Below are 282,250 nucleotides of genomic sequence, written 5' to 3'. Positions count from 1 at the left end.
ACCACACCCAGAGCGTGCAGAGGTCAGCTACGTCGACCAAACACCGCTTAGCATTTAAACCAACAATCAACAGGAAGTCTTCCAGATCAGGAGGGCGACTGATGTCCAGCAGACCGAGTGTGTGTCCACGTGAAGTCGCACCATCTTCCTCTCTCCACGTCAGCCCTCCACCTCGAATGTTCCTGAATCTGAGAAGAGCAGCCTGGTGTTTCTCTGACACTCTACACACAGCAGAGCCGCTGGAACTGACCTGGACTTACAGTCGACCGTGGCAGCGATTTATCTCTCTGAATGTGCATAGAAAATAAATCACACATGACCATGGAATACAGATTCAATCAGCTGATAAAGGCGTGTTTAAAAAATGTGCGGGCACAGTCTCAGATTCCAAACAGGCTTCTACACAGGAACCTCACAGGCAAGATGGTACAAGTTCAACCTGCAGCGCTCTGATCATTTCAGCTGATGACTGAGCAAATAAAGGCCAGCTGCACCGAGGAGGGGCAGATCACCTGTGCTATCATGACTCACCTGGTTCAGTCATGATAAACTGGTACGTCCAAATACTTCAAATTAAAAGCCCACCAGAAAATAGCGGCGTTCTCTGAAAAACATCGATGAGGTTTCATATCGCACAGAAACAGAGACTGTGGAATCATAAATGTCAGATCATTTCTCGGTAATCCAGATGTTTCAGGGGTGGATGGACTGATCAGCTGACAGCACCATCACCATCACCATCACCGCCAGCTGCTAAAACCCTACAGCTTCCTTCAGGTTCAACCTCACTGGCTTTCCTGGTTTTATAGTCACTGTAAACTGAACATTTTTAGGTTCTGAACTGACAAAGCAAAGAATCACAGACATCACCAGTTTCCACTCCAGACCATTTATCACCTAAATCAGACACAATCATTAGGCACAGGCCGAGGTTTGAACTCCGACGGCAAAAGTCTGGGTCAACGAAAATCTGCAGAGGTCAGACACAAAGCAATTAGCAGAATAACATCCACATCTTTGGGGCTGAAAACCGAATGTTGATTTATTAAATTGAAAAAAAAAAAAATCAATGGATGCCATCTGTTTCTCAGGCCAGTCTGAACTGAAAGAATGAGAAGAAAAACTAAAGCGCACAGCTCTCTCTGTAAATCAGCAGCGGTGGTGGGGGATTATGGACTGGGGGTAATCGTCGTGTCCACAGAGGGATTACACTGTGCTCGGCCTGCTGCAGACATCGCTTTTTGGGGGTTTGGCAGATTGGAAGCTGCGTGGCAGGAATCTATTTTTCATCAGTGACACTCAGACGCTGGGACGTCAGGGTGAGCGTGACAAACGCACCGAGGCCTGGGACACGCGAAGAGAGGCCGTGCGTGCTGCAGCGGTCTGAGAAGAAGCGCCGCAGAGTCAGTCTGACAGGACAAAGTTCTTCGTTACGTAAAGTCGGAGACAAAGCCGACAGAATTCAGGCTTCCTTCCAAATTTAGAGCAGGTTTAAACTGAATCAAGGAAATAATCTGTTGATTCGACCATAAATGAAAATTATCTTCAGTTGCAGCTCTGATGCCGTGCTGTTGATATACTCAGCTCATGTTTTGTTCTCCCCTTCTCACAGTCACTAACCCGCCTATGACCAGGAATCCTGGAGCCTCATGAAGCCAAATAAAACCTGAGGATGTGTAAATCAGGTGCGACTGTGCTTCAAGCAGCAGGGGAAACACACGGACGAAAGATGAAGAGAGCAGGAACCAGGCCACCGAGTTCACACTGATGATTTCCACTCATCTATTAGTGATGAAGATGCTGAGAGCAGGAACCTGAACTGGATGTTTGCAGCATGAACACAAAGCCAAAGAATCGAGGCGTCAGTGAAGCAGCTTCCCCTCCTGAACCACCGAGTCTGCTGGAAATATAACATTCAATCTAACCCTAAATCACACTGAAGGCTTTCAGCTGACCGGTGGTTAAAGCAGGTTATTAAAGGATGTGATTAGACGGGGAGGTGATGTGTAAGACACCAATTCAAAGGCTTACAAAGATGGCTGATCTACAGTCGGCCTCATAAATACTTCATCTGTGACACTGCTTCCTCTCACGACACAAAGCAAGCTAAGTGATTATTACATTACATTACATTACATTACATTACATTACATTACATTACATTACACAACACACTACAAAAAAAAGTCACATTCTTTTTACTGAAATTTGATCAGTTCCAGTGGAAACGCTCAAATGGTACAAAGATCAACGGAAACAAAAAAAAACAGTCAGAGTCAGAGTCACTGTCCTGACTGACGGACACTGGACGTTATGTGCAATGTAGATTTTCTAGAATCGATCGAAAGGCAAGGTATCTGTATCGGTATTGATATTGATATTGATATTAGTATTGGTATTGAAAATTTTTGAACGATACCCAGCCCTACCAGTCAATCAGTCAGTCAGAGTCAGAGTCAGAAACCTGCTGGGTGACTTCTGTTCCATAATGTCTCACAGAGACATGATTAACGTACGTTTTGTCTCTTCCAAGAAAAATAATTAGTCCATGAGTTTTTCTCACAGGAACGTGGCAGTGAGCCAACTTCATGCAGGTTAAAGTGAAGATTAAAAACAAAGAGTCACGTCAGACTGAAATTTATCAGACTTTCATCCATCAGGCTTTTTGACAGGATGGGCCGATGGACTGATATAACTGGGTGAAGACAGAGACCTTCAGCTGTTTAAATGTCCCTGAAATAGACACTCAAATCTACACTATGCATTCACACCATTACAGGACTCGCACTCCTGACGTATCTGTGGCTGAAACAGCAGAAACTACAAGTCAACCCGTCGGCTCTGAGTGGTTTTCATTAGAATTAGAGAAGAAGAGCCCGGTCTCTCACACTCCAGGACATTCAGAGACACAAAACTTTGCCTCAACAAGTGAGCTAATTTACCACAGGAGGTCCTCTCATGTCTTTATCATCCTGCGATCTTTTTATCAGCACACACATGACCCTGGAAAGGTTTTATAGAGCAACGATTGGACGATCAGGTTCTTCTTTGTCTTCTGGGACGTTTGGGGCATTTTATCATTTTCCAGAACTTGTATATGACCAGGAATCTACGTTACAGACTTCCAAGTTAGGACGCCACAGCCACCTGATGATTTAAATTAGGAAGTCAACAAGATCAGGAATCTGAGCAGACATTTGACTTTTCTTCCAGATGCTGTTGCTGTTTGATTCAGCTGCGTACTCTACTCTCAGCCTGGGGACGGTCACACCGACACGCAGATTAACTTTATGACCTCTCGCCCCACTGCGATGGCTCACACACAGGACACAAACAGGCGGACGGCCGCGGCTATGATGCCCGACTCTTACAGATCAAACATTATCAGTTTACTGACTTTTACTGGCACTGACCTTCGATTAAGAATTAAAATCCATGGTTTGCCCCACGTTAGAGGTGTAAAGATTAATCTGCACGTAACAGAACTAATTTTCTAATCTTTGTGACACCTGTTGATCAAAGCACCTGATCAGACTGTATGAGGTTACCTGACAGTTTGAGTTAACAGCTGTTTGAGTTAACAGAGAGGTCGTACCTATGAGAGCCTGGAAGAGGTTGCTCTGGAAGATGTCGATGACCCTCTGGATGGAGTGTCGGAGCTGCCGGTCCTCTGTGTGGTTCAGCTTGGCCCGGTACTCCTCCAGCAGCAGCAGAGCTCGCTGCGCGTCTGGAAAACAGGAGGAGGAAGCAGCAGATGTGAGTCGGGGATGTGACACAGCAGAGCAGTCGCCTCTGTCGCTTCGTTCTGGGCCTCAGCGACTAATGAAAGCTGAGCTGAGACGTGATGGCAGCAAAGCGCAGCTTCAGAAGCCATTCCACTGCACTCGAACAGAAACCAACTGTCAACGATTTCTAGAAAGAAGCAACTGTTTCACTCCTTTTTTAAGCAACAATACTAAACATGGTCTGATTCCTACGTCTCAAACGTGAGGTTTTTCCTCTTTTCTTTTCTGTTTCATGTCACAGTAAGATGAATATCTTTGACACCAGAAGAAAACTGGGAAGGACATGTTACAAGAGTTTCTCACAACCTACAGACCAAACAATCAGACAGTTAACTGAAAGAAATACAGATTCACAGAAAAAGCCGACAGCTGAGGCTGCGACCTCAGAGTAACAACCACAATTTACAAATACGCTCAAACATGATGAAAAACCTGGAAGTGCAAGCTGATCGTCCCCGTTCTAACTTTGACCTGCTACACTGCCACATCAAGGACCACAATGGAAACACACAGTGGGCTTAAAGCTTTGTGTGCGATCTGATTTTATCTGATGGTCAGATGAAATTAACTTTTGCTCTTTTTGCCTTTAGGTCAAAAATATTTATGTATCATGTATAAACACATGACTTATAGGTTCTGGTGACCTGTGGTGAATTTAACAGACTAAATGAGTAATCAAAATAATATTTATATAATAATTCATGATTTAAAAAACCCACAGTTCCAGCACAAAGGGATTCTGCAGCTCAGAGACTGGAGGTGGAAGTTAACATATAATCTCAGTGTAATCACGCTGCTTTAACTCAGCACTGACACTGTGAGTCTGAGTTTTTCACAAAGTAAAAGTACACTCGTTTATTAAAGTCACTGTATGTGGGAATATTTGTCTAAATTTTACAGTTAACCTGCTTCAGAGCTGCTGTCGTGACTGTTGAAGACTCTAAATATTTCATTAATATCTCAGTTTATTTTTAGTTGGGCTCGTCTCCGGACAAGGTGCCCCATATACAACTTGGTTAGCAACAGCGGCTAACCGGCTAGCCCCACTTTAACTCACTTTACCTGACTGGCACGGCTCGGCTCAGTGAGGCCGAACTAAGCCGTGAGGACAGTCTTCGGGTCGGGTTATGTCCGTGTTAACGTGTCCTGGACAGTTTAACTGCCGTGGTTGTTCATGCGGGGCTGCAGTTTGAGTTTCTCCCAGCGGGCAGCCGTTAGCCGAGCTAGCTTGCTAGTTAATATGTTAAGTGAAAGCGGCTTACCTTTCTTTCTGACTGGCATGGCAGGGTCTGGCTCGGCTCGGTGTGGAGCTAGGTCCGTGTTAGCCACATACACTCCGCACACAGGACGTTTTTTTATTGCTAATTCCGCCAGTTAAAGCCCGCTGTCACCGCTCCAAGTCGGGACTGAACAAAATCCCTCCACGACGACACCAAGTTCCCCTCCGACAAACAAACTCGGTGTCGGGGGAAAACTGACACGTCCAACGAAAATAACACCGCCGAGTCTCCCGGGAAAACCAGCAAAAACAGGCAGGAGTCCCGGTTAAAACCAATATCACAGAGAGCGAGCAGGAGCTCCGGTGAGCGCCGTCTGTTACCGACTCTCCGTGCTGTAGTTACCCCTCGGAGAGGCTCCCTGCCCCGGCGTGCACCGCGCAAGCTGACCGCAGTGGCGACAGACGGCTGGTAAAAAAGTACAAATCTAGCTTTCACCCACTGGGACCTGCCGTGTGCCAAACTCCATGCAAAAAACAGCCAGTTTCCGTGCAGGCTGAGCGCCAGGCGGTGCGTGCATGAGCTGACCGCCGCCGCTACTGTGGTGGAGGCAAATGATCAGGTCCGGAGCTTTGATGGTTATCCCAGAAATAAAACAACTTCAAAGTCCAGACTGCTGGCACACCTAAACCCACGCCGTGCCAAGCCCAGGCCGACTTATCCCGCACTGGTCCGCACACTTATTCCCAGCACAGCCTGCGTTGTGCATTCGTGTCAAACTTCTGTGAGTGTAAAACCCTCCTCTCTTTCTCTTCTTCTTCCTCTTTTCCCTTCCTCCTCCTCCTCCTCCTCCACCTCCCCAGGTCTACAAATTCCAAACTTTCCTCCAAAATGGCGTCTCACGGAGCTGGAAATGTGAACCATGTGATTTCCGAAAGCCTACCCCCCCAACCTGCCGCCCAATCATGCTGCTCACCTACAGGACCGAGGAGGAGGAGGAGGGTCAGGGTGGAGGAAAAGTTTTGGATTGAGAGAAAGGGAAGGTGAAAGTCTGACAAGGGAGAGGGAAAGAAAAGAAAAGAAGAGGGGGTGAAAGAAAAGACTGAAGAAAGCAAGGAGCAGAGGTAGGAAGGAAGGAGGAAAGAGGATGGTCTGGAGGTGGACTAAAGGGACAGGACACCAGGATGAAGATGAAAAACGACAAGATGTAAGAACAGAATAAAGTATATAAATTAAAAGAGGAGGAAAACCATCAAACTAAAGAGGAGGGCCGGTTAAGGAAAGGATGAGGGGTCAGGTTAGAGACATGTGGACGAAGAAGACGAGGGAGGAAGAGGAAGAGAGATGAGCTGGAATGTGGAGTGAAAGGTGCATGAAGAAGACAACTTTAATGTGACGGTGCTGAAGTTACACAGTGTTAAACAGAAACACAACATCTGTAAGAAACATTATGGTTGAACAACAGTCAGTCATACTGTTTATTATTATTGATAAAACTATATAGGATTTTGGAGTAGGATTTTGTTTGTTTTCCTGTTTTGTGTATTGGGTTTGGTTTTGGATAGTAGAGACACTGTCTTTTTTATCCCTTGCGTTGTTGTTGGGATATCTGTTGTGGTTGTATTACACAGTTTTTAATTAGGAATCTGTTGATTTCTTATAAGGTGTTTTTTTTTTGTTTGTTTGTTTGTTTTTTGTAATCATCTAACATGACCTGCAGTTAAATGCTTCTTTGTGTGTCACTACTTGTTATGTTGTTAAACATGATTAAAAAAAAGAAAGAAACTTTATGGATCAGAGTAAATGTGTTGCAGTCATACTGATGGCTGCCCACTGTGTGACTGATGATGCTAAATAATAAGGAAGGAGACCCAAAGAGAAAGGTCAAAGGTCAGGCAGTAAACCCTCCTGAGGTACAAATCCATCCTTTGGTCAGGATGAAGATGAAACATCCTCCTCCTCCTCCCTCCCTGTCTCTCTCTCTTTGTCTCTCATGTCGCCTCTCATGTGCTGATGCAAACCACTCAAAGCTCTGGCCCAGATTAAAGAGAGCAGTTCCGGTGAAAGGAGGAGGCCTTTATTTTTAGACGCTCATGTTTAATGAATGACCTTGCTTTGAGTCTCGGGCTCGATGTATAAAAGTACAGAAGGAGAGGTCTGCTCTGCTCTCACACCATCACCTCCACCCCGACAGTGATCGAGTCTGGCCAAAGTGTGACGGGACGTAGTGACAGCTAATCAAAATTCACTGAAGTCAGTAAGAGAAATGTATATTCTGATCGCCACTGCTAACTGCAACACACAGGTAGAAACTTAGCTGAGATGTTTAATGATTAGTGAAAAAATAGTGTCTTACTCTTCACTTACTGTCGGCAGTGGTGGACGTGCAGCTACTCTGCTGCCAGTTTGTTGAACTTCAGTCAGAAATCTGAGGCCTGGAATCACAACCAGGACGCTGTGGACAGGTTAAACCACGTGACTCTTTATGCTGTGAGGTGGATTTGATATAAACCGAAGGGGAATCTCCCAAAAGACAGAGAGTGATTTTCCTGCCAAAGTTTTCCTGGTCTGTGATGAACACAGGTTACTGGAGGAGAGGAAGGCTGACTGACAATTCATCTCATTACGAACCAGTGTGTTGTTTTTATCACGTCTGTTACCATCACAGAGGCCATGGCTCCCTCCAGCTCTTATTTTCATCACTGCACGTTTAGCACGTTTTGGTCTGGTATGTTAAATTCTGTGAATACTTCAGTCACATTCCTGTGGATAGAAAATAGAGGTGATTCTGTCACACATCACATTCACAGCCAGGAGCTGGGTTTGCACCACGGACACTCAGAGCTTCAGTTTCACACTTAGATGTTCAGACTGATCCCTGTCATGTCTGTACAGTAAACATGAAGCTACAGCCAGCAGCTGACATGAAGACGGACCTTCACTGATTAACATCTGTACAAAAACAAAAGGAGAACAGGACAGGTGCAGGTGCTGTCTGTCTGCCTGCCTGTCTGTCTGCTTATGATGTGTGTCTGAGCTGTATGGTGTGTGTGTGTAATAAAAGTGTGGATAGTATGTTTTTTGTGTAGCTATGAGCATCTAATCCTTGTATTTGTGTATTTACGCTGGGGTTGTGTGTGTGTGTGTGTGTGTGTCACAGGCTCAGGCTGCCAGAGTCCAGATTTATGCCAAGATTAATTATGAGCATGTTGTGTCCAGATCGGGATGAAAACATGTGCAGTAATCACACGACAGGGTCAGACGGCAGCGCTCAGGCCCAGTTCACACTCTGCAGGTTATGATGCAGATGGACGGATAAATCCCGCTCTCCACATGTTTACCACGCCACCTGCAGGTCTGAAGGCTCAGTCATGAGTCTGTCCAGGTGCTGGGCTGAATTACCAGGTGCAAAACTGCTAAAGGAGCTTTGGCAAATAAACTCCACTGATCAGCGTAGAGTCGCCAGAGTGAGCTGTGTGACGTCTGATAAATGATCACTTGAACCACAATGGTACAACAGTGTGTCTTGGTATAAACTCTTTCACATTGTGTTTGTTTGTGTGTGTGTGTGTGTGTGTGTTGCTCTCCTCTGTCCTGGACTGCAGTTACAGAGGACCTTGTTGGGATGGAGTGTGTGTTGTCTAACAAGCTCTCCCTCTGTCAGCTGAGCAGTGAATCAGTGTGTTGCAGCTTCAACAAAGGAGCTTTTGTCACTGACGACACGAACCGGCCCAAAATCCCTCCGTGGTTCCTGTCTCTGTCTGCTCTGCCCTGCAGATGAGCGGCCGGCAGCGTCCGTTTGTCCCATTGTCACCTGAATGCCACTAATCCACATCACGCAGCAGAGATGGTTTGAAACAACGGGGGTCAAATTAGCGTCTGAGTGGTGAGGATTTGTTCGCCGATCGTCATCCCACAGTGCAGGATGAGGAGGACTAACACTGTAATGGTTATTCTGTCATCTTCCATTGATTTGTGTGTGTGTGTGTAAACTCTGACTCTGGGCCATGGATGTGGGTTTGGTGCGAGTAAGTCATACTGAAAATGTGAAGGTAATATGAAGTGATATTATTACAAACAAGAAATTACACCTTCAAGTTCAACAGTAAAATCAGGCGTCGACTTTCTCAGCAGACTAAAAAGAAAAAACTTGATTTCCTGTGAATGAAAAACTCTGCTACATATATTTGATATTTACAGCTGTTTTAGGATCAAGACACTGACACATCAACAGGCAACAACACTTGAGTCAGTGAAATTTATTCATCATTTAATGTGTTGAAACCATCATTTTACCTCATGACAATAAAATGTAGATCAATGCACATCAGCATCAGGAGACAGTGACATTATTCCAATTGTATTTATGAAAATAAACTTGATGTTAGATTAAAATAAATGTTGAAATAAGAATCACAGAGGTTAAAAAATTATATGAACAGTGAATAATGTAAACTGGGTGTGATGGAAATATATTTAAATCTTAAGCAAAAAAAACTAAACAAAAATAAAAAAGTTATCATCCAGTTTCTTACTCAGGTGTGTTGTATCATATGTAAAGTAAAGCTGTGCTTTCCTTTATAATAAGTGACACATACAAAGATGAAAGATGCTGAAAACAGTCAGCAGCTTCCGTCTTTATCTCACACACATTTCTATCTGATCTTTTCCTGGTCTTTGTAACTGAAGTCTCTCTGTGTCTGTTTATTACCTGTGTCAGGATGGATCTCCTCTTCGTCTTGGTGGACAATGTTCAGGACTTATTATGGTCTCATGGTCTTGGTTGGAACTGATCTTGGTTTTTCCTTAGTTCTGACAAAAACAGTCATGATCTTTAAAAGCTCTGGAGGAGTTCCTCTCCTCTGTCCACTTTAGCCATGTACTCTGCCTGTTTTCTCATGTCCATCAGACTCTGAACTCGTTGCTTCCAGCCTCGCTTGGCCTCAGATTTCTCTCCCTCAATGAGCATGTCAATGTACTCTGGAGTGGAGAGAGGATTTGGCTTCAGTGCTATCTTTTTAAGCCTGTTCAGACACTTTGCAGACTTCTGCATGAACTTCACAACCTCAGCCTTGACATGATCATAATCAGCCCTCAGTTTCTCAATCAGTTCCTGAACAGGTGCCTTCGCCTTTGTGGCGTTCAGGTACTTGTCTTTCAGCTCTTTCACTGTTTTTTTTTCTTTAACTTCCTTGTACTCCCATTTGTACTTCTGATTATGATGTACACTCCAATGACATTTGCCTGGGCACTGAGTACAGTTTCCATTGCTTCCCATCGCACAACAGTGTATTTTATCTGCATCATTTGCATAGGCACAGTTATCGTGACAGGTGAAATGACACTGCTGACAGTTCATAAAGAAAACTCCAGTACCAGAAATATCATACTGAAAAGGCTTTCTGACAGTGATTTCAAATTCAAAATTCTCATTCCTGCTGATCTCTGCCTCGTGCTCTTTCAGTTTCTCAGATGTCTCTTTTAGCTCCTCAAGCTTGGCCAACCCAAGCTAACCTGCTTCTGCAAATTCTCAACTGAATTCTCGAGCTGCTGTCTTTCTCTGAGGACCTCCTTTGTCATTGTCAAGCTTTTGGTCTCTATCTGGTTCAAAGCAGCAAAAAACCTCTTCATGCTTTTTGTCCCCATGTTCCAAAACATCTTATCAAAGCCTCCATCCTCCTCATCCTCACTCAAGCTGTCTGCTGCAGATGATCTGTTGTCTGCAAACAAGGCTGAATTATTGAATTTGAAGTGGACTGGCAGGCCGTCCTTTGTTTTAGGACATGGGACACCTGGAGCATTGATTGCCTCTAGAACTGGTGGACGCTGACCGTCTGCAAATGTCACCAGGATCCTGATGTTTTCTGCCACATCTTTGCCAAAGATTGAGAGCACTGAATCAAACACATATCTCTGTGTTGGTGTGAGTCGTGCTAAAGAAGCCTGAGCCACAAAACACACTGCGTCAATTTCACTGACACCACGCTGAGCAGAGAAGAGGTTACGCAGCTGCTCTACAATCATCTTGTCTCTTTCTATACCTCTTGTATCTCCAAAGCCTGGAGTGTCAACGATGGTCAGAGAGTAGTTTATATTAAAACCATCCTGGTGGTTGATTTTATACACAGTGACCTCAGAGGTCTGGCTTTCAGCTTGTGACTTCAACTGACCCTCATCAACTAACTTAAACCGAACTGAATTGTCCCACTCGACACCAAGGATGTAATTAATCATTCCATCGATCAGAGTGGACTTTCCTGATCTTTTTTCACCAAAAATAATTATGGTGCGATTGTGCTTTGTACTTGCTTTGCCAAAGTTATACCTCCGACATCCATCTATGTCCAAATCCTCCTCTGTCAGGGGCAGTTTGTAAACTGAGGGGGATCCAGAATTTATCCTTTTACCTTTGAGGGATTCTATGAGAGGTGTGAGTTCTGTTGTGCAGACATTAACCGTGATGCTTCCTTTGCTTCTGCCATCTACACCACAATCACATCTGACCCTGACAATATATTCTGTCGCTGACTGAAGCCCTGAGATGATCACTTTCTCAGCTCCAGACATCGTTTGTTTCCATTGGAGATCTTCCACTTCCACCCCGCTGTGTGTTTGGGCATACTCCACGATGAAGTTCGAAATCTGGACACCTTCTCCAAGCTCAGCAGGTTTCTGCCAGCTCACTGAAATCTCACTGTACTTTGGTTTAACGCGTGGTTTTCCAGGAGGGCTGCAAGGCCGTGTTTTAATGGACCCACTGACTTCTGTGGCTGGCCCAACACCTACTGAGGTCACTGCCCTGCACCTGAACACATACCCTGTGTTAGGTCTCAGATCGCTCACTGTGACTTCCTCAGCTTTTGATACCGTCTTTGGCAGCCATCCATCATCTCCACTGACACAGTACTCAACAGAGTAGGAGGCGATGTCCTCTGCTCCAGATGTGGGTGGAGAAATCTTCAGTGTCACACTGTTGTGGTTTATGTCACTGACTGTCACAGCTTCAGGCTTTGAAGGCGGCTCAAAGTCTTCATTGACAGAGCAGCCGTCTTTATAAAGGTAGATGCTTGAACCTTTCTGTGTCTCATTTGTCAAACTCACTGTCAGGAACTTAATGTTCTTGTTCTCCTTGTTGGCCTCAGCAAAATCCCTGAAGAGCTTTGCTTTTCTCCTCATTGTATCAGGTACTTCCTTTGAAAGGTACCACTGTTCCTTCTCTACATCATACGTATGTAGATCTTGAGGGTCGCCTGGTTTCGTTGTTCCTTGTAAGTATTGTGATAAAGCAGAGAGGTACGGCTCAGCACTTTCCAGTGAGGTGAAAACAAAACACACAGCATGCTCTGCACTGAGAACCTCCTCATGAAGACGGCTCTGATGTGGGACGATCTTTGTGTTTTTCATCATGTTGGTGAAAGATTTTAAAACACAGATTTCTGTCTCTTTACAGTCCATCCACTCGTTCAGGTTTTTGCTGCTGAAAGGAGAAGAATGTCTCCTGTTCAGGATCTCTGCGAGCACAGCCTCCTCTTCACCTCCTCCCCGGATTGATGGAAGTTTCTTTGATAAGGTTCGTTGGAATTCCAGCTTGAACTCAGAGCACATTTCTTTAAAACTTTTGAGCTTTTTGCAGATTTGTGGGAACTGCTGTGCAGTTGTTGTTCTCATTGCATCATTGCACCTCATTTCCAGCTCACTGAAGTCCTCCAGGACTCTCTGTGCTTCCTGAACTAACCCTATACTAATCTGACGGACAAGCCGAGCAGCAGAAGAATCTAAAGTTGTCAGTGGCAACAGCCAGACTTTCACTGGTACCCGCATTTTCTCCACTGGCTCCCAGTAACTTCGGCAGGCTTTGGTAGACTTCTACTGCATCCTGAAAGCACACAGGATTTTTCTCTAGAGAAAAGTCTCCATGGAATCTGCAAGAGAATTTCTCAACATTTGCTTTGTCCTTTTCTATCATTTTCAGGGAACCTTCACCCTCTATAGCAAAGCTTGGGATCTTCTTGATCATCACTTTCAAATTACCTTCAATGTCTTGATGATCTTCATTTTTAGACACCTCACGGTCAAAGACAAAGAAGGCTTGTGCCCCGTAAAGAATACCTGTGACGACATGCGTTGCTATTCCTTTATCAAAAACATAAGGATGCTTCACGTTGCCTTTTCCAAGATGATTCATTGACAGTTCCTGGAACTTTGTGGTAGTTTTGTACATCAGAGTTACTCTGGCCTGATCTTTGGTTGTCTTATGATCATTCAGGTATTTGGCTGATCCTTCCACCTCAACCAGTCCACCCAGGAAACTTGCCTTCAGAGATGCTTTGACGTTAAGTGCTGAAGATTTGTCCTCAGTTGATTCAGATGCAACTATCTCAAAATTATTATAGTTTTGTGCTCTTTCTTGTATATGTGTTTTCAGATCATCGTGGTCCCACAGTGTAATTCCTGCGAAAGAAGAAGCAAAGCTCCAGTTCAGCTTCCACATCAGTCAGAGTTTTCATATAAAACTAAATTTAAAGGCAAAGTCTCTGCATTCTGTCAAACTTCGAAATGTCTGGTTTAAAATCTTAGGAAGTGAAATGTGTGATTGTGTGTTGAGATGGGTGACAAAGGAACAACCTGAATAAATAAAATCAATGAAAGTGATGTGTTAGCTTGGCCCTACATGTGAAGTACAACACAGCTGAAGTTTGGGAAAATGGTGGTGAGAACACTGATATTCTGTGGAACCTACAAAGAAATAAGAGTGTTTTTATGTAAAGTTACGGGAAGATCAGGAAAAAAAGCTTTGGGTAAATCTCCCAAAGGTCTGATGGAAGGGTTAGTGTGGAATATAGATCAATCATTAATCATCATCAATATATGAGCTGTAATTGCAGGTTTTGGGTGAAACAGTGAGGAGTTCGTCAATAATTTATGGAGTACAGCAACATAACATGGAGGATTTAACATGTCAAATGCTAACCCCCTGCACAGGAGATCAGGGGTGGGTGCTGGACCTTGAGCTGCATCATTAATAAAAATGAAGCAGAACTGATCAAAACTGTTGTGTAGGACTTTAAAGAAAAGTTGTTAGTGATGCATCCAGTTTCTTTACATGTGAATCCTTACCAGGTACGAGAGCATCTGTGCGGGAGTCGTACAGCATCCCGAGGCTGAAAGGCCGACCGAGCGCCGCCACCTCCATCGTGCCTCCCATCGAGTTCATCGCTCAGTCTGAACCGGACAAAATGGACAATCACATTTTTGTTCCCTTATCTGACTCTTCTTCTTTCCAACCTGTTATTTGTTTGTGTGATTTAAAACGTGGTAATATCCCGTCCACTCACCCTCACATTTTCACTTTCATTTGACCTTTTCACTCATTTACATTTAAAACATCTCTAAAATCTCTTGTTGATTCACAGAAATGGATTATTATTCTGGATTATTGTAACTTTATTCTGCTCTTAGCAGAAAATCAACAAACTGTCTGCAGTCAGTCCAAAGTGGACAGGTCCGGCTTTTAACTAGAAGAGATCATCACTCCAGTTGTTTGTTTGTGGATTTTTTCTCAGCTTTTCATCCACAGCTTTCCTAACTGTCTCTGGAGCAGATACAACAGCAAAACGCTGCTGAGGCATCGAATCAAATATCAGTCACAGGCGAACATTTACTGCAGAACCAGGGTTTTACTGAGGTACATTTAGTTGTTGATACTTGATACTGAAGGAGACACTGATACTGTGTTCACCTCGATGTGGTTTTCACTCGGACCTCGGTGATAAAAGTCTCTTGACTTTTGGCCATTAAACACCTGATAATCACCTCAGTGACGGTGCGGGATTAAAACCTGTACACTGCTGCCCTCTGGTGGCTGCTCCACCACACAGCATCAGACTGGGCTCAGAGCAACAGGACACACAGGACAACATTCAACACAACCAGCTGACGATACACCCTCTGGTGAAAGAGCTGCTCGAATACTTTATTTAGGAAAATATGAAAGTTTCAAAATACTCCAGGAGAAATCCTGCTTTCAAAACCAGCTCCACCCAAACACAACACAACACAACCAGTGTAAAACTACACAAGTATCATTGGCTTCATATTGTTAAAGTATCACAGTAAAATACAGACACACACACACACACACACACACACACACACACACACACACACACACACACACACACACACACACTCTACCTCTGACAGATCAGAGTTTAATTGACAGCAACTGAGATAATTTCCCAGAAACCCCCTGTGAAACAGGAAGTGAACGACTTCCTGGTGAATAATAAATAACGGAATTTTATCAAAGAAACAAAAAAGAGTTGTAGAAGTTTAGAAGTCGACGTTTTGCTAATGATGGATTTCTATTGAGTTTCTAAGTGAACTGACAGAATTTGTGCAGTACAGTAAAAATACAGAAGTTCAGGTACATGTGATTTCTAACATGTTGACAGTGAGTGATCTCAGACATCAGGTTCACCTTATTTCAGCCTGAGGTACAAGAATAATGAAAATATTTGTTAGAATGTGAAATTGAATCTTGCCTTTCATCAGAGTTCAGAGTACAGCCTGGTGTGGCCCCTGCTGGACCAGTGGACATGGTTTATATGCTTTTAGTTTTGTAAATGGTTTAAGGTTTTACCTTCCACCTCAGTGAACATGCATCTGGATCACAGCTGACGTTAACTTGTAGTTTAGTACAACAGTACATGAAAAACACCCACTGTCAGCTGCCGTTAGGAAACAGGAAAATATTAAAAGAAATAAAACAACAAAATGTCCAAAAATGTCCAGAATCCAAAAAGTTTGGACGATTTAAATGCTGTTAAATTCACATGATAAATAAACCCAAATGTTTTTACATTAGCAATCAGCTATTTTAGTTTAGACTGGAGAGTAATGTTAAAATCATCTGAGAAAGAATATAAAACATATTTACCTGTAACATTCAGCTGAAATCCTGCAGCTCTGAAAGAACAACAGCAGCTCAGCTCTGATCAGGAGGAGGACGAGTCCTGTTTCACTTTACTCTGCAGCCCCTTTATATAGAGTATATACACACACACACACACCTGGGTGGGGCTTCCTGTTGTGCAGCCGTGGACAGTCTCTGTGACACAGGCAGCAGATGGACTGTGATTTAAAGTGGACTCAGCTTCAGGAGAACAAGTCTACAGCTGACTAACTGCACTTTTCTTTATATTTTCATTATATATTCCAGTGAGTTAATGTAACTCTCCTCTCTATCTGTGAGAGATCAGAGTTTCCTGACTCACAGAAAATGAAACCATGCTTGACTTTACAGTAAATAGGACTGATTCCCAGAAACCCACTGTGAAACAGGAAGTGAACGACTTCCTGGTGAATCATAAATAACGGAATTTTAACGGAGAAACAGTTTGTATTCTCAGGTCCAGAATGAGCCCACACAAAAAATCAGCGGTGAAGTTACTGCAGGTGTCCAGTAGAACGCGAGTGATATCTAAGGCAGATGCCAGTTTCAGTATTTGATCCCTTATGTTCAGTTATTGACGAGCTCTGACTAACGTGCACTGAGCACATTATGAAATCAAATATTCAATAAACTTGTTTCAATGTCAAAAACTGTAAAAAGTAAAAAGACAAAACAAAAACCTCGTGTGACAGGAGATTTAATTGTCGTCCTTTAGACAAAAACTATTAGAGAACAGTTACTGGGTAAAATGGATTTTTGATGGTTACAGCGTCCTGTCACCAAATCTGTCTCCATGACTCATTTTAATGTGTTGATTGATCCAGTATATCCATTCACCATTTATATCATCTATACAATGGAAGCTGCACCAGATGCCTTTTCCAACCACTGACACAGTAAACTCATACAGTGACTGAGAGTAAAGCAGTCTGCAGCTGGTCTAACAGTCGCTCTGATGTGACCCGTGATGCTCAGACTGTGGCTCAGCGTGTTTGGATTCATTCTTCCTCACCTGATTGTTGGAGCTACACTGCCAGCTGGTGGACAAACTGCGCCATAGCAGTTTCAGCAAAGCTTCACAGGCTTCAGGAGGCTGTGCTCACAGAGATGCTGAGGAAAACCTGAACGAGTGGATGGACTGTAAAGAGAGAGAAATCTGTGTTTTAAAATCTTTCACCAACATGATGAAAAACACACAGATCGTCCCACATCAGAGCGGTTTTAATGAGGAGGTTCTCAGTGCAGAGCATGCTGTGTGTTTGGTTTTCACCTCACTGTCAGTGAAGACTTTGAGCCGCCTTCAAAGCCTGAAGCTGTGACAGTCAGTGACATAAACCACAACAGTGTGACACTGAAGATTTCTCCACCCACATCTGGAGCAGAGGACATCACCTCCTACTGTACTGCAGAGGGTGTGTGTGTGTTGGGGGGTTAGTTGTTGTAGTAGCCTGTTAACACACCAGCTGTTGCTTGGTGAGTCCCTGGTTACCGAGGTGATGGACAGACCCCTGGTGGTCTGGTGTCAGGAGGGAGTGTGTGTATGTGTGTGTGTGTGTGTGTGTGTGTGGTATTTCTATAGGGACTGGGTGTGAAAGTCACACAATGGGAATGGGCGGGGAGGACAGTGTGTGTGTGTGTGTGTGTGCGTGCGTGTGTGTGTGTGTGTGTGTGTGTGTGTGTGTGTGGGGGGGGGGGGGGGGGGTCCTCCATCTACATGTATTTTTTGTTTTTCAAATTAAAGTTAGTGTCATTTAATCTGAATTTATTTTCCTTTTTTTTTGTTTGTTTGTTTTTGTTGTACTTCCTGTTAAAGCTCACAAACGTTTCCACAACACTGCAGAACGTTCCTCGTTCTCGTCCTTCACCTGTTTATCAGTGATGAGCTTTAACACAACGTGCTGTCACAACTGAAACTAAAGTTCAGTTTTACAGAACGTGAATTCAACATAACAGCGAGGATTATTATTATTACTGTTATTTTATTTACTCAGATTTTGCAGGGTTACATTTGACAACAAGAAGTTCAATTTTTTTCCTTTTTGTGTTTTGTGGATATAATAAACAATAATATGACAAAAACCAGGTCATGAATCAAAATGACAGACAATAAAAACATTTTAAACATGAATAGAATTGGAAGGAGCCTCCACTCATTATAAACACTGCACAGTGTGATACAGTAACACTGATACAGTCACACTGTTCTGCCTTTACCTTTCACTGAACATGTTTTCTGCTCCCAGTTAGATAAAGAGTTTCCCAGTCTGGCAGCTCTGCACCAGTAGACCTTTGATCAGTTTCCAGTCTGTGCTGATAAGCCTGGATTTTTATTTATTTATCTATTGATTGATTCCAGTTTTGTTTTGACACAAGCTGCAGGAAACAACATGCAACTCAGAGCCTGGACACACGGGGGCAGTGAAGCACCGGGGCAGAGTTTGTGTTCTTCACACAGAGTTCATGGACACACAATCTGCACACAAAGACAACAACCAGCAGCAAAACTACACAACTGCCTCAAACATTTTGACTGACAAAGACTGTGATGGAGACACGTGATCGTCTGTTCTGACACAGAGACTCAGCCTCTGCTCTGATCCCACTGTGTGAAACTGTCTGTGACACCACCACCAGGTTTATGTTTACCCACAGGTTCGGTCCCAGAAGTCACGTCCCCGTCCACATTTCTGAGAAGTGGAGGATTTTAATGACACAAAGGGTTTTACATCGTCCTGTTGCACAGACATCACACATACTGGATGTTTTAAAGACAGATTCTGATGTTTTCTAACAATTTGACTGTTTTTAGACATTAAAGTAAAGTAATTCATTCCAGTAGAAGGGAAAGTCTGTGTCAGGTTAAATTAGCTGTGCAGACAAACCTTTCAGTGTAAGTTTGGCTGAAATACATCGGAGAACACGTCCACCATCAGCTGAAGGCGGGGTCACTTCATTCTGGATTTTAACAGAGAGCAGAGCTACATTAACTGTGAAACACACTCAGACCTTTAATGTCCCTTATACTCCTCAAACTGTTAGTTTGGAATAATTGTCCAATGTCAAAGCATCAGAATAATTTACAGACCACTGTCTCTGTGAAGACCTGAGACTCACGTCTGCTGATGTTCTTCACTCAGTGATTAATGATGATGATGATGATGATGATGATGATGTTACCTGTACCAGCAGGTACGGTGCAGAGGGTGTTGCAGTGGACGCTCCTTACTTTGCAGAAGCTGCTCTGACCTCAGTGACCTCCTGCAGAGTCCACGGCAGAGCACATGCAGGACACTGTGTCCCCCCCGTCCTGCAGGAATGGATCGCTCCCTGAGCCTGCTCCTCTGCTTTGGGATGAACCATGTGAGCTCGGCAGGGACCGGCTGCTCTCAGCTCCCAAACCACCTGCTGAGGTAAGAAGGATTTTAGGTTTTCAGCTCACAGATCTGATCTGGTCTTAAAGCTGCAGCAGACTGAGCCTCACACATGAACATGACAGTAACATGGACCTGTCAGGAGACTGGAACCAGACGAGCTGAACCTGCTGCCGTCACTGGTATTTTTACAATTTAATCTGGTTTAGTTAAGAAATAACAATGACACAACAATAATAACAATAATAATAAAACTTACTTATGAAATACATAAAAATGCCAAGAAATAGTTTTTGTTTAAAATGTTAATGAAACATTTAATAACTTAAAGAAAAGATTTATATTTTAAAGAATAATTTGAAAATGCACTTACAAATAGAAAAAAAACATTTTTTAATGAGTATAACAAGTTATATAATAATATTAAATATAATAATAAAACTGAAAATGAAACTATATATATTGAAAATATCTCTGCAGAAATATTAGACATATGTTTGTTTTATTATATAATATAATTTAATAGAATCTCCTGCTGTGATATCATCTTTGCTGATGGATGAATATAACAAATGAACAAATAAACAAACAAAGATCCGTAAACAAAGCTACAGAAACAGAAGGAGGTGTGATCACACAGCAGCAGAGGTCAGTTCACACCTGTGACCCTGTGTGTGTGTGGACGCTCTCGCTGACATGACTCAACAGAGATCAGATCTTCCTGCACTCGTTCAGGCTCCGTCATGTTTGTCCTGGATCTACATCAGTCTGGAAACAGCTCACTCCTCCACCTCCTCTGTCTCTCTCACTCTCTCCTGTTTCAGATCCTCTTTATGAACGTGAGCATCAGTGACACGTGTTACTCTGCATTTCACTGCTGGTTAAACGCTGCACGTTATTGTCTGTGCAATAAAGTTCAATCCAATCTAACACAGTAATGTGTGGCCACTTTTAAATATGAAACTATATTTTATAAGACGTTTTCCATCTGTAACTGTAGCTGTGAACAGATGAACACAGTGAGAAAGTGTGATACTGGTCACTCACCTACAGTTATCACTAAAGCTCCTGAAGAACCAGTACAATGTCAAATACACCATAAAACCTTCTCAAGAAAAAGTGATTAGAGGAAAGTGTGAAGAATAAACATAAAATATTTCCAGTGACCTCTGACCCCGTTAAAGACGCCCTGCGAGCTCACCTGTACCCGAGCGTCTTCGCCGTGTGGCCGCTGAGAAGGAAGTAAAAAAACAAGCAGAGATAAAAAGTACAACTCACAAAATAAAAGTCCGGTTTATTGTCAAACAACAAACTTCGCACATACATCAAAACAGGCCGTCAAAAAACAAAAAGTCGCTGACAAAAACAAAAGAAAAGGAAAAAGAAAAGAGGCTCTTTTCTTTGGCCTTACCCTCCCATACAAACAAACTAGTTATGGTACAGCTAAAGTACATACATTAAATTTACTGGAATGCTCTGAGTTCAACGGCTTAAGAGGTTGTCTTTCATGTTTTTTAACTTTTTTTTAACGTTTTTTTCTAGCATCTGTTGAGATATCGTAACATGGTCAACCAAGTAAAATCTTTCGTTAAAGAAGCACCGATTTGGTCTGACGAGATCGCTGCCGAGAGAGAAACTGACCCCCTCCTAACAATATGTACAAAAATATAAAATGTAAATAAAAATACAAACAAATTCTCCGTTGGTGTTGTTGGTGTTGAAGCCTGATTTCTGCGTCGATGTGGTGGCGGGTTCCTCTAGAAAATTTGTTTTGCAGCTTTGAGGGGAGACTGAGACTGAGTGTGTGGACGTGGTGATGTTTGTTGAACTCTACTTGCTAATGACCATGTTGGATTTTTTTATTATTATTTTTTCCTTTAAATCAGTCCTCCAGCCCCTCCACCTGTGACATTCAAAAACAGTCAGAGGTGAAGAATCAGGAAGTGGTTCAGCAGGATGGCGCGGGGGAAACGCATCAATCGTCGTCGTCGGTTTTCTGCTTCTTGGTTTCGATGTCGTCCTGAAAGGAGAGAACAGAAGACGGCGGTCAGAGGGTTACTCTGTGAGCTCACTGCCCCATCGCTCGCTCAGACATGTGGGTGTCGGCGCCTCACCTCGTCGTCATCCTCGTCATCCTCAGCTGCCCGTTTCGTGCCGCCATCAATGTCGTCCTCATCTTCCTCCTCATCTTCCTCGTCACCTACAGGATGAAGGATGAGAAGAATGAGGCTTTTGTCGGTTCTGAGAAACAACACGACGAGAAAACAAAAACCGTGCAGCTACCTTCTCCATCATCTTCCTCGTCTTCCTCATCCACCTCCTCGTCCTCTTCATCATCTACCTCGGGCTCGCCGTTCACCTCGTTCTCCTGGAAACCACACAACACGGGGAACTTTAAAGCAGCTGTTAGCCTCAGCCAGGAGCTGAGAGCACCTGAGAAACACCTGAGAAACACCTGAGGTTACCTTTCCGTTGGTGGCAGCATCTTTGCCGTTCTCCTTCTCCTCCACCAGCTTCTTCTCCTTCAGATCCTTATGGAAACCAGAACAAACATTAGAAACAGAAAATTGAAATGATGAAAAATATAAATGCTGATGTCTGAAAGCTTCTCCAGGCTGCAGCTACCTGCCCCTCTGCTCTCTGGCCTAGTTAGCTGCATGATCCTCAGCCCTTCTGTCAGAATGAAGCCTCCTATTTAAACACCATATTGGTCTCTGCAGACCCCCCCCCCCCCTCTAATGTGTTGTAACCTGATACTTTGATGTGGCCCCCGGGGCACCCTGGGTATTGTAGTCTTCTGCGGGCTGCCGTCGCCGCCATATGTCACGAGACACGCCCGGGAGAGGCACTGCAATACCCAGGATGCACCGCTCCGTTTAAAATAACACAGGAGGGCGCAGGAGCAGGGGGAGGAGAGGGGGAGGTGGTGATGGAGGAGGAGGAGGCGGTGAGCGCGACGCACGCTGCTGTTGGCCGCTTGTTGTAACGGAGGCTGGAAAGGACAATAGAAGACGACACATGGCAGGCGAGGAAAGCGAGAACACGGCGGCGCGGCGGGGCCGGGGCCCACGAACCCGCCGCCGCAGACACCTCCGGGGCTTTTTTCTCCCCGCTCACACCGGAAAACCGGCCGCCGAGCCTATTAATAGCGCTCGGTTTCCTCGTTTTGTCGACGCCGTCCGTTCACCGCCTGTTGTCCCCGCTGCACACGCGCCTCGCACATCCAGCATATACCGTTATTGATTAATTGCTTGTCATAATCTTAGTGGGTAAAATCCATTAAGCTGTTCAGGAGCATCGGCGGGGTTCAGATGAGGCTCCGCTCACTCACCGACTGTGCGTAAAAATGCTCCACTGCTATAAATAGAGCGCTGAACAGATCCCGGATCAGCGGCTCGAACACCGGGCCCCAACTTTTCCCTCTGCACCTTGTCCATATGTTCATTTGTTACAATCACTCCTAATTATTCAGCTCCGCGGCCCGCTGCTGCGCTCATTATCTAAAGACTGGATCCGATTCTCCCCCACTGCTGCTGCGGAGACCAGTCCCCCCCACCACCCCCCACCCCCGCGGGGGCTATTAAAGTTTTACCCAATATGATCCAAAGTCCAACTGGACGGAAATTAACATGTAGAAAAGCACAAAGGTGGTCGGATAGAAGGAGAAAGCCCAAACGGCGACGGATCACAAAGAGGGGAAAACCAGCACCGTCACATCACACCTCCACAGCCCGGCCAACACACGCACGCGCACACACACGCACACACACGCACGCACACACACACACACACACACACACACACACACACACACACACACACACAGAGAAGTGGGCTGCATTACAAAAAACGAGAGAAAAACTTTTCCCCTGAGACAGAAACGCGCCCTGCAAACATGCTCCAAAAATACTGAAGAAAAAGCGGAAGCCGCGGATCAGTGTGAGAGTCTCTCTCCGGTAAACGGAGGCTGAATAAGCAGCAGCACCGACCTTCCTGTGTCGGTAAACAAACCGGGTCGGACGGCGCAGCCTGGCCCCCCGGTGCCTTTTAAAAACGGAGCCACTGACACATTTCAGTGGAAGCGGAGCCCCGAAAGTTGACATTGGTGTGAATTACGCACCGCCCGCCTGCCGCTCCGTCCTCCATTCAAACGGACCAACTTCACTCTGCAAACCCAGCTGGAGCCTCACGAAATCCCATTTACTCCGCCGCTCAGCTCCCGCAGCTCGTTATCGCTCTATTAATAAAACCACCGGGATAAAGCGCCGCGTTCCTGCCGGACGCGGGCTTCGCTTTGAACTAATTCGCATGGAGCAGCATGAAAGACGGGGAACAAATGTTCGAATAGGCGCGTCAATTCAGCGAGAAGAGCCGCGGAGCGTGAGCCGGAGGGGGTGATGTGCGTTAGTCTCCGGGTTCGGACCTGCTGTGCGTGTTTCCGAGAGAAGAACCGAGCCGCTTGTATAAACAAAGAACCCGCGCAGACTCTAACTCTCCGGACAATGAGACGCGGCGCTGGAAACGCAGCCTGTTTCCATGATGCGGTGCTGAGACTCCCGCTTTATTCTACCGATGTTTTCCATCAGAGTTTAGAGAAAAAGACGTAAACACCGGCTCTTTTCTTCTGTTTGACCCCCCTCCCCTCCGCCTCCTCCGGTTTGTCCGACAGGCTCCGACTTCACCGAGTCCGAATGAGCGCGAAGCGACGACCAAGGTTTTTAAAATCTAGGTTACAGCCTGGAAAAGGTTTTTCAGCTGAGGCGGCCCCGGTGAAGGTGTGAGGCGGCTTACCTTGGCAGAAATATCCGAGCCGGAGTCAACTTGTGTGTCTGCCATTGTTTTAGTTCAATAAAATAAAGGACGGCTGAAATGAAAGGTTGAATAAAGTAAATCCCTCTCCTCGCTCTGCGGATCAATCAGTATTATGTTGTGCCAGTGGCCAATGCTGCTCACGGCCGAGCCTTTAATATAGGCTGCTGGGCGGAGTCTACGGGAGCTCGGCGGCCGCTGATTGGCTGCGGGCTCCACAGAGGTGTTCTCTTCGCGCGTTGGAGTGGAACAATGGATAGAATTTCTAAACCCGGACGCCACGCCCCCTCCTGTCCGCCGCTGCAACCGTCCTTTCTCCGCTAAAACAATAATCCGGCCCGGTTAAACCCAACGAAACCGAGCCGGTGCTCGGCGGTAGCCGCGCGTGGACACGGTGAAACCGAGAACCTTTACGTTAACACCGAGCCACGCACCGAGTACATCAAAGCAGGCAGCGCTTCGTTTGACGTAGTGTCACAGTTTGATTGATTGATATTCGTTTGGTCGAGTCAAGCGGCGACTACGGTCCGCTTCTCCCGCCCACCGAGGTAACCAGGGAATACAGCTAAACCCGTTTTTCGGTGGAGGGGGGCTAAACTTCGACGGTACGGTCGATGTTAGTGGATTAAAGCTTTATAACGCTGCTGTAGCACCTTCTCCCGCCACATAAACACCGTCCGCAGGAGGAGAGCGTGAATGTGGAGCACCGCCGCCATGTCTCATCGTGGCCCTTCATCGTCCACTGCTCGCCCCTCCCCTTCCCGGCGTCCATGTTTGAAACTCCCTCACTCATCTCTATGTGCGCACTTGACACTCTTGAGTTTTTTTTTGTTTTTTTTTTACATAACAGCCCATAAATTTGTGCGCCAAGGTCGATGCACAAATAAACACACAGCCATCCCCGAACAGAACATACAGGAGCCGGTTCGGTGCCGGGTCAGCGTGTGTACAGGCAGGTTCTGTGAGCGGCTGCACTTCACTGCTGCTGGCCTCATTTCTTCCGTCTCCATTGTTAGAGCCCACAGAGAAATGCCCCGCCGTGGAGGAGGGAAAAAAAAAGCAGTGCGACATAACAGACATGCGATGAGAAGTGCGAGAAATTATAATGTGCTCATGAACTGACGCGCATTCTTATGAAACACAAGGGCAAACACGTATTTTTCCTTACCCAGTTTTGAACACATGGCTTTTACAAGCTGAACATGAGGAGAACAAAGCGGCTAAAACGCAGCCGCCATTGCTCGCTCGGGGTGGGGGATGGGAGCAGAGTGTGGTCCGCTAACGGGCAGCCCACATTCACATTCTACTCTGATGACGCACTCGGCTTCCGAGGACGACTCCGATTGGTCGGCCGGGTGGAATAAATAGGGCTTTGGCGCACGGCGAGCGCTGATTGGCTGCCGCGGACGTCCGTCAATTCAAACCGGGCTCCGTCGGCTCGCTGTGAACCGAGGATCCGGAATGTGGATCCGGACTGAGTGCAGCGTTTCACTTCAGCGTTTCAGGTCCATTTGCCGCCCAGGAGAAAGCGCCTCTTACCGTCACGATGAGAGACACATTCATTATGTGTAACTGTTCGGAAAAGCCGAGCTCTTCATGTCCCTCCGCGCTGTTTTATAAAATATGTAACAGGTATCAGGACAGAACCAGGCTCTGCCTCCCTGCTGCGTTTCTCTGTCTGCTGAGCGTGTAGATTCAGGTTGTGTGGAGCTGTGATGGTTTGAATGGACACATTTTTCTCACTTGCTTTCTTTCTTTTTGTTTTTTTGTTGGTTGACTGATACCATTTGATGTTAGCACTGAACAGCACCCAGCCCCCCTGCACTGCAGGAGCATCATGAAATAAATCCTAACCTGCATTCAGTTTTGGGTTTTTTGTTTTTGTTCTTTGAACAGTTTGAGGATGAGTTTGACTTTGAATAAATGTTTGTACCGATCATAACACGGTGCTAAATGAAAGTTTGCCTCCAGGGAAAGTGACACAACGAGGGCGACTGCAAACACAGTATGTGACAGTGCAGGAAAAGGTTCGGGTCCGGGTTGTTAGGTTCCTGAGGTGGAAGAGTGGGCTGATCCAGGGCGGGTTCTGATGGACCATCATCAGTCCATGTACACCCGTCCAGTTCTGCGGACCAACACTGATCCATCAGCCTTATATGGGCCAGCGTCGGCCACTAAGGTTGGATTACTGATCGGTCAGAGCAGTCAGCTGCTCCTGGGGCCCCAGACCCAGAGGGGCCCCAGGTTCACTGAGTGTCAATTGGTTGAACATAATTTGATTAACTGCAGATTTGTTTAGGAATCTGCACCACTGAAATACAGAGGAGGGACACCAATCACCCTCTAAATCCACGTTTCAGGACCGCAAGACTGAATAGAGCTCGCTGTGACAGAACTTTGTCCATTCTTGTCCTTACTTTGTGTAGATGAATGAGGACCATCTGTACACTGTGCTGTGGTTATCTGCAGGTTTCTGAATACAAAGACACAAAATCAATCTCCTCTCCAGAAAGTTACTGACAGAGCAACACAGCTTTATTTAAAAAAGAAAATCTTCTATTAGCAGCTCAGAAACTCAAAGTTATCATAAAGCTCTGTTGGGTTTAACCTCATTATACATTCTCTACCTCAGAAACGCAGGAGTCTGAATATTTAACCATCTCAGCTCGGTTTAAAGTTCATCAATGAAGAGTGTTTAAATTGGAGTTTAAATATTTGGAGCTTTAGAGCTGACACTAATCCAGGTTTAGAGTTAATCCAGGCTGGTGCAGCTCGCCCTGTCGGGGATACATTTGGTCTACATGACTAGACGTTGCTCAAACAAGAAGAGACACACGTGGAATCTGTTTTGTTTCTGGTTTTTCCCGCTCCATCCCTCCGACTGACATTCAGCTTCTCTCGTCATTACCGAGGGTTCACCGGAGGGAAAACCAGCGAGAGATGAATCAAAAGGAGAGAAGCAGCAGATAAAGGCTGTAACTAGCTGTGTTACTCTGTGTGTCAGTCATGCCGTCGACATGTTTGAACCTGTCTCAGCGACGCAGTGGAGTGGACAGTTCAGCAGCAGAATACACAGCACAGGGTCAGATCAGGGCGTGTGCAGTTATCACACAGTCGAATCGAATGTCTTACACCTCTGTTTCTGACTAAATACAAAGAAACACTGAGTGTTAGTCAAACGATGCAGGCAGGTACATACCTGACATACCTGTTCCAAAACTCTTGGTTGCATAAAAACATCTTTACATTTTAGAAATCTCGAGTAATTTTGAGGTTTAATAAATCTGCTTCTCTCGTCCACATATCCTTGTCCCCTCCAGACTTTGACAACTTTGACCTTTGATACAGTTTGATGTAACCTTGGACAGAGACACCTGCACATACTTTACCACCACATGGACACCCCCATCAGGATCAGCACACCCGGGGCAGCAGATCTCACAGGAGCCCTAAGGTCCTGAAAGTAGCAACTGATCAATGAAAACATTACAAAACACAATCAAAATCAAATAAACAGTAAACAGGACGATTTCGAAATGATTTCTTTATGCAGCTGACTGCAGCACGGGGGCACTGTCATGTTGAAACAGGAAAGAGACAAATTCAGACTGTTGACACGAAGCTGGAAGAACGATGTTGTCTAAAATTTCATTATATAATGTGACGTTAACGTTTCCCTTCACCAGGACGATGGTGTCCACATACTTTTGGCTGTGCAGTGTATCAGGAGAAATCTTGCAGGTGGAGGAGGAGACACAGACTTTGGACACTTCATCCTAATTTGAACTGTTCAACAGAGTCTGTGGCTCATTCACAGTAAGTCCAAATGAAGGATTTCTTCACTCCTGTGCTGCGTCTCTGAACGTTTGTTTGTCCCCTGGTGGTGGAACGTCACAGAATACACCTCTAACAAAGCAAAATGAACTGCATGGTGTGTGTGTGTGTGTGTGTGTGTGGCAACAAGCAGCCAGTGTAACCGACATTATCTCGCACAGGAGGAACTGCAGAGAGCTCGTCTGACCATCACTTCCTCTGATGTCTCTCAGTGAAGCAACGTCACAACAGCAAGTTAAATTCCACGTAAAGCAGTGGAGAAGTGTGCAGGTCTGCAACGCGTATGGAGCCACATGCACAAATAACCAAACCGACGAGTACACACATGCATCTGTCGTCCCTGATCACAGGGTTTATAACACACCGAACATCTGTTTGCATCAGGAAACCGACCCAGTGTCAAAGGTCGTTACTTGAAAATCATCGTCCATTAAAAGCAGCTTAAAGTTGTGTAAGATAATAAACAGCAGAGTCAGGCTGGACCATGTGATCAGAAATGTGCTCTTCACACCTGTAACACCCACCACTGATGTCACAGTGTTCTCTGTACACCTGTACATCACTGCAGCAGCCAGGTGAGAAGTTAAACCACTGGAGGTCAGCAGAAACCAGACTGTGTGTGTGTGTGTGTGTTTATTTCACTGACAGTGATAAAGGCTGTTTAATAACCAGCAGCCAATGAAAGCCTTCCCCTCTCCCCTTCCTCCACAGGGTCACATGACTCTGCCATCCTGTTCGCTCGCCCAGAGCTCGATTTCACTGTCGATCCACCATCACCTCTCTCTCTTTACCCCCCTTCATCCTTTCTCCTTGTTTTGAATGAAGTGCTCGCTCTCTCCCTCTCTCTCTCTCTCTCTCTCTCTCTCTCTCTCTCTCTCTCTCTCTCTCTCTCTCTCTCTCTCTATCGATTAGCCTGGCAAGGACATCATGTCTGATGTATGACGTGCGATGGAGCAGAGGATGGAGGAGAGAGCGACCACTGATCATCACCTCCGGGTGTCTGTGATGCTTTTACCATCATTCTTTAAAACTCCTGTCTCTGTACAAACCATGAGCTGTGTCCAGCTGTGTTTACCTTCTCTATTTTATTTTATTTTATTTATTTATTTATTTATTGTTTTGTAAGACTCGGGCACAGCAGCTTTTAAAATATTCAGTTCAGTTCAGTGGAATGAGCCGTGGATTCGTTGGAAAGTAAAGGATTTCAGCTTTTAAGCACTTTTGCCAATAAATCCACAGAGAGAGCTCCTGTAGAGCCAAGTCTGGAAGAAATGTTTATATACGAATAAACTTCAATATCAGATCTGAGTTCTTCATCCACCTGCAGTGACTCCGCCATCATGGAACTGGTTCTGGTTCTGTTCAGACTCTCACAGCACCTGGTTCGGGTCAGGGAAAGCTCCTGGTCAGACACAGATAAACAGTTTGAGTGATGACAGCACATAGAGAAGCTACAACTGTCCTGAGATAATGGTTCGACATGTAATGAATGTCATGTATGTCTCGCACACTCACACACTCAGGCAGTGTTTTTAAAGGCGTCTCTGCAGCTTTACGAGCCTGTAGCCCGAGGCTCCACATTTACTGCTGGAATTCTGTTTGAAAGAACAAGCTGAGACAGTGAGGGGCTCAGAAACCCTCCTGCTCCTCCACAGACCTCCTCTGTTTCCTTTTCCTCCCTCAGACCTCCTCCACACTTCCCTCTCCTCTAACCTGGAAAACACTGGGAGTGTTTCTGGGAAGAGCTGCCTGCTGTCCCATTCCAGCTGCTGCCGCTGTGCTGCTGTGCAAGGCACCAACGGTCTTTTTTGGATCTTCCAGCACTGATTTCACTGACAAATGTCCACCACCAACACACTGAGTGATGGAGAGTTTCCGTCCATCTCCAAGCTCGTTTGAAGTTTTTACAGTTTAAACTGATGTTCAGCTCATAAAACTGGAAAAATGGAAGAAAACACAAATTCACTCATTATTATGCTCTAATGTAATTTCTGCAAAATTAATAAAAAATAATCTTTTTGATGCAGAGTTGACAAAACAGTCTCACCTCAAAGTCCATTCAGTAGCTGTTTTGGAGCTTTCTGTTGTTTGACATGATCTTCATCAGCAGGTAATTTGTCCAGTTGTCATGGAAATGTTGATTCTTGGAGCAGGTTGACGAACTTCTCACTCGTTTTGGCTTAAAAGTCAAAGTTTGTTCTTGACCTTGGAAACAGTCTGAGGTCGAAGTTCATTAAATCCATTTCCACAGAATGTCTGTGTCATTAACGGCATTTTTCTCGTACAGTGTTTGTGATAGAGATCAGTAAAAGCACCTCGAGGTCGTAAAACTCCCAGTAAAACCAAACTGGGACTCACAGCTTTGACAGAGACTTTTCTCGTAAAATAAAATGAACAGAAATTTGAATGATGCAACAGAATTTACAACCTGAAGCTGAAACACGCATCATCGGTTCGGTGGTGAAAACCTGAACCAGTGATCTGAGCTGTAACCTGGTGTCAACCAGGAGCTGCTGCTTCCTGCAGCTGCTTCACAGTAAAAGCCTTTAGTCTCAGGCTGTGAAAAAAAAACAACACAAAAAACACCAAGACTTGACATATCCTTAGTACACTCCTAAAAACAGACATACACACACACACACACACAGTTTGACATGACCCATTTCCCCTCCTGTTGAAGCATTACCTGCCTTTGTGTTCGATGCATTAGTGTGAGAAGAGAATCGTGTGGGACGGCCTCTTAGCTTCACCCATAACAATAGGAGGTGTATGGTCCAAACCCTCGCTGGGGGGCTGCAGGTGGGGGAGGTCAGGGAGGTGCGGGAGGGGGCAGGATCACTGCCTGTGGTGCAAAACGCTTTAAAGATGCTTTCAGAAAAATACGACTCTTTAGTAACATCTAGTGGCAGCTGGATGAAACTACAACCACAATACGCAGCTAATGAAACAGCTAAAACCTCCCGATCTCGTGGAGCAGAGAGTTTAGAGGTTTGCTGGCACACTGATATTTGGTAAACTCCAGTGGCAGGTAACCCAGGAGGTAACGTGCTGGCATGGATGCATCTGGAGAGCTGCAGTCAACGCTGCAGCCTTCCTACGAGGTTTTTCCCAGTGGTCATTTGTGGTACTGCAACGATAAAATCTATTAACTGCCTAAGGTCACGAGTTTTACCGTCACAAATGCAGAGTTCAGAGTCTGAGCTTGGTTCACGTTCCTTTGTTTCTCATTTCTGTTCATTTAACATCTTGACATTATTAAAAAATACAGGTTGTACAGATGATAACATGTTAAAAACACAAAAGGCAGCAACAAAAATGAAAGAAGCAGCTAAAAAGGACAAACCCCGATATTCCCAGTTCTTACACCTGGTTTGACTCGTGAACATTATTTAACCTGGAAATAAAGTTTCCAGAGGAGTTTAAGTCACTCTGCGCTCTCTAGTCTGTGTGCGCTCTAAGATAAACCTACTGCCATGAACAGCAGTGATTTCACACGTTACTGGAACAATGACGTGAACTACAAATTTTTTATCTGACAGCAGCTGATCAGGGACAAAAACATGGCAAAACAGGCAGATGTCAGTCTGACGTAAGATCTGAATTAACAAAAACAAAAAAAACCCCTGATGCCGTAGAACCTGATGTCCTGGGTTTGAAAGGAACGACGCCCATCTTTCCCGCCTGTGTGGAACCATCCCAGAAATACGTTTAATGCTGAGATCTTCCTGCAGGAATCCATCAGTCTCAGTTGGTGCTGTGAAGCTGCTTCTCTCCCACTGAGACAACAAGCCTTTATCTCCCAGCTGAAAGGCCCAGTTAGTGAATGGGAATGATGGGAGAGATAATGCGCCCTTCTCTGCACAATTACTGATGAACTGTAGCGCTGTTGTGGAGCCGAGCTGCAGCTACTCATGCATGTGAGCGGGGACGTCCACGCTGGTTTTCCCAGAGCTGCAGCGGAGCTGACGATGCGTTCAGGTCACGTGAGAAGAAGCAGGACAACGGGACTACTTTGGTCAAATCCTCGACGAGCCAGAGAGAAGTTTAAGGCTCAGACGCTGTGTCTGTGGGCGACGTGGTTATCCTGACTCCACGCCACAGACCAGGTCCACATCCAGAGTCCCATCTGTGGTTCAGGCAGCAGAAGCTCTGTGGTTTAGGTTCAGACGTCTTCCCCTGACCTGAACCAGGTGCTGTGCTCAGAGTGTGAACGGAACCAGAACCAGTTCCATGAAGCTGGAGTCACTGCAGGTGGAAGATGAACATCCTAGATATGTTCTTTAGCTCTGAAAGTGGAAGAAGCAGCAGCTCTGTGTGACAGGAACAAACTGGGCCCACGGCTCCAGCCTCTGCAGGTCATATGGCAGCAGCACCCACAGCTGTTTGTTTTTTATTTTCTTTACACACAGTTTGTGTTTTACTGGAAAAATCACCTGTTTACACGAGTAAAGTAGATGAATGAGTGAACTGAGCTCAGGTTAAACAGTCAGTGAGGTTTGAAAACGTAAAACTGACCGAGCTAAGTTTGCTGAACTGACGTTGACTCGACTGTTCACACAGTTTACTTTCCTTTTACATTTCTCTGTTTTAAGAGTCAGTTCTTCATTTGACCTGAGGACAGTTTGTACCTGAGTCTGAGTGAACGCTGAGCACTTCATTCATTCATTCATTCATTCATTCATTCAGCTCATTTCAGGTCATCAGCTCCTGTTTCACTGCTCATCATTAAAACTCAAATCAACAAAACTCACATATTTCCATTGATGACTCCACCAAACACCTGTGTGATGTTTTACAGTGTGTGTGTGTGTTATATGAACTGTGTGGAGTTCCTGAGGACGACCACAGTTTGGCCTGTGTTCTTTCCAAACCTGTGTTTAAACACAGGAATATTTAATAACCAATAGTTTTAAGAAAACGTCTCATAAAAAGCCTGATTGTATGTTTTTATTCCTGTGAGACACACAACTACCACAATCACACAAATCACTGACACACACTGAGTTTACGTGACATAAAACTACTGATCCTACTGAGTTGGTTTAGCAGGAAATGTGTGAATCAGAGTGTGAAAGTCTGCAGCGTTACAGGGCGTCCTTCAAAGTAAAAGCAAAAGAACAATGAGCCCAAGAAAAGAAAAGTGGGTTTGAAACAGGAAGAGGCCAAAGTGTAACTTCCTGTTGATCTAACAGAAAAACGCGTTTTTTTGTCAGAGCTGTGATGAACTCTGTTCCTCCTGTTTCAGCCCGAGGAGAAGAACAAACAGCAGAGTTCGTCCAAATCTAAATTTAGCTCTGCTCCCACGGAGCAACAGGTTCAGACTCACGGGTGGAGATAAAGGAGCAGTTCAGCTCTTTGGGAAACGTACCTGTTCCCTGTCTGATGCTCTGACGGTGAGACGTTCAGGTAGATATCAGTCTCACGTCTGTGAGCACAGAGCTGGTGGCCGGAGTCAGGCTGTTGTTAGCTTAGCTTAGCTTAGCTTAGCATAGAGACTGCAGACGGGTAAACATTCAGCTCGACGCTGTCCAAAGTTCATAAATGCACCAAACATCGAGTTCACTGATCAAACACGCTGCATCCTGTTTGTTCGATATGTGTAAAGAAATGTGAAAATTACAGTTTGTGGTTTCAGGTGGAGCACGGCGGTGAAATCCTCTTTTCTTACTGTCTAACTGTCGTCATGCTCGGAGGCTGCTCTCCTAATCGACCACACGACCGATGAATTCAAAACACGACCGTTCAGTATCAGTGTTGTGTCTTTGGTCGACAGCTTCAGGATAAAATCCTTCCTCTGGTTCTTTTACTGGACAAATATTTTTCTATTGTGACAGAAATTTAAGTTTTCTATGTCTGTTGTTTTTTTTTTCCTTTTCATATGAATTGTGTTTACACTAAAACTGGGACTAACATTAGTTCCAGAGTCAGTGTGAGCATCAGTGGCATTAATATTTAAACTGCATGTCTCCTGATGTCGTGTGTTTGGAGGTCAGCAGGTCAAACTGAGGCTCTGACCTGGTTATGATATGGCTGAAATGAGCATGCTCAGTTGGTTTTACATAGACACACACACACACACACACACACACACACACACACACACACACACACACACACACACACACACACACACAGTCGGACAGATGTCCCTGACTGCAGCTCGCTGCCCATTAGCCATGTTTAATTATTGATCTCTATAGAGAGAGTGTGTGTGTGTGTGTGTGTGTGTGTGTGTGTGTGTGTGTGTGTGTGTGTGTGTGTGTGTGTGTGTGTGTGTGTATCCATCTGCCTGTATAGAAGCAGATGGATACACACACACACACACTGAGCTATGTATTTTGATGATGTCATGAGGCAGTGTGCAGTGCACTCCCCTCGGTGATAATTTCATTAGGAGGATGATTCATGTTGGAGCAGGTTCGGACGCTGAGGCTGATGTTTGAACTCTGCACATTCAGACATGTGATTACAGTGTTGTTATGTCGACTGTGTGTAGTTTGTGATGGTGACTGCACATCATCATCATCATCATCATCAGAAAACAGTTAAACTCAGATTTAGTTTATGTCCAATTTAACAGCTGTCAATCACTCTGGATGTTAGAGCAGTGTCCAACCCTGTGGTTTGAACTTTGGTTAACAGTTAGTTAGTCCTTTGAGTTATTTGTTTATTTTTATGTTTAAATCTGTACAATGAAAACAACAACACGATATCCACAGTTACAGAAGCCACAGTTTAGTCCAGCATCAGGGATGATGTTCATTTCTTCCCTTTACTTCTTTGATATTAATTCATTTAGTCTTGCGTGCGTGCGTACGTGCGTGTGCGTGCGTGCGTGCGTGTGTGTGTGTGTGTGTGTGTGTGTGATGAAGCTACTGTTTGTTTCAGTCATGTTCAAGTCTTTGCCTCCATCTGCTGGTAGCAGACAGACAACAGAAGACCACACACACACACACACACACACACACACACACACACACTCACCTCCTGAGATGCACCGTGTCACTTTGAAGGGAGACAGAAAAACATGGTAATCAATAAACAAAAATAAATTAAGAAATAATCAAAGATGAACTGATTGATTATAATGTTTAACAGTGCAGTGGCCGTAGTAGAAGCAGTACTTGTAGAAACAGCAGCATTGTTGGAGGTTTACCACATCCTCCACCTCTGTCTGGGTGGATGTGCTGCCCTCTGGTGGCCACACTCAGGATCTCTGAGACCAGAACAGCCAAACTGTATTTTTTATTCATCTCACGTTATTTTATATGAATCTTTATGTGTTTTTCTTTTTTACCTTTTCAGTTAAACATTTCTGTTATTTTTTCTGTAAGTTTTCATGCTGTGGTTTTTTTCCTCTGTGGCAGCTGAACAGCGCAGGACAGGACAGACCTGACCTGGATCACCTGGGTCAGGTCTTTCCTGTCCCTGTTAAAACAGTGCAGGGGATTGTGGGGAATCTTTTGTCAGACTCTGACTCTGTTTACGCTGGCTGTGTCCAGAAAGAGTCCGGCAGCACAGCAGCAGATCCAACCCACCCTGGTAACAAACTGTCTGCGTCCCTCAGAGGTTCACTGCTCACAGAAGTTCGTCATGTGACTGGTGAACACTGACTGCATAATGACAATAAAGATTCTTGATTGATAAAGGTTCCTTCACTCATATATTTATATACTGCTTTAAAAAATCCATATACATGTTTTTATCACAGTGTTTATTGAGTGAGAGATACCAGATGTGATGGAGGAGCCAGATGTTGAGTTTTTAGGATTAGTGTTAGCGCGGCAGACTCTCCTCACACTTCGGGGAAAGTGTTTGACTCTGTCGGAGTGAGAGCAGCTTCCTGCTTTGTGGTGCGATGCTCGTGGCTGTGAAGACTCCGGTGTCAGAGTCTGAGTCGAATCAGAGAACTGTCACTGTTTCCTGTTTCCTGTGCGTTTGGAACTAAACGTCCAAACGCTGCGTCACAGGTGGAGAAAAAACATTTCACCTGTAACAGGATAAACTGAGACTCACTGCTGCGTCTCACTGGATCAGAAATGACTGTGTCTGCTCTGATACAATCCATCAGCAGCTGAAGCCCACAGCTCAACATGGAGCCTGACACCTGTGAAACACTCACACCCTCTGATCTCAGATCAGTCTGAAGCTCTTCACCTGTCATCATCATTAACAGGTCGACGGGTTAAAGAAGTCTGTCATTTATGGGTTTAAGTGACATGACTCATGATTGATTAGACTCTGCTCAGCGTTTGGATTTTGAACTGTATGATACAGACACTGCAGCAGCTGGAGTAGAAAACAAACGCACCTTTGTCAAATGCAGCTTTAGAAGGAAAAACTGTAATGAAATAAAATAACATGGATGTCAGTGAACTAAACATCAAACAGGTGAGTCCTCAGTGTGTAATGATGCAATGTGGGGGGGTCTGCTCTGATTCAGTTCTGGCTGTGCAACACTCACAGGGCGACGGCAGCTCGTAGTTTCCTGTGTATAACAACAGACGTGTCAATCATTACGTTAGGAATCATAATTCAGCCACCAACTGTTTTCCTGCCCAGCTGTGTCTGTACAGCTGTTGTGACAGGAGGCCGCCGAGGTCTTCGGCATCAAGCCTCAACCTGAACTGGACTCACACCAATTCTCACCCAGCCTTAAAATGTGTCCTCTTCCATTATCGAGTCTGATTTAAGGTGGAAATGATGATAAAGTCAGAGGCATCACATTCAGCTGGAGACATTCCTGTGGGTTTATTCACTGGACCTGAGAGTCAGAGCATCATCATCATCATCATCATCATCATCACCATCATCACCATCATCATCCTCATCATCATCCTCATTATCATCCTCATCATCATCATCACCATCATCATCATCACCATCATCACCACCATCATCATCATCCTCATCCTCATCATCATCCTCATCATCATCCTCATCATCATCATCACCATCATCATCATCACCATCATCACCACCATCATCATCATCCTCATCCTCATCCTCATCCTCACCATCATCATCATCACCATCATCATCATCATCATCCTCAACATCACCTGGAAAATGTTGTGTGTTGCTGTGGGTGGTTCGGTCTGAGGTGTGATGAAGGCTGCAGCCTCCAGGTGTCGCCAACAGGACTTCAGTCTTTTTCTCTTTTGTTTCAGCCTGTTAATAAATGCATGTGTGGGTTAAAGTACAGTGTTTCCATTCTGTGTAGCTCAACAGTGTAGGTTTGGTATTCCTGTTGTTTACCCCCCCCCCCCCCACCCCGCTGCCATCTGCCCCCCCCCCCCCCCCCCAACCCTCCACCCCCATCCCCCGACTGGCCCACACTGACTGACATCAAACACTCCTTTGATACGGGATGGCCTTTGTGTGTGTGTGTGTAGTTTTTTTTGGGGGGGGGGTGAAGGCGTTTCTATAAGTAAAGAGCTTTTCCTTTTTTCCTTTTTCCTTTTTCCTGATTTATTCCGGTGTAAAACCTGAGGTGGATCCAGGTTAGGAAGTAGTTTTTGATTTACTCCATCTGGGACTCACACTGTGTCAGTATAAACTGTCCTTCAGTCAAAAGCTGAATTTAACATTAAACTTTGATGAAATAAAAATGATTTTCAGATAAAATGAGATTCTAAATGTGAAAAACTCCGCTGCAAACAGCAGGAGCTGTGAATACTTCACTCACAAAAAGCTTTGAATTTCAGATCAAACATTTTCTTTATGATTTAAAACAAAGCCGAACGTGTCCTCGTAGTTCTGAAAACATTTCAGAATAAAAGCCCAGTGAAGTGTCGGTTACACACCAACACATGTTCAGTGTGTTTCCAGCTGAACTTTCCACATGTTCAGACACACGTTCGAGTTTTTTTAATAATTTAAAGGCCCTGATTCTAGTTCGTCCCTCAGTGTGTGTGTGTGTGTGTGTGGATCGGGTGTGACAGCAGTTGCACGTCTGTAAATGTAAACGCTCCATGTGAATGTGAAGCTGCAGACAAAGACAGAGCTGCTTTTGTTCTTCCATGACAGAAAAGGCCTCTGCAGCTCCTGAAATGGCGGCCGAGGAACAGGCTGAGCGGGAGGACACAAACCCCGGAGCGGAGCCGGAGCTCGGGGTGGATCTGGAGTCGGATCTTGTTTGTGTCTATCACTTTGAAATAAAGTCAGGTATCATCCTGAGGGACGCAGGGATCCGGTTTCATGCAGGTTCCACAGATTTTTTTTTTTTTTGCTAAATGAAGCAGAGCGTTGGGTCAAACTGCAAAGTTTGAAATCAGAAAGGAAAATGAAAGTATCTGATTGCTGCATCGCACCCTGATCACACCACACTGTAACACACAGTGTGTGAACCGGCTCTGTGAAATCACACACATACACAGACAGACACACACACACACACACACACACAGACACACACACACACACACACAGACACACACACACACACACACACACACACTGGAACTGAGACAGTGTAATCTGCAGTAAACGTTTTAATCAGAGGCTGAATGATGAAGACAAAACCCGTCTCTTTGCTCTTTTTACGTTTGGACAGAGCTAGGCTAGCTGTTTCCCTTTGTTTCCAGTCTTTATGCTAAGCTAAGCTAAGCTGCTGCTGGCTGTAGCTTCATATTCACTGTACAGACACGAACATCTAACTCTCACCAAGAAGGAGCATCTGGCCAAGTCCAAACTGATGAACTATCCCTTTAATGGTGCAGCACTTGCTGCTGCGCAGATGTTCCACTCTGATCTGACCCTGCAGCTTTTTACAGCCACATCAAACAAACCCGGGACCAAAATCCAGAGACTTTTACGTGTGAAACTCCATAACAAACAAATAAGACAGCGTCAGGCTCACACTGCTCCCTCAGACCGTCTGGAAACTCTTCAGGCTGCTGATCTATCAGCAGGACTCATTCCTAGTTTTTTTGTGTGAAGTTTTATGTCATACTCAATGATATGTTAAAGAAAACGAAACTTTACAAAGTTCATTTTGTTGTTTTCAGAGAATTTATAATTTATTTATGATTCATGATTAACGGTGGTTGTGTAAAGGCTCAGATTTTTGAAGTGGGTGAGTATTCAAATGTTCTCCAGGGCCCAAAGAGGGTGGGTCTGCTCCTAATTGGCTCCTAGTTTGATTTGAGGAAATGAAAGTTGGTTGTTTTGAACCTGCAACTGCAAAAACTGACATCTCAGATCCTCTTCTGAACCCGTCCAAAGTTTGGTCTTCATGTAGAAACAGGACTTTTATTTCTGAGGACTTCCCTGTAAAAGTAAACAAGCATGTTCAGTAAGACTCAAAGAGACGTCCTCAGTCAGCTCTGATGCTCAAAGCGGCTCAGTGTCACAGGAAACCTCCTATCTGCTGCATCAGGCTGCTGATCATCTCAGGGGAAACCTGGTTTCTCCAGTTTTGGGAATTTCCCTGTTTTCACATCAGTGACAGAAAAAAACAAAACATTGAAAGCAGAAGGATGAAAGAAAAAGAAAGAAGGAAAGAACAAAGGAAAGCAAACAGAGAATAAGGATAATGACAGGTAACATTTATGGTTTTATCTCAGGTCGAAGGTAAAATCTGAACCTACAAAGTAACTTCAACAATTCTGACTGAAATTTGGTGGAGGAAAAACAGAAAGTCTTTATAGAAATAAGTAAGTAAATTCACTCAATGTACTGAAGCATGAAGCGGAGTTACTTCCACCTCTGTTTGAAAAAGGCAGAAGGTTTTGAATCTCCTGGACGTTTTCAGCAGCAGATTCAGCCGAAAAATGAGGCTTCAAACATGAAGAGACATGATGATCCATCTGTCACTGTCAGGTTTTCCTCACAGAGAGAAAAACACACACAAACACACACACACCCTCTTTCATAATAGCCAGCAAGTCTGCGTTTCTAAAAATACAGGACTCGCCCTCTGAGACTCCGGAGAAGCAGAGTCACTCCCTGCTGGAGGCTTTTTGGTGGCTGGAGGTTTGAAAAGTTTCCCCTCAGACCATACATGGAGTCCTGGCTGCAGGAGGAGGAGGAGGAGGAGGATGTGATGAAGGGCTAAGGAAGTGGCTGGATCCTGAGAAATACACAGAGATTAACACAACATGAGCACAACACGAGTAACGTTTGTCAGACTGTTAAAATCACATTTTCAACAACAAGTGGAAAAAATCTTTTGATATGTGGAGAATTTCCCTGATCAGCTCTGCCAGTCTCTGTGAGATCATGCTGCCCAGAGGATGAACGCGTCAGGTTACAGTACACCCCGGTACGCTGCTGCGTCGGACAGTGTCCAAAACAGATCATCTGATTGGTCGGCTGTGTGGACGCGTGACAGTAGCCAGGGTTTGGACTCTCACCTCCGTCTCTGTCTCTTTTCACGTGAACAGCTGAGGTCAACGCTACGAACATGTCCCTGGAGGGACCGTCTGAAAATGTGTGCTGTTATCCACAGCTGTAAGTTTCCTGTTGAGACACGGACTGGGACACGGACTGGGACACAGACTGGGACACAGACTGGGACACAGTTTAAAAGCACATTTGTAAATGAGTAACATCCTGGTAATAAGCAAATGGCAAAAGAACACATTTAATTTTCTGTATGAAACAATATCAATAAATAGCTGGTATGTAACTCCAGATGTCCCACAGCCATGGACAGATTGTGAGACAACAGGCCCTGGACACGGACATGTAAAAGGCCTCCACCCTCCTACAGAGGAGTAAGAGCCCCACATGTTGTTTGTGGTTGTTCTGCATCTTGTTTTTGTCTCTTTGTGGCCGCGGTGTGTGGCTCTCAGATCAGAGACACACTAATCACACACTGGTCAAACTGCTCTGGTCCACAGGAGTCCTGCTGAGGCCGCTCAGCTTTACCCTGTGCTCCAGTCTGGGAACCACTGAACTACATCAGTTTAAGTTCCAATCAGACTCAGAATCATTCAGGATTTCATTCAGCAGAAACACAGGATCCACTTCACATGTGATGAATGGAAAGGTCATTTTCTCATTGCTACAGTGGGAGTGTGCCTCGTTAATGTCACTTGTTCCAAGTAACTGACTCATTTCTTGTGAAATACATGTTAAAAAACGCAGGAGCTGGAGCTGGAGCTCCAGCAGCAGCAGCTCCACCAGCAGCAGCAGCTCCAGCAGCAGCAGCTCCACCAGCAGCAGCAGCAGCAGTCAGGCTGCGTTCAGCATCTTCCTGCTCAGGATAAAAACAAATATTTGCCGATCGTTGGCTTCAGGGCGGAAATGTGAAGAATGAGGAAGTGCTGGTGTGTTTGTGTGGAGCGAGCGAGGCGGGCTGCAGGAGACGGCCTGCAGGCTCTGAAACATGTCAGCTGGCCCAGATCACTCTGCACGCTTCCTGTTTTTCTCTGCAGCCTCACACTCAGCCTGAAAACAGAAACGTGAAAATCCCCTCGGAGACGGTCGAAGCCCGAGTGTGAATCAGTGAGAGTGATGACGGACATGAGCAGACTGATGATCTGAACCAGCACATATTTCTTTCATATTTCCACGGTGTGAGGCCGAGCTGTCGGTGAGAGCACACTGACTGCTTCATGATGAGTGACTCATTTGGAAATTTGTCTTTTCAGTTCTGACGGGTTCCACAGGTTCCTCCGGCGCGGGGTTTTCTTCATCACGTTCGTAATGATCCATCGTGTTTCAGATTCTCCGTCCTGTCTGTCCTCAGAATCAGCAGCTGGCACAGACCATTTATTTTTATCTCCTGACCTCTGCAGGCTGACAGCAGAGAGTCTGTTACAACCTCTGGATCTAAACCAGAGTAAATTCTACAGAACTGCACCTGTGGACGTTCAGATCACACGCAGCCTCCCTCTCACTCACACGTCCCTTTTTAACATATACACTAAGTTTCATCTGATTTTAGATGATTCAAAGTGAAGAAATGTGCTTTTTTTATAACATTAACTTCCTATGACCAGTTTTTCAGCAGCTCCTCCAAACTCTCCAGCCTCTGAGTTTCCATGTCGGGACACTTCTGTGTCCATCACACTCACACACACAAACAGCCAAACAAGTGAATAAAAACAGAATCAGGATAAAAACACCTGGACAGATAAAACAGGTGTGTCCAGCTGAGGCTGATGGGAACAGCATGAGCTCTGCAGGTATGTGATCATAAAGCAAAGGATTCTGAGAACAATGAGAACATCCTGTGTCAGCTGGAGGCACCAGAGGAAAAGTCTTCAGTGTGGTTCATCCTCTATGGACCATGAATATCTATCTATTTCATGACAAGCCGTCCCAGGCTGAGGCCCGACAGACTCTGCCACAGCATGAACTCCGTCTTCAATGAGACGCTGGACAAAAGTTTCGTACAAACGTCTTTTCACATTGGAGAATGAAGATTACACGAGAGGAACAAACTGCTGCTGCAGCTCCACCTCACTGAGACGGAGCTTATCAATCTATACGACCTCTCCCTCCATGTCTGACCCACACACACACACACACACACACACACACAGACTTCAGGAAGGGAGGGGGTAGTTGAGGGGAGAGGAGGTAATTTGAGATGCATTTCCTGAGTCTCATAAAGCAGCAGACTGAAGACCAGTGACTGTTTCCGCTGGGTCCTAAAGTCCATCAGAAACACAAAGAAAAAACCTTCATCCTTCAGTCGTCACCTTTATTTCTGTCCTCAGCACCTGTCCCTCACCTGTGATCATTCAGAGCTCAGATGAACTCATCCTTCCAGTGTCAGGCTGCTCAGCCTGACGCCTCAGAAGGATCTGGAAGAAGCTCAGCGCAGATACAGTGAGAACAAAATGAGTCACATGAGCATGATACTACCAGCGAGCCCAGAGACAGTCCGTCTCCTAGAAACTGTGTTTGTACAGACCTACTGCTGATTTGATTCGCCCATTCTTCGATCACTTGGAGGACAGGGAGGTGGTCGAGGTGACAGGTAGAGATCAGGACTTCACGAGTCCTGAGTCCAGTCTGTGCTAACAGCAGGGGGGTGGTGGCGTCGTGTCACTGAGACGCACAGTGATGTTCAGGTGTTTGGGAAAATGAGTGTGAATCAGGCAGAAAAACAGAGCGGTGGTCAGAGGCCCGTCAGAACGTCAGAGCGTTCAGCTGGAAAACCCCTTTATCCACAAACTGGTTCCTACTGGTTTCTGATGCACCTGAAACCATGATGTCTTCTGTCTCTGTTTGTTCGTGAAAATGACAAAGACGGTCAGGAGAAAACAAAAGTCACAGCTCCTCTAACCAGCAAAGAAGAGAGGAGGCTTCAGGTTTCACTGGTGAGACTGAACCTGAAGCTGGAGGCGACGTTTCCCACGGCGACGACACTGAAAGCCAGACGGTTCCCTGCACGATGGAAACCAGTCAGTCCTGAGAGTAAATTAAACGGCCATCAGCTGGTTCAGATCTTTGCTGCTTACACATTTTAGAAACATGGTGCTTTTACTGGACAGTGACAGTGTGATGTGCAAAAGCTCCAGGGCCGTTTGGTTTTTGGTCATTAATATGAGACAGTGGGGACAGTGCTGGTATGGAGACGACCTTACTGCCGTGTAAAGATCCACACATGGGAAGAAAAACACATTAAAGACACATTAAAAAGCTCCAAATACACTGGATCCTGCATTTCCCACAATGCATCTGGGCTGTGCCTTTCATTAAAGCCTGCGTGCCTGGTAAATATCCATGTGTTACGCTCCGGTGTGGGCGAACCAGCACCGAAGGTTTGACTCCAGCTGAAACAACAGAAATGACGAGTGAAACTGTGGCGTGTCGCTTTCACTGATCCCAGGTCAGATTTCCTCCTCTCCTCTCTGACATGACCGAGTTTCAGAAGCTGCTCCGAGCTGATTAAAGTCGCCCGGGTCTCTGCAGCAGCTCTCACCTCTGCATCAATAACTGAAGTCTGAACAAATCTGAGGCCATTTCACACATTTTCATTCAGTTAAACGAATGAACAGGAAACCACAGCGACAGGATGAGCCACGACATGAGGAACAGCATTTCAGAGGGTAATAAGAAAACCGAGGGATTCTTATTTGGGGCAACTGAGGTACATCCACAGGGAACACGAGGATCAAACAGGTACAACAGGTAGGACTCAGGCAGGACAACAGGTGCGACCAGAGGTAAGACCACAGACGACCTGACGAGAGACAGGGACGCAACGAGACTTCAACACTCTGAGGGTAAACAGGTGATCCTCAACAGAGCGGGGCAGACAATCATCAAAGGTGGAAAAAAGACAAATACAGGAAGCAACCTGGAAACTGACACACAGGCAACAGGACTTCAAAATAAAACAGGAAATACTGAACAAAACCCAAGAAACCAAGAGTCCAAAAAGTCCAACTCGTCCATAATCAACAAAAGTCCAAGTCATTCCAAAAGAGTTCAAACACAGTCACCAGTCATCATAACAGTTCATCAAGCTATTTATTCAACCCTGCAACCCTCTGAGAAGCTATGAGCAGGTGTGCTGAGGAGAACAGGTGCTGATCTGATCCAGGTTTCTTCACTGAGACATAAAAACCATTCACCTCACTTTACCTGCGTCTGCACACAGAGAAGCAGCGTTTGAGTTACACTCAGAGCCGTGATGGATGAGACGCTGAACAAAGACGGAGCAGACACGCGTGACGGAGGCTGGTGTCTGAACTGGGACATCGGCTCCCGATCGTCCCCGTGGACCTTCGCGGCGACAGGGAGCAAGAAAGAGAAGCAGGTTAATTAGTTCGATCAGATCAGCAAATCATCAGCAGAGCTCAGATTCAACAAGACGACGACACATTTACTCTGACAGGAGACAGACGGATGGACAGGGACTCACAGGTCCTCAGCCTGATGAAGCTGAGGTCTCAGCTGCTGTCTCCTGTGGTACAGCTAGTTTGTTTTAAATTGAAGTTACTGGAGTTGTAACTGACAGCAAAGTCACCAGTGGAGTTACTGGTTTCAGATTTACATAAATAAAACTTTATATGATAAAATGTGAAATTAAAGGTTTGGACTTACTCACAGAATTTACTCAGCATTTCCAGGTTTAGTGAGTTCTGAATAATGTCCTCGAGGAGGAGTTCAGTGTCTCCACAAGCAAGTGAATATGTCTCATTGTGCACTGTGAACAAGTTAGTGTAAGACACAGGTTCCTCCCTGAGGAGGCTCACTGAGGGTTTGTGGGTAAAATTCAGGACCGGTTAGCAGCAGAGGCCTCTGGGAAACTGACCCCCCTTCACGCTCGTCAAGCACAGTCATCATCAACACAACGCGTTCCTGCAGTCCACTGTGATATTTCTCATGTGTCGTTGTCGTCCAGCCAACACGAAACTGCCTCTGTCATAAAAACAGCAACAAGGACGTATCTGTGACACGAGACGACTGAGGTCCGGCCCCCGTTCCACCTGAACCTGAAACAAACAATGAACGCAGCAGGAAAAAAAAACTCTTTCAGAAAACACAGAATCAGTTTTCCTGGCTGAGTATGTTTGTCAGGAATAGGACGGAGGTTTCTAACAAAGATCCAAAACGTAAACGTGGCAGTGGGGTGCTGACGTTAAAGAGGTGTAGCTGGTTAGCACTGACGGTGCTACATGGTTAAAACAGTCATTTGCTCACCTGTGAATATTTCTACCTGATAAAACATTCTGCCAAACACAGCAGCTAACTAGCTACTGGCCAATCGGTTTGCTGTTAACGTGCAGGTCAACTCAGATTATCCAACCAATAAAATACTAAAACACTCAACAGTCAGAAGTTACTATGCACCAACAGTCACGTGTGTTAGTCAGGAACGGTCATTTACTCAGACTCTCCCATCACCTGTAATTCATTCTGCTCTTATGTGATGTTGCGCGCCCTCTGCTGGTCACACTGAAGCACAGCCCACTGCAGAGAGCTGCAGGGCCGCTCCATCACCACCCGGCAGACCCCTCTCCCTCCCTCCCTCCCTCCCTCCACCCTGGCACACACAGTACAGCACCGGCAGCAGATCGCCATGGCGACCAGCCCAGACTGCCGGTCACCATGGTGTGAGGTCAGTGTTTCCATGGCGATGGAGCAGATGAACGGTAATCCGTCCTTGTTTTTGCACTGTGGAAACAGGACGGTGGGTGGAGGCAGAGAGAGGAGGGGTGGGGAGGTGGAGTCATGAGCATGTGTTAGCATGTGTGTGTGATCTCACGCGCTAAAGCTGCAGCCTCACCCTCCTCCCGCCTCTCCCGCTCCCTCCCCCTTTCCTCCCTCCCCTCCTCGCTCTTAATAGCAAATTTGCAATCATGCACTGCAGATCAAGCAGGAGCCAGCGGAAGATTAAAGAAGGCTGATGATCTGGAGCCAAAACGAGGTCACCGCAAACAGGAAGCGTTTCACTGCTGCTGCTGCAGGAGGCTGAGGGACAGCCGCAGCACAGAGGCAACGCAGGAGACACCGGGAAGGACACGGAAGGACAGAGAGACAGAGTGAACATCCTGATGTGCAGCGTCAGGTCTCTGTACTCCTGCCGTTGTTCCACACAGTGACAGAGAAACCGATCCCCTGCACTGTCACCGCACAGCTCCCTGCTTTTCTCAGGGCTGAGCGTCTCCTGTGAGGAGTGTGGGCTCGACACTGCCATCAAAATAAAGAATTTATGAAAGAAAACAAGCAGAGTTGGTGTTAGAGGACGGGCAGACGTTTCAGGATGAAGTTGCAGTACCTCGCACCTGCCACTAGGTGCTAATGAAGAGTCACATTTTACTAATATCAGCATTAATTGCTGACGTGATTGATGAGAGAATGAGGGAGGGCGGAGGGGGAGGGGAGGGGAGGGGCAACCAGAGGCTGCAGGGTGATTAAAGGTCACGCTCCGTCCATCACTGTCTCCTGTCGGTGTAAAAACTGGACCAGTGGCTGACGACAGAATAAGTTTTAAAAATCAGACGAAGCTGCTCTGAAGGGACGGGTCTGTTTCAGCAGCTCGCTCCGACAGTTCGTCCACACACAGAGGAAACGCAGTGTCTCCTGTCCTCTGAGAACAGGAGACACTGGAGGAAACGTGTTTGTGTTTTTACAAACTGCAGCCGCTGCACGTCCACACCAGCTGCACATTCATCATCTGACTCCTCTTTTCCCCCCTCTCTCCTTTGAAACTGCCCTCCTCCTCTCCTCCTCCTCTCTGGCATCTTTCAAACGGTGCGGAGGATCCTGATTGGCTGGCTGACAGGCTGGGAGTGAGGTGTGAGGGGGCGGGGAGCGGCAGCCAATCCTGTGCTCCCTCCACCTCCCAGCCCCCTCTTGCCCCCACCCCCCTCCCTTTTTTTTTTTTTTTTTTTTTAAACCCAGCATGAATATTCACCCGCCTATACCATACCATACCCCCCCCCCCCCCAGCCCCTCCCCCTCCTGCCTAAATAAAAAAATCCCCTCTGAGATTTAAATCTGCGCCTCCTCCCCCTCCCTCCCCCCCTCCCCCGCCTCCTCCTTCCTCTTTCTTATGTAGAAGAACAGCAGCGTCTCACAACATGGAGGGACGGCAGCTCGCTTTGTGTTGCTCACACAATGGACTCCAATACCCCCCTCCCCCCTGCCCCCTCCTCCCCCTCCCCCCCTCTCTGCAGATCTGAGGTTGCAGTGCAGCCTCTGCGTTCACAGCTCGGGCTATAAATAACTCGGCAGCCATCTTCTCTTCTCTTTTCTGTTTTTTTGTTGTTCTAACACTGATGGGATGAGGAAGAGGAGGAGGAGGAGGAGGAGGAGGGACACCAGGGACAAATATGATGAGGGTCACATGACTGCTGAAATGAGCTGAGGGCTGGAATGAGCAGCAGCAGTTACAGAGAATAAGTGGCTGAGGACACTGATGGACAGGTAGTGAGGAAGCTGTCTCTGCCAGAGATGCAGTTTATTTGAAAAAGGATTAAAAATGAGAGAAACAGAGAAAAACACTGAACAAAGGATAAAGATAAAGCTCATCCTGTGTGGAAAAGAAGGAGAGTGGCTCAGACAGACGGTGTCTGCATGAATATTCAGCACCTGTCATGTGTAGGTCGGCTTTACAGCAGGAAACCGTCTGAAAGTCACATTTACATACAAGAAATCAGTGAAGGTGACTCTGTTCTGTTATTACACACATAACACAGGAATCATACCATCGGCCAGCGGCGAAGGTTGGTCATGGAAGGGTCATGAAAGAGGGAGGAGTCTGCCAGACGATGTGTAAAGGAATAAACAATCCTCATCACACACGTCTGTGCTGATGCAGCAGTTTTCTGTTCCATTTACAGGTAACAAGTTCATCAAACTCAAAACTCCCAGAAACAGACTGCGTTAGCTGTTAAAGTCACATGACTTCCTGCTCACACCTGCCTCAGGTTGGACACTGAAACGACTCCACTGCAAAGTGTAATTAACTTTAAACTACAGCACTGACACTGAATTCTTTCTTTGGTAATATTCTTAACCCTGATGACTTCTCTGATTTAAATCATCATTCTGACAGATGTAAAATTCTGCTTCAGCTTCTCATGTTTACACATAAAATTCAATATTGCACAGCTTTGGCTTTTTTTGTGAAATAAAAACTGGGTTTTGTAGAAGAACTGTGATCACTTCCAGCATGAAGAGACGTATTATCACTTCATTCTGTACATGTTCTATTTATTATGTTCTACATCAGGGTTCGACCACACTGGAAACTTCACCGTCACAGACAGAGAAACAAACTCTACAATCATTCATTTCAGGTGAATCTAACGTCTCTGATCCAAAGTAAGGACTGAGTCTTCTCAGATGTAAGGAGAAGAAAAACATCCACGAGCTGACGATCTCCATTCAGCTACTGCTCAAACCTTCAGGAGCAAACGTCTGAGCGCTGACTCAGAGTCAGACAAACATACAGAACATACAGAACATACAAGCTTCTCATGTCAACAAAACAAAGGTGGCTCTGTGTGTGTGTGTGTGGTCGGTCTGCTGACACACATACTCGCTGGTATTAAGGATCATGACTCAACAATGTTCATTAGTGAAATCTTACAAAACACAGAAGCTGCTGTGAGCGAGCCGCTGCAGCCTCCACCTGCTGAGGACGTCTCTGACCCGATCCCTGAACGCCACAGGTTCAAACCCAGCAGCACCAAACGGACTCGTCCTGTACTGTGTCTGTCTCGTGTGTGTACAGTAAAGCTGAAGCTGCAGGCTGAAACTCTAAAGTTTAACAGCCTTGTTTCAGTCACTGATCTGTAAAATTAACTTCTGTGGTTTTTATCAAACAAAAAAATATCAGTAGATAAGAAAAGCAAAGATGGAATAAATCACATGCTGTGGTTTTTCCGTAGGTTCGTTAGTGAATAAACTCAGTGCTGCTTCACCTGTGTGATCTCAATCTTCTCATTTCTCTCTCAGCAACAAAGAGAAATAAGCAACTTCCTTTTTCCTCTGATGATGAAAAACTGACCACGAATGTTAAACGTCTGAATTTCTTCTTCTCTAAACTTCTTCCTCTGTCACGCGTCGCATCAGAGCGAGCAGCGTGTGCCGTCGTAAACCCGCGGCCAGAGAGGAAGAGAAGAAGCAGAGATCAGTTTTTACAAACTGTCAGGTCACAAAGGCACAGTGGCGAGAAGCTCGGCGTCACGGCGACAATCAGACGCACCGGCCCGTGTTTGCAGGAGGAGCAGTGTGGGTACGACACCGCCGGGCAAAGCCAAACGTTTGTGTGTGTCCGTCAGAGTCTGAGCAGAGACAGAGTCGTCCTCAAGAGGAAAAGTAAATCTGCTGAAAGTCAAACAGACACGGTCGAGTCCAGCTGCTGCTCTGCTTCCTCCAAACTGATAGGATCTATATCGACAGGTTTAAACCTTCTCTTCAGACCAGGAAACCAAAGTCTGTTACACACATCAATCATTCCAACTGTCAGTTCACCCAAATCATTAAAACATATTTCCCATGGCCAACAAAGAGGTTTATCCAAGCTGAGAGTTTCTGATTTTACTTTCACTGATGTGAGCTGCACTGAGACATTTCTACAGCTGAAGCAAGGGATCGAACAGCTGGTCTGTCAACAACAGAAAATTCTGTCATAATGAATTAGATTCATTTAAAAGTGATTGTCTGGTTCTAACTTCTACATTCTCTAACCACTGGGTTCAACTAGAAAACAGTAGAATAGCAGTTAAAGCCCCAAACAAAACCACAACCGTCAGCGTGGACAGATAATGCACTTAGGACTAAGTTCTTAGTTTTAGGGTTTTAGAAAAAACACCTGAGATTGAGGGAAAATGAATGAATGTTGTGTTGAAAGCTCTGGTAGTGTGAGAACTTTATTCTTAGAAATTAGGACTTTTCCCTCATGAATGTGTGACTTAGCACTTTTTTCTGTCGCATCATCACTTTATTCTCGACACGACCCCAAACAGTGGCCGAAGACTCTGTCGTATGATTCCAGCGATGTTAACAGAACTGAGCCTTTAAACTTCCTCTGCTGTTGGTAAAACTCTGACTTTCCTTTGTAAACCCTTCATCAGATAAGTCCTGTGAATGTCCTGCTTTTTATGTGGACACGTGAAGTGAGACACATCTACGAGAAAAATAGAAAAGTGCATAGAAAACTTTCAAGGTCGAACGGTTTGACGTGACCTTGCAGGAAGATGCAGAAGCTCATTGGACGAGAACCAAAACCAGAGAATCAGCGTTTTACCGACACCAGAGGAACCTTTCAAAATAAAACCACAGAGGTGAGTTACTGCTCCTGTTCTACATGTAAACATATGTCATCCTGCAGGTCAGGCAGCTGCTGGACGACATACTCACAGATCAGGCAGCGTTTGACTGATTCACAGATAAACCTGGGTCAGGATTTACTTTGTGGGAGTGGAACTGAAGGAAAGACGACAAACCGACAGGGAGGACGCGTCTTCTTACTTCTTCAGCGACAAACTGAAAGAGAAACAGAGAAATTCAGAATGAAAACTGTGTAAATCTGACGCATCAGCAGTAACACAACACGACAAACTGTGCAGAGAGACGCTCAGATCCATGTGAGGACTCACTTGAACTTGTCGCTGTCCTGCAGGTTGAGCACCAGGCTGTCGGCGTTCAGGTACACCCTGTTTTGGGACTGCGCCACCTGCAGGTCAAACACGTAAAGAGCGTGAGCAGAGAGAAAACACAGGTGGAACGTTTCTCAGGCCTGACTGAGCTGCTGCTGCTGCTGTCGAGTACAATGGGAACGTTGTCAGAGCTTCAACACTGAGCTGATTCACAGCACAGTGAGAGCTGCTGAGGCCCGTTCACCGTCCATACAGGAAACACACGCCAACGCCACAACGCCCGGGACGCATGACGTGACTGATCTACACACAGAGCTGCACTCAGCTGGGATAATTTAATCACCAGCACCCTGATACGTAAAGACAGATACACTCATTCACTCACTCACACACAGGATTTTTTTCCTTTATGAGCAAATGAAAAAGTTCAGAGTGAAAATTGTTGACATTCAGAAACGTTTGCATCAGATTTATCAGGAGAGAAGACGACGACGCTGTTTCCAATGCAGGGGGACGCTGAAATGATTCAACCTAAAGACACAGGGACCAAATGCTGATGTAACAGAATTTCTCCTGCACATTGATTCTTCCCTTTAAAGAGGGTTTAACCATAAAACAACTTATTCTTACCATTTATTTATTGTTTATTTCACAATATCATTATTTAGGATTTTTACTAAAAAGAAACAGTGTAATGAGAGATGAGAGACCAATGAGCAGCGATGAAGAGAAGCTGCTCTTCACACAACGAGACATTCAAACAGCTGTTTCCTCTCTGAGCTGAACTGATGCTCCCAAACCATCCCTCACCAACACGGCAGCATCCAGGCAGTCAGTAATGATGACATTACTGGGCACGAAGAAGGGAAGGTCAAAGGTCAGAGGAGAGAAAAAGAAAAGGATGAGAGTTAAATCTTGGTGGTTTCGCTCTGTCCTGGTGTTTCGTGCTTCCTCTGCCTTTTCTGTTGAATTCATGTTCCTCTGGCTCCACCTAGTGGGCTCAGGTCAAAATCAGCACAGTGTCCAGGACGATTCCATCAACTCACATTCAGATTTCTCAGGCAACGAAACACCACACAGGGTCAGGAAGCACCAAACTGTGAGGGCGCGGCGAACACAGGGCGAACGCAGGGCTGAGTGTCTGACCTGTTAGTTATTCACTGTGTTTAACGGCTCGAGGAAACAGAAGGAGAGACAGAGGAAGCTAAATTTGGCTGAAAACACCTGTTTTTGTTTTTGTTGTTCTGTTCATGGTCACTGACAAATAAACCTGAAAATGAACAAAAAGCAGCTTCCGGCTGAGGTTTCTCACCGTCTTGGCGATGTTCTGCGCCGCCCGGATCTTCCTGAGCTTCAGGTAGCCTGGGTTCTTCGTCACAGCTTCGCCCAGCTGCAACACACAAACACACATTTAAACTGTTAGTGTGTTCACAGGAGAATAACGTTCCACCTGCAGGAGAGCGCGCGAGCGGTCGGCCTGAGGCTGAGCGGCAGCAGGCCGAGCCGGTCTGAGCGCTGTTGTTTCAGTCACACAACACCGATCGTCAGGAGGATCAAAGCTGCAGGCGTGTCGCTGCTCCACCTTAATGTTCTCACGCACGTCGACAACAAAGCACAGGAATTAGTGCAGGTTTGGATGGAGTGTTAGTTTAAGAAGCTGTGAGTTCAGGAATCAACCTGGAGGCTGTTTCAAATCAATTACAGCTCAGATACACACAACAACTGGGAATTTATCCAAACACTTTGCTGAGCCTGAACACACAACATGCAGCCGGTGGGAAATCCAAACTAAACACATCTAACTGTCTACACAACCACTTAACCCCTGATCTCACAGTGTGTGACCAAAAAGAAAATCATGCAGACCTTCACACAGGGACAACGGTCCCATGTCCAACCTCTGAGACAACAGGACTTCCCATGGTACCACACTGAACACAGCCCGGTTAAACAGCCCCTCCATCAGCTCACCATCTTGGCAGCCTGAGCTTCTCCTTCAGCCTGGATGACCTTCTGCCTCTGGTCCTGTTTGGCCTTCTCCACATAAAACTGAGCTCGCTGCGCCTCCTGCTGGGCTGGAGAGGAACAAACATGAAGAATTCATTTAGAAACAAGACTAACAGTCTGAAATGATGCTGGAAACTGTACAGATCTACATGAATCCTATATTTATTTATACATTTTCAACTCACAGCTGATCAACCACCTGACAGTAACATACATTCAGCCAAAGCGAAGGTGCCTTGCTGCTGAGGCAGTTTCTCTCCCTGCAGGCTGATTTTCAGGACAGAGGTCCTGGACTGTGACCTGTGGCCCAGAGGCCTGAGAGTAAACCTGACTGTGTCTACGCACCGACTTGTTTGGCCTCCACGGCGGCGGTGTACTCTCGACTGAAGCTGAGCTCGGTGATGGCCACGTCGTCCAGGATGATGTTGAAGTCTTTGGCTCGTTCAAACAGCTCCCTGCGGATCAGCAGAGAAACCTGAGGGGGGGTAAAGAGTTTAGTACGGTGATTTTAAACAGGGTTAGAGCCTTAAACTGGTCAGTGTGGTTGATGTGCTCACTGCGGTGTGTGTCTGTACCTGCGCTCTCTGAGTGATGAGCTGCGAGGCGTTGAACTTCGCCACCACGCTCTTCAGCACCTCGTTGACGATGGAGGGCAGGACGCGCTCGTCGTAGTCCTGTCCCAGGTGCTGGTAGAGGGTGGGCAGGTTGGACGCCAGCGGCCTGGACAGAACTCGCAGTGTGACGTTCACCATCTGAAGGTCTGACAACGACGGGACAGAATAAAAGCACTGAATTAACTTCCTTCATGTGACAGTGACTTCGTGCAGTAATGGGATGTAAGCACTGTCCTCTGTGCCGCTCTCCGTCTGACAGCTGTGCTTACTCTGCTGCTTCAGACCAAACATTCAGACTTTCACTGGAACATGATTTCTGGTTTGTAACTACCAGCTGTAGGGAGGAAGCTGACTGTAGGTCACATCCCATCATCCCACACACACACACACACACACACACACACACACACACACACACACACACACACACACACACACACACACACACACACACACAGTGCAGATCTGACCTGATTTCAGCCCTGGATTAGTCGACCCAGGCTAATTTAGGAATGAAGCCTGAATTTCCTCCCGATCGGTTGCTGTTTGACGTTCAGTTCGAGGTCACGACGCCTGATTCATCACCTGAACATCCAACCATGTTTCTATCAGCTCACTGGTTTCTGCGTCTGATTCCTGCGTCTGTGTCTCACCTTTGCTTCCGGTGAGCGAGGAGATCTTTCTGGGTTTGGCTCGGATGTCGTAGATGATGGGATACTGGAACCAGGGTATCCTGAACACAACAGCACAGAGTTACAGTGTAGAGGCAGTTCATACAGTTCATGCAGTTCATACAGTCAGCGAGGAAGAAGCCTCCGCAGGATAAAGGACAAGCAGATGAAAGAAAGAAGGTGAAATGGAATAAAAAGAAAAAAATCACCTACAGACTAAAACGCAGAAAAAAGAAAAACGACACTCACTCGTTAGCAACTACGTCTGAGAGCTACAGTGAATGTTGTTGTCACAACGCAGCTCTGATATGAATCCATCTATTCTCGTCTACTCAGCCTTTATTTACCTCAGCCTTATTCACGACATTTTTCTCTCCCGTGTATGAAAGTACATTCGCTGCTTTAGCAATAAAAAAGCATCAGCGTTGATCGCAGTGATTCTGGCGGCGGCCCCTACCTGAAGTGGAGTCCCTCGGCGAGCACCGTGTCCATCTGCATCCCTCCGATCCTGTTGAAGATGATCGCTCTCTGTCCTCCTTCGACTGCACAGAGGACACACAGGACCCTTTACTTCAGCAGCAGCACTGATGCTGTACAAGTAAAACTCAGCATTCAAACTAAGTAAACACACACAGGTATGATCAGCGTCGTCATGTCTCTCTTACAGACACCTGAAAGCACAACAAGCTGCCTGTCCTGGTTACTGTAGGACAGTTTGCTGGTTCTGGTTTTCGTTTGTCTGCCGTCAGTTTCATGGTTGCTGTTGTAGAAAGTGATTTCAGACGAGTCCCTGGAGTTTTCAGGGCGGGACGGACAGACGCAGACGGACTTCGGTACCTGTGTATGTGGCTTCCTTCACTCCGTAAGCCAGAGCTCCGGCTCCGATCAGCAGTTTGACACCGAGTCCCGCTCCTCGAGGACCAGACGACATCCTGCCTGCGATCTGCCGCAGCTGCTGCAGGAAACCCTGAGACACGCGGACAGATTAGGACACGATGAGCGAACCAGCTCGCAGACCTTCGTACCACACTGTGCCACTGTCACACTGTGAGACACTGTGAGACACTGTCACACTGTGAGACACTGTGCCACCGTCACACTGTGAGACACTGTGTGACACTGTCACACTGTGAGACACTGTGAGACACTGTGAGGTGCTGGGGCTGTGTACAAACCAGCCTCGTCCTGTTTTAAACTGAGCTTCACTGGTTACATGAAGCAGACATGACGCTGACGGACCTTCATGATGGAGCAGTGGGACACCTCCACCTACTTTACCAGGACGGTATCTGAACCACAGCGTGTGTGTGCAGGGCACGAAGCTGGATCCAGCTGGATGTCTTAGCTTGTTCAGCTTTTTTTACTGTATCTACTTTTAACTTTTCATCCTTATGTCTCTGGCTGTGTGTTATAGTGGTTATTGTATCACAGAGAATAAAACCTGGCATCGCTGCTCACGAGGCTGAAGGAAACTTTAAATATTCCTGCAGCACTTCCGGTGACATGTTAACTCATTAATTATCTTTAACCACGCGTCCACCTCCGGTCCCCCGGTCCGTGTCCTCCTCTCTGACTTCAGGCTCAGTGACTGAACCTGAGCTATCGGATCAGACTCAGCCTGGATCAGACTCAGCCTGACACTCACGTGGATCAGCAGTGTCACGAGCCAGCGTGCAGAGAGTGTACATCACTTTACACGCGCTTTAAAAGCATGAGACGCACTCACCCCGGGCTCTTTACCCGCCATGCTCGTCCTCTGCGCCGGCTGGAAACCCGAGTGAGCAGGAGGCCAAGGTCACGGGTGATGACGCACTTCCACGTGTGCGCAGGGTAACATGGGAAATGTAGGATTCACGGGTGTCGCTTGTTTGACGTGGAAGTGGCCGCGGTTCATTATTTAATGTTTATATTAAAAACAGGAATTTATCGTTTGTTTGGTTTTTAAATTAAAAATAAGTGAAAGTTTTGAAAGTAAAAATAAAACGCGCTGTTCCGCCTTCTTTTTTTTTACTTCCTGCTTTTCTTTCCCAATGTACCCTTTCTCCTGATTCCTCGTTTCATCCCTTATCCCCTTCCGTCCTTCTTTCCTTCCCTTCCTCTTCCACTCCTTCTACCTGCCTCCTTGTCTTTTACTCACACCCTCATTTCCTTCCCTAGCTCTCCTTTTCCCTCCTTCTTTCCTTCCATTTTTGTCCTAGTTTTTCTTACCTAAATAATCATTGCCTTCTTTTTTCCTTCCCCGCCTCCTCCTTTCCTACCTTTCCACGTCCTTCCCCTTTGTTTCTTTTCTTTTTCTTCCCTCCTCTGTTCCCTCCCTACCTTCACCCTCGCACTCCCCCGCGGGGGTGCAGTGATGCCCGTCCTGTGCAGCAGGGGGCAGCACCGGGTTGGACTCGGGTTGGCTCCTGTGACCACAGCAGCACCTGTTGTGTAAAAACAGTTGTTTTGTCAGTGGAGTTTGGTGCGGTGGCTGTGAGTGCTGCTGCTGATGCTGCTGCAGGAAGAGCAGATCTGCAGCTGGGTTTTTTTTTTCAACATCCTGAGAGATCACAGGCTCGCACTGTGTTTGTGTTCGCTTGTATTTGTGATTTTATTTCTGTGTTCACTTTCATAGTTTCTTCTTTTGTATCTTCAGTAAAGCATCTTTAACCTTTGTGCTTCATCTCACCCGCTGATGCTCATGATGTATTTCACACAATCGGGTTTTTTACTTCTCTTATCTAAACCCTGCATCTGTGTTTGTACTTCCCTTCAAAAGTGAAACTTTACGGTGAGAACATGACATAAAACACAAAACTGTGACTTTTAAAATCAAGATAATGAGAAAAGTCAGATTGGTGACTGTTGAAGTGTGGACCAGAATGTTTTGACTGGTCAACGGAGACAAACCAACTAACTCAAACTCAGACTTTCAAACTCTTAACCGTTTAAAGATCAGTGGATATGAAGTAAAAGTCGTGAATTGCTGATACACGATCACGCATCACTCATAAATCACATCACTGACTTTTTATGAGACACTAAATTCAAATCATGACTTTTAATTGAACTTTTTCTGACACAGCAAAATAATGTTCATGTCATCGTGAGACATTAAGTTTCATCACGTGACTAAAGTCCAGTTAGAAACTGAAAAGTCAACATTTGGACTTTTTCAAACCAGATAATGAGGCAGATTCACTCAGTCACGTGTGAGACCGTGAGGATTTTTCATTCTTTCACAGAACACCGTGTTTTCATGGTTTCCACTTTGCTGTCGGACTGATCTGATTTCTGCCGTGGCCTCACAGATCGTCCCGCTCCCTCCGTTGCAGTTGCAGTGCGGCTCCGGTTGCCTCCGTCGGCCGACTGAGAGGTTGCAGTTGCAGTCGCTGCCTTCACGGCTCATTGATTGGCTCAGAGTTCAGTTCCTCCTGAGGAAATCACTCCTTTTATAGTTAACGGAGCGCCGAGCGCCTGTTTTCCGGGTTCACACTCACTCAGCATGTAGAGGAGGCGGACCGCCGGGAGACACCTGGACCACCGCGGACACACCGGAGCCCGGACACACGGTATCGATCCGCAGATATCGATCAGCTATCATTGAAGGTGAGGAGCAGGGGGAGGTTGTTTTCTGGGCAGGGGGGGCCGGTGCTTCAGGAGGGGGATCGGGTCTCTGGGTGGATCCTGGTCTCAGATCAGACATGTCAGGTCCTGCACACTCACCAGGAAAAAGCTGCACTGACTTCAAGGTTCAAGGTTCAGCTTTACTTCAGGGATCAGGCTGAAGCCAACGCAGGAGGCGACGGCTCGGTTCGATGGACGGGTTTATTTCTGCTCTCAGATCAGTTTATTGAAACATCAACCATCAACATCACGGCGGTTACTGAAGGTATGAGACGACACCGACACCGCGGCGGTCTGTGCTGTGAGTTCAGAGCAGTGAGCCACGGTCCCCCCGTCCAGCTGCGAGCCGCTGCCACTGCACGCGTTGTGCTTTTATCCAAACTTCACTGAGTTAAAGCTGCAGTGAAGCGTTTACAGAGTTTACAGGGCTGAAGTGAGAAGCTGCTCAGATGACATGATAACTGGAGGCAGCAGCGCTGCACAGGCCACAGCCTGCAGAGCATTTACCACACACAGGTATCACAAGCAGAAAGCACTTCAAGAACCGCATTCCCACAGTAAACAGCTAGAATGAAACAGGAATAAAGGCAGAGACACGCAGCACCGTGGAAAATGAAGGATGAACAGTGAAGGAACTGTTGGTTTCACAAGTGTTGACTGTCTGATGTGTGATTCTCATGTAGCAGCTCAGTTTGACGCCTGCACGGTGCTGCTGAGCAGCCTAACCTGCTGCAGAGCATCCACTCTGAATCTTCCTCCAGACAGGACGCTCTTCACTGGAGTGTTTCTGACGTGGAAAGAACTGAAAACTGCTGAATCTAAAACTTTCAGCAACCCAGCAGTGTCAGAGTTATTTAACTTCAGCTCCAACAACAACATTCACACATGCTTCACATGCACATCAGGTTCTCAGCTGCTTTTCTGAAGTAGAAAACATCTCAGAAATACTACTAAATAACAGTATGATCAAAAGTATAAGTGGTCAGTTTGCAGAGTGAGAACTCTGAGTTTTACCTGCATAATATAAGAGCGGAAACAATGAATTGATTAGCTGATTGAACTGATCGGTAGGTGCTTTGATTACTTAACTTTTTTAAGCAAGAAACAACAAGAATTCAGTTTCCAGCTTCTCCAGTGTGATGATCTGTTTCACACGTCACTCTGGGCTGACCTGTTACAGACCAAACAATCAATCGATTGTCTGGATTTGTCAGAATAATCAATAAAGGAAATGAGTGTGAGCTGCAGCTCAGTCCGACCCCTGCATGCTTCTGCTGGACGGTTGAATCTGCAGCAGAGAAACATGTTGGTAAAACTCCACAAGATAAAACTCAGTCCTGTTTGTTCATATGTGGATGAAACGATCCAGAAAAATACATTTGGATGAAGTTCCACCTGCAGCAGCTGCAACCTGAAACACTGCTGAGAGAATCGCTCCCACCATCACCGCACTGTAAGAACAATCCATCTCAGGTGATAATAACAATCCATCACAGGTGATAATAACAATCCATCACAGGTGATAATAATCCATCACAGGTGATAATAACAATCCATCACAGGTGATAATAACAATCCATCACAGGTGATAATAACAATCCATCACAGGTGATAATAATCCATCACAGGTGATAATAACAATCCATCACAGGTGATAATAACAATCCATCACAGGTGATAATAACAATCCATCACAGGTGATAATAATCCATCACAGGTGATAATAACAATCCATCACAGGTGAAAGTCCTGCCTTTCAAACTTCACTCAGTGAACACACAAAAGTATTTTCAGCAAAATGTACTTAAAGTAACTAAAGTAAAAGTTCTCATTATGCTTAATATGATCTTATCACCACCTTATATTCTCATAATAACTTCATGTTATTACTGACACGTAAGCAGCATTTTAATCATTTCGATCAGTAGTGAAAATGACCTACACGTGAACGACACAGATAAACATCTGCTCCTTGTCCACAGTGAAGGACACATCGAGGTGGAGCTGATGGAAATGTGACAGTAGATGAAATATCTCGGAGTTTTCAGCTGACGCTTCAGAGACTGAATGAAATAATCTGCTGAATGCTCTAAATGGAGCAATTCCTCCTAAAGAGTCTGTTTCAGCGAATCTCTTTTCAAACCACATGTTCCTGAAAACAGCACCACAGCCCTTTGCATTAAATGGAGTCTTATTAATGTTTCACAGAATGTTTCTGACAGGCCTTAGAACGAAAACCTGAGTTTCACATGTGTTTTTAAGATGATGGAGCGTCTGTAACAAACTGACTGCAGTGTAATGAAAGTTTATTTACAGTAACTGAACTTTATTTCTATCTGTAACTGTATTTATCCTGTAGACAGGTGCTGGTGTGAGGCTTTCACTCAGGGTCACGTGTCTGAAGATCGCAAACCAGTTTAGAGCTAAATGTTTAGATCTGAATTATTCATGTTTTCAGTGACAGTTACTTTTTGTAACTTGGAACTTGGTACTTTGTGTGATCATCACTGAGGGTTTGTATGTTTTACAGGAGCTCGTCTCTTGTTCTGGCCTCCTGGCAGCTTTTAGGGGCCTGGCTCAACGAGAATAAAGTCACATATTCGTCCTTTAAATGACTGAATTTAAGGCGTTTTCGTGAAGAAGTGATGAGAGAAAGGTGTAGGGGCTCAGACCCTGTGCTTTGGTTAGCACAGTGTTCTTCCTCTGGGTGGAGGTGTTCTCTGTAGCTCACAGTTTCTGCTGAAACGCGAGCAGCTCGGCCGAGGGCCGTGGTCACAGGGAAATAATGAGTTTGTGTGAAGAGACAAACTCTGAAAACACTCGCTGGTTTTTTGAACTCGAACTCGTCTGTGTTCAGAGCCGTGTTGTTATTCTCAGAGTGTGTGCGTCGTACCTGACCCGAGCTCAGTCTGCTTTACTTCCCCTGTTTTAAATTTAGCCCAAACTTTCAGAGACTTCATCACTTCCTCTTCTCACTGTTTTTAACACGAAGACGCTGCTCCCAGTTCAGTTTGCAGCTGCCGGTCTGTGGAGCCACACACAGGCCGACGAATCTTTGTGTTGTTTTGTGTTAAAAAGCCGTTGCAGGTGGAGATGAGTGTTGATGTGTGTTAACAAAGCAGAGGATCCTTTCTGAATGATTTACATTTGTTTTTTTCCACCGTTGAAATTTTCTTGTTAGTGCCAACGTGCAAAGCATCATTGTTCTAACAGAGTGCGTCAGCTTCTCTTTGTCACATGCTGCGGCGAAAGTTGTGCGGTTGTATTTTTAGGCACAGAGCTGCTGGTGGTTAGAGTGCGTTAGTTAGGAACACACACAGAGAACAGTTATTTTTAAAGACATTAACACATTTTGTGTAATGGACTCTGCTTTTCACCTGATTAGAGACGAGACAGCATCTGATTAAACTGCTTATAACCAACATGTAGGAGCTGATGTGTCAGATGGAAACGACTCCACGCCTATGAAGAACACAACAGACACACAACAGGACTTTTACTGTGAAAACAACGAGCCACGCATCAAAAACTTTGTCCAATACGTTTACTCAGACCGACTGTGACGTTCGGACCATGACTGACTGGCTGTAAACATCCCACGCAGCATCACATGATGCAGGCCGGGTCCATGGATCCATGGTGTCAGATCCCTGGTCTGACAGGACCGGAACCTGACGTGGTCTCTGCTGCTGTGGTTCCTCCACCTCAAGGTTGGACGTGTTGTCGATCCTGAGACGATTCTCTGCTCACTGCAGTTGTGCAGAGTGGTTGTCTGAGTTAGCGTAGCCTTTCTGTCAGCTCTGACAAGTCTGACCTCTGACCTCCGACCTCTCTCGACTGCTTCAGCTCAGTTAAACACAGACACAGTGACTGGGATCAGATTGTTTGAGCCTGACGTTTGATGTGAACATGAACTGAAGCTCCTGTACCTGCAGGGTTAATGCTCAGTCGGTCTGCGTCTCACTGGCCCTGCAGCACCAGAGGCGGACAGTCGAGGTGTCTCTGAGCTGAAATTCTTCTTCTGAAATGTCCTCGCTGTCTCTGTCCAGATCTAAAACTGTTCAAACTGTGTGTTGACAGAATGGGGAACCTGATCAAAGTGTTAACCAGAGACATCGACAACAATGGTGGAAACTTCTTCCTGGACTTTGAGAGTGAGACATGCACATACACACACGCACACACACGCACACACACGCACATACACGCACGCACACACGCACACACACACACACACAGACAGATGAGAATTTAAAACACTAACTCACATGATAAATATCAGTAAATGAGCAGGTGGTCTGTGGGACTCCACTCTCCACAGTGAGAAACCAGAGACAGTAACAGGCGTCTCGGTTATAGTAGAGTTACAGTAGAGTCCTAAAATAATCAGTGTGTGATGAAATGGATGGAATGTACTTTATTACCTGACTGATGAGTCGACTCAAACAGATTTAGCCTCCGTTTAAAAGAAGTTTCACTGTGTCAGACTCAAACTCTGGACCGGGACATCAGTAGAGAGTGTGCGACCTTTGACCTCGTGTGTCTCTTCACAGACGCTCAGCCCTCACAGTCGGAGACGGCGGTGTGGGAGAAGGTGAACCAGGTGCTGACGGAGGCTCGGGTCATCCTGGACGACCTGCAGGCATACAGAGGAGCAGGAGAGGAGATACGAAAGGTAACGCAGGGCGGAATGTACCAGCAGATTCAGGCCTGGTGCTAAGATCAATATTCAAAACCTTATTTTAAACAAAATCCTTTGTTTGTGTTGTTTTATTTTAAAAGACATCACTTTGGCCTCTGGGTAATTCAGATGTTCAACCAAACAATTAATCGAGAAAATAACTGCCAGATTGATCAATAAGGAAAATAATAAAGTTGCAGCTGATGGTACTGGACAGTGTTTGATTTCGGTGGAATGATTTTCACATTGAGCCGTGGGGACGTTTAAAGCTACAGAATGTATTTCAGGGCGAATGAGCTCATTGTGTCTGATGTCGTCTGAGAGGAGGATTTTTATCTGCTGGGTTCAGACGTTCAGACCAGTTCAGCTCCACTGGTTTCCAGCACATACTGTAATTCCACACTGTCTCAGTCTGAGGAAACCAGTGTCAGAAAATGTCCAGTGTGAAGGTAATCACACCACGAAGTGCAGTGAGGGAGGCTCACCAGCTTTGTCCACCAGGGGGCGACAGAGCACACGTCCTGACCTCAGTCAGCCTCTCAGACCACAGACATTTCCATCAAACACAGGGAGCTGAGATGTTGCCGCATAAAGATATAAACCAATTATCTTCTGATGCCTAAGGATTTTTTAAACGTAATTTTAATGAGAAGAGCTTTTGATAGAATCAGTCTTTCAGAATACTACTACTTACAGAATACCTGTTTTATGCGTGTGTGTGTGTGTGTGTGTGTGTGTGTGTGTGTGTGTGTGTGTGTGTGTGTGTGTGTGTGTGTGTGTGTGTGTGTGTGTGTGTGTGTGTTCAGGCCATCCAGAGTCCTGGTGTGGAGGGTGTACAGGAGAAGGCCTGGTCTGCTGTGGTTCCTCTGGTCGCTAAACTCAAAACCTTCTACGAGTTCTCCCAGAAACTCGGTAAGAACCTGAACACAACATGTGAAGATCTGTTCTGTTCAAACGCTCGTTTAAACTTTATCCAGAGAAGTAAACATCACCGTGTGAAATCCTCTGCTGTAGCGCCCCCCTCAGGAAAACCTGTATATTTTAGCTCTACTGCTGGTAGGAGTGAGAATAGATAAGTCCCCGTTTGTTGCGGGGACACTCGCAGGACTTACACTGTTAGACGTTTTAACAAAAAAACCTCTTGTCCCCCCGTCAGAGTCCAGTCTGCACTGTCTCCTGGACGTCCTCACCAGCTCTGGTTCGACTCCCACTCAGCATCTGGAGCAGAAACAGGCTCTGGCTCGTCAGTTCGCCCACATCCTGCACTTCACGCTGCGCTTCGACGAGCTCAAGGTTCTGTTCTGTACCACTGCCCAACCCCTTACCTCCTCTGCTACCTCCTCTGCTCCTCCTCCCCCCTTACCTCCTCCTCCTCTCTGACCTCTCCTCTGCCTGAGAGACTCAGCGTCCACTGCTCTTCCTCTTCATGTGTTTACTCTCTGGTCTGTTGTCTTTGTTTCAGATGACAAATCCTGCCATTCAGAACGACTTCAGCTACTACCGCCGCACAATCAGCCGCATGCGAATCAACAACGTGTCTGTAAGACAAACACACACGCACACACACACACACACACACACACACACACACACACATTATTGTCATCCTACACTTAGAAAATGTACGAGCAGGTGAAAAATATTAAATGAGAATAGAATAAAAATCAAAATAGACAATAAAATAGAAGGAGGAACAGAAGTTGATGGTCATACACACGGAGCGGAGGTGGGAGAGAACACCTGATGGGGTTTCCATGGCAACCTGTTACTCTTTCAGGCCAACTCAGAGAATGAGGTCAACAACGAGCTGGCCAATCGGATGTCTCTGTTTTACGCCAGCGCCACGCCGATGCTGAAGACGCTAAGTGACGCCACAACAAAGTTTGTCTCAGATGTGAGTCCATCCATAGATTTATTTCATTCTCTAGTTTCTTCCCAACATGTGCTTCACATGCATTCATCTTCTTTATTTATGAATTGAACAGCTCACTCATTCACTCATTCATTCATTCATTTCTTTTGTATATAACGCTGTGAGTCAGCTTGGAGCTTTTGTTTTGTTGGTCAGAACAGGAAACAGAATCACACGTTTTAAACTGTTCTGTATCAGTGAGTTCATACTGTGGTGTTATGAAAACTTCAGCCTGTAGGTGTCGCTGTCAGACCATGCAGAGTGTTTAACTGGTTGTGGTTTTTGATTGAAACTTTATTGTCCTGCTGCTGTTGTGCAGAATCCGGACGTCCCAATCGAAAACACGACAGACTGTCTGAGTACGATGGCCAGTGTGTGTAAAGTGATGCTGGAAACACCGTGAGTCCTGACATGTTCCTGAACGCATCATCCTCCTCACTAGCATCAGAGCCAGTCTGACTGTGTGTGTGTGTGTGTGTGTGTGTGTGTGTGTGTGTGTGTGTGTGTGTGTGTGTGTGTGCAGGGAGTATCGCAGTCGCTTCGCCAGTGAGGAGACGGTGCTGTTCTGCCTCCGTGTGATGGTCGGCGTCATCATCCTCTACGACCACGTTCACCCGGCCGGAGCCTTCGTTAAGACCTCCAACATAGACGTATGTTAACGAGACACATCCGTACACACCCGGCACGCCCTCAATGCACATGCTCCGCCCTCACTGGGTGCTCGGCTCTGATTGGTCCTCTGTGAACCTGCCAGATTGTTTCCCGTCAGAAGCCTCAGATACAGATCAGCTGTGATTGTTGCTCACACTTTTCCCCACTGAGCAGAAAGAAACTTTAAATAACGATCAGGTTTTCAGAAGAAGCTGAACTTAAACACCGACAGTCACTTTGTTACAGAACCAGAAACCGTCTCACTGCTTAAAATAAAAAATCAGTCCACAAAAGAAATCATTAATCATTAAAAACAAAAGTAATCAGATTACTGTGGCAGTACCTTATCAGAGGGAAACGTTCGTGTGATCTTTATGTCCTGATCTTTGTTGTGTCTCAGGCTCCATATAATCATACCCTGGTCTGTTCAGCTCAGGTCTCCTCTGGATTGAGTCTCTTTAAATCTGTGAACACATGTGGTCTTATTTCTCATTTGCTGTGTTTTCTGTTTGTTTTCAGATGAAAGGCTGCATCAGAGTGCTGAAGGAGCAGCCGCCCAGCAGTGTGGAGGGATTACTCAACGCTCTCAGGTCTGTAAAGCTCCTCACACTCCGCCAATACATCACAGGTACTAACGAAGGAAGTTCATTTATCTAAACCAGACGCGTGGAGTCTGAGGGGACGGAGGCTAAATCAGGATTTTCTGTCTGACGTGAATCAAACTCCATCACTGACCTCACTCTTCTCCGACCTGATGTTATCATTAAAGTGCTGCCTTCTCCCCTGCAGGTACACGACCAAACATCTGAACGATGAGACTACCTCCAAGCAAATCAAAAACATGTTGCAGCCAAATTAACTCCGTGCTTGTTTTGTTGTGTTTTGGTCCAAATTTCAAAAGAACTACTGAACTTTAGCTAATAATTCCTTTGTGTAACGTCACTTGTTGTTTTGTTGTTTTGTTGTTTTTTTTTTACTCTCATTTGAAAAAAAAAAGCTGTTTTTGTTGTTGTAAAAAGAAAAGATGTAATAATCAGCTGTCGTGCTCGAGCTGCATCACATCAGATTTACAGCATCTACGATCTGTTCAGTGAGAAGTAATGTGTTTTATTACCAGTCACATACCGGAGACCTGCTGCTTCTGCCCGGCTGCTTCTGCCCGGCTGCTTCTGCCCGGCTGCTTCTGCCCGGCTGCTTCTGCCCGGCTGCTTCTGCCCGGCTGCTTCTGCCCGGCTGCTTCACCCAGTGTGCCTCCACCCCTCTGAATCTCTGCCCGCATGCGATGCGTTTTGGTGTCGTTCTCTCTCACAGCTGTTTCCAATCAATCATCCAATCAAAGCCTTACAGGTGGAATTCAGACTGTGGTCGTCATGAGCCACGTTTATGAAAGTTAACAACAGTAGGACAGTGGGTGAGACAGACGCAGAGGGACGGGTTGTTGTGATACGACTCTTTTTCCCTTTTCCACCATAAGAACCAGGAACGTTTCCACTGGAGGAAACTGGTTCTGACTGAATTCCTCAGAAACGTCTCTGTGGCCGAGGTATTTTTCAGTGAACACACCTTCAACATGTGAGCTGGCCATTTTCCCTTCTGTCAGGATGTCAGAGCATCATGTGACCTGCAGCAGTTCCTCGGTCTGCTCGTAGTTTCTTACGTCTCTGGATTCTTTGGTGGAAAAGGGTGAAAACGCTCAGCAGCCAGTTTGGATGAATGAAAGCAGCTCGCTCCTCCTCTGAGGATTATCTGTTGGTGTCTCTAACATCTGGTAAAACTTTGCTTTGGACCATTAATCAAACGAGGACATTTCAGATTGTGTCCTCGTTTCATATTTTTCTTTATTAGAGCTAAGAAGCTCACGGAGCTGCCTCGTGTTTCAGGCTGAGCATTTGTGTATTTTTTTAGTTTGTGGTACTAAAACCGGAAGAAGCTGGAAAAACAGTGGCAGAGCAGAAATAAACGTAAGGAGAACGACTGTGACTGAAAGGAGGGAGACCTCAGACCCATGTGGACTTTCTAACTGCTGACTGGAAGCTTTTTATTTTGCCTTGTATGTTAACGCTGCAGCGCCAGGGATTGTATGGCATTAACTGTTTTAATGATGTGTGTTTTGGCCAAATAAAGTTTTTACATTTTTAAGAAAAGTTCTATCTATCGATCTATGTTTGACCCGTTTATATCCTTTTTCTACACGTATGACGTCCATCAGACCAACTGCAGCACCTCGTCGTGGAGGCCCCCTCAGAGAACCCAGAGAGAACGTATTGTACCATACCAACGTTCCCTTCGGGTTCTGCTTGGATCTGAATGGTGAATGTTAACAGGAGGAAAACAGTCGTGCTCCTGCTGCTGCTCCACAGACGTCAGAGCCACAGTGACATAGTGGCTATATATATATATATATACATATATACTATACATAGTGGAAATAGTCAGTGACAATGAAATGCATGAGTCTGTAAATAAAACCATTTCAATGCGCTGACAAGTGAATTTAACGCTTCAGAGACTGAGCTGCTCTGTCAGAAATACAGCTGCTGCACAAAGATGGCGGCGCAGATAGAAGAGCCATGAGAGAGAAGCTGTGTTCACGGGTGGGACCCACAGTGGGTCGTCCACAGCTGCTGGGACAAACGGACGCCGGTCTGAGACACAGCATCGTCCCACTGTCTCCCCCTCCACGCTGGCTGAGGAGTGTTGTGTGTGTCCCTTCACTGTGCTGCTGTTTCATTGGTCTGTTGTGTATTTGACTGATCTCTTCAGCTCTGTGTTCCCCTCAAACACAGAACTCCTGATTCATCACCCTCTTTGTTCTAATCTCCAAATTAAAATCTGATCGTGGAACAGTTGACGTCACTGTCGGGTCTCCTCCTCCTCCTCCTCCTCCTGCTGCTGCTGGTATTTTTAAATCATTCTGAGGACTCATCTTTTTACTTCTGCTTTTCTGTCTGTCCACATGTCTCAGCTGGCTGTTTTTATTCTGCAGACGTTTCTCTGTCTCTTCAGCTTTAACCATCACACTCACTATTTTTCCTGCTTCATTCTTGATGAGATCTTATCTGAGGTTACAGTCAGCTGGAAGTATTTCAGTCCACCCAACACACACAGACACAGACACAGACACACACACACACACACACACACACACTGATCCTGACCTAAACCCAGTTCTAACCTGATCCCTGAAACAAAGTCTGAACCCTCGAACAGCCATTTTTAGGTGTGTCCTCACTGCAGTGGTTTAAAATTCAAACCTGTCCTCTCCCTGGACAGTCATACAAGTACACACACACACACACATTCAGATACACACACACACGTGGAATGTGCTGCTTCCTGTCAGCTGTTTTCCTGGGAATTACTAACTTCCAAAGAATCTGAATCTGTGTGTGTGTGTGTTATTTGATAATCTTATTTCCATTTGTGTCTCTCAGCAGTTATCATAACATTTTTATTCACTGGTCTCATTGTTGAGATTGTGAATCATGACGACAGCAGGAGCCACACGTTCACGACAGAGACAAAACCACAACACCAGAGGACCCGAGGACCGGAGGACCCGAGGACCGGAGGACCCGGCTCAGCTCTGCTTTCAGTGTGTCATGCACCTACACACAGCACCACAAACTACTGTGGGTAACTACTCTTGACTACTGATGATTCAGATCATCGGCATCAACAAATGTCTTGACTTTCTTTTTCAAACGTTCCAGTCTCGTCTCAAACAGACGGGTGATGGAAAATGGAGGGAAGCTCGACTCATGTGTGAGTGTGAATGTCTGACTCAGGAGAGAGGATTTTATCACTGACCAATGATCAGGACACACATGTTTTATGTCCCCGTCTTTGTTCATCACCAGTGATGAACAAAGACATGAAAGCCTGAGTGTAGAGACTCACTGCTGCAGCTGCACTGAAGGGAAAAGACACAGTGAGTGTTTCAGTGGGACATGTGCAGTGATTTGTCCTGTGGACACACTGCACAGCGAACGGCCCAGTAAGTTCAAGAGTAAAGCAGAACCGTGGAACAGCATTTATCTCTGACTTTTTAAAATATCAAGAATTATAAACAGAGTTTGGTGCAGTTATCAGAGTTCAGTGCGAGCTAATCTGCAGCTGAGCTGGGCTGTCACTGGGTGTGGGCTGTGAATGATACATTTCTTAGAACTGTATGTGAGATGTATTCAAGAAAAAACATCAGTAATGATGTCGAGTGTTTGTAAAAACAAAGATGAAAATACCCACAAATATTCTGTCTAAACTATGGATTTGGAAAATTCTGATTCAGGTTCCGTTCTGATTTCCACCCTCGGATCGTGGACAGGAGTCACAGAACAGCTGCAGGGTTCACGACCAACCAGAACCAAAACCATGAAAACACATCGGTGACCCACACTGTTACACACACACTGTTACACACACACTGCTATACACACACACACCGTCCTGCTGCCATAAACACTCACTACAGCACCAAATATGGATTAATCCGCTGCTGAAAATAGTCCCTGACAGATGCTCTGTATGCCTCTGTGAGCTCTGTGAAACGATCTGTAAACAGCTGATTCATGGGACAAAAACATGGCAGCAAATATCCAGTGAACTTCTGCTTTTGTAATTTTCTCCTCATGTTTCCTGCGTGTGCTCAGACCGGGTCGCACTGAACTCATCACCTGTCTTCATCACTCAACACACACACACACACACCTGTTGTGCCTGCGGCGGTTCCTGACAGCTGACTGACAGGTCCTGGTGGGAGTGGGCGGGACCTGCTGGTTCACCTCAGCAGTGGACACACTGGGCCCAGAAAGAATCAGAAACTCTCAAAAGGAATTTAACCCGTTTCACCGTTAGCCTGTAGGGGGCACCAGCAGAGAATCTTCTCTGGACAGGAAGAGAAGGAAAATGTGTTTATCTTATGACTGGAGTCTGAATCCAATCTTATCTTCACACACTTATAATAATAAGTGTGTGAAGATTAGATGTTAAAGCTGCTATGAACTGCGTGGGAAGTGTGTGTGTGTGTGTGTGTGTTTTCTGTGTTTCAGGTGTGTCTCACCTGAGATCAAACAGAGAGGAAGCTGGGGGCAGGACTTCTCTTTTTATTTACCAGACATCTGCTGTAACAGCTCGTCCACGTCCTGTTAATGACAAAGTGTTTGACTTACACATGAAGCAACAGGAGCAAAGTGCCGACACCAGTCTGACTCCTTCGCTCATGTTCCCCTCAGGATGAACATTCAAACTAAACCAAACTGTCTCTTCACTTCTCATTTACATGTAACAGAATTCAAAGTCAATGCATGAAAACTGTCATGGCTGCCTGTGATCAGCGTACGGTGGCCTGCAGGGACAAACAGTCAGGACTGTGTGATCACAGCAAGTTTCCATGACTGTTGCGATAAAGTCAAACCTACAAATATTTGACTTTCCTGACTGCGGTTAGGTCAGATACCGTGATCCTGCCGCACACGAGTTCCTTCACCTGTGGCAGTTAAAAATAAAGCTGTGTGGGTTTTTATCGTCACACACTCAGATAATAAAACTCTCACACAGGTGGACGAGCTCTCACTGCCGTCTGACTCTCTCCACCCACTTCCTGTCACCTGCTTCACCTTTGTGCTTTTTGCGCAGCTGTCGGTGTTAATACGTTCACCTCACAGTTCATCACCTCATTCTCTCCTCATGCTCTATTTTCTTTATGACATTTTTCATTTTTATTATTTATTTTTCTTCCTTCTTTTGTTTAAAAGTAAATACGCAGACATCAGAGTGACGCTGAGTGTGCAGGAGTGGGCCATAAAACCCGGTCAGTCACTCTCCTGGAAACTTTCAGGTCAGCCAATAAAAAAAAACCTGCGTGTCCACATACTTTTGGCCACACACTGTACTTTTAGTGTCCATGAATTAAACTGAAGCTGAATCTTGGACCAGTCTCACACACGCCTGCAGCCCATATAAGGAGTTTCCTTCCTGCTGGTCGGACAGATCAAGAAGCAGGAAACTGCTCCTCTGTTTGACTGATAACGCAGCTTGGCATTGTGGGTAAACGGGGATCACATGTGAAGCTTTATCAGCTCAGCGGGTCGAGCCGTCAGGTGTGGAGTTTTACTTTTAGTCTCTGTCAGTTAACCAGACGGCAGCTGTCTGATTAGATTACACAAAAACCAACACGACTGTTTTCCTTTCATCTCAGTCTCCTGCAGCCTGTTTGTGTCAGAGGCCGGGGCTGAAGGAAAGGTACCGACGCAAAGGTGTAAAGGTACACTGCAAGTAAAGGTAGAGGGCCCCTGGACCCCCGGGCCCTGAGCCCTGAGCCCCTGAGCCCTGGGCCCCTGGGCCCCTGGGCCCCTGGGCCCCGGGCCCTGAGCCCTGAGCCCCTGAGCCCTGGGCCCCTGGGCCCCGGGCCCTGAGCCCTGAGCCCCTGGCTGGCCTCTTCAGGTTTGGAGACTGTGACAGTCTGAAGAAGGAAAATGAAAACCTGCCTGAGCTGAGCTGACTGAGATTCTCCTTCAGTGACAGTTTGAATTATAACTTTTGTCTGTCAGGACAAAAACTGGAAGCAGTGTGACTCTTCCAACGTCTTAGGGACGAGTTCAGACCGATAACATCCGGTTCACGTTCAGGTTTTCTGATCCCTAAACCAGCAGCTGCTCAGAAATCAGTCTGATCTCGTCTCTGTCACGGCGTCTGTTGATCATTCCTCTGTCACTGTTGCATTTTTACCATGTTAGTGTTAGAACAGCAGAGCGTTCAGTGACACTGTGTCCTCAGTGCAAAGAGTCATCTCTGTGGCTGAGAAGGTTTCAGCCGTCTCACCTGAGCTGTGAGAAGTCGATGTCAGAAACCACAGCTGATGAAGCTTCTCAGAAAAACACGCCGTGCTGCGTTTGAAGCTCAGGAAACGCTGCGGTATTTTAAGGTTACTGTCTTCCTGACAGGTCTCCATGAGACATGAGACACGTTTCAGACCTGGCTTTCACTTTAATTCTCCTCACCTCTGATGTCATGGGCGGAAAACACGTCTTCAGAGGAGAAGACAGAGGACGGAGAAAAACTGTTCCATCCAAACGTAACGCAAAGTCAAACTGAAAGAAAAAGAAAAATAAGGCAGAAAAAAATTTAATTCGTGAAAGTTTCCATCCACTGCTCGTTAGTCACGAAAAACACCACAGAAGAAGAAGTGAGGCCTTCAGATGAGCTGCTGTCAAAGCTCAGACGAAATCGGACATTTCTCTTTGCTTGTTTTTATATTTCAACATCTGTCAGTGAAACTAAAACTAAAGTCCCAGCAGCTGTTTGTACTCCGAGCCTCACGTCAGCGTTCGACGTGAATACAGAGTGTTAAAGACACATCAGCGCTTTATCATTAACATTCGTCCTCCGAGCTGAAACATCACAGGAGCTTCACAGAGGGCTGAAGTCCTGACATCACTTCCTGTCGCCACCTGGGCTTATGGGAAGCGGTTCTCATTAAACGCCACTAAAAACCATAAATACTGAATGAACAGTGATTTTACAGCTGAACACATGAAGCAGCGTCGCTGACTCTGAGGAGAAGCTCTGGATTCACACGCTTCGCCTCTGAGTCCGTGGGATTCATGTTCATCTTCTTCATCACTGCCGTCAAACCTTCACTCTCATTTCAGGATGAAGATCATCATCATCATCACACTGTTCATCATCCCAGTTTTTGGTCTGACTCAAACAGAAGAAGAAGAAGAGGAGGAGCAGGCGGAGCTGGTTCTCCAGGCTCTGCAGAGGAAGACGAGCAGAGGTTTGATGTTTGCTGTGAAGAACAGGTGGACTGAAACCCACCTACACTTTCCCACTTTCTGTCACAGCAGCTGAGCCGGCGTCAGGTCTCTGGAATCAGGATGTGATGCTACAGGACTTTTTGCCAAACTTTTGTTTTGAAGTCGAGAACTTCCAGAAGAAGAAGAAGGTTTTCTGTGCAAGACGCAGGTTTTATAACAGCGTATACACACAGATACGTAGCAGCACAGGTACAGACTCACTCCAGCTGTGGCTCTGCAGAAGCTGCTTTGCTGAAACTTGCTGCTCTAACGGGCTGAACGGTGTGATGGAGTGTGGAGAGCAGAGGGGAGAGAAGGGGAGACACCAGTGACTCACCCTTTTACTCACAAATGCTGATTTTGTGCATCTTCTCACACGTTCACACTTTCAACTCCAACAACACTCGTTTCTTTCTTCTCCTCTGTGATTGTTGCCTCGGGGGGAAATTCCCCTCAGATCTTCTCCCACTGTCACAAACCGTCCAGCTGTCATGTTTCCTGTAATCTCTCCTCTCTGTCACGACTCTGCTCTTGTTTTGGATCCATTTTGTCTTTTCTTTAGTTTTTCACAGTTTGACAGCAGCAGTTTTACAGAAGAATCAGAATCAGCGAACTTCTGACGATGTTCTGTGTCAGTGTCTGTGTCTGTGTCAGTGTCTGTGTCAGTGTCAGTGTCAGTGTCAGTGTCAGTGTGTCTCTGCTCTCTCTGACTTCCCTCTTCTGTCTGTGGTTTTATTTGTTTAAACATTTGTTTCTGCTGTTTGAGTTTTTATTTGAGAACGTAGGAGAGAATTCAAAACGTTTTCCTGTCGTCTTATTTCTTATGTTTTGTTCTGACATTTAACTTCCAGCTGTGACCTTTGGCCTCTGTCAGTACTTTCTATTCTCAACATGGTCTGAAGACTTTATGTGAACATAGGATCATTTTCTTTTTAAATCCTTTCTCCTGAGGCTCTCTGCGACCCCCCCCCCCCTCCCGCCGCCCACCCTCCGACCACAACAGCAAAACTGTTCTGTCATGAAACAGCTGCCACGTCTGTGGAAACCTAACACCACGCTGCGCTGTGGTCGGCACCTTTTTCTGTCGGTGGTCTACAGACGGAGACGTTCCGCGCAGCGTGGGGAGGAACCCGACGCTCTGGAAAACCCTGCTGCTGAGGGGGCGGAGTGGAGGGTGGGTGGTGTCTGGGGAGGGGGGTTACCATCGCTGCGTCCCTGGGGGAGCTGAGCAGGATGGGTGGGGAGAGCACTGCGCTGTAACGCTCTGAGAGTTTCGTGTTATTATGAAGGACATTCTGACAAAGTTCAGTTTTACCTGGAATCACAGGAGATGAGAAAATAGAAGAGTCACACAGCTTCAGGACAGGCTGCTGTGAGCTTCACCCAGAGGAACTCATCAGCTGCTCACACTCCACAGCAAACACTGAGGTCTGAGCCGGAGACCGGAGGCCAGAGTCAGAGACCAGACGTTCCTCAACAACAACAACGAGCACACTCCCACAGCACCACTCACCTCCTGAGCCCCACACACTCCTCCACTCATCACATCCACAGTCTCCCTCTGTCCTCTGTCCTCTGCAGGTTCACCTGGTTGACAGGTGTTCAGGTGGTGCTCGTCAGCTGTCGTTTTACCCAGGTGAACCACGTTGTGATTCTCTGTGTTTTGTATGGACCTCGACATTTACTGTTGTTTATACAGCACAAACAGTCAGGAGTGAAAAAGAGGAAGACTCGTGTCCAACAGACGCACTTTGGATTTATATTTAAAATCTTGGACACAAATGTTCGAGCACTTTTCCTGATACTCTGAAAGTTCACTGTTATAAAAACCAAAAACAGGAACATGTTTCTGAACAGATCCTGTTATTTCCTGCGCGATGTAACACACCTGGACGCGTCAGAACTCAGGCAGTCAACCTCTGTTTCCTGAGAATCAGGATCAAATCACCGTTATGCAAATCATGACACTTAAACCAGTTCTTACCTCTGGAAATTCCCCACGATGCAAATCTCACCCTGGATCCCTGGACTGCAGCTAACGTCCCAGGAATCTGTGGCTGTCAGTGAGTGTGAGGGGGAGGATCTGAGCAGCAACACTGGCAACACACAGGTTTAACACTTCCTCACCCACAGACCCTCCTGAGTCCCCCGGGTACTTTGCCTGTGACCCCAGGTTCCTCCTAAAGGACCTGGGGCATCTTTTGGAGACTCAGCAGCCCCGCCCCACCTGTCCCGCCCCCCTCCCCCATGATGCCACCTGCTGAGTCAGACCAGTTGTTGAACCTTTTTGTTATCACCTCCACACACACACACATACAGTACATGACTCAGCAGAAAAGCTGATGGAGCCTGGAGCAAACTGTTTGACCACCCTCATGTGGCTGTAATACCCTGTTTCTGGGCCTGAAGGGTCAGATCGTCTCCGACCTCAGACTGAGCTGATTTACTGTCCTGTGATCTGAGCTGTCTGTCCCTCTGATAAGACTCACAGCCTCCAGTCGTCCCCCAGCTGCAACTCAGCAGAAATGTAAATATTATTTGGAGTGAAAACAGTCTGGATGAAGCTGCTGAGTGGGAATATGACAACGCCAGGGTCAGCGTTTCACGATGGAGGCCGAGCTGAACGAGTCACTCAGCAGAGTCCCACTCCTCTGTGGAGCTTTGCTCTGTGTCCTCCAACGTCCCTGCTCCATGCAGACCTGGGAGTGTGGGAGTTTTAGGAGTCCACCATTGTCTCTACACCTGGACATGAACCAAGGGAGCCCATAATTGTCTTTATATGGGCACCTGAGAGTCCATCATTGTCTGTATGTGGACATCTGAGAGTCCACTGGACACCTGGACACTTACAATCAAAGTGCAGCCACAGGAAATGAAATCACTTTTCAAAGACGAGGCTCGAAACCCTCGACGTTCCTTTGTGACATTAACGTCACTGTGGGAACGTGATCCTGCAGGAAACATGGCCGACACTGAGACAGAAAACCTTCCACTCCTCATCGCTGACCGTCCCGCTCCATCAGCATGACTCAGCAGAGTCACTGTGACTCAGCAGACTTTCTCTTTTTTTCTTTTATTGGTAAGACAGAAAACGATGACGGGGACACGTCCAAGCTGTGAATCACAGACAGATTTTCTTCTCAAACCTTTTTGAATCACAGACCTGAAGAAGTAAAACTACAAAGTGTCTCACGGAGAAAAAGGTGGACGTGTAGAGAAGAGTCCGGAAAATAACCAGAACTTCAGATGGTCTTTATTCCTGTTCCAACCCTGAGACCTGGACCCACTGCTCTGTACCATCTGTATCCATGCTGCCCACCTGTTCATGTCTGTGACCTTTGACCTCCTTGCTGCGCTGTTGCCCATGAAGACAGTAAACCTGAATCTGTGTCTGGCTTTAAATGGACCGACAGGAGCTGAACTTTGACCCCGTTTCTCTGGGCTCAGCTTGGCAGCTTCAGCCTGCTGCTCTGGGTTTGTTTGCCAGGTCGGACGTTCGAGAATGACACAACCACAGTGTTGACTAATCGGTGAGTCCAGCAGCAGCTCAGAGAGAACAGGGAGGAAACTCCATGTCTCCCTCAGCCGGACATATATGTCCAGTCTCATTCTGAGAATCTGAGACTGTCCCACTGGACCAGTTTCTTCTTTTTGTTTCCAGCCACTTCCACTGAACTCAGCCGGCGGGACTCTTTTCTAGATGAGGCAACTCATCTCCTCCCTTCAGAGAAAAGCTGCTGAATCGGACAGAGGCCACAAAACTCCTCTGTGACCTTTGACCTCTGGCTTCTAACAGAGACGAGTATAGAAATAAAGCTGTACGGTGGAACAGCATCCTGATTATTAGTGTCAGGGAAAAGTTTGGAAGTTTGCTGTTTATAAAAAGTCTCACACCTGGTGGGACTGACAGGACCCCCAATGTATGAAGGGCTTTTATTTTGAAGAGTCTGATGTACTTTTTTGTGCAGCTGATTTTTATTTTAAAAAATTAACTTAAGAAAATATAAAAATAAACTATTTGCAAAATAAATCAATTGAAAATTACAATAAGAATTCCACATTTTAGGAAGTGACAGAACAAAGCAGGTTGTTAAACACTCAGCAGGAAGTCAGAAAACACAAATATCTTAAATTAAACGTGCAGTTTCCAATAAAAATAAAATAAATACAAACACAGACAGTTTGGCTGATGACAGACCAGCCGTCAGCGCGTAGTTCCTCAGCCAAACTCAGTGATCAGTCGTTATGATACTGAACAAACCGATAAATGACAGGGAATCATAAAGACGTGAGCTGCAGCCTGAAAGTTCAGACAGAACAAATAAGAATAAAACAAAAACTAATAAATAAGTGTTTAATGTGAAGTCCTGAGCTGCTCCAGTCTGTGCTTCAGCTGTCTGCTCCTCTTCCTCAGCTCGTCCTTCATCGTCTGCAGCCTCCTCTCGTCCTCCCGGATCTCCGTGATGAACTCCGTGGCCTTCTTCAGAATCACCACCTTGGCTGCTTTATCGTTGTTGGCCACCGCCGGGATTTGGTCCCTCAGAGCCAAGAAGCTCATCTTCAGCTCGTTTCGTCGCTGCCTCTCCAGCACGTTGTGAGTCCTGCGTTTGTCGTCGCTGTCCTCTCCGTCTGATCGTGGACTCCAGCACCTGCGGCCGCCGCCCTGCCTCAGCGCAGAGCAGGCGACCTCCGACCTGATCCGCTTCACGGCGGGCTGCTCGCGGGTCGCTGGGGGCTGCTGGGCGGCGTAGTTGTGTTGGTGGATGTTGACGTGGGAGCGTTTCAGGACCAGCGGGGAGGTGTCTGACCGCCGTGACGCCTTTCGCCTGTCCACCGTCACCACGTCGATCTCTTCATCCTCCTCCTCCTCTTCTTCTTCTTCTTCTGGGGAAAACAGAGAGCATTGTGGTGTAAGTGCTGGTGGTGACATATTAACGTCGGACATCTTTAAATCGGTTTCATGCTGCTGTCTGTAAACACGGATGTAAACAGTGAAGGATTCAACACTTTCTTCTTTTAATGAACAGAAAACAAACACATGAAACAGGAAACAGGAAACCTGGACTGTGTCGGTGGTTAAAGCATCAGGAAGCGGTCGATAAAGGAGGAGTCACAAGAAACAGAATAAAGAATCACAGAAACGGAGGACAAACTCGAGAGGCTTTCCAAAATAAAAGCCCGATTCCCACCTGATTCACTGTCACTGCTGCTGAGAGGTGGTGAGTCCAGACACAGCTCTGACCCCGCCTCCATCGCTGCTCCATCGCCGCTCTTCTCCATCAGCTTGGTGCATGGGAACACCACAGAGGGGTCGATACAGTCTGTGGCTGCTGTGTGGAGGTCCTGCAGGTACCCCGTGTTCACCTGAGGCCTGCCCACCTGCTGATCACCTGCTGGGTCTGTGACGCCGTTAGTGTTGGTGGTGGTAGTGGTGGAGGAGTCTTGGCGGGACCGGAGCGAGGCCAGCCTCTCAGACACCACCTTCTCCAGCTTGGTGGCGGCGGCGAAGCTGCTGCTCCACATGCAGTCCTGGATGATGAAGGACTGGAGGAAGGCAGCGGAGGGACTGCAATCCCCGTCCAGGAGGTCGGACACCGCCTCCAGGTGATCTGAGGCAGACAGCGGGACATCGGACAGGGAGGGTCTCCGGTTGGGGGACAGGGGAGGCGTCGGCAGCAGCTCGAATTTCTTCCAGATGTCCTCACCGGGGCCTGGGAGGAGCTGGCTACGTGGAGGAGGGTAGAAGTCCTCCTCCTCGCCATCCAAGAAGAATAAGGGCTGGACTGTGTCGTAGTCGTAATCATAGTTTGTGCTGGACATGGTTAACACCGGCGGCATTGTGTCTGTGTGGGGAGGCACAAAACATGAGGCTCAGCAGCTTTTACCAGGCAGCACTGTGGTGATCCCACAAATCAAGGACAAATAAAAGCTCCATACAAAAAATATCCAACAGGAGATTTAACAAAGCTGAGTTTAAAGAAAAGAAGTGAAGCTGTTTGGCTGAATTTTAGGAAAAAGATTAAAATTGTACCAAATACAAGAGGAGACTTTATTCATGTGCATTTATAAGAATAGAAAAACCCTTTCTGACTTCATCTAATCATAAAACACCAGTAAACTCTTCATATCCTGTGGTTTCAATCTCCAAATTTCACTAATTGCAGCAGTTCGACTGCAGATTCAGTTCCACCCTGAAAACACAAATTAGCATGACAGATATCAGATCTCTGAAATGACTGAAGGCCCCAGTGTTTGCATACAGGGGGATACCAGACAGCTGTCACAGTCCAGGTTCCTGTGTGAGTGTTACAGCTGATACCGATACCCGTCACACAGACATGACCATTAAGCATGTTCATGTTATTTTAAACTAACCTCTGAGCATCATGGGAATCTTTGTGTCTCTGCCACTGACAATGAAAGAAATGTTACCTGACACAATCCTGCAGCTTAAAATGAAAACAACCACTTTAAAGTCTCAGGTGACGGTGTTAGCTGTCTGGTATGGAGAGAATTTTTACACCAAACTCCATTCAAAAATCAGTTGATTTAACGCCGTTTACACTGTCGTCTTATCGCTAAATGTGACTCAAAGACATCTGACATGTAAATAACCCAACAGCCCTTTAAAAGGGTTAGGTGTCTGGTGTGTTATTAACACATGAATCTATAATGTCACGTTTTAAATGTCACACTGAACTTCAACAGAAACATGAGCGTTAAACTTCTGTCCAACTCCCTGTTTGTTGCTTAAAGATGAAAACTGCCAATGACGAACTACATTTAAAAAACATGGGAAAATGTGTTTGCACTTATCAGGTGTTATCAGGCAGCAGGTAACTGAACTCTGTGACCCGCCATAACCTGTGACGTCAGAGGGGAAAATAAAGACACGTGGTTTGACCAAACATTGACAGGTGAAGCTCTACCTGTCTCCAGGTACGGCAGAAACCGGATTATCTGAGCTAAGCTGTCACCGTCTGTGTGAACGGATCCGGTTTGTGACCAAAACAACAACAAAACACTAAATCACACACAAAAAACAACAACAACAACAACAAACGTAAACAGCTGTAACAGGTCAGTGATCTGTCTTCCATATGGACAAATGTCCACACAAACATTCAGCGTGAGGAGACATGTCCTCTGTCTGTGTTTGACTCGGTCTGAGGGTCTAATTCACAGCAGACTCCAGCCTCCTCTGTGAAAACCTCCAACTCCAGCTCAGTGAACGGAAACCACCGATTTAAGTGACAGCTGTCAAAACACAGCTGATGTCCACGGCACCGGCTAAACTCAGCGGTAAGTTCGGCATCGTTTTGTGCTGCTGTGGTGATAAGTTACCGGAGGAAACCTTCCTGAAAGGAACCGACACAGAGCCGGAGCCGTTATCTGCAGGCTGAACTCACCGTTATGTCTCTGAGAATAAACTCTGGCGGAGTAAAGTCCAAGTGTCCCGGTGAGCGAAGCTTGAATCAGACACTTTTCTCCAGCGGACTCCGTCACTATGTCCCCGTCCAATCAGCAACAGGTGGAGGTGAACTGTCAGACCGCAGAGCCGCGCTGATGCTGCCCCGCTCCTGCTCCGAACACTCGGGCTGACTCACTGCGACCTGCCGCTCTGGACACTTTAAATACTCCGGCTGCTGCCTTCTCTGTAGTCATCCGCCATTTACGCGCCAAACGTGGGAACGCGGTGAACTGAGAAGACCTGTTAGCGCGTCAGTGAGCGCGGGAAAAACAGCTGCGGCAGTTTTTCTGTTCGAAAATTTAAATTTAAATAACGAATAAATTTATGCGTAAAACCGGAGCTGGGTGCTATCAGGGAACTATTCTACTCCGCGGATGTGTAAAACGGTGAGAGAGAGAGAGAGAGAGAGAGAGAGGGTGGTCCCACTGACGGGAAATGATGCAGCTGCAGAAAGGTCCGGGAACTCAGCTGTCATCCGGTGACTCAGCCATGAAAACAATAAACAAACAAACAAATACAACGATAAACAATACAACAACTTTCAAAAGAGAAGAAAGACTTTAGGAATAAATCTATCAATGTAATTTTGTTTATTTTATGAATATAAATAAAATAAAATAAAATAAAATAAAATAAGAAATAGAAATAAAGGAAAAATAAAACAATGAATTAAGAAGAGAAATAGTGAAAGAAAAATGTGGTTGTTAAAACATATTACAATGAAATAATAAAAAGATTAAGAAAAATATTTAAGGAAAAAAATTAAACAATAAATAAATATACAATATGAATATATTAAATAATATCATATACAATATAGATAATAGTAAAACTAAGTGATGACATAAAAATGTTAAAAAAGAAAAGAAAAATATTACTGGAACAAACAAACTGAAATAAACCTTTCTGTGGCCAGGGATCAGTTCTCCTGATCCATTATTATCTCAGTCCATGTTTACACTAAAACAACAGTTTGTTAAATTGATAGAACATCATAATAGTATTAAACATGGTAAATAGTGAATCTGTGTGTGTGTGTGTGAGGAGTCAAAGCTTCTCACTGCTGCTCTCTGCTGGTTCGAACAACAAATTGCTTCATATCAAATCACACGGACTCTACCTTTAATGAAATGTGCTGTATAAATGAAATCCGTGCTTTACGTTTGCTGTGATGAATAAAAATGCTGTTGTGCTGCCCCCTGCTGGCTGCAGCCGCACACTGCTCCTCACCAGGTGATGAAACAACAGTACTGACAGCACAACAGTCACAGGTTATGATCCATACTAACAGATAATGGTTGATTTAGTGGACTCACCTGTGACTCACCTGTGTTTTACCTGCTGTAACAAGCTGAAATAACATGAAAAATAAAATATCCATTGGTGGTGATAAAAAAACTGATGACCTAGCTGCGGTGATTAGCTGGCACTGATTAGTATTATTCATTGTTCAAGACGTCCCTTAGTTAGACGCAGTAATGTTCCCCTCGCTGTGAAAACAAAAACTCCACAGGATGCTCTGGATAAAAGCTGATGAGTGTTAGTGTCAGTAGGAGCAGCTGATAATAATGATAATAATCAGTCAGACTGGCTGAGGTTGTAGTCGACAGCTTGTTTGTGTTCATCAGTCTGTTGTTGGACTGTAGAAAGCAGCAAAGCGAAGGTCTGTTCTTCACAGTAGCAGCAGCACAGTGGCTGGAGCTGTCAGTACTGAGAGCAGTGTGAGCTGTCTGTGTGGTGGTGCAGTGTGTTGTTACAAACACCAGAGGGCAGCAGAGGATTAGTTCCTGACAGCAGGATTTTAAATGGCAGATATTCTGATGCATGACAGCAGCTGAATGACTGATATGATTTCGCTGCTGCTTCTCATCCACGTTTCACTGGCACAGTCAAAGAGGTCAGAGACATCAGATCCACCTGTGTCTGTCCTGCTCAGACCAGGTGGACTGTCTGCTGTGAAACAGGTCTGCTGGTGGGATTAGAACAAGCAGTGACTGAGTCTATACAAACAAAATTCATTTTCTAAGGCTGAAGACTTAGAAAACGTCAAGTCTGGACGTTGGTTGGATTCTTCAGAGACTTGTCCTGCAGCTGCTCCAGTGTCATCTCGGCTGTTTGCTTCAGGTTATTGATGAGCTGAAAGATGAAACGTCTCCCAGGGAAGTTAGTAGGTTATAAACCAGGCGATGAGCAGCAGCAGAGTTTGTTCTGAGAGACACAGAAAAGAGTCTGAACACTTTCAGTTTCTGCTTTTTAAGAAATCTTCTGAGGACACAACAGAAAACACAAGAGAGACACAACAACATTAGATAAGTAGCAGCAGGAGAAGTATAATACTGGAAGGCCTCCAGTGTGAATGAGTGAGCTGTTGCAGCCAGCAGAGGGCAGCAGTGTGTCAGTTCTGTTCCTGACAGCAGCAGCACAGAGCAGGTGGAGGTAATGAGAGAACAAGTGTACAAACTGTAGGAATAACTACAGCTTTAAACTGAAGGCTTGACAGTAGAAAATCTTTTAGAATTATATCAAATATTTGATAGAAAAAAGGGAGAGTTCAACTCAGTTTAAACACAAAGTCAATCAATAAAACAAGTGACTCATTGTTCAGTTTGTTTCAGCTGTTTCACATTTTCAAGAATATTTCTGAAGAAATATTGAATTTCTCAGTGTATCTGTAAGTGAACACTTTCATATTTATACTAATAAATATTTGAATATTACAATTAAAAGCATTTCCAGACAAAACACAAACAACTAAAACACAACAACGATGGAAACAATGAGACTGAAGAAGAAAAAACACACAATCTGTTTAAACAAGTCTTTTTTTTCTTTTCTATCAAATCAGGTGGAAATGAACTTTAAATTCTATCCAGACATGTTGGTGAAAATATCTGATGAACACAAACATTCACACTAAAGAACAATAACTTGAAATATTAGAATGATAGAAAAAAATCAGATGGAACAAAATGATTTCAGCTGCTTTAATGTTCAAATCATTTGATTCTGTGTCTTAAACTGTCAAAATAAAATGTACATGACAAATAATCAGTATTGAAACAACATGGAGACGATTTATTAGTTGTTGATTTTCAGTGTTTGTGTAAGTCACAGTTTAAAATGGAGAAAATATATTAAAAAACATTTTAACAGAGACATGAAATCTGAGCAGCTGAGGATGAGAACGATGTAAAGAAATAAATAAGAAAAAGATGAAAATAACAAACAGGTTGCTGTTGTTCACACGGAGGTTGAGAGTTTTTCACAAAGTGACAAAAGTGAAAAGTCATTTCCGGAGAAACTCTCTGCAGACGTATGATGAATAAAAGCTCAGCTCTCTGCTCTCACTCACACTTTAACATCGTTCACCAGACCTCAGTGTGAAGATTAAGATTCACAGCAGAATGGATGGAACAATAATAATAATAATAATAATACAAAGATGTTATTATCAAAATGATCACATTCACACACAAACAGACACACACAGGAAAACCACACAGCAGCTTCAGCTGAGCCGTCAATCAGCAGCAGCCGCAGCCTCATCTGTGGGCCGCAGGGGCTGATGGGAGCTTTGAGGACCCGTTAGAAAGCACGTGGGCCTCGTCTGATCTCACAGCTCGTCCTCGTTCGGCCTCAGCTGCATCAGAGAGACACTTCTCCTCAGGTTCCCCAGAGGAAACACCACTGCACAAAATGCTTTTCCTCCCAGCTGCTGCTCTGTGCTGTCTGTGTTCAGGTGAGAGTTTCCAGCCAATCAGGAGCCAACAAAGCCAACCTTTAACAAACACTGTCACACTAACCTTCATCTGTCTGTCTGCTTCTCTACAGCGCTGGTTGCCATGGCAGCAGAGCTGAATCAGGAGCAATTATCACTGACCAGGAGAGTTGGTCAACCAGTCTCCTTCAGCTGTGGAGGAACTCACCAGTGTGATGGTAGTTACATATACTGGTACCAGAAGAAAGACACAAAAACATTCACAGTGATTCTCCGTTTTTATAAGAGTCGTTGCAGCATAGAAAGACGGTACGATCATCCTCAGAAAGATGATTTCACAGCTGAGAACAAACCAAACGGCTGTAACTTGAAGATAGACACAGTTAAACTCATTCATTCAGCCACCTACTACTGTTCCTGTTGGAAGTCTGGTTCCCACAGTGAGAAATGATCCCTGCAACCTGAACAAAAACCAACAGATGAACAGATGTCAAACAGTGTTAGTGACAGGAAGAGAGCAGTAAACCACAGCCCAGGTTCACATATTTCACCTCCATCTCACACACTTTGTCTCCAGGAGTCTCCAGCCATGCAGCAGCTCTGTGAGGCTGCACTGAGACACAGTGGAGCTCTGAGCAGGTATTTGATCAGAAAGCAAAGTGTTGGACACATTCAAATGTTGACCTGATGGTGGCGCTAGATGAAAAGTCAGAGGATCAGCAGAGTTATTACAGTTCATCAACAAATCACTGGACTTTATCACAGGAGTCTTTGTGTGTCGGCTCCGTGATTGACTGATGCCTCTCGCCCGTAGTCAGCTGGGATAGGCTCCAGCTGCCCTGCGACCCTGAAGGTTACAAACAGACAAAATATACAAAAGTCACTTCAATATAAAGGATAAAATACAAACAGCCTGAAACATTGACGCTTCAGCGCGACAGGTTTTGCACAGAACCTGTTTCTGCTGCACGTCTGCGGCCTCAGACCCGAAATACTCCCAAATGAGCGACGCGCTGTTTTTCTTGGGGATTAAACGCCGTAACTCCGCTTCTGCTCCAGCTGAAGCCATTTGACTAATGAAGCAGCAGGTGGAGCAGGTGATACTGATTGCGTTAGCCTCACCTGTGCACGCGCAGCACGCCGCTTCTGATCGGTGAGCTCGGCAGGTATGTGGAAAACAGCTGACACAGCAGATCCTGGGTCAGTCAGGAGCACTGCAAAAACCCGCAGCAGATCATAAAGGAGCGAACCTTGTTGGTGAGTGAGCAGACATTCAGGAGTCCCATGGTGTAGCAGAGACAGAGACACTGGGACTACGCTGCATCTGGCGTCGGTTCAGGGTTTGTCACAAAGTTCACACCGGGTGTGTCGGTCAGAACAATAACTGAAGGACAAACTTCCCTTTATATGTTCCAGAATATCCAATGAAGAGGCAGGTGATGGATAATTCAGGTGATTTATTTCTCTCTGTGCAGGTGAGGGGGTCATGTGGTTTTCTATATCAAATAAAGTGACAAAGTACAACAAGTGAATGAAGAATTAAGGCTCTGAATGTCCAATAAACATCATATAAACAGGACTGAAACTGCTTCATCTCCATGTGCCTCTGATTCCCATAATCCCAGCTCTTAAACACATTTCACCTGACAAACACATTAACACACATATAAACAACATGACATTCACATAACGCTCATGTAAACGTCACACTAACGGCCCAAAATAACAATAATAAACATGACGTGACGTACACACAGTCCGAGGGTGAGCTGAATGCTACAAGTAGCTTAACAAATGCTAAAGTTACACCGCCGAGCAACACAATGATTGTAAGCTGCAGAACGTAAACTCAGTAAGTCAACGATATTCACGTATTCACATTTCACCCACGCACAGACCACAAGCCGTGACGTTAATTAACCGCTCAGCCGGAGATTCACTCTCTGCCGACACATCAACTGTCTGAAAGCCGCCAGTTTCCCGATTCAGCAGAGGGAGCCGAACAACACTACATCTACAAGACATCACACAATGAATAATATGCACTAACTTTGGGGCCTTTTCTACACATGGAGACAGGAGCTGCTGCTGGTTACACCGGGTCCTGTGCTAGCTTTCCTGGCTAGGCTAGTTAGCACGGAGCGGGTCCACAGACCGACCGCTGGACTTTCTGGAGGGGGGACGACAGGAACACCACAGGGACGGTATGGAGCCGGTGTTGTCAGTGTTGTAGCTCCGCGGTGTTAAAGGAGGTAGTGAAGCAGACGAGCTGACAGATCATAGCTTGGACCTGGAACAGCTAAGATCATGTAGGAATATTCCGGTGCTGTGTAGGTGCTCAGAGATACTGTTCAGGGAGTTGAAGGAACAGTATATAGATCAGTGGGATCACGGGGCAGAGCAGCAGCAGCAGCGAGTCGCGCCAGCGTTCACTCTCAACCGGAAGTGCTGCGGCCACCAAGTCTTTAGCTTTAACAACAATAATACATTTTCTAAATCAACCATCTTTCTCTGAGCTAATGGAGCAAACACCATGATGCATGTTTATTTTGTACAGACGGATTTTAAGTCATTTGCATCTTTACAAACGTCAAAGTCATTTTAAAAGAACTCTAACAGTGTTAGCATGCTAACGTTAGCTAACATGCTAATTAGCCCTGAGAGCAAAGTCCAGCTGAGGCTGATGGGAACCTCATTAGTTCTGCAGGTATTTGATCACAAAGTGTTGGACACATTCAAATGTTGACCTGATGGTGGCGCTAGATGAAAAGTCAGAGGATCAGCAGAGTTATTCCAGTTCATCCTGAGGGGAACATGAACGTGTCAACCAGTTGAAATGGGAATATTTCTTCACATATTTCAGTCTGAAGCAAAAACAAAAGACAAGAAGAGACAGTCATGTTGATATGAACATTAGAGAAACTGAAATCTGATACTGGTTCATCATCTGGACTCGTTCACCTCAGCTGACACATTCAGCAGCAGACAGGTTTTTGTATCAGTCTCTTTCACTGTGGGAGACATGATCTTTGGCTCAGGAACTAAACTGTATGTAACAGGTAAGAATCAACTTTTCTTTTCCTTCACTTGTTTGATTGAATGAGTTGAAAATGTGTTTTCAGTCAGTTTGTGCTGCTTCAGACTTTCCATGTTAGTTTGTTCATAGTTAGTACAAAGTTCCTTCTGCAGCCGTTCTTCAATGAAAAAGTTGAGTCATTAGTGAAAAGATGTTTAAATGTCACTGCTCAGCTAACTTCTTCTTTATTTCTGCTTCAGATCAAAGAGTCCAAATTCTATCACTTTCCTCTTCTTAAACATATTTAGTGTTTGATCATCTCTCAGCTCACAAGCAGTTTATCTTCATTAGAACAAGATGAGAAATGATGTGAAACATAATTCAACATATGGCTGAAAAATGGATTTGAAAAAACATAGAAAGCAAAAATATATTATGTACAAAACAAATCTTATGTTTGTTAAATGTTAAAACTGAGCTCATGATAATGCTGATTTATGTGATGGTACATTGTTAATGGTAAAACATTTATTAATGTCTGAAGGTAAACACATGTTTTTATTACTGTGTTAATGTGGATGTGATAAGAATTCACACTGTTTACATTTTATTTAAATTGAAATTAAATTTTTTTCCTTTTTTTTTTCAATTTTTACATGATGTGATGATATATGATCACACACACACACACATACACATTTATTTTGGAAATTTGATGCTGTTGACTGTGTCAATGTGTGTCTGTGCTGCTTGTTGCTGCTGTCAAACTTCAGGTGAGCAGGTAGTGAAGCCCGTGGTGAGCGTGTACCCAGCAGCCCCGAGCCACGTGGAGGGGAACAGCTCCCTGCTGTGTCTGGCCTCAGGTATGTTTCCTCCTCTGGTCCAGTTCTCCTGGGAAAGACAGTTGGAGGACGGTCCTAAGGAGAAGCTGTCCCCTGATGAGGTAGAGCAGCTGGAGCTCAGAGAGCCGAGACGTGCTTCCATCTTGCTGATTCATCAGCCAGAGAACAGCAAATATAAATACTACTGCTCCGTCAGGCACGAGGGGGGAACAGTGGAGGCTCCAGAACAAGGTAATGAAGGCTTGGTGACTGTGCTGAGCAGTGACTGAGCTTCATGTGGAGACGCTGTCAAACAGAGCAGAGGAGCAGAGGACTGACTCATTTCTCTTTTCAGGTGCAGTGGATCCTCTCCAGCCTCAGTGCAGGGTGAAGCTGCTCTGTCTGCTGTACACAGTGCTGATAGTGAAGAGTCTGCTGTACTGCTGTGGACTCTCTCTGCTGATGGGCCTCACAAACAAGGGACCGTCCACCAACGGCCCACATGCTGACTGACTGTTTCCTGCTCCTCTTTTCTCACCATGGCTTCATCTCATTCATCTCATTGATCACTGATCAGAAATCTGAGTAAAATGTTTCTCTTTATGTTCAGGTCAGATACAGTCAGTCCAAAAATAATCAATATATATATCACACTCATATTTGCAGTTTCTACTTTTAGATTCTTTACTATAGTGTAATTTTTATGGTTTATATCTGCTCTAAATTGTGATTTTCATGTCAGTGGGATATTAATCTGAATTATTAGTTGTCTAGTAAATATTCTGTTTATTTTTTCTGTCTTTTTTCTCTAAATAAATTCAGAGTATTATTGGTTTGTCAAATTCATTCAGTGTAAAATTTTCTGTATATATTTAAAATAATAATATATAAAAGTCATTGTCTGTGTGTTTTTATTTATAGATTTAAATTGTGTTTTACATTTAACATTTAGAAACAGTGAACAATATTTACACCCACACATCAGCCTGACTCTGTGAGGGTGGAGGGCTCAGTCTGACTCTGTGAGGGTGGAGGGCTCAGTCTGACTCTGTGAGGGTGGAGGGCTCAGTCTGACTGTGTGTGGGTGGAGGGCTCAGTCTGACTGTGTGTGGGTGGAGGGCTCAGTCTGACTGTGTGTGGGTGGAGGGCTCAGTCTGACTCTGTGAGGGTGGAGGGCTCAGTCTGACTGTGTGTGGGTGGAGGGCTCAGTCTGACTCTGTGAGGGTGGAGGGCTCAGTCTGACTCTGTGAGGGTGGAGGGCTCAGTCTGACTGTGTGTGGGTGGAGGGCTCAGTCTGACTCTGTGAGGGTGGAGGGCTCAGTCTGACTCTGTGAGGGTGGAGGGCTCAGTCTGACTGTGTGTGGGTGGAGGGCTCAGTCTGACTCTGTGTGGGTGGAGGGCTCAGTCTGACTGTGTGTGGGTGGAGGGCTCAGTCTGACTCTGTGAGGGTGGAGGGCTCAGTCTGACTGTGTGTGGGTGGAGGGCTCAGTCTGACTCTGTGAGGGTGGAGGGCTCAGTCTGACTCTTGGTGGAGGGCTCAGTGGAAAAAGTGTGAGTAAGAGACAAACTACAGAGGGAGGGGGGTTGATGAGTGTGAACAGCAGCAGATATGAATCTGGTCTCCGTGGTTATTAGGACTCATAAAAAGCTGCTGACAGTGAATCAACACTTCCTTTCCTGCAGCAGACGAGCTGTGTGGGTTTCTGCTCTGCAGCCTCCACACCGTGAGCTGTGGCTTTTCACTTTAATAACACAATGACAGTTACAACCATCCACACAATATTTGAATACTGAGAACACAACTGAAACCATCATTTGAAATTTCTTGTCATATTTAAAAACAAACAAGTAAATGATACAAATAAACATAAACATCAGGTTAACATGAAATATCTTTCTACAGACTTAGATGCAGAGAGAATAGAGCAAATACATGTTTTCTTTATGAAAAACAACTCATCAATAATTAATCATTCATCTTCCATCTTCTCATTAATGAATGAATCCATTTTTTCAAATGACTTTTCACAGGATTTAAATTGATGCCATGACAGCATTTTAAATATTGAGTCTCAGTGTAAATTTGTCCTCATTAAAGCGACAAACGAAACACAAAGCTCACAGAGACAGAAACACAAACCACTGACACAAACAAGTCCTGTTGTTGTTCTCTTCCTGAAGCAGAGCGTCCATGTTGGTTCACCTCAGGTCGGCTTATTTCAGCAGGTTACAGCTGATTAACAACATAAAACCTGTCAGAGGAGTCTGTACATCTCCATCAGAGCCAAATATGAATGAGTTCACCTCCTTCATCCCACTAACCCTCTCACTTGCTGTGATTCACCTTCATGCTGGAGTTTTTATCAGTGTAGCTGTTTGTGCTTCACTCACACTGCTCGTTATTTGGCAGCAGATTGTGTCATTCAAGCTGTTTTTAAGCTCGGAGTTTCTTTTCCTCTGACTGACAAACATAACTACACTGATGTGTTGTGTGTTGGGCTGTGAATGCTGTTCAAACAGGAAACAGCTGAATGATTCAGGTGGAAACAGCTTTTGCTCCAAAGGAAAAACAGAGCAGATGGAAAAGTGTTTAACAGGTAACTTTCAAATCCAAGATGCTTAAAGAGGAACAGCTTTATCTTTAAGTCACTTTGTCCTTTATGTCAAACAATGAGCTGATTGTTTACTGATCATACTGATGATGAAGTGATGAACATGAAATGTAGACTGATTCTGCCCTGACTTGCCCCTGAGGGGCTGTTTTCTGAAGCCTTTTGTTTTGTTATGAACTCTTTAGTGGACAGTTGGACCTTTTTGGACTCTGATTTAGTTGAAGTTTTGTTAGTAGTTCCTGTTTTATTTTGAAATCATAGCCCGTGTGTATCTTGTCTTGTTCTACTTCCGGTCTTTGTCTCGTTTCCCGCCATGTGTGATTGTCTGCCCCGCCCTAATTGGTTTCACCTGTTGTCCATTGCCTTGTGTGTTTGAGTCTCGCTGTTTCCCGGTGTCATTGTCAGTTGGTCTGTGTCTGTCCCTGAGTCTGCACCTTTGTCTTCACCTGTGTTGGTTACCTGTGTGTGCTTCTGTCCTCGCCTCCTCTGTCTCGTCACGTCCCCGTGTTTGTTCATGTACCTGTGCATCGTGTCTCCCCCTCATGGACTCACCTTGGTTTCCTTTGTTTGTGAGTAAGGACTTTTGTCTTTCCGTTTAGTTCCTGAGTGTTTTTCTCCTGTGGCTGATTTTTGCTTGTTTGACTTTTGTCCCCTGGTCCTGGACTCTTCCACTGATCTTTGTTTATTAAGACTTTTAGTTTCCTGTCTTCATCACCTGTCTTGGAGGTTTTTCCCGGTTGCCTCGGTGTGACCCCCCCGTGACAGATTCATACAAGATGACAGTTTAATGAGTTTTAGATCAAATATACAAAGAAAATGTGTCATTTATCAGTTTTTGCTCATTTTTAAATTTAGAAGTTTCTCATTTTCCTGTGCCTGAAAAAAGATGTCATATATAATTTGATCTAAATATTTTAATGTCAAACTTTTGTGTTTCTCTGTGAATCTTTTTTGATCCTCTCTTTAAATGTCTCATAGAAAATATCAATAAAACTTGTTTTGCTGAAAAATGAAATGTTTGTTTTTGTTAAAATTCAGATTTCATCACTTTTTTTTTTTTTTTTCACATCTTGAAAATCAGTTGCCGACAACCAAATTATTGATCAGTGTCATCGTTCGTCCCAATGAAGCTGATTCTGTTTGTGACTTTTTTCTCTGAAGCCAAACTCAAAACAAGAAAATACAAAATGAATTGAAAAGACAAACATTTTGATTTTAGTCTTTATTGAAACATTTAGAACAAACACATTATACAAAACTAACCTCTGCAGAATGTTTAAAGAAATAAGTATTTAATGAAATATAATTAATAAGCCAACAGCTGATGATTCACTTTAATTTTCTATTATTACACAAGTCTGAATGAAAGTGAGAAATACTGTAAATAAATGCATGAAAATAAAGAGAATTGACAGTGAGTGACTGCAAATATACATGTGTGTGTATTTAGGATGACTGTATCTAAACTGTGCACTTGTGATCAGTGATCAATGAGATGAATGAGATGAAGCCACGGTGAGAAAAGAGGAGCAGAAAACAGTCAGTCAGCATGTGGGCCGTTGGTGGACGGTCCCTTGTTTGTGAGGCCCATCAGCAGAGAGAGTCCACAGCAGTACAGCAGACTCTTCACTATCAGCACTGTGTACAGCAGACAGAGCAGCTTCACCCTGCACTGAGGCTGGAGAGGATCCAGGGGAAGCACTGACACTGAAAAGGATTGAAAGAGAAATGAGTCAGTTTGACAGCGTCTCCACATGAAGCTCAGTCACTGCTCAGCACAGTCACCAAGCCTTCATCACCTTCTTCTCTAAAGTATTTCTGAGCATTAAAATCAGTCCAGGATCAAATGGAAAGTCCAAATAGAAGAAGACACAGGTTATGATGAGTCTGAAGTTGGATTAACTGATTTTCTTCTTGCAGCCACTTGGGGGCAGAAGAACTCCACAACAAGCTACACAACAATAAAAGAAAAGACTGATCTCTGACCTTTGACCTTACACAGAGTCAACAGATTGATGGTCAGCATAGAAATATGAAGGAGTGGAGCTTTAAGATCCAGTGGCCAGAGTTTTTATCAGCACCTTCAAAGCCCCACATTTAGTATAGTGCCCCCAACACGTGTTATTAGTCCGAATGGTGAAGTGAAAGCTGTGTGAGTGGGATCTGTTGTGCTGTTGGACACTCTAACAGAATGAGGGAGTGTATGTTTGAATCCTTGAGTGATGAGCAGAAAGTGAACTGCAGCAGGACACTGGAGCTGTCCATGCAGAGAGGCAGCAGGTGATCTTACTGTCAGCTTGCTGCAGAGCTGCCAGGTGTGCTGGCTCTCTCTCTGGAGGACAGGAGGCTGCTGGAGCTGGAACCTCTGAAACAGAAAAGGAGCCAAATGTTTGGAGCTGCAGTGACAAACGTCCGTCCTCTGCTCCTCTGCTCTGTTTGACAGCGTCTCCACATGAAGCTCAGTCACTGCTCAGCACAGTCACCAAGCCTTCATTACCTTGTGTCTGGGCCTCCACTGTTTCCACCTCGTGCCTGACGGAGCAGTAGTATTTATACGTGCTGTTCTCTGGCTGATGGATCAGTAAGATGGCGGAGGCGTGTCCCGACTCTCTGAGCTCCAGCTGCTCTCCCCAGCCAGAAGACATGTTCTCCTTAGTACCGTCCTCCAACTGTCTTTCCCAGGAGAACTGGACCACAGGAGGAAACATACCTGAGGCCAGACACAGCAGGGAGCTGTTCCCCTCCACGTGGCTCGGGGCTGCTGGGTACACGCTCACCACGGGCTTCACTACCTGCTCACCTGAAGTTTGACAGCAGCAACAAGCAGCACAGACACACATTGACACAGTCAACAGCAGCTGATCCTGGAAACTACATGGACTCTGATCACTAAACTACTCATCAATACAGCACAAAGTTCAGCACATGTCCTGGATTCAGCTTCACATCACACACAGTTCTCATCTAATGTCTGACTTTTATCTCAGTGTGCGACGTCCGTTCATTCCAATGTCACAATGATTCGAATATTCCATTATTTCATATCATATACTCAAGAAATCTGTCTTCATGCAGTGATAGGATTTTTTCTATATCATGCTTCATTTCTATAATATAATAAATGATTGAAGATCAAAACATTTCTCATTCCAAATAATAACTATGCAAAGATTTATCTAATATATTTACAGCCAGAAACTCTGATCAGTAGAAAAGAAGAAATCAATGATTTCAAACTTTTTTCCAAACAGTTTTAACTTCTCTATAAATCACATTTACCACAGAAAACAATATGCAAACAATAAAACTGACTTTAATATCATTTTCATGCTTTTTCTAATACACTAAATTTAATGCCATCAAGTTTCTAAAACAAATGTGTGTGTTTGATCATATATCGTCTCACATCATGTAAAAATTGAAATAAAAAATAAATCTAAATTTAAAAATTTCAATTTAAATAAAATGTAAACAGTGTGAATTCTTATCACATCCACATTAACACAGTAATAAAAACATGTGTTTACCTTCAGACATTAATAAATGTTTTACCATTAACAATGTACCATCACATAAATCAGCATTATCATGAGCTCAGTTTTAACATTTAACAAACATAAGATTTGTTTTGTACATAATATATTTTTGCTTTCTATGTTTTTTCAAATCCATTTTTCAGCCATATGTTGAATTATGTTTCACATCATTTCTCATCTTGTTCTAATGAAGATAAACTGCTTGTGAGCTGAGAGATGATCAAACACTAAATATGTTTAAGAAGAGGAAAGTGATAGAATTTGGACTCTTTGATCTGAAGCAGAAATAAAGAAGAAGTTTAGCTGAGCAGTGACATTTAAACATCTTTTCACTAATGACTCAACTTTTTCATTGAAGGAACTTTGTACTAACTATGAACAAACTAACATGGAAAGTCTGAAGCAGCACAAACTGACTGAAAACACATTTTCAACTCATTCAATTAAACAAGTGAAGGAAAAGAAATGTTGATTCTTACCTGTTACATACAGTTTAGTTCCTGAGCCAAAGATCATGTCTCCCACAGTGAAAGAGACTGATACAAAAACCTGTCTGCTGCTGAATGTGTCAGCTGAGGTGAACGAGTCCAGATGATGAACCAGTATCAGATTTCAGTTTCTCTAATGTTCATATCAACATGACTGTCTCTTCTTGTCTTTTGTTTTTGCTTCAGACTGAAATATGTGAAGAAATATTCCCATTTCAACTGGTTGACACGTTCATGTTCCCCTCAGGATGAACTGTAATAACTCTGCTGATCCTCTGACTTTTCATCTAGCGCCACCATCAGGTCAACATTTGAATGTGTCCAACACTTTGTGATCAAATACCTGCAGAACTAATGAGGTTCCCATCAGCCTCAGCTGGACTTTGCTCTCAGGGCTAATTAGCATGTTAGCTAACGTTAGCATGCTAACACTGTTAGAGTTTATTTAAAATGACTTTGACGTTTGTAAAGATGCAAATGACTTAAAATCCGTCTGTACAAAATAAACATGCATCATGGTGTTTGCTCCATTAGCTCAGAGAAAGATGGTTGATTTAGAAAATGTATTATTGTTGTTAAAGCTAAAGACTTGGTGGCCGCAGCACTTCCGGTTGAGAGTGAACGCTGGCGCGACTCGCTGCTGCTGCTGCTGCTCTGCCCGGTGATCCCACTGATCTATATACTGTTCCTTCAACTCCCTGAACAGTATCTCTGAGCACCTACACAGCACCGGAATATTCCTACATGATCTTAGCTGTTCCAGGTCCAAGCTATGATCTGTCAGCTCCTTTAACACCGCGGAGCTACAACACTGACAACACCGGCTCCATACCGTCCCTGTGGTGTTCCTGTCGTCCCCCCTCCAGAAAGTCCAGCGGCCGGTCTGTGGACCCGCTCCGTGCTAACTAGCCTAGCCAGGAAAGCTAGCACAGGACCCGGTGTAACCAGCAGCAGCTCCTGTCTCCATGTGTAGAAAAGGCCCCAAAGTTAGTTCATATTATTCATTGTGTGATGTCTTGTAGATGTAGTGTTGTTCGGCTCCCTCTGCTGAATCGGGAAACTGGCGGCTTTCAGACAGTTGATGTGTCGGCAGAGAGTGAAGCTCCGGCTGAGCGGTTAATTAACGTCACGGCTTGTGGTCTGTGCGTGGGTGAAATGTGAATACGTGAATATCGTTGACTTACTGTGTTTACGTTCTGCAGCTTACAATCATTCTGTTGCTCAGCGGTGTAACTTTAGCATTTGTTAAGCTACTTGTAGCATTCAGCTCACCCTCGGACTGTGTGTACGTCACGTCATGTTTATTATTGTTATTTTGGGCCGTTAGTGTGACGTTTACATGAGCGTTATGTGAATGTCATGTTGTTTACATGTGTGTTAATGTGCTAGTTTGTCAGGTGAAATGTGTTTAAGAGCTGGGATTATGGGAATCAGAGGAACATGGAGATGAAGCAGTTTCAGTCCTGTTTATATGATGTTTATTGGACATTCAGAGCCTTAATTCTTAATTCACTTGTTGTACTTTGTCACTTTATTTGATATAGAAAACCACATGACCCCCTCACCTGCACAGAGAGAAATAAATCACCTGAATTATCCATCACCTGCCTCTTCATTGGATATTCTGGAACATATAAAGGGAAGTTTGTCCTTCAGTTATTGTTCTGACCGACACACCCGGTGTGAACTTTGTGACAAACCCTGAACCGACGCCAGATGCAGCGTAGTCCCAGTGTCTCTGTCTCTGCTACACCATGGGACTCCTGAATGTCTGCTCACTCACCAACAAGGTTCGCTCCTTTATGATCTGCTGCGGGTTTTTGCAGTGCTCCTGACTGACCCAGGATCTGCTGTGTCAGCTATTTTCCACATACCTGCCGTCTCCCTACCTGCCGAGCTCACCGATCAGAAGCGGCGTGCTGCGCGTGCACAGGTGAGGCTAACGCAATCAGTATCACCTGCTCCACCTGCTGCTTCATTAGTCAAATGGCTTCAGCTGGAGCAGAAGCGGAGTTACGGCGTTTAATCCCCAAGAAAAACAGCGCGTCGCTCATTTGGGAGTATTTCGGGTCTGAGGCCGCAGACGTGCAGCAGAAACAGGTTCTGTGCAAAACCTGTCGCGCTGAAGCGTCAATGTTTCAGGCTGTTTGTATTTTATCCTTTATATTGAAGTGACTTTTGTAGATTTTGTCTAATGTTTGTAACCTTCAGGGTCGCAGGGCATCTGGAGCCTATCCCAGCTGACTACGGGCGAGAGGCATCAGTCAATCACGGAGCGGACACACAAAGACACACAACCACACACGCACAGACTCACACCGAGGGGTAATGTAGAGCAGCAAATGAACCTAATGTGCATGTGTTTGGGATTGTGGGAGGAAGCCGGAGAACCCGGAGAAAACCCACACAGGCACAGGGAGAACATGCAAACTCCTCTAACCTCTAACCAAACCTTTACCAGAACATTGTCACAACATAAACAGGTTAGTTATTTATCTTGAAGTTTCTCTGTAGCATCTCTCCTGTCACCGTAGAGACGCTAACTCAGGAAACGCTCCCATGGGTCGTATCAGAGCTCAGGAACAAAGGACTTATATGGTCATTGATGTTGGACCTGTTGCTTTTATGATGTAACAACACTGTGGTTTCTGATTGGTTAGTTTAAGAACTCCAACATCTCAGTTAGGTTTAAGGAAAGATCATGGTTTGGGTTAAAGCTCCTTGTTAAGGTCAGATGACCTTTGTCGTCATGGTTACAATAATAGCTGATGTGGGGAGGTGAGGCCCCTGTGGTGAGGGCCCTTCAGGTAACTGTATGTGAGGTAACACACAGGGACTCTACAGACTGCAGAGTTTGCTGTGAGTTTGGTTTTGCTGCACAGACGGTGAGTGGTGGTATCACACCTGTATCTCTGTGTGTAGTCTGCCTCTCTGCATGTGGCCTCTGCAAAGTGTTTTAAACTTTAAACCTTAAATACATTGTCTTTTTAAATGAAGGTGGAGGCCTGTCTTTGCTGTTAGATAAATTGTAATAAAGGTCATTTTAAATATTGTATTGTTTGTAATTTTTCTTTTGTTTCCTGCAGCTCCACTCACTGCTTTTGTTTCTTGATTAATAAATACATTTATAAATTTTTTTCACCTCATGTCTCTGCCTCAGTGATGTACTTGTGTGCCTTTACTTACTTTTACAAACTATTCTTTATTTTATTTATTAGGTTTTTCCTGGTGTGTAAGTCCTCAGGTGGCCTTGTTGGTAAGTTCAATCCTGCCCTTTGTGTCCATCACCACACTTAGTTTTTCCATTGTATCAGTTTGTGTAGGAGTCACTGGGAAACCTCCCAGTTCTCCCATTATGGAAATCTGTCCATCAGCATCCTAATAAGCTGCTGCTAGAAGGACTAAATCCTGACTTAAGATCAGTCCAACATTTTTCTTTTCAAATGGAATAAAGTGACATTATCTGCTGAAATGTGCTGAAAGCTGTTAAACAACAAGTTCTGCTGGAAGAGTTTTCATTCAGAGCAGATGAACATTGTGAAGGAGGAATGGACTTTAGTCCAGCAGCAGCTCAAAGCAGAAGATTTCAGTCTTTGTCTCCAACAATTTTGACTTTTAAAACATGAAAGCATTTTGTTATTTGAACTTTTCTGGAGGATGATGTTTTTATTGAGTTTGTACTTTTCCTTTTTCTCCTGTTTTGTTGTTGTGCTTCTGTGTCTCTTCTTTGTCCTCACTGTGTGGAACAACAGGAAACCTGCTGAAGTATCTGCTACAAATATCAATCAATACAAAATAAAAGTCAAGACAAAGTGTGTGAGATGGAGGTGAAATATGTGAACCTGGGCTGTGGTTTACTGCTCTCTTCCTGTCACTAACACTGTTTGATATCTGTTCATCTGTTGGTTTTTGTTCAGGCTGCAGGGATCATTTCTCACTGTGGGAACCAGACTTCCAACAGGAACAGTAGTAGGTGGCTGAATGATCGAGTTTAACTTTCTTTATCTTCAACTCACAGCTATTTGGTTTATTCTCAGCTGTGAAATCATCTTTCTGAGGATGATCGTAACCTTTGTCTAGCTCACCATCCCTTCTATCAATATCAAGAATCACTCTGAATGTTTCTGTGTCTTTCTTCTGGTACCAGTATATGTAACTACCATCACACCTGTCAGTTCCTCCACAGCTGAAGGAGACTGGTTCACCAACTCTCCTGGTCAGTGATAACTGGTCCTGAATCAGCTCTGCTGCCATGGCAACCAGCGCTGTAGAGAAGCAGACAGACAGATGAAGGTTAGTGTGACAGTGTTTGTTAAAGGTTGGCTTTGTTGGCTCCTGATTGGCTGGAAACACTCACCTGAACACAGACAGCACAGAGCAGCAGCTGGGAGGAAAAGCATTTTGTGCAGTGGTGTTTCCTCTGGGGAACCTGAGGAGAAGTGGCTCTCTGATGCAGCTGAGGCCGAACGAGGACGAGCTGTGAGATCAGACGAGGCCCACGTGCTTTCTAACGGGTCCTCAAAGCTCCCATCAGCCCCTGCGGCCCACAGATGAGGCGACGGCTGCTGCTGATTGACGGCTCAGCTGAAGCTGCTGTGTGGTTTTCCTGTGTGTGTGTGTGTGAATAAGATAAGATAAATCTTTATTGTCACTGCACAATCATACTTTGTACAAAAGTAAATTTTGATAATAACAAATTTGAATACTTATTATTATTATTATTATTGTTCCATCCGTTCTGCTGTGAATCTTAATCTTCACACTGAGGTCTGGTGAACTTTGCAGCAGGAGCAGAAACTCTACTCCAGGCTCCTTTGTGGACTTGATCAATTGTGGCTTTGGACAGTTCCAGGCTCTGGAATCTGGACTGAGGTCTGGATATTTGGATTCTGATGGATTTGGATTTGGAGGCAACAACAGTGCAAAGATGTTAAAGTGTGAGTGAGAGCAGAGAGCTGAGCTTTTATTCATCATACGTCTGCAGAGAGTTTCTCCAGAAATGACTTTTCACTTTTGTCCAAAGTGAAAAACTTTCAACCTGTTTGTTATTTTCATCTTTTTCTTTCTTTGCTTTTCAAATTTATTGACTTATTTATTTCTTTACATCGTTCTCATCCTCAGCTGCTCAGATTTCATGTCTCTGTTAAAATGTTTTTTAAATATATTTTCTCCATTTTAAACTGTGACTTACACAAACACTGAAAATCAATAACTAATAAATCGTCTCCATGTTGTTTCAATACTGATTATTTGTCATATCCATTTTATTTTGAAAGGTAAAGACAGAATCAAATGATTTGAACATTAAAGCAGCTGAAATCATCTTGTTCCATCTGATTTTTTTCTATCATTCTAATATTTCAAGTTATTGTTCTTTAGTGTGAATGTTTGTGTTCATCAGATATTTTCACCAACATGTCTGGATAGAATTTAAAGTTCATTTCCACCTGATTTGATAGAAAAGAAAAAAAGACTTGTTTAAACAGATTGTGTGTTTTTTCTTCTTCAGTCTCATTGTTTCCATCGTTGTTGTGTTTTAGTTGTTTGCTTGTGTTATGTTTGGAAATGCTTTTAATTCTAATATTCAAATATTTATTAGTATAAATATTAAAGTGTTCACTTACAGATACACTGAGAAATTCAATATTTCTTCAGAAATATTCTTAGACCTCTGTGATCAAACTGTGCTGAGGTACAGATCAGGGCCAGGGCGTCAAACCATCTCTCAGCTCCCATCAGCCCCTGCGGCCCACAGATGAGGCTGCTGTCTGATCAAAGGCCTTTTTCACTGCAGACATTTTGAGCTGTGGCAGCAGGAAAAGCACAGGTGTCACTAATGACATGAACCAGGACTCTGTTCTATTCAAGTGTCCCAGTGAAGCATGACAGTGAGACAGTGAGACAACAGGGACAACAGCAGGACATTTGATAGAGTCTGTGCTTTGAATGTTTGACTGGGTGGAAACATCATGAAGAAAAACAGGATCCACACAATTTCTGACATTATCAGACAGAGTGGGAGAAGAATTCAAGTGTGTAGAAATTCACTTGTATTATTGATCTGAGTGAAACGTGTTTGAGTTGAAATCACAGCTGAGGAGCTCTGTGGATCTGTAGCTTTGTGTTTCCATCACAGCTGTTAAACAACAGAGAACAGTGTGTGTTAGTGAGTTCAGCAGCAACCTGAGTGTGTTTGTGGGAACATGAATGTGTTTTTGTGTTTGTGCATCACAGTGAGCCACATTCTTTATCTGCTGCCACATTAAAATCAAGAGCAAGAAACTTTTCACTCAGTTCAGAGAAACAGAGTCTGCAAAAATAACGACTGAGGAAAAAGATGAAAAGAATGAAAATCAAATAAAGAGTAGAAATAATAAATGGCGCCCTCTGCAGGCTGACAGTAACCTTCATCTTCTACTGTGAAGATTTAACACAAACAGCGTGTTGGAGACTGAAGGTCTCAGTTTGACCAATCACACACTGACAAACAGAAGCTGTTTATACTTTAATGTTCCTGCCATGAAACCATAGCTTTGAACACACAAACAGACACACACAGGAAAACCACACAGCAGCTTCAGCTGAGTCGTCAATCAGCAGCAGCCGCAGCCTCATCTGTGGGCCGCAGGGGCTGATGGGAGCTTTGAGGACCCGTTAGAAAGCACGTGGGCCTCGTCTGATCTCACAGCTCGTCCTCGTTCGGCCTCAGCTGCATCAGAGAGCCACTTCTCCCCAGGTTCCCCAGAGGAAACACCACTGCACAAAATGCTTTTCCTCCCAGCTGCTGCTCTGTGCTGTCTGTGTTCAGGTGAGTGTTTCCAGCCAATCAGGAGCCAACAAAGCCAACCTTTAACAAACACTGTCACACTAACCTTCATCTGTCTGTCTGCTTCTCTACAGCGCTGGTTGCCATGGCAGCAGAGCTGACTCAGGACCAAATATCACTGACCAGGAGAATTGGTGAACCAGTCTCCTTCAGCTGTGGAGGAACTGACAAGTGTGGTGATGATATATTCTGGTACCAGAAGAAAGACACAGAAACATTCAGAGTGATTCTGCGTTTTTCTAAAAGCAGCTGCAGCATAGCTACACGTTATGATCATCCTCAGAAAGATGATTTCAAAGTAAAAAGAACACAGAACGTCTGTAAGTTGAATATAGAGACAGTTAAACTCATTCATTCAGCCACCTACTACTGCTCCTGTTGGAAGTCTGGTTCCCACAGTGAGAAATGATCCCTGCAACCTGAACAAAAACCAACAGATGAACAGATGTCAAACAGTGTTAGTGACAGGAAGAGAGCAGTAAACCACAGCCCAGGTTCACATATTTCACCTCCATCTCACACACTTTGTCTCCAGGAGTCTCCAGCCATGCAGCAGCTCTGTGAGGCTGCACTGAGACACAGTGGAGCTCTGAGCAGGTATTTGATCAGAAAGCAAAGTGTTGGACACATTCAAATGTTGACCTGATGGTGGCGCTAGATGAAAAGTCAGAGGATCAGCAGAGTTATTACAGTTCATCAACAAATCACTGGACTTTATCACAGGAGTCTTTGTGTGTCGGCTCCGTGACTGACTGATGCCTCTCGCCCGTAGTCAGCTGGGATAGGCTCCAGCTGCCCTGCGACCCTGAAGGTTACAAACATTAGACAAAATCTACAAAAGTCACTTCAATATAAAGGATAAAATACAAACAGCCTGAAACATTGACGCTTCAGCGCGACAGGTTTTGCACAGAACCTGTTTCTGCTGCACGTCTGCGGCCTCAGAGCCGAAATACTCCCAAATGAGCGACGCGCTGTTTTTCTTGGGGATTAAACGCCGTAACTCCGCTTCTGCTCCAGCTGAAGCCATTTGACTAATGAAGCAGCAGGTGGAGCAGGTGATACTGATTGCGTTAGCCTCACCTGTGCACGCGCAGCACGCCGCTTCTGATCGGTGAGCTCGGCAGGTAGGGAGCATAGACTGTATAAGACATGGACGTAGCACCCGTGACGTCACCCATTGGTTTCGGGGAGTCGGTTTTGTGACCAAACCATTGGGTATTTGAGCTGCGCCATCTTGGATAGTAGTGTAGTGGGAGTGTACTTTCCATATTTTGCGAAGAGTTACTCTACGGGTGAGCCGGAGCAACCGAGCTAGCCTAAGGCTAATCGGCTAAAAAGCTAGGCTAGCAAGCTAAGCGGCAGCTACATCCATCACACTAAAGTCCCCGCATCCGACCCGACTAGCTCGACCCCGTGTAACCGCGACACACAGCATACAACAGAGATCATAATGTTGCTGCTGTGTTTTAAACATGACTGTTTCAGATAGAGAGGTTTTAGGTGAAGCTGTGGGTGGAAATTTATTTCTAGCCTCTTATTTAACTGTGAAACAATCATTATAATTTCATTTTGAAAAAATATATTAAAAAGTTAAAAACATAATTATTATATACATAATAACAATAATAATGATAATAATGATGATAATAATAATAAAGATAATGCTAAATTAAAGTTGAATATTTTATTATTTACCGGCTTTCACCGCTGTCTCCATCCACTATCCACTTACAGTTACAGCAGCACACAAACAACAGCAGCCGCTGACTGACGGAGCTGCTCTGTCCATGCAATGTCGGACTTTTTAAACAGAAAAATGAGACGAAATAAAGTTGTAGCTTAGTATTCCCGCAATAAACGGACTCTGAGAGCACGGAACACACCGCAGCAGCGTTCCTAACATTAGCTGCTCCGGTCCTCTATCTGTATCAGCAGCGACCAGAAATCGGAAATTAAGTCATAAGCTAGCGGCAAAAATATGCTAATACATGCTAATTAGCGCAAACATCCAGGTTAAATAGTGAGAAATTTACTTACCGAAAAAACTGCAACACAGACTCCTTCGACGGTCGGTTAGTACAGTCTACACTACAACAAGCCATACTGTCACAGAAACCTATCCGAACATTGGCAAACAAACACGGACACTGCAGGCCCTGTCAACCTCTGGATGTAGCCGCCTAGCCCAGCCGATGCTTTAGCAAAGAGCTAACTGCCTGTGCCTGTCTATGGGCTGTCACTCAAGGTAACCACGCTCTAATTTATTAAGCCTAAATAACACTAAAACGGTTGTTCGCGGAGGCTGAAACTATAAATAGAGACCAAAAACAAAAAATGTACCAGGCTGTAAACATGTTTTTTAGGCTGTAAAGTTGGCTCTTATAACATGGGGGTCAATGGAGAATTGCTCACTTCTGGAGCCAGCCCCCAGCGGCAGCCGAGGAACTGCAGCTTTTTGAACGCGGAAGTGATCCTCACTGCTGAAACCTACAACTCCCCCCTTAGTAGGGAGACGGCATGTATGTGGAGAATAGCTGGCACAGCAGATCCTGGGTCAGTCAGGAGCACTGCAAAAAACCGTAGTAATTGGGTCGCTGCTGTGTCTCACTTAAACAAAGGAAACCAAACTTATGATCGTTCACAAGATCATAAAGGAGCGAACCCTTGCTGGTGAAGGAGCAGACATTCAGGAGTCTTATGGCGTAGTAGAGACAGAGACACACAGACTGATGTGTGGGTGTAAATATCGTCGACTGTTTCTAAATGTTGAATGTAAAACACAATTTCAATGTATAAACTAGGCACCTCTATAGCTGTGCTATAGAGGTGCCTAGTGTGCATGCATAGCAATGCACCACTAATTAAAACAATGAGTTCTACATATTATTTAAATATATATAGAAAAATTTACACTGAATGAATTTTACAAACCAACAACACTGAATTTATTTAGAGCAAAAAGATTTTAGAATATTTAACATAATATTTACTAGACAACTAATAATTCAGATTAATATCCCACTGACATGAAAATCACAATTTAGAGCAGATATAAACCATAAAAATTACACTATAGTAAAGAATCTAAAAGTAGAAACTGCAAATATGAGTGTGATATATATATTGATTATTTTTGGACTGACTGTATCTGACCTGAACATAAAGAGAAACATTTTACTCAGATTTCTGATCAGTGATCAATGAGATGAATGAGATGAAGCCACGGTGAGAAAAGAGGAGCAGAAAACAGTCAGTCAGCATGTGGGCCGTTGGTGGACGGTCCCTTGTTTGTGAGGCCCATCAGCAGAGAGAGTCCACAGCAGTACAGCAGACTCTTCACTATCAGCACTGTGTACAGCAGACAGAGCAGCTTCACCCTGCACTGAGGCTGGAGAGGATCCAGGGGAAGCACTGACACTGAAAAGGATTGAAAGAGAAATGAGTCAGTTTGACAGCGTCTCCACATGAAGCTCAGTCACTGCTCAGCACAGTCACCAAGCCTTCATCACCTTCTTCTCTAAAGTATTTCTGAGCATTAAAATCAGTCCAGGATCAAATGGAAAGTCCAAATAGAAGAAGACACAGGTTATGATGAGTCTGAAGTTGGATTAACTGATTTTCTTCTTGCAGCCACTTGGGGGCAGAAGAACTCCACAACAAGCTAAACAAAAAAAGAAAAGACTGATCTCTGACCTTTGACCTTACACAGAGTCAACAGGTTGATGGTCAGCATAGAAATATGAAGGAGTGGAGCTTTAAGATCCAGTGGCCAGAGTTTTTATCAGCACCTTCAAAGCCCCACATTTAGTATAGTGCCCCCAACACGTGTTATTAGTCCAAATGGTGAAGTGAAAGCTGTGTGAGTGGGATCTGTTGTGCTGTTGGACACTCTAACAGAATGAGGGAGTGTATGTTTGAATCCTTGAGTGATGAGCAGAAAGTGAACTGCAGCAGAACACTGGAGCTGTCCATGCAGAGAGGCAGCAGGTGATCTTACTGTCAGCTTGCTGCAGAGCTGCCAGGTGTGCTGGCTCTCTCTCTGGAGGACAGGAGGCTGCTGGAGCTGGAACCTCTGAAACAGAAAAGGAGTCAAATGTTTGGAGCTGCAGTGACAAACGTCCGTCCTCTGCTCCTCTGCTGTGTTTGACAGCGTCTCCACATGAAGCTCAGTCACTGCTCAGCACAGTCACCAAGCCTTCATTACCTTGTGTCTGGGCCTTCTCTGTTCCCCCCTCGTGCCTGACGGAGCAGTAGTATTTATACGTGCTGTTCTCTGGCTGATGGATCAGTAAGATGGCGGCGGAGTGTCCCGACTCTCTGAGCTCCAGCTGCTCTCCCCAGGCAGAAGACAGCTTCTCCTTAGGACCGTCCTCCCTCTGTCTTTCCCAGGAGAACTGGACCAGAGGAGGAAACATACCTGAGGCCAGACACAGCAGGGAGCTGTTCCCCTCCACGTGGCTCGGGGCTGCTGGGTACACACTCACCACGGGCTTCACTACCTGCTCACCTGAAGTTTGACAGCAGCAACAAGCAGCACAGACACACATTGACACAGTCAACAGCAGCTGATCCTGGAAACTACATGGACTCTGATCACTAAACTACTCATCAATACAGCACAAAGTTCAGCACATGTCCTGGATTCAGCTTCACATCACACACAGTTCTCATCTAATGTCTGACTTTTATCTCAGTGTGCGACGTCCGTTCATTCCAATGTCACAATGATTCGAATATTCCATTATTTCATATCATATACTCAAGAAATCTGTCTTCATGCAGTGATAGGATTTTTTCTATATCATGCTTCATTTCTATAAAATAATAAATGATTGAAGATCAAAACATTTCTCATTCCAAATAATAACTTTATGCAAAGATTTATCTAATATATTTACAGCCAGAAACTCTGATCAGTAGAAAAGAAGAAATCAATGATTTCAAACTTTTTTCCAAACAGTTTTAACTTCTCTATAAATATCCTTGGTATATATTATGTAGATCATGAGAGAAAGTTCAAGAAACTGAAAGATGGAAACTGGATTTAAAATATTTATATTCATATTTAATTTTCATAAATAATAATCTCAGAATATTTGGGTCATACTATTATATTAGAATATTAGAAGTATATTAAGTATAACGTTTTATTAACTAAATCAAATTACAGAATTTTATTCCTAACTAGACAATTTCCCTTTGGGAAATCGCGAGAGTGGTGCATTGCACTGCTAGTAATGTTGTGTGCTTCGCAAAACCCAGTATTGACACTATTGTGTGTGTGTGTGTCTGAATGTGTGTGTGCGTGTGTGTGTGTCTGTCTGTGCTGGCGCACCGCACAATATTGGCTTTGTGTGTGTCAGTCTGTCTATGTGTGTGTCTGTCTATGTGTGTGTCTGTGTTTGTGTGTGTCTGTGTGTGCCTGAGTGGGTCTGTGTCAATACTGGGTTGTGCTTCGCACAACCCAGTATTGACTATTGTGTGTGTGTGTGTGTGTATGAGTCTGTGTGTGAGTCTGTGTGTGTGTGTGTGTTTGTGTTTGTGTTTGTGTGCCTCTGTCAATATTGTGCGGTGCTGGTGCACCGCACAATATTGGCTTTGTGTGTGTCAGTCTGTCTATGTGTGTGTCTGTGTTTGTGTGTGTCTGTGTGTGCCTGAGTGGGTCTGTGTCAATACTGGGTTGTGCTTCGCGCAACCCAGTATTGACTATTGTGTGTGTGTGTGTGTGTATGAGTCTGTGTGTGAGTCTGTGTGTGTGTGTGTGTTTGTGTTTGTGTTTGTGTGCCTCTGTCAATATTGTGCGGTGCTGGTGCACCGCACAATATTGGCTTTGTGTGTGTCAGTCTGTCTATGTGTGTGTCTGTGTTTGTGTGTGTCTGTGTGTGCCTGAGTGGGTCTGTGTCAATACTGGGTTGTGCTTCGCGCAACCCAGTATTGACTATTGTGTGTGTGTGTGTGTGTATGAGTCTGTGTGTGAGTCTGTGTGTGTGTGTGTGTTTGTGTTTGTGTTTGTGTTTGAGTGCCTCTGTCAATATTGTGCGGTGCTGCCGCACCGCACAATATTGACTGTGGGTGTGTGTGTGTGTGTTTGTCTGTGCTGGCGCACCGCACAATATTGGCTTTGTGTGTGTCAGTCTGTCTATGTGTGTGTCTGTCTATGTGTGTGTCTGTGTTTGTGTGTGTCTGTGTGTGCCTGAGTGGGTCTGTGTCAATACTGGGTTGTGCTTCGCACAACCCAGTATTGACTATTATGTGTGTGTCTGTGTGCCTCTGTAAATATTGACTGTGTGTATGTGTGTGTGTGTCTGTGTCTTTGTCAAAAGGGGCCTGTGCTACGCACAGGCCCCTTTTGACCCCTATAGTTCTGCTATAGTTTTAATTACAAAGACAGAGAGACATAGAGTTATTACAGGGAGAGAGAGAGCCACAGCTCTTGCAGTCACGGTTGCCATGGGGATGAGCTTTCCCGCCGCTGAGGCAGCTCACAGGTGCTCTGACGAGCTCATTTTCGGCCGAATCGGGCCTGCCAAACAACTGCTATCCATGGAAAAACAAAACATGGTATCGCTAAACAAACGGCACCGTCAAAGAGACAAGACTTTAAGGAAGACCTGAATCTATTTTTTATGGTCCTACTGTCTAAAATGTGGATTTTACAGCAAGTTTCAAAAAAGGGGATTTTCTGCTTTTCTCCAAAAATCCTCTGCTCGATTAACATTGGAGTCAATGGAGCAGTTGAGAGCTCCTCTTGTCGCTAAAAGGCCCGCCAAAGAAAAACTGTAAATCCTACAGAAAAAGTAAACACATTGTGAGAGAGAGGACAAGTGTGGCTAAAACTTTGGAGAATTTCACTGCTCTAGAGTAAAATTTGTGGCCGTAGTCGTCGTGTAAAGAAAAAATTTCAGAGAGTTTTTTTAAAGCCTCTCCACTCTAACCTCCCACTCTAGCCTGGAACATTCCGCAATACACACTCATTGTAAAGCCTGATTTTTTCCAAATTCACTGCTGATCAATTAGGGCTCACAGTTCAAAAACTACACAACTAATGAAAAAGTTGAATACACCCCGAACACACAAGACTTGTGTCTACATTTTACAGTTTGAATGGTGTTTCTAGGTGAAAGTATGCCAGAGCAGTAGATGTTTGAAAAAGGGGGAGAATTTGCGACTTTTTTGACCGTTTCCCATTCATTCTCTATGGGAAATTTTTCGCAGTTTTTTGCGAATAACTTTGCGAAACGTGAATATTCTGTAGAACAAAATAATAGCATAGCGAGTTAGATCGAGCCGCACGTTTTGATGTATCATTTGTTGATGTGCGCTCAACGGTGTGGGACGAGTTACGAACCGAAAATCGGGAAGGAAGTAGAAGAAGAAAAAGAAGAAGAACCGGGAGAACTAGACAATTTCCCTTTGGGAAATCGCGAGAGTGGTGCATTGCACTGCTAGTAATGTTGTGTGCTTCGCAAAACCCAGTATTGACACTATTGTGTGTGTGTGTGTCTGAATGTGTGTGTGCGTGTGTGTGTCTGTCTGTCTGTGTGTGTCTGTGTTTGTGTGTGTCTGTGTTTGTGTTTGTCTGTGTGTGCCTGAGTGGGTCTGTGTCAATACTGGGTTGTGCTTCGCACAACCCAGTATTGACTATTGTGTGTGTGTGTGTGTGTGTGTGTGTGTGTGTGTGTGTGTGTGTGTATGAGTCTGTGCGTGTGTCTGTGTTTGAGTGCCTCTGTCAATATTGTGCGGTGCTGGCGCACCGCACAATATTGGCTTTGTGTGTGTCAGTCTGTCTATGTGTGTGTCTGTGTTTGTGTGTGTGTGTGTGTGCCTGAGTGGGTCTGTGTCAATACTGGGTTGTGCTTCGCACAACCCAGTATTGACTATTGTGTGTTTGTGCGTGTCTGTGTTTGTGTGCCTCTGTCCTGTGTTCCTCTGTCAATACTGGGTTGTGCTGTGTGTGTGTGTGCTCTGACGAGGTCATTGAGTTTTAAAAAAGGGGGTTTCTGCTTTTCTCCAGAAATCCTGTGCTCGATTAACATTGGAGTCAATGGAGCAGTTGAGAGCTCCTCTTGTGGCTAAAAGGCACACCAAAGATAAACCGTAAATCCTACAGAAAAAGTGAACACATTGTGAGAAAGAGGACAAGTGTGGCTACAACCTTGGAGAATTTCACTGCTGTAGAGTAACATTTGTGGCCGTAGTTGTAGTGTAAAGAAAAAATTTCAGAGAATTTTTTTTAAAGCCTCTCCACTCTAACCTCTCACTCTAGCCTGGAACATTCCGCAATACACACTCATTGTAAACCCTGATTTTTTCCAAATTCACTGCTGACCAGTTGGGGCTCACAGTTCAAAAACTACACAACTTAGGAAAAAGTTGAATACACCCCGAATACACAAGGCTTGTGTCTACATTTTACAGTTTGAATGGTGTTTCTAGATGAAGGCATACCAGAGCAGTCGATGTTTGAAAAAGGGGGGAAATTGGGAATTTTTTGAGCTTGTCCCATTCATTCTCTATGGGAAAATTTCGGCCCGTTTCTTGCGAATAACTTTGCGAAACGTGAATATTCTGTAGAACAAAATACAAGCACACCGAGTCCGACCGAGCCGCACGTTTTGATATATCATTTGTTGGTATGCGCTCAACGGTGTGGGAGGAGTAGCGAACCGAAAATTGGGAAGGAAGAAAACTGAGCATTTGAAAGTAAACACTAGACAATTTCCCTTTGGGAAATCGCGAGAGTGGTGCATTGCACTGCTAGTAATGTTGTGTGCTTCGCAAAACCCAGTATTGACACTATTGTGTGTGTGTGTCTGAATGTGTTTGTGTGCCTCTGTCAATATTGTGCGGTGCTTCTGCACCGCACAATATTGTGTATCTATCTGAGTGGGTGTCTGTGTGTGTGTCTGTGTCAATGTAAGTGTGTGTCTTTATGTAGCTATGTCACACAATAGTGTCAATACTGTGCTGTGCGTAGCACAGCACAGTATTGTCACTATTGTGTGTCTGTGCAAATCTTTGACTACGTCCAGCACAGTATTGTCACTATTGTGTGTCTGTGCAAATCTCTGAGTGTGTGCCCTATGACTAAAAGCTGAATACCACATTGATTATTTGGACTTTATGTACATCATATATTTTGAATTGTGTTTCTAGGTTTACGTATGGCCGAGCTGTAGATGTTTAAAAAAGAATTTTTCATTTTTCATCCAGTCCCAATCATTTTCATTAGGAAATGAGGATTGCCAATGCTATGATACTATGGTACAATACTATGATACCACAATGATACAATGAATTCATTTCACCTCCTACCATTCATTCTGTGTATCCATCCGTAGTCTTTGTCACAAACTAAACCTAAACTAAATTAGCAATTCAACAGCCATACACCAACATTTTGCAACAGAGATGAACATTTTATTTTTTCCAAAAAGCTATACAATAACGTTTTTTAACAAAGATGAACTTAATTTTTCCAAAAAGTGATAATGTAACATTTTTCAACACAGATGAACTTAATGTTTTTTCCAAAAAGTAATAATATAACATTTCACAAGAGATGAACTTAATTTTTTTTTTTCAAAAAGTAATAAACGAACATTTCACAACAGATCAACTTAATGTTTTTTTCCAAAAAGTGATAAACACTTCACAACAAAAATGAACTTTTTTACAAAAGGTGAACAGAGGAGGCCTTCTTCCTTAAGGTCTTCATCCTGAGTCTGCTGTTCTTCCTAAAATATTAAAGACATTATTCATTGAGTCAGGTGGGTTAAAAGTGTTCTCCAAGCATGTAAAGAAGACACCTAAACTGACAGTATAAGATAGAACATAAAATGTTAAATGTCCCTTACTTCTCTGCTGCAGGCTTGATGTCTTCAATGCAGTGACCTGCTGCAGTCCTCTAAGGGTCTTCTTCCTGGGTCACTGTTGTTAGATTTAAAAGACAATTTAGTTACAGGTTTCAAAGACTGATATAAACATTTGAAGAGAAAGTTTAAAATTTTAGGAAACATTACTTATCTTATTTTTGCTGCAGATTTCTGGAGGTCATCTTCCTGTAGCCTGTATAACAGATTTAAAAAACATAAATTAGTTACAGGTTTCAAAGAATGATGAAAACATTTGAAGAGAAGGTTGAGAATTTAATGAAATATGACTTCCCTTATTTTCTTTTTGGTTGTTGTCTTCAGTGGAGAGATCTGATGCAGTCCTCTGGAGGTCTTCTTCCTGGGTCACTGTTGTTGGATCAAAAAGACATATTAGTTTAAAAGAGCCATATAAACATTTAAACAAAAAGTTACAATTTCATGTAATGTTACTTACCTTGTTTTTGCTACAGTCTTCTGGAGGTCGTCTTCCTGTTGACAGATTTGAAAAACATAAATTAGTTACAGGTTTCAGGAAGTTGAGAATTTATTGAAATATGACTTGCCTTATTTTCTCCTCAGTTGTGTTCCTCTGGGGGTCCTTCTCACTGGCTCATCCTATAAACACAATGACATCCTCATTTAGTTTAATCATTCAACACATATGAATAACTTAATAAAAGGAGACATACTTACTTTGTGATGCGCCTGGTTGACATGCAGCTCGGTCTGCATCTTACCTGGATGTTCCCCTTCCTCCCGGACACTCCTACACTACATTAGCCAAGATGAGCTTAGCTAATGTAGTGACCTCAACCCAGCCAAAAATAAAAGAAACATTGCATGCAATAAAAAAAACATACATGATTACATTATGTTAGCTAAGCTATTAGATTACAGCTTACATTATCTTACACATGCCGTTCTCATCATCTAAATAGATAATGAGAAGGACATGAAATAAGATATTACAATGTTAAATAAATAAATACATAAATATTAAGGAAACTTAGCATTAATTTAAAAAATTCTATTACATTACACCTTACATTATCTTACACATGCCATTCTCATTATCTAAATAGATTATGAGAAGAACATGAAATAAGATATTACAATGTTAATAAATAGATAAATATATAAATACATAAATAAATGTTAAGGAAACTTAGCAATAAATTATGTTAAATGTTAAATAAATAAATACATAAATATTAAGGAAACTTAGCAATAAGTTAGAAAATTCTATTATTTTACAGCTAACATTATCTTACACATGGCGTTCTCATTATCTAAATAGATTATGAGAAGGACATGAAATAAGATATTACAATGTTAATAAATACATAAATAAATATTAAGGAAACTTAGCAATAAATTAGAAAATTCTATTATTTTACAGCTAACATTATCTTATACATGCCGTTCTCATCATCTAAATAGATTATGAGAAGGACATGAAGTAAGATATTACAATGTTAATAAATAGATAAATATATAAATACATAAATAAACAATAAGGAAACTTAGCAATAAATTACTACATCTTAAATAGTGACCCAGTCGTTCTCATCATCTCAATAGATGGTAAGAAGAACATGAGAAAATACTGCTGACCCCATTCTTAAATAAATACACAAATACATACATACATACAATTACATTTACATTTATATAATGACAATATAAAAGCATTTCCAGCCAAGACATGCCAAAGCTATCAAACACAGACTTAACATTTACATATTTACAAATATATATAAAAAAAATACATACATAGTTTCTAAAAACGTAAACACAATCCTGACATAAATTACATCTAAATTAGCTACGTGTTGGCTGGAGAGGCTATTACTCAGTCAAAATACAATAAACCGGACTGTGGTAACTGTAATATGTTTGCAGAACACCTGATTGAAGACATTTATCTGAATTTGAAATATAAATGTGGTCAATGAGCGTGTTCTTTTCAGTTGTAGAATTGGCTATCAATTGAGTGTAACCTCTGGACTGAAATAAATCTTTGATACTTTTTTTTCCTTTTGAAAGGAGGTCCTCATTAAAATCGCCACAAACAATGATGGGCTGGTGATTGAGCATGTCCAATGAGTCCAGGAGTTTTTTCAAATTTTGGAGAAAGATTCCCAATGCAAAATTTGGCGGTCTGTACACAGTTGCTATTAGCACTTTGACTGGAGCCTCAATTTTAACAACAAGAAACTCCAAATCAGTGACCTGTTGCATGTACCGGCGAGGCTCTGCCTGGACATTGTCTCGACAGTACACGGCAACTCCACCTCCCTCTTTTTTGGCCATGTCCACGCAGCTGTTGTAAGACAGCTGTCTGCTACGTGTGAACACGGTGTATCCCTCCAATTGAAAAATTTGGGCTACAGAAGACCCCGACAAATGAGTCTCTGTAAGGCAAAGCACATCTGCTCGTTGGAGCTCGTGATGTGCTTTCAGGTCTACCATGTGACACGGCAGACCCTGAGTGTTGTGGTGGACAATGGTCAGAACCTTTGGAGTTTCTTTTACAGACTTTAAAAATTGCAACAATGGTCTACAGCTCTGGAAAGATGCATGATCCATACTTTCCAGAGCTGCTTTGATCACGGGGTCAGCATAAATCTTTTTCTCATCAAAGTCAAGGATGGTGAGACCTTGAAGTGAGGTTGCGCGGCTGAGAGCGACGTACGCCATACCCGGTTCAAAAACACGCTTCAGACACACAACCGCCGACGCCATGGTCATTCCTTGAACTTTGTGGGCCGTACAGGCAAAAGCTAACTTCATGGGGAACTGCCGCCGAACAACCCCTTTCTTTTTACTTAGGCTCTCCTCAGATCTTTCGATGTACACCAAGTTATCTGAGGGACCTAAGATTTTTTGGCGGAATCTCTGTCCTGCTGTAGGATTGTCCAGCACAAGTCCAATCAGCTTGACGCCTTCTGGTGCTTTAACTACAATGTGGCCAATGGTTCCAAATGTCCCGTTCACAAGGCCGTCTTCCACATCTAAATTTCGGATCAACATAATGCGTACTCCAGGAGCAGCCATTATGTTGTCAGGCAAATCTCGTTTGTATCCTTTAATTTCCCCAGACACAAACGTCATGCAGCCAGTTGCGGGGTCTTTTCTGAAATCCTGAGCTGCAATGCCAATCGCATCTTTGTGGAGGGCAGTTACAATGTCGGCGTTGTGACGGTCTACTTCTTTGTTTGTGGCGTAAATGTGTAGACTCTGTGCTGGACAATGTTGACCATCAGCCACTGCCTGCGTAAGTAAGAGCCTGTCTTCATCTAACAAAGGATCTTGCTTTTGCTTCACCCTGAGACGGTTCAAGAGTTCAGCAAAAGCTCGATCGTCTTTCTGTCGCATGATCTCCGTCAGGACCACCATTTTGAAGTTATCCTTCCAGAGATCAAACTGGGTCTCCTCGTACACACACAGTGGCTTGGCTTTACCAAGGGGCGGCAGTTGATAAAAGTCACCTACAGCGAGGACAGACATGCCTCCAAATGGCTTCCGGTTTCCCCTGATCTGCTGAAATCGCCAATGCACGTAGGCAAAGAGCTCTTTAGAGACCATAGATATCTCATCGATGATGAGAATCTCAGCGTTGGACAGTGTCGCCCTGACTTCGTCCAGTGCATTCCCAAGACCTTGATAAGGTGGCTTCAAGGACCTTGGCAGTTTTAAGATGGAGTGCAACGTGTGGCCTGATATGTTAAATGCTGCTGTACCTGTGAATGCGGTCAGCAGCACTGCGGGTTGGGACATGTCTGCGTAGTCCCGAAATCTCGGGAGCTCGCGCAGAATTCTGGTTGCCTCCTGGTGAATGCACTTAATCACGTGTGATTTGCCACATCCAGCCCCTCCCGTCAGGAAGTAATAAAAAGGTTCTGGATCGTGGCCCCAGACAAGATCAAAGCACCACTGTCGAACGCTGTAGAAAACGGAAGCCTGAGTTTCGTTCAGACTTTGGTACATTTTCCTAACAAAGTCTGGACTCAACTCTGGAGCTTCTATTCTAATGATGGAGCTCCCCCTGTCCTTCCGAGTGTCAAATTCCGGGACATTTTCATTAGATTGGTCCTGATCTACAGGTTCACGCTCAGCCAGGCACTCCAGCCGGTCCACTTCGACTTCGGGCGCAAAAGAGTTCCAGGCATTCACGAGAGGACCGCACTCTTGAAGCTTTTTCAACGCAGCTTCAATATTTTTTCCTTTGCCCTCGTAACGTTTTTGGTTGCGACCCACGATGTCATCTACTCTCATACCCCACTTCACGCCGCGCTTATAATACTGTTCGTAAGTGGGGTACGCTTCATCTCTCAGATCTTCGTCGAATCGATGTGGGAGATAAAGTTTCAGCAATCTTCTATAAAATTTTTCCGGAGTCTTTTTTTCAGAGAAGCGAGTATATCTAATGATTGCTGGTTTTCCTGTGGTTCTCTTAACGATATAGCCTAGATTATTTTGTAAAGGAATGGCTCTTTGGCTTTCCATCTGCTGGCCGTAGAGTACCCTGTACTCGGACGCAAACTCGGCCAGACACATACGCTCAAACTCTGCACTGAGAGGTCTGTTGGCGTATTTTTCAGGCAACCCCGACATCCATACGTCCTCTGACCCGGGTTCCATTTTCTCCAGTCTACCCATGGGGTGACTCATTTTCAGACCTTCTTCGTCGGTCTGAAGAAACACCACGGATCGGGAGCACCTCTTGAGGCGCAAGCTGCAAGTACGAGCTACGGCCTCTTGAGCGCTGACCTCTCTGTGTTTAGAGTAGGCCTGCATAATTTTTTTCATTTCGTCTCGCTCGTTGACGTTCGAATTTTTAACATCTTTGACGACGTTCTTAAGGAATTCCGTCATCTCGTGCTCCGGTTTGGACACATACGACATCATGTACATGATGCAGCTGTAGTCGTCTATGACGTACTGGATGTCCATGTTGGCGTTCCAGGCTCTAATTAATGTGGGATTGTAGGCATTAACCCAACAATCATTTGGATGGCGCCTCAGTATCACGACATGGCTGTTTGCCAGTAGCTCGACGGCATCGAAGTATTCATCGTAAGTTAATTTGCACTGGCAAAGCAAGTCTGTCAAACTACTGAACGAAGCGCCTGGATCCATAAGCAGATCTCTGAGCGGCTGGAGCTTTTTCTTGGCCAATTTTCGCTGTCTATCGAGGGACTTCTTTTGCTCCATTACGTGCGCGATGTAGTCTGCATCTTTTGGACATTTCTTTTGGAGGGTATCAATAGTGGGGGGCCTGGTGATGAATGTTTTATCCATCGGAAGTTTTGGAAAGCCGAACCTGCAGGTAACATTTCCCTTCTTACAGGACTTTGAATGTTTCCTGCTGTGCACCTGGACCTCTGACACTATTTTGTGCAGTTCCGGATCTGTGTCACGGTCAGGCATTTTACAACTAATGTATCGATCGATAAATTCCATAACCGTTACATCGAGGTCGTCTTCAAATTTAGGCGCATTTTTAATCCAAATTAGCATGTGAATGTGCGGGCTTCCCCTGGCTTGGAACTCCACGCGGTAAAAATAATCCTCTACTTCGCCAATCGGTTGCGCCGGTGAGAGGATGAGGTTCGTCATCAGAGCGTCCACTCTTTTTTCAAACACGCGCATCACTGTTACGGGGTTGCTTCTTAAAATATCGCATTTGGCTTTCCAGTCTAAGTCTGAAAAGTCGCCTCGTTCGCCCTGCTGAGCTTTGAGTATCTCTATGACCTCAGGCCATCTCATCTCAGCAGCGGAGAAGGTGGCAAAAAATGTCGGTTTCCCAATTTGACGAACCATGGCGTGGACATCTCGAAGGGTTTTGTGCCAATACGCTGGAGTGCCTCTAAGGGGCTGCATGAACCTGGTCGCATCTTGGTCCATAATGAGCCGTTCAACTTCGTCCCTATTCTGGAGCATGCGATTATTAACCGTACGGCCGTCACGGGTTTTAGACTTTCCTTTGCGCATTTGAATTGACATGCTATTCGTCGCGAGGTGAGTCTCTGTAACAAATTGCGCAAAGAAAAGATAACTCTGGTCACTTGCAAAGCGCGGATCTGCAGCAAAGAGCCGACAATTAAAGTACAGGCTCGGGGACAGGGAGACGGTTCGACGTTCATCCAATGTGTTCTCACCTGTCGGAAACTGCACAGGAAAGGCCATGGCCTCTAAGTTTGGTACGGCGAAAAAAGCGACCGGCTGGTTGCCTTGCGCGGGTGCAACACTAAATATGCCATCGCCATACGAAAGGATTTCCTGTGCAATGTCGGGGGGCTGCATGCAAGTGTCCAGTGTCAGGCCCGGTCTCAGCTCCTCCTGTTCTTCGTCAGCGGCCGTGGTTTGCTGACGAGGAACCTCTAACTGTTCTGGCTCATTTTCAATTTTAAACACCTCTTCTAAATCAATGTCCCAGTCTGCCTCTGGAATGTTCTCCTCTTCACCATGCAGACTGTCGAAAGAGACACTCTCGTCAACATTTATGTCCCTATAGTCCGAATGTTGTTCTTTTAATTTAGCCAGGCCAGCAAGTACATTCTTCATGTTAACAGTATAAAAATGTTGGTATCCTTTGTACTGGATACGCCTTTTTAGTTTTACTTGAAGCAGCTGCGCTTCACACCTAGGCCTTGGCAGACTGTTCACGGTTGCTTCCACCTCTGATGGAACGCAAACAACGGCTCCGTGAACAGCTCTCTGTTGGCCTTTTGGCAGAGCAACAATTTTTGCAAAAGGCAGGATTTTTGCAATCAACTGCCTTTCTAGTACATTAAGTACAACCAATTCTGGGGGGATGGGCGCTAACGCCAATTTGTTGCAGACTGCCATGGGTGGCATGCATCCTCTGCTAAGGTGATTGTCGCAGGTATAGCATATCCACTCAGACAGTCTCTCTTGTGGCACAGTGCAAGGGGAAGAGCACTCGCTATCACAAAAATGAACAAAGTTTCCTGTCAAGCATGCCGCTGCCACTTTTAGGTTTTTGCTATATTTTCCCCTGTTACATGCTTTGACCTGATTTGGAAACATTGCTCGGTTACAAACTGTACAAATATAAGTTGGGCCGTGTCTAATAGATTCCCGAAAGGAAGCTATGGCTACTTCCATTACGGGATCGATCAGGGGCTGGGGACGGTGGGGGACAATTTGTCTGTATTTTCTTTTTATTTTCAGAGCTTGATGCATTTTGTTAGAGATGCGACTCACAGTATTTGTAGCCAATTCTGTCGCTCGCTGCTGCTTACGATAAATGCAACGTAATCTGAATCCTACATCATCGCGGTATTTGGCAATGAAATTTTCCTTCTTCTTTCGCCTAAATTCTGTATCCTTGTGGTATCTGGCATTGGAATATTCTTTCATTTTTTGCCTAAATTCTGCATTCTCTCGGTATTTGGCATTGAAATATTCTTTCATTTTTTGCCTAAATTCTGAATCGCAGTATCTGGTATTAGACATTTCTTTCTTTTCTTGCCTGTACCTCTGGTTGGATGCATATCTAGCTGTCATATATACTCTTTTGCTTGTCCTAACACCAGGATCCACCTTGTATTTCTCTGACATGTATTTCAGTTTTTTAGTCCGAAAAGCAGGATCTACCTTGTACTTTTCAGTAAAGTATTTTTGCTTTTTGTTTCGATGAACACTATCTTGGGCATATTTAGTTTTCTCAATTTGATTTTTTTTCAATCTAAATCCTGGACACCTGGCATATTTCATTTTTTGATATTGGACTTTTTTGTTTCTTTTTTGCTCAAGTGACACTAATGCTTGTTGCTCTGTGCTGACACTGGCTTTTCGAATGGCTTTTCGTCGCTGTTGCTTAGGCAACTTTGAGACATTTGTTGATGAAAGAGGTGCCCTAGGAACATGTTCTGGTACAGGAGGGAGAACTTTCTTAGAGGCTTTGGCAGATGGAGGGACAACTTCAGTACAAACGTCACTAAAAACATCACAAAAAACATCACAAAAAACATCACTACAAACTTCACTACAAACTTCACTACAAACTTCACTACAAACTTCACTACAAACTTCTGGTGCTGGTGGGAGAGCTGTCCTGGATACATTTTGTGCCAGAGATGCCTGAGGGCCCTCTTGAGAACCAATGGCTTCGAACGACACCGGCACAAACTCATATGTGGCAGAAGGTCCGCGATTAGCGAAGAGTTTGAGCAGGTGTTCAGCCAAGTCACTGATTTTTGAGAAGGTCTTCATAATTGCAGTTCCGTTGTGGTGAGGTAAGCCCACCGCGTTTCTTGAGTGTGAATCATACACACCATACATGCCTGATTGATTACGGAAAACTGCAATGCATTCTGGACTTACTATAATTAAAGCCAGATTGACTTCACCTGACAGACACTCTAACTGTGTGGCAAGGGGCAGACACCAATCCTGGTTGCCACTGGGTTTTACAAGTCCACACCTAATTTCAGGCATGTGGACATTAAACATTGCTGTGTCAGTCAGGACTTGTTTAGGTAGTTCTTCCACAGTGAGATGGTCACTCTGGAATCTATTCTCCAGGATGAGCTGCCGCTTTACACCTACATAAAGCGAATCTCCCTTTGCCAGCACCCTATCGAGGGCAGCAGTGTTAAACTGACAGCCCTCGTTCTCATACGCCAGAAAAGTCAGGGACATGCAGGTACACTGGTGGTTTCTAGAGAAGTCGCTGTACCTCATGTCGCTCTGACTATGACTGGCCCTAACACTTACATTAACCGGCTGAGTAACCTGAAATAGGGATAAATTATTTTCATTATAGTAAAGGTTTAATTATTAATATTATCATATCATTATTATTATATTGCCTGTTACTAGCTTTATTGTTAATAGCTATTATTAACATTAGGTGTAGTAATGACCTGTTTCATGTGCTATAATCATGACATAATGAGTTTCAGCAAATATGATTAATAACATTTAACCTAATGCAGATTTAATCAAATTACTAGTCACCCCTTGTTATCTTGAATGAAGTTTGAAAGAGAAATTTGTACCTCCTACATCTCTAAGACTTGTCACACCTTTCCCCAAATGAAAACATTGATAAACATTTTAATTTATACTGCAATGGCAGTGTATTTAAAAAAAATCATCTTTACATGTCAATCAATGGCACAGAAAAAGTTTTTTTTTCTCCTATAAAAGGGTTAAAAATGAAAACTAGTTTTTTAATGCATTTCAGTTAAAATCAACCACACTCTGCCTCAAACAAAAACACTTTATGAAGCCCACGATAGACCCGAATATAAATGTTCTTACTTTTTTAGCTGGGGAACAAGAGGTGGAGAGTCCGTCATCGATGATCCAGGGCCAGCTGGTTGATGAGGGAAATGGCGTCTGGACAGTCTTTAATAAGAGATAACACCAATTAATATTTATATATGAGGCAACACAATGCACCAAGTTGATACAAGAAAAGTTTCCCAAATGTATTTCAATAACTCACTGGCATCTGTGAACTGCAGAGAAAGATAATGCTATCACAAATGTTAAATGAAGCAGTTTTATGTAGTTACAGCTGATTTTACAGTAAATGTTCTGTGTTTGTCAGTTGTGGAGTAAATACCTTAGCTGGGCGAGGAGAGCGACGGGCTCTGGGTACAGCTGGTGAAGGGGGTGAAGGGGTCTCCATCCTGGCCGTCTGGGAAAAATAATAATAATTCAGTAAAATAAAGACTTTAATGACATTATAGACTTGATTCAAGAGGAATAATATTTACCTTCGCAACCGGAGAACAGCAGGGGGTCGCTGCATCACCCAAACCACAGGACAACCTGACTGGAGGCGATCCAACCAGCTGTTGACACACGATAACAAACATGTTAAACTTCATGTCTCAGTGAAGACATTGTGTGTTCTGTGTGAGATTGTGTTTGTTCTGGCAGAAAGTAACATACGTTGGTCACTGAAGTTTGGGTGCGGGGGGGGTGTCTGTCCATGGTCCTGGACCGTCTCACCACAGGAACCGGGCTGGAGGGGGCGTCGTCCTCCAGTCCCCGTGACACCCCGGTTGGAGGTAATCCAACCAGCTGTTGACAGATGACAAATATATTAAAATTCAGACAGAGAGGACAGTGTAGTTATGTCTCCATGAAAACGCCATGTCAACTGTAAACACTGACGGTGTGTGCCAATTGTGTAACATACGTTGTTCACTGGAGACTGGCGGCTGTGGGGGCGTCTCTCCCTGGTCCTGCGACGCCTGGCTGCTGCTGGGGAGGCCACCTGCACGGTCAAATAAAACATAGCACCAGTAACTGTAAGGAACAAGATGAAACTTTATAATACAGCTGAGAAGAGATGTCACACAATTTACCTTCTTGCCCGCTGGAGGAGACTTGCAGTCCACCACGCCACACAGGTCAGAAGGAGACACTTCCTCCATGGCACGAAGAGCCATGCCACTGAACCACTTTGGATTCAGTGGAAGGAAGGACTCCTCCTTCTGCGAAAGACACAAAAAAAGACAAAGACGAATGAACATTTGTCTGGTTAAATACACAAAGTTTAAATACTCACCAGTTAACTTGTAGAAAAAAAAATAATTAGAAAAATAACTCACCCGCTGCTGAGCCACGCTGGCCTGGCCGGAAACCTGCGACTGGTAAAGTTTAGATGACATCTTTGATTAAACAGGTGCTTTTATAATTACGACTGTGAACCCGTTGAGAAAAATGTACTCATAAACACACAAAATAGTATAATAGAAAAACCTTACCTTGCTGCTCTGACCCACGACCCTCCACTGGAAGGGGTCAGGAGACAGTGGAGCACGTACCTCTCCCTTCACAACCAGCTTAGGAGAGAATCTCCTAAGTGGCGGTGAAGGTGTTGGAGACACCCGGGGAGGTGGAGGCGGTGTCTCGAGGAACCACTCGGTTGTGCTCCACAGCAACTGCGTGAGGATCCCCATCCCCTCACGGTCGGACAGATGGACCTGCAAACATAATAATACAAATCCATTTACAGACAAAGTTCAACTGTAAAAAAAAAAGTAGCTGCTGTTGACTAAATATTTCACATAAACACACAAGAAATTATTAGAATATTTCTATCACACATAGATATACTACTTACGCCGTCTCTGCTCCACAGCTCCAAGCGCGTACGGGGGAAGTGCTCCGCCGCAGGGAAGTACCTCAACCCTAAAAATATAAAAAGGAGAAAAAGAAATAACAGTCATTAAAACATGCACACATGTATTGACTTTTTGTTCATTACTATATTTTCACACACATTTTAAATACATTTCTTACTCTTCTCTTTATTGAGATGATATTTATTTTTTTACACACCCATACGAGCTGCCACGCGGTGGTACTCTTGCCGAAGGAGGACCTGGTGCGTCTCATCCTCCTTCAGGCGGGGCGGGAAGTCCAGCACAAAGACCTGTAGAAAACAAAATTTTACAAAACAAAACATGTTTCTTACCAATTTACATTTTCATTCAAAATCACACACGTTACAATAATAACACATTAATTTTTAAAAACTCATACATTTAATCTAACTAATCAATGTACTTCTACTACTACTACTAATACAACAGGCATGAAATAAAGCTTACCTCCGGCCAGCGGCTCCTCACAGCAGTGAGGAAACGTGCAAAGTCGACGGCCGCCTCGTCGATGGTCCTGCTGGCAGTCAGGTTGTTACTAGGGGCTAGAACACAGACAGCATGAGGGGACCGAGGAAGTACAGCATGTAGGACCTCAGTCCGCAGCTCAGCGGCGTGAGCCCCAGGGGTTGACATGATACCAAAAGAATACTTAGCTTCTGGCATCACGGCGAACCCGTCAGCGATGGACCGGAGATGGGAGTCCCCAACAATCAGAATGAACTGCAACAGAGAAGATTTCTTTAGCATGAAAATCATTTACGCCTCTCCAGATCAACTACTTTCTTCATAAACTGCACAATAATAACAATACCTTCTTGTCAGGAGACTCCGGTGGGATGACCAACTTGTGGCTCCGTCCAGTGAGCTTCGAAGTTGGCCACCTCAGCACCCGATGGCGGTAACCAGTACCGCGGCCTGTTTAGTAACAAGACACAAGACAGATAAATGTAAAATTGAATGAAGGAAAGCAAACCAAAGCAGGAAATGTCAACAATCATTCATTTTTACCAGTAAAAAAGTACAGGAAAGAAAATGACTTTCAAAAGTTTAATATTGATGATGGATAGATTTACTGATCATTTAGGGATAAAACAGGTAGATACTCACGTGCACGAACTTCGGCACGCACATCACCCGGGCTCCAGAACGGCTTGGCTGGGGGTGAAGATCCAACCGCCTGATGACAGATACAATAATAATAATCATCATAAACATCTTTCAAAACTCTCTAGGTGACTTTACATCTCATAAAATGAACATAGTGAAATCAAACAAAGCTAAGATAAAAACACTTTCAAACAAAATATAACACAAATTTAAAAAGTAATACAAACATTTTTAACACAAGTACATGTGTGACTGTAAGCACATTAAACTTGTCTGTGTGTGTGTGTGTGTGTGTGTGTGTGTGTGTGTGTGTGTGTGTGTGTGAGTGAGTTGTGGTAGTAACGTACGTTGCTGACTGGAGCTCGGGAGCAGGGGGGGCGGGTCTCCTTGGTCCTCTTGGTCCTTGACCCTCTGGAAGGCTCCTCTCCGGCCGGGGGGGACACCGTCTGATGAAACAGTAACGTCAAAGACATGGCAGTTCCATACTGAACTCAGCACTTATGAAGAAAGCAACAGATGTAACATTTCTACAGCCATTTTCATGCAGACATTTGTCATTGTAACACAGAAACGTAGTAGATACGTTTCGTGTAAGTACCTCCAGGGGGGGGGCGAAAGACGTCAGCTCCTCCAGGTCGAGCTTCCTCCATCGCTGCTTCGCCGCCGCAGACCTCTTGGACCTCTTGGGCATCCTGCTGACAGAAGTTCAAGACAAAAAAAAAAAAAACAAGAGAAATGCTTCTCAAATGTTACGGTCTGATATACTAACCTAACAAACTAACCTAAACCTAACCAAAACCTAACCTAAATCTAAACTATACCTAGTATGCCTAACTTAATATGTAAAATGAAATGTGACACAGATGTGAGGACAGATTACAGCAGAGAGAGAGAGTGATGAAACAATGATGTAGTGAATTTGTTTGTGGGTGATGTTTTGATACTGCTCTGAGAACGACGATCAATAGCTGGGACAGCACTGGAAACCTTCAATCTTATCTGCAAAAAAAAGAAATGTCTCTCAAATGTTACAAGTCAATAGTAGGAACATGCTCATAGCATAACAGACACGTTAAACATCTGTGCTTGTCATGATGTGTGTGTCTGTGCGCACATTATTTACTTTACAATTCTATATCATAATTTTAACAATGAGAGATTGTAATTATAATACTATATACATTTTTATAATACATGGTATTATAGTAATAGTTTACTCCTCAAGACAAAGAATTACCATAACACTATAAATATGCACCCACAAATAACACCAACTTCACACACTAAACAACAAATCATGAGGCAGTAATGTCTAGCTTCAGCAACCTTACTTTTAGCACTGTTAGCTTTTCACTGAGCGTAATGTTTTTCTATAGAAAAAGCAAAGTCACTGCTATAACACTATAAATATGCACCCACAAATAACACCAACTTCAGCAAATGTAACAGATTTTATCAACAGCAAAATGCACATTACCAAAAGCAAAAAAACTCATGTATGAAATGCTTCATTTTCTATTTAATCAAGGTAGACTGTAAAACTTTATAAAAAAAAAAAATTAAGAATGATATTTATCCAACTCCAGAAAAAAATACTTTAAGTCACAGTTTATCACAGACAACCAAACAAACACAGGGAGAAAGGTGTTTTTCCCCAGTCAAAAGGCAGTATTTAATACTACAGTCACACACTAAACAACAAATCATGAGGCAGCAATATCTAGCTTCAGCAACCTTACTTTTAGCACCATTAGCTTTTCACTGAGCGTAATGTTTTTCTATAGAAAAAGCAAAGTCACTGCTATAACACTATAACTATGCACCCACAAATAACACCAACTTCAGCAAATGTAACAGATTTTATCAACAGCAAAATGCACATTACCAAAAGCAAAAACACTCATGTATAAAATGCTTCATTTTCTATTTAATCAAGGTAGACTGTAAAACTTTCTAAAAAAAATTAAGAATGATATTTTTCCAACTCCAGAAAAAATACTTTAAGTCACAGTTTATCACAGACAACCAAACAAACACAGGGAGAAAGGTGTTTTTCCCCGGTCAAAAGGCAGTATTTAATACTACAGTCACACACTAAACAACAAATCATGAGGCAGTAATGTCTAGCTTCAGCAACCTTACTTTTAGCACCGTTAGCTTTTCGCGGAGCGTAATGCTTTTCTATAGAAAAGGCAAAGTCACTGCTGTTGCTTATAGCGCGATTCCGAGCAGCGTTGACTTTGATGTCACCGATGTACCACAGCCGTGTACCGACGTTAGCTGATAGCAAGACTTAAGGTTCTTATATATGAACAGGTCGACCACAAATAATTAAACACATTAACCGAAATCACAATACAGTAATGTCTAGCGTAATCTCACGTCTATTAACGATGTCAGTACGCTAATGTTTGTCACCGCTATTGGCTTAGAGCGTGACTCCGAGCAGCGGAGGGGAGCTCCGGCTCTGTTAGCGGAGGCTAACGGAGCTAGGAGGCTCCGTCTGCTGCTCCGCTAAAGAATGACGGGCACACGCAGCTTGGTTAGCTTCTTTAGCTACTTCTTCGTCAACAGTTAACTGGCGAAGCAAAGGAAGCGGACGAAACAAGCAGACGAAGCAAGCAAACGGCGCTAGCGGACGACGCTAGCGGAGCTAACGCCGAAGCTAGCTCGGATTAACATAGTTGTACAGAACCAGACCGACCAAAAACAAGTACATCCATTTGTTCCACAGTAATGAGAGATGACTATATATCACACGTCAATAATATCTAGCTTCAGTAAAACCACCTTTACTAACAATTTCAGTATGCTAATGTGTGTCAAACAGAACAGCCTCTTACCTATGATGAGATCAAAGGGTGTCGATCAGCCCCGGGCCAGTGGTTTTATATCAAGGCGAAATAAAATGCACACAGAACTGTCCAATCAGAGTCTTCCTGTGTCTCATCCGACGTGATCTGTCAAATCAGATGGCCGATATCTGTGAACTTGACACAGACACGTATGCGCCGTTCACACGTTCGAGTCCGAGCAATCACACTGCATTTCATTATTAATATTTATTTTTATTAATGTATTATAATACAACACATTAATGAAAACACAAACGTTAACTTTTTTACTTTCTTTTTTTTTTTTTGGTGATTAACTCCACTCCTCACAATGTATAGAGACTGTGAATTAATTTTTACCCTTTAAATGCAAATGCAAAGTGTATTTCCTTGTGCAGTGATTATCAGTTTAGGATATGTAAACAACACTGATTTTGAAAAGTTATCCCTTTTTGTAATATTAGAAAAAATATTAAAAAATATATATATATTATATCTAAAAGAATTTCCATAAATAAATAACCTTCAAATAACCACAAATACAGACACACACACACACACACACATATATATATATATATATATATATATATATATATATATATATATATATATATATATATATGTTTGTGTCTGTGTGTATTCTGTGTGTCAGAGTGTGTCTGTATTTGTGTGTACTTGTGTTTCTGTATGCCTGAGTGGGTCTGTGTCAATAATGTCACTATTGTGTGTGTGTCTCAGTGTGTCTGTGTGTGCCTGAGTGGGTCTGTGTCAATACTGGGTTGTGCTTCGCACAACCCAGTATTGACTATTGTGTGTGTGTGTGTGTGTGTGTCTGTGTTTGTGTGCCTGTGTGCCTCTGTCAATATTGACTGTGTGTGTATGTGTGTGTGTCAGTCTGTCTGTGTTTGTCTGTGTGTGCCTGAGTGGATCTGTGTCAATACTGGGTTGTGCGAAGCACAACCCAGTATTGACTATTGTGTGAGTACAATATTGACTTTGTGTGTGTCAGTCTGTCTATGTGTGTGTGTCTGTGTGTGCCTGATTGGGTCTGTGTCAATACTGGGTTGTGCTTCGCACAACCCAGTATTGACTATTGTGTGAGTGTGTGTGTGTGTGTTTGTGTGCCTCTGCTACCGCACCGCACAATATTGACTGTGTGTGTGTCAGTCTGTCTGTGTTTGTCTGTGTGTGCCTGAGTGGGTCTGTGTCAATACTGTGTCAATACTGGGTTGTGCTTCGCACAACCCAGTATTGACTATTGTGTGAGTGTGTGTGTGTGTGTTTGTGTGCCTCTGCTACCGCACCGCACAATATTGACTGTGTGTGTGTCAGTCTGTCTGTGTTTGTCTGTGTGTGCCTGAGTGGGTCTGTGTCAATACTGTGTCAATACTGGGTTGTGCTTCGCACAACCCAGTATTGACTATTGTGTGAGTGTGTGTGTGTGTGTTTGTGTGCCTCTGTCAATATTGTGCGGTGCTTGCGCACCGCACAATATTGACTTTGTGTGTGTCAGTCTGTCTATGTGTGTGTGTCTGTGTGCCTCTGCTACCGCACCGCACAATATTGACTGTGTGTGTATGTGTGTGTGTCAGTCTGTCTGTGTGGGCCTGAGTGGGTCTGTGTCAATACTGGGTTGTGCGAAGCACAACCCAGTATTGACTATTGTGTGAGTGTGTGTGTGTGTGTGTTTGTGTGCCTCTGTCAATATTGTGCGGTGCTTGCGCACCGCACAATATTGACTTTGTGTGTTTCAGTCTGTCTATGTGTGTGTGTCTGTGTCAAAAGGGGGCTGTGCTACGCACAGGCCCCTTTTGACCCCTATAGTTCTGCTATAGTTTTAATTACAAAGACAGAGAGAGATAGAGTTGTTACAGGGAGAGAGAGAGCCACAGCTCTTGCAGTCACGGTTGCCATGGGGATGAACTTTCCCGCCACTGAGGCAGCTCACAGGTGCTCTGACGAGCTCATTTTCGGCCGAATCGGGCCTGCCGAACAACTGCTATCCATGGAAAAACAAAACATGGTATCGCTAAACAAACGGCACCGTCAAAGAGAGAAGACTTTAAGGAAGACCTGAATCTATTTTTTATGGTCCTACTGTCTAAAATGTGGATTTTACAGCAAGTTTCAAAAAAGGGGATTTTCTGCTTTTCTCCAAAAATCCTCTGCTCGATTAACATTGGAGTCAATGGAGCAGTTGAGAGCTCCTCTTGTCGCTAAAAGGCATGCCAAAGAAAAACTGTAAATCCTACAGAAAAAGTAAACACATTGTGAGAGAGAGCACAAGTGTGGCTACAACTTTGGAGAATTTCACTGCTCTACAGTAAAATTTGTGGCCGTAGTCGTCGTGTAAAGAAAAAATTTCAGAGAGTTTTTTTAAAGCCTCTCCACTCTAACCTCCCACTCTAGCCTGGAACATTCCGCAATACACACTCATTGAAAACCCTGAATTTTTTCAAAATCACTCATGATCAGTTAGAGCTCACAGTTTAAAAACTACACAACTAATGAAAAAGTTGAATACACCCCGAATACACGAGACTTGTGTCTACATTTTACAGTTTGAATGGTGTTTCTAGGTGAAAGTATGCCAGAGCAGTAGATGTTTGAAAAAGGGGGAGAATTTGCGACTTTTTTGACCGTTTCCCATTCATTCTCTATGGGAAATTTTTCGCAGTTTTTTGCGAATAACTTTGCGAAACGTGAATATTCTGTAGAACAAAATAATAGCATAGCGAGTTAGATCGAGCCGCACGTTTTGATGTATCATTTGTTGATGTGCGCTCAACGGTGTGGGACGAGTTACGAACCGAAAATCGGGAAGGAAGTAGAAGAAGAAAAAGAAGAAGAACCGGGAGAACAAGAGTGTGCATGCTTTGCATTGCACACTAGGTACCTCTATAGCTGTGCTATAGAGGTGCCTAGTGTGCATGCAAAGCAATGCACCACTAACTAGACAATTTCCCTTTGGGAAATCGCGAGAGTGGTGCATTGCACTGCTAGTAATGTTGTGTGCTTCGCAAAACCCAGTATTGACACTATTGTGTGTGTGTGTGTCTGAATGTGTTTGTGTGCCTCTGTCAATATTGTGCGGTGCTTCTGCACTGCACAATATTGACTGTGTGTGTGTGTGTGTGTGTGTCTGTGTGTGTCTGTGTTTGTGTTTGTCTGTGTGTGCCTGAGTGGATCTGTGTCAATACTGGGTTGTGCTTCGCACAACCCAGTATTGACTATTGTGTGTGTGTGTGTGTGTGTGTATATGAGTCTGTGCGTGTGTCTGTGTTTGAGTGCCTCTGTCCTGTGTGCCTCTGTCAATATTGTGCGGTGCTGGCGCACCGCACAATATTGATTTTGTGTGTGTCAGTCTATCTATGTGTGTGTCTGTGTTTGTGTTTGTCTGTGTGTGCCTGAGTGGATCTGTGTCAATACTGTATGTGTGTGTGTGCCTGTGTGCCTCTGTCAATATTGTGCGGTGCTACCGCACCGCACAATATTGACTGTGTGTGTGTGTGTGTGTCTGTGTGTGCCTGAGTGGGTCTGTGTCAATACTGGGTTGTGCTTTGCACAACCCAGTATTGACTATTGTGTGTTTGTGCGTGTCTGTGTTTGTGTGCCTCTGTCCTGTGTGTGTCTGTGTGTGTGTCTGTGTGTGCCTGAGTGGGTCTGTGTCAATACTGGGTTGTGCTTCGCACAACCCAGTATTGACTATTGTGTGTGTGTGTGTGTGAGTCTGTGTGTTTGTGTTTGTGTGCCTCTGTCAATATTGTGCGGTGCTGGCGAACCGCACAATATTGACTGTGTGTATGTGTGTGTGTGTCTGTGTCTTTGTCAAAAGGGGGCTGTGCTACGCACAGCCCCCTTTTGACTCCTATAGTTCTGCTATAGTTTTAATTACAAAGACAGAGAGACATAGAGTTGTTACAGGGAGAGAGAGAGCCACAGCTCTTGCAGTCACGGTTGCCATGGGGATGAGCTTTCCCGCCGCTGAGGCAGCTCACAGGTGCTCTGACGAGCTCATTTTCGGCCGAATCGGGCCTGCCGAACAACTGCTATCCATGGAAAAACAAAACATGGTATCGCTAAACAAATGACACCGTCAAAGAGAGAAGACTTTAAGGAAGACCTGAATCTATTTTTTATGGTCCTACTGTCTAAAATGTGGATTTTACAGCAAGTTTCAAAAAAGGGGATTTTCTGCTTTTCTCCAAAAATCCTCTGCTCGATTAACATTGGAGTCAATGGAGCAGTTGAGAGCTCCTCTTGTCGCTAAAAGGCATGCCAAAGAAAAACTGTAAATCCTACAGAAAAAGTAAACACATTGTGAGAGAGAGCACAAGTGTGGCTACAACTTTGGAGAATTTCACTGCTCTACAGTAAAATTTGTGGCCGTAGTCGTCGTGTAAAGAAAAAATTTCAGAGAGTTTTTTTAAAGCCTCTCCACTCTAACCTCCCACTCTAGCCTGGAACATTCCGCAATACACACTCATTGAAAACCCTGAATTTTTTCAAAATCACTCATGATCAGTTAGAGCTCACAGTTTAAAAACTACACAACTAATGAAAAAGTTGAATACACCCCGAATACACGAGACTTGTGTCTACATTTTACAGTTTGAATGGTGTTTCTAGGTGAAAGTATGCCAGAGCAGTAGATGTTTGAAAAAGGGGGAGAATTTGCGACTTTTTTGACCGTTTCCCATTCATTCTCTATGGGAAATTTTTCGCAGTTTTTTGCGAATAACTTTGCGAAACGTGAATATTCTGTAGAACAAAATAATAGCATAGCGAGTTAGATCGAGCCGCACGTTTTGATGTATCATTTGTTGATGTGCGCTCAACGGTGTGGGACGAGTTACGAACCGAAAATCGGGAAGGAAGTAGAAGAAGAAAAAGAAGAAGAACCGGGAGAACAAGAGTGTGCATGCTTTGCATTGCACACTAGGTACCTCTATAGCTGTGCTATAGAGGTGCCTAGTGTGCATGCAAAGCAATGCACCACTAACTAGACAATTTCCCTTTGGGAAATCGCGAGAGTGGTGCATTGCACTGCTAGTAATGTTGTGTGCTTCGCAAAACCCAGTATTGACACTATTGTGTGTGTGTGTGTCTGAATGTGTGTGTGCGTGTGTGTGTGTCTGTCTGTGCTGGCGCACCGCACAATATTGGCTTTGTGTGTGTCAGTCTGTCTATGTGTGTGTCTGTCTATGTGTGTGTCTGTGTTTGTGTGTGTCTGTGTGTGCCTGAGTGGGTCTGTGTCAATACTGGGTTGTGCTTCGCACAACCCAGTATTGACTATTGTGTGTGTGTGTGTGTGTATGAGTCTGTGTGTGAGTCTGTGTGTGTGTGTGTGTTTGTGTTTGTGTTTGTGTGCCTCTGTCAATATTGTGCGGTGCTGGTGCACCGCACAATATTGGCTTTGTGTGTGTCAGTCTGTCTATGTGTGTGTCTGTGTTTGTGTGTGTCTGTGTGTGCCTGAGTGGGTCTGTGTCAATACTGGGTTGTGCTTCGCGCAACCCAGTATTGACTATTGTGTGTGTGTGTGTGTGTATGAGTCTGTGTGTGAGTCTGTGTGTGTGTGTGTGTTTGTGTTTGTGTTTGTGTGCCTCTGTCAATATTGTGCGGTGCTGGTGCACCGCACAATATTGGCTTTGTGTGTGTCAGTCTGTCTATGTGTGTGTCTGTGTTTGTGTGTGTCTGTGTGTGCCTGAGTGGGTCTGTGTCAATACTGGGTTGTGCTTCGCGCAACCCAGTATTGACTATTGTGTGTGTGTGTGTGTGTATGAGTCTGTGTGTGAGTCTGTGTGTGTGTGTGTGTTTGTGTTTGTGTTTGTGTTTGAGTGCCTCTGTCAATATTGTGCGGTGCTGCCGCACCGCACAATATTGACTGTGGGTGTGTGTGTGTGTGTTTGTCTGTGCTGGCGCACCGCACAATATTGGCTTTGTGTGTGTCAGTCTGTCTATGTGTGTGTCTGTCTATGTGTGTGTCTGTGTTTGTGTGTGTCTGTGTGTGCCTGAGTGGGTCTGTGTCAATACTGGGTTGTGCTTCGCACAACCCAGTATTGACTATTATGTGTGTGTCTGTGTGCCTCTGTAAATATTGACTGTGTGTATGTGTGTGTGTGTCTGTGTCTTTGTCAAAAGGGGCCTGTGCTACGCACAGGCCCCTTTTGACCCCTATAGTTCTGCTATAGTTTTAATTACAAAGACAGAGAGACATAGAGTTATTACAGGGAGAGAGAGAGCCACAGCTCTTGCAGTCACGGTTGCCATGGGGATGAGCTTTCCCGCCGCTGAGGCAGCTCACAGGTGCTCTGACGAGCTCATTTTCGGCCGAATCGGGCCTGCCAAACAACTGCTATCCATGGAAAAACAAAACATGGTATCGCTAAACAAACGGCACCGTCAAAGAGACAAGACTTTAAGGAAGACCTGAATCTATTTTTTATGGTCCTACTGTCTAAAATGTGGATTTTACAGCAAGTTTCAAAAAAGGGGATTTTCTGCTTTTCTCCAAAAATCCTCTGCTCGATTAACATTGGAGTCAATGGAGCAGTTGAGAGCTCCTCTTGTCGCTAAAAGGCCCGCCAAAGAAAAACTGTAAATCCTACAGAAAAAGTAAACACATTGTGAGAGAGAGGACAAGTGTGGCTAAAACTTTGGAGAATTTCACTGCTCTAGAGTAAAATTTGTGGCCGTAGTCGTCGTGTAAAGAAAAAATTTCAGAGAGTTTTTTTAAAGCCTCTCCACTCTAACCTCCCACTCTAGCCTGGAACATTCCGCAATACACACTCATTGTAAAGCCTGATTTTTTCCAAATTCACTGCTGATCAATTAGGGCTCACAGTTCAAAAACTACACAACTAATGAAAAAGTTGAATACACCCCGAACACACAAGACTTGTGTCTACATTTTACAGTTTGAATGGTGTTTCTAGGTGAAAGTATGCCAGAGCAGTAGATGTTTGAAAAAGGGGGAGAATTTGCGACTTTTTTGACCGTTTCCCATTCATTCTCTATGGGAAATTTTTCGCAGTTTTTTGCGAATAACTTTGCGAAACGTGAATATTCTGTAGAACAAAATAATAGCATAGCGAGTTAGATCGAGCCGCACGTTTTGATGTATCATTTGTTGATGTGCGCTCAACGGTGTGGGACGAGTTACGAACCGAAAATCGGGAAGGAAGTAGAAGAAGAAAAAGAAGAAGAACCGGGAGAACTAGACAATTTCCCTTTGGGAAATCGCGAGAGTGGTGCATTGCACTGCTAGTAATGTTGTGTGCTTCGCAAAACCCAGTATTGACACTATTGTGTGTGTGTGTGTCTGAATGTGTGTGTGCGTGTGTGTGTCTGTCTGTCTGTGTGTGTCTGTGTTTGTGTGTGTCTGTGTTTGTGTTTGTCTGTGTGTGCCTGAGTGGGTCTGTGTCAATACTGGGTTGTGCTTCGCACAACCCAGTATTGACTATTGTGTGTGTGTGTGTGTGTGTGTGTGTGTGTGTGTGTGTGTGTGTGTATGAGTCTGTGCGTGTGTCTGTGTTTGAGTGCCTCTGTCAATATTGTGCGGTGCTGGCGCACCGCACAATATTGGCTTTGTGTGTGTCAGTCTGTCTATGTGTGTGTCTGTGTTTGTGTGTGTGTGTGTGTGCCTGAGTGGGTCTGTGTCAATACTGGGTTGTGCTTCGCACAACCCAGTATTGACTATTGTGTGTTTGTGCGTGTCTGTGTTTGTGTGCCTCTGTCCTGTGTTCCTCTGTCAATACTGGGTTGTGCTGTGTGTGTGTGTGCTCTGACGAGGTCATTGAGTTTTAAAAAAGGGGGTTTCTGCTTTTCTCCAGAAATCCTGTGCTCGATTAACATTGGAGTCAATGGAGCAGTTGAGAGCTCCTCTTGTGGCTAAAAGGCACACCAAAGATAAACCGTAAATCCTACAGAAAAAGTGAACACATTGTGAGAAAGAGGACAAGTGTGGCTACAACCTTGGAGAATTTCACTGCTGTAGAGTAACATTTGTGGCCGTAGTTGTAGTGTAAAGAAAAAATTTCAGAGAATTTTTTTTAAAGCCTCTCCACTCTAACCTCTCACTCTAGCCTGGAACATTCCGCAATACACACTCATTGTAAACCCTGATTTTTTCCAAATTCACTGCTGACCAGTTGGGGCTCACAGTTCAAAAACTACACAACTTAGGAAAAAGTTGAATACACCCCGAATACACAAGGCTTGTGTCTACATTTTACAGTTTGAATGGTGTTTCTAGATGAAGGCATACCAGAGCAGTCGATGTTTGAAAAAGGGGGGAAATTGGGAATTTTTTGAGCTTGTCCCATTCATTCTCTATGGGAAAATTTCGGCCCGTTTCTTGCGAATAACTTTGCGAAACGTGAATATTCTGTAGAACAAAATACAAGCACACCGAGTCCGACCGAGCCGCACGTTTTGATATATCATTTGTTGGTATGCGCTCAACGGTGTGGGAGGAGTAGCGAACCGAAAATTGGGAAGGAAGAAAACTGAGCATTTGAAAGTAAACACTAGACAATTTCCCTTTGGGAAATCGCGAGAGTGGTGCATTGCACTGCTAGTAATGTTGTGTGCTTCGCAAAACCCAGTATTGACACTATTGTGTGTGTGTGTGTCTGAATGTGTTTGTGCGTGTGTGTGTCTGTCTGTCTGTGTGTGTCTGTGTTTGTGTGTGTCTGTGTTTGTGTTTGTCTGTGTGTGCCTGAGTGGGTCTGTGTCAATACTGGGTTGTGCTTTGCACAACCCAGTATTGACTATTGTGTGTGTGTGTGTGTGTGTGTGTGTGTGTGTGTGTGTGTGTGTGTGTGTATGAGTCTGTGCGTGTGTATGAGTCTGTGCGTGTGTCTGTGTTTGAGTGCCTCTGTCAATATTGTGCGGTGCTGGCGCACCGCACAATATTGGCTTTGTGTGTGTCAGTCTGTCTATGTGTGTGTCTGTGTTTGTGTGTGTGTGTGTGTGCCTGAGTGGGTCTGTGTCAATACTGGGTTGTGCTTCGCACAACCCAGTATTGACTATTGTGTGTTTGTGCGTGTCTGTGTTTGTGTGCCTCTGTCCTGTGTTCCTCTGTCAATACTGGGTTGTGCTTCGCACAACCCAGTATTGACTATTCTGTGTGTGTGTGTGTGTGCTGTCGCACCGCACAATATTGACTGTGTGTATGTGTGTGTGTGTGTTTGTCTGTGTGTGCCTGAGTGGGTCTGAGTCAATACTGGGTTGTGCTGTGTGTGTGTGTGCTCTGACGAGGTCATTGAGTTTTAAAAAAGGGGGTTTCTGCTTTTCTCCAGAAATCCTGTGCTCGATTAACATTGGAGTCAATGGAGCAGTTGAGAGCTCCTCTTGTGGCTAAAAGGCACACCAAAGATAAACCGTAAATCCTACAGAAAAAGTGAACACATTGTGAGAAAGAGGACAAGTGTGGCTACAACCTTGGAGAATTTCACTGCTGTAGAGTAACATTTGTGGCCGTAGTTGTAGTGTAAAGAAAAAATTTCAGAGAATTTTTTTTAAAGCCTCTCCACTCTAACCTCTCACTCTAGCCTGGAACATTCCGCAATACACACTCATTGTAAACCCTGATTTTTTCCAAATTCACTGCTGACCAGTTGGGGCTCACAGTTCAAAAACTACACAACTTATGAAAAAGTTGAATACACCCCGAATACACAAGGCTTGTGTCTACATTTTACAGTTTGAATGGTGTTTCAAGATGAAGGCATACCAGAGCAGTCGATGTTTGAAAAAGGGGGGAAATTGGGACTTTTTTGAGCTTGTCCCATTAATTCTCTATGGGAAAATTTCCGCCCGTTTCTTGCGAATAACTTTGCGAAACGTGAATATTCTGTAGAACAAAATACAAGCACACCGAGTCCGACCGAGCCGCACGTTTTGATATATCATTTGTTGGTATGCGCTCAACGGTGTGGGAGGAGTAGCGAACCGAAAATTGGGAAGGAAGAAAACTGAGCATTTGAAAGTAAACACTAGACAATTTCCCTTTGGGAAATCGCGAGAGTGGTGCATTGCACTGCTAGTAATGTTGTGTGCTTCGCAAAACCCAGTATTGACACTATTGTGTGTGTGTGTGTGTGTTTGTGTCTGAATGTGTTTGTGTGCCTCTGTCAATATTGTGCGGTGGTGCTGCACCGCACAATATTGACTGTGTGTGTGTGTGTGTGTGTGTGTGTCAGTCTGTCTGTGTGTGTCTGTGTTTGTGTGTGTCTGTGTGTGTGTGCCTGAGTGGGTCTGTGTCAATACTGGGTTGTGCTTCGCACAACCCAGTATTGACTATTGTGTGTGTGTGTCTGTGTGCCTCTGTGTGCCTCTGTGTGTGTGTGTGTCTGTGTTTGTGTTTGTCTGTGTGTGCCTGAGTGGGTCTGTGTCAATACTGGGTTGTGCTTCGCACAACCCAGTATTGACTATTGTGTGTGTGTGTGTATGAGTCTGTGCGTGTGTCTGTGTTTGAGTGCCTCTTTCCTGTGTGCCTCTGTCAATATTGTGCGGTGCTGGCGCACCGCACAATATTGACTTTGTGTGTGTCAGTCTGTCTATGTGTGTGTCTGTGTTTGTTTGTGTCTGTGTGTGCCTGAGTGGGTCTGTGTCAATACTGGGTTGTGCTTCGCACAACCCAGTATTGACTTTTGTGTGTGTGTGTGTGTGTGTATGAGTCTGTGTGTGTGTGTGTGTGTTTGTGTTTGTGTGCCTCTGTCAATATTGTGCGGTGCTAGCGCACCGCACATTGACTTTGTCTGTATCAGTCTGTCTATGTGTGTGTGTCTGTGTCAAAAGGGGGCTGTGCTACGCACAGCCCCCTTTTGACCCCTATAGTTCTGCTATAGTTCTAATTACAAAGACAGAGAGACATAGAGTTGTTACAGGGAGAGAGAGAGCCACAGCTCTTGCAGTCACGGTTGCCATGGGGATGAGCTTTCCCGCCGCTGAGGCAGCTCACAGGTGCTCTGACGAGCTCATTTTCGGCCGAATCGGGCCTGCCGAACAACTGCTATCCATGGAAAAACAAAACATGGTATCGCTAAACAAACGGCACCGTCAAAGAGACAAGACTTTAAGGAAGACCTGAATCTATTTTTTATGGTCCTACTGTCTAAAATGTGGATTTTACAGCAAGTTTCAAAAAAGGGGATTTTCTGCTTTTCTCCAAAAATCCTCTGCTCGATTAACATTGGAGTCAATGGAGCAGTTGAGAGCTCCTCTTGTCGCTAAAAGGCACGCCAAAGAGAAACCGTAAATCCTACAGAAAAAATGAACACATTGTGAGAGAGAGGACAAGTGTGGCTACAACTCTGGAGAATTTCACTGCTCTAGAGTAAAATTTGTGGCCGTAGTCGTCGTGTAAAGAAAAAATTTCAGAGAGTTTTTTTAAAGCCTCTCCACTCTAACCTCCCACTCTAGCCTGTAACATTCCGCAATACACAATCATTGAAAAGCCTGAATTTTTTCAAAATCACTCATGATCAGTTGGAGCTCACAGTTCAAAAACTACACAACTTTTGAAAAAGTTGAATACACCCCGAATACACGAGACTTGTGTCTACATTTTACAGTTTGAATGGTGTTTCTAGGTGAAAGTATGCCAGAGGAGATACTGTTTGAAAAAGGGGAGAATTTGCGACTTTTTTGAAAATTTCCCAGCCATTCTCTATGGGAAAATTTCGGCCGGTTTTTCGCAAATTTCTTCGCGAAACGTGAATATTCTGGAGAACAAAATACAAGCACACCGAGTCCGATCGAGCCGCACGTTTTGATGTATCATTTGTTGATGTGCGTTCAACGGTGTGGGACGAGTTACGAACCGAAAGTCGACACGGAAGAAGAAGAAGAAAAACGGGAAGAACAGTAGTGTGCATTGCTTTGCATTGCACACTAGGTACCTCTATAGCTTTGCTATAGAGGTGCCTAGTGTGCATGCATAGCAATGCACCACTAACTAGACAATTTCCCTTTGGGAAATCGCGAGAGTGGTGCATTGCACCGCTAGTATAATATTGTGTGTGTCTTTGCACTGCTAGTATTGATACCAATGCATTCTTGTATAAGTATATCTGTGTATCTATATGAGTGAGTGTCTGTGTGTGTCTGTATGTGTGTATCTGTGTGTCTGTGTGTGTGTGTGTGTGTGCGTGTCTGTGTTTGTGTTCCTCTGTCAATCTTGTGCGGGAGCACCGCACAATATTGACTGTGGGTGTGTGTGTGTGTTTGTCTGTGTGTGCCTGAGTGGGTCTGAGTCAATACTGGGTTGTGCTTCGCACAACCCAGTATTGACTATTGTGTGTGTGTGTGTGTCTGTGTTTGTGTGCCTCTGTCAATATTGTGCGGTGCTACCGCACCGCACAATATGGACTGTGTGTGTGTGTAAGTGTGTCTGTGTCTTTGTCAAAACCCTTATAGTTCTCCTACAGTTCTAATTACAAAGACAGAGAGACATAGAGTTATTACAGGGAGAGAGAGAGCCACAGCTCTTGCAGTCACGGTTGCCATGGGGATGAGCTTTCCCTCCGCTGAGGCAGCTCACAGGTGCTCTGACGAGCTCATTTTCGGCCGAATCGGGCCTGCCGAACAACTGCTATCCATGGAAAAACAAAACATGGTATCGCTAAACAAACTGACCCATCAAAGAGAGAAGGCTTTAAGGAAGACCTGAATCTATTTTTTATGGTCCTACTGTCTAAAATGTGGATTTTACAGCAAGTTTTAAAAAGGGGGATTTTCTGCTTTTCTCCAAAAATCCTCTTCTCAATTAACATTGGAGTCAATGGAGCAGTTGAGAGCTCCTCTTGCCGCTAAAAGGCACGCCAAAGAAAAACCGTAAATCCTACAGAAAAAACGAACACATTGTGAGAGAGAGGACAAGTGTGGCTACAACTTTGGAGAATTTCACTGCTCTACAGTGAAATTTGTGGCCGTAGTCGTCGTGTAAAGAAAAAAATTCAGAGAGTTTTTTGAAAGCCTCTCCACTCTAACCTCCCACTCTAGCCCGGAACATTCCGCAATACACACTCATTGTAAACCCTGATTTTTTCCAAATTCACTGCTGATCAATTAGGGCTCACAGTTCAAAAACTACACAACTTTTGAAAAAGTTGAATACACCCCGAATACACGAGACTTGTGTCTACATTTTACAGTTTGAATGGTGTTTCTAGGTGAAAGTATGCCAGAGCAGTTGATGTTTGAAAAAGGGGGAGAATTTGCGACTTTTTGGAAAATTTCCCATTCATTCTCTATGGGAAATTTTTCGCAGTTTTTTGCGAATAACTTTGCGAAACGTGAATATTCTGGAGAACAAAATACAAGCACACCGAGTCCGATCGAGCCGCACGTTTTGATGTATCATTTGTTAGTATGCGCTCAACGGTGTGGGAGGAGTAGCGAACCGAAAATTGGGAAGGAAGAAGAAGAAAAAGAAGAAAAACCGGGAGAACAATAGTGTGCATGCTTTGCATTGCACACTAGGTACCTCTATAGCTTTGCTATAGAGGTGCCTAGTGTGCATGCAAAGCAATGCACCACTAACTAGACAATTTCCCTTTGGGAAATCGCGAGAGTGGTGCATTGCACTGCTAGTAATGTTGTGTGCTTCGCAAAACCCAGTATTGACACTATTGTGTGTGTGTGTGTCTGAATGTGTTTGTGCGTGTGTGTGTCTGTCTGTCTGTGTGTGTCTGTGTTTGTGTGTGTCTGTGTTTGTGTTTGTCTGTGTGTGCCTGAGTGGGTCTGTGTCAATACTGGGTTGTGCTTTGCACAACCCAGTATTGACTATTGTGTGTGTGTGTGTGTGTGTGTGTGTGTGTGTGTGTGTATGAGTCTGTGCGTGTGTATGAGTCTGTGCGTGTGTCTGTGTTTGAGTGCCTCTGTCAATATTGTGCGGTGCTGGCGCACCGCACAATATTGGCTTTGTGTGTGTCAGTCTGTCTATGTGTGTGTCTGTGTTTGTGTGTGTGTGTGTGTGCCTGAGTGGGTCTGTGTCAATACTGGGTTGTGCTTCGCACAACCCAGTATTGACTATTGTGTGTTTGTGCGTGTCTGTGTTTGTGTGCCTCTGTCCTGTGTTCCTCTGTCAATACTGGGTTGTGCTTCGCACAACCCAGTATTGACTATTCTGTGTGTGTGTGTGTGTGCTGTCGCACCGCACAATATTGACTGTGTGTATGTGTGTGTGTGTGTTTGTCTGTGTGTGCCTGAGTGGGTCTGAGTCAATACTGGGTTGTGCTGTGTGTGTGTGTGCTCTGACGAGGTCATTGAGTTTTAAAAAAGGGGGTTTCTGCTTTTCTCCAGAAATCCTGTGCTCGATTAACATTGGAGTCAATGGAGCAGTTGAGAGCTCCTCTTGTGGCTAAAAGGCACACCAAAGATAAACCGTAAATCCTACAGAAAAAGTGAACACATTGTGAGAAAGAGGACAAGTGTGGCTACAACCTTGGAGAATTTCACTGCTGTAGAGTAACATTTGTGGCCGTAGTTGTAGTGTAAAGAAAAAATTTCAGAGAATTTTTTTTAAAGCCTCTCCACTCTAACCTCTCACTCTAGCCTGGAACATTCCGCAATACACACTCATTGTAAACCCTGATTTTTTCCAAATTCACTGCTGACCAGTTGGGGCTCACAGTTCAAAAACTACACAACTTATGAAAAAGTTGAATACACCCCGAATACACAAGGCTTGTGTCTACATTTTACAGTTTGAATGGTGTTTCAAGATGAAGGCATACCAGAGCAGTCGATGTTTGAAAAAGGGGGGAAATTGGGACTTTTTTGAGCTTGTCCCATTAATTCTCTATGGGAAAATTTCCGCCCGTTTCTTGCGAATAACTTTGCGAAACGTGAATATTCTGTAGAACAAAATACAAGCACACCGAGTCCGACCGAGCCGCACGTTTTGATATATCATTTGTTGGTATGCGCTCAACGGTGTGGGAGGAGTAGCGAACCGAAAATTGGGAAGGAAGAAAACTGAGCATTTGAAAGTAAACACTAGACAATTTCCCTTTGGGAAATCGCGAGAGTGGTGCATTGCACTGCTAGTAATGTTGTGTGCTTCGCAAAACCCAGTATTGACACTATTGTGTGTGTGTGTGTCTGAATGTGTGTGTGCGTGTGTGTGTCTGTCTGTCTGTGTGTGTCTGTGTTTGTGTGTGTCTGTGTTTGTGTTTGTCTGTGTGTGCCTGAGTGGGTCTGTGTCAATACTGGGTTGTGCTTCGCACAACCCAGTATTGACTATTGTGTGTGTGTGTGTGTGTGTGTGTGTGTGTGTGTGTGTGTGTGTGTGTGTGTGTGTATGAGTCTGTGCGTGTGTCTGTGTTTGAGTGCCTCTGTCAATATTGTGCGGTGCTGGCGCACCGCACAATATTGGCTTTGTGTGTGTCAGTCTGTCTATGTGTGTGTCTGTGTTTGTGTGTGTGTGTGTGTGCCTGAGTGGGTCTGTGTCAATACTGGGTTGTGCTTCGCACAACCCAGTATTGACTATTGTGTGTTTGTGCGTGTCTGTGTTTGTGTGCCTCTGTCCTGTGTTCCTCTGTCAATACTGGGTTGTGCTGTGTGTGTGTGTGCTCTGACGAGGTCATTGAGTTTTAAAAAAGGGGGTTTCTGCTTTTCTCCAGAAATCCTGTGCTCGATTAACATTGGAGTCAATGGAGCAGTTGAGAGCTCCTCTTGTGGCTAAAAGGCACACCAAAGATAAACCGTAAATCCTACAGAAAAAGTGAACACATTGTGAGAAAGAGGACAAGTGTGGCTACAACCTTGGAGAATTTCACTGCTGTAGAGTAACATTTGTGGCCGTAGTTGTAGTGTAAAGAAAAAATTTCAGAGAATTTTTTTTAAAGCCTCTCCACTCTAACCTCTCACTCTAGCCTGGAACATTCCGCAATACACACTCATTGTAAACCCTGATTTTTTCCAAATTCACTGCTGACCAGTTGGGGCTCACAGTTCAAAAACTACACAACTTAGGAAAAAGTTGAATACACCCCGAATACACAAGGCTTGTGTCTACATTTTACAGTTTGAATGGTGTTTCTAGATGAAGGCATACCAGAGCAGTCGATGTTTGAAAAAGGGGGGAAATTGGGAATTTTTTGAGCTTGTCCCATTCATTCTCTATGGGAAAATTTCGGCCCGTTTCTTGCGAATAACTTTGCGAAACGTGAATATTCTGTAGAACAAAATACAAGCACACCGAGTCCGACCGAGCCGCACGTTTTGATATATCATTTGTTGGTATGCGCTCAACGGTGTGGGAGGAGTAGCGAACCGAAAATTGGGAAGGAAGAAAACTGAGCATTTGAAAGTAAACACTAGACAATTTCCCTTTGGGAAATCGCGAGAGTGGTGCATTGCACTGCTAGTAATGTTGTGTGCTTCGCAAAACCCAGTATTGACACTATTGTGTGTGTGTGTCTGAATGTGTTTGTGTGCCTCTGTCAATATTGTGCGGTGCTTCTGCACTGCACAATATTGACTGTGTGTGTGTGTGTGTGTGTGTCTGTGTGTGTCTGTGTTTGTGTTTGTCTGTGTGTGCCTGAGTGGATCTGTGTCAATACTGGGTTGTGCTTCGCACAACCCAGTATTGACTATTGTGTGTGTGTGTGTGTGTGTATATGAGTCTGTGCGTGTGTCTGTGTTTGAGTGCCTCTGTCCTGTGTGCCTCTGTCAATATTGTGCGGTGCTGGCGCACCGCACAATATTGACTTTGTGTGTGTCAGTCTATCTATGTGTGTGTCTGTGTTTGTGTGTGTCTGTGTCTGTGTGTGCCTGAGTGGGTCTGTGTCAATACTGGGTTGTGCTTCGCACAACCCAGTATTGACTATTGTGTGTGTGTGTGAGTCTGTGTTTGTGTGCCTCTGTCAATATTGACTTTGTGTGTGTCAGTCTGTCTATGTGTGTGTGTCTGTGTCAAAAGGGGGCTGTGCTATGCACAGCCCCCTTTTGACCCCTATAGTTCTGCTATAGTTCTAATTACAAAGACAGAGAGACATAGAGTTGTTACAGGGAGAGAGAGAGCCACAGCTCTTGCAGTCACGGTTGCCATGGGGATGAGCTTTCCCGCCGCTGAGGCAGCTCACAGGTGCTCTGACGAGCTCATTTTCGGCCGAATCGGGCCTGCCGAACAACTGCTATCCATGGAAAAACAAAACATGGTATCGCTAAACAAACGGCACCGTCAAAGAGACAAGACTTTAAGGAAGACCTGAATCTATTTTTTATGGTCCTACTGTCTAAAATGTGGATTTTACAGCAAGTTTCAAAAAAGGGGATTTTCTGCTTTTCTCCAAAAATCCTCTGCTCGATTAACATTGGAGTCAATGGAGCAGTTGAGAGCTCCTCTTGTCGCTAAAAGGCACGCCAAAGAGAAACCGTAAATCCTACAGAAAAAGTAAACACATTGTGAGAGAGAGGACAAGTGTGGCTACAACTCTGGAGAATTTCACTGCTCTAGAGTAAAATTTGTGGCCGTAGTCGTCGTGTAAAGAAAAAATTTCAGAGAGTTTTTTTAAAGCCTCTCCACTCTAACCTCCCACTCTAGCCTGGAACATTCCGCAATACACAATCATTGAAAAGCCTGAATTTTTTCTAAATCACTCATGATCAGTTGGAGCTCACAGTTCAAAAACTACACAACTTTTGAAAAAGTTGAATACACCCCGAATACACGAGACTTGTGTCTACATTTTACAGTTTGAATGGTGTTTCTAGGTGAAAGTATGCCAGAGGAGATACTGTTTGAAAAAGGGGAGAATTTGCGACTTTTTTGAAAATTTCCCAGCCATTCTCTATGGGAAAATTTCGGCCGGTTTTTCGCGAATTTCTTCGCGAAACGTGAATATTCTGGAGAACAAAATACAAGCACACCGAGTCCGATCGAGCCGCACGTTTTGATGTATCATTTGTTGATGTGCGTTCAACGGTGTGGGACGAGTTACGAACCGAAAGTCGACACGGAAGAAGAAGAAGAAAAACGGGAAGAACAGTAGTGTGCATTGCTTTGCATTGCACACTAGGTACCTCTATAGCTTTGCTATAGAGGTGCCTAGTGTGCATGCATAGCAATGCACCACTAACTAGACAATTTCCCTTTGGGAAATCGCGAGAGTGGTGCATTGCATCGCTAGTAATGTTGTGTGCTTCGCAAAACCCAGTATTGACACTATTGTGTGTGTGTGTGTCTGAATGTGTGTGTGCGTGTGTGTGTGTGTGTCTGTCTGTGTGTGTCTGTGTTTGTGTTTGTCTGTGTGTGCCTGAGTGGGTCTGTGTCAATACTGGGTTGTGCTTCGCACAACCCAGTATTGACTATTGTGTGTGTGTGTGTGTGTGTGTGTGTATGAGTCTGTGCGTGTGTCTGTGTTTGAGTGCCTCTGTCAATATTGTGCGGTGCTGGCGCACCGCACAATATTGACTTTGTGTGTGTCAGTCTTTCTATGTGTGTGTCTGTGTGTGTGTGTGTGTGTGTGTTTGTGTTTGTGAGCCTCTGTCAATATTGACTTTGTGTGTGTCAGTCTGTCTATGTGTGCCTGAGTGGGTCTGTGTGTTTGTCTGTGTGTGGCTGAGTGGGTCTGAGTCAATACTGGGTTGTGTGTGTCTGTGTGCCTCTGTAAATATTGTGCGGTGCTACCGCACCGCACAATATTGACTGTGTGTATGTGTGTGTGTGTCTGTGTCTTTGTCAAAAGGGGGCTGTGCTACGCACAGCCCCCTTTTGACCCCTATAGTTCTGCTATAGTTTTAATTACAAAGACAGAGAGACATAGAGTTGTTACAGGGAGAGAGAGAGCCACAGCTCTTGCAGTCACGGTTGCCATGGGGATGAGCTTTCCCTCCGCTGAGGCAGCTCACAGGTGCTCTGACGAGCTCATTTTCGGCCGAATCGGGCCTGCCGAACAACTGCTATCCATGGAAAAACAAAACATGGTATCGCTAAACAAACTGACCCATCAAAGAGAGAAGGCTTTAAGGAAGACCTGAATCTATTTTTTATGGTCCTACTGTCTAAAATGTGGATTTTACAGCAAGTTTTAAAAAGGGGGATTTTCTGCTTTTCTCCAAAAATCCTCTTCTCAATTAACATTGGAGTCAATGGAGCAGTTGAGAGCTCCTCTTGCCGCTAAAAGGCACGCCAAAGAAAAACCGTAAATCCTACAGAAAAAACGAACACATTGTGAGAGAGAGGACAAGTGTGGCTACAACTTTGGAGAATTTCACTGCTCTACAGTGAAATTTGTGGCCGTAGTCGTCGTGTAAAGAAAAAAATTCAGAGAGTTTTTTGAAAGCCTCTCCACTCTAACCTCCCACTCTAGCCCGGAACATTCCGCAATACACACTCATTGTAAACCCTGATTTTTTCCAAATTCACTGCTGATCAATTAGGGCTCACAGTTCAAAAACTACACAACTTTTGAAAAAGTTGAATACACCCCGAATACACGAGACTTGTGTCTACATTTTACAGTTTGAATGGTGTTTCTAGGTGAAAGTATGCCAGAGCAGTTGATGTTTGAAAAAGGGGGAGAATTTGCGACTTTTTGGAAAATTTCCCATTCATTCTCTATGGGAAATTTTTCGCAGTTTTTTGCGAATAACTTTGCGAAACGTGAATATTCTGGAGAACAAAATACAAGCACACCGAGTCCGATCGAGCCGCACGTTTTGATGTATCATTTGTTAGTATGCGCTCAACGGTGTGGGAGGAGTAGCGAACCGAAAATTGGGAAGGAAGAAGAAGAAAAAGAAGACTAGACAATTTCCCTTTGGGAAATCGCGAGAGTGGTGCATTGCACTGCTAGTAATGTTGTGTGCTTCGCAAAACCCAGTATTGACACTATTGTGTGTGTGTGTGTCTGAATGTGTGTGTGCGTGTGTGTGTGTCTGTCTGTGCTGGCGCACCGCACAATATTGGCTTTGTGTGTGTCAGTCTGTCTATGTGTGTGTCTGTCTATGTGTGTGTCTGTGTTTGTGTGTGTCTGTGTGTGCCTGAGTGGGTCTGTGTCAATACTGGGTTGTGCTTCGCACAACCCAGTATTGACTATTGTGTGTGTGTGTGTGTGTATGAGTCTGTGTGTGAGTCTGTGTGTGTGTGTGTGTTTGTGTTTGTGTTTGTGTGCCTCTGTCAATATTGTGCGGTGCTGGTGCACCGCACAATATTGGCTTTGTGTGTGTCAGTCTGTCTATGTGTGTGTCTGTGTTTGTGTGTGTCTGTGTGTGCCTGAGTGGGTCTGTGTCAATACTGGGTTGTGCTTCGCGCAACCCAGTATTGACTATTGTGTGTGTGTGTGTGTGTATGAGTCTGTGTGTGAGTCTGTGTGTGTGTGTGTGTTTGTGTTTGTGTTTGTGTGCCTCTGTCAATATTGTGCGGTGCTGGTGCACCGCACAATATTGGCTTTGTGTGTGTCAGTCTGTCTATGTGTGTGTCTGTGTTTGTGTGTGTCTGTGTGTGCCTGAGTGGGTCTGTGTCAATACTGGGTTGTGCTTCGCGCAACCCAGTATTGACTATTGTGTGTGTGTGTGTGTGTATGAGTCTGTGTGTGAGTCTGTGTGTGTGTGTGTGTTTGTGTTTGTGTTTGTGTTTGAGTGCCTCTGTCAATATTGTGCGGTGCTGCCGCACCGCACAATATTGACTGTGGGTGTGTGTGTGTGTGTTTGTCTGTGCTGGCGCACCGCACAATATTGGCTTTGTGTGTGTCAGTCTGTCTATGTGTGTGTCTGTCTATGTGTGTGTCTGTGTTTGTGTGTGTCTGTGTGTGCCTGAGTGGGTCTGTGTCAATACTGGGTTGTGCTTCGCACAACCCAGTATTGACTATTATGTGTGTGTCTGTGTGCCTCTGTAAATATTGACTGTGTGTATGTGTGTGTGTGTCTGTGTCTTTGTCAAAAGGGGCCTGTGCTACGCACAGGCCCCTTTTGACCCCTATAGTTCTGCTATAGTTTTAATTACAAAGACAGAGAGACATAGAGTTATTACAGGGAGAGAGAGAGCCACAGCTCTTGCAGTCACGGTTGCCATGGGGATGAGCTTTCCCGCCGCTGAGGCAGCTCACAGGTGCTCTGACGAGCTCATTTTCGGCCGAATCGGGCCTGCCAAACAACTGCTATCCATGGAAAAACAAAACATGGTATCGCTAAACAAACGGCACCGTCAAAGAGACAAGACTTTAAGGAAGACCTGAATCTATTTTTTATGGTCCTACTGTCTAAAATGTGGATTTTACAGCAAGTTTCAAAAAAGGGGATTTTCTGCTTTTCTCCAAAAATCCTCTGCTCGATTAACATTGGAGTCAATGGAGCAGTTGAGAGCTCCTCTTGTCGCTAAAAGGCCCGCCAAAGAAAAACTGTAAATCCTACAGAAAAAGTAAACACATTGTGAGAGAGAGGACAAGTGTGGCTAAAACTTTGGAGAATTTCACTGCTCTAGAGTAAAATTTGTGGCCGTAGTCGTCGTGTAAAGAAAAAATTTCAGAGAGTTTTTTTAAAGCCTCTCCACTCTAACCTCCCACTCTAGCCTGGAACATTCCGCAATACACACTCATTGTAAAGCCTGATTTTTTCCAAATTCACTGCTGATCAATTAGGGCTCACAGTTCAAAAACTACACAACTAATGAAAAAGTTGAATACACCCCGAACACACAAGACTTGTGTCTACATTTTACAGTTTGAATGGTGTTTCTAGGTGAAAGTATGCCAGAGCAGTAGATGTTTGAAAAAGGGGGAGAATTTGCGACTTTTTTGACCGTTTCCCATTCATTCTCTATGGGAAATTTTTCGCAGTTTTTTGCGAATAACTTTGCGAAACGTGAATATTCTGTAGAACAAAATAATAGCATAGCGAGTTAGATCGAGCCGCACGTTTTGATGTATCATTTGTTGATGTGCGCTCAACGGTGTGGGACGAGTTACGAACCGAAAATCGGGAAGGAAGTAGAAGAAGAAAAAGAAGAAGAACCGGGAGAACTAGACAATTTCCCTTTGGGAAATCGCGAGAGTGGTGCATTGCACTGCTAGTAATGTTGTGTGCTTCGCAAAACCCAGTATTGACACTATTGTGTGTGTGTGTGTCTGAATGTGTGTGTGCGTGTGTGTGTCTGTCTGTCTGTGTGTGTCTGTGTTTGTGTGTGTCTGTGTTTGTGTTTGTCTGTGTGTGCCTGAGTGGGTCTGTGTCAATACTGGGTTGTGCTTCGCACAACCCAGTATTGACTATTGTGTGTGTGTGTGTGTGTGTGTGTGTGTGTGTGTGTGTGTGTGTGTATGAGTCTGTGCGTGTGTCTGTGTTTGAGTGCCTCTGTCAATATTGTGCGGTGCTGGCGCACCGCACAATATTGGCTTTGTGTGTGTCAGTCTGTCTATGTGTGTGTCTGTGTTTGTGTGTGTGTGTGTGTGCCTGAGTGGGTCTGTGTCAATACTGGGTTGTGCTTCGCACAACCCAGTATTGACTATTGTGTGTTTGTGCGTGTCTGTGTTTGTGTGCCTCTGTCCTGTGTTCCTCTGTCAATACTGGGTTGTGCTGTGTGTGTGTGTGCTCTGACGAGGTCATTGAGTTTTAAAAAAGGGGGTTTCTGCTTTTCTCCAGAAATCCTGTGCTCGATTAACATTGGAGTCAATGGAGCAGTTGAGAGCTCCTCTTGTGGCTAAAAGGCACACCAAAGATAAACCGTAAATCCTACAGAAAAAGTGAACACATTGTGAGAAAGAGGACAAGTGTGGCTACAACCTTGGAGAATTTCACTGCTGTAGAGTAACATTTGTGGCCGTAGTTGTAGTGTAAAGAAAAAATTTCAGAGAATTTTTTTTAAAGCCTCTCCACTCTAACCTCTCACTCTAGCCTGGAACATTCCGCAATACACACTCATTGTAAACCCTGATTTTTTCCAAATTCACTGCTGACCAGTTGGGGCTCACAGTTCAAAAACTACACAACTTAGGAAAAAGTTGAATACACCCCGAATACACAAGGCTTGTGTCTACATTTTACAGTTTGAATGGTGTTTCTAGATGAAGGCATACCAGAGCAGTCGATGTTTGAAAAAGGGGGGAAATTGGGAATTTTTTGAGCTTGTCCCATTCATTCTCTATGGGAAAATTTCGGCCCGTTTCTTGCGAATAACTTTGCGAAACGTGAATATTCTGTAGAACAAAATACAAGCACACCGAGTCCGACCGAGCCGCACGTTTTGATATATCATTTGTTGGTATGCGCTCAACGGTGTGGGAGGAGTAGCGAACCGAAAATTGGGAAGGAAGAAAACTGAGCATTTGAAAGTAAACACTAGACAATTTCCCTTTGGGAAATCGCGAGAGTGGTGCATTGCACTGCTAGTAATGTTGTGTGCTTCGCAAAACCCAGTATTGACACTATTGTGTGTGTGTGTGTCTGAATGTGTTTGTGCGTGTGTGTGTCTGTCTGTCTGTGTGTGTCTGTGTTTGTGTGTGTCTGTGTTTGTGTTTGTCTGTGTGTGCCTGAGTGGGTCTGTGTCAATACTGGGTTGTGCTTTGCACAACCCAGTATTGACTATTGTGTGTGTGTGTGTGTGTGTGTGTGTGTGTGTGTGTGTGTGTGTGTGTGTATGAGTCTGTGCGTGTGTATGAGTCTGTGCGTGTGTCTGTGTTTGAGTGCCTCTGTCAATATTGTGCGGTGCTGGCGCACCGCACAATATTGGCTTTGTGTGTGTCAGTCTGTCTATGTGTGTGTCTGTGTTTGTGTGTGTGTGTGTGTGCCTGAGTGGGTCTGTGTCAATACTGGGTTGTGCTTCGCACAACCCAGTATTGACTATTGTGTGTTTGTGCGTGTCTGTGTTTGTGTGCCTCTGTCCTGTGTTCCTCTGTCAATACTGGGTTGTGCTTCGCACAACCCAGTATTGACTATTCTGTGTGTGTGTGTGTGTGCTGTCGCACCGCACAATATTGACTGTGTGTATGTGTGTGTGTGTGTTTGTCTGTGTGTGCCTGAGTGGGTCTGAGTCAATACTGGGTTGTGCTGTGTGTGTGTGTGCTCTGACGAGGTCATTGAGTTTTAAAAAAGGGGGTTTCTGCTTTTCTCCAGAAATCCTGTGCTCGATTAACATTGGAGTCAATGGAGCAGTTGAGAGCTCCTCTTGTGGCTAAAAGGCACACCAAAGATAAACCGTAAATCCTACAGAAAAAGTGAACACATTGTGAGAAAGAGGACAAGTGTGGCTACAACCTTGGAGAATTTCACTGCTGTAGAGTAACATTTGTGGCCGTAGTTGTAGTGTAAAGAAAAAATTTCAGAGAATTTTTTTTAAAGCCTCTCCACTCTAACCTCTCACTCTAGCCTGGAACATTCCGCAATACACACTCATTGTAAACCCTGATTTTTTCCAAATTCACTGCTGACCAGTTGGGGCTCACAGTTCAAAAACTACACAACTTATGAAAAAGTTGAATACACCCCGAATACACAAGGCTTGTGTCTACATTTTACAGTTTGAATGGTGTTTCAAGATGAAGGCATACCAGAGCAGTCGATGTTTGAAAAAGGGGGGAAATTGGGACTTTTTTGAGCTTGTCCCATTAATTCTCTATGGGAAAATTTCCGCCCGTTTCTTGCGAATAACTTTGCGAAACGTGAATATTCTGTAGAACAAAATACAAGCACACCGAGTCCGACCGAGCCGCACGTTTTGATATATCATTTGTTGGTATGCGCTCAACGGTGTGGGAGGAGTAGCGAACCGAAAATTGGGAAGGAAGAAAACTGAGCATTTGAAAGTAAACACTAGACAATTTCCCTTTGGGAAATCGCGAGAGTGGTGCATTGCACTGCTAGTAATGTTGTGTGCTTCGCAAAACCCAGTATTGACACTATTGTGTGTGTGTGTGTGTGTTTGTGTCTGAATGTGTTTGTGTGCCTCTGTCAATATTGTGCGGTGGTGCTGCACCGCACAATATTGACTGTGTGTGTGTGTGTGTGTGTGTGTGTCAGTCTGTCTGTGTGTGTCTGTGTTTGTGTGTGTCTGTGTGTGTGTGCCTGAGTGGGTCTGTGTCAATACTGGGTTGTGCTTCGCACAACCCAGTATTGACTATTGTGTGTGTGTGTCTGTGTGCCTCTGTGTGCCTCTGTGTGTGTGTGTGTCTGTGTTTGTGTTTGTCTGTGTGTGCCTGAGTGGGTCTGTGTCAATACTGGGTTGTGCTTCGCACAACCCAGTATTGACTATTGTGTGTGTGTGTGTATGAGTCTGTGCGTGTGTCTGTGTTTGAGTGCCTCTTTCCTGTGTGCCTCTGTCAATATTGTGCGGTGCTGGCGCACCGCACAATATTGACTTTGTGTGTGTCAGTCTGTCTATGTGTGTGTCTGTGTTTGTTTGTGTCTGTGTGTGCCTGAGTGGGTCTGTGTCAATACTGGGTTGTGCTTCGCACAACCCAGTATTGACTTTTGTGTGTGTGTGTGTGTGTGTATGAGTCTGTGTGTGTGTGTGTGTGTTTGTGTTTGTGTGCCTCTGTCAATATTGTGCGGTGCTAGCGCACCGCACATTGACTTTGTCTGTATCAGTCTGTCTATGTGTGTGTGTCTGTGTCAAAAGGGGGCTGTGCTACGCACAGCCCCCTTTTGACCCCTATAGTTCTGCTATAGTTCTAATTACAAAGACAGAGAGACATAGAGTTGTTACAGGGAGAGAGAGAGCCACAGCTCTTGCAGTCACGGTTGCCATGGGGATGAGCTTTCCCGCCGCTGAGGCAGCTCACAGGTGCTCTGACGAGCTCATTTTCGGCCGAATCGGGCCTGCCGAACAACTGCTATCCATGGAAAAACAAAACATGGTATCGCTAAACAAACGGCACCGTCAAAGAGACAAGACTTTAAGGAAGACCTGAATCTATTTTTTATGGTCCTACTGTCTAAAATGTGGATTTTACAGCAAGTTTCAAAAAAGGGGATTTTCTGCTTTTCTCCAAAAATCCTCTGCTCGATTAACATTGGAGTCAATGGAGCAGTTGAGAGCTCCTCTTGTCGCTAAAAGGCACGCCAAAGAGAAACCGTAAATCCTACAGAAAAAATGAACACATTGTGAGAGAGAGGACAAGTGTGGCTACAACTCTGGAGAATTTCACTGCTCTAGAGTAAAATTTGTGGCCGTAGTCGTCGTGTAAAGAAAAAATTTCAGAGAGTTTTTTTAAAGCCTCTCCACTCTAACCTCCCACTCTAGCCTGTAACATTCCGCAATACACAATCATTGAAAAGCCTGAATTTTTTCAAAATCACTCATGATCAGTTGGAGCTCACAGTTCAAAAACTACACAACTTTTGAAAAAGTTGAATACACCCCGAATACACGAGACTTGTGTCTACATTTTACAGTTTGAATGGTGTTTCTAGGTGAAAGTATGCCAGAGGAGATACTGTTTGAAAAAGGGGAGAATTTGCGACTTTTTTGAAAATTTCCCAGCCATTCTCTATGGGAAAATTTCGGCCGGTTTTTCGCAAATTTCTTCGCGAAACGTGAATATTCTGGAGAACAAAATACAAGCACACCGAGTCCGATCGAGCCGCACGTTTTGATGTATCATTTGTTGATGTGCGTTCAACGGTGTGGGACGAGTTACGAACCGAAAGTCGACACGGAAGAAGAAGAAGAAAAACGGGAAGAACAGTAGTGTGCATTGCTTTGCATTGCACACTAGGTACCTCTATAGCTTTGCTATAGAGGTGCCTAGTGTGCATGCATAGCAATGCACCACTAACTAGACAATTTCCCTTTGGGAAATCGCGAGAGTGGTGCATTGCACTGCTAGTAATGTTGTGTGCTTCGCAAAACCCAGTATTGACACTATTGTGTGTGTGTGTGTCTGAATGTGTGTGTGCGTGTGTGTGTGTCTGTCTGTCTGTGTGTGTCTGTGTTTGTGTTTGTCTGTGTGTGCCTGAGTGGGTCTGTGTCAATACTGGGTTGTGCTTCGCACAACCCAGTATTGACTATTGTGTGTGTGTGTGTGTGTGTATGAGTCTGTGCGTGTGTCTGTGTTAGAGTGCCTCTGTCCTGTGTGCCTCTGTCAATATTGTGCGGTGCTGGCGCACCGCACAACATTTACTTTGTGTGTGTCAGTCTATCTATGTGTGTGTCTGTGTTTGTGTGTGTCTGTGTCTGTGTGTGCCTGAGTGGGTCTGTGTCAATACTGGGTTGTGCTTCGCACAACCCAGTATTGACTATTGTGTGTGTGTGTGAGTCTGTGTGTGTGTGCCTCTGTCAATATTGTGCGGTGCTGGCGCACCGCACAATATTGACTGTGTGTATGTGTGTGTGTGTCTGTGTCTTTGTCTCCTATAGTTCTGCTATAGTTTATAGTTTATATAATTACAAAGACAGAGAGACATAGAGTTGTTACAGGGAGAGAGAGAGCCACAGCTCTTGCAGTCACGGTTGCCATGGGGATGAGCTTTCCCGCCGCTGAGGCAGCTCACAGGTGCTCTGACGAGCTCATTTTCGGCCGAATCGGGCCTGCCGAACAACTGCTATCCATGGAAAAACAAAACGTGGTATCGCTAAACAAACGGCACTGTCAAAGAGACAAGACTTTAAGGAAGACCTGAATCTATTTTTTATGGTCCTACTGTCTAAAATGTGGATTTTACAGCAAGTTTCAAAAAAGGGGACTTTCTGCTTTTCTCCAAAAATCCTCTGCTCGATTAACATTGGAGTCAATGGAGCAGTTGAGACCTCCTCTTGTCGCTAAAAGGCACGCCAAAGAGAAACCGTAAATCCTACAGAAAAAGTAAACACATTGTGAGAGAGAGGACAAGTGTGGCTACAACTCTGGAGAATTTCACTGCTCTAGAGTAAAATTTGTGGCCGTAGTCGTCGTGTAAAGAAAAAATTTCAGAGAGTTTTTTTAAAGCCTCTCCACTCTAACCTCCCACTCTAGCCTGGAACATTCCGCAATACACACTCATTGAAAACCCTGAATTTTTTCAAAATCACTCATGATCAGTTGGAGCTCACAGTTCAAAAACTACACAACTTTTGAAAAAGTTGAATACACCCCGAATACACGAGACTTGTGTCTACATTTTACAGTTTGAATGGTGTTTCTAGGTGAAAGTATGCCAGAGGAGATACTGTTTGAAAAAGGGGAGAATTTGCGACTTTTTTGAAAATTTCCCAGCCATTCTCTATGGGAAAATTTCGGCCGGTTTTTCGCGAATTTCTTCGCGAAACGTGAATATTCTGGAGAACAAAATACAAGCACACCGAGTCCGATCGAGCCGCACGTTTTGATGTATCATTTGTTGATGTGCGCTCAACGGTGTGGGACGAGTTACGAACCGAAAATCGGGAAGGAAGAAGAAGAAGAAAAAAGCAGAGAATAACAGTAGTGTGCATTGCTTTGCATTGCACACTAGGTACCTCTATAGCTTTGCTATAGAGGTGCCTAGTGTGCATGCATAGCAATGCACCACTAACTAGACAATTTCCCTTTGGGAAATCGCGAGAGTGGTGCATTGCACTGCTAGTAATGTTGTGTGCTTCGCAAAACCCAGTATTGACACTATTGTGTGTGTGTGTGTGTCTGAATGTGTGTGTGCGTGTGTGTGTGTCTGTCTGTCTGTGTGTGTCTGTGTTTGTGTTTGTCTGTGTGTGCCTGAGTGGGTCTGTGTCAATACTGGGTTGTGCTTCGCACAACCCAGTATTGACTATTGTGTGTGTGTGTGTGTGTGTATGAGTCTGTGCGTATGTCTGTGTTTGAGTGCCTCTGTCAATATTGTGCGGTGCTGGCGCACCGCACAATATTGGCTTTGTATGTGTCAGTCTGTCTATGTGTGTGTCTGTGTTTGTGTGTGTCTGTGTGTGCCTGAGTGGGTCTGTGTCAATACTGGGTTGTGCTTCGCACAACCCAGTATTGACTATTGTGTGTGTGTGTGTGTGTTTGTGTTTGTGTTTGTGTGCCTCTGTCAATATTGTGCGGTGCTGGCGCACCGCACAATATTGACTTTGTGTGTGTCAGTCTGTCTATATCTGTGTCTGTGTCAAAAGGGGGCTGTGCTACGCACAGCCCCCTTTTGACCCCTATAGTTCTGCTATAGTTTTAATTACAAAGACAGAGAGACATAGAGTTGTTACAGGGAGAGAGAGAGCCACAGCTCTTGCAGTCACGGTTGCCATGGGGATGAGCTTTCCCGCCGCTGAGGCAGCTCACAGGTGCTCTGACGAGCTCATTTTCGGCCGAATCGGGCCTGCCGAACAACTGCTATCCATGGAAAAACAAAACATGGTATGGCTAAACAAACGGCACCGTCAAAGAGAGAAGACTTTAAGGAAGACCTGAATCTATTTTTTATGGTCCTACTGTCTAAAATGGGGATTTTACAGCAAGTTTCAAAAAGGGGGATTTTCTGCTTTTCTCCAAAAATCCTCTGCTCAATTAACATTGGAGTCAATGGAGCAGTTGAGAGCTCCTCTTGTCACTAAAAGGCACGCCAAAGAAAAACCGTAAATCCTACAGAAAAAATGAACACATTGTGAGAGAGAGGACAAGTGTGGCTACAACTTTTGAGAATTTCACTGCTCTAGAGTAAAATTTGTGGCCGTAGTCGTCGTGTAAACAAAAAATTTCTGAGAGTTTTTTTAAAGCCTCTCCACTCTAACCTCCCACTCTAGCCTGGAACATTCCGCAATACACACTCATTGAAAACCCTGAATTTTTCCAAAATCACTCATGATCAGTTGGAGCTCACAGTTTAAAAACTACACAACTTAGGAAAAAGTTGAATACACCCTGAATACACGAGACTTGTGTCTACATTTTACAGTTTGAATGGTGTTTCTAGGTGAAAGTATGCCAGAGCAGTAGATGTTTGAAAAAGGGGGAGAATTTGCGACTTTTTTGAAAATTTCCCATTCATTCTCTATGGGAAATTTTTCGCAGTTTTTTGCGAATAACTTTGCGAAACGTGAATATTCTGTAGAACAAAATACAAGCATAGCGAGTTAGATCGAGCCGCACGTTTTGATGTATCATTTGTTAGTATGCGCTCAACGGTGTGGGACGAGTTACGAACCGAAAATCGGGAAGGAAGTAGAAGAAGAAAAAGATGAACGGGGAGAACAGTAGTGTGCATTGCTTTGCATTGCACACTAGGTACCTCTATAGCTTTGCTATAGAGGTGCCTAGTGTGCATGCATAGCAATGCACCACTAAAAAACCGGGAGAACAATAGTGTGCATGCTTTGCATTGCACACTAGGTACCTCTATAGCTTTGCTATAGAGGTGCCTAGTGTGCATGCAAAGCAATGCACCACTAACTAGACAATTTCCCTTTGGGAAATCGCGAGAGTGGTGCATTGCACCGCTAGTATAATATTGTGTGTGTCTTTGCACTGCTAGTATTGATACCAATGCATTCTTGTATAAGTATATCTGTGTATCTATATGAGTGAGTGTCTGTGTGTGTCTGTATGTGTGTATCTGTGTGTCTGTGTGTGTGTGTGTGTGTGCGTGTCTGTGTTTGTGTTCCTCTGTCAATCTTGTGCGGGAGCACCGCACAATATTGACTGTGGGTGTGTGTGTGTGTTTGTCTGTGTGTGCCTGAGTGGGTCTGAGTCAATACTGGGTTGTGCTTCGCACAACCCAGTATTGACTATTGTGTGTGTGTGTGTGTCTGTGTTTGTGTGCCTCTGTCAATATTGTGCGGTGCTACCGCACCGCACAATATGGACTGTGTGTGTGTGTAAGTGTGTCTGTGTCTTTGTCAAAACCCTTATAGTTCTCCTACAGTTCTAATTACAAAGACAGAGAGACATAGAGTTATTACAGGGAGAGAGAGAGCCACAGCTCTTGCAGTCACGGTTGCCATGGGGATGAGCTTTCCCTCCGCTGAGGCAGCTCACAGGTGCTCTGACGAGCTCATTTTCGGCCGAATCGGGCCTGCCGAACAACTGCTATCCATGGAAAAACAAAACATGGTATCGCTAAACAAACTGACCCATCAAAGAGAGAAGGCTTTAAGGAAGACCTGAATCTATTTTTTATGGTCCTACTGTCTAAAATGTGGATTTTACAGCAAGTTTTAAAAAGGGGGATTTTCTGCTTTTCTCCAAAAATCCTCTTCTCAATTAACATTGGAGTCAATGGAGCAGTTGAGAGCTCCTCTTGCCGCTAAAAGGCACGCCAAAGAAAAACCGTAAATCCTACAGAAAAAACGAACACATTGTGAGAGAGAGGACAAGTGTGGCTACAACTTTGGAGAATTTCACTGCTCTACAGTGAAATTTGTGGCCGTAGTCGTCGTGTAAAGAAAAAAATTCAGAGAGTTTTTTGAAAGCCTCTCCACTCTAACCTCCCACTCTAGCCCGGAACATTCCGCAATACACACTCATTGTAAACCCTGATTTTTTCCAAATTCACTGCTGATCAATTAGGGCTCACAGTTCAAAAACTACACAACTTTTGAAAAAGTTGAATACACCCCGAATACACGAGACTTGTGTCTACATTTTACAGTTTGAATGGTGTTTCTAGGTGAAAGTATGCCAGAGCAGTTGATGTTTGAAAAAGGGGGAGAATTTGCGACTTTTTGGAAAATTTCCCATTCATTCTCTATGGGAAATTTTTCGCAGTTTTTTGCGAATAACTTTGCGAAACGTGAATATTCTGGAGAACAAAATACAAGCACACCGAGTCCGATCGAGCCGCACGTTTTGATGTATCATTTGTTAGTATGCGCTCAACGGTGTGGGAGGAGTAGCGAACCGAAAATTGGGAAGGAAGAAGAAGAAAAAGAAGAAAAACCGGGAGAACAATAGTGTGCATGCTTTGCATTGCACACTAGGTACCTCTATAGCTTTGCTATAGAGGTGCCTAGTGTGCATGCAAAGCAATGCACCACTAACTAGACAATTTCCCTTTGGGAAATCGCGAGAGTGGTGCATTGCACTGCTAGTAATGTTGTGTGCTTCGCAAAACCCAGTATTGACACTATTGTGTGTGTGTGTGTCTGAATGTGTTTGTGTGCCTCTGTCAATATTGTGCGGTGCTTCTGCACTGCACAATATTGACTGTGTGTGTGTGTGTGTGTGTGTCTGTGTGTGTCTGTGTTTGTGTTTGTCTGTGTGTGCCTGAGTGGATCTGTGTCAATACTGGGTTGTGCTTCGCACAACCCAGTATTGACTATTGTGTGTGTGTGTGTGTGTGTGTATATGAGTCTGTGCGTGTGTCTGTGTTTGAGTGCCTCTGTCCTGTGTGCCTCTGTCAATATTGTGCGGTGCTGGCGCACCGCACAATATTGATTTTGTGTGTGTCAGTCTATCTATGTGTGTGTCTGTGTTTGTGTTTGTCTGTGTGTGCCTGAGTGGATCTGTGTCAATACTGTATGTGTGTGTGTGCCTGTGTGCCTCTGTCAATATTGTGCGGTGCTACCGCACCGCACAATATTGACTGTGTGTGTGTGTGTGTGTCTGTGTGTGCCTGAGTGGGTCTGTGTCAATACTGGGTTGTGCTTTGCACAACCCAGTATTGACTATTGTGTGTTTGTGCGTGTCTGTGTTTGTGTGCCTCTGTCCTGTGTGTGTCTGTGTGTGTGTCTGTGTGTGCCTGAGTGGGTCTGTGTCAATACTGGGTTGTGCTTCGCACAACCCAGTATTGACTATTGTGTGTGTGTGTGTGTGAGTCTGTGTGTTTGTGTTTGTGTGCCTCTGTCAATATTGTGCGGTGCTGGCGAACCGCACAATATTGACTGTGTGTATGTGTGTGTGTGTCTGTGTCTTTGTCAAAAGGGGGCTGTGCTACGCACAGCCCCCTTTTGACTCCTATAGTTCTGCTATAGTTTTAATTACAAAGACAGAGAGACATAGAGTTGTTACAGGGAGAGAGAGAGCCACAGCTCTTGCAGTCACGGTTGCCATGGGGATGAGCTTTCCCGCCGCTGAGGCAGCTCACAGGTGCTCTGACGAGCTCATTTTCGGCCGAATCGGGCCTGCCGAACAACTGCTATCCATGGAAAAACAAAACATGGTATCGCTAAACAAATGACACCGTCAAAGAGAGAAGACTTTAAGGAAGACCTGAATCTATTTTTTATGGTCCTACTGTCTAAAATGTGGATTTTACAGCAAGTTTCAAAAAAGGGGATTTTCTGCTTTTCTCCAAAAATCCTCTGCTCGATTAACATTGGAGTCAATGGAGCAGTTGAGAGCTCCTCTTGTCGCTAAAAGGCATGCCAAAGAAAAACTGTAAATCCTACAGAAAAAGTAAACACATTGTGAGAGAGAGCACAAGTGTGGCTACAACTTTGGAGAATTTCACTGCTCTACAGTAAAATTTGTGGCCGTAGTCGTCGTGTAAAGAAAAAATTTCAGAGAGTTTTTTTAAAGCCTCTCCACTCTAACCTCCCACTCTAGCCTGGAACATTCCGCAATACACACTCATTGAAAACCCTGAATTTTTTCAAAATCACTCATGATCAGTTAGAGCTCACAGTTTAAAAACTACACAACTAATGAAAAAGTTGAATACACCCCGAATACACGAGACTTGTGTCTACATTTTACAGTTTGAATGGTGTTTCTAGGTGAAAGTATGCCAGAGCAGTAGATGTTTGAAAAAGGGGGAGAATTTGCGACTTTTTTGACCGTTTCCCATTCATTCTCTATGGGAAATTTTTCGCAGTTTTTTGCGAATAACTTTGCGAAACGTGAATATTCTGTAGAACAAAATAATAGCATAGCGAGTTAGATCGAGCCGCACGTTTTGATGTATCATTTGTTGATGTGCGCTCAACGGTGTGGGACGAGTTACGAACCGAAAATCGGGAAGGAAGTAGAAGAAGAAAAAGAAGAAGAACCGGGAGAACAAGAGTGTGCATGCTTTGCATTGCACACTAGGTACCTCTATAGCTGTGCTATAGAGGTGCCTAGTGTGCATGCAAAGCAATGCACCACTAACTAGACAATTTCCCTTTGGGAAATCGCGAGAGTGGTGCATTGCACTGCTAGTAATGTTGTGTGCTTCGCAAAACCCAGTATTGACACTATTGTGTGTGTGTGTGTCTGAATGTGTGTGTGCGTGTGTGTGTGTCTGTCTGTGCTGGCGCACCGCACAATATTGGCTTTGTGTGTGTCAGTCTGTCTATGTGTGTGTCTGTCTATGTGTGTGTCTGTGTTTGTGTGTGTCTGTGTGTGCCTGAGTGGGTCTGTGTCAATACTGGGTTGTGCTTCGCACAACCCAGTATTGACTATTGTGTGTGTGTGTGTGTGTATGAGTCTGTGTGTGAGTCTGTGTGTGTGTGTGTGTTTGTGTTTGTGTTTGTGTGCCTCTGTCAATATTGTGCGGTGCTGGTGCACCGCACAATATTGGCTTTGTGTGTGTCAGTCTGTCTATGTGTGTGTCTGTGTTTGTGTGTGTCTGTGTGTGCCTGAGTGGGTCTGTGTCAATACTGGGTTGTGCTTCGCGCAACCCAGTATTGACTATTGTGTGTGTGTGTGTGTGTATGAGTCTGTGTGTGAGTCTGTGTGTGTGTGTGTGTTTGTGTTTGTGTTTGTGTGCCTCTGTCAATATTGTGCGGTGCTGGTGCACCGCACAATATTGGCTTTGTGTGTGTCAGTCTGTCTATGTGTGTGTCTGTGTTTGTGTGTGTCTGTGTGTGCCTGAGTGGGTCTGTGTCAATACTGGGTTGTGCTTCGCGCAACCCAGTATTGACTATTGTGTGTGTGTGTGTGTGTATGAGTCTGTGTGTGAGTCTGTGTGTGTGTGTGTGTTTGTGTTTGTGTTTGTGTTTGAGTGCCTCTGTCAATATTGTGCGGTGCTGCCGCACCGCACAATATTGACTGTGGGTGTGTGTGTGTGTGTTTGTCTGTGCTGGCGCACCGCACAATATTGGCTTTGTGTGTGTCAGTCTGTCTATGTGTGTGTCTGTCTATGTGTGTGTCTGTGTTTGTGTGTGTCTGTGTGTGCCTGAGTGGGTCTGTGTCAATACTGGGTTGTGCTTCGCACAACCCAGTATTGACTATTATGTGTGTGTCTGTGTGCCTCTGTAAATATTGACTGTGTGTATGTGTGTGTGTGTCTGTGTCTTTGTCAAAAGGGGCCTGTGCTACGCACAGGCCCCTTTTGACCCCTATAGTTCTGCTATAGTTTTAATTACAAAGACAGAGAGACATAGAGTTATTACAGGGAGAGAGAGAGCCACAGCTCTTGCAGTCACGGTTGCCATGGGGATGAGCTTTCCCGCCGCTGAGGCAGCTCACAGGTGCTCTGACGAGCTCATTTTCGGCCGAATCGGGCCTGCCAAACAACTGCTATCCATGGAAAAACAAAACATGGTATCGCTAAACAAACGGCACCGTCAAAGAGACAAGACTTTAAGGAAGACCTGAATCTATTTTTTATGGTCCTACTGTCTAAAATGTGGATTTTACAGCAAGTTTCAAAAAAGGGGATTTTCTGCTTTTCTCCAAAAATCCTCTGCTCGATTAACATTGGAGTCAATGGAGCAGTTGAGAGCTCCTCTTGTCGCTAAAAGGCCCGCCAAAGAAAAACTGTAAATCCTACAGAAAAAGTAAACACATTGTGAGAGAGAGGACAAGTGTGGCTAAAACTTTGGAGAATTTCACTGCTCTAGAGTAAAATTTGTGGCCGTAGTCGTCGTGTAAAGAAAAAATTTCAGAGAGTTTTTTTAAAGCCTCTCCACTCTAACCTCCCACTCTAGCCTGGAACATTCCGCAATACACACTCATTGTAAAGCCTGATTTTTTCCAAATTCACTGCTGATCAATTAGGGCTCACAGTTCAAAAACTACACAACTAATGAAAAAGTTGAATACACCCCGAACACACAAGACTTGTGTCTACATTTTACAGTTTGAATGGTGTTTCTAGGTGAAAGTATGCCAGAGCAGTAGATGTTTGAAAAAGGGGGAGAATTTGCGACTTTTTTGACCGTTTCCCATTCATTCTCTATGGGAAATTTTTCGCAGTTTTTTGCGAATAACTTTGCGAAACGTGAATATTCTGTAGAACAAAATAATAGCATAGCGAGTTAGATCGAGCCGCACGTTTTGATGTATCATTTGTTGATGTGCGCTCAACGGTGTGGGACGAGTTACGAACCGAAAATCGGGAAGGAAGTAGAAGAAGAAAAAGAAGAAGAACCGGGAGAACAAGAGTGTGCATGCTTTGCATTGCACACTAGGTACCTCTATAGCTTTGCTATAGAGGTACCTAGTGTGCATGCAAAGCAATGCACCACTAACAAGAGTGTGCATGCTTTGCATTGCACACTAGGTACCTCTATAGCTTTGCTATAGAGGTACCTAGTGTGCATGCAAAGCAATGCACCACTAATTAAAAATACAAAGAACATTAACCGATGTGTTGCTGTTATAAATACAACAACATATAAAGAAGTGTGAACGTATATTTGTTCTCTCTTATACCCACAGAGGCGTCATTACAATTTCAGAGTTCACATTTATAATAATTCTATTTACTGACACTAAAATCCATTTGATTTAGATAAATATATATTGATCATAATCTCCTGATTTAAATGTTTATTCACACAATGTAAAATAAATTATTCATCAAACTAAATAAATGTTTTGGTTCAATAAATATTTACAGTCACATAAAGAATTATGATCAGAAATCAAATCTAATAAAAACATGTTTGTCTTTATTTCAAATATTTTTCTGATCGTTGTTAATTTCACTTTCACAAAAAGACTCATTCACCATTATATAAAGTGCAGTTACATTCATACAGTTTGAACCTCACACAAAATATATTTACTGTTAATGAGTTGAATATATACCATGGTAGCATAGATCTATATATCATCCTGCATGATGTATTATATTCAGTCTAATCATTATATTTCTCACACTCTCAATTATTGAGCATGAAAACATTTTTCTATTTATTAAATGTAATATTGTACATATATACAACATATATATGTTTGTTATTGTTAAAATGAATATTTCATGTCAAATACATTTATCATAACTGCATTAATTTACTGTATTTAAAAGCAGAAAGGTTTGAAACATCATTTCCCATAAAGGAAAATCCCATTTAAAAACACTGAACTTTTAATGATCAGTGAATGTGAAGAATCCTGCTCATCACTGAAACTGACTTTGATTCACTGGAAGTTTGAAGAAAAAGTCAACAGAGCAGGAAAATCCTCCACAATCCTTCATGGAGAAGTGAATTTATTTGAGGAGAGAGAAAAGAAAAGCAGCCTGATGATTGATGAAGCAGCAGCTGATGAGAATCAAGAATCAACTTCCAATATAAGATTTTGTGGAGTGTGAAAACACTTTGGAGCTCCAGCACAAATAAAGAAGAAGTTTAGCTGAGCAGTGACATTTAAACAACTTTTCACTAATGACTCAACTTTTTCATTGAAGAACGGCTGCAGAAGGAACTTTGTACTAACTATGAACAAACTAACATGGAAAGTCTGAAGCAGCACAAACTGACTGAAAACACATTTTCAACTCATTCAATCAAACAAGTGAAGGAAAAGAAAAGTTGATTCTTACCTGTTACATACAGTTTAGTTCCTGAGCCAAAGATGTCTCCCACAGTGAAAGAGACTGATACAAAAACCTGTCTGCTGCTGAATGTGTCAGCTGAGGTGAACGAGTCCAGATGATGAACCAGTATCAGATTTCAGTTTCTCTAATGTTCATATCAACATGACTGTCTCTTCTTGTCTTTTGTTTTTGCTTCAGACAAAATTTGTGAAGAAATATTCCCATTTCAACTGGTTGACACGTTCATGTTCCCCTCAGGATGAACTGGAATAACTCTGCTGATCCTCTGACTTTTCATCTAGCGCCACCATCAGGTCAACATTTGAATGTGTCCAACACTTTGTGATCAAATACCTGCAGAACTAATGAGGTTCCCATCAGCCTCAGCTGGACTTTGCTCTCAGGGCTAATTAGCATGTTAGCTAACGTTAGCATGCTAACAGTGTTAGAGTTCATTTAAAATGACTTTGACGTTTGTAAAGATGCAAATGACTTAAAATCCGTCTGTACAAAATAAACATGCATCATGGTGTTTGCTCCATTAGCTCAGAGAAAGATGGTTGATTTTGAAAATGTATTATTGTTGTTAAAGCTAAAGACTTGGTGGCCGCAGCACTTCCGGTTGAGAGTGAACGCTGGCGCGACTCGCTGCTGCTGCTGCTCTGCCCCGTGATCCCACTGATCTATATACTGTTCCTTCAACTCCCTGAACAGTATCTCTGAGCACCTACACAGCACCGGAATATTCCTACATGATCTTAGCTGTTCCAGGTCCAAGCTATGATCTGTCAGCTCCTTTAACACCGCGGAGCTACAACACTGACAACACCGGCTCCATACCGTCCCTGTGGTGTTCCTGTCGTCCCCCCTCCAGAAAGTCCAGCGGTCGGTCTGTGGACCCGCTGCGTGCTAACTAGCCTAGCCAGGAAAGCTAGCACAGGACCCGGTGTAACCAGCAGCAGCTCCAGATAATAATCTCGCGTTTGGGCGAAAGGTAGAATCCAGCAGCCAGGAAGAAGAAGATAAACTAGTTCCTGTCAGAGTGAGAACACTGAGTAGCACTGTCAGATTAACCAAGGCTAACGTTAAGCTAGCAGTCCTAGCTAACGTGTGGAGTTTATTATAAATTACTTTTCTTGACCTGAAATATGCCACTGAGTTTTTCCGCAGTCATGTCTTCCTCCCTGAGACACACTCTTATTATTTCGGAAAGTAACGTACTTGTCACGGTCACTGTTGGTGTTGTTGACACAAGCAGCTGCTGGAGATTATTATAACTAAAGAACAGTAGGTGGCGAAAATCCTGCAGCCGGTAGCAGGCAGCAGGTCTCCATGAAATAAAAGAAGAAGAAAACAATGACAACAACCGGTCTGTGGACACGAGACAACGGTGCTTTTTCATTTCTGCCTCTTCGTCATTTTGTATTTTGTGACGCTAAGTAGAGACAGAAAATCGAAGTAATTTTTAATTTTCGACAAAGTAAACTGCCTCGTATTTCAATTTTGTTTTTTGTGTTTTCAAACGAAAATCAAATAAACACTTTTTTTAATGTCAGAGTTTGAAGGAAAAGTCGTCACGTCATGTTTATTATTGTTATTTTGGGCCGTTAGTGTGACGTTTGTGAATATCATGTTGTTTACATGTGTGTTAATGTGCTAGTTTGTCAGGTGAAATGTGTTTAAGAGCTGGGATTATGGGAATCAGAGGCACATGGAGATGAAGCAGTTTCAGTCCTGTTTATATGATGTTTATTGGACATTCAGAGCCTTAATTCTTCATTCACTTGTTGTACTTTGTCACTTTATTTGATATAGAAAACCACATGACCCCCTCACCTGCACAGAGAGAAATAAATCACCTGAATTATCCATCACCTGCCTCTTCATTGGATATTCTGGAACATATAAAGGGAAGTTTGTCCTTCAGTTATTGTTCTGACCGACACACCCGGTGTGAACTTTGTGACAAACCCTGAACCGACGCCAGATGCAGCGTAGTCCCAGTGTCTCTGTCTCTGCTACACCATGGGACTCCTGAATGTCTGCTCACTCACCAGCAAGGGTTCGCTCCTTTATGATCTGCTGCGGGTTTTTGCAGAGCTCCTGACTGACCCAGGATCTGCTGTGTCAGCTGTTTTCCACATACCTGCCGAGCTCACCGATCAGAAGCGGCGTGCTGCGCGTGCACAGGTGAGGCTAACGCAATCAGTATCACCTGCTCCACCTGCTGCTTCATTAGTCAAATGGCTTCAGCTGGAGCAGAAGCGGAGTTACGGCGTTTAATCCCCAAGAAAAACAGCGCGTCGCTCATTTGGGAGTATTTCGGGTCTGAGGCCGCAGACGTGCAGCAGAAACAGGTTCTGTGCAAAACCTGTCGCGCTGAAGCGTCAATGTTTCAGGCTGTTTGTATTTTATCCTTTATATTGAAGTGACTTTTGTATATTTTGTCAAATGTTTGTAACCTTCAGGGTCGCAGGGCAGCTGGAGCCTATCCCAGCTGACTACGGGCGAGAGGCATCAGTCAATCACGGAGCCGACACACAAAGACTCCTGTGATAAAGTCCAGTGATTTGTTGATGAACTGTAATAACTCTGCTGATCCTCTGACTTTTCATCTAGCGCCACCATCAGGTCAACATTTGAATGTGTCCAACACTTTGCTTTCTGATCAAATACCTGCTCAGAGCTCCACTGTGTCTCAGTGCAGCCTCACAGAGCTGCTGCATGGCTGGAGACTCCTGTCCATCTTTATCTCAGACTTTGTCTTTGACTCTCATCAGATCTGTCTCTGTATTTGTCATTGGTCCAATTTTTGTCTCATTGATTAAAGTTGCTTTGTTGTTTGGACGTTTTATGTTTGATGTGATTTCATTCAGTTGGTTCCTTTTCTCTTTTTCTCTTCATGCTGTTTTGTTGTTGTGCTTCTGTGTCTCTTCTTTGTCCTCACTGTGTGGAACAACAGGAAACCTGCTGAAATATCTGCTACAAATATCAATCAATACAAAATAAAAGTCAAGACAAAGTGTGTGAGATGGAGGTGAAATATGTGAACCTGGGCTGTGGTTTACTGCTCTCTTCCTGTCACTAACACTGTTTGACATCTGTTCATCTGTTGGTTTTTGTTCAGGCTGCAGGAATCATTTCTCACTGTGGGAACCAGACTTATAACAGGAGCAGTAGTAGGTGGCTGAATGATCGAGTTTAACTGTGTCTATATTCAACTTACAGACGTTCTGTGTTCTTTTTACTTTGAAATCATCTTCCTGAGGATGACCGTAATGTTCAGCTATCCTGCAGCTGCTTTTAGAAGAACGCAGAATCACTCTGAATGTTCCTGTGTCTTTCTTCTGGTACCAGTATATATTATCACTACCACACTGGTCAGTTATTCCACAGCTGAAGGAGACTGGTTGACCAACTCTCCTGGTCAGTGATAACTGGTACTGATTCAGCTCTGCTGCCATGGCAACCAGCGCTGTAGAGGAGCAGACAGACAGATGAAGGTTAGTGTGACAGTGTTTGTTAAAGGTTGGCTTTGTTGGCTCCTGATTGGCTGGAAACACTCACCTGAACACAGACAGCACAGAGCAGCAGCTGGGAGGAAAAGCATTTTGTGCAGTGGTGTTTCCTCTGGGGAACCTGAGGAGAAGTGTCTCTCTGATGCAGCTGAGGCCGAACGAGGACGAGCTGTGAGATCAGACGAGGCCCACGTGCTTTCTAACGGGTCCTCAAAGCTCCCATCAGCCCCTGCGGCCCACAGATGAGGCTGCTGCTGCTGCTGATTGACGGCTCAGCTGAAGCTGCTGTGTGGTTTTCCTGTGTGTGTCTGTTTGTGTGTGAATGTGATCATTTTGATAAAAAACATCTTTGTATTATTATTATTATTATTATTGTTCCATCCATCCTGCTGTGAATCTTAATCTTCACACTGAGGTCTGGTGAACGATGTTAAAGTGTGAGTGAGAGCAGAGAGCTGAGCTTTTATTCATCATACGTCTGCAGAGAGTTTCTCCGGAAATGACTTTTCACTTTTGTCCAAAGTGAAAAACTTTCAACCTCCGTGTGAACAACAGCAACCTGTTTGTTATTTTCATCTTTTTCTTTCTTTGCTTTTCAAATTTGTTGACTTATTTATTTCTTTACATCGTTCTCATCCTCAGCTGCTCAGATTTCATGTCTCTGTTAAAATGTTTTTTTAAATATATTTTCTCCATTTTAAACTGTGACTTACACAAACACTGAAAATCAATAACTAATAAATCGTCTCCATGTTGTTTCAATACTGATTATTTGTCATATACATTTTATTTTGACAGTTTAAGACACAGAATAAAATGATTTGAACATTAAAGCAGCTGAAATCATTTTGTTCCATCTGATTTTTTTCTATCATTCTAATATTTCAAGTTATTGTTCTTTAGTGTGAATGTTTGTGTTCATCAGATATTTTCACCAACATGTCTGGATAGAATTTAAAGTTCATTTCCACCTGATTTGATAGAAAAGAAAAAAAGACTTGTTTAAACAGATTGTGTGTTTTTTCTTCTTCAGTCTCATTGTTTCCATCGTTGTTGTGTTTTAGTTGTTTGCTTGTGTTTTGTCTGGAAATGCTTTTATTTCTAATATTCAAATATTTATTAGTATAAATATGAAAGTGTTCACTTACAGATACACTGAGAAATTCAATATTTCTTCATAAATATTCTTGAAAATGTGAAACAGCTGAAACAAAGTGAACAATGAGTCACTTGTTTTATTGATTGACTTTGTGTTTAAACTGAGTTGAACTCTCCCTTTTTTCTATCAAATATTTGATATAATTCTAAAAGATTTTCTACTGTCAAACCTTCAGTTTAAAGCTGTAGTTATTCCTACAGTTTGTACACTTGTTCTCTCATTACCTCCACCTGCTCTGTGCTGCTGCTGTCAGGAACAGAACTGACACACTGCTGCCCTCTGCTGGCTGCAACAGCTCACTCATTCACACTGGAGGCCTTCCAGTATTATACTTCTCCTGCTGCTACTTGTCTAATGTTGTTTTGTCTCTCTTGTGTTTTCTGTTGTGTTTTCATTTTTTCTATCAGCTCTGTCTTTAAATGTGTGGAAACATCAGGCTGTTATACAGTGTCCTCAGAAAATATTCACACTCCTTCACTTCTAACACATTTTGTTGTTTTGTAGATTTAATTTTAAATGGATCAAACTTCCATCTTTGTTAATCAGTCAACACTAAATCAGCCATAAAGACAGAGTGAAAACATGTTGGAGACATTTTTGCAGATTTGTTAAAAAGCAGAAACTCAAAGTGTTCAGAGCCTTTGCTGTGTCTCCAGATTGTGATCAGCTGTTTCCTGTTGGCTTTAATGATCCTTGAGACATGTCCAGAAGTTGACTGGAGTCCACCTATGGACAGTTGAGTTGATTGGACACCGTTTAGAAAGACACACACCTGTGTGTATAAGGTCCCTCAGTTCACTCTGCATGTCATGAAGTCCAAGGATCTCTCTGTAGACCTCTGTGATCAAACTGTGCTGAGGTACAGATCAGGGCCAGGGTGTCAAACCATCTCTCAGCTCCCATCAGCCCCTGCGGTCCACAGATGAGGCTGCTGTCTGATCAAAGGCCTTTTTCACTGCAGACATTTTGAGCTGTGGCAGCAGGAAAAGCACAGGTGTCACTAATGACATGAACCAGGACTCTGTTCTATTCAAGTGTCCCAGTGAAGCATGACAGTGAGACAGTGAGACAACAGGGACAACAGCAGGACATTTGATGGAGTCTGTGCTTTGAATGTTTGACTGGGTGGAAACATCATGAAGAAAAACAGGATCCACACAATTTCTGACATTATCAGACAGAGTGGGAGAAGAATTCAAGTGTGTAGAAATTCACTTGTATTATTGATCTGAGTGAAACGTGTTTGAGTTGAAATCACAGCTGAGGAGCTCTGTGGATCTGTAGCTTTGTGTTTCCATCACAGCTGTTAAACAACAGAGAACAGTGTGTGTTAGTGAGTTCAGCAGCAACCTGAGTGTGTTTGTGGGAACATGAATGTGTTTTTGTGTTTGTGCATCACAGTGAGCCACATTCTTTATCTGCTGTCACATTAAAATCAAGAGCAAGAAACTTTTCACTCAGTTCAGAGAAACAGAGTCTGGAAAAATAATGAAGGAGGAAAAAGATGAAAAGAATGAAAATCAAATGAAGAGTAGAAATAATAAATGGCGCCCTCTGCAGGCTGACAGTAACCTTCATCTTCTACTGTGAAGATTTAACACAAACAGCGTGTTGGAGACTGAAGGTCTCAGTTTGACCAATCACACACTGACAAACAGAAGCTGTTTATACTTTAATGTTCCTGCCATGAAACCATGGCTTTGAACACACAAACAGACACACACAGGAAAACCACACAGCAGCTTCAGCTGAGCCGTCAATCAGCAGCAGCCGCAGCCTCATCTGTGGGCCGCAGGGGCTGATGGGAGCTTTGAGGACCCGTTAGAAAGCACGTGGGCCTCGTCTGATCTCACAGCTCGTCCTCGTTTGGCCTCAGCTGCATCAGAGAGACACTTCTCCTCAGGTTCCACAGAGGAAACACCACTGCACAAAATGCTTTTCCTCCCAGCTGCTGCTCTGTGCTGTCTGTGTTCAGGTGAGTGTTTCCAGCCAATCAGGAGCCAACAAAGCCAACCTTTAACAAACACTGTCACACTAACCTTCATCTGTCTGTCTGCTTCTCTACAGCGCTGGTTGCCATGGCAGCAGAGCTGACTCAGGACCAATTATCACTGACCAGGAGAGTTGGTCAACCAGTCTCCTTCAGCTGTGGAGGAATTCACCAGTGTGGTGATTATATAGCCTGGCGGCAGAAGAAAGAAACAGAAACATTCAGATGGATTATTTCTTTAAATAAAAACACTGGTGAACTTGTGTCAAATCCTGATCATCCTCAGAAAGATGATTTCACAGCTGAGAACAAACCAAACGGCTGTAACTTGAAGATAGACACAGTTAAACTCGATCATTCAGCCACCTACTACTGCTCCTGTTGGAAGTCTGGTTCCCACAGTGAGAAATGATCCCTGCAGCCTGAACAAAAACCAACAGATGAACAGATGTCAAACAGTGTTAGTGACAGGAAGAGAGCAGTAAACCACAGCCCAGGTTCACATATTTCACCTCCATCTCACACACTTTGTCTTGACTTTTATTTTGTATTGATTGATATTTGTAGCAGATATTTCAGCAGGTTTCCTGTTGTTCCACACAGTGAGGACAAAGAAGAGACACAAAAGCACAACAACAAAACAGGAGAAAAAGGAAAAGTACAAACTCAATAAAATCATCATCCTCCAGAAAAGTTCAAATAACCAAATAATTTCATGTTTTCAAAGTCAAACTTTTCCACAATATCAAATATTTCCAAGCAAATGTTGGAGACAAAGACTGAAATCTTCTGCTTTGAACTGCTGCTGGACTAAAGTCCATTCCTCCTTCACAATGTTCATCTGCTCTGAATGAAAACTCTTCCAGCAGAACTTGTTTAACAGCTTTCAGTACATTTCAGATAATGTCACTTTATTCCATTTGAAAAGACAAATGTTGGACTGATCTCAGGTCAGGATTTTGTCCTTCTAGCAGCAGCTTATTAGGACACTGATGTTGTTGGACAGATTTCCATACTGGGAGAACTGGGAGGTTTCCCAGTGACTCTTACACAAACCGATGCAATGGAAAAACTAAGTGTGTTGACGGACACAAAGGGCAGGATTGAATTTACCAACACTCCACCTGAGGACTTACACACCAGGTAAAACCTAATAAATAATTATCTTTAAATATTAGTTTGTAAAAGGAAGTAAAGGCACACAGGTACATCACTGAGGCAGAGACAGGAGGTGAAAAAATATTTATGAATTTATTTAATAATCAAGAAAAACAAACAGGAAGTGGAGCTGCTGGAAACAAAAGAATAAAAACATGAAAAAATGTTTACAACTTAATGACACTTAAAATGAACTTTATTACAATTTATCTGATAGCAAAGACAGGCCTCAACCTTCAATTAAAAAGACAATGTGTTTAAGGTTTAAAGTTTAAAACACTTTGCAGAGAGTCAGACAACACACACACACACACACACACACACAGAGACAGGTGTGATACCACCACTCACCGTCTGTGCAGCAAAACCAAACTCTTGAAGGGCCCTCACCACAGGGGCCTCGCTTCCCCACATCAGCTCTCTGTCAAGGAAAGAAAAGAACTCAGAACAAATTAAATCAAAACCAAATAAACAATAGTAATGATGACAAAGCAAAAAATATAATGTTCCAGTTACTAATGATGATCAACGGAAAAATGCAACGTAACCCTGTTGGTCCTAACAAATTCAAATGACAAACTAAAGAAATCAGATGAGTAAAGAAACAGAAACTTAAAGTAAAAGTAAAATTAAGAGCAAAAGCTCTAAATCTACAGACCAAAACTAAATGTAAAGAATGAAGCTAAACAACTGAACAAAGGTTAAACTAAGATCAAACAGGGGGAAGCTAAATGAAAGCTATGGTTAAAAAAACAGAACAGTCATACGCCAACTCACCACAGGATGTTAAATACTGACACCCAAACCCTTCACATGAGATACAGCACAGGGACAGACACAGCAGGGACAGCCACAGCAGGGACAGCCACAGCAGGGACAGACACACAGGTGTCTTATATATCCTGATCCTGATTAGGAAGAGTTGGGAGGGTTTGCTTCAAGGCTGCATTCAGCAGCTCTACCAAGACCAGGTGAGGATTCCCCACCACATAAGACCTGATGATACAGGTACAGAGTTAACCAGGTTCAACATCATTAGTTCTGCAGGTATTTGATCACAAAGCAAAGTGTTGGACACATTCAAATGTTGTCATATACCTGCTGGAGACGGAGATTTAAACAAACAAAAACCACCGTGGTGTTAAAGCTACTGACTGTTCCCTGACATTAACTTGATTATTGTTGTTACCGTGACGACAAAGGTCATCTGACCTTAACAGCTTTAACCCAAACCATGATCTCTCCTTAAACCTAACTGAGATGTTGGAGTTCTTAAACTAACCAATCAGAAACCACAGTGTTGTTACATCATAAAAGCAACAGGTCCAACATCAACGACCATATAAGTCCTTTGTCCCTGAGCTCTGATACGACCCATGGGAGCGTTTCCTGAGTTAGCGTCTCTACGGTGACAGGAGAGATGCTACAGAGAAACTTCAAGATAAATAACTAACCTGTTTATGTTGTGACAATGTTCTGGTAAAGGTTTGGTTAGAGGTTAGAGGAGTTTGCATGTTCTCCCTGTGCCTGTGTGGGTTTTCTCCGGGTTCTCCGGCTTCCTCCCACAATCCCAAACACATGCACATTAGGTTCATTTGCTGCTCTACATTACCCCTCGGTGTGAGTCTGTGCGTGTGTGGTTGTGTGTCTTTGTGTGTCCGCTCCGTGATTGACTGATGCCTCTCGCCCGTAGTCAGCTGGGATAGGCTCCAGCTGCCCTGCGACCCTGAAGGTTACAAACAGACAAAATCTACAAAAGTCACTTCAATATAAAGGATAAAATACAAACAGCCTGAAACATTGACGCTTCAGCGCGACAGGTTTTGCACAGAACCTGTTTCTGCTGCACGTCTGCGGCCTCAGAGCCGAAATACTCCCAAATGAGAGACGCGCTGTTTTTCTTGGGGATTAAACGCCGTAACTCCGCTTCTGCTCCAGCTGAAGCCATTTGACTAATGAAGCAGCAGGTGGAGCAGGTGATACTGATTGCGTTAGCCTCACCTGTGCACGCGTAGCACGCCGCTTCTGATCGGTGAGCTCGGCAGGTAGGGAGACGGCAGGTATGTGGAAAATAGCTGACACAGCAGATCCTGGGTCAGTCAGGAGCTCTGCAAAAACCCGCAGCAGATCATAAAGGAGCGAACCTTGTTGGTGAGTGAGCAGACATTCAGGAGCCCCATAGTGTAGCAGAGACAGAGACACTGGGACTACGCTGCATCTGGTGTCCATCTGGTGATGGATAATTCAGGTGATTTATTTCTCTCTGTGCAGGTGAGGGGGTCATGTGGTTTTCTATATCAAATAAAGTGACAAAGTACAACAAGTGAATGAAGAATTAAGGCTCTGAATGTCCAATAAACATCATATAAACAGGACTGAAACTGCTTCATCTCCATGTGCCTCTGATTCCCATAATCCCAGCTCTTAAACACATTTCACCTGACAAACTAGCACCTGTATGTCAAAGTCAAGGCCCGCGGGCCACATCCGGCCAGCAAAAGAATTTTCTATGGCCCCCGGGATGATATTTGATTAGTATTAGAACCGGCCCGCTGGCCGTAGCCGCCCGCTGCCGTTTTGCGTGCGCCAATACCACATTACCCACAATGCAACGGTAGCGAAAAGACTCACTGCAGTGCTAGCCTGGTTGTCTTGACTACCGAAACTCTTCGCGCTATTGCAGTGCAGCAAGCGGGCATCGTTTTAATTATCCATCAGCAGTCAGAGCAGATGCTGACTTTCAGCTACCCCCCCTCCCTAAAAAATGGCTAAACAGAAGGTGGACGCTTGAAATTACTAACAGAGCCATAAGACAATATTGCTTTATTCATTTAATGTACAGGACATGTGATTTCTCTTTAAAGGAAGTTTGTTTTTGTCTATGTGCCTGTTGAAAATGTTTTCACTGGAAATTACTGACAGAGCCATAAAAAATACTGGATTATTCATTTAAACATTGGCCTAAATAGTATACACCTTGTTAGGTATTGGTTCAATAGGCTATGTGTAATCATTTCAATATGTTTTAATAAACACTGAATCAGCCCGGCCCTTGGCTTGTAGCAAATTTGTTTTTTTGGCCCCCTGTGTATTTGACTTTGACATCCCTGAACTAGCACATTAACACACATATAAACAACATCATAAGGCGACATTCACATAACGCTCATGTAAACGTCACACTAACGGCCAAAAATAACAATAATAAACATGACGTGACGTGACGTACACACAGTCCGAGGGGGTGAGCTGAATGCTACAAGTAGCTTAACAAATGCTAAAGTTACACCGCCGAGCAACAGAATGATTGTAAGCTGCAGAACGTAAACACAGTAAGTCAACGATATTCACGTATTCACATTTCACCCACGCACAGACCACAAGCCGTGACGTTAATTAACCGCTCAGCCGGAGATTCACTCTCTGCCGACACATCAACTATCTGAAAGCCGCCAGTTTCCCGATTCAGCAGAGGGAGCCGAACAACACTACATCTACAAGACATCACACAATGAATAATATGAACTAACTTTGGGGCCTTTTCTACACATGGAGACAGGAGCTGCTGCTGGTTACACCGGGTCCTCTGCTAGCTTTCCTGGCTAGGCTAGTTAGCACGGAGCGGGTCCACAGACCGACCGCTGGACTTTCTGGAGGGGGGACGACAGGAACACCACAGGGACGGTATGGAGCCGGTGTTGTCAGTGTTGTAGCTCCGCGGTGTTAAAGGAGCTGACAGATCATAGCTTGGACCTGGAACAGCTAAGATCATGTAGGAATATTCCGGTGCTGTGTAGGTGCTCAGAGATACTGTTCAGGGAGTTGAAGGAACAGTATATAGATCAGTGGGATCACGGGGCAGAGCAGCAGCAGCAGCGAGTCGCGCCAGCGTTCACTCTCAACCGGAAGTGCTGCGGCCACCAAGTCTTTAGCTTTAACAACAATAATACATTTTCAAAATCAACCATCTTTCTCTGAGCTGATGGAGCAAACACCATGATGCATGTTTATTTTGTACAGACGGATTTTAAGTCATTTGCATCTTTACAAACGTCAAAGTCATTTTAAATGAACTCTAACAGTGTTAGCATGCTAACGTTAGCTAACATGCTAATTAGCCCTGAGAGCAAAGTCCAGCTGAGGCTGATGGGAACCTCATTAGTTCTGCAGGTATTTGATCACAAAGTGTTGGACACATTCAAATGTTGACCTGATGGTGGCGCTAGATGAAAAGTCAGAGGATCAGCAGAGTTATTCCAGTTCATCCTGAGGGGAACATGAACGTGTCAACCAGTTGAAATGGGAATATTTCTTCACATATTTCAGTCTGAAGCAAAAACAAAAGACAAGAAGAGACAGTCATGTTGATATGAACATTAGAGAAACTGAAATCTGATACTGGTTCATCATCTGGACTCGTTCACCTCAGCTGACACATTCAGCAGCAGACAGGTTTTTGTATCAGTCTCTTTCACTGTGGGAGGATATTACTACCTGATCTTTGGCTCAGGAACTAAACTGTATGTAACAGGTAAGAATCAACATTTCTTTTCCTTCACTTGTTTGATTGAATGAGTTGAAAATGTGTTTTCAGTCAGTTTGTGCTGCTTCAGACTTTCCATGTTAGTTTGTTCATAGTTAGTACAAAGTTCCTTCTGCAGCCGTTCTTCAATGAAAAAGTTGAGTCATTAGTGAAAAGATGTTTAAATGTCACTGCTCAGCTAAACTTCTTCCTTATTTCTGCTTCTGATCAAAGAGTCCAAATTCTATCACTTTCCTCTTCTTAAACATATTTAGTGTTTGATCATCTCTCAGCTCACAAGCAGTTTATCTTCATTAGAACAAGATGAGAAATGATGTGAAACATAATTCAACATATGGCTGAAAAATGGATTTGAAAAAACATAGAAAGCAAAATATATTATGTACAAAACAAATCTTATGTTTGTTAAATGTTAAAACTGAGCTCATGATAATGCTGATTTATGTGATGGTACATTGTTAATGGTAAAACATTTATTAATGTCTGAAGGTAAACACGTTTTTATTACTGTGTTAATGTGGATGTGATAAGAATTCACACTGTTTACATTTTATTTAAATTGAAATTACATTTTTTTATTTCTTTTTTTTTTTAATTTTTACATGATGTGTGATGATATATGATCACACACACACACACACACATACACATTTATTTTGGAAATTTGATGCTGTTGACTGTGTCAATGTGTGTCTGTGCTGCTTGTTGCTGCTGTCAAACTTCAGGTGAGCAGGTAGTGAAGCCCGTGGTGAGTGTGTACCCAGCAGCCCCGAGCCACGTGGAGGGGAACAGCTCCCTGCTGTGTCTGGCCTCAGGTATGTTTCCTCCTCTGGTCCAGTTCTCCTGGGAAAGACAGAGGGAGGACGGTCCTAAGGAGAAGCTGTCCCCTGATGAGGGAGAGCAGCTGGAGCTCAGAGAGCCGAGACGTGCTTCCATCTTGCTGATTCATCAGCCAGAGAACAGCAAATATAAATACTACTGCTCCGTCAGGCACGAGGGGGGAACAGTGGAGGCTCCAGCACAAGGTAATGAAGGCTTGGTGACTGTGCTGAGCAGTGACTGAGCTTCATGTGGAGACGCTGTCAAACAGAGCAGAGGAGCAGAGGACTGACTCATTTCTCTTTTCAGGTGCAGTGGATCCTCTCCAGCCTCAGTGCAGGGTGAAGCTGCTCTGTCTGCTGTACACAGTGCTGATAGTGAAGAGTCTGCTGTACTGCTGTGGACTCTCTCTGCTGATGGGCCTCACAAACAAGGGACCGTCCACCAACGGCCCACATGCTGACTGACTGTTTTCTGCTCCTCTTTTCTCACCATGGCTTCATCTCATTCATCTCATTGATCACTGATCAGAAATCTGAGTAAAATGTTTCTCTTTATGTTCAGGTCAGATACAGTCAGTCCAAAAATAATCAATATATATATCACACTCATATTTGCAGTTTCTACTTTTAGATTCTTTACTATAGTGTAATTTTTATGGTTTATATCTGCTCTTGTGATTTTCATGTCAGTGGGATATTAATCTGAATTATTAGTTGTCTAGTAAATATTCTGTTTATTTTTTCTGTCTTTTTTCTCTAAATAAATTCAGTGTTGTTTGTTTGTCAAATTCATTCAGTGTAAAATTTTCTATATAAAAATATGTAAAATAATAATGTGTAAAACTCATTGTGTTTATTTATAGATTTAAATTGTGTTTTACATTCAACATTTAGAAACAGTCAATGATATTTACACCCACACATCAGCCTGACTCTGTGAGGGTGGAGGGCTCAGTCTGACTCTGTGTGGGTGGAGGGCTCAGTCTGACTCTGTGAGGGTGGAGGGCTCAGTCTGACTCTGTGAGGGTGGAGGGCTCAGTCTGACTCTGTGTGGGTGGAGGGCTCAGTCTGACTCTTGGTGGAGGGCTCAGTGGAAAAAGTGTGAGTAAGAGACAAACTACAGAGGGAGGGGGGTTGATGAGTGTGAACAGCAGCAGATATGAATCTGGTCTCCGTGGTTATTAGGACTCATAAAAAGCTGCTGACAGTGAATCAACACTTCCTTTCCTGCAGCAGACGAGCTGTGTGGGTTTCTGCTCTGCAGCCTCCACACCGTGAGCTGTGGCTTTTCACTTTAATAACACAATGACAGTTACAACCATCCACACAATATTTGAATACTGAGAACACAACTGAAACCATCATTTGAAATTTCTTATTTAAAAACAAACAAGTAAATGATACAAATAAACATAAACATCAGGTTAACATGAAATATCTTTCTACAGACTTAGATGCAGAGAGAATAGAGCAAATACATGTTTTCTTTATGAAAAACAACTCATCAATAATTAATCATTCATCTTCCATCTTCTCATTAATGAATGAATCCATTTTTTCAAATGACTTTTCACAGGATTTAAATTGATGCCATGACAGCATTATAAATATTGAGTCTCATTTGAAAAAAGTACATTTGTCCTCATTAAAGCGACAAACGAAACACAAAGCGCACAGAGACAGAAACACAAACCACTGACACAAACAAGTCCTGTTGTTGTTCTCTTCCTGAAGCAGAGCGTCCATGTTGGTTCACCTCAGGTCGGCTTATTTCAGCAGGTTACAGCTGATTAACAACATAAAACCTGTCAGAGGAGTCTGTACATCTCCATCAGAGCCAAATATGAATGAGTTCACCTCCTTCATCCCACTAACCCTCTCACTTGCTGTGATTCACCTTCATGCTGGAGTTTTTATCAGTGTAGCTGTTTGTGCTTCACTCACACTGCTCGTTATTTGGCAGCAGATTGTGTCATTCAAGCTGTTTTTAAGCTCGGAGTTTCTTTTCCTCTGACTGACAAACATAACTACACTGATGTGTTGTGTGTTGGGCTGTGAATGCTGTTCAAACAGGAAACAGCTGAATGATTCAGGTGGAAACAGCTTTTGCTCCAAAGGAAAAACAGAGCAGATGGAAAAGTGTTTAACAGGTAACTTTCAAATCCAAGATGCTTAAAGAGGAACAGCTTTATCTTTAAGTCACTTTGTCCTTTATGTCAAACAATGAGCTGATTGTTTACTGATCATACTGATGATGAAGTGATGAACATGAAATGTAGACTGATTCTGCCCTGACTTGCCCCTGAGGGGCTGTTTTCTGAAGCCTTTTGTTTTGTTATGAACTCTTTAGTGGACAGTTGGACCTTTTTGGACTCTGATTTAGTTGAAGTTTTGTTAGTAGTTCCTGTTTTATTTTGAAATCATAGCCCCTGTGTATCTTCCAAGGGGGGAGTTGTAGGTTTCAGCAGTGAGGATCACTTCCGCGTTCAAAAAGCTGCAGTTCCTCGGCTGCCGCTGGGGGCTGGCTCCGGAAGTGAGCAATTCTCCATTGACCCTCATGTTAAAATAGCCAACTTTACAGCATAAAAAAAACATATTTACAGCCTGGTACATTTTTTGTTTTTGGTCTCAACTGTGAGGGGGGTGAATTTTTTTGTACCACAACCGTTTAAGTGTTATTTAGGCTTAATACGTGGTTACGTTGAGCGACAGCCCCATAGACAGTTAGCTCTTTGCTAAAGCATCGGCTGGGCTAGGCGGCTACCTCCAGCGGTTGACAGGGCTGCAGTGTTCGTGTTTGTTTGCCAATGTTCGGATAGGTTTCTGTGACAGTATGGCTTGTTGTAGTGTAGACTGTACTAACCGACCGTCGAAGGAGTCTGTGTTGCAGTTTTTTCGGTAAGTAAATTTCTCACTATTTTACCTGGATGTTTGCGCTAATTAGCATGTATTAGCATATTTAGCCGCTGGCTTATGGCTTAATTGCCGATTTCTGGTCGCTGCTGATACAGATAGAGGACCGGAGCAGCTAATGTTAGGAACGCTGCTGCAGTGTGTTCCGTGCTCTCAGAGTCCGTTTATTGCGGGAATACTAAGCTACAATTTTATTTCGTCTCATTTTTCTGTTTAAAAAGTCCGACATTACATGGACAGAGCAGCTCCGTCAGTAAGCGGCTGCTGTAACTGTAAGTGGATAGTGATCTCTGTTGTATGCTGTGTGTCGCGGTCACACGGGGTCGAGCCGGACTCGGGGACTGTCGTGTGGTGGATGTCGCTGCGTGTAGCTGCCGCTTAGCTTGTTAGCCTAGCTGATTAGCTGATTAGCCTTAGGCTAGCTCTGTTGCTCCGAGCTAAGTGGCCGAGTTCTCTCGTCCGGCTGACCCGTAGAGTAACCGCCGCTTCGCCAAATATGGAAAGTACTCTCCCACTAAAATCCAGGATGGCGCAGCTCAAATACCTAATGGTTTGGTCACAAAACCGACTCCCCGAAACCAATGGGTGACGTCACGGGTGCTACGTCCATGTCTTATACAGTCTATGATCTTGTCTTGTTCTACTTCCTGTCTTTGTCTCGTTTCCCGCCATGTGTGATTGTCTGCCCCGCCCTAATTGGTTTCACCTGTTGTCCATTGCCTTGTGTGTTTGAGTCTCGTTGTTTCCCGGTGTCCTTGTCAGTTGGTCTGTGTCTGTCCCTGAGTCTGCACCTTTGTCTTCACCTGTGTTGGTTACCTGTGTGTGCTTCTGTCATCGCCTCCTCTGTCTCGTCACGTCCCCGTGTTTGTTCATGTACCTGTGCATCGTGTCTCCCCCTCATGGACTCACCTTGGTTTCCTTTGTTTGTGAGTAAGGACTTTTGTCTTTCCGTTTAGTTCCTGAGTGTTTTTCTCCTGTGGCTGATTTTTGCTTGTTTGACTTTTGTCCCCTGGTCCTGGACTCTTCCACTTTTTTTTGTTTATTGAAAGACTTTTAGTTTCCTGTCTTCATCACCTGTCTTGGAGGTTTTTCCCGGTTACCTCGGTGTGACCCCCCCGTGACAGATTCATACAAGATGACAGTTTAATGAGTTTTAGATCAAATATACAAAGAAAATGTGTCATTTATCAGTTTTTGCTCATTTTTAAATTTAGAAGTTTCTCATTTTCCTGTTCTTGAAAAAAGATGTCATATATAATTTGATCTAAGTATTTTAATGTCAAACCTTTGTGTTTCTCTGTGAATCTTTTTGATCCTCTCTTTAAATGTCTCATAGAAAATATCAATAAAACTTGTTTTCCTGAAAAATGAAATGTTTATTTTTGCTAAAATTCACTTCATCACTTTTTTTACACATCTTGAAAATCAGTTACTAACAACCAGTCAAATTATTGATCAGCGTCATCGTTCGTCCCAATGAAGCTGATTCTGTTTGTGACTTTTTTCCATCACCTTATTGAAACATTTAGAACAAACACATTATACAAAACTAACCTCTGCAGAATGTTTAAAGAAATAAGTATTTAATGAAATATAATTAATAAGCCAACAGCTGATGATTCACTTTAATTTTCTATTATTACACAATTCTGAATGAAAGTGAGAAATACTGTAAATAAATGCATGAAAATAAAGAGAATTGACAGTGAGTGACTGCAAATATACATGTGTGTGTATTTAGGACGACTGTATCTAAACTGTGCACTTGTGATCAGTGATCAATGAGATGAATGAGATGAAGCCATGGTGAGAAAAGAGGAGCAGAAAACAGTCAGTCAGCATGTGGGCCGTTGGTGGACGGTCCCTTGTTTGTGAGGCCCATCAGCAGAGAGAGTCCACAGCAGTACAGCAGACTCTTCACTATCAGCACTGTGTACAGCAGACAGAGCAGCTTCACCCTGCACTGAGGCTGGAGAGGATCCAGGGGAAGCACTGACACTGAAAAGGATTGAAAGAGAAATGAGTCAGTTTGACAGCGTCTCCACATGAAGCTCAGTCACTGCTCAGCACAGTCACCAAGCCTTCATCACCTTCTTCTCTAAAGTATTTCTGAGCATTAAAATCAGTCCAGGATCAAATGGAAAGTCCAAACAGAAGAAGACACAGGTTATGATGAGTCTGAAGTTGGATTAACTGATTTTCTTCTTGCAGCCACTTGGGGGCAGAAGAACTCCACAACAAGCTAAACAAAAAAAGAAAAGACTGATCTCTGACCTTTGACCTTAGATTGATGGTCAGCATAGAAATATGAATGAGTGGAGCTGTAAGATCCAGTGGCCAGAGTTTTTATCAGCACCTTCAAAGCCCCACATTTAGTATAGTGCCCCCAACACGTGTTATTAGTCCGAATGGTGAAGTGAAAGCTGTGTGAGTGGGATCTGTTGTGCTGTTGGACACTCTAACAGAATGAGGGAGTGTATGTTTGAATCCTTGAGTGATGAGCAGAAAGTGAACTGCAGCAGGACACTGGAGCTGTCCATGCAGAGAGGCAGCAGGTGATCTTACTGTCAGCTTGCTGCAGAGCTGCCAGGTGTGCTGGCTCTCTCTCTGGAGGACAGGAGGCTGCTGGAGCTGGAACCTCTGAAACAGAAAAGGAGTCAAATGTTTGGAGCTGCAGTGAGAGACGTCCGTCCTCTGCTCCTCTGCTCTGTTTGACAGCGTCTCCACATGAAGCTCAGTCACTGCTCAGCACAGTCACCAAGCCTTCATTACCTTGTGTCTGGGCCTTCTCTGTTCCCCCCTCGTGCCTGACGGAGCAGTAGTATTTATACGTGCTGTCCTCTGGCTGATGGATCAGTAAGATGGCGGCGGAGTGTCCCGACTCTCTGAGCTCCAGCTGCTCTCCCCAGGCAGAAGACAGCTCCTCCTTAGGACCGTCCTCCCTCTGTCTTTCCCAGGAGAACTGGACCAGAGGAGGAAACATACCTGAGGCCAGACACAGCAGGGAGCTGTTCCCCTCCACGTGGCTCGGGGCTGCTGGGTACACACTCACCACGGGCTTCACTACCTGCTCACCTGAAGTTTGACAGCAGCAACAAGCAGCACAGACACACATTGACACAGTCAACAGCAGCTTCCAGCACTGCACTGCATTCAGTCTGATCCTGGAAACTACATGGACTCTGATCACTAAACTACTCATCAATACAGCACAAAGTTCAGCACATGTCCTGGATTCAGCTTCACATCACACACAGTTCTCATCTAATGTCTGACTTTTATCTCAGTGTGCGACGTCCGTTCATTCCAATGTCACAATGATTCGAATATTCCATTATTTCATATCATATACTCAAGAAATCTGTCTTCATGCAGTGATAGGATTTTTTCTATATCATGCTTCATTTCTATAAAATAATAAATGATTGAAGATCAAAACATTTCTCATTCCAAATAATAACTCTATGCAAAGATTTATCTAATATATTTACAGCCAGAAACTCTGATCAGTAGAAAAGAAGAAATCAATGATTTCAAACTTTTTTCCAAACAGTTTTAACTTCTCTATAAATATCCTTGGTATATATTATGTAGATCATGAGAGAAAGTTCAAGAAACTGAAAGATGGAAACTGGATTTAAAATATTTATATTCATATTTAATTTTCATAAATAATAATCTCAGAATATTTGGGTCATACTATTATATTAGAATATTAGAAATATATTAAGTATAACTTTTTATTAACTAAATCAAATTACAGAATTTTATTCCTAATGAAAAATACAAAGAACATTAACTGATGTGTTGCTGTTATAAATACAACAACATATAAAGAAGTGTGAACGTATATTTGTTCTCTCTTATACCCACAGAGGCGTCACTACAATTTCAGAGTTCACATTTATAATAATTCTATTTACTGACACTAAAATCCATTTGATTTAGATAAATATATATTGATCATAATCTCCTGATTTAAATGTTTATTCACACAATGTAAAATAAATTATTCATCAAACTAAATAAATGTTTTGGTTCAATAAATATTTACAGTCACATAAAGAATTATGATCAGAAATCAAATCTAATAAAAACATGTTTGTCTTTATTTCAAATATTTTTCTGATCATTGTTAATTTCACTTTCACAAAAAGACTCATTCACCATTATATAAAGTGCAGTTACATTCATACAGTTTGAACCTCACAAAATATATTTACTGTTAATGAGTTGAATATATACCATGGTAGCATAGATCTATATATCATCCTACATGATGTATTATATTCAGTCTATTCATTATATTTCTCACACTCTCAATTATTGAGCATGAAAACATTTTTCTATTTATTAAATGTAATATTGTACATATATACAACATATATATGTTTGTTATTGTTAAAATGAATATTTCATGTCAAATACATTTATCATAACTGCATTAATTTACTGTATTTAAAAGCAGAAAGGTTTGAAACATTATTTCCCATAAAGGAAAATCCCATTTAAAAACACTGAACTTTTAATGATCAGTGAATGTGAAGAATCCTGCTCATCACTGAAACTGACTTTGATTCACTGGAAGTTTGAAGAAAAAGTCAACAGAGCAGGAAAATCCTCCACAATCCTTCATGGAGAAGTGAATTTATTTGAGGAGAGAGAAAAGAAAAGCAGCCTGATGATTCATGAAGCAGCAGCTGATGAGAATCAAGAATCAACTTCCAATATAAGATTTTGTGGAGTGTGAAAACACTTTGGAGCTCCAGCACAAATAAAGAAGAAGTTTAGCTGAGCAGTGACATTTAAACATCTTTTCACTAATGACTCAACTTTTTCATTGAAGAACGGCTGCAGAAGGAACTTTGTACTAACTATGAACAAACTAACATGGAAAGTCTGAAGCAGCACAAACTGACTGAAAACACATTTTCAACTCATTCAATCAAACAAGTGAAGGAAAAGAAATGTTGATTCTTACCTGTTACATACAGTTTAGTTCCTGAGCCAAAGATCATGTCTCCCACAGTGAAAGAGACTGATACAAAAACCTGTCTGCTGCTGAATGTGTCAGCTGAGGTGAACGAGTCCAGATGATGAACCAGTATCAGATTTCAGTTTCTCTAATGTTCATATCAACATGACTGTCTCTTCTTGTCTTTTGTTTTTGCTTCAGACTGAAATATGTGAAGAAATATTCCCATTTCAACTGGTTGACACGTTCATGTTCCCCTCAGGATGAACTGGAATAACTCTGCTGATCCTCTGACTTTTCATCTAGCGCCACCATCAGGTCAACATTTGAATGTGTCCAACACTTTGTGATCAAATACCTGCAGAACTAATGAGGTTCCCATCAGCCTCAGCTGGACTTTGCTCTCAGGGCTAACTAGCATGTTAGCTAACGTTAAGTTGATGTGTCGGCAGAGAGTGAAGCTCCGGTTGAGCGGTTAATTAACGTCACGGCTTGTGGTCTGTGCGTGAGCGAAATGTGAATACGTGAATATCGTTGACTTACTGTGTTTACGTTCTGCAGCTTACAATCATTCTGTTGCTCAGCGGTGTAACTTTAGCATTTGCCAGGTGAGCACTGTTAAGCTACTTGTACAATTCAGCTCAACCCGCTCGGATTGCGTGAAGGTCACAGGTCCGTGTATCTTTTGGTATTTGAATTTTCCTTCGAACGCTGATATGTAAAAAAAAAAAAAAAAAAAAAAGTGCTTATTTGATTTTCGTTTGAAAATACAAAAAACAAAATTGAAATACGAGGCAGTTTACTTTTTTGTGGATCTGAAGGGAGTCCTCGAAATTTAAAAATTACTTCGACGAAGAAGCAGAAAGCAATTTCCGTTGTCTCGTGTCCACAGACCGTTTGTTATCATTGTTTTCTTCTTCTTTTATTTAATGGAGACCTGCTGCTGATTTTCGCCACCTACTGTTCTTTATTTATAATAATCTCGCGTTTGGGCGAACGGTAGCGTTATATCCGCTACTCTTATCGAGGGGTAAAATCACGAGGCGGTTTTCTGGAACAATATACTTTTTATTAAACTCAGGCAACACATCCTGACACTGTCCGCAAACTGCGGTGCACTTCCAACATTACGTGATGACGTCATACGTAATACATAACAGGTAGAATCCAGCAGCAAGGAAGATAAACTAGTTCCTGTCAGAGTGAGAACACTGAATAGCACTGTCAGATTAACCAAGGCTAACGTTAAGCTAGCAGTCCTCGCTAACGTGTGGAGTTTATCATAAATTACTTTTCTTGACCTGAAATATGCGACTGAGTTTTTCCGCAGTCATGTCTTCCTCCCTGAGACACACTCTTATTATTTTGTAAAGTAACGTACTGGTCACGGTCACTGTTGGTGTTGTTGACACAAGCAGCTGCTGGAGATTATTATAACTAAAGAACAGTAGGTGGCGAAAATCCTGCAGTCGGTAGCAGGCAGCAGGTCTCCATGAAATAAAAGAAGAAGAAAACAATGACAACAACCGGTCTGTGGACACGAGACAACGGCGCTTTTTCATTTCTGCCTCTTCGTCATTTTGTATTTTGTGTTTTCAAACGAAAATCAAATAAGCACTTTTTTTAATGTCAGCGTTTGAAGGAAAAGTCGTCACGTCATGTTTATTATTGTTATTTTGGGCCGTTAGTGTGACGTTTACATGAGCGTTATGTGAATGTCATGTTGTTTATATGTGTGTTAATGTGCTAGTTTGTCAGGTGAAATGTGTTTAAGAGCTGGGATTATGGGAATCAGAGGAACATGGAGATGAAGCAGTTTCAGTCCTGTTTATATGATGTTTATTGGACATTCAGAGCCTTAATTCTTCATTCACTTGTTGTACTTTGTCACTTTATTTGATATAGAAAACCACATGACCCCCTCACCTGCACAGAGAGAAATAAATCACCTGAATTATCCATCACCTGCCTCTTCATTGGATATTCTGGAACATATAAAGGGAAGTTTGTCCTTCAGTTATTGTTCTGACCGACACACCCGGTGTGAACTTTGTGACAAACCCTGAACCGACGCCAGATGCAGCGTAGTCCCAGTGTCTCTGTCTCTGCTACACCATGGGACTCCTGAATGTCTGCTCACTCACCAGCAAGGGTTCGCTCCTTTATGATCTGCTGCGGGTTTTTGCAGAGCTCCTGACTGACCCAGGATCTGCTGTGTCAGCTATTTTCCACATACCTGCCGTCTCCCTACCTGCCGAGCTCACCGATCAGAAGCGGCGTGCTGCGCGTGCACAGGTGAGGCTAACGCAATCAGTATCACCTGCTCCACCTGCTGCTTCATTAGTCAAATGGCTTCAGCTGGAGCAGAAGCGGAGTTACGGCGTTTAATCCCCAAGAAAAACAGCGCGTCGCTCATTTGGGAGTATTTCGGCTCTGAGGCCGCAGACGTGCAGCAGAAACAGGTTCTGTGCAAAACGTGTCGCGCTGAAGCGTCAATGTTTCAGGCTGTTTGTATTTTATCCTTTATATTGAAGTGACTTTTGTATATTTTGTCTAATGTTTGTAACCTTCAGGGTCGCAGGGCAGCTGGAGCCTATCCCAGCTGACTGAGGGCGAGAGGCATCAGTCAATCACGGAGCCGACACACAAAGACTCCTGTGATAAAGTCCAGTGATTTGTTGATGAACTGTAATAACTCTGCTGATCCTCTGACTTTTCATCTAGCGCCACCATCAGGTCAACATTTGAATGTGTCCAACACTTTGCTTTCTGATCAAATACCTGCTCAGAGCTCCACTGTGTCTCAGTGCAGCCTCACAGAGCTGCTGCATGGCTGGAGACTCCTGGAGACAAAGTGTGTGAGATGGAGGTGAAATATGTGAACCTGGGCTGTGGTTTACTGCTCTCTTCCTGTCACTAACACTGTTTGACATCTGTTCATCTGTTGGTTTTTGTTCAGGCTGCAGGAATCATTTCTCACTGTGGGAATCATACTTCTCACAGGAGCAGTAGTAGGTGGCTGAATGATCGAATTTAACTGTGTCTATCTTCAAGTCCCAGCCGTTCTGTGTTCTCTGAGATGTGAAATCATCTTTCTGAGGATGATTGTAACGTTTGTCTGTGTTGCCGTTAGTTTTATCAATATCAAGAATCACTTTGAATGTTTCTGTGTCTTTCTTCTGGTACCAGTATATATAATCATAGTTACACTGGTCAGTTATTCCACAGCTGAAGGAGACTGGTTGACCAACTCTCCTGGTCAGTGATAACTGGTACTGATTCAGCTCTGCTGCCATGGCAACCAGCACTGTAGAGGAGCAGACAGACAGATGAAGGTTAGTGTGACAGTGTTTGTTAAAGGTTGGCTTTGTTGGCTCCTGATTGGCTGGAAACACTCACCTGAACACAGACAGCACAGAGCAGCAGCTGGGAGGAAAAGCATTTTGTGCAGTGGTGTTTCCTCTGGGGAACCTGAGGAGAAGTGTCTCTCTGATGCAGCTGAGGCCGAACGAGGACGAGCTGTGAGATCAGACGAGGCCCACGTGCTTTCTAACGGGTCCTCAAAGCTCCCATCAGCCCCTGCGGCCCACAGATGAGGCTGCTGCTGCTGCTGATTGACGGCTCAGCTGAAGCTGCTGTGTGGTTTTCCTGTGTGTGTCTGTTTGTGTGTGAATGTGATCATTTTGATAATAACATCTTTGTATTATTATTATTATTATTATTGTTCCATCCATCCTGCTGTGAATCTTAATCTTCACACTGAGGTCTGGTGAACTTTGCAGCAGGAGCAGAAACTCTACTCCAGGCTCCTTTGTGGACTTGATCAATTGTGGCTTTGGACAGTTCCAGGCTCTGGAATCTGGACTGAGGTCTGGATATTTGGATTCTGATGGATTTGGATTTGGAGGCAACAACAGTGCAAAGATGTTAAAGTGTGAGTGAGAGCAGAGAGCTGAGCTTTTATTCATCATACGTCTGCAGAGAGTTTCTCCGGAAATGACTTTTCACTTTTGTCACTTTGTGAAAAACTTTCAACCTCCGTGTGAACAACAGCAACCTGTTTGTTATTTTCATCTTTTTCTTTCTTTGCTTTTGTAATTTATTGACTTATTTATTTATTTACATCGTTCTCATCCTCAGCTGCTCAGATTTCATGTCTCTGTTAAAATGTTTTTTTAATATATTTTCTCCATTTTAAACTGTGACTTACACAAACACTGAAAATCAATAACTAATAAATCGTCTCCATGTTGTTTCAATACTGATTATTTGTCATATCCATTTTATTTTGACAGCTTAAGACACAGAATAAAATGATTTGAACATTAAAGCAGCTGAAATCATTTTGTTCCATCTGATTTTTTTCTATCATTCTAATATTTCAAGTTATTGTTCTTTAGTGTGAATGTTTGTGTTCATCAGATATTTTCACCAACATGTCTGGATAGAATTTAAAGTTCATTTCCACCTGATTTGATAGAAAAGAAAAAAAAGACTTGTTTAAACAGATTGTGTGTTTTTTCTTCTTCAGTCTCATTGTTTCCATCGTTGTGTTTTAGTTGTTTGCTTGTGTTTTGTCTGGAAATGTTTTTAATTGTAATATTCAAATATTTATTAGTATAAATATTAAAGTGTTCACTTACAGATACACTGAGAAATTCAATATTTCTTCATAAATATTCTTGAAAATGTGAAACAGCTGAAACAAAGTGAACAATGAGTCACTTGTTTTATTGATTGACTTTGTGTTTAAACTGAGTTGAACTCTCCCTTTTTTCTATCAAATATTTGATATAATTCTAAAAGATTTTCTACTGTCAAGCCTTCAGTTTAAAGCTGTAGTTATTCCTACAGTTTGTACACTTGTTCTCTCATTACCTCCACCTGCTCTGTGCTGCTGCTGTCAGGAACAGAACTGACACACTGCTGCCCTCTGCTGGCTGCAACAGCTCACTCATTCACACTGGAGGCCTTCCAGTATTATACTTCTTTTGTGTTTTCATTTTTTCTATCAGCTCTGTCTTTAAATGTGTGGAAACATCAGGCTGTTATACAGTGTCCTCAGAAAATATTCACACTCCTTCACTTCTAACACATTTTGATGTTTTGTAGATTTAATTTTAAATTGATCAAACTTCCATCTTTGTTAATCAATCAACACTAAATCAGCCATAAAGACAGAGTGAAAACATGTTGGAGACATTTTTGCAGATTTCTGAAAAAGCAGAAACTCAAAGTGTTCAGAGCCTTTGCTGTGTCTCCAGATTGTGATCAGCTGTTTCCTGTTGGCTTTAATGATCCTTGAGACATGTCCAGAAGTTGACTGGAGTCCACCTGTGGACAGTTGAGTTGATTGGACACCGTTTAGAAAGACACACACCTGTGTGTATAAGGTCCCTCAGTTCACTCTGCATGTCATGAAGTCCAAGGATCTCTCTGTAGACCTCTGTGATCAAACTGTGCTGAGGTACAGATCAGGGCCAGGGCGTCAAACCATCTCTCAGCTCCCATCAGCCCCTGCGGCCCACAGATGAGGCTGCTGTCTGATCAAAGGCCTTTTTCACTGCAGACATTTTGAGCTGTGGCAGCAGGAAAAGCACAGGTGTCACTAATGACATGAACCAGGACTCTGTTCTATTCAAGTGTCCCAGTGAAGCATGACAGTGAGACAACAGGGACAACAGCAGGACATTTGATGGAGTCTGTGCTTTGAATGTTTGACTGGGTGGAAACATCATGAAGAAAAACAGGATCCACACAATTTCTGACATTATCAGACAGAGTGGGAGAAGAATTCAAGTGTGTAGAAATTCACTTGTATTATTGATCTGAGTGAAACGTGTTTGAGTTGAAATCACAGCTGAGGAGCTCTGTGGATCTGTAGCTTTGTGTTTCCATCACAGCTGTTAAACAACAGAGAACAGTGTGTGTTAGTGAGTTCAGCAGCAACCTGAGTGTGTTTGTGGGAACATGAATGTGTTTTTGTGTTTGTGCATCACAGTGAGCCACATTCTTTATCTGCTGTCACATTAAAATCAAGAGCAAGAAACTTTTACTCAGTTCAGAGAAACAGAGTCTGCAAAAATAACGACTGAGGAAAAAGATGAAAAGAATGAAAATCACATAAAGAGTAGAAATAATAAATGGCGCCCTCTGCAGGCTGACAGTAACCTTCATCTTCTACTGTGAAGATTTAACACAAACAGCATGTTGGAGACTGAAGGTCTCAGTTTGACCAATCACACACTGACAAACAGAAGCTGTTTATACTTTAACGTTCCTGCCATGAAACCATGGCTTTGAACACACAAACAGACACACACAGGAAAACCACACAGCAGCTTCAGCTGAGCCGTCAATCAGCAGCAGCCGCAGCCTCATCTGTGGGCCGCAGGGGCTGATGGGAGCTTTGAGGACCCGTTAGAAAGCACGTGGGCCTCGTCTGATCTCACAGCTCGTCCTCGTTCGGCCTCAGCTGCATCAGAGAGACACTTCTCCTCAGGTTCCCCAGAGGAAACACCACTGCACAAAATGCTTTTCCTCCCAGCTGCTGCTCTGTGCTGTCTGTGTTCAGGTGAGTGTTTCCAGCCAATCAGGAGCCAACAAAGCCAACCTTTAACAAACACTGTCACACTAACCTTCATCTGTCTGTCTGCTTCTCTACAGCGCTGGTTGCCATGGCAGCAGAGCTGAATCAGGACCAATTATCACTGACCAGGACAGTTGGTCAACCAGTCTCCTTCAGCTGTGGAGGAACTGACAGGTGTGACACCGATTACAGAGACTGGTGGCAAAAGAAAGACAAAGAAACATTCAAATGGATTATTGCTATTAATAAGAACACTAATGAACTTGTGCCAAATCGTAACCATCCTCAGAAAGATGATTTCACAGCTGAGAATAAACCAAACGGCTGTGAGTTGAAGATAAATAAAGTTAAACTCATTCATTCAGCCACCTACTACTGCTCCTGTTGGAAGAGAGATTCCCACAGTGAGAAATGATCCCTGCAGCCTGAACAAAAACCAACAGATGAACAGATGTCAAACAGTGTTAGTGACAGGAAGAGAGCAGTAAACCACAGCCCAGGTTCACATATTTCACCTCCATCTCACACACTTTGTCTTGACTTTTATCCTCTGCTTTGAGCTGCTGCTGGACTAATAAGCAGCAGCTTATTAAGACATTGATGATGTTGGACATATTTCCATACTGGGAGAACTGGGAGGTTTCCCAGTGACTCTTACACAAACTGATGCAAGGAAAAGACTAAGTGTGGTGATGGACACCAAGGGCAGGATTGAACTTACCAACACTCCACCTGAGGACTTACACACCAGGAAATACCTGATAAATAATTTAAATCTTTAAATAATAGTTTGCAAAAAGAAGTAAAGGCACACAGGTACATCACTGAGGCAGAGACAGGAGGTGAAAAATATTTATGAATGTATTTATTCATCAAGAAAAACAAACAGGAAGTGGAGCTGCAGGAAACGAGAAAAAGATTATAAACATGAAAAATGTTCACAACTTAATATTTAAATTGAACTTTATTACAATTTATCTAATAGCAAAGACAGGCCTCAACCTTCATTTAAAAAGACAACATATTTAAGGTTTAAAGTTTAAAACACTTGGCAGAGAGTCACACTACACACACACACACACACACACAGAGACAGGTGTGATACCACCACTCACCGTCTGTGCAGCAAAACCAAACTCACAGCAAACTCTGCAGTTTATAGAGTCTGTGTGTGTTACCTCACATGCAGTTACCTGAAGGGCCCTCACCACAGGGGCCTCACCACAGGGGCCTCACCTCCCCACATCAGCTCTCTGCCAAGGAAAGAAAAGAACTCAGAACAAATTAAATCAAAACCAAATAAACAATAGTAACGATGACAAAGCAAAAAATCTAATGTTCCAGTTACTAATGATAATCAAAGGAAAAATGCAACGTAACCCTGTTGGTCCTAACAAATTCAAATGGACGCACGACTCCACAGACAAAATCAAAGGTAAAGTTTATTTTCACAAAGCAGCAAAATAAGAGTCACACAGAGGAAAATGGCATAAAAAGCAAGAGCACAAAACATGAACACAAAATCACTGCAGTGAGAAAAGAATGAGAGAACAATCTGAGAAACAATAACCAAACCAACAAATAATTCACAACCTGAGCAGAGACACGAAGACAAGAGGCAAGACAAACTGACCCAGAACAAAGAGAGACGCAGACAATATACACACTCCAGGTAATGGGAAACAGGTGAAACCAGTTAGGGCGGGGCAGACAATCACAAACAGGGGGAAACGAGACAAAGACAGGAAGTAGAACAAGGCAAGATACACAAGGGCTATGATTTCAAAATAAAACAGGAACCTGATGTCAACCATGTCTCAGGAACGGCTCACTGGCCTCAGTTGCTGTTATCAATCAGTCTGTAGGGGAGCAGATTTAATGTGATGACATTATTGATGATTTTGCATCAAGGAAGGTCAGAAAGCTCAGAGTTTAGCTTTAGTGTTTGTTTGCTGCTCTTAGTGCAATAGTGTTAGAATCAGATTTCCTTTAATGTGTTTTCATTTGTGTGATGAAGGATTAGTGCTAATCAGAATACTTGCTCTATATTTTATTTGTATATTGCACTGTTCCCTCACAGCTAGATGGTTCCAGGTTCGAACCCCGGCCTGGGCTCTTCTGTGTGGAGTTTACATGTTCTCCCTTTGCCTGCGTGGGTTCTCTCCGGGTCCTCCAGCTTCGTCCCACAATCCCAGAAACATGCACCGGTTAGGTTAACTGGATACTCTAAATTGCCCGTAGGTATGAGTGTGTGCGTGTCTTTGTGCGTCAGCCCTGCGATTGACTGGCGACCAGTCCAGGGTGTACCCCGCCTCTCGCCCATAGTCAGCTGGGATAGGCTCTAGCTCCCCCACGACCCTGATAAGATAAGAAAATCCTTTATTAGTCCCTCAGTGGGGAAATTGCATTTACCAACAGCAGGGGAAAACTACAGTAAATAAAAGTAAAATATAAGTAAGAGACCAATATGGCCAGAACAAGATTAAATAAACACTATTCCAACAGTAGAATAACTAATAAAGATACTAAACTAAGAAAATTGCTGCTGTAAAAAATAAAATATACATACATAAGATCGGAGGGAGTCTCGCCCAGGGAGTAATTCAATGTTTAACCCCCACTGCAACCAAGACCAGGTGAGGATTCCCCACCACATAAGACCTGATGATACAGGTACAGAGTTAACCAGGTTCAATGTCATTAGTTCTGCAGGTATTTGATCACAAAGTGTTGGACACATTCAAATGTTGACCTGATGGTGGCGCTAGATGAAAAGTCAGAGGATCAGCAGAGTTATTCCAGTTCATCCTGAGGGGAACATGAACGTGTCAACCAGTTGAAATGGGAATATTTCTTCACATATTTCAGTCTGAAGCAAAAACAAAAGACAAGAAGAGACAGTCATGTTGATATGAACATTAGAGAAACTGAAATCTGATACTGGTTCATCATCTGGACTCGTTCACCTCAGCTGACACATTCAGCAGCAGACAGGTTTTTGTATCAGTCTCTTTCACTGTGGGAGGATGGTTATACCTGATCTTTGGCTCAGGAACTAAACTGTATGTAACAGGTAAGAATCAACATTTCTTTTCCTTCACTTGTTTGATTGAATGAGTTGAAAATGTGTTTTCAGTCAGTTTGTGCTGCTTCAGACTTTCCATGTTAGTTTGTTCATAGTTAGTACAAAGTTCCTTCTGCAGCCGTTCTTCAATGAAAAAGTTGAGTCATTAGTGAAAAGATGTTTAAATGTCACTGCTCAGCTAAACTTCTTCTTTATTTCTGCTTCAGATCAAAGAGTCCAAATTCTATCACTTTCCTCTTCTTAAACATATTTAGTGTTTGATCATCTCTCAGCTCACAAGCAGTTTATCTTCATTAGAACAAGATGAGAAATGATGTGAAACATAATTCAACATATGGCTGAAAAATGGATTTGAAAAAACATAGAAAGCAAAATATATTATGTACAAAACAAATCTTATGTTTGTTAAATGTTAAAACTGAGCTCATGATAATGCTGATTTATGTGATGGTACATTGTTAATGGTAAAACATTTATTAATGTCTGAAGGTAAACACGTTTTTATTACTGTGTTAATGTGGATGTGATAAGAATTCACACTGTTTACATTTTATTTAAATTGAAATTACATTTTTTCATTTCTTTTTTTTTTAAATTTTTACATGATGTGTGATGATATATGATCACACACACACACACATACACATTTATTTTGGAAATTTGATGCTGTTGACTGTGTCAATGTGTGTCTGTGCTGCTTGTTGCTGCTGTCAAACTTCAGGTGAGCAGGTAGTGAAGCCCGTGGTGAGTGTGTACCCAGCAGCCCCGAGCCACGTGGAGGGGAACAGCTCCCTGCTGTGTCTGGCCTCAGGTATGTTTCCTCCTGTGGTCCAGTTCTCCTGGGAAAGACAGAGGGAGGACGGTCCTAAGGAGAAGCTGTCCCCTGATGAGGGAGAGCAGCTGGAGCTCAGAGAGCCGAGACGTGCTTCCATCTTGCTGATTCATCAGCCAGAGAACAGCAAATATAAATACTACTGCTCCGTCAGGCACGAGGGGGGAACAGTGGAGGCTCCAGCACAAGGTAATGAAGGCTTGGTGACTGTGCTGAGCAGTGACTGAGCTTCATGTGGAGACGCTGTCAAACAGAGCAGAGGAGCAGAGGACTGACTCATTTCTCTTTTCAGGTGCAGTGGATCCTCTCCAGCCTCAGTGCAGGGTGAAGCTGCTCTGTCTGCTGTACACAGTGCTGATAGTGAAGAGTCTGCTGTACTGCTGTGGACTCTCTCTGCTGATGGGCCTCACAAACAAGGGACCGTCCACCAACGGCCCACATGCTGACTGACTGTTTCCTGCTCCTCTTTTCTCACCATGGCTTCATCTCATTCATCTCATTGATCACTGATCAGAAATCTGAGTAAAATGTTTCTCTTTATGTTCAGGTCAGATACAGTCAGTCCAAAAATAATCAATATATATATCACACTCATATTTGCAGTTTCTACTTTTAGATTCTTTACTATAGTGTAATTTTTATGGTTTATATCTGCTCTTGTGATTTTCATGTCAGTGGGATATTAATCTGAATTATTAGTTGTCTAGTAAATATTCTGTTTATTTTTTCTGTCTTTTTTCTCTAAATAAATTCAGTGTTGTTTGTTTGTCAAATTCATTCAGTGTAAAATCTTCTATATAAAAATATGTAAAATAATAATGTGTAAAACTCATTGTGTTTATTTATAGATTTAAATTGTGTTTTACATTCAACATTTAGAAACAGTCAATGATATTTACACCCACACATCAGTCTGACTCTGTGAGGGTGGAGGGCTCAGTCTGACTCTGTGAGGGTGGAGGGCTCAGTCTGACTCTGTGAGGGTGGAGGGCTCAGTCTGACTCTGTGTGGGTGGAGGGCTCAGTCTGACTGTGTGTGGGTGGAGGGCTCAGTCTGACTCTGTGAGGGTGGAGGGCTCAGTCTGACTGTGTGTGGGTGGAGGGCTCAGTCTGACTCTGTGAGGGTGGAGGGCTCAGTCTGACTCTGTGTGGGTGGAGGGCTCAGTCTGACTCTGTGAGGGTGGAGGGCTCAGTCTGACTGTGTGTGGGTGGAGGGCTCAGTCTGACTCTGTGTGGGTGGAGGGCTCAGTCTGACTCTTGGTGGAGGGCTCAGTGGAAAAAGTGTGAGTAAGAGACAAACTACAGAGGGAGGGGGGTTGATGAGTGTGAACAGCAGCAGATATGAATCTGGTCTCCGTGGTTATTAGGACTCATAAAAAGCTGCTGACAGAGAATCAACACTTCCTTTCCTGCAGCAGACGAGCTGTGTGGGTTTCTGCTCTGCAGCCTCCACACCGTGAGCTGTGGCTTTTCACTTTAATAACACAATGACAGTTACAACCATCCACACAATATTTGAATACTGAGAACACAACTGAAACCATCATTTGAAATTTCTTGTCATATTTAAAAACAAACAAGTAAATGATACAAATAAACATAAACATCAGGTTAACATGAAATATCTTTCTACAGACTTAGATGCAGAGAGAATCGAGCAAATACATGTTTTCTTTATGAAAAACAACTCATCAATAATTAATCATTCATCTTCCATCTTCTCATTAATGAATGAATCCATTTTTTTCAAATGACTTTTCACAGGATTTAAATTGATGCCATGACAGCATTTTAAATATTGAGTCTCAGTGTAAATTTGTCCTCATTAAAGCGACAAACGAAACACAAAGCTCACAGAGACAGAAACACAAACCACTGACACAAACAAGTCCTGTTGTTGTTCTCTTCCTGAAGCAGAGCGTCCATGTTGGTTCACCTCAGGTCGGCTTATTTCAGCAGGTTACAGCTGATTAACAACATAAAACCTGTCAGAGGAGTCTGTACATCTCCATCAGAGCCAAATATGAATGAGTTCACCTCCTTCATCCCACTAACCCTCTCACTTGCTGTGATTCACCTTCATGCTGGAGTTTTTATCAGTGTAGCTGTTTGTGCTTCACTCACACTGCTCGTTATTTGGCAGCAGATTGTGTCATTCAAGCTGTTTTTAAGCTCGGAGTTTCTTTTCCTCTGACTGACAAACATAACTACACTGATGTGTTGTGTGTTGGGCTGTGAATGCTGTTCAAACAGGAAACAGCTGAATGATTCAGGTGGAAACAGCTTTTGCTCCAAAGGAAAAACAGAGCAGATGGAAAAGTGTTTAACAGGTAACTTTCAAATCCAAGATGCTTAAAGAGGAACAGCTTTATCTTTAAGTCACTTTGTCCTTTATGTCAAACAATGAGCTGATTGTTTACTGATCATACTGATGATGAAGTGATGAACATGAAATGTAGACTGATTCTGCCCTGACTTGCCCCTGAGGGGCTGTTTTCTGAAGCCTTTTGTTTTGTTATGAACTCTTTAGTGGACAGTTGGACCTTTTTGGACTCTGATTTAGTTGAAGTTTTGTTAGTAGTTCCTGTTTTATTTTGAAATCATAGCCCCTGTGTATCTTCCAAGGGGGGAGTTGTAGGTTTCAGCAGTGAGGATCACTTCCGCGTTCAAAAAGCTGCAGTTCCTCGGCTGCCGCTGGGGGCTGGCTCCGGAAGTGAGCAATTCTCCATTGACCCTCATGTTAAAATAGCCAACTTTACAGCATAAAAAAAACATATTTACAGCCTGGTACATTTTTTGTTTTTGGTCTCAACTGTGAGGGGGGTGAATTTTTTTGTACCACAACCGTTTAAGTGTTATTTAGGCTTAATACGTGGTTACGTTGAGCGACAGCCCCATAGACAGTTAGCTCTTTGCTAAAGCATCGGCTGGGCTAGGCGGCTACCTCCAGCGGTTGACAGGGCTGCAGTGTTCGTGTTTGTTTGCCAATGTTCGGATAGGTTTCTGTGTCAGTATGGCTTGTTGTAGTGTAGACTGTACTAACCGACCGTCGAAGGAGTCTGTGTTGCAGTTTTTTCGGTAAGTAAATTTCTCACTATTTTACCTGGATGTTTGCGCTAATTAGCATGTATTAGCATATTTAGCCGCTGGCTTATGGCTTAATTGCCGATTTCTGGTCGCTGCTGATACAGATAGAGGACCGGAGCAGCTAATGTTAGGAACGCTGCTGCGGTGTGTTCCGTGCTCTCAGAGTCCGTTTATTGCGGGAATACTAAGCTACAATTTTATTTCGTCTCATTTTTCTGTTTAAAAAGTCCGACATTACATGGACAGAGCAGCTCCGTCAGTAAGCGGCTGCTGTAACTGTAAGTGGATACTGATCTCTGTTGTATGCTGTGTGTCGCGGTCACACGGGGTCGAGCCGGACTCGGGGACTGTCGTGTGGTGGATGTCGCTGCGTGTAGCTGCCGCTTAGCTTGTTAGCCTAGCTGATTAGCCTTAGGCTAGCTCTGTTGCTCCGAGCTAAGTGGCCGAGTTCTCTCGTCCGGCTGACCCGTAGAGTAACCGCCGCTTCGCCAAATATGGAAAGTACTCTCCCACTAAAATCCAGGATGGCGCAGCTCAAATACCCAATGGTTTGGTCACAAAACCGACTCCCCGAAACCAATGGGTGACGTCACGGGTGCTACGTCCATGTCTTATACAGTCTATGATCTTGTCTTGTTCTACTTCCTGTCTTTGTCTCGTTTCCCGCCATGTGTGATTGTCTGCCCCGCCCTAATTGGTTTCACCTGTTGTCCATTGCCTTGTGTGTTTGAGTCTCGTTGTTTCCCGGTGTCCTTGTCAGTTGGTCTGTGTCTGTCCCTGAGTCTGCACCTTTGTCTTCACCTGTGTTGGTTACCTGTGTGTGCTTCTGTCATCGCCTCCTCTGTCTCGTCACGTCCCCGTGTTTGTTCATGTACCTGTGCATCGTGTCTCCCCCTCATGGACTCACCTTGGTTTCCTTTGTTTGTGAGTAAGGACTTTTGTCTTTCCGTTTAGTTCCTGAGTGTTTTTCTCCTCTGGCTGATTTTTGCTTGTTTGACTTTTGTCCCCTGGTCCTGGACTCTTCCACTGATCTTTGTTTATTCAAAGGCTTTTAGTTTCCTGTCTTCATCACCTGTCTTGGAGGTTTTTCCCGGTTACCTCGGTGTGACCCCCCCGTGACAGATTCATACAAGATGACAGTTTAATGAGTTTTAGATCAAATATACAAAGAAAATGTGTCATTTATCAGTTTTTGCTCATTTTTAAATTTAGAAGTTTCTCATTTTCCTGTTCTTGAAAAAAGATGTCATATATAATTTGATCTAAATATTGTAATATCCAACCTTTGAGTTTCTCTGTGAATCTTTTTGATCCTCTCTTTAAATGTCTCATAGAAAATATCAATAAAACTTGTTTTCCTGAAAAATGAAATGTTTATTTTTGCTAAAATTCACTTCATCACTTTTTTTACACATCTTGAAAATCAGTTACTAACAACCAGTCAAATTATTGATCAGTGTCATCGTTCGTCCCAATGAAGCTGATTCTGTTTGTGACTTTTTTCCATCACCTTATTGAAACATTTAGAACAAACACATTATACAAAACTAACCTCTGCAGAATGTTTAAAGAAATAAGTATTTAATGAAATATAATTAATAAGCCAACAGCTGATGATTCACTTTAATTTTCTATTATTACACAATTCTGAATGAAAGTGAGAAATACTGTAAATAAATGCATGAAAATAACAAAGAGAATTGACAGTGAGTGACTGCAAATATACATGTGTGTGTATTTAGGACGACTGTATCTAAACTGTGCACTTGTGATCAGTGATCAATGAGATGAATGAGATGAAGCCACGGTGAGAAAAGAGGAGCAGGAAACAGTCAGTCAGCATGTGGGCCGTTGGTGGACGGTCCCTTGTTTGTGAGGCCCATCAGCAGAGAGAGTCCACAGCAGTACAGCAGACTCTTCACTATCAGCACTGTGTACAGCAGACAGAGCAGCTTCACCCTGCACTGAGGCTGGAGAGGATCCAGGGGAAGCACTGACACTGAAAAGGATTGAAAGAGAAATGAGTCAGTTTGACAGCGTCTCCACATGAAGCTCAGTCACTGCTCAGCACAGTCACCAAGCCTTCATCACCTTCTTCTCTAAAGTATTTCTGAGCATTAAAATCAGTCCAGGATCAAATGGAAAGTCCAAATAGAAGAAGACACAGGTTATGATGAGTCTGAAGTTGGATTAACTGATTTTCTTCTTGCAGCCACTTGGGGGCAGAAGAACTCCACAACAAGCTAAACAAAAAAAGAAAAGACTGATCTCTGACCTTTGACCTTACACAGAGTCAACAGGTTGATGGTCAGCATAGAAATATGAAGGAGTGGAGCTTTAAGATCCAGTGGCCAGAGTTTTTATCAGCACCTTCAAAGCCCCACATTTAGTATAGTGCCCCCAACACGTGTTATTAGTCCGAATGGTGAAGTGAAAGCTGTGTGAGTGGGATCTGTTGTGCTGTTGGACACTCTAACAGAATGAGGGAGTGTATGTTTGAATCCTTGAGTGATGAGCAGAAAGTGAACTGCAGCAGGACACTGGAGCTGTCCATGCAGAGAGGCAGCAGGTGATCTTACTGTCAGCTTGCTGCAGAGCTGCCAGGTGTGCTGGCTCTCTCTCTGGAGGACAGGAGGCTGCTGGAGCTGGAACCTCTGCAACAGAAAAGGAGTCAAATGTTTGGAGCTGCAGTGAGAGACGTCCGTCCTCTGCTCTGTTTGACAGCGTCTCCACATGAAGCTCAGTCACTGCTCAGCACAGTCACCAAGCCTTCATTACCTTGTGTCTGGGCCTTCTCTGTTCCCCCCTCGTGCCTGACGGAGCAGTAGTATTTATACGTGCTGTTCACTGGCTGATGGATCAGTAAGATGGCGGCGGAGTGTCCCGACTCTCTGAGCTCCAGCTGCTGTCCCCAGGCAGAAGACAGCTCCTCCTTAGGACCATCCTCCTTCTGTCTTTCCCAGGAGAACTGGACCAGAGGAGGAAACATACCTGAGGCCAGACACAGCAGGGAGCTGTTCCCCTCCACGTGGCTCGGGGCTGCTGGGTACACGCTCACCACGGGCTTCACTACCTGCTCACCTGAAGTTTGACAGCAGCAACAAGCAGCACAGACACACATTGACACAGTCAACAGCAGCTGATCCTGGAAACTACATGGACTCTGATCACTAAACTACTCATCAATACAGCACAAAGTTCAGCACATGTCCTGGATTCAGCTTCACATCACACACAGTTCTCATCTAATGTCTGACTTTTATCTCAGTGTGCGACGTCCGTTCATTCCAATGTCACAATGATTCGAATATTCCATTATTTCATATCATATACTCAAGAAATCTGTCTTCATGCAGTGATAGGATTTTTTCTATATCATGCTTCATTTCTATAATATAATAAATGATTGAAGATCAAAACATTTCTCATTCCAAATAATAACTCTATGCAAAGATTTATCTAATATATTTACAGCCAGAAACTCTGATCAGTAGAAAAGAAGAAATCAATGATTTCAAACTTTTTTCCAAACAGTTTTAACTTCTCTATAAATCACATTTACCACAGAAAACAATATGCAAACAATAAAACTGACTTTAATATCATTTTCATGCTTTTTCTAATACACTAAATTTACTGTGTGTGTGTGTGTGTGTGTGTGTGTGATCATGTATCGTCACACATCATGTAAAAATTGAAATAAAAAATAAATCTAAATTTTAAAAATTTAAAATTAAATTTAAATAAAATGTAAACAGTGTGAATTCTTATCACATCCACATTAACACAGTAATAAAAACATGTGTTTACCTTCAGGCATTAATAAATGTTTTACCATTAACAATGTACCATCACATAAATCAGCATTATCATGAGCTCAGTTTTAACATTTAACAAACATAAGATTTGTTTTGTACATAATATATTTTGCTTTCTATGTTTTTTCAAATCCATTTTTCAGCCATATGTTGAATTATGTTTCACATCATTTCTCATCTTGTTCTAATGAAGATAAACTGCTTGTGAGCTGAGAGATGATCAAACACTAAATATGTTTAAGAAGAGGAAAGTGATAGAATTTGGACTCTTTGATCTGAAGCAGAAATAAAGAAGAAGTTTAGCTGAGCAGTGACATTTAAACATCTTTTCACTAATGACTCAACTTTTTCATTGAAGAACGGCTGCAGAAGGAACTTTGTACTAACTATGAACAAACTAACATGGAAAGTCTGAAGCAGCACAAACTGACTGAAAACACATTTTCACCTCATTCAATCAAACAAGTGAAGGAAAAGAAATGTTGATTCTTACCTGTTACATACAGTTTAGTTCCTGAGCCAAAGATCCAGTCTCCCACAGTGAAAGAGACTGATACAAAAACCTGTCTGCTGCTGAATGTGTCAGCTGAGGTGAACGAGTCCAGATGATGAACCAGTATCAGATTTCAGTTTCTCTAATGTTCATATCAACATGACTGTCTCTTCTTGTCTTTTGTTTTTGCTTCAGACTGAAATATGTGAAGAAATATTCCCATTTCAACTGGTTGACACGTTCATGTTCCCCTCAGGATGAACTGTAATAACTCTGCTGATCCTCTGACTTTTCATCTAGCGCCACCATCAGGTCAACATTTGAATGTGTCCAACACTTTGTGATCAAATACCTGCAGAACTAATGAGGTTCCCATCAGCCTCAGCTGGACTTTGCTCTCAGGGCTAATTAGCATGTTAGCTAACGTTAGCATGCTAACGCTGTTAGAGTTCATTTAAAATGACTTTGACGTTTGTAAAGATGCAAATGACTTAAAATCCGTCTGTACAAAATAAACATGCATCATGGTGTTTGCTCCATTAGCTCAGAGAAAGATGGTTGATTTTGAAAATGTATTATTGTTGTTAAAGCTAAAGACTTGGTGGCCGCAGCACTTCCGGTTGAGAGTGAACGCTGGCGCGACTCGCTGCTGCTGCTGCTCTGCCCCGTGATCCCACTGATCTATATACTGTTCCTTCAACTCCCTGAACAGTATCTCTGAGCACCTACACAGCACCGGAATATTCCTACATGATCTTAGCTGTTCCAGGTCCAAGCTATGATCTGTCAGCTCCTTTAACACCGCGGAGCTACAACACTGACAACACCGGCTCCATACCGTCCCTGTGGTGTTCCTGTCGTCCCCCCTCCAGAAAGTCCAGCGGCCGGTCTGTGGACCCGCTCCGTGCTAACTAGCCTAGCCAGGAAAGCTAGCACAGGACCCGGTGTAACCAGCAGCAGCTCCTGTCTCCATGTGTAGAAAAGGCCCCAAAGTTAGTGCATATTATTCATTGTGTGATGTCTTGTAGATGTAGTGTGTTCGGCTCCCTCTGCTGAATCGGGAAACTGGCGGCTTTCAGACAGTTGATGTGTCGGCAGAGAGTGAATCTCCGGTTGAGCGGTTAATTAACGTCACGGCTTGTGGTCTGTGCGTGAGTGAAATGTGAATACGTGAATATCGTTGACTTACTGTGTTTACGTTCTGCAGCTTACAATCATTGTGTTGTTCGGCGGTGTAACTTTGCCATTTTGCCAGGTGAGTACTGTTAAACTACTCGTACCATTTAGCTCACCCGCTCGGATTGCGTGAGGCTAACGCAATCAGTATCACCTGCTCCACCTGCTGCTTCATTAGTCAAATGGCTTCAGCTGGAGCAGAAGCGGAGTTACGGCGTTTAATCCCCAAGAAAAACAGCGCGTCGCTCATTTGGGAGTATTTCGGCTCTGAGGCCGCAGACGTGCAGCAGAAACAGGTTCTGTGCAAAACCTGTCGCGCTGAAGCGTCAATATTTCAGGCTGTTTGTATTTTATCCTTTATATTGAAGTGACTTTTGTAGATTTTGTCTAATGTTTGTAACCTTCAGGGTCGCAGGGCAGCTGGAGCCTATCCCAGCTGACTACGGGCGAGAGGCATCAGTCAATCACGGAGCCGACACACAAAGACTCCTGTGATAAAGTCCAGTGATTTGTTGATGAACTGTAATAACTCTGCTGATCCTCTGACTTTTCATCTAGCGCCACCATCAGGTCAACATTTGAATGTGTCCAACACTTTGCTTTCTGATCAAATACCTGCTCAGAGCTCCACTGTGTCTCAGTGCAGCCTCACAGAGCTGCTGCATGGCTGGAGACTCCTGTCCATCTTTATCTCAGACTTTGTCTTTGAGTCTCATCAGATCTGTCTCTGTATTTGTCATTGGTCCAATTTTTGTCTCATTAATTAAAGTTGCTTTGTTGTTTGGACGTTTTATGTTTGATGTGATTTCATTCAGTCGGTTCCTTTTCTCTTTTTCTCTTCATGCTGTTTTGTTGTTGTGCTTCTGTGTCTCTTCTTTGTCCTCACTGTGTGGAACAACAGGAAACCTGCTGAAATATCTGCTACAAATATCAATCAATACAAAATAAAAGTCAAGACAAAGTGTGTGAGATGGAGGTGAAATATGTGAACCTGGGCTGTGGTTTACTGCTCTCTTCCTGTCACTAACACTGTTTGACATCTGTTCATCTGTTGGTTTTTGTTCAGGCTGCAGGGATCATTTCTCACTGTGGGAATCCAACATTGGCAGTAGTAGGTGGCTGAATGATCGAGTTTAACTGTGTCTATATTCAACTTACAGACGTTCTGTGTTCTTTTTACTTTGAAATCATCTTTCTGAGGATGATCATAACTGTAAGCTATGCTGCAGCTGCTTTTAGAAAAAAGCAGAATCACTCTGAATGTTTCTGTGTCTTTCTTCTGGTACCAGAATATATCATCACCACACTGGTCAGTTATTCCACAGCTGAAGGAGACTGTTTCACCAACTCTCCTGGTCAGTGATAACTGGTACTGATTCAGCTCTGCTGCCATGGCAACCAGTGCTGTAGAGAAGCAGACAGACAGATGAAGGTTAGTGTGACAGTGTTTGTTAAAGGTTGGCTTTGTTGGCTCCTGATTGGCTGGAAACACTCACCTGAACACAGACAGCACAGAGCAGCAGCTGGGAGGAAAAGCATTTTGTGCAGTGGTGTTTCCTCTGGGGAACCTGAGGAGAAGTGGCTCTCTGATGCAGCTGAGGCCGAATGAGGACGAGCTGTGAGATCAGACGAGGCCCACGTGCTTTCTAACAGGTCCTCAAAGCTCCCATCAGCCCCTGCGGCCCACAGATGAGGCTGCGGCTGCTGCTGATTGACGGCTCAGCTGAAGCTGCTGTGTGGTTTTCCTGTGTGTGTCTGTTTGTGTGTGAATGTGATCATTTTGATAATAACATCTTTGTATTATTATTATTATTGTTCCATCCGTTCTGCTGTGAATCTTAATCTTCACACTGAGGTCTGGTGAACTTTGCAGCAGGAGCAGAAACTCTACTCCAGGCTCCTTTGTGGACTTGATCAATTGTGGCTTTGGACAGTTCCAGGCTCTGGAATCTGGACTGAGGTCTGGATATTTGGATTCTGATGGATTTGGATTTGGAGGCAACAACAGTGCAAAGATGTTAAAGTGTGAGTGAGAGCAGAGAGCTGAGCTTTTATTCATCATACGTCTGCAGAGAGTTTCTCCGGAAATGACTTTTCACTTTTGTCCAAAGTGAAAAACTTTCAACCTCCGTGTGAACAGCAACCTGTTTGTTATTTTCATCTTTTTCTTTCTTTGCTTTTCAAATTTGTTGACTTATTTATTTCTTTACATCGTTCTCATCCTCAGCTGCTCAGATTTCATGTCTCTGTTAAAATGTTTTTTTTAATATATTTTCTCCATTTTAAACTGTGACTTACACAAACACTGAAAATCAACAACTAATAAATCGTCTCCATGTTGTTTCAATACTGATTATTTGTCATATACATTTTATTTTGACAGTTTAAGACACAGAATCAAATGATTTGAACATTAAAGCAGCTGAAATCATTTTGTTCCATCTGATTTTTTTCTATCATTCTAATATTTCAAGTTATTGTTCTTTAGTGTGAATGTTTGTGTTCATCAGATATTTTCACCAACATGTCTGGATAGAATTTAAAGTTCATTTCCACCTGATTTGATAGAAAAGAAAAAAAGACTTGTTTAAACAGATTGTGTGTTTTTTCTTCTTCAGTCTCATTGTTTCCATCGTTGTTGTGTTTTAGTTGTTTGCTTGTGTTTTGTCTGGAAATGCTTTTAATTCTAATATTCAAATATTTATTAGTATAAATATGAAAGTGTTCACTTACAGATACACTGAGAAATTCAATATTTCTTCAGAAATATTCTTGAAAATGTGAAACAGCTGAAACAAAGTGAACAATGAGTCACTTGTTTTATTGATTGACTTTGTGTTTAAACTGAGTTGAACTCTCCCTTTTTTCTATCAAATATTTGATATAATTCTAAAAGATTTTCTACTGTCAAGCCTTCAGTTTAAAGCTGTAGTTATTCCTACAGTTTGTACACTTGTTCTCTCATTACCTCCACCTGCTCTGTGCTGCTGCTGTCAGGAACAGAACTGACACACTGCTGCCCTCTGCTGGCTGCAACAGCTCACTCATTCACACTGGAGGCCTTCCAGTATTATACTTCTCCTGCTGCTACTTGTCTAATGTTGTTGTGTCTCTCTTGTGTTTTCTGTTGTTTTCTTTTCATTTTTTCTATCAGCTCTGTCTTTAAATGTGTGGAAACATCAGGCTGTTATACAGTGTCCTCAGAAAATATTCACACTCCTTCACTTCTAACACATTTTGATGTTTTGTAGATTTAATTTTAAATGGATCAAACTTCCATCTTTGTTAATCAGTCAACACTAAATCAGCCATAAAGACAGAGTGAAAACATGTTGGAGACATTTTTGCAGATTTGTTAAAAAGCAGAAACTCAAAGTGTTCAGAGCCTTTGCTGTGTCTCCAGATTGTGATCAGCTGTTTCCTGTTGGCTTTAATGATCCTTGAGACGTGTCCAGAAGTTGACTGGAGTCCACCTGTGGATAGTTGAGTTGATTGGACACCGTTTAGAAAGACACACACCTGTGTGTATAAGGTCCCTCAGTTCACTCTGCATGTCATGAAGTCCAAGGATCTCTCTGTAGACGTCTGTGATCAAACTGTGCTGAGGTACAGATCAGGGCCAGGTTCTGCTGACTCACAGCTCAGGTGAAGCTTGCTCTTTGTTTCTCTTCTGTCCTCAGGTCTGTCTTACAATAGAGTTCTCGATCTGACCGAGCTTACCTGATTAAATTAAGATGCAGAGAATTCAGGTAGAACCATGAGACAGACTGGATGTCTTCTTGCTACTGAAGACTTCCACCCTGTGGTTAGTTAGAAGAAGTACAAGGATATATGTATATAAAGATAAGAATATTTAGTATTTGAAGAAAAAGAAAAATCAAAGGTGTGACTGAGTATATACATGTATACAAGAAGAATAGTAGCACGACCTTTGTTTCAGACAAGTGGTATCAACATGGCATGTATATAAGAATGATAGCAGAAGAAAAAGAAATAAAAATTGTCCCATATTGCACATTTTGTAGTTTAAACATATTTCACAGTGGTGTATGCTGCACGTATGAGTTCAGGTTTAGAGGGCCGGCCTGTGGAGATTAGTTCTCAGGGTACACACTTTGCGTGCTGTGTGATTATAAATGGTGACAGTCACATTGTCCTGTTATGAACTTCCTCATGTGCAGTGCAGTGTTTGCAGTGTTTCAGTGGGCACCAGGTGAGCATGTGGTGTAATTAAACCAGGTTTGGATAGAATCTCCCCACAGTGAGTTTTAAATTGTGTTGTTTTCATACAGTTGGTATTATATATATATATATATATATTTTTTTAATATATTGTAGAATAAAGTTTGTCATTTGTACTTACCTTGGTGTTTTTGTTCCTTCAGGTCTGAAGGACCTTTTAATGATATTTCCAATAAATTTATTATTTGTTCGAATTCACGCTTGTCGCTCTGTGTCACCAGTATCAGCAGGTTGTCCTTCCTTAAGTGTCATCATTTTAACTCCTCAGGGCTCTCTACACTATGGGTTGGGTCACATGAAATATGCATTTTAATAATCTGCTGCAGTGTGTTAGCAGAAGTTTCTTAATCCTTATTTAGTTGTATTTCTTCCAGTATTATTCTCTACATTTAACAGACCCGGGCAGGTTATCACGTTTGACGGAGTTTCACAAACCAAACTCTATTCGAAAAAGCTCTAATTTTCAGTCCACATCACTCAACATCCTTATAGTACAATCTAATACCAGTTTCTCTAACGTTAAATTACTTCTTCCCTCAATCACGGTAATCACAGCTGATGGCAGCAGCAGGCTGTTACATCCAGATTTCAACTTAATCTTACCCAAATCAAGTGCAACGTGGTGTCTCAAATTTATGACGTATTGATCAAAAGTCGTTCAATATTTATATAAATCTTTTAGCCTGGTTGTATGAGGTGCCTGAACAAACCGGCAAGCAAAGAATCATTAATTTGACACATTTGTCAGTGGAGTTCGGCTACAGCCGCTTTCCTCTCTAAGCGAGTAACGTTTATTTTTACCGGCGCCGCGGGGTGTGCAGAGGTTAGCATCCCCTGCTTTTGAGAAATAATTGCAGCAATTAATAATCGATGGATGCTCTGTATTTGGTTTCAGTTATGCGGTATGCTAGCGGCTAAGCTAATCAGTAAACTCCTGTCATCAGTATGTTGAACTAAAACTCAACTAGTTCTATGCTCCGAATCATCCAAACCACGCAGCACCACAACACTCTTTAAGCACATGGAGCCAAAAAAAGGACTTTAATGCATTTTGGGGCCAAATGGATCAGATACAGCCGGGACTCTCTGCCCAAACTGTCGTGATTCTGCCACACTGACTTCCTGACACAACAGAGCGTCTCTGCGACGTGTTGCATTCTGGTAAATGTAGTAAACTGAACTGTAACGTTGCTCATCTGAACTGTTTAACAGCAGATACGGGTTTAAATAAATATGTCTTCTCTCTTTGCCGAGTAATGATGGTACAAGAAAACCACAAGAAACTGCTGCCATTCAGATTATCGCGTGTAAATATCTAAACGTATTTACGCAGTAGGACTACAACTCCCACAATCTGACGTCATTGCGTATCACGTTTAGCAACGGTCAGCCGCTGAAGGAAAAAAAAACAGCCGCTTCCGTGTTGTTCTTGTGTTATTTTGGTTAATAACTGTCGTTAGCGGGGTCCGGGCTCGTCTGACGGTCTCGCCGGAGTGTGACTATCATGGTTTTGTGAAGCTGACACACAGTTTCAGCTCGTTCTCACCCGAAATGTCGCTGCTACAGGGCTCAAAGAAGAAAGACAAGCGTATTTTGTCTGGTACCTGCCCAGACCCGAAATGTCAGGCGAGGCTGTTCTACCCCGCGCACGGCTCCGTTAGCATCGAGTGCACCGAGTGTGGTCAACGCCACGAGCAGAAGAGCCTGTTAAATGTGGAAGAAGTGACGGATCCGGATGTTGTGCTTCACAATCTGCTCAGAAACGCCCTGCTCGGCGTCACCGGGGCCCCGAAGAAAGGGACCGAGCTGGTGAAGGTGATGGGGCTGTCTAATTACCACTGCAAGCTCCTGTCCCCGGTCCTCACCAGGTACGGCATGGATAAACAAACAGGCAAAGCCAAGCTGCTGAGGGAAATGAACCAAGGTGAGATGTTTGACTGCTCGCTCCTGGGAGACAGAGCTTTCCTGATTGAGCCGGACCATGTGTCCACCATGGGCTACGGCAAGGACAGGTCAGGGAGCCTCATATACCTCCATGACACTCTGGAGGAGGTTAAGAAAGCCAATGCTAACAGAGAGTGTCTCATTCCGGTCCACGTAGATGGAGACGGGCACTGCCTGGTCCACGCTGTGTCCAGAGCGTTGGTGGGTAGAGAACTGTTCTGGCATGCCCTGAGAGAGAACCTCAAACAGAACTTCAAGCAGAACCTGGACCGCTACAAGGCCCTGTTTCAGGATTTTATTGATGCGGTGGAGTGGGAGGACATCATCAACGAGTGCGACCCCCTGTTCATCCCGCCTGAAGGTGTGCCGCTCGGACTGCGCAACATCCATATCTTTGGTTTGGCTAACGTCCTCCACCGGCCCATAATCCTGTTGGACTCCCTGAGTGGGATGAGGAGCTCGGGGGATTATTCAGCCACCTTCCTGCCCGGGCTGGTGGCCGAGGAGCAGTGCCGGGGGAAAGACGGGAAGCTCAACAAACCCATCTGCATCGCCTGGAGCAGCTCCGGCAGGAACCACTACATCCCCCTGGTGGGAATCAAGAACACCGTGCTGCCCAAACTGCCGGCCCGCCTGCTGCCGAAGGCCTGGGGCGTCCCTCAGGAGCTCATCAGGAAGTACATCAAGCTGGAACCAGACGGGAGCTGCGTGATAGGAGGCGACCGCAGCTTGCAGGATAAATACCTGATGAGGCTTGTCAACGCCATGGAGGAGGTGTTCATGGAGAAGCACAGCATCCACCCATCGCTGGTGGCTGACGTGCACCAGTACGTGTACAGACGGACCGGCGTGATTGGCATCCAGCCCGAGGAGGTGATTGAGGCAGCTAAGAAGTCGGTGATGGAGAACCGGCTGCACCGCTGCCTGATCTGTGGCGCCCTGTCTGAGCTCCACGTCCCACCAGAGTGGTTGGTTCCTGGTGGGAAGCTCTACAACTTGGCCAAATCCACACACGGCCAGCTGCGGCCGGACAAGAACTACAGCTTCCCCCTCAATAATGTTGTTTGTTCTTATGACCCCCAGAGAGACATCCTCCTGCCAGATTATAAACTGAGCTCCCTCAACATCTGCAACTGGTGTCACGGCACGTCAGTGCGCCACATCCGCGGCAACGGGTCTGTGGTTTACCTGGACGGGGACAGAACCAACACCCGCTCCCAGGGGGGGAAGTGTGGATGTGGCTTCAAACACTACTGGGAGGGAAAGGAATATGACAACCTCCCTGAGGCCTTCCCCATCACGCTGGAGTGGGGAGGCCGGGTGGTGCGAGAGACAGTGTACTGGTTCCAGTATGAGACTGACACAGCATTGAACAGCAATGTGTATGATGTGGCGATGAAACTGGTCACCAAGCACTTCCCAGGGGAGTTTGGCAGCGAGATCCTGGTGCAGAAAGTGGTCAACACCATCCTGCATCACACCGCCAAGAAGAACCCCGATGAGTACAACCCAGTGTCTATCGATGGGGCTCATGTCCAGCGTCTCACCGACACCACAGAGCCTCAGCAGGTGGTGGACCCCCAGCCACCCACTAAGATCATCCTCACTGGTCAGAAGGCAAAGACGCTCCACAAAGAGGAGCTGACGATGAGCCGAGCAGAGCGCAGCATCCAGCAGAGCATCAGCGAGCAGGCCTTCGTCACTCAGAAGCGACGGACTGAAAAGCTGAAGCAGGAGCAGAAAGGCCACGGCCGGGCGACTTCCCCCGGCGGGTCTCCAGAAACCTCCTCTTCTTCAGCTCCTGCCACGCCCACCAAATCCTCTTCCCCCTCCTCGTCCTATAAGGAAAAGAAGATCCGTGTAACCACCAGTGACGGCAGGCAGGCCATGCTGACCCTGCAGGCCCACACTACTTTCTCAGAGCTGCAGAGGAGCATCACCAACCAGTTTGGCGTGCCGCCGGCGCAGCAGTGCATCCGCTACGGCTTCCCGCCCAAAGAGCTGGTCCCTCCAAAGGACGGTGAGGAGAACGAGCCTGTGGCGCTGCAGCACGGTGACAGGGTGACAGTGGAGATACTGAGGGGCCCCGAGGACAAGAGCCCCTCGGCCTCCATCCCACGAGCCTCCAGCTCACACTCCGCCCTGCACTCGGTGAAGAGCGAGGACGCCGTGATGTCCGGCAGGATGAGCAGCCGGGAACTACAGGACAGCATCGACCTTGAGATGTCCTCCCTCTGTCTCCTCGCAACCTTAATGGGTAAGAATACACAAGAGTGTGACATGTAGGCAGCCCCCCACCTCTGAGCCCCCCCCCCCCCCCCCCCCCCCACCTCTGAGCCCCCCCCCCACCTCTGAGGCCCCCCCCCCCACCTCTGAGGCCCCCCCACCTCTTAACAAGTTTCTTTTACAAACAGCCTGAGTTGAGTTGTGACTTAAAGGCTGAGATAAACAGAGTTACAGGGTCCAGGTGATGTTTGCCTTTATCAGCTGAGCTAAGACAGCAAATAACACATGCTTCCATTAGTGATTATCACTAAACTGAGTCATCAGTCATTCAGCCGATGTGAAACACAGAGAATCAGAACATTTATTGTTTCTAAATCTAATTTTACTTAAACAATAATTACTTAAATAACTTGAATGTTAATTTATGTCACCTGAACAGTTGAAGATACGAATATAAGATTGACAGGTTGATTCAAATGCTGTGGTTTTCCAGCTAAGACTGAAGTTAAAGACATGTACTGTGACTTTTTAATTATTCTGTCCAGTCCTGAGCGTTTAAATGTGTTTAATCAAACTGAATCCCCTAAATTTCACAAGTGATGCTGCCAGTATAAAGATCTGAATTTACTGTAATAACAGCTTCAGAGTCGTTAAGAGATGTTGCGTGTCAGTAAACTGAAGTTTTACTGAGATTTTATTTTTGAGACACGGTCACTCTCCATTCTGGGAGGTTCCTGTGTTCATGTTTTCTGCCTGATCTGTTGGAGAGAACAAAAACATTGTGCATCCAATGTTCTGCACATCAAGGTGCTGAAAACACTCAGACCGTCTTATCATTGCATGAAGTGCTGAAATAATTTGTTGTCCAATCACTTAGTTGATGAACAGGTATGTAATCAGGTCTTAGAGTAAAATATTTTTAAAAATGGTCGATATGAAGAGGAGGAATGATCATAGCATGTGAAACGTGTTTCCGTGTTAGGGCGGATTCAACATCTGAGCAGATGTGTCTTCATCTCAGTGTGCAGCATCTGGAGGGAGTGTGTGTCTGTGTGCGTCTTTGTGCTGACGTCGAAGGTGTTTGTTCTGCTTCATGTTGTTGAATTCAGCTGAAGGAGCGACGTGGAGCTCAGTGTGAGCAGGGAGGTGTAGAAACTGTGGCCGTTTCACCCTGCTCACATACTCTGGTCCAGGTGTGTGGCACCTGTGAACGCTGGCTCCTGATTGGTCACAGCAGGCAGGTAAATGGCAGTCTGCAGGTATCAATTGATCGGCTGACTGAGCTCACAGGTCACAGGTGACAGCCATCATTTCTGATCAGCTGCCCCGAATGCTACCAGAAAAACTGTGTGTGTGTGTGTGTGTGTGCTGACTCAGGCATTTTACCTGCCAACAGGGTCAAAGGTCGCGGCTGCGTTCAGATAAACAGATCAGCAGGCCAACAGGCAGCGTGACAGAGAGCGTCTGTCGATATTCAGGAAGGTTTCATCTGCAGTCTGAGCGCTCTGCAGGCCTGACGCTGCATTTCCTGCTCACAGGAGCTCACATCCAATCAGTCGGTCTGTGATGAAAGGTTCAGATACGTCACTGAACAGTGTGATCGCACAAACTTTGAGCTCACGTCTTTTTTTTACTGCCTTGCTTTGCTGTCTGATGATTTCTGGCTCCCCTGATGTTGACTTTGTCCATTTAAAAATTTATTTCTGAAAATATCGATAATCAAACCCTGGGTGACTCCACACATGATGCTGATCTTCTCGTTATCTGAACCAGCTGAGGACTGTACCTGATGACCCCGCCCACTCCTCCGGTCTGTGCAGACACCTTTCACAGTCCACAGGATCAGAGGCTGCACCAGAACTGAATCCGTATTTAGATAAATGTCATTTGACGCCTTTCGTCAGTGTCAGTGTGGTCATGTGATCTGAAGCCAGACTGAATCTGTCCAACAGGCCTTTTACATTTTCACTGCTGTTAAGCTGAATTAAAACCAGACTTTTTTAGAAGAGACTTAACAACAGTTTTCAGTGGTTCTGGGAAAATGAATGAGCCACTGACAGTTTTCAGCTCATCCACTGTTTTAAGCAAATGAAAACCGTTTGGAAAAAGCAGGTTGGCAGAGCGTCAGAGCAGCAGGTGGATGAATTAAGATGCTTAACTACATCCTGTAGCACTGAGTGTTGATGCTGGAGCCAAATTGTTCCTGTGCAGCTGCAGCTGTGGTTTGTTTGATGATGAGTTTGTGGCCAGTCTGATATGTTTCATGTTATCACTAAAAAAAAAGATGCAGACTCATCGTGCATGCTGAGAGGTAGGAAGTCAGGGGCTAAGCCCGCTGAGGGGTTTGTTAGCTTCTCATCAGTAGCAAACAGCACACGGACAGTGTTGATCTTCCAGCGGATGAAAGAGGCTTTTCTGGCCTTATTTATTTCAGAGCCGTAAAATCGAAGCTTCTCTTTAAAGATGTCTGAGGGTTACTTCATCTCCATTTACACTCAGCTTTCCTGAAGCGACTCAGCAGATTCTGATGTTCAGTATACTGACACAGACATGGCGTCCATACAAACACAAATCATACCTTCATTTATCCACCTGTTTTTGTTTGACAGAAATCTTGTTTGGGTAACAGAACACACACACACACACACACACACACACACACACACACACACACACACACAGGGGGCAGCTCAGTGATGCTAAAGTGTTTTAGAAGTATTGAATGAGTCTGTTCTCTCTGTTCCAGGTGAGGACGTTTGGTCGTACGCAAAGAAGCTGCCGCACTTATTCCAGCAGGGCGGCGTCTTCTACAACATCGTCAAGAAAGACATGGGTACGTTTGTTTTCACCGGGATTTTTAGTTGAGGTGATCATCTGCTCCCTCACGCAGCGTGTTTACATGAACGCAAATGACCAATTACAGTCAGATAGTCCAGATTTAAAGTATCACAGCCTGTAACAGCAGAGTTGGTGGGATTAAAGGACACACCGTTACATTCAGACTGAAACTGATGCTACGTTTCCTCGTGAAGTTTGTTCCACAACAACTTGATTGATGAAGCTAAGTTTTAGAGAGAAGATATTTATACTCCATTTTGTTATCGGTAAGGAAACTTGTAAGGTTTTGTGTTGGCTCGTTATGTTTCCTCCCCATGATTTTAGATCAGATGCAGAGAGGAAAAATATTCCTGATGCTGTGTGTTGAACAGTCTTTGATCTTCGTCTGTCTCAGGCCTGATGGACGGGAAACACTGCACGCTGCCTCACCTGACGGGGAAGACCTTTGTTTATAATGCAGCGGAGGAGCGTTTGGAGCTCTGCGTAGACACTGCCGGTCACTTCCCCGTCGGCCCTGATGTGGAGGAGCTGGTGAAGGAAGCGCTGGTGCAGCTGCGCTCGGAGGCGGCCACCAGAGGCAGCAGAGAGGGGAGTCCGTCGCACGGCGTGCTGCGGCTGGGCAGCGGTGGCGTCGTCCGTAAGAAGGAGCAGCTGCAGAGCGTCACAGCCTTCCAGGGTAAAGGTCACTCTCTGGGCAGTGCCGGCGGCTCCTCCCCTCCGGAACACCGGCCTATCACGCGCCAGCACAGCAGTGGTGTGGACCTGAGCGCCAGCGTGTCCAGAGGCCCTCCCGACCTGTCGGACATCCCAGAGGACGCCACCAGGGAGCTGGTCCGCATGGCACCAGGCTTCGTCACCATGAAGGATGGCCGAGGTCTGGACCCCAGCCTGATGGAGCAGCAGCGGAGGAAGCTGCAGGAAATGGTCTCCTCCATCCAGGCCTCCATGGAGCGCCACCTGAGGGAGCAGCAGAGTGCCACCGCCACAGGGGGCGGGGCCAGCCAGGAGCGGACAGGCGGGACTAAGACGGGCGCGGTCCAACCAGCCTCTACAGCCAGCCATGAACCTCCAGCTGCAGCAGGATCCTCTTCAGCTGGTAAACCAGATGGGAAGGCAGAAGAGCCGGAGGAGATGGAGAGCCAGGACGCCGAGCAGAGCAACATCACCGAACCCATGGATCACTCCTGATCAGTCCTGACCCCCAGCACCGCCCCTGCCCCGCCCCGCCCCGCCTGGCCAGCATCTGTGGGTCATAACGCCTCAGGTCGGATCCCGAAGCTTTGGCCTTCGTCGTGTTTCGTTGTGTTTACTGCATGACTAAAGAGCGGGCCGACCGTCCTCACCTCTCTGCAGACTCGGGGTGGGACATTCATGGATAAGGCGATATATTGTGACACAGTGTCTCCGATACATCATTAATACTCTCACACTGAGATCACAGTTCTGTTGCAGTACTGCAGCTGTTGCCGTGTGTGTTTAAACTCTATGCACTTTGGTACACTCTCTCATCTGTCAGACTACATAATGCAGTAAATAATAAATACAGCTCATGATTGATTCCTGTGTTTGAAAGAAGTTATTTAGCCTTTTAGGAAAAGTTTTGCTCTTTTGTTGATGATGTATCATAAACAACTGTCTTACAATATATCGCAGTCGCCTGTTTGGTGACAGGATTGTATCTGTGGCCCTGTGATTCCCACCTGCAGACATCTAATCCTCTCGCTATGAACACGCACCGATATTCGAGGAGGAAAAACCTCTCCGATTCACGTATGAGACGCATTCCTGTAGATAGAAGAATCCTCGGAGTCTTAATCCGCCACCCACCAGGAGGAGAGCTGCTTGTTGCCGGCAGTGTAATGTCCCGCGAACACGCTTCTGTCAAAGTGCACGCTCTGAAAGGTGCACCGGCCTCTGTCCGCATCAACGCCTTCATCACCGAAACCTGCTTTTCCACCGTGCGTCAGTCTGAGGGCCGCGGGGAGAACTCTGGATCTGTGTTTGCTCGACTGTCTGACTCCCTGGAATCAAATTTTATGTTCCTTCCATTGGTCACCGGTTGAATTCGACACTGAAGTTCTGTTTTTTCCCTGAAACACAGTGTCGTTGATGTGTAGCACCTGAGTCCAGCTCCAGGTGGACCAACCTGCACCACCTACAGATGAGTTACAGCAGCTGCAGTTTTTACTCTTGTGCCACCTGCAGGTAAAGAGTGTCACTGTTGTTTGTGTGGCTTTTATTTTTTTATTTTTTTTAACTTTTTTTGTTTACTGCTTAATCAGGCGCAGCATCATGTGTCCACCATCCACAGACCGCTCCAAACATGTCAGCGTCGGTTTGTGTCTCTGCCCATAAGAAAAAACCAAACTGTCAGTTGTCATTTAGAAACAGCTCTGACAGGTTTATTTTTACAGTGTTAAAGTACATTCAGTGACCACAGCCCCTTTATTACCAAATATAAATGATTCTTTCTTTACAAATATCTGTTAATGATGTTTCTTATTTGAATGAAAATGAATATTGGCTGATAAACAAATATCAGGTTTGACAGAAGTGGTCGGGCTGTGGCTGCTGTACAGAGACCAGACAAAAGAATTCGTGCAGGTTGATTTAGTTCTGTCTCCATTCTGAGTATTTGATCTGTAAACTTTGATGTTATTAAAATCTGTAAAGTTTCTTAGTAGAACAGTTTACTCTGCACGGCAGAAACAGTCTGATGGTCAGCTGCCTGAAACAGCTTCATTTGAAGCTCAGTTCATTCAGGTGAAGAGGAAAATAAATGATGAAGCACACCATGTTTAAATTAGACTATTTAATATGGTCTGGAGTCAGTGTCACACCGTGAGGGTGTGTTAGGAGAAAAAACACACACACACACACACAAACCCTTGGATCACTCATTCACTGCACGTGGCACAGTTTAAAAACTGCAGCACCTGTGAAGGCACCTTCAGAGCTGCAGGGCAGCAGTCGTTACTGAATGTGTTTTGTCTTTGTTAGTTCTTTTTAAAATTTGGACAGAAACTTCCAGAATCGTTTCAGTTTATTTTAGAAAGAATAAAGAAAGAATTTGGAAGAAAATGTGTTGTACAGTGGAAGCTGACCGAGGTCTGTGAAGGTGTTGCAGGTTGTGGTGCAGGTGTGCTGAACTGGTCTGAGGGTGAGTAAACAGCTCCCCCTGGTGGAGTTGACTAATCAGTCATCACTAAATACCCAGAAATCAAAGTGCTGAGAATCTTGGTGAAAGACGTGGTTCGTTTTCCATCCACTTTCAGTAGGAAAGCAGGAATGAAAAGGAGAAAGGTGATTAACTCACGGTTATTCTCATGGTCTCACGGTCACATGAACAGCTAAGATGTGGGTGATAAATAAATATTGAAACACAACATTTAACAGCAGCAACACGTCGCTGTGCAGCAGCGTTGTTGTTGGTCCATGGAGCAGATGCTCACAGGACTGAGGCGTCATGTGACCGTTCCACTGTGGAAACCTCCAGTTTTAATGAGCAGGACATGGCCAAAGATGAACCAGGTCAAAGTTTTCAGTCCAGTTCAAAACCAGTTTGTGGATATTTGGTAAAAAAGAAATATCTCCTGCACAGGCCTCGGTGTTTCTGTCCTATGCAAAAAAAAATCTGCACTGAACTTCCAGAAATCTTCAGTCAGATGAGAGTTCATTACATCCACCGCGCTAAAGCTAACGCAGGCTAATGAGCCGGTCTGTAAGACTACACCACATTAACATCATCTGATAAGGTTCCACAGGAAACATCTCCTGGCATTAAAAAGGTTTTGGTTTTTGTTTTTGTTTATTTTTGTTCTCTTTAGTTCCACAGTCTTCACGAGCATCTGATCGCAGACTGAAAGGTTCTCATGTTCTCGTTCCCTCACTTTGTGCCTCATCTCATCAGTGTTCATTCAGATTTCTACACTCATCGAATGTGAGTAACAACAGGAAGAAGCTGTACATGAGTAAACGCATGTTTTTTTAAAGACATGTCCTCAAAGACTTTTCTGTCCTGCTGCTGCAATCTACACTGTGCGGCCAAAAGTATGTGGACAGCCTTTGAGAGGAGTAACATTTGAGAGTAGTTTTCATTTGATTTGTTTGTGGATCTGACAGAACAGACAAATCCAAGAAATAAGATGCTAAAGTGAGAAGTGAGGCCCCTGTGGCCCCGGTCACATCACTGCCTGTGAACCAGGCCTTATCACCAGCGTCAGAGCTGCACCTCACCGATGCTCTGGAGTCTGAGTGGGATCAAATCCCTGCAGCAGGATCAGCATCTGGTAGAAAGTGTCACTGTCGCGTTAGCTCATCGCATCTGGCTGAAATATTGTGGCCGTGTAGCCTTCACCTCCGCAGGCGTTCGTTGATCTAGAAGCTTAATCTATTTCACTTCCTAAAAAAAGCTGCTTTTTGTGCGGTTCATGCAGGGAAAATATGTTGCTGCAGTATAAAAGAATCAGCCGGTCTCTGTAAAATGAACTGTTAAAGTTCTTTCAAATCAGAAATGAAGAAGAACGTGCAGATGTTTCGTGGTGAAAACAGCAGCTTATTTCCATGATTCATGGAAGCAGAAGCCCCACATTTTAAAATGAGGATGAAATGAGTCGTTAGTCTGTGATTCCTCGGGCGCCTCCTGTGATTAGATGCTCATAAAGACCTCTGCTGTTTGTGGTTTTTCTCTCCACTCTGATCTCGTCTGGGTCTCGATCCAAAGCAGAGCTTCACCTGAACCACGGTAAGGTTCAGGTGAAGGTGCCAGACTTTAGGCTCCGTGCTGTTCAGGCATGAGAGTGGTATCACCCTGAACACTGACTCTCACTGAGAACAAACTTCATGTCCCAAAAAGTCAAACTTGTCCACTGAAAAGACTGAAAGTCAGTTTACACTTTTGTTGCCAATTAAATATTTTTCTGCGTCTCCATGTTGCTTTTGAAATGACATGGTTTGGATGGAGGAACTGATCGTCGGGCCTTAAATTCAGTTTCTTTTAAACTGAGGTTCTTTCTGTTTAACTTTAAACTGCGTCAGTTTTGCTTTGAACTCGGTTTCTTTAAACTTTAAATCCTCATATTCGACTTTAAAAATCTCTTAGTTTGACTTTTTTATTTTCTGGTTCTGACAAAAATCTCAGTCTCAACATGTGAATCGCAATCCTTCCGTTTTCCAGCTCTAATGAACTTTACTCTGCCGTTGAGGTGAACAGAAATAAGACTTAGCACTTTGTTTGAGAAGAAGAGGGAAAGTTAGTGTAGCAGATTCACGTCAGCTCAACCTGAACCACCATCAGTCAGTCAGAGAGGAAACGGTCGGTCGGACGAATCTAAAGGAAACGTTTGCTCAGACGACACTGCTGTAACAGACTTGAAGTTTTTCTTTGTGACTGCTGTACTAATGACATGAATTGTAATCCAGTTGTATAATAGTATATATTGTAGAATATTTGGACCTGTACAGAAACTACAGAAACACGGACTGTTCAGTTCCTTCAGCTTTTTTTTTTTGTTAACTTCTCTCTGGTTTGCTAATAAAATATTGATGATACACGGCTTCGACATCGCTGTTTGCATGTGTGATGAATTTTCAACCCCAACAATAAAATCACTTCCTTCACTTGTTTTTGTATTTTGTCATCACTGACAGATTTTTCTGTTTGTCTGTTGTAAAAGAAAAACTTGAGTTTGTTCATGTCTGAGGCTCAAACATTTGACCACAGTTTCACAGTGACACTACAGTTTCTGAAGTTAGACTTCACTACGTTACAGAGAGAAAACCAACAGTTCCCAGCAGGAGCAAGCGCCCGGTGAAACAAGAGGAAGAGGCCTCAGACAGAACCCGGACCCGGGGTCACAGGTCATCGGCCTCCATCATGAGTTTTAGGTTGAATCTCATCCATTAACTCATTTTCAGAGACACAGCGGCAGTGTTGAACATGAAAGTGATAAACATGATGATCTGATGATGTATTTGTCACAATTTAATTCCCTATATAATCAAATATCAAAGCAAAAACATTTTACACTGAAAGGAAAATCCAGATTTTGAGACACTGAGCTGCTTTTAAACAACCAGATCAGCTGGATGAGAATTAACAGACTTATTTTAGTCTGAAAACAGCATGTTCGTTATTCCCGCCCAGCTCCTGTGCTGATATCATTCTTTGTTCAGTGTCTTTTGAAATCACCCGTGTCCTTGTGTGTTTCACGTCTGTGTGATTGCCAAAGTGCGGCGCTCCTGCTCTCTTCATTGAGTCTCTATCCACTTCAATTAAAAGAAAAAAGGCGTCTGTGATGATAAACATTCCTTCTCCAGAATATGTTTCTGAACTCCTCCAGGGCGAAGCTCATTCTGAAATAATCTAATTTCCACAAAGAGGCAGGATCAAAACTGACGGCGGAACATAAAGCTAACTGACTTCCACCGCCGGAGCTTCACAGTGTGACACCCAGCGGAAGTAAACAACGGCAGCGTTAGCAGCGTTAGCCGTGAGGACGCGTGGAGTTAGCAGGAAGACGATGGTGTGGTCGCACCGCAGATAAATATTTCAGTGGTAACGAAGCGACAATGTCTTCAGTTCAGTATTTGAGAGAGTTTGTCAGCGAGCGACTAACTGCTGCTGCTGAAGAAATATTCGGAGTCTTTGAAAAAACTATCGTCGAGTACGAGGCAGAGATCGATCGTCAGCGCAGACTGCTGGATATCGTTTGGAAACCCGAGATAAAGCTGCACAGGATCGGTGTGTAACGCTGCTGATCCTTGTGATTTAACCTTGTGTTTATTTGCTTATGTCTGTTTTTCTCTCTTCACATTAGTAACTGATTTCCTGTGTCTCTTTGTCCCTCCAGAGCTCCCACAGCAACATGTGTGTAAGGAGGAGGAGGTTCTCACTGACCAGCAGCTCTGGAACCAGCACAGGAACTCCAGTCTGGACCCAGAGCCTCCACAGGTTAAAGAGGAACAGGAGGAGGTCTGCACCAGTCAGGAGGGAGAGCAGCTTGTACTGAAGCAGGAGACCCAGACCTTTATGTTGAGTCCTACTCATGAGGAAAGTGAGCACAGTGAACCAGAACCAAACAGGGACCACCAGCTCCTGTCTCACTGCTCTGCTGCAGCTGAGAACCAAGACCAGAGAGGAGGACAGCACGTGGACCCAGAACCAACCAGAGATGCAGAGTCCATGACAAAGAAGAGACGTCACAACAACAGAAGACACAGAAACAAGGTGGACAACTCTGCCACCACAAAGAGTCTCTGTGAAACTCACACAGGTACAGAGGCTTTAAAATGTGACACCTGTGGTAAAACGTTTAAGTATAACTACTACTTGAACAGGCACCTGAGAATCCACACAGGTGAGAAACCGTACCCCTGCAAAACCTGTGGGAGAAGATTTTGTGACGCACCAACGTTGAAAAGGCACATGAGAACCCACACAGGTGAGAAACCATATTCTTGCCAAACATGTGGAAAATGTTTCAGACATAGTTCCAGTTTGTTGATCCACGTAAGAACCCACACAGGTGAGAAACCGTACTCCTGCACCACCTGCGGTAAAAGATTTCATGACACATCAAGTTTGAACAAGCATTTGAGAATTCACTCAGGTGACAAACTGTATTCTTGCAAAACGTGTGGAAAATGCTTCAAACGTAATTACAGGTTGTTGATCCACGTAAGAACTCACACAGATGAGAAACAGCACCTCTGCAAGATCTGTGGGAAAAGATTCATTAACAGTGTAAAATTAAAGAAACACATGACAATCCACTCAGGTGAAACACCTTACATGTCTTGACATGTAAGAGAAGTTTCAGTCGTAGTGATTCCTTGTTGAGACATGTGAGAACCCACACAGATGAGAGGTCCTAAGTCTGCAACACCTGTGGGAAAAGGTTCTATCAGAGATCACACCTACGAGAGCATGTAAGAATTCACACACACATATATGAGATCACATAAAAGCAGGAAGCCTCGTGTCTGCAGGATACATGGAGAGGATTCAGTCGTGATGCTTCATGGACAAAACACAGACGAACCCACAGGAGTGAAGAACCACATGATTTCAGCTGCTGTGGGAAACATTTTTCCCTCAACACCTGAGGATCAGTTTCCACAGGAGAAACTGTCCAGGTGAAACATGTGGAGAAGAGTTCACCAACTGACTGAAGAACACGACACAGACACGTGTAACTGACTGAGCCAGAGTCTGACCCCAGATCAGCACTGAAGGTGACAGTGGCAACAACAAGTTTTGTCAGAGCTGGTTTGTAGGAGCCTAAATGTCATTTTGGTTAACTGCTATTTGGACAGTAGTTTGGCTTCATGTGTGGATTTAAAGTGTTTAGATAGGCCACATATGGTGCTTTGTAATATCTGGGGGAGAATGTTGTGGTTGCGTCTGCCTTTAATACTCAGGGTATCTGTGTGGGTGTGGTTACCTGGGCAGACACTCGGTCAGGCAGCATAGAGTGGAGCCACAGTTTTTTTTTATATCTGTCTATATTTCATTCTGTTCTTTCCTTTCTCAGCTTGGATGACTGTCTGTACCTGTTATTGTTTTATTTTTTGAAGTAAACAGTTGAACTGAATGGAGAGGATCCTGTGGAGTTTATTTTTTGTCATTGTAATAGATCACAACCAGGGGAAGATCAGAGCGTCCAACTAAAGCTTCATGAATGAGGAAACGACATGGTTATTCAGACTGATGTTCCTGAGTTGATGGACTGAATGATTGGGGTAATTATGAACATCATCAGCCTCAGGGGCAGTAATTCATTCGGTTGGTGGTTTTTCTTCGTCCATGTCACGCGCCTCTCGTCTCGCTAGCATAGTAAAGCTCACTCACTGGTTCTGTTACAGGGAATTTTCTTCTGTTAGTCAACAGCTCCGCCTTGTGGTTTAATTCTGTATGACAGCCAGTAACTGGAGTCACTGCTGCATATTACGAAAAAAAAATCTTTGGAAATGTTATAATTTACTTAATTTAGAGTCTCTGAAGAGGAGATAGGTTCCAGGAATGTTCTGTTCCACAAAGGACCGTGTGGCTGCAGGTCACCAGCACACCAGACTTGACTCATTTAATCAACTGATCTCAGTCTTCAGACAGTTGAATGGTCAAACTGTGTGCTCTTCATTGGTTGGAACAAAACCCTGCGGCCACACGGCCCTTTGTGGAACAGTTTGGACACCTCTGATTTAGAGTGGTTCAGTCGAATTTGTCAGTTTATTTCTGTGATTCCTTCAGTGTGTGTGTATGTGTGATTGATTGGTGTAAAACAATACATAATGAACGGTAAGTATAACGTGCAATTTGAGCCCCACTCCGGGCGGCACCACCTACCGTGGGCTCACCACCCGTGGAGGTGCCATAGGACTTCGGTGCATTGTGGACTGGGCGGCAGTTGCCCCCGTGACCTGGGCCTGGACCCAGATAAGCGGCAGATGATGACTTGACAGTTCAATATTTAAACTGATGTCAATAAAAACACATGCAAGGACTGTAAACGCAAACAAAACATGTCAGCGTTACGAACAAGCTAACATATAGCCTCTTAGGGCTCATAGGCTAACTTAGCCGTTAGCAACAGGCTACTAAACAATGAAAATGACTCCTGATGTGAACATTACACCACCTTTGAAATTGGCTTTCTAACAGTCTGGGTGTCTTATAATCTGTCCACACCTGGACTCAGATAAGCGGTAGGAAAAATGATGGTTTGATGGACTGATTAATAAATTAATATAGACTGCTGGATATCGTTTGGAAACCTGAGATAAAGCTGCACTTTATTAATAATTCATTATTAATAAATTAATAATGAATTTGTTGATTGAAGCTTCTTAGCAGCTGCCTCCTGAAAGTGAAGCGTTATGACTAATGTTATAATTGAAAAAGAAGGGATAGAAAAGGGTCTGATTCACAGAGGGCAGAGGAACGATAAAAATGGGCTAGTATGGAAAATCACTGTAGGAAGGAAAAGGGAGGGAGGGTAGAGGAAGGATACAGAAAGGATGGACTTTTTTTTTTTTTTACCTCGGCTCATTTATTCTTTATGTGAATGTTTTTCGCAGTTAATATTCTGGAGAATAAAATACAAGAGCACCGAGTCCGATCGAGCCGCACGTTTTTATGTTTAATTTGTTTCAGCGGTGTGGGACGAGTTAGATGAGGCCGCGCAGGTGTACAGACACAAAACGGAACTGACTTCCACCGCCGGAGCTTCACAGTGTGACACCCAGCGGAAGTAAACAACGGCTGCGCTAGCAGCGTTAGCCGCGTGGATGTGTGGAGTTAGCAGGAAGACGATGGTGTGGTCGCACCGCAGATAAATATTTCAGTGGTAACGAAGCGACAATGTCTTCAGTTCAGCATCTGAGAGAGTTTGTCAGCGAGCGACTAACTGCTGCTGCTGAAGAAATATTCGGAGTCTTTGAACAAACTATCGTCGAGTACGAGGCAGAGATCGATCGTCAGCGCAGACTGCTGGATATCGTTTGGAAACCCGAGATAAAGCTGCACAGGATCGGTGTGTAACGCTGCTGCTGCTCAGTGTCTGAACGTCCGCTCGGATCCACACACAGAGGCCGAGCTCTGTGCAGAGACAGCGGGATGTGTCATGTAGAGACCGGCTCTGCTTGTGGACGCAGGGTCGGTGCAGCTTCCGCCTCCGCTGTGGCTGCTCAGCACCAAGCCTGGTTCATAGCAGAGAGGTGGATAACTAGCAGAGCTGGTTAACGGAGCTGGTTAAGCAGCCCTTTACGCTGTGTTCTAACCGAGGCTGGAGGTTACCTCGTAGCAGTCACGTGTAGATTCTGTTGCCAGAGTTGATTACATTATTATTATTATAAAGGCTTACATTTGTAAAAAAAAAAAAAAAAAAAAAAATCTATTCCAGTCCCTCATCAAACACCGTCGGGCTGTAGCAGCGGAACAAAATTTAAGTTCCGCCAGGGCAACAAACATGCAACGTACAACAAATTATATCTACAAATCAACTATTCATATATTACAGTATTTAAACCTGTTTTAACCTTTCATGGATTAGGTTTTAATTACGCAAAATAATGAACTTATCAAGTATATTCAGTGCATTTATGTAAGAGCACTTACACTTAAGGTAGCTACGAATATTGCGTTGTGTTTTGGGTGATAGGACAACATCTGACCGGGAGGATTTATTCTTTGTGCAAAGCACAGAAAAATCAGTACAGCAGCTTTTCATGGCCAGCTTTCCACAGCCACGCCTTTAAAAAAACAAGGGAACAATACAACAACCGGCGTGAAAAAAAAACTGCCGCCACGCTCCTTTAGCTTAGCTCGAATTCGGTAACCTATCGTGCTCTAAAAGCGCCACACTGAGTAAATAAATAAAGAAATACAAACTTCGAAATAAATGCGCCAGCAGCAGTTAATGTGTGTGACCCGTAACAAGTGAAATTTGTAACTGTTTAGCGTTTTTACTGTCTTTTAACGCTTTATAAACAGGAGCACTCGTAATGCTTAACTGTCCTCACAGCGGCCAGAAAACCAGCGAGGATAGCTCGAATTCACAGGAAGCGTCATCGCTACAAGGTCGAAGGTCAAAATGCAACTTACCAAAGTAAAAGCCCCCCAAAATAAATACAGACAAAAATATAAAAACATCAGAATATGAACATACATAAAAATTTATTTGGTGCGATACACCTACTAAAATTATACATTGGTTACATTAGCATCGATGCGGCTAAGATGGAGCCACGCTCTATATCTGTTCCACGTTTTACACGGATGTACACGGACTGCGGGCGGAAGAATGCGCGTAAAATGTGGAAAAGATCTAGAGCGTGGCTTTGTGGGCGAGACGTAAACTGGAGTTTTTCCTGGATGACTGTACACAGCCAGTTACCAACACTTTTGAGCTTGGCACGTCAAACATGCTGCAAGCTTACTGGCTCACTGACGTTGACGAGAATAATCCATTAGATATCAAAATCTGGTTTTGCACTAAATTACATTTTCGATACCCAGCCCTAGTTGTTATTATTATAAGACTTTAAAAATCTTCTGAATCTGTTCTTTAAGTGGTTACAGATGAGTGAGACACAGAGTGAGAAGACGGCAGGTCAACAGGAAACGTAAAGCGTGGTCACAGTCTTCAGCCGGGCAGAGCAGCTGCAGCTGTGCTCACAGCCTGTGTCCATCTGAGATGAACAAAGTGTGGTAAAGTGTCGTCATCTCTGTCTCCACTGCCTGCAGAGTGTCTCTCCAAACTGGAAGTGTCTGGTAACAGGACTAGACCAAAACACTTAGTGTTCCTGTGGATCAGGTAACTGATTTCCTGTGTCTCTTTGTTCCTCCAGAGCTCCCACAGCAACATGTGTGTAAGGAGGAGGAGGTTCTCACTGACCAGCAGCTCTGGAACCAGCACAGGAACTCCAGTCTGGACCCAGAGCCTCCACAGGTTAAAGAGGAACAGGAGGAGGTCTGCACCAGTCAGGAGGGAGAGCAGCTTGTAGTGAAGCAGGAGACCCAGACCTTTATGTTGAGTCCTACTCATGAGGAAAGTGAGCACAGTGAACCAGAACCAAACAGGGACCACCAGCTCCTGTCTCACTGCTCTGCTGCTGCTGAGAACCAAGACCAGAGAGGAGGACAGCATGTGGACCCAGAACCAACCAGAGATGCAGAGTCCATGACAAAGAAGAGACGTCACAACAACAGAAGACACAGAAACAATGTGGACAACTTTGCCACCACAAAGAGTCTCTGTGAAACTCACACAGGTACAGAAGCTTTAAAATGTGACACCTGTGGTAAAACGTATAAGTGTAAGTCCCACTTGAACAGGCACCTGAGAAGCCACACAGGTGAGAAACCGTACCCCTGCAACACCTGTGGGAAAGAATTTGGTGACGCACCAGCATTGAAAAGACACATCAGAATCCACACAGGTGAGAAACCATATTCTTGCAAAACATGTGGAAAATGTTTCAGACGTAATTACAGTTTGTTGGTCCACATAAGAACCCACACAGGTGAGAAACCGTACCTCTGCAACATCTGTGGGAAAAGATTTCGTGACACATCAAAGTTGAAAGAACACATCAGAATCCACACAGGTGAGAAACCATATTCTTGCAAAATGTGTGGAAAATGTTTCAGACGTAGTTGTACTTTGTTGATCCACGTAAGAACCCACACAGGAGAGAAACCGCACCTCTGCACCACCTGTGGGAAAAGATTTGTTGAAGCAGCACAGTTGAAAGAGCACTTCAGAATCCACACAGGTGAGAAACCATATTCTTGCAAAACATGTGGAAGATGTTTCAGACGTCGTGCTAGTTTGATGATCCACATAAGAACTCACACAGGAGAGAAACCATACTCTTGCACCACCTGCGGGAAAAGATTTAGTGACTCATCAACTTTGAAGAAGCATGAAAGAATTCACTCACGTGACAAACCATATTCTTGCAAAACATGTGGAAAATGTTTTGGACATAGTTACAAGTTGTTGATCCATGTAAGAACCCACACAGGTGAGAGGCCCTAAGTTTGCAACACCTGTGGGAAAAGGTTCTATCAGAGATCACTCTTACAAGAGCATGTAAGAATTCACACACACATATATGAGATCACATAAAAGCAGGAAGCCTCGTGTCTGCAGGATACATGGAGAGGATTCAGTCCTGATGCTTCATGGACAAAACACAGACGAACCCACAGGAGTGAAGAACCACATGATTTCAGCTGCTGTGGGAAACATTTTTCGCTCAACACCTGAGGATCAGTTTCCACAGGAGAAACTGTCCAGGTGAAACGTGTGGAGAAGAGTTCACCAACTGACTGAAGAACACGACACAGACACGTGTAACTGACTGAGCCAGAGTCTGACCCCAGATCAGCACTGAAGGTGACAGTGGCAACAAGTTTTGTCAGAGCTGGTTTGTAGGAGCCTAAATGTCATTTTGGTTAACTGCTATTTGGACAGTAGTTTGGCTTCATGTGTGGATTTAAAGTGTTTAGATAGGCCACATATGGTGCTTTGTAATATCTGGGGGAGAATGTTGTGGTTGCGTCTGCCTTTAATACTCAGGGTATCTGTGTGGGTGTGGTTACCTGGGCAGACACTCGGTCAGGCAGCATGGAGTGGAGCCACAGTTTTTTTTTTATATCTGTCTATATTTCATTCTGTTCTTTCCTTTCTCAGCTTGGATGACTGTCTGTACCTGTTATTGTTTTATTTTTTGAAGTAAACAGTTGAACTGAATGGAGAGGATCCTGTGGAGTTTATTTTTTGTCATTGTAATAGATCACAACCAGAAGATCAGAGCGTCCAACTAAAGCTTCATGAATGAGGAAACTACATGGTTATTCAGACTGATGTTCCTGAGTTGATGGACTGAATGATTGGGGTAATTATGAACATCATCAACCTCAGGGGCAGTAATTCATTCGGTTGGTGGTTTTTCTTCGTCCATGTCACGCGCTTCTCGTCTCAGTAGCATAGTAAGCTCACTTGCTGGTTCTGTTCATGGTGGGAGTTGTAGGTTTCAGCAGTGAGGATCACTTCCGCGTTCAAAAAGCTGCAGTTCCTCGGCTGCCGCTGGGGGCTGGCTCCAGAAGTGAGCAATTCTCCATTGACCCCCATGTTAAAATGCCAACGAGGGGGGTTGAATTTTTTTTGCACCTCAACCGTTTTAGTGTTATTTAAGCTTAAAATTCTCACATACATTATGACTTTGAGTGACAGCTCCATAGACAGGCACTGGCAGTTAGCTCTTGCCGCTAGCTTATGACTTAATTGCCGATTTCTGGTCGCTGCTGATACAGATAGAGGACCGGAGCAGCTAATGTTAGGAACGCTGTTGCGGTGTGTTCCGTGCTCTCAGAGTCCGTTTATTGCGGGAATACTAGGCTACAATTTTATTTCGTCTCATTTTTCTGTTTAAAAAGTCCGACATTGCATGGACAGAGCAGCTCCGTCAGTCAGCGGCTGCTGTTGTTTGTGTGCTGCTGGAACTGTAAGTGGATAGTGGATGGAGGCAGCGGTGAAAACCGGTAAATATTAAATATTTAAATATATTATTATTATTGTTGTTGTTATTTTTATTGTTATCATTAATAATAATGATTGTTTCACAGTTAAATAATAGGCTAGACATAAATTTCCCCCACGAGTTGTATCCTTAACTTTTAAGATGTTTTGGCTTTATTTTTTTATGTAGTATGACCTCAATAAAAAATTAATTATTATTTCAAGTGCTGTGGCGTTATAGTTTGTAAGGAACATGTACGAGCTCTCGCTCCGTGTCGCGGTCCCACGGGGTCGAGCTAGTCGGGTCGGACTCAGGGAATTGTCGTGTGGTGGGTGTCGCTGCGTGTAGCTGCCGCTTAGCTTGTTAGCTTAGCTGATTAGCCTTAGGCTAGCTCGTTTTCTCCGAGCTAAGTGGCCGGGGTCTCGGCCGGCTGACCCGTAGAGTAACCGCCTCTCTTCCAAATATTGAAAGTACACTCCCACTAAAATCCAAGATGGCGCAGCTCAAATACCCAATGGTTTGGTCACAAAACCGACTCCCCGAAACCAATGGGTGACGTCACGGGTGCTACGTCCATGTTTTATACAGTCTGGCTCTGTTACAGGGCTAGTTGCTGCTAATGGGCTAGTATGGAAAAATCACTGTAGGAAGGAAAGAAGGGAGGGAGGGTAGAGGAAGGACACAGAAAGGATGGACTTTTTCATCTCGGCTCATTTATTCTCTATGAGAATTTTTTTCGCAGTTAACATTCTGGAGAATAAAATACAAGCGCACCGAATCCGATCGAGCCGCACGTTTTATTGTATACTTTCTTTGAGCGGTGTGGGACGAGTTAGCGACCGAACATCGACACGAAAGAAGAAGAAGAAGAAGAAAAACAGCAATAACAATAGTGAGCTGTGCTTAGCGCTGCACCACTAATTACTGTTTGTGAAACAGGCTGAAGTGTGGTAGCACAGAAAAATAAGTTTCCCTGTGAGATGAGGCCGCGCAGGTGTACAGACACACACACAAAAAAAAAACTACTGGCTATTATGGACGATGCCAGTCACCCTCTGCACACTGTCATCAGTGCACAGAGAAGCCTGACCAGTAACAGGCTGCTCCTCCCCAAGAGTCGGACCAACCGGCTCAGAGACTCCTTTGTCCCCAGAGCCATCAAACTATACAACACCGAATATGGCAGGAGGGGGAGAGGGAGAGGGAAGGAGTACAGCCTGCCGGACACTACTATTCATGTACAATAACCCATGGGCAATAACAATACTATCCATGTGCAATAACTCATGTGCAGTAATTTATTATTTCCACCTCTTAGAGTGCAATGTTTGTTTGCAATGTTTGTATATACTTTATATTTTAATTTTTTACTTGAATCCACCCTTGTTCTATTTTAGTACTAAGATTATTCAAGAGTTTATTTTACTTTTATATTTTATTTCATTTACACTCTATTTTTATACCAGCACCTTAGTTAGTTACTTTAGTAACTAACTTAACTTAGTTAGTTACTTTTTACTTTTTACTTTGTACTGCTGCTTTACTGTGTTTTTTGGTGTTGTACTGCTGCTGGTACCCAAATTTCCCCAAGGGACCTCCCAAAGGGATCAATAAAGTATATTCTATTCTATTCTATTCTATTCTACAAAACGGAACTGACTTCCACCGCCGGATCTTCACAGTGTGACACCCAGCGGAAGTAAACAACGGCAACACTAGCAGCGTTAGCCGCGTGGATGTGTGGAGTTAGCAGGAGGACGATGGTGTGGTCGCACCGCAGATAAATATTTCAGTGGTAACGAAGCGACAATGTCTTCAGTTCAGCATCTGAGAGAGTTTGTCAGCGAGCGACTAACTGCTGCTGCTGAAGAAATATTCGGAGTCTTTGAACAAACTATCGTCGAGTACGAGGCAGAGATCGATCGTCAGCGCAGACTGCTGGATATCGTTTGGAAACCCGAGATAAAGCTGCACAGGATCGGTGTGTAACGCTGCTGCTGCTCAGTGTCTGAACGTCCGCTCGGATCCACACACAGAGACCGAGCTCTGTGCAGAGACAGCGGGATGTGTCATGTAGAGACCGGCGCTGCTTGTGGACGCAGGGTCGGTGCAGCTTCCGCCTCCGCTGTGGCTGCTCAGCACGAAGCCTGGTTCATAGCAGAGAGGTGGATAACTAGCAGAGCTGGTTAACGGAGCTAGTTAAACAGCCCTCTACGCTGTGTTCTAACCGAGGCTGGAGGTTACCTCGTAGCAGTCACGTGTAGATTCTGTTACTAAAGTTTATTATATTATTATTATTGTTATCATTATTATTATAAGACTATAAAAATCCTGAGCCTGTTTTTTAAGTGGTTACAAATGAGTGACACAAAGAGTGAGAAGAGGGACGCCAGGTAGAGCAGCTGTGCTCACAGCCTGTGTCCGTCTGAAATGAACAAAGTAAAACCACAAAAGTTTTAAACAATCAAAGGAACATGACTGATGAAGGATCCTCATGGTTTAACCTTGTGTTTATTTGCTCATGTCTGTTTTTCTCTCTTCACATTAGTAACTGATTTCCTGTGTCTCTTTGTCCCTCCAGAGCTCCCACAGCAACATGTGTGTAAGGAGGAGGAGGAGGTTCTCACTGACCAACAGCTCTGGAACCAGCACAGGAACTCCAGTCTGGACCCAGAGCCTCCACAGGTTAAAGAGGAACAGGAGGAGGTCTGCACCAGTCAGGAGGGAGAGCAGCTTGTACTGAAGCAGGAGACCCAGACCTTTATGTTGAGTCCTACTCATGAGGAAAGTGAGCACAGTGAACCAGAACCAAACAGGGACCACCAGCTCCTGTCTCACTGCTCTGCTGCTGCTGAGAACCAAGACCAGAGAGGAGGACAGCATGTGGACCCAGAACCAACCAGAGATGCAGAGTCCATGACAAAGAAGAGACGTCACAACAGAAGACACAGAAACAAGGTGGACAACTCTGCCACCACAAAGAGTCTCTGTGAAACTCACACAGGTACAGAGGCTTTAAAATGTGACACCTGTGGTAAAATGTTTAAGTGTAAGTCCCACTTAAACAGGCACCTGAGAACTCATACAGGTGAGAAACCGTACCCCTGCAACACCTGTGGGAAACGATTTGGTGAAGCACCAACGTTGAAAAGGCACATCAGAATCCACACAGGTGAGAAACCTTATTCTTGCCAAACGTGTGGAAAATGTTTCAGTAATAATCACAATTTGATGATCCACGTAAGAACCCACACAGGTGAGAAACCGTACCCCTGCAACACCTGTGGAAAACGATTTGGTGACGCACCAACTTTGAAAAGGCACATCAGAACCCACACAGGTGAGAAACCGTACCCCTGCAACACCTGTGGGAAAAGATTTAGTGGCGCATCAAAGTTGAAAGAGCACATCAGAATCCACACAGGTGAGAAACCATATTCTTGCAACACGTGTGGAAAATGTTTCAGACATAGTTCCAGTTTGTTGATCCACATAAGAACCCACACAGGTTTGAAACCGTACTCCTGCAACACCTGTGGGAAAAGATTTAGTGACGCACCAACGTTGAACAAGCATGTGAGAATTCACACAGGTGAGAAACCATATTCTTGCAAAACGTGTGGAAAATGTTTCAGATGTAATTACAATTTGTTGGTCCACGTAAGAACTCACACAGGCGAGAAACCGTATCTCTGCAAGATCTGTGGGAAAAGATTTATTAACAATGTAAAATTAAAGAAACACATGACAATCCACTCAGGTGAAATCCCTTATTTTTGCGTGACATGTAAGAAAAGTTTCAGTCGTAGTGATTCCTTGTTGAGACATGTAAGAAATCACACCCGTGAGAGACCCTAAGTCTGCAACACCTGTGGGAAAAGGTTCTATCAGAGATCATACTTACGAGAGCATGTAAGAATTCACACACACGTATATGAGATCACATAAAAGCAGGAAGCCTCGTGTCTGCAGGATACATGGAGAGGATTCAGTCCTGATGCTTCATGGACAAAACACAGACGAACCCACAGGAGTGAAGAACCACATGATTTCAGCTGCTGTGGGAAACATTTTTCACTCAACACCTGAGGATCAGTTTCCACAGGAGAAACTGTCCAGGTGAAACATGTGGAGAAGAGTTCACCAACTGACTGAAGAACACGACACAGACACGTGTAACTGACTGAGCCAGAGTCTGACCCCAGATCAGCACTGAAGGTGACAGTGGCAACAAGTTTTGTCAGAGCTGGTTTGTAGGAGCCTAAATGTCATTTTGGTTAACTGCTATTTGGACAGTAGTTTGGCTTCATGTGTGGATTTAAAGTGTTTAGATAGGCCACATATGGTGCTTTGTAATATCTGGGGGAGTATGTTGTGGTTGCGTCTGCCTTTAATACTCAGGGTATCTGTGTGGGTGTGGTTACCTGGGCAGACACTCGGTCAGGCAGCATGGAGTGGAGCCACAGTTTTTTTATATCTGTCTATATTTCATTCTGTTCTTTACTTTCTCAGCTTGGATGACTGTCTGTACCTGTTATTGTTTTATTTTTTGAAGTAAACAGTTGAACTGAATGGAGAGGATCCTGTGGAGTTTATTTTTTTTTATATGATCAGAGCCTAGACAGACATCGTACGTCCTGGCGACGTGTCGACCTCTCGTCTCGCTAGCATAGTGAGTTCGCTCGCTTGTTCTGTTACAGGGATTTTTCTTCTGACTGTTAGTCAACAGCTCCGCCTCGTGGTTTAATTCTGTTTGACAGCCAGTAACTGGAGTCGCTGCTGCTTCACCACCTCGAGTTCAGTCTTTTCTCCCTGCTGTGAATGAACACGTTTGCATGATGAGATAAAGGCAGAGAAAACATTGTTTTAGCTGCTGTGTTTGGACAATAAAGCTTTTTTTGAATTTAAAACTTTTCTTATCAGCCTGGTTAGATATTAGGTAAATTAAGCCAAAGTTAGATATTACATGTTCATTGTGTGACGTTTGTAGGTGTAGTGTCGGTCGGCTCGCTTTGGGACGGCCCCCTCTGCTGGCTGATTTTGGGTAACTGGCGGCATTCAGACAGAGTTGATGTGCCGGCAGAGTGAGTAACGCTACGAGTTAAACAGTTAATCAGCGTCACGGCCAGCGGTCTGTGCGCGAGTGTAATGTGAGTCCGTGTGTATCGTTGACTGATTGTGTTACATCCTGCAGCTTGAAATCACCCTGTTGTTCGGCGGTGTAACTTTAGCACTAGCCATGTTAGCGCTGTCAAGCTAGTTGTAGCGTTTAGCTCGCCCTTCGGGGCTGACGTCACGTCATGTTTATTGTTATTGATTTGAGTCGTTAGTGTGACGTTATGAGCGTTATGTGAATGTCACTGTATAATGTTCATATATGTGTTAACATACTAGTTGTCAGGTGAACTGTGTTTAAGAGCTGGGATAGTGGGAATTAGCGGCAAATGGAGATATAGTAATATCAGTACTTTTATGTTATGTTTTTTTTAGTCATTATATTTTGTTATTGTATTTGATAGAGAACCACATGACCTCCTTGCCTGCGATGAGAGCAATAAAACCCCTGAATGCTCCACCACCTGCCTCTTCATTTGGACATAGCTATACAGGGAAGTTTAGGCCTTAAGTTGGTGTTCTGACCGACACACCCGGTGTGAACTTGGTGAGAAAACCTGAACCAGCGCCAGTAATCCCAGTGTCTCTACTACAGGCCCATTTATTCTCTATGGGAATTTTTTTCGCAGTTAATATTCTGGAGAATAAAATCCAAGCACACCGAGTCCGATCGAGCCGCACGTTTTAATGTTTAATTTGTTTGTTTCAGCGGTGTGGGACGAGTTAGATGAGGCCGCGCAGGTGTACAGACACAAAACGGAACTGACTTCCACCGCCGGAGTTTCACAGTGTGACACCCAGCGGAAGTAAACAACGGCAGCGCTAGCCGCGTTAGCCGCGTGGATGTGTGGAGTTAGCAGGAAGACGATGGTGTGGTCGCACCGCAGATAAATATTTCAATGGTAACGAAGCGACAATGTCTTCAGTTCAGTATCTGAGAGAGTTTGTCAGCGAGCGACTGACTGCTGCTGCTGAAGAAATATTCGGAGTCTTTGAAAAAACTATCGTCGAGTACGAGGCAGAGATCGATCGTCAGCGCAGACTGCTGGATATCGTTTGGAAACCCGAGATAAAGCTGCACAGGATCGGTGTGTAACGCTGCTGATCCTTGTGATTTAACCTTGTGTTTATTTGCTTATGTCTGTTTTTCTCTCTTCACATTAGTAACTGATTTCCTGTGTCTCTTTGTCCCTCCAGAGCTCCCACAGCAACATGTGTGTAAGGAGGAGGAGGTTCTCACTGACCAACAGCTCTGGAACCAGCACAGGAACTCCAGTCTGGACCCAGAGCCTCCACAGGTTAAAGAGGAACAGGAGGAGGTCTGCACCAGTCAGGAGGGAGAGCAGCTTGTAGTGAAGCAGGAGACCCAGACCTTTATGTTGACTCCTACTCATGAGGAAAGTGAGCACAGTGGACCAGAACCAAACAGGGACCACCAGCTCCTGTCTCACTGCTCTGCTGCTGCTGAGAACCAAGACCAGAGAGGAGGACAGCATGTGGACCCAGAACCAACCAGAGATGCAGAGTCCATGACAAAGAAGAGACGTCACAACAACAGAAGACACAGAAACAAGGTGGACAACTCTGCCACCACAAAGAGTCTCTGTGAAACTCACACAGGTACAGAGGCTTTAAAATGTGACACCTGTGGTAAAACGTTTAAGCTTAAGTCCCGCTTGAACAGGCACCTGAGAACTCATACAGGTGAGAAACCGTACCCCTGCAACACCTGTGGGAGAAGATTTAGTGACGCACCACAGTTGAAAAGGCACATCAGAACCCACACAGGTGAGAAACCATATTCTTGCCAAACATGTGGAAAATGTTTCAGACGTAATTACAATTTGTTGATCCACGCAAGAACTCACACAGGTGAGAAGCCGTACCTCTGCAACACCTGTGGGAAAAGATTTAGTCACGCACCACAGTTGAAAGAGCACATCAGAATCCACACAGGTGAGAAACCATATTCTTGCCAAACATGTGGAAAATGTTTCAGACGTAGTTACAGATTGTTGATCCATGTAAGAACTCACACAGATGAGAAACCATACCTTTGCAACATCTGTGGGAAAAGATTAATTAACAATGTAAAATTAAAAAGACACATGACAATCCACTCAGGCAAAACATCTTATTTTTGCGTGACATGTAAGAGAAGTTTCAGTCGTAGTGATTCCTTGTTGAGACATGTGAGAACCCACACAGGTGAGAGGCCTTAAGTCTGCAACACCTGTGGGAAAAGGTTCTATCAGAGATCACTCTTACAAGAGCATGTAAGAATTCACACACACCTGTGGAGTTTATTTTTTGTCATTGTAATAGATCACAACCAGGGGAAGATCAGAGCGTCCAACTAAAGCTTCATGAATGAGGAAACTACATGGTTATTCAGACTGATGTTCCTGAGTTGATGGACTGAATGATTGGGGTAATTATGAACATCATTAGCCTCAGGGGCAGTAATTCATACAATGATCAGAGCCTAGACAGACATCGTATGTCCTGTTGACATGTTTAAAACTCCTGCCATGAAAACCAAGATGTATCCACACGCGCGCTGTTAGCCCAGATGGAGCTGATGGATTGGTTGGTTGTCTGTTGATGGTTTTACTTCGTCCATGTCACGCCCCTCTCGTCTCAGTAGCATAGTAAGCTCGCTCGCTGGTTCTGTTCATGGTGGGAGTTGTAGGTTTCAGCAGTGAGGATCACTTCCGCGTTCAAAAATCTGCAGTTCCTCGGCTGCCGCTGGGGTCTGGCTCCAGAAGTGAGCAATTCTCCATTGACCACAATGTTATAATAGCCAACGAGGGTTTAATTTTTTTGTGCCGCAACCCTTTTAGTGTTATTTAGGCTTAAAATTCTCACATACATTGTTACGTTGAGCGACAGCTCCATAGACAGGCACTGGCAGTTGGCTCTTTGCTAAAGCAGCGGTGAGCTAGGCGGCTACATCCAGAGGCCTCCGGCTACATCGAGCGGTTGACAGGGGCCGCAGTGTCCGTGTTTGTTTGCCAATGTTAGGATAGGTTTCTGTGACAGTATGGCTTGTTGTAGTGTAGACTGTACTAACCGACCGTCGAAGGAGTCTGTGTTGCAGTTTTTTCGGTAAGTAAATTTCTCACTATTTTACCTGGATGTTTGCACTAATTAGCATGTATTAGCATATTTTGCCGCTGGCTTATGACTTAATTTCCGATTTCTGGTCACTGCTGATACAGATAGAGGACCGGAGCAGCTAATGTTAGGAACGCTGTTGCGGTGTGTTCCGTGCTCTCAGAGTCCGTTTATTGCGGGAAAACTAGGCTACAATTTTATTTCGTCTCATTTTTCTGTTTAAAAGTCGGACATTGCATGGACAGAGCAGCTCCGTCAGTCAGCGGCTGCTGTTGTTTGTGTGCTGCTGTAACTGTAAGTGGATAGTGGATGGAGACAGCGGTGAAAGCCGGTAAATATTAAATATTAAACATTTTAATATATTTAATATTATTTCAAGCGTTGTGGTGTTATCGTTTGTAAGGAACATGTACGAGCGCTCTCTCTGTGTCGCGGTCGCACGGGGTCGAGAAAGTCGGGTCGGACTTAGGGACTTCCGTGTGGTGGACGTAGCTGCCGCTTAGCTTGTTAGCCTAGAAGATTAGGTGATTAGCCTTAGGCTAAGTCGCCGGGTTCTCGGTCGACTGACCGCGGCTGACTCGTAGAGTAACCGCCTCTCTTCCAAATATTGAAAGTACACTCCCACTAAAATCCAAGATGGCGCATCTCAAATACCCAATGGTTTGGTCACAAAACCAACTCCCCGAAACCAATGGGTGACGTCACGGGTGCTACGTCCATGTTTTATACAGTCTGTGGCTCTGTTACAGGGCTAGTTGCTGTTAAGGGGCTAATATGGAAAATCTCTGTAGGAAGGAAAGAAGGGAGGGAGGGAGGGTAGAGGAAGGACACAGAAAGGATGGACTTTTTTTTTTTTTTTTTTTTACCTCGGCCCATTTATTCTCTTTGGGAATTTTTTTTCGCAGTTAATATTCTGGAGAATAAAATACAAGCGCACCGAATCCGATCGAGCCGCACATTTTGATGTATACTTTCTTTGAGGTGTGGGACGAGTTAGCGACCGAACATCGACACGAAAGAAGAAGAAGAAAAACAGCAATAACAATAGTGAGCTGTGCTTAGCGCTGCACCACTAATTACTGTTTGTGAAATAGGCTGAAGTGTGGTAGCACAGAAAAATAAGTTTCCCTGTGAGATGAGGCCGCGCAGGTGTACAGACACAAAACGGAACTGACTTCCACCGCCGGAGCTTCACAGTGTGACACCCAGCGGAAGTAAACAACGGCAGCGCTAGCAGCGTTAGCCGTGAGGACGTGTGGAGTTAGCAGGAGGACGATGGTGTGGTCGCACCGCAGATAAATATTTCAGTGGTAACGAAGCGACAATGTCTTTAGTTCAGTATCTGAGAGAGTTTGTCAGCGAGCGACTAACTGCTGCTGCTGAAGAAATATTCGGAGTCTTTGAAAAAACTATCGTCGAGTACGAGGCAGAGATCGATCGTCAGCGCAGACTGCTGGATATCGTTTGGAAACCCGAGATAAAGCTGCACAGGATCGGTGTGTAACGCTGCTGCTGCTCAGTGTCTGAACGTCCGCTCTGATCCACACACAGAGGCCGAGCTCTGTGCAGAGACAGCGGGATGTGTCATGTAGAGACCGGCTCTGCTTGTGGACGCAGGGTCGGTGCAGCTTCCGCCTGTGGCTGCTCAGCACGAAGCCTGGTTCATAGCAGAGAGGTGGATAACTAGCAGAGCTAGTTAACGGAGCTAGTTACGCAGCTCTCTACGCTGTGTTCTAACCGAGGCTGGAGGTTACCTCGTAGCAGTCACGTGTAGATTTTTTTTATTACTAAAGTTTATTACATTATTGTTATCATTATTATTATAAGACTATAAAAATTCTGAACCTGTTCTTTAATTGGTTACAAATGAGTGAGACAATGCGAGAAGAGGGACGCCAGGTAGAGCAGCTGTGCTCACAGCCTGTGTCCGTCTGAAATGAACAAAGTAAAACCACAAAAGTCTTAAACAATCAAAGGAACATGACTGATGAAGGATCCTCATGGTTTAACCTTGTGTTTATTTGCTCATGTCCATTTCTCTGTCTTCACATTAGTAACTGATTTCTCGTGTCTCTTTGTCCCTCCAGAGCTCCCACAGCAACATGTGTGTAAGGAGGAGGAGGAGGTTCTCACTGACCAGCAGCTCTGGAACCAGCACAGGAACTCCAGTCTGGACCCAGAGCCTCCACAGGTTAAAGAGGAACAGGAGGAGGTCTGCACCAGCCAGGAGGGAGGGCAGCTTGTACTGAAGCAGGAGACCCAGACCTTTATGTTGACTCGTACTCATGAGGAAAGTGAGCACAGTGAACCAGAACCAAACAGGGACCACCAGCTCCTGTCTCACTGCTCTGCTGCTGCTGAGAACCAAGACCAGAGAGGAGGACAGCATGTGGACCCAGGACCAACCAGAGATGCAGAGTCCATGACAAAGAAGAGACGTCACAACAACAGAAGACACAGAAACAAGGTGGACAACTCTGCCACCACAAAGAGTCTCTGTGAAAGTCACACAGGTACAGAGGCTTTAAAATGTGACACTTGTGGTAAAACGTATAAGCTTAAGTCCCGCTTGAACAGGCACCTGAGAAGCCACACAGGTGAGAAACCGTACCCCTGCAACACCTGTGGGAGAAGATTTAGTCACGCTCCACAGTTGAAAGAGCACATCAGAATCCACACAGGTGAGAAACCATATTCTTGCAAAACTTGTGGAAAATGTTTCAGACGTAGTAACAGTTTATTGATCCACGTAAGAACCCACACAGGTGAGAAACCGTACCCCTGCAACGTCTGTGGTAAAAGATTTAGTGAAGCACCAGCGTTGAAAAGGCACATCAGAATCCACACAGGTGAGAAACCATATTCTTGCCAAACATGTGGAAAATGTTTCAGAAATAGTTCCAGTTTGTTGATCCACGTAAGAACTCACACAGGTGAGAAACCGTACCCCTGCAACACTTGTGGGAGAAGATTTAGTGACGCACCAGCGTTGAAAAGGCACATCAGAATCCACACAGGTGAGAAACCATATTCTTGCCAAACATGTGGAAAATGTTTCAGAAATAGTTCCAGTTTGTTGATCCACGTAAGAACTCACACAGGTGAAAAACCGTACCTCTGCAACACATGTGGGAAAAGATTTAGTCACGCGCCACAGTTGAAAGTACACATCAGAATCCACACAGGTGAGAAACCATATTCTTGCAAAAGGTATAGAAATGTTTCAGAAATAGTTCCAGTTCGTTGATCCACGGAAGAACTCACACAGGTTTGAAACCGTAGTCTTGCACCACCTGTCGAAAATGTTTCGGACATAGTTACAGGTTGTTGATCCACGTAAGAACTCACACAGATGAGAAACCATACCTCCAAGATCTGTGGGAAAAGTTTAATTAAGGGTAACATTAAAAACATATATGTCAATATATATGACAATCCACTCGGGCGAAACATCTTATTTTTGCATGACGTAAGAGAAGGTCACAGGTACTTTGGTGGTCCCACCTACAACAGGTTAAATACCTGGGTCTTACTCCACTTTCTTGGTCAGACTAGTGCGGACTAGATAGACCGATACGTACGAACTGATGAAGCCCCTTGGATAAGAGGCGAAACGTCTTCCCAGACAAACATATGTCCAGTTGCCCTCGATTCAATTTTCTAAGAAAGACGTAAGAGAAGTTTCAGTCGTAGTGATTCCTTGTTGATCCATGTAAGAACCCACACAGGTGAGAGGCCTTAAGTCTGCAACACCTGTGGGAAAAGGTTCTATCAGAGATCACTCTTACAAGAGCATGTAAGAATTCACACACACATATGAGATCACATAAAAGCAGGAAGCCTCGTGTCTGCAGGATACATGAAGAGGATTCAGTCCTGATGCTTCATGGACAAAACACATTTCAGCTGCTGTGGGAAACATTTTTCACTCAACACCTGAGGATCAGTTTCCACAGGAGAAACTGTCCAGGTGAAACATGTGGAGAAGAGTTCACCAACTGACTGAAGAACACGACACAGACACGTGTAACTGACTGAGCCAGAGTCTGACCCCAGATCAGCACTGAAGGTGACAGTGGCAACAAGTTTTGTCAGAGCTGGTTTGTAGGAGCCTAAATGTCATTTTGGTTAACTGCTATTTGGACAGTAGTTTGGCTTCATGTGTGGATTTAAAGTGTTTAGATAGGCCACATATGGTGCTTTGTAATATCTGGGGCAGTATGTTGTGGTTGCGTCTGCCTTTAATACTCAGGGTATCTGTGTGGGTGTGGTTACCTGGGCAGACACTCGGTCAGGCAGCATGGAGTGGAGCCACAGTTTTTTTATATCTGTCTATATTTCATTCTGTTCTTTCCTTTCTCAGCTTGGATGACTGTCTGTACCTGTCATTGTTTTATATTTTGAAGTAAACAGTTGAACTGAATGGAGAGGATCCTGTGGAGTTTATTTTTTGTCATTGTAATAGATCACAACCAGGGGAAGATCAGAGCGTCCAACTAAAGCTTCATGAATGAGGAAACTACATGGTTATTCAGACTGATGTTCCTGAGTTGATGGACTGAATGATTGGGGTAATTATGAACATCATCAGCCTCAGGGGCAGTAATTCATACAATGATCAGAGCCTAGACAGACATCGTATGTCCTGTCGACGTGTTTAAAACTCCTGCCATGAAAACCAAGATGTATCCACACGCGCGCTGTTAGCCCAGATGGAGCTGATGGATTGGTTGGTTGTCTGTTGATGGTTTTTCTTCGTCCATGTCACGCGCTTCTCGTCTCAGTAGCATAGTAAGCTCGCTCGCTGGTTCTGTTCATGGTGGGAGTTGTAGGTTTCAGCAGTGAGGATCACTTCCACGTTCAAAAAGCTGCAGTTCCTCTGCTGCCGCTGGGGTCTGGCTCCAGAAGTGAGTAATTCTCCATTGACCGCAATGTTATAATAGCCAACGAGAGTTGAATTTTTTTGTACCGCAACCGTTTTAGTGTTATTTAGGTTTAAAATTCTCACATACATTGTTACGTTGAGCGACAGCTCCATAGACAGGCACTGGCAGTTGGCTCTTTGCTAAAGCAGCGGCTGGGCTAGGCGGCTACTTCCAGCGGTTGACAGGGGCCGCAGTGTCCGTGTTTGTTTGCCAATGTTTGGATAGGTTTTTGTGACAATATGGCTTGTTGTAGTGTAGACAGTCTGTGTTGCAGTTTTTTCGGTAAGTAAATTTCTCACTATTTTACCTGGATGTTTGCGCTAATTAGCATGTATTAGCATATTTTGCCGCTAGCTTATGACTTAATTTCCGATTTCTGGTCGCTGCTGATACAGATAGAGGACCGGAGCAGCTAATGTTAGGAACGCTGTTGCGGTGTGTTCCGTGCTCTCAGAGTCCGTTTATTGCGGGAATACTAGGCTACAATTTTACTTCGTCTCATTTTTCTGTTTAAAAGTTGGACATTGCATGGACAGAGCAGCTCCGCCAGTAAGCGGCTTCTTTTGTTTGTGTGCTGTTGTAACTGTAAGTGGATAGTAGATGGAGGCAGCGGTAAAAATTAAACATTTTAATATAATAATATATTTAATATTATTTCGAGTACTGTGGCGTTATAGTTTGTAAGTAACATGTACCAGCGCTTGCTCGGTGTCGAGCTAGTTTGGTCGGACTAAGGGACTGTCGTGTGGTGGATGTAGCTGCCGCTTAGCTTATTAGCCTAGCTGATTAGCCTAGCTGATTAGCCTTGGGCTAGCTCGGTTGCTTCGAGCTAAGTGGCCGGGTTTTTGGCCGGCTGACCCGTAGAGTAACCGCCTCTCCGCCAAATATGGAAAGTACACGAAACCAATGGGTGACGTCACGGGTGCTGCGTCCATGTTTTACACAGCCTATGTCTCTGTTACAGGGCTAGTTTCTGCTAATGGGCTAATATGGAAAATCACTGTAGGAAGGTAAGAAGGGAGGGAGGGTAGAGGAAGGACACAGAAAGGATGGACTTTTTCTTCTTCCTCGGCCTATTCATTGCACCACTAATTACTGTTTGTGAAATAGGCTGAAGTGTGGTAGCGCAGAAAAATAAGTTTCCCTGTGAGATGAGGCCGCGCAGGTGTACAGACACAAAACGGAACTGACTTCCACCGCCGGAGCTTCACAGTGTGACACCCAGCGGAAGTAAACAACGGCAGCGCTAGCAGCGTTAGCCGCGTGGATGTGTGGAGTTAGCAGGAAGACGATGGTGTGGTCGCACCGCAGATAAATATTTCAGTGGTAACGAAGCGACAATGTCTTCAGTTCAGGATCTGAGAGAGTTTGTCAGCGAGCGACTAACTGCTGCTGCTGAAGAAATATTCGGAGTCTTTGAACAAACTATCGTCGAGTACGAGGCAGAGATCGATCGTCAGCGCAGACTGCTGGATATCGTTTGGAAACCCGAGATAAAGCTGCACAGGATCGGTGTGTAACGCTGCTGCTGCTCAGTGTCTGAACGTCCGCTCGGATCCACACACAGAGGCCGAGCTCTGTGCAGAGACAGCGGGATGTGTCATGTAGAGACCGGCTCTGCTTGTGGACGCAGGGTCGGTGCAGCTTCCGCCTCCGCTGTGGCTGCTCAGCACCAAGCCTGGTTCATAGCAGAGAGGTGGATAACTAGCAGAGCTGGTTAACGGAGCTAGTTAAACAGCCCTCTACGCTGTGTTCTAACCGAGACTGGAGGTTACCTCGTAGCAGTCACGTGTAGATTCTGTTACTAAAGTTTATTATATTATTATTGTTGTTATCATTATTATTCTAAGACTATAAAAATCTTGAACCTGTTTTTTAAGTGGTTACAAATGAGTGACACAAAGAGTGAGAAGAGGGACGCCAGGTAGAGCAGCTGTGCTCACAGCCTGTGTCCGTCTGAAATGAACAAAGTAAAACCACAAAAGTCTTAAACAATCAAAGGAACATGACTGATGAAGGATCCTCATGGTTTAACCTTGTGTTTATTTGCTCGTGTCCGTTTCTCTGTCTTCACATTAGTAACTGATTTCTTGTGTCTCTTTGTCCCTCCAGAGCTCCCACAGCAACATGTGTGTAAGGAGGAGGAGGAGGTTCTCACTGACCAGCAGCTCTGGAACCAGCACAGGAACTCCAGTCTGGACCCAGAGCCTCCACAGGTTAAAGAGGAACAGGAGGAGGTCTGCACCAGTCAGGAGGGAGAGCAGCTTGTACTGAAGCAGGAGACCCAGACCTTTATGTTGACTCGTACTCATGAGGAAAGTGAGCACAGTGGACCAGAACCAAACAGGGACCACCAGCTCCTGTCTCACTGCTCTGCTGAGAACCAAGACCAGAGAGGAGGACAGCATGTGGACCAAGAACCAACCAGAGATGCAGAGTCCATGACAAAGAAGAGACGTCACAACAGAAGACACAGAAACAAGGTGGACAACTCTGCCACCACAAAGAGTCTCTGTGAAACTCACACAGGTACAGAGGCTTTAAAATGTGACACCTGTGGTAAAACATTTAAGCTTAAGTCCCGCTTGAACAGGCACCTGAGAACTCATACAGGTGAGAAACCGTACCCCTGCAACACCTGTGGGAAAAGATTTTGTGACGCACCAACATTGAAAAGACACATCAGAACCCACACAGGTGAGAAACCATACCCCTGCAATACGTGTGGGAAAAAATTTAATCACGCACCACAGTTGAAAGAGCACATCAGAATCCACACAGGTGAGAAACCATATTCTTGCAAAACTTGTGGAAAATGTTTCAGACGTAGTTACAGTTTGTTGATCCACGTAAGAACTCACACAGGTGAGAAACCGTACCCCTGCAACATCTGTGGGAAAAGATTTTGTGACGCACCAACGTTGAAAAGACACATCAGAACCCACACAGGTGAGACACCTTATTCATGCAAAACGTGTGGAAAATGTTTCAGACGTCGTGACAGTTTGTTGATCCACGTAAGAACTCACACAGGTGAGACACCATACTGCTGCAATATCTGTGGGAAAAGTTTAATTAACAATGTAAAATTAAAAAGACACATGACAATCCACTCTCCACATTCCTTGTTGAGACATGTAAGAACCCACACAGGTGAGAGGTCCTAAGTCTGCAACACCTGTGGGAAAAGGTTCTATCAGAGATCATCCTTACAGGAGCATGTAAGAATTCACACACACGTATGAGATCACATAAAAGCAGGAAGCCTCGTGTCTGCAGGATACATGGAGAGGATTCAGTCCTGATGCTTCATGGACAAAACACAGACGAACCCACAGGAGTGAAGAACCACATGATTTCAGCTGCTGTGGGAAACATTTTTCACTCAACACCTGAGGATCAGTTTCCACAGGAGAAACTGTCCAGGTGAAATGTGTGGAGAAGAGTTCACCAACTGACTGAAGAACACGACACAGACACGTGTAACTGACTGAGCCAGAGTCTGACCCCAGATCAGCACTGAAGGTGACAGTGGCAACAATTTTTGTCAGAGCTGGTTTGTAGGAGCCTAAATGTCATTTTGGTTAACTGCTATTTGGACAGTAGTTTGGCTTCATGTGTGGATTTAAAGTGTTTAGATAGGCCACATATGGTGCTTTGTAATATCTGGGGGAGTATGTTGTGGTTGCGTCTGCCTTTAATACTCAGGGTATCTGTGTGGGTGTGGTTACCTGGGCAGACACTCGGTCAGGCAGCATGGAGTGGAGCCACAGTTTTTTTTTTTATCTGTCTATATTTCATTCTGTTCTTTCCTTTCTCAGCTTGAATGACTGTCTGTACCTGTTATTGTTTTATTTTTTGAAGTAAACAGTTGAACTGAATGGAGAGGATCCTGTGGAGTTTATTTTTTGTCATTGTAATAGATCACAACCAGGGGAAGATCAGAGCGTCCAACTAAAGCTTCATGAATGAGGAAACTACATGGTTATTCAGACTGATGTTCCTGAGTTGATGGACTGAATGATTGGGGTAATTATGAACATCATCAGCCTCAGGGGCAGTAATTCATACAATGATCAGAGCCTAGAGAGACATCGTACGTCCTGTCGACGTGTTTAAAACTCCTGCCATGAAAACCAAGATGCATCCACACGTGCGCTGTTAGCCCAGATGGAGCTGATGGATTGGTTGGTTGTCTGTTGATGGTTTTTCTTCGTCCATGTCACGCCCCTCTCGTCTCAGTAGCATAGTAAGCTCACTCGCTGGTTCTGTTCATGGTGGGAGTTGTAGGTTTCAGCAGTGAGGATCACTTCCGCGTTCAAAAAGCTGCAGTTCCTCTGCTGCCGCTGGGGGCTGGCTCCAGAAGTGAGCAATTCTCAATTGATCCCCATGTTTTAAGAGCCAACTTTACAGCCTAAAAAAACATATTTAAAGCCTGGTACATTTTTTTGTTTTTGGTTTCTATTGATAGTTTTCATCTCCGTCAACAGTATACATGAATTAGGGCGCGGTTACGTTGAGTGACCGCTCCATAGACAGGCACTGGCAGTTAGCTCTTTTCTAAAGCGTCGGCTGGACTAGGCGGCTACATCCAGAGTCCTCCGGCTACTTCCAGCGGTTGACAGGGCCTGCAGTGTCCGTGTTTGTTTGCCAATGTTCGGATAGGTTTCTGTGACAGTATGGCTTGTTGTAGTGTAGACTGTACTAACCGACCGTCGAAGGAGTCTGTGCTGCAGTTTTTTCGGTAAGTAAATTTCTCACTATTTTACCTGGATGTTTGCACTAATTAGCATGTATTAGCATATTTTGCCGCTAGCTTATGACTTAATTTCCGATTTCTGGTCGCTGCTGATACAGATAGAGGACCGGAGCAGCTAATGTTAGGAACGCTGCTGCGGTGTGTTCCGTGCTCTCAGAGTCCGTTTATTGCGGGAATACTAGGCTACAATTTTATTTCGTCTCATAGAGCAGCTCCGTCAGTAAGCGGCTGCTGTTGTTTGTGTGCTGCTGTAACTGTAAGTGGATAGTGGATGGAGGCAGCGGTGAAAACCGGTAAATATTACATATTAAATATTTAAATATATTAATATATTTGAGATAATATTATCTCAAGTGTTCGGGCGTTTTAGTTTTTAAGGAACAGGTGCGAGCGGTCGCACGGGGTCGAGCTAGTCGGGTCGGACTCGGGGACTGTTGTGTGGTGGATGTAGCTGCGTGTAGCTGCCGCTTAGCTTGTTAGCCTAGCTGATTAGCCTTGGGCTAGCTCGGTTGCTCCAAGCTAAGTGGCCGGTTTTTCGGCCGGTTGACTCGTAGAGTAACCGCCTCTCTTCCAAATATTGAAAGTACACTCCCACTAAAATCCAAGATGGCGCAGCTCAAATACCCAATGGTTTGGTCACAAAACCAACTCCCCGAAACCAATGGATGAAAGAAGGGAGGGAGGGTAGAGAAAGGACACAGAAAGGATGGACTTTTTTACCTCGGCCCATTCATTGCACAACTAATTACCGTTTGTGAAATAGGCTGAAGTGTAGTAGCACAGAAAAATAAGTTTCCCTGTGAGATGAGGCCGCGCAGGTGTACAGACACAAAACGGAACTGACTTCCACCGCCGGAGCTTCACAGTGTGACACCCAGCGGAAGTAAACAACGGCAGCGCTAGCAGCGTTAGCCGCGTGTATGTGTGGAGTTAGCAGGAAGACGATGGTGTGGTCGCACCGCAGATAAATATTTCAGTGGTAACGAAGCGACAATGTCTTCAGTTCAGTATCTGAGAGAGTTTGTCAGCGAGCGACTGACTGCTGCTGCTGAAGAAATATTCGGAGTCTTTGAAAAAACTATCGTCGAGTACGAGGCAGAGATCGATCGTCAGCGCAGACTGCTGGATATCGTTTGGAAACCCGAGATAAAGCTGCACAGGATCGGTGTGTAACGCTGCTGCTCAGCACCAAGCCTGGTTCATAGCAGAGAGGTGGATAACTAGCAGAGCTAGTTAACGGAGCTAGTTAAACAGCCCTCTACGCTGTGTTCTAACCGAGGCTGGAGGTTACCTCATAGCAGTCACGTGTAGATTCTGTTACTAAAGTTTATTTCATTATTGTTATCATTACTATTCTAAGACTATAAAAATCCTGAACCTGTTCTTTAAGTGGTTACAAATGAGTGAGACAATGCGAGAAGAGGGACGCCAGGTAGAGCAGCTGTGCTCACAGCCTGTGTCCGTCTGAAATGAACAAAGTAAAACCACAAAAGTTTTAAACAATCAAAGGAACATGACTGATGAAGGATCCTCATGGTTTAACCTTGTGTTTATTTGCTTATGTCTGTTTTTCTCTCTTCACATTAGTAACTGATTTCCTGTGTCTCTTTGTCCCTCCAGAGCTCCCACAGCAACATGTGTGTAAGGAGGAGGAGGTTCTCACTGACCAGCAGCTCTGGAACCAGCACAGGAACTCCAGTCTGGACCCAGAGCCTCCACAGGTTAAAGAGGAACAGGAGGAGGTCTGCACCAGTCAGGAGGGAGAGCAGCTTGTACTGAAGCAGGAGACCCAGACCTTTATGTTGAGTCCTGCAGAGTCCATGACAAAGAAGAGATATCACAACAACACAAGTCACAGAAACAATGTGGACAACTCTGCCACCACAAAGAGTCTCTGTGAAACTCACACAGGTACAGCTTATAGCTCATGCGAAGCCTGCAGAGTGTCTCTCCAAACTGACAGTGTCTGGTAACAGGACTAGACCAAAATACTTAGTGTTTCTGTGGATCGGGGGGGGGGGGCACAGTGGTAATACAATAACCTGTTCCCCATGTGAAACCTCAGGAGTTCCAAAGTACAACCACAAAAGTCTTAAACAATCAAAGGAACATGACTGATGAAGGATCCTCATGGTTTAACCTTGTGTTTATTTGCTCATGTCTGTTTTTCTCTCTTCACATTAGTAACTGATTTCCTGTGTCTCTTTGTCCCTCCAGAGCTCCCACAGCAACATGTGTGTAAGGAGGAGGAGGTTCTCACTGACCAGCAGCTCTGGAACCAGCACAGGAACTCCAGTCTGGACCCAGAGCCTCCACAGGTTAAAGAGGAACAGGAGGAGGTCTGCACCAGTCAGGAGGGAGAGCAGCTTGTAGTGAAGCAGGCGACCCAGACCTTTATGTTGACTCCTACTCATGGACCAGAACCAAACAGGGACCACCAGCTCCTGTCTCACTGTTCTGCTGCAGCTGAGAACCAAGACCAGAGAGGAGGACAGCATGTGGACCCAGGACCAACCAGAGATGCAGAGTCCATGGCAAAGTGTCACTGTAACACTCACACAGATAAAAAGTCTTTCAAATGTGACACTTGTGGAAAAGTGTTTCACTATTTGTCCCAACTGAACGTACATTTGAGACGCCACACAGGTGAGAAACCATATGTTTGTGACACCTGTGGGAAAAGGTTCAGTCAGAAATCATCACTGAACGATCATTTGAAAATCCACACAGATGAGAAACCATATGTTTGTGACACCTGTGGGAGAAGATTCAGTCATAAAAAATCACTGAATGATCATTTAAAAATCCACACAGGTGAGAAGCCGTACTCCTGCAAAACATGTGGGAAAAGTGTTAGAACAGCTAGAGCCCTGGTGGTTCACATGAGAACCCACACAGGCGAGAAACCGTACCCGTGCAACACCTGTGGGAAAAGATTTAGTGACGCACCAATGTTGAACAAGCACATCAGAATCCACACAGGTGAGAAACCATATTCTTGTAAAACGTGTGGAAAATGTTTTGGACGTAGTTACAGTTTGTTGATCCACGTAAGAACCCACACAGGTGAGAAACCGTACTCCTGCACCACCTGCGGGAAAAGATTTAGTGATGCATCAACTTTGAACAAGCATGTGAAAACTCACTCAGGTGACCATCCATATTCTTGTGAAATGTGTGGGGAAAGTCTGAGAACTAGTAGAAGTTTATTGGTCCACATGAGGAACCACACAAATGAGAGGCCCTTTGTCTGCAACACCTGTGGGAAAAGATTCTATCGGATGACACACCTGCGAAGGCACATAAGAACTCACACAGGTCAAAAGTGATATAGTTACTGAACATGTGGGAGAGTTTTCAGACTTAGTGGAGGATTCAGTCGTGATGCTTCATGGACAAAACACAGACGAACCCACAGGAGTGAAGGACCACATGATTTCAGCTGCTGTGGGAAACATTTTTCACTCAACACCTGAGGATCAGTTTCCACAGGAGAAACTGTCCAGGTGAAACGTGTGAAGAAGAGTTTACCGACTGAAAACAAGCAACAGACGCGTGTCTGTAGCTGAATGTCGTCACAGGATCTTAGTCTAAAGTACAGAGTCAGCCGTTCCATCAGGTTTGGTTCACCTGGCCTCGTTTTTCCTTCAGCTGACTGTATTACTCAGATTTCTGTTTGCAGCAGTGCCTCTTTGAAGCAGCTCGAATCTCCCAGATCGTGGCTCTTTATTTCACAGTGAGTGCAAATGGAAGTGATTTAACATTATCTTTTGTTTTTCTGTGTCAGTTTATGTGGGGACTGTAAACTGTGATCCTGAAGCTGAGAAAACTCCCGGGCTGGTGGGACACTTTCTGACTCTTTTCTTTTTTGCTCTTTCAGTTTATATTTGTATTTTTTTTCTGTGAATCCATCAGCTGGATATGATTTTTATTGTTTTGTGCTTTAGAGGTGACACACAGACACAAGTTGTAGAATATAAGCAGTATGTTTTTTTGTTTTTTTTTTTTTGTTTTTTTTTTTAAAGGTGCTGAATAAATGAACTCAGTCTTAGAATTTTGATAATGAAAATGTAAAAGGGAATGTGGGCAATGAAATGCTGATTTACTGGTCTTGTGTGTTTATTCAAACAATAAAGCTTCGTAGGGTGATCATGTGTCAGTGTCTTACACTCTGGTTTTCTCTGGGTGACGTGGTTTATGTGGACGTGGTTCAGAATCAGTGGAGTGAGGAGAACGGCCTCAAACATCAGCCCCCATGCTGATGGGTCCTGGTGCAGGCTCTGGTCTAGAACGGAAAAACAAAATAATGTACATATACCAATTACATGCTACAAGAGTACAACACAACAACCATGATAACAGAAATTATATCACTCACATAAAAAATAATAAATTGCATAAATGTTTTAAAACTACTATTAAATATTGAAAACAAGGCAACGGAACTTCAATATTAAATGAGGAAAAGGCAAATAATCCGCACAATATAATGATTTCAAACTAAGAATCAAAACTACCAAAGATGTGAAACATAACAGGGTGAAGTTATGGAATAATCTCATTTTTGAAAGGATATGAAACCTGCTGCCTTCCAGGTTAACATTAAACACCACAGCGTCAAAAATGGCTACGAAGAAGCCACAGATGTGTCAAACATGTGGAGAGGATCCGCCAGGAAACACGAAGAAGAAGCTCCGGCGGTGGAAGTCAGTTAGCTTTAGGTTCCGGCTTTGGATTTGATCATTGTTGTGTGGCTTCGTTTCACAGTGAAATCATGTTTTTAAACTACCACGTTTAACTGATGTGTTTTCAATGTATTTAGCAAACACTCATTTTGTATTGAACACACAGGTGTGGACAGAAGAATTGAACACAGGGAAGCTGATTGTGCTGCAACAGCGTAAAACTAAACTTGCACACGCATTACTGTCAGCAAAATATCATTTAACGTATGAAAGGAGAAAGTAATCATGTACTATGGCCCACGTCCGTGTTACTGAGGCCATGATGTGTAAAAAGCATTTTTAGGTTGAGGTATTCATTTATTTTTTTAGCTAGTTCACAAACAGATAATTCAACAAGGCAAGAAACGAGAAACAGCAGCAACGCTGAGATGAAAGAGTCTGATCGTGTGTTGCTCATAACACTTTTATTATCACAATTATTTGACAAAACAAAGGTTATTTATAAAGCACCTTGTAACTTTTACATTGTTTAAAACTTATGTTTGTGTCACAGGTTTATGGAATCACAGAAAACAAAAAAGTTTTCTAAGTCTGACTTCTTCTACCTGACGTCACAAGCTGATGGATAACCTCTCATACCTGCCCGTGTGTGATCTCCCAACTCACCGTCAAAGAATCTTCTCCCTCAGGTGCTGCAGTGACTAAAACTCTCCCACACGTTCAGCAGCTACATCACTTTTAATCTGTGTGAGTTCTTATGTGCTTTTTCAAGTCTGGTATCCGACTGAATCTTTTCCCGCAGGTGTTGCAGGAGTACGGTTTCTCACCTGTGTGGATTTTCAAATGCACATTCAGTGATGATCCCTGGCTGAATCTTTTCCCACAGGTGTTGCAGGTGTACGGCTTCTCACCTGTATGAGTTCTCATGTGGACTTTCAAGACACTGCTACATAAAAAATTTGTCCCACATATTTTGCAAGAATACGGCTTCACACCTGTGTGGATCCTCATGTGCCACTTTAATAATGAGATTCTACAGAATCTCTTCCCACACGTCTTGCACACGTACGGTTTCTCATCTGTGTGGACGCTCATGTGAAGCTTCAAGACGCTGTTACGTCTGAAAGCTCTGCCACATATTTTACAAGAATATGGCTTCTCACCTGTGTGGGTTCTCATGTGGACCAACAAGTCACTGCTACACCTGAACCCTTTCCCACAGGTGTTGCAGACATAGGGCCTCTCACCTGTGTGGGTTCTCATGTGGAGCGACAAACCTGTGCTGGTTCTGAAACCTTTCCCACATGTTTCACAGGGATATGGTTTCTCATCCGTGTGGATTCTTAAATGAACATTCAGTGTTGATATCTGACTGAATCGTTTCCCACAGGTGTTGCAGGGGTACGGTTTCTCACCTGTGTGGCTTCTCAGGTGCACATTCAACTGGGACTTATACTTAAATGTTTTACCACAGGTGTCACATTTTAAAGCCTCTGTACCTGTGTGAGTTTCACAGAGACTCTTTGTGGTGGCAGAGTTGTCCACCTTGTTTCTGTGTCTTCTGTTGTTGTGACGTCTCTTCTTTGTCATGGACTCTGCATCTCTGGTTGGTCCTGGGTCCACATGCTGTCCTCCTCTCTGGTCTTGGTTCTCAGCTGCAGCAGAGCAGTGAGACAGGAGCTGGTGGTCCCTGTTTGGTTCTGGTTCACTGTGCTCACTTTCCTCATGAGTACGAGTCAACATAAAGGTCTGGGTCTCCTGCTTCAGTACAAGCTGCTCTCCCTCCTGACTGGTGCAGACCTCCTCCTGTTCCTCTTTAACCTGTGGAGGCTCTGGGTCCAGACTGGAGTTCCTGTGCTGGTTCCAGAGCTGTTGGTCAGTGAGAACCTCCTCCTCCTTACACACATGTTGCTGTGGGAGCTCTGGAGGGACAAAGAGACACAGGAAATCAGTTACTAATGTGAAAACAGAGAAACAGACATGAGCAAATAAACACAATGTTAAATCACAAGGATCAGCAGCGTTACACACCGATCCTGTGCAGCTTTATCTCGGGTTTCCAAACGATATCCAGCAGTCTGCGCTGACGATCGATCTCTGCCTCGTACTCGACGATAGTTTGTTCAAAGACTCCGAATATTTCTTCAGCAGCAGCAGTTAGTCGCTCGCTGACAAACTCTCTCAGATACTGAACTGAAGACATTGTCGCTTCGTTACCACTGAAATATTTATCTGCGGTGCGACCACACCATCGTCTTCCTGCTAACTCCACACATCCACGCGGCTAACGCTGCTAGCGCTGCCGTTGTTTACTTCCGCTGGGTGTCACACTGTGAAGCTCCGGCGGTGGAAGTCAGTCAGTTCTTCTTCTTTTCTTTTTTTATTGCGGGCGACGAACTCTGCGCTCGCGGTGCGTTACCGCCACCCCGCTGCAGAACCTGGTACATGTCTGGACCGCGTACCGTTACAATTGAGGACGTGTTTGAAAACAGTTGTGGAACCGTTGGGGGAAAAACAGCTCTCAGTGTAAAGTAACTGAAGCTGCTCGAGAAGGTGTTTCTACAGGAAACGATCATTATAGAATTCATTAAATAATTAACATGCTAATTAGCACATTGGCACGTCGTCGCTTTTCCCTCTGTCCGTGTTTCATCCATCAGCCATGAATCTGAGCAGCGTTAGGACCCGGAGCTGAGCAGCTGTCTGAGTCCGTGCAGTAAATATAGCAGCAGCGTGGCGTGTGGATCAGTTGGGGGTCATGAGCAGTCCTGAACGGACCGGATCAGGCTGAACCCTCCGTCCTCCGTCTCTCAGGGACCGGACAGGAAACACTCTGAGAGACAGCGTTTATCTATAGAGCGCCCGATCCTGAGGATCAGCTGACAGCAGGTGTGAGTCCGCGTGTCCTTGGTGTTAAACAGTGCGTGTGTGAGGCGTTCACGGACCGCTGCCTCTGCGGTTTCACTATTTTCTATCACATTTTAATCTTGTTGGGGGCAAACAGAGCCTTCACCTGTCTGAGCTGCAAAACACCTGAGTTTATCAGGTACTGAATGATGCGTTCACTGTCTGTAAACTGGTCGTACAGCATCTAGTTTCACAGGTAAATTTGAACTCAACATACCACAAATGATTAATACTCTAAGAGGCCATCAGATGTTAAAACTAAAAGACTCAAGGTTAAAAGTTAAAAGTTATTATTATTATTATTAGACACATTATTCTGAAGGTTCAGAAATGTTAGCGTTTGATGAGCAGCAGCACGTTATCCGTGCAGGATCAGTGTGTTAAACAGCTGATGACAGGAAGATGATCCCGATGAACTTTAGGATCGTGTTGCTCCGTGTTGCACGTGTAACTGATTGTTTCAGCACTAAAACTGACCACTGCTCAGAAAGTATGGAAGCCTCTGAGGGTCAGTGTCCGAACAAAACTTAGAGTTGTTTGGGAGGAAAACGCTCATGTTTCTTTCTGACCAGGTGGCAGTTACCTGCGAGCCTCAGTGTCTGAGTAAGGGAGCCCGTGAGGGTCAGTTCTTCCACACGCTGATCAGGATGCTGCAGCTGTGTAAAGTCACCAGCGCCCTGTTCATCAGTAACGCCCGCTCGGCCTGCAGCGACGAGCTGCTCCAGCAGGAGGCGGTGACGCTCTGCATCAACGTCTCCAAGCAGCAGCCGTTTCCGTCCACCGGCGTCGCCAAGCTGCAGATCCCCGTCTACGACGACCCCAACGAGGACCTGTACAGCCACTTCGACCGCTGCGCCGACGCCATCCAGAAGGAGGCGAACCGCGGAGGACGCAGCGTCGTCTACTGCAAGAACGGACGCAGCCGCTCGGCCACCATCTGCATCGCCTACCTGATGAAGCACCGCAAACTGACGCTGACGGACGCCGTACAGGTGAGGAGGCTGGCGCAGATCTCACCTGCCGCCTGTTTTCTGTGCTCGGAGCGCGACGCTGAGGTTCTCCAGGTTATGAACGAGGGCAGCGGCGCTTCCTCCTCAGAGGAGCTAAGGACAGCTGTGTCCTCCGTGTCTCACAGTGAGTCTGTTTGACCCAGAGGTGGGTCGGTGTTACCGGTCAGTTACCTGCTAACAGAGCCCGAAACACCTGCACGCTCACCTGCACGGTGACAGGCCCAGGGCCCGCCCCTCAGCTGTGGCTGAACTGATTCATCATTTCCCTGAATTCTGTATAAATGAATAACTCCTTTGTTTACGGACTGAAAACCAACATCAGTGTCCGGCGCCCTGATCTGTATCTGTGTTTTCTCCCAGAGAGTGAAGACGGCTCGTCACGTGATCGATCCGAACCCCGGCTTCATGTCTCAGCTGCAGAGGTACGAACAGGAGCTGAAGAAGAGACGGGGAGAGACAGAGTCCTGATCCTCAGCCGGAAGCCTTCGTCCAGTCCCTCAGGTCTTAATGTGAAAACACATCAGGTGAACTGCTTCCTCTCCGTCCGTCAGAGTCTCTGCGGGACCAGAGCTGCGCTTTGTTCTGATCTGAACCCTGTTTTTCCATCTTTCCATCTCTCCATCTCTCTGTGTCGCACAATTAAGATTAAAAATCAAATGAATAATATAAAATAAATTCTATGACAGGCCTGTAGATATAAAGTCAGTTAATGCCTGTTTAAAAATGTGTTTTTATCAGGTGATAAAAACAAAGAAATGTGGCAGAGCAGATCGTGAACAGTAGTTTATTCTGCATTTTAGATGCTTTGACATGAAATGGTAAAATTTCTAGAATTAAAAAATGAAAAGAAGCTTTTTGTTCTGACCTCAGTGAGCTGCATTTTGCATCAGAGCTTAGCAGGTTAGAAACACAGATATTTAACACGTTATACTCCACAGATGTTTGATTGACCACGTCTCCGTCTTCAGAGAAGCAGCTGATGAGATTTTTATATTGATCAAAGTTTATGATGGAAAAGATGTGAAAACATGGTTTTAAAAAAAGATTGGTTTTATTTTTTCTGTGGACTGAAAACTTTCAAACTGTACCAGGATTGTGTTTGTAGTTCCACCTTCTGCCTCTAGATGCAAACATTTCTGTAGAAAACGATGCAGGATCACACTCAGACTCAGCCTCAGTCTGATCAGCCACAGTAACTGGAAACACCTGTGGAGGCAAACAGAGCCTCCACCTGCAACTTCACCTTCAAAGGCCAGAAAACCTCAGTTTATCAGGTACTGAATGATGTATTTAATGTTTTTCAGCCGATTGTACAGCTTCTAGTTTGAAATTTGAATTCAACGTCCTATAAATGATTAATACTCTAAGAAGCCAGCAGAGGACAGAGTAAATTAAACAGATACAGAGTTCAGCTCAGGTTCAAAGTGATAATGAGAGTTGGAGACACATTATTCTGAGAGTTTAGAAATGTTAGTGTTTAATGTGTGTGTGTGTGTGTGTGTGTGTATCTCAGGTGTGTTTTCCTCATTTTGTGGTGCTGCCACTTAGAACTTTATTATTATTATTGTTATTATTAAGGAAGGCTCTGAAGTACGCAGATGTCATTATAAACCACATCAGACCTCAGTAAATGTGTGATGATGAAAACAAACACACCTGCTCTGTATCTTTACCTGAGTTTTGTCACTGTAAAGAAAAACGAGGTGAAACAAAGGCCTGAACGTGCTCCGTGTCCCTTTAAGACTCTGCCACTGCACAAACGTCTGAGTTTCATTTGTTGGAAGATGAAATAAATGTGTGTTCATCTCTCAGGAATCAGCTTTGTGTAATTCTAAGTGAAGTCATTTTAAATTGGGTAAATTAAAAATGGGTAAAAATCACGTGTATTATGACGCTGATGCATTAACCTGAGGCTGATGGTGTTTAAATATTGTGACGTATGATGTGATCCGATCCGATTTCCTCGTGCACTGTTGTAAAAGCTCCTCCAGGCCGGAGGAACCTCAGCTTGCGTCGCTCGGCGTGAGTTCCACTGGAACAAACCCTCTGGGCGACTGTGGACGTGACATCCGTTAGTTGCCCCCGGTTAACCAGCTTTCAGGACCCGTCCCTAAACACATACAGAAAGGATCCGAGCAAACCTCCAACCAGTCAGGCTGAAGCATACAGAGACGCTAACCTGTCAGCACATGATGCATTCACGCTAAATTCTTCAGTGATTTGAATTAAAAAAAAGTGAAGCGTCTTGAGACAGAATGAGTTTATTAAAGAATGTGTGTTACAGCTCTGCTGTACTGAGGCCTTTATGTGGGTTTTACCAAGCAGACTGGACCAGTTGTTGAGGTGGATCAGATGCTTGGGGGTTGTTGTTGTGGGAGTTGACTTCTGTTCCACTCTTCACGCACTGAATCGATCCAGTCGTTGTAGTTGGACACCTTGGTGTAGATGCCCAGCTTGTCCTCCCTGCCGCAGCCCTCGCCCCAGGACACCAGACCAATCAGGAACCAGGTGTCTCGGTACAGAGTGACCATCGGTCCGCCGCTGTCCCCCTCGCAGGCGTCCAATCTCTGGCCGAGGATCCCGGCGCAGAGGACGTTGTCGGAGATGTTGTGGGACATCTGCTGGGTGCAGATGCTGTGGTCGACCAGCGGGACCTTGATGACGTTGAGTGCCGAGCTGAACTGGGTGCTATCCAGGTCATCTTTGCCCCAGCCCGTCACCACGGTGAGGGTACCGTTGAGGTGGAGCACCCGCTCAGCCATCTTTCGTCCAGGCAGACAAGCGGGCACGATGTACTCTGAGAACGGGGCTGGCGTCTCCAGGCGCAGGAGGGCGATGTCGTTGTCTATCGTTCTGCTGTTGTAGTCTGGGTGCTTGATGGCCTTGATGACCTTCAGGGTCACCTCAGTGCCTTCTTCTCTGAGACGCTCGTAGTCACCTGAGGACACAGATCACAGCTCTCAGCTCAGACTGATTACTGATCTGAAATGTTTGTTTGTTTGTTTGTGTGAAAACTCACCGAGTCGCACTCTGAACCTCATGACGTTGTCGAGGCAGTGAGCGGCAGTCAGGACCCAGCTCTCATCGATGAGGACGCCTCCGCAGTGAAACCGCCCTTTGGGGTTCAGCAACAGCACCTGCACACAAACAATATTTTAAAGCCCCTGAAAACGAATTAAATCACATAACACACTAACCTTAAAATATATATTTTTAAAAATCAGGGCTGCAATCTGTGTGTTTGTGTGTGTATTTGTATGTGTGTGTATTTGTATAGCTGTACAGTGTGCGGACAGGTTTGAATTTGAAACCACTGCAGTGAGGACAGTTCGCCCTTAAAATGGCTCAGACCTCACTGATGGTGAATGATGCGGCGCTTCCTACGTTACCTGCCAGGGACTCTCCCCCTTCTTCCCCACCTCCCCTCCCACCATCCACGGCAGCAGACCGTCCATCGGTTTGGAATACGACGACCTGCCGATCAGCAGCTGCCCACAGGACGAGGAACCTGTCAGGAAAATACAGAAAGGGTGGGGCCGGTGTGTGTGTGGGGGGGGCCGGTGTGTGTGTGGGGGGGGGGCCGGTGTGTGTGTGTGTGTGTGTGTGGGGGGGGGGGGGGGGGCGTTTAGTCTCATGCACAAAGATTTCTGTGCAGAATTTACACAGTTTAAAAGCACAAACTTTCAATGTGTTGATCTTTTTCAAAAAGCTTTCTGTTCTTTGCATTTCATCGTGTTTGTGTTCACATGAACATGATTTGACGGCTGAGAGCGTGAATGAATTAACTCTGAAATGAACTAAATGCCAGATACTTCCTGACCTTTTGGGACACACTTCCTGGAGTTGTCGTGCAGCTTGTATCCGCTGACACAGCTGCAGCTCCTCCTCAGACCGTCCTCGCTCTCGGTGCACTCATGGTCACAGCCGCCGTTATCCACAGAGCAGTTAGCGGCTGTTTCAGCTGAGCAGCAGGTGACAGGTGAGTTGTACAGGTGACTTTTACACGTTTACATTTATTATCAGAGACGTTTTACCAGAAAGAATCGACCCGTCCATCAGTTGCTCCATCCACAGAAACACACACAAACACTCAGACTCACGGTGGTCACAGTATCTGCCCTCATATCCCTGGTTACAGCGGCAGGCGTAGGCCTGGTACAGATCCACACAGGTTCCATGAACACACATGTTGGAGTGACACTGGTTTCCATCTGAAACAGTCAGATCAGCGTGAAATACATTTCCGTGCCATTAGGCAAGGCATCAGCTGATAGATGACACTGTTCACAGCCTCTGACCGGAACTCTAACTCCTCCTGTTTCATCGTAAAAGTTTCTGCTGTGTTCACGTCTCATCGTTTAAATCGTAATTACGAGCAGCTGAGGAGGAGAGACCATCCACACGATGACTTTCCTCACCTGTGTACACCGTCCAGAACTCCAGCTGTGAACACACAAAACAGGAAGTCAGTGATGGAGGTCGCGTGAACAGCTGGTGTTGTTTCGTTCTGATAAACTCTCCGTCTCACTCTGAAAAACTCAGCTGCCTGAACAGGACAGGATCTTACTGTGGCTTCCCGGGTTTTGAAAATCTCTCTGGCTTCTTCAAAGTCACACCTCTCCTCCACACATTCGCGCTCCATGGAGGCGGGTTTCAGCTCCTCCAGGAAGGAGTTCGCCCGACGGGACCGGAGCAACATGTGAGCCTCCGGAGGGTCCGAGAAAACTGAGGAGGCCGAAGAAGACAGAGGATCAAACAGTGCTGCTACAGGTCGCAGCATAAAGGCTCAGTTCACCCAAACTGTCTGTCTCTGTCTGTCTCTCTGTGGACAGTTTGGCTTTATCATCTTTTTCCAGAAACCATGTCCCCGTTTCTGTAGACAATCACCGGAGCTACATTATGACCTGATCTGTGGATTATCTGGAGGAACAGGGACTCTGTGCAGTGGATGAATAAGCAGCGGAAAGTGGATGGATAAACGAATTTGTATTAACATGTATTAACCCTTTGAGAAAATATTATCAGAAGTCTGTGCCGGACATTTCTAGCCAGTTTTTCTTTTTACTGTCCACAGCAGGACGGAAAAGACTTTTCAAGTCCTGCAGACCCCCCCCCCCCCCCCCTGCAGGTCTGGACCCCCCTGCAGGTCTGGACCCCCTGCAGGTCTGTTCAGTGATCCATCCGCACACACCCACCTGAGAGACTGAGCACCGACGCCGACCACAGAGCGACAGCGACGGACGCACACAGGAGGAGGCGGGACATGATGTCAGTCAAACCTGCAGCCAATGAGAGGAGGGGACAGAGGCATCATCTTATCTGCTCTTTATATTTGATCAGTCTCCGGCGAAGCAGTGACAGTAGCACAAACATTAATATTCATAACGCACATCCATCTGAGTGATGGTGAGGGCGTTAACGTGACTCACCAAACTAAAGCAGGTTACAGGGGTGAGTTCCAGAGGAGCCTGAGACACAAACACAAAAGCAGGACGGCATCAGGTGAAAGTTTCCTCTCTCTGCTTTAAACGATCACCAAAGCAGCTTCAGGCAAACATTTCAACACTATCGATCATTTTCAGCTGCAACAGCAAAGACACCCGAACTGACACACATGAGGAGACGGTCCCTGTTTGAGCCCCGGTGACCTTTGACCCCATGAGACGAATGACAGGGGTTGCAGATCCCTGAGCGAGGCCGAGACCGCATCCTAAAAACCGAACAGCACGAAACCAAGAGACGGAAAAATGAGATTTCTGAGACGGAGGAGTTTCTGTACTTACACGTAAAGAACCGAAGCTGAGGACAGAGACGACGGCTCGCTCTGTTTCTACTGTTAATAACTAACCACCAGTGTTTACTGAGAGTCCACAGTCTGCAGCTGAACAGTCTGCCAACACACACACACACAAACAAACCTCTGCTCAACCTCCACCCACTCTCCAACCTCCACTCCACCTCTGCAACAGATCAGAGCCCCGTTTCCCAAAAGCTGATGTTCTCATGACACTTTGTGAGTAACTGCAGTGGCTTCTTACACCACAGGTGAGACGTCCCTGAGCAGATCACTGAAGCGTCCACATTCATCCTGCAGCATCTCAGACCCACTGAGCTCAGGAGCTGTCAGAAGCAGTTTCACAGGAGGAAAGCGTCAATGTTTCAGAGAAGAAAAAAACTTTAAAGAGGAAAAACAAAGGAGAAAGCTCAGGAGGAGGAAAATTAAAACACACAAACACAGAATGATGATGATGATGATGTTATAAATGAAGTAGAACAAATGTTATTGTTCAGTTTAGTTAGTTCAGTGTCAGACAAAGGACGAACAAACACCCTGCAACCAAAGTTGATACTGTTAGAAAAAAAAGAAAATTGATAGAATAAAGACATAAAGAGGCGTCTGGGCCCTTGATACAGATTGTTTTTCAATATGAATTATATAACACACACACACACACACACACAGTGTAAAGACTGAGGCATCAAATAACTTGTAAAACCTCTGAGATCAAAAAGATATCGAGACAAAATGAGATGAAAAGAATTAGAGGACATTCTGAGGACACTGCACGGACTCATGTTCACCATGGAAACTTAATACAACCTAAACCATGACCACAGAATCCCACACCGAGCTCTAACCAGAAGTCACCAGTCACCAAATCAACCTGGTGGTGAGGTGCTTCTGGTCTCAGGCACGCTGTATGTTCCTACACTCAACGAGCGCTTTATTAGGAACACCTGTACAGCTGTGTGAGAGCAGTGCAGGTGCAGGTCTCTGAGTTTCACTCAGAGTGGAGCCGGAAACCGAAACCATCCAGAGAAGCAGCAGCTCTGAGGACGGACACACCTGGTTGATGAGAGAGGTCAGAGGTCAGAGGTCAAACTGGTTGGAGCTGACAGAAAGGCTACACTAACTCAGATAACCACTCTGATCATATTGTCTCTGATCATGTTCATCCCTTCATGGTCACAGGATCAAGCTCCATGTTACAAAGCTAAACTGGCTTCATGAACATGACCGTGAGTTCAGCCCCCCTCCCAGTCTCCAGATGTGGATCCAGGAGACCACCTTTGGGATGTGGAAGGACAGGAGAGGAAGGGGTCAGTGACACTGCTTGGTAAGTGTGTGTCACATGTGTCATAGCGGTCACATGACCCTCTAAAACATGGCCTCTCCGCCTCAGGTAACACAGGTGACAGTTTGTTTGGATTTCCTGCGGAGCCTCAGCTCACCTCAGGTTGCCTGTCGCCGCCCCTCGTCCGTTCGGTCAGACCCTTCAGGAATGCAGGTGTTGTTGTGAGCTCCCAGGGATCGAGCAGGCGTGAAACCCGGGCGGGCCTCTGGGCCGTGGCTGCGTGCCGCCGGCTGTGGAAACCAGGACACTTATTAAGGTTAACTATTCATCTCCTTGTCTTCCTTTGTGCATCAGCCTCGTTCCCTCAGCTCGGTTTACCTTTGTGTCCTCGGCTGTTTTGATTTTTCAGAATAAAAGCTGGCCTGGGGACATAAAGGAGCCGTCTCTGGTTCCACAGGCGACTCTGCGATGGGGTAACAGCGATTTCGAAAGTGGCGAGGGAGGGTACTGTCTTCCCAGGCACTGCTTTTTTTGTGATGGTGAGCTGGTCTGAGAACTGGCCTGCTGCCTGCGGCTTTGTGTTGGGACCAGTTTCCTGTTGGTTCCCTTTTCTTCCATGAACTGTTTCTTACAGAAGGAATTTGTCTTTTTGTCTGCGGAGCACAGTTTAACCAACACACTGTTAAAGTACAGTCAACGTCTAAAGCTTCTACAGTAAACTCCAGATTCTTTCAGAACATAAACTGTAAACTCTCACTTCACAGATAATTAAAATATTCAGATTCAGTAAAAATGTACTTTAATCACATGTGGTGAAATCTGGAAAATATCAAGTCTTCAAGTAAGCGTTTCAGTTTACTGTGATATACAACAGAGAAAAAAAAGAAGCTGGAACTGGAGAATGTTTGGCATATTAGTCAGAATTGTTATACATGCTGTAGATGTTAGAGATGAAGAACATTGAACTGGGGAGCTTTTGTTAACGGGTGCCACCACATAACTCAGCTGTTCGTGGTTTTACAGAGAATTACCTGTTGTTTCTCTGCAGATAAAAACCAGGCACAGTGATAATGTAACGAATAAACTGCTTTGTCTTTGTCCGCTTTTAATTTCTCATCATTTGAACTGAGGAGCTTCGTCAGTCACAGCAGCAGCAGTCCAGTCGTCTGAGGCGGATCTGTTTACAGTCTGGGCTCCTTATCGCACCATCGACACCAAGAGTGACAAAGAACAGACAGAAGCAGAGAAGAAAGGAGTGAGAGGAAAAAAGAGAGGGAGAGAGGAAAGTACTCCAACGCCTCACTTCAGTGGTACGGTGTCGGGACAGAGACGACTAAGCTGTAAACCTCAGGTTTGACAGGATGATGATGAGCATCATTTTACACTGATCTGTCAGAGTTTAAGTCAACAAGTGTTGACCTGTGTGCGCTTGTTGTTTCTTGTTGTTTGTGATTAGTTTTATTTGTGTCGTGTCACAGAACGAACCGTCCTCTGCTCGTGTGTGAAAAAGTAAAAGGCGCCTCTCCTTGACTCACACCCAAATCCATTTAGAAAAAAAAAGCTCTGCAGGTGAGTTTACAGGTGTGGTGCACATGCAGGTGGGTGTTCCTTCAGTATTGGAAGTGTAATGTTATAAACTGGTCATAAAACAAACTGTACCAGGCAGAATATTCCAGAGGTTTTAGACAAGCTGAGAATAAAGAGGAGAAGTGGAAAGGTTAAAGAGAGAATCTTGTTTTCTGAGGGGATGAGAGGAAAAAGGAGGGTGGAGAACGATGGCGAGATAAACACAGAGGCGTCTCTTCTTTCTGCTCTGAATATATTTTTGCTGTTTCACGGTGAAGGAGGTCACGTCGCAGGCAGAAGGCCCAGTTCTTCTTCAGCAGGACAATGAAGACACGCCTCCCCTCCCTCCCACTCCCCCCCCCCAGTCTTCGGTCTTTGTCTGTTGGCCCGCCAGGTGAGAAGCACCTTGAAAGAAGTTTTGTTTTGGGCGAGGCTTATAAATGGATCAAAGCCTCCTCGATCCTGCTCATCTTCCCACAAATCCCTCTCCAGATGATGCTGCACAACTCGGACGGAGCGGTGAGTTTTTCCATTTTGTTTTCGGGTCTGGAAACAGTTGTGATTGGCTGGAATGTGAAATACAACGGAATGTGTTCAGAAAATTAGTTATTAATTAGTTTTAAATCTTTACTACATTAGTGGATGATGTGTTCCTTTATGGTCACTGTAGTCCTACATAATTTTCCTGTACAGAGATTTTGTCCACGTTTAAAAAGCAAACTCTGCTCCTGTGTTACACTCAGCATGCAGCAAAGTCAGTGAAAGTGCATTAAAGCTGTTCTGGTTTTTATCTGGACACCAGTCACTTGAACTGGGGTCAGTTCCACACTTCAGCTCGTCAGCTGGGACAGTTTTACAGTTTACAATCCAAATCGAGCTGTTTCAAAAACCATTTCCAGACACGAGCGTCAGCATTTGAACAGGTCACAAACTGGCAGGAGAATAACAACACAGGTCTTGAGACGAACTGAATTCTGCTGGAAACAAGTTGAAATCAGTTCAATTAGGTTAAAAAAAAACAGTTTCTAGAAATAAACACAGACAGATGCAGATTTTCCCAGTGTGACTAACGTACCTCCTCTGGGCTCCCATCACCCTCTTCTTCCTCCAGATGTTGTCGAGGCTGCTGGGACTCCTCCTTCTGTCCTCCCTCTGCTCGGCCATGCTGCTACCAAACACTGTAAAAGTGGAGTCCAGCGAAGAGGACGGCTCCACCTCGGACCCCAACACCTACCACTGGCCCGGCTCAGAGGAGTCGGGGTCTCCGGAGTCTTCGGAGGAAACGTCTCACTGGTCACCCGTTGCCCGGAGCGGCACCCTGCAGATGCCTCCCACATTACAACCATGGCCACCCGGTGGCAACATGACCAACGGCTCCGAGAAGCTCCGGTCGGGGCTGGTCATTGACCCGGTGACACTCCCCGTACCTGATACAGCGATCTGCGACATGCTGCTGAACGCACCAGTGCCGCCGCCCATTGACCAGATTCCATTTTTCTGCCTCTGTTCACACTGCAAAGGCACAGTGGGGCCCAAAGGAGACCGTGGAGATCGGGGTCCCCCAGGCATGTAGACCACTTTAGATCTCATGTTTGAGTTTTGGTAAAAAAAAAAAAAAAAAGGGTGGGGTGAGTCCAGGGGGGCTCACGTGGCCAGGAGGAAGCACATTATATACAAAAATAAACGTGAACCAGTTTGATTCTTCAAACAGCAATAACCAGAAAGAGGGCAAAGCTTCAGGTTCATAAACGAAGCTTCAGGTCGGCAAAATTCATTCAGAAACCATCACACAAAGCACAAACTGCACAGAAGGAGACTGTCAGTGAGCTAAGATCAAATCCAAAATATGAAGGAGACACAAAATCCTCAAAACACGTAAAAGCTGCACTTTAATGCTTTACTCTGTTCTCTGTGTAAAAACTGGCAGCTTGGTCAAAGCTTGAGAATCGCTGGTCTCTGTAGGAAAGTAAGGACTGTGATGTAAGCAATTAAAGACTCAATAAAGCAACGCACCATCGCTGCCAAGGTTGGTAGTTTGGTTCCCCTTCAAGACTTTAACGTTGAAATGTAAAACAAAGACTGACCTGTTATGTTTGGGCAGGTGAACCTGGGAGCCCTGGGGGAAGAGGACTGATGGGGTTCAAAGGTCGAGCAGGATTCACAGGCCCTCAGGGGATAAAAGGTGAGTTACACGTCACTGCACCGGTAATGACAACAAACAACAAGACTTCTCTCCTGTTGTTGCAGTTCTCACCTGTGCACCTACAGGTTAACACTGGACCCACCTGACTCAATGCAGAGGGTCCAGTGATGCGGGTGGACAAAGGGCATGTCTCTTAATGTCCAACACCATGAACACCTTACAACTGACAACTAGTCAGACGTGAAGATCGGAAAACAGGCCAAAGACAATGGAATGAACATGAACTTAGTGTTTTACCACAGGCCACTTCTTGCTTTTCATTTTGTTGTTGTAATTTTTTCATTTTTCTGTCTTTGTCCGTTGTTTCAGGTCAGAAGGGAGACCTGGGGGAGAAAGGGCAGACAGGCCCTGTTGGTTTCACCGGGACAAAGGGAGAGCGAGGCTTCAAAGGTTTGCTCACGTCTCTGAGTAAAAGATTACTCTGTGTAAAGGGTTATTAGTGGTACATGGACGCCATGACTCCACTAACACCAGGACAACATCATTTGTCAGAGCCTTCTCAGTTCTATGATCTGATATCACTATGGCAGCAGCCCGTTGTGTTTTAAAGAAAGGGGGTAAAATGGTTTTTATACTTTTCCATCTCACTTAAATGGAATGCAAATATTCTTGATATATGTGTTTGTGTGTTTCCAGGGGAGAAAGGGGACAGAGGACTGATAGGGCCCCCGGGGACACAGGGCCCACAGGGAGAAACAGGCATGTGCCCTGCCTCCTGCGAGAGCATCCAGGGTCCCCCAGGCCCACAAGGCTCCCCCGGCCCAGCTGGAGCCCGGGGCCTGCCTGGGGTAGAGGGAGCTCAGGGACCCAAAGGTTTAAAGGGTGATAAGGGTGACCTGGGTAGACCTGGCGAACCCGGGCTGAACGGCCAGAAAGGTAATCGGGGTGAGCAGGGGATGTGTAACTGCACCGATGGGGCAAATGGTACTGATGGAAGACCGGGAGAAAAGGGGGCTAAAGGAGACAAAGGTGACACTGGTACCCAAGGTGTACAGGGCCCCATCGGGCAAAAAGGCAACCAGGGCATAATTGGTCTCATTGGTCCGCCTGGTCCCTGCTCCCCAGCCATCCAGTCAGCATTCTCTGCATCGCTCAACGAGTCCTTTCCTGTTCAAGATTGGCCCATTCCTTTCCCACATGTCCTCACCAACCAGCAAGGGCACTTCAACCCACTCCTTGGCATTTACACAGCCCCTGTTAACGGCACCTACGTCTTCTCCTTCCACCTGGCGGTCGCCTCCAGGACACTTAAGGTCGGCCTGTTCCTCAACTTCTACCCTCTAGTCAGAACAACAGAGGCAACCAGCCAAGCCACTGCCAGCCAAACTGTCGTCCTCCACCTCACGGCAGGAGACCAGCTGTGGCTGCAGGTGAAGAACGCTGTCACTAACGGCATGTACACCGACAGTGAAAGCAGCAGCACGTTCTCGGGGTATCTGCTGTACCCCGACTCCTGCGACATTCCCCTGAGCCGACATCACGTGCAACTAAAGATGTATCAGAAGGGAGATTTCAGCTGGGATGGTCCTCCAGGCACCACCACTCCTCAACCATAGCAGGCTCCCGTCAGTCAGTCGCACAGTTAGAGATGAAGCATCCACATGCATCCAATCAAACACTATGTGTATTTATAACTGCAGGTTTTAAAGGAGGGGTATTTTAGAAAGCAGAACTGTCCCATTTTGAGAAGGAGTTTTCTGTCAGAGACATTAGTCCTGTAGCTGCGACTCCTCACCGTTACCCGATTAAACATCATTTCAGTCAGTCACAACTGCCCCTAAGAATCTGTTGTTGTTCTAGATCTGGTGGTTGGTGAGTCTGGTGGAGCCAGCGGAACTAATAACAAATAGGCGTGCTATAATTACACAGAAAAAACAACAACAAAAAGCAAAAACAAAAACAACAAAAAAGCCATGACCCAGGTCTGACTCAGTGTCAGTCTGTTGGTCGCCTCTCTGCTTTGGTCCAGGCTGAGACATCAACAGCTAATGGACCGGACTGAAACACACTGACTTTGGTGATCCTGGCTTCTCCTCCCTCACCACCAGGAGATCTACATTTATGATTTTGGGTGAAATAACAACTACTGGATGGATTCTCATGAAAATTGGTTCACTGTTACAGTTTGGTGATCCCAGAGACTTTTCATCGGGTCAGCATTTTATGCTTAGCACTAATTAGCAAATGTGAGCAAGCTAACCCACTAAACTAAGACTATGAACGTGGTAAACACTTTACCTGCTTAATCTTAAATTAAAATGTAGACACTAATTTCTTAAAACACTCCTGAAATAATGAAATAAACTTTTTTTTTTTTGCAGTGAGTTTTAATAAACTCAGAATATCCTGTTGTGTTGAAGTTTTGGAAACAAAACAACCTGGAGAAACTCTAAGTCAGAAGGAATGAAGAAGAATATATGTGAAACAGAAATGAAGCAGGTAAATACCCCCCCTTTAAGTGTGGAGATAAATTCACTCTCATGATTCAACACTCACTGAAATATAAAAATGCATGTAGGCTTTCGGGTGCCAGCTTGACATCTGCTTCTGATCACGCACGTAATATATGAAATGTTTAGATCGCTGAGATGGCCGGCACTCTTCTGTAGAGGTTCACACCTGCTCTAATGGTAAATGTTTCAAAAGCTCTCCTCATCCTCAGAGTACATTTATTTTTATCCTTCAGATCAGCTTGCTGCTGCTTAGTTTTAGAGCTTTTATCATTTTTAACTTCTCAAATGTTGATGATGCATAAATTGTGATGTTTCAGAAAAGAAAAAAAAAACTACACTCAACTGCAACCAAAGTGGCTGCGTCTATCACGAGTCCTCCAACATTTTATTTCAGTCATTATATTTCAGACAAAAGCAACAGTGTCTGTCTGATCTCTCCTGTGCCTGCTGTCAATCCGAGCACCTCTCAGCCCAGGTTGTAACAGGATTTTTATTTTACATATATAAAATGTAAATATGTGGATCTGCACCCTGCATTAGAATAAAATCAGGTTTGTTGAAAGGTCTGATTGGTTGACGAGTTTTAAACGGAGGAGGAGCAGGTGAGGAAGGACGCTGTGAAGGAAACGAGGAGCAACAAAGGCACTAAGACCCGTACAGGTAGGGCTGTTCAGAGAATGATGGGTAAAGCACTGTTTTCTTAAGGTTTAGCTAAAAACTCCAAAACTCTTCATAAAAGGACTCTTATCTTAGTATCTCCACCTAAACCAGTGGTTCTGGTCAAAGCCCGTTTTCACGAACAAACATGAAAAAGTTCCAGTGGAGTGAGAGAGTGAGAAGGTGAGAGAGTGAGAGTTTCACCTGTTTCTCATCAAAATTCACTTAAGCTTTAGACACAGGTGCAGATTCTGAGCGAGTCTGCACAGAGAGAACAAGAGAATTATTTTATTTAAATGATCTTAAATCTGTTTAAATTGAATCTAAAGGCAGAACGCGCTGTCACGTGATCCGTGATTTGATTGGTTCATTCTTTTGATGTTTAAGGTGCATTTTTTGTGTCATGACATACTATCTACCACCAGATCAATAAAAATGGCTGGAGTTGCACAACATGTCAGACTTCTTGTGGTAAATTAAAAACACATTAAAGAAGCTGTGATCCTGAACACTGCAGGACACCGTCAGGTAGGACAGATCGAAACGATCACGTGAGTGTCAGCGCTCCTGACTGACCCAGGATCTGCCGTCTCCCTACCTGCCGAGCTCACCGATCAGAAGCGGCGTGCTGCGCGTGCACAGGTGAGCCTAACGCAATCAGTATCACCTGCTCCACCTGCTGCTTCATTAGTCAAATGGCTTCAGCTGGAGCAGAAGCGGAGTTACGGCGTTTAATCCCCAGTAAAAACAGCGCGTCGCTCATTTGGGAGTATTTCGGCTCTGAGGCCGCAGACGTGCAGCAGAAACAGGTTCTGTGCAAAACCTGTCGCGCTGAAGCTGCAACATCCAGCGGAGACACGAGCAGTTTATACCGACACCTGAAGAATCACCGCAGGTGTTTGCATGGCGGAAAAGCTCCGGTGAAAAATCTGAAAATGATTCTCAGGCCCGAAGCAGCGAACAGACTACAGCTACAGCATCGTTTACCGGCGTAACTCCGTAATTCACCGGGAGATAACGACGGCCTCACTGCCAAGGACATGCTGTCCGTTAACACGGGGACTGATTTTAAAAACCTCCTCCACACGCTGGACAGAAGATCTGATTCCCTCCCGCACCTGCTTCAGCCAGGTTTCCACCCCACAGCTGTCCGTGTGAGTGGAAAGAAAAAGCGCTGACAGCTGAAGAATGTGGAGTATTATGATATTACAGCTACTGATGTGTGGCCAAGCAGAACGACCGAGCCGTATTTATTTTATTTTTAATTTAACACAGTCAAGGGTTTTTTTTGCACTACTTTAAGTTCAGACAGTCAAAGATGCTCTTTTAGTTCATTTGTAATCACCGCTGTTGGTCTAAGACTTTACAGAATGTTCCTGCATGTTTCTTGTTAATACATTTGAAATAAATTCTTTAGTTTTCATCCTTGCATTGGTGTACTGGCGTTTCATGTTTTAATGGTGTGATGTAGTTTTCTGTCATGTTACTGTACACACTGAACACTGCACTGAGCCTTAGGAGCTGCATTACACCAAGAACGAGCGGCTAAAGCAAGAATGGATCAGTGAGGTTTTATTGTCAGAGCTTCACGTCTCCTTTGAAAGACAAATGAAATGTAAATGTTTCTACAGTGAATCTGAACTCAGCAGCAGCAGCTTTCCAGCCAGAGACACAACAGAAGAGTGACTTCAGTGTTTCCTTCAGAGCTGAGCAGAAACTACAAACTGCAAACTAACCCCACGTTATTCATCAGAGCCTTTTTCCTTTCTGCACATTTCATTTAAAATTGTTAAAAGAGAATAATGTGTTTCAGCAGCCATCAGCCTCTAACATCTAACAATCACATTCAGAACCAGAGCTACGATCTCAGCTCAGACACTATTAAAGCTCAGCTTCACTCTACTCTCCATCACTGTCCACACTGTCCATCACTGTCCACACTGTCCACATACTCACAGATGATGACTGATGTTTCACGTTACTTCACGTCTGAACAGGCAGGAATCAGCCTCTAAGCTACTTTACTAAAAATACATAAGCACTAAACATGATAAATCACATTAACATGGAATCTTCACTGTTTTTATTCGAGGACCATATCAGTGGTTTTGCATGTTGAAAGGAAAATGTTTGGTTAAAGGAAACATCCTGAGTGAGATTCACCCCAGTCTCACACTGACTGACACACACACACACACACACACACACACACACTGACACACACACACACCTGTGTGGCAGCTGGAGGAGAACAGTGTGGGAGCTGTAACAACATGAAGTGAATCTACGAGAACTTTCCATCCATCACAAACAGATTGACGGGAATAATCTGAACCTCTCCACCGTGTGTCAGTGAGACTGTGAAAAACCCAACACCAGGCAGCAGAGGGCGCTCTGCGGTGATGTGAGGAACATGCAAAACTACAGGTTTGGTTCTTGCATTAAATCTTTTTCTAGTAAAACTCTGAGGACTCAGACTCCCAGCTGCCCTCAGCCTTGTCGACTCGCTCCTCTACTTCTCTTTGGGCGCCATGTCGTCGCCACCCGACACGTTTCCTTCTTCGTCCTCGTCGTCGCCGGCCATTCCCTTCAGGTAGGAGCGTTTGAACTCCTGGAACACCATCTCCTCCTCCGCCTCACTGCAGGCGACAGCAGCGGGAACACACTTTAAGTTTAAGCTCAATGAAAACTCAGACCGCTGAACCAAACTGGACGAGCGGGAACAGCAGAGCGAGGCGAACCTGAGCAGTTACCTCTGACCTCTGACCCCAAACCCTGAAAATACAACCTGAATTCTAAATGAGTTCACATTCAGATTCTGGGTCAGTTCTGAAGAAACTCAGCAGTTATGATGAATTCAGTGACAAAGCTTTCTGAAGTTACTGCAGCTGAAGGAAATCTTTAAAATGGGAACTGAATTTATCAAACTCCAGTGATTCCTCCAACTTCCTTTACCCCAAACTGACAAAACTTTATTTTGAAACTAACAAAAATACTTGAAAAAGGAAATAAGAGTCAGGAAAAAGGAAACCAACCAACCAACAGAGGACAGCTGACACAGGATTATGAACAGGAGCAAAAAGAGGAGCTGACGAAGTGATAAAAGACCCGGGAACATGATGTCGTCCCTGAATGAACTGAAGCAAAGTGACCGGAGACAGTGTCTGTCCTGTTCACTCAGTCACAGCTGGAAGGGACAGACGCTTCTTTAAGAGTCAAACAAGACTAAAAAAAAAATCCTTGTTTGAAAAACCATCTTACCTTTCCTTCACTGTCGGCAGCAAGAAAAAAAACACAGGAAGGTTTAGATTGAGTCTGACTGGTCGACTTTCTCTCACCATCATTAAATTAGCTGTTCATGCCATTCATGAATTACCCAAGAACCAACGCTGCTACAGATGTGCACAGCTGCCGTACAGCACGCTAACAAACAGAGAGAAGTGTGTGTCCTCACCTGCGTCAGGTTTAGGATGCATCAGTTTAAAGGGGATTTCCAGGCCGACCTCACTGCAACACAAACCACACGTTTCTCACTGTCACTGAGTTCAGTATCTGAAGATTAAAGGTTTCAACAGCTTGTGGCAGCCATGTTTGGTAATGTCCATTTAGAGGAATTTTCTCTGCCTCAGAGGAAACAACAAAATTCACACAGTCAAAGTGAACAGAGCAGCAAATGAACCCACCTTGATCCCATCATCCTGAGCGCAGCAGGGACGAAGACGAACATCAGAACAGGCAGAAACAAACAAATGAGTTTTCATTCTTAGGCAAACTGGTAAAAAACATATTTAAAGATGATTTCTAAAATAATTTAGTCATTGGTCTGTGTTGGTGAAACTGGGACCGTCCCACACAGCAGCTGAGCTGACGACCAAACAAAATGTTGATCGGGTCATAAATTCAGTCCCACAGTGTGACGGCTGCTGCTGTGACGGCTCTCTCTGGGTCGCAGCCTTGTTTTCGTGTCTGACACGAAGGAGAAACCTGCTTCACAAAGGTGTGTGTGACTGGGACGAGCAGCGAACTCTTCTCTTATTCTGCTGACGGACAGAACATTCAGCTCTAACGTACGACAGAAGTGATGAGAGCGGCTGATCTGAATGTGCTGACAGGATGTGAGCTCCAGCAGCTGGTCGCTGACCCGACGCCACATCCACACACAGTAATTACACACAGAAAAACACATGAAAGCAGATTCAGATTGGACTTTATGGATTTCTTATATTGTTCACTGTAGCATTAGAATTTTTGGACTCACAGGTCTCTGAGGGGAGGAGCCAAAGCTCCTCCTGTAATCTAAACACTGCTTCTCCTCACATTCATCCTCAGCAGTGAGAAGGCCACGGTCGATACGACGGATAGATTTATATGCAGGGAGGAGCTGAAGACACACACACACACACACACACACACACACACACTGACCCTCCAACGATGAGCTTCACCATGATTCTGTATGAAACCATGATTCCCAGCACCTCCTTCAGCACACCCTCCTTGATACTGGAAGAGAAGAACAATGTTTTTTTTAAATGACACCAAGTCTGATAAGGAGACATGAACCTGCCTGGATGAAGGACAGACTCTGGCTGCGTCTCTGACTGTGTGCTCACATGCTCGATGACGCCAGGTTGGTGTCTTCATGCTTCAGTTTGCCGTCCAGGGCGATGCCCCTCCTCTCCCTGTTGTTGGCCAGCAGAGGCAGCAGCGTGTAGACTTTCTGCAGGGTCGCTCCAGCAGACACCGAGTCCCTGAGACACGAGGACACGTGAGGTTAATGACATTTTCAAACAGCGTTGACTACCCCTGTCTGTCCAGCAGCTCTCTACAGAAGCTGGACCTCTATGGATGTCATGGCAGACAGGACAGCATAGATCCTTCTCTCATCCAGAGGCCATCACAGCAGGGAAACAGGGGGATTTTCTGAATGAAAGCTTGAATTCCTGCACATTGTGGCTGAACCGTACATGACAATCTCATACATGACAAAACAACAAAATCATACTGTGATTCACAGATGTGATGCTGAAACGTCTCTTTGTGTTTCGGTGAAATGGTGCGTGCGCTGACCATTACCCAAACTCCTCGATGGCCACAGATTTGACGTAGCTGTCGTTGGAGTATAAGACCACCATGGAGACCTGATCCACTGAGAAGGACAGGGAGACATTTACACCAGTTTAGCTCCTGTACAGGACACATGTCCACTTACAATAAAAACTACAGGAGCAGTGAGTATCATGTTTACCGGAGACGATGATGTTCTTGACGTTTTTGCTGGAGTTGTTTGTGACGCTGACGTGCACTTTGATGGGTTCCCCATGGTAGTAAACCTAAAAACACAACGCATGGTCAGAGAAAAGGAAACTCTATCAGAGTAATCTGCACAGAGACACACTCACTGTTCGTGAAGCTGAAGATTAACGTGGAGAAACCCACCTCTTTGTCCAGACTGGCCTTGACATGCAGTGGTTTGTCAGACATGACAAAGTCCCTGGTGGTTTCGACAGAGGGCGCCGCTCCTTCACTCTCTGGGGCGTACTGGACCTTCCTGAGCATCAGCTTCACCGTGCTCCTGTTGGACAAAGCACAGGAAGAATATGTGTAAAAATGAAAACTCTACGGTCTGAGTGAGACTTTCTTTCTTTATACTGACTCACAGCTCAGCCTCCAGCTGTGCGCCTTCCATATTCAGACTCACCGCTTGCGGACCTTAGCGTCCTGGCTCTCAGCGCTGAACGCTTTGATCTCAAACTCCACTGCACATTGCTGCGGACAAGGAGAGAAGAGGCGTCGCCATCAGTCCATCATTAGCAGCTGCTAGCTTGAATCTGCACTGGGAATCTTACCTTGCCAACATCGTGGGGCGCTGGTTGGAGAGCCACTGAGCAAGGCAGGTTGTCAGGAAACTTAAAAAAAAAAAACCAAGTCAATCATTCAGTCAGTAATCATGTTTCCAGCAACGTATTTTCTTACTGAGGTGTGTGTTCATCCAGTCTGTGTCTGATCAGCTGATCCTGACAGCCAGAGACTGACTCGCACCTCAAAGAAGAAGGGGTAGGCGTTGTCTCCCAGCTTGCGCAGCAGTCGGGCCTGCGTCTTGGTGTGGATTCCTTTCTCACGGTCCTGCAGAGGCGGGTACACCTGGCGGGTCGACAGGTACAGCTCCCTGCGGAAGGCGATTCCTATCACATCCATGTCATCTCTGCCGTAGCGAAAGGTGCAAGACAGCGTGACGAACACTGGAGGGCAGAGGACAGACGCTTTGACGCACAGGCTGGACTGGCTGTGAGCCTCTTTAACTTTGTAAAGCCAACATGTCAGGACAGACTGATTCTGTCTGTCCAAACTTTGAACCCTGACTGTTTGTAGTTGTCTCTGCCATCAGAAAGTGTGGAAACTAAAACAAGCATCTGTAAGGACTCTTTCTTTTCCCTGTGGATCTGCACAGACAGGTTTCAGCAGCAGAGATCAGATCTCTGACAGACGTGAGGATGAAATCAGTCCTGCACAGACACACAGGTGTGCTGTGGAGCTTCAGATGAAACAGGTCCCTTTAAAGTATGAGACATACTGCAAACTGAGCCTGGATCAGCGTCCTGGAATACAGATGAAGGAACTGTGTGTTTGGATACTGACCTTTCCTCCCCTGCAGGGCCTCAGGATCAACGAGGACGACGCCATCTGGTGGCAGAAAAAAAGTCAAAGCTCTTAAGGAAATTAAAATGGAACTTTGTTCTTAGTAACCAGGATGATCAGAGTAAGTCCTTCAACTGAATGAAAAATGGTTCTGAGTGCTTCTTCATGGGACAGTGGGTCTGTGGTTAGCCTGTGTAAGTCTGGCTTTACTGTACAGATGGATTAACATTAACATTAAGTAGACATCATCTATTTTTTCCCTATTTTTTTAAATAGGACATAGTTTGATTCATCAGGCAGCAGATAAATGGGTCCAGCTTTAACATGTGACTGCTGGTTTACTGTCCTGCTGGTGGACGACTGTGACTGTGGACAAACTCACCCACTGGATCAACAGAGTCAACACGGTCCACAAAGTCCCTTCTCCCCATGTAGACTCCAACCTGAAGCAGGACGAAGTCTGACATTGATTTACACACTTCGTGAAATCAAATGCTTTTTAAAACAAGAAAATTAATACTGACAAACAAAACCTCCCGAGGAAACGTAAGACTGAATGCTGACAAGTCCAAGTTATCTGTTTGTATACTTCCTAAACCACGTATTTAAATATGTAACGTACAATCCTGTGGGTTGAGGCGAATTTCACAAGAAGTGAAACATATTGCAGTGTTACCGAGCAATCTCTCTGACACACTCTCTAAATTCAAATCATTTTCATTAGAATCATCCTGTGATCTGCCCTCAGCATCAGAGGAGCCTGTTCACTGTAAGCTGCGCTGCCACCAGTCAGACCTGATCTGTAGAAAGAGCTCTGGTCATTATGATTAAAAAACACGTGATTACTAAATAATTGATATGATTTTGTTAGTCATTTTTTGCAGTATGGTGAATCAAATGGTCAAGTATCTAAGATTAGACAATAAGATGAGACACTGAACACAAACACTTCAGCTGAGTGCTGTTATCAGCTGTAATCTGACGCAAAGCTGTCAATCACACACGTGGCTCAGTTCCGCTCACGTTGTCGTGACTTTGTGTTGACCTTCCGAGGATCAGTCGGAAAAGCAGCTGAACTGCTTTACAGAATTAAAATGCATGAAGATGTCACTATCCCCTGCTCAACAAGTGTGAGTAATAACATCATAATAAAAACACAGTGTCTGAGGGAGGAACTGGAAGGTAACAGCAGGCTGGTCATCAGGGTCACGGGTCAGAGGCCAGGTACATAAAGCATTTTGTGCAAAGGGCACCTGTTATTTCATACATCAGTCCAGAGGACAAGAGAGACTGAAGCACAGTGATTAATTCACAGCGTTGTGTAGACAGAACAGCGTTTCAGTATCATTTCATCTGAGATGTTCCTCTCACCGACTTGTCCTTGCAGATCTTCTTGAAAACAATGTTTTTGGGACTCATGTTGGTGCAGATCGAGTGCAGCGAGTCTGCAGAGCCTGAGAGAAAGAATGAGACACACAAGCGTTTTCAAATGTGAACGCCCTGATCACATGCTTCTCTGAGACTGAACAACGAATATAATTTGCCAGCAAAATACACCAGCATCAACTACAGTCAGCAAGTGTCCCTGATGTGACAAGAACTTTATACATTCAACATTCAACAGTCCATCAAACAACTTACTTGGTAACTCTTCAAACCATGTGGATGGAATAAAATGTTCCATCCACCGAACAATAAAAAGAAGGTTTTAATCCATCCCCCAAATTACACATCTTTTTTCCTAATCTGCACAAAGAAGGTACCAAAAATGATGCTTCTCTTACACAACATGTTTTCATCAACAAACTTTATCAGTAGTTATATTAGTATGTTTTAATGTGACGCTGTGTGGGGCAGCTGAGGCAAAGACACTGAGCAACCTGAAAGGGACAGGTGTAGACAGGTGTTTGGCTGCTGATCACAGGTAAGTGAGGTAACTCGTACCCTCTGTAACCTTCAGTGAATGTCCATCTGAACACAATGACATGTTACACATATTTTATCAACGTGTATCATTACATTTCACATTCCCATCCCATGGTACACAGCAAACTCCTAATACCTAATTCTGTGTAAGAGTTTGGGAAAGTTTCCTAACTTTAAAACAGGCTAAAAACACTGGAACTGGAGTTGTAGTCTAGCTAACATCATAACTCACTTAGTCCATGGCAACCCTAGACTTCTTCTTCATCTGTTGTAAAAGTTTAGAAACTATGTAGGTAACATTATTACACAAGAGCTCCCCTTTTTAAAGCAACAAACAGAAAACGACTCATGTTTACGTTTTGAATTGGGAACGCGGGTTTCACCGAATCCCTTAACGCTGGGAGAGCTGAACACGAATGCGGCTGCTAGCTTGGTAGAAGAGGTCGAACTTTGCCAATTTAGGCTCAGACAACGCTTCTAAAATCAATACGTTAATATCAGCTTCATTCCTCCGAATCTGGACCTCCAAACCCGCCCGAGTGATCATCGACACAGCCGCCGCCTCCCAAACACGGAGCCGGCGGCCATAACTGTTACTGTTTTCACTGGAACTACTTTCCGCTAAAGAAATAGTCCCTAACTGTTAGAGGAGTGTTCTGTGGACAAGAGTACCGAGGACGCTGTTTCTGGAAATAAAAACGAATAAGAACAATAATAGTAATTTTAAAAACTCCTGTAAACACCACAAACCAAACTGCCATCCCTTCTTCTGTATTGTGGCGGAGGCAGAAATCTCAGAGAACACCTGTGTACCTGTGGTCACCGCCATAGGTGGCGATTTGGCGCCCTCTAATGGCCCAAAGGTTAACTGCACTTTCAGTGGCCTTGTTCCTGAACGGCGCTGTACGAAGGAATCTGCTTTTACGAGTTTATCTCAACAAAAACTGAGTATTTTCATTAAGTCTGTGTTCATTTCAGATCTGTTTAGTTTTTGGTCACCCTGTGTATGGATGAATGATTTCTCCTTGCCGAGTTAATTCAGATGAGAGATTAAAACTTAACTTTGCTGAGCTTTGTAATCCTGTTTAAACCTTCTCGGATGTGTATCAGCTCTCCTCACTGAAAACAACACAAACTGACTTAACTTCTTTTCAATGTTGTGGATTTAAACAAATTAAAAAACAACAAAGTGATAGTTTTACAATAAATCTGCAAAAGTTAGTTCAGATTTTAAGGAGAACAAGCAAAACTGGTGTCCAAAAAGTGAGAACATAACATTAAAGAAAAAAAGACAAAAACAAAAAAAACAACAGTTAAATATTGCTGTCATGCTTGTGTCTGTGCCCACACCTGGATTTATATGTATTTACCTGTTCTTTTCCTATGTAAGTTCTAGTCAAATCAAGTGAGTCTTTTTGTTTGTTGAATCCCAGAAATAATAAAAAACGAAACACTTTGCCACTGTGACATGAGATTAAATCAACACGACACAAATCAAATTCGTCTGAAGATTTTCTTCAGATACAGGAACATTTTCTTGGTTCTTGTTCAGTGTTTGAAGATAGTGATGTTTGTTTTAGATTTTTAAGACTTAAAACAGACAAAAGGACTAAAAAAATGCAAATTCTGTCAGGCAGATGTTTTGTTTCTGCCATTTTAAAATAAGAAGAACTCACCTGTGTTGCAGAAATGCAGAGTGTGTTGTTGAATCAGAGGAGGAGACAAGCGCTGGTTGGAGAGGCTCTATATGTGAACACCTGCTGTCCATCACGGCCTCCTTCAGCCCTGCCAGCCAATCAGGTGACCCAGCTGTGAACTTTGACCAACCCTCAATGCTCAGTACCCCCCACCCCAACCCACAAACCACAGCATCCAGACAGACGCAGACTTCCTGTGAATGAGCCGACTGAGAGGATTGAAGCTGGTTCCCCCTCAGTCAGCACAACACGACCAGATTAGAGAGAGAGGGAGAGACATAGAGGGAGAGAGAGAGATTTCAGCATCTTTTCCAATTTCTGTAAAGACAAACAAACAAACAAACAAACAAACAAACACTTGACTGTCTTATAGTTCAACATTTTGGAAAATGCACTCGTTTGATTTCTGGTGGAGATTTAACAAACGAGATGTGATGTGTTAACTTTTAGGCAGCGTGGAAAAGGTTTTCACAGCATTTAGTTCTTCATGTTGGGAAATTTAACAGTAGGTAGCAAAAGCTAATCACACCCTGACTCCTGCTCACAGACATGAAACTGATTTCTATCTGCATGTCTGTCTCTGTGTCTCTGCATATCTCTCTCTAAAAGGTTGAATTCAGATCCACAAAGAAACAACAGTCAGACTCGTAAATGTAAAAAAGGAAGGAAGAGGAGTTCAGACTTTTGACGTCCAGAGTTTGTCCAGATGCATCCTGAAGGTCGAGGAGCAGGTTTGATCCAGGCGTGTGTGTGTGTGTGTGTGTGTGTGTAAATCTATAAATAGACAGAGTGAAGCTGTGGAGCTTTAATCCACTGTTCTGCCCGTCAGCAGGTAAACAGACAGAGGTGGATTACTGCCCTGCACTGTATTAATCATCATTATAACATAGGAGATTACAGCACGTGCACACACACACACACACACACACACACACACACACACACACACACACACACACACACACACACTTCAGTTCCTCGCCCCCGCCTGCTCTGTGTCATGTCTAGCCCCTAAGGGGGCTGTGTTTGGACCTCCTCTGTGGACTTTTGGACATTTTCAGTTTAGTTTTATTTTGTATAGTTTAGTTCTTGTGTATCATGCCTCGTTTTACTTACTGTCTTAGTCTGTCGATTATGTTATGTCTGGTGTCTATATTGTCTTGTGGGTTCCTGTT

General features: G+C 44.3%; 20 protein-coding genes and 2 pseudogenes across 42 annotated transcripts in view; 10 read left to right on the top strand and 12 right to left on the bottom strand.

Moving 5' to 3' along the window:
* Nucleotides 1-5,867, bottom strand: part of LOC121193423 (disks large homolog 1-like) — a 65,610-nt gene extending 59,743 nt beyond the window's left edge. For 7 of the 12 annotated variants that reach the window (XM_041055707.1, XM_041055715.1, XM_041055709.1 and 4 more), the window contains exons 1-2: nt 5,048-5,865; nt 3,596-3,727 (exon numbers count right to left, since the gene is read on the bottom strand). In XM_041055707.1, coding sequence (XP_040911641.1) covers nt 3,596-3,727; nt 5,048-5,066 — 151 coding nt within the window. In that variant the 5' untranslated portion in view covers nt 5,067-5,865. Of the gene's footprint in view, nt 1-3,595; nt 3,728-5,047 lie in introns of all 12 variants that reach the window. The other 5 variants (XM_041055705.1, XM_041055706.1, XM_041055708.1 and 2 more) reach the window with 2 other exon arrangements.
* A 1,115-nt stretch (nt 5,868-6,982) lies between these two features.
* LOC121193790 lies at nt 6,983-16,007 on the bottom strand (annotated as a pseudogene).
* A 4,588-nt stretch (nt 16,008-20,595) lies between these two features.
* On the bottom strand, nt 20,596-24,280 carry ptmab (prothymosin alpha b). Its single transcript, XM_041055861.1, has 5 exons — nt 24,119-24,280; nt 21,793-21,858; nt 21,611-21,695; nt 21,442-21,527; nt 20,596-21,347 (listed from the first exon to the last, which is right to left on the bottom strand). The coding sequence occupies exons 1-5, from the start codon at nt 24,161-24,163 to the stop codon at nt 21,303-21,305; spliced, it is 327 nt and encodes a 108-aa protein (XP_040911795.1). The 5' UTR covers nt 24,164-24,280; the 3' UTR covers nt 20,596-21,302.
* Nucleotides 24,281-47,812: 23,532 nt separating this feature from the next.
* On the bottom strand, nt 47,813-56,280 carry LOC121193461 (prohibitin-2-like). The gene is made up of 10 exons (XM_041055829.1): nt 56,010-56,280; nt 55,121-55,250; nt 54,741-54,825; nt 54,266-54,345; nt 53,574-53,758; nt 53,344-53,473; nt 52,963-53,066; nt 52,304-52,381; nt 50,992-51,068; nt 47,813-50,878 (listed from the first exon to the last, which is right to left on the bottom strand). Exons 1-10 carry the CDS (start codon nt 56,028-56,030, stop codon nt 50,860-50,862), a joined length of 909 nt encoding a protein of 302 aa, XP_040911763.1. The 5' UTR covers nt 56,031-56,280; the 3' UTR covers nt 47,813-50,859.
* Nucleotides 56,281-57,722: 1,442 nt separating this feature from the next.
* LOC121193456 (CYFIP-related Rac1 interactor B-like) lies at nt 57,723-66,167 on the top strand. The gene is made up of 11 exons (XM_041055822.1): nt 57,723-57,871; nt 61,970-62,043; nt 62,443-62,564; nt 63,377-63,482; nt 63,727-63,863; nt 64,033-64,110; nt 64,348-64,464; nt 64,802-64,881; nt 65,006-65,132; nt 65,653-65,723; nt 65,923-66,167. Exons 2-11 carry the CDS (start codon nt 61,971-61,973, stop codon nt 65,990-65,992), a joined length of 981 nt encoding a protein of 326 aa, XP_040911756.1. The 5' UTR covers nt 57,723-57,871; nt 61,970; the 3' UTR covers nt 65,993-66,167.
* A 10,440-nt stretch (nt 66,168-76,607) lies between these two features.
* On the bottom strand, nt 76,608-80,597 carry LOC121193447 (transcriptional regulator Myc-B-like). 3 transcript variants are annotated; one of them, XM_041055810.1, is made up of 3 exons: nt 80,339-80,597; nt 78,119-78,772; nt 76,608-77,807 (listed from the first exon to the last, which is right to left on the bottom strand). In XM_041055810.1, exons 2-3 carry the CDS (start codon nt 78,765-78,767, stop codon nt 77,284-77,286), a joined length of 1,173 nt encoding a protein of 390 aa, XP_040911744.1. In that variant the 5' UTR covers nt 78,768-78,772; nt 80,339-80,597; the 3' UTR covers nt 76,608-77,283. The 3 variants fall into 3 exon arrangements, with proteins under 3 accessions (XP_040911744.1, XP_040911743.1, XP_040911742.1); XM_041055809.1 differs by having other exon boundaries at nt 76,609-77,810; XM_041055808.1 differs by having other exon boundaries at nt 76,610-77,813; nt 80,339-80,595.
* A 3,388-nt stretch (nt 80,598-83,985) lies between these two features.
* On the top strand, nt 83,986-88,795 carry LOC121193464. 2 transcript variants are annotated; one of them, XM_041055837.1, is made up of 5 exons: nt 83,986-84,139; nt 84,232-84,554; nt 87,135-87,177; nt 87,908-88,207; nt 88,311-88,795. In XM_041055837.1, exons 1-5 carry the CDS (start codon nt 84,097-84,099, stop codon nt 88,466-88,468), a joined length of 867 nt encoding a protein of 288 aa, XP_040911771.1. In that variant the 5' UTR covers nt 83,986-84,096; the 3' UTR covers nt 88,469-88,795. The 2 variants fall into 2 exon arrangements, with proteins under 2 accessions (XP_040911771.1, XP_040911772.1); XM_041055838.1 differs by having other exon boundaries at nt 84,232-84,558; nt 87,139-87,177.
* Nucleotides 88,796-91,770: 2,975 nt separating this feature from the next.
* Nucleotides 91,771-99,105, bottom strand: LOC121193458 (M1-specific T cell receptor beta chain-like). 2 transcript variants are annotated; one of them, XM_041055824.1, is made up of 6 exons: nt 98,949-99,104; nt 98,530-98,856; nt 94,583-94,621; nt 93,065-93,367; nt 92,858-92,932; nt 91,771-92,274 (listed from the first exon to the last, which is right to left on the bottom strand). In XM_041055824.1, the coding sequence occupies exons 1-6, from the start codon at nt 98,989-98,991 to the stop codon at nt 92,108-92,110; spliced, it is 954 nt and encodes a 317-aa protein (XP_040911758.1). In that variant the 5' UTR covers nt 98,992-99,104; the 3' UTR covers nt 91,771-92,107. The 2 variants fall into 2 exon arrangements, with proteins under 2 accessions (XP_040911758.1, XP_040911759.1); XM_041055825.1 differs by lacking the exon at nt 92,858-92,932 and having other exon boundaries at nt 98,949-99,105.
* Nucleotides 99,106-104,409: 5,304 nt separating this feature from the next.
* LOC121193459 (immunoglobulin lambda-1 light chain-like) lies at nt 104,410-167,603 on the bottom strand. Its single transcript, XM_041055826.1, has 6 exons — nt 167,475-167,603; nt 167,056-167,382; nt 163,914-163,949; nt 105,625-105,927; nt 105,418-105,492; nt 104,410-104,837 (listed from the first exon to the last, which is right to left on the bottom strand). Exons 1-6 carry the CDS (start codon nt 167,515-167,517, stop codon nt 104,671-104,673), a joined length of 951 nt encoding a protein of 316 aa, XP_040911760.1. The 5' UTR covers nt 167,518-167,603; the 3' UTR covers nt 104,410-104,670.
* Nucleotides 167,604-170,458: 2,855 nt separating this feature from the next.
* Nucleotides 170,459-177,870, top strand: LOC121193463 (M1-specific T cell receptor beta chain-like). Of its 4 annotated transcripts, none has more exons than XM_041055834.1 (5): nt 170,459-170,559; nt 170,652-170,975; nt 176,216-176,263; nt 177,004-177,300; nt 177,404-177,870. In XM_041055834.1, the coding sequence occupies exons 1-5, from the start codon at nt 170,517-170,519 to the stop codon at nt 177,559-177,561; spliced, it is 870 nt and encodes a 289-aa protein (XP_040911768.1). In that variant the 5' UTR covers nt 170,459-170,516; the 3' UTR covers nt 177,562-177,870. The 4 variants fall into 4 exon arrangements, with proteins under 4 accessions (XP_040911768.1, XP_040911767.1, XP_040911766.1 ...); XM_041055833.1 differs by having other exon boundaries at nt 170,652-170,971; nt 176,212-176,263; nt 177,001-177,300; nt 177,404-177,868; XM_041055832.1 differs by having other exon boundaries at nt 177,001-177,300; nt 177,404-177,868.
* A 3,785-nt stretch (nt 177,871-181,655) lies between these two features.
* Nucleotides 181,656-188,441, bottom strand: LOC121193789. The gene is made up of 7 exons (XM_041056253.1): nt 188,384-188,441; nt 187,957-188,291; nt 187,766-187,827; nt 184,991-185,124; nt 182,782-183,084; nt 182,575-182,649; nt 181,656-182,007 (listed from the first exon to the last, which is right to left on the bottom strand). The coding sequence occupies exons 1-7, from the start codon at nt 188,424-188,426 to the stop codon at nt 181,841-181,843; spliced, it is 1,119 nt and encodes a 372-aa protein (XP_040912187.1). The 5' UTR covers nt 188,427-188,441; the 3' UTR covers nt 181,656-181,840.
* A 2,963-nt stretch (nt 188,442-191,404) lies between these two features.
* LOC121193462 (M1-specific T cell receptor beta chain-like) lies at nt 191,405-196,263 on the top strand. Of its 2 annotated transcripts, none has more exons than XM_041055831.1 (5): nt 191,405-191,558; nt 191,651-191,977; nt 194,599-194,646; nt 195,383-195,679; nt 195,783-196,263. In XM_041055831.1, the coding sequence occupies exons 1-5, from the start codon at nt 191,516-191,518 to the stop codon at nt 195,938-195,940; spliced, it is 873 nt and encodes a 290-aa protein (XP_040911765.1). In that variant the 5' UTR covers nt 191,405-191,515; the 3' UTR covers nt 195,941-196,263. The 2 variants fall into 2 exon arrangements, with proteins under 2 accessions (XP_040911765.1, XP_040911764.1); XM_041055830.1 differs by having other exon boundaries at nt 195,380-195,679.
* A 3,865-nt stretch (nt 196,264-200,128) lies between these two features.
* Nucleotides 200,129-203,020, bottom strand: LOC121193788 (the record flags this gene model as incomplete). The annotated part of the gene is made up of 4 exons (XM_041056252.1): nt 200,129-200,575; nt 201,156-201,230; nt 201,355-201,657; nt 202,888-203,020. Coding segments are annotated over 4 exons (678 nt in total), but the record flags the coding sequence as incomplete, so codon positions are not given.
* A 6,703-nt stretch (nt 203,021-209,723) lies between these two features.
* On the top strand, nt 209,724-218,653 carry vcpip1 (valosin containing protein (p97)/p47 complex interacting protein 1). Its single transcript, XM_041055693.1, has 3 exons — nt 209,724-212,506; nt 215,222-215,308; nt 215,708-218,653. Exons 1-3 carry the CDS (start codon nt 209,857-209,859, stop codon nt 216,499-216,501), a joined length of 3,531 nt encoding a protein of 1,176 aa, XP_040911627.1. The 5' UTR covers nt 209,724-209,856; the 3' UTR covers nt 216,502-218,653.
* A 3,130-nt stretch (nt 218,654-221,783) lies between these two features.
* On the top strand, nt 221,784-229,571 carry LOC121193787 (annotated as a pseudogene).
* A 2,491-nt stretch (nt 229,572-232,062) lies between these two features.
* Nucleotides 232,063-234,860, top strand: LOC121193436 (zinc finger protein 501-like). Its single transcript, XM_041055790.1, has 2 exons — nt 232,063-232,321; nt 232,922-234,860. Exons 1-2 carry the CDS (start codon nt 232,150-232,152, stop codon nt 234,196-234,198), a joined length of 1,449 nt encoding a protein of 482 aa, XP_040911724.1. The 5' UTR covers nt 232,063-232,149; the 3' UTR covers nt 234,199-234,860.
* Nucleotides 234,861-235,397: 537 nt separating this feature from the next.
* LOC121193420 (zinc finger protein 37-like) lies at nt 235,398-251,732 on the top strand. Its single transcript, XM_041055699.1, is given in 8 exon segments — nt 235,398-235,490; nt 235,860-236,002; nt 236,165-236,543; nt 236,653-237,075; nt 240,660-241,253; nt 245,610-246,026; nt 249,877-250,167; nt 250,474-251,732. Coding segments are annotated over 6 exon segments (3,156 nt in total). The 5' UTR covers nt 235,398-235,490; nt 235,860-236,002; nt 236,165-236,371.
* A 543-nt stretch (nt 251,733-252,275) lies between these two features.
* LOC121193440 (zinc finger protein 664-like) lies at nt 252,276-255,252 on the bottom strand. Of its 2 annotated transcripts, XM_041055795.1 has the most exons (3): nt 254,973-255,252; nt 254,441-254,863; nt 252,276-252,541 (listed from the first exon to the last, which is right to left on the bottom strand). In XM_041055795.1, exons 1-3 carry the CDS (start codon nt 255,142-255,144, stop codon nt 252,276-252,278), a joined length of 861 nt encoding a protein of 286 aa, XP_040911729.1. In that variant the 5' UTR covers nt 255,145-255,252. The 2 variants fall into 2 exon arrangements, with proteins under 2 accessions (XP_040911729.1, XP_040911728.1); XM_041055794.1 differs by lacking the exon at nt 252,276-252,541 and having other exon boundaries at nt 253,389-254,863.
* Nucleotides 255,253-255,642: 390 nt separating this feature from the next.
* dusp28 (dual specificity phosphatase 28) lies at nt 255,643-258,938 on the top strand. 3 transcript variants are annotated; one of them, XM_041055849.1, is made up of 3 exons: nt 255,643-255,830; nt 256,421-256,840; nt 257,219-258,938. In XM_041055849.1, the coding sequence occupies exons 2-3, from the start codon at nt 256,496-256,498 to the stop codon at nt 257,324-257,326; spliced, it is 453 nt and encodes a 150-aa protein (XP_040911783.1). In that variant the 5' UTR covers nt 255,643-255,830; nt 256,421-256,495; the 3' UTR covers nt 257,327-258,938. The 3 variants fall into 3 exon arrangements, with proteins under 3 accessions (XP_040911783.1, XP_040911785.1, XP_040911784.1); XM_041055851.1 differs by lacking the exon at nt 255,643-255,830 and adding an exon at nt 255,844-255,987; XM_041055850.1 differs by lacking the exon at nt 255,643-255,830 and adding an exon at nt 255,844-256,044.
* Nucleotides 258,939-259,103: 165 nt separating this feature from the next.
* Nucleotides 259,104-262,759, bottom strand: proca (protein C (inactivator of coagulation factors Va and VIIIa), a). The gene is made up of 10 exons (XM_041055796.1): nt 262,642-262,759; nt 262,288-262,326; nt 262,054-262,137; nt 261,426-261,583; nt 261,277-261,301; nt 260,959-261,069; nt 260,679-260,819; nt 260,248-260,366; nt 259,878-259,995; nt 259,104-259,796 (listed from the first exon to the last, which is right to left on the bottom strand). The coding sequence occupies exons 3-10, from the start codon at nt 262,121-262,123 to the stop codon at nt 259,207-259,209; spliced, it is 1,332 nt and encodes a 443-aa protein (XP_040911730.1). The 5' UTR covers nt 262,124-262,137; nt 262,288-262,326; nt 262,642-262,759; the 3' UTR covers nt 259,104-259,206.
* Nucleotides 262,760-265,956: 3,197 nt separating this feature from the next.
* Nucleotides 265,957-269,259, top strand: LOC121193437 (inner ear-specific collagen-like). The gene is made up of 6 exons (XM_041055791.1): nt 265,957-266,019; nt 266,612-266,800; nt 266,882-267,065; nt 267,602-267,682; nt 268,013-268,093; nt 268,340-269,259. Exons 1-6 carry the CDS (start codon nt 265,993-265,995, stop codon nt 269,257-269,259), a joined length of 1,482 nt encoding a protein of 493 aa, XP_040911725.1. The 5' UTR covers nt 265,957-265,992.
* A 4,066-nt stretch (nt 269,260-273,325) lies between these two features.
* On the bottom strand, nt 273,326-278,871 carry saga (S-antigen; retina and pineal gland (arrestin) a). Its single transcript, XM_041055823.1, has 15 exons — nt 278,824-278,871; nt 277,835-277,895; nt 277,453-277,497; nt 276,856-277,055; nt 276,663-276,722; nt 276,515-276,582; nt 276,253-276,388; nt 276,062-276,146; nt 275,890-275,962; nt 275,427-275,564; nt 275,239-275,316; nt 274,497-274,511; nt 274,268-274,320; nt 274,075-274,084; nt 273,326-273,452 (listed from the first exon to the last, which is right to left on the bottom strand). Exons 1-15 carry the CDS (start codon nt 278,869-278,871, stop codon nt 273,326-273,328), a joined length of 1,197 nt encoding a protein of 398 aa, XP_040911757.1.
* Nucleotides 278,872-282,250: the final 3,379 nt, after the last annotated feature.

Source organism: Toxotes jaculatrix, chromosome 14 (assembly GCF_017976425.1).
Source record: "Toxotes jaculatrix isolate fToxJac2 chromosome 14, fToxJac2.pri, whole genome shotgun sequence".
Classification (NCBI taxonomy): Eukaryota; Metazoa; Chordata; class Actinopteri; family Toxotidae; genus Toxotes; species Toxotes jaculatrix.
Note: the sequence above shows the minus strand (reverse complement) of the source record. Positions and strands in the feature narration are given on the sequence as shown.

Coding starts and splice junctions, on each gene's coding strand:
- ptmab (XM_041055861.1), bottom strand. CDS start 24,163: ATGGCAGACACACAAGTTGACTCCGGCTCGGATATTTCTGCCAAG. Junction 21,859..24,118: donor GCTCGGATATTTCTGCCAAG/GTAAGCCGCCTC, acceptor GGTTTCCATAAG/GATCTGAAGGAGAAGAAGCT. Junction 21,528..21,610: donor CGAGGAAGATGATGGAGAAG/GTAGCTGCACGG, acceptor TTCATCCTGTAG/GTGACGAGGAAGATGAGGAG.
- LOC121193461 (XM_041055829.1), bottom strand. CDS start 56,030: ATGGCGGGTAAAGAGCCCGGG. Junction 54,826..55,120: donor GAAGGAAGCCACATACACAG/GTACCGAAGTCC, acceptor TCCTCTGTGCAG/TCGAAGGAGGACAGAGAGCG. Junction 53,474..53,573: donor TCATCACTCAGAGAGCGCAG/GTACAGACACAC, acceptor ACCCCCCCTCAG/GTTTCTCTGCTGATCCGCAG.
- LOC121193456 (XM_041055822.1), top strand. CDS start 61,971: ATGGGGAACCTGATCAAAGTGTTAACCAGAGACATCGACAACAATGGT. Junction 62,044..62,442: donor CTTCTTCCTGGACTTTGAGA/GTGAGACATGCA, acceptor GTCTCTTCACAG/ACGCTCAGCCCTCACAGTCG. Junction 64,111..64,347: donor TGCGAATCAACAACGTGTCT/GTAAGACAAACA, acceptor TTACTCTTTCAG/GCCAACTCAGAGAATGAGGT.
- LOC121193447 (XM_041055808.1), bottom strand. CDS start 78,767: ATGCCGCCGGTGTTAACCATGTCCAGCACAAACTATGATTACGACTAC. Junction 77,814..78,118: donor CAGCAGTGACAGTGAATCAG/GTGGGAATCGGG, acceptor TGTTTTCCCCAG/AAGAAGAAGAAGAAGAGGAG.
- LOC121193464 (XM_041055837.1), top strand. CDS start 84,097: ATGCTTTTCCTCCCAGCTGCTGCTCTGTGCTGTCTGTGTTCAG. Junction 84,140..84,231: donor TCTGTGCTGTCTGTGTTCAG/GTGAGAGTTTCC, acceptor GCTTCTCTACAG/CGCTGGTTGCCATGGCAGCA. Junction 87,178..87,907: donor AACTAAACTGTATGTAACAG/GTAAGAATCAAC, acceptor GTCAAACTTCAG/GTGAGCAGGTAGTGAAGCCC.
- LOC121193458 (XM_041055824.1), bottom strand. CDS start 98,991: ATGCTTTTCCTCCCAGCTGCTGCTCTGTGCTGTCTGTGTTCAG. Junction 94,622..98,529: donor TTGGAAGTCTGGTTCCCACA/GTGAGAAATGAT, acceptor TCACTGTGGGAG/ACATGATCTTTGGCTCAGGA. Junction 92,933..93,064: donor AGTGGAGGCCCAGACACAAG/GTAATGAAGGCT, acceptor TTTCTGTTTCAG/AGGTTCCAGCTCCAGCAGCC.
- LOC121193459 (XM_041055826.1), bottom strand. CDS start 167,517: ATGCTTTTCCTCCCAGCTGCTGCTCTGTGCTGTCTGTGTTCAG. Junction 163,950..167,055: donor TTATAAGTCTGGTTCCCACA/GTGAGAAATGAT, acceptor TCACTGTGGGAG/ACATCTTTGGCTCAGGAACT. Junction 105,493..105,624: donor AGAGAAGGCCCAGACACAAG/GTAATGAAGGCT, acceptor TTTCTGTTTCAG/AGGTTCCAGCTCCAGCAGCC.
- LOC121193463 (XM_041055833.1), top strand. CDS start 170,517: ATGCTTTTCCTCCCAGCTGCTGCTCTGTGCTGTCTGTGTTCAG. Junction 170,560..170,651: donor TCTGTGCTGTCTGTGTTCAG/GTGAGTGTTTCC, acceptor GCTTCTCTACAG/CGCTGGTTGCCATGGCAGCA. Junction 170,972..176,211: donor CCTGTTGGAAGTCTGGTTCC/CACAGTGAGAAA, acceptor TCTTTCACTGTG/GGAGGATATTACTACCTGAT.
- LOC121193789 (XM_041056253.1), bottom strand. CDS start 188,426: ATGCTTTTCCTCCCAGCTGCTGCTCTGTGCTGTCTGTGTTCAG. Junction 185,125..187,765: donor CACAGTGGAGCTCTGAGCAG/GTATTTGATCAG, acceptor TTAGAGAAACTG/AAATCTGATACTGGTTCATC. Junction 183,085..184,990: donor AACTAAACTGTATGTAACAG/GTAAGAATCAAC, acceptor GTCAAACTTCAG/GTGAGCAGGTAGTGAAGCCC.
- LOC121193462 (XM_041055830.1), top strand. CDS start 191,516: ATGCTTTTCCTCCCAGCTGCTGCTCTGTGCTGTCTGTGTTCAG. Junction 194,647..195,379: donor AACTAAACTGTATGTAACAG/GTAAGAATCAAC, acceptor GTCAAACTTCAG/GTGAGCAGGTAGTGAAGCCC. Junction 195,680..195,782: donor AGTGGAGGCTCCAGCACAAG/GTAATGAAGGCT, acceptor TTCTCTTTTCAG/GTGCAGTGGATCCTCTCCAG.
- vcpip1 (XM_041055693.1), top strand. CDS start 209,857: ATGTCGCTGCTACAGGGCTCAAAGAAGAAAGACAAGCGTATTTTGTCT. Junction 212,507..215,221: donor TCTCCTCGCAACCTTAATGG/GTAAGAATACAC, acceptor TCTCTGTTCCAG/GTGAGGACGTTTGGTCGTAC. Junction 215,309..215,707: donor CATCGTCAAGAAAGACATGG/GTACGTTTGTTT, acceptor CGTCTGTCTCAG/GCCTGATGGACGGGAAACAC.
- LOC121193436 (XM_041055790.1), top strand. CDS start 232,150: ATGTCTTCAGTTCAGCATCTGAGAGAGTTTGTCAGCGAGCGACTAACT. Junction 232,322..232,921: donor GATAAAGCTGCACAGGATCG/GTGTGTAACGCT, acceptor TTGTCCCTCCAG/AGCTCCCACAGCAACATGTG.
- LOC121193440 (XM_041055794.1), bottom strand. CDS start 255,144: ATGTCTTCAGTTCAGTATCTGAGAGAGTTTGTCAGCGAGCGACTAACT. Junction 254,864..254,972: donor GATAAAGCTGCACAGGATCG/GTGTGTAACGCT, acceptor TTGTCCCTCCAG/AGCTCCCACAGCAACATGTG.
- dusp28 (XM_041055849.1), top strand. CDS start 256,496: ATGCTGCAGCTGTGTAAAGTCACCAGCGCCCTGTTCATCAGTAACGCC. Junction 256,841..257,218: donor CGCTGACGGACGCCGTACAG/GTGAGGAGGCTG, acceptor GTTTTCTCCCAG/AGAGTGAAGACGGCTCGTCA.
- proca (XM_041055796.1), bottom strand. CDS start 262,123: ATGTCCCGCCTCCTCCTGTGTGCGTCCGTCGCTGTCGCTCTGTGGTCG. Junction 261,584..262,053: donor GTCGGTGCTCAGTCTCTCAG/GTGGGTGTGTGC, acceptor CGGCCTCCTCAG/TTTTCTCGGACCCTCCGGAG. Junction 261,070..261,276: donor GTTCTGGACGGTGTACACAG/GTGAGGAAAGTC, acceptor TGACTGTTTCAG/ATGGAAACCAGTGTCACTCC.
- LOC121193437 (XM_041055791.1), top strand. CDS start 265,993: ATGATGCTGCACAACTCGGACGGAGCG. Junction 266,020..266,611: donor TGCACAACTCGGACGGAGCG/GTGAGTTTTTCC, acceptor TTCTTCCTCCAG/ATGTTGTCGAGGCTGCTGGG. Junction 268,094..268,339: donor GGGAGAGCGAGGCTTCAAAG/GTTTGCTCACGT, acceptor GTGTGTTTCCAG/GGGAGAAAGGGGACAGAGGA.
- saga (XM_041055823.1), bottom strand. CDS start 278,871: ATGAGTCCCAAAAACATTGTTTTCAAGAAGATCTGCAAGGACAAGTCG. Junction 277,498..277,834: donor TGACTCTGTTGATCCAGTGG/GTGAGTTTGTCC, acceptor TTCTGCCACCAG/ATGGCGTCGTCCTCGTTGAT. Junction 275,963..276,061: donor CAAGAACATCATCGTCTCCG/GTAAACATGATA, acceptor TGTCCTTCTCAG/TGGATCAGGTCTCCATGGTG.